General features: G+C 41.4%; 1 protein-coding gene across 5 annotated transcripts; it reads left to right on the top strand.

Moving 5' to 3' along the window:
• The first annotated feature begins 85481 nt into the window (after positions 1–85481).
• On the top strand, positions 85482–234898 carry CYRIA (CYFIP related Rac1 interactor A). 5 transcript variants are annotated; one of them, XM_023550435.2, is made up of 13 exons: positions 85482–85568; positions 144482–144523; positions 146214–146369; positions 187760–187839; positions 216225–216346; positions 217557–217662; positions 219503–219639; positions 220010–220087; positions 220268–220384; positions 220474–220553; positions 222230–222449; positions 229471–229541; positions 231630–234898. In XM_023550435.2, the coding sequence occupies exons 4-13, from the start codon at positions 187770–187772 to the stop codon at positions 231691–231693; spliced, it is 1065 nt and encodes a 354-aa protein (XP_023406203.1). In that variant the 5' UTR covers positions 85482–85568; positions 144482–144523; positions 146214–146369; positions 187760–187769; the 3' UTR covers positions 231694–234898. The 5 variants fall into 5 exon arrangements, with proteins under 5 accessions (XP_023406203.1, XP_064151123.1, XP_064151122.1 ...); XM_064295053.1 differs by having other exon boundaries at positions 85489–85568; positions 146217–146369; XM_064295052.1 differs by lacking the exon at positions 85482–85568 and adding an exon at positions 125428–140970 and having other exon boundaries at positions 146217–146369.
• Positions 234899–288358: the final 53460 nt, after the last annotated feature.

Below are 288358 nucleotides of genomic sequence, written 5' to 3'. Positions count from 1 at the left end.
ATTCTAATCAAATGCCACATACGCATGGAACTTCATACATGCATACTACCACACACACATGCCACACCTTCTACTCCTCTTTGACTCTGCTCCTTTCCTTCTCAAACATCAGGGGAAGCATTGGGCAGACTGGTGGAGCTCCTTGGTGTCCCCTTTCTGCAGTGCATTGATTCCCATCCTCTCTTTGGCATTCAATCCAGCCAATATTTGCAGGACACTGCACTAAGTGTTGAGAGTACAAGTTTGAACAAAATATGACACCCACCTTCTAATTGTTCACAATCCAGTAAGGGAGGCAATTATTAAATAAATCATCGAAAATGCCAGAGACTCAACAAGAGAACTGAATGATTACATAATGTATCTGAAGTCACAGAGCCAGTGACTAATGGAAGACGACTTCAATCCTACCCAGTCTTTAGCAAACTTTCACAGAAAAAAAAAAAAAATAGTTTTCATTATGGTACAGCCCAGAATGACTTAGTTAATAAATGTAATTGCCCATACTGATGAGGAGCTTTAAAACGCTTTGAGGAATAGGCAAACAGGAAAAAAAAAAGGAGGAAGAAAGGGGCAAGGAAGGGGAAAAAACGTGAAAAAAACAGAACAATGTCTATTCGGTATTCTATTTTTAAGAAGATGGTTACCAAAGAGTGCTTGCCAATCAATTTTGGTCCAAGCTCTGAAGGAGCTCCAAAGTACTCTGGGTCAGCACGACCTCTGGAAGAGAACTTGTAAATGTAGGCATGAAAGACCAGACATTGAGCACCTTAAAAGAACAGAGCTCCTCTTGGATTTTAGTCAGTAAAGTGAGCTCCTACCAGCGTCAGAAGGAGCTGGAGTCAGGCATTCATTACTGAGTTCCCCATTTGGCTCTGACAGAAGAAATATAGGACAAATTCCCAAAGGCAGAAGAGGAATGCGCACTGAAAAGATGAAATGTGATGAAGTGAAAAAAAAAGAAGAAAAAAAAAACTGAGTCAGAATAGAATACCTGGCAGTAGTTCAGCTCCTCCACCTGCTAGTTTGTGACCTTGACCTTATCACCTAACTCTCAAGTCACCCAGTTTCCTGCATCTCAAACAAAAAATCACAATACCTTCTGTGCTAACCTACTAGAATGGCAGCGAGGCATGAATGCCAGGAATTTTGAAAAGCTCCAAACATGTGAGGGATTATTAAAAAAAAAAACAAAGAACTACTGCAATAGCATACAACTCATGTGTCATATAATCATAAACCAGAGCTGGAAAGATTGCTTTATCCAATCACTTCATTCATCTGTTCACTCATTTGATCTGGTAACTTTTACTATGTGTCAAGCTTTTAACTTGTGTCAAGCATCCGCTAGAAGCAGGGTTTCAGAAATGAATAAAACATACCATGCATCATCAAAGATCCCTGGACAGTGCAGTTTGACTTGATTACTAACCTAACAAGTTGATGGTTCACACCTACCCAGAGACTCCATGGAAGAAAGACATGGCAATCTTCTTCCTTAATGATTATAGCCAAGGAAACCCTATGGAACAGCTCTACTCTGTAACACATGGGGTTGCCATGATTCAGAATGAACCCTGTGGCAGCACTTTTTTTTTTTTTTTTTGGTTTACCCGCTCTTAAAGAGCTCCCAGTCTAATGGGGGAACAGATACTAAGAGAAAGGGTAAGGATAGCATGTAAGGAGACTATCTTAGTTATGAGAAACAGGGGTGATTTCTCAATGAAGAAAAAAAAAAAACTAAAACTGGGTCTTGAACGATGTGTAAGGGTTGAGGTTAGGTTTGGGATTAGAAAGGAGGGTCAGGCTGTGCTTGCTAGAAGACCGTGAGTCCCAATGGAGGGCTTGCCTCCTGGGGGGCTATATTAGCACCACCTAGAGGGTTTCCCACTCTTCCTTTCCCAAATTTTCCCTGAAGCACTGGGAGGATGCATGGCCTTTATTCTCGCACTGAGATTTGATGAAATGTATTAACCCTGTTATTGATCTGAGTGTACTAAACTCCTCAGGAGTGTTGGGATGGTGGGAAAAAAAAAAAATTGAGAATCACTGAACTTAAGTTATTCCTGTGCAAAACATCTGTAAATGCGTTTCAGTGTATGCTATGAATGGCTGCATTTTTATCTACGTATAAAACTAAGTAGTGTCATCAACCAAAAAGAAAGCACATGGAAACTGTGGTCACATGTCAAAAATCAAGCATTAAATTCAATGCTAGGTCCCAAACACAGGCTGAGTTTGTAATTACAGTGATAAAGAAAGAGTTTCTTGAATGGCTTATGTTCCTAACCCCAGTGTCTTTATTCAGGGACAGACCTGCATTTCCATGTTGCATTACTGATGCTCTGGGAAGGTAAGGCCCCTGTGTGTGCTAAAGAATGGATCCAAAAGTATGTCTGAAACCAAGCTGTGTTCAAAGACATTGGCTTTAAATCTTACCTCTGACTGCCTCTGTCTCTTTCCCTGCTTTAGTTTCCTCTTCTCACATCAAAACACTGTTCCACCTACACACACACACACCTTGGTCATATGGCTTTAACTAGGTCTTACCTCTTTGAGTCAATTTCTCCTATCCCCAGCATTCTCTTGGCCACGAGTCAAAGCTTACAATCCTCATATCGCATCCTTCTTCTTTCTTGCTGTCCAGCCGCAATATCCCATCAAATATGGATCTCATCCTCCTTCCCCTGCTTCAAGCCTTGTTCTCCTGCAGGCTTCAGTGGGACAGCCTCCTGACTGGTCATCCTCCCTCTTGTCTCCTCTTGATCTGATGACCAGCCTTACCCAACCCATCTTCCATGCAGCTGCCACATCAACCCTCCTCAAACACAAAAATCTTAATCTCCCTCTCTTTCTTAAAAAATTTACTGGTCTCGTGATGGCTGAATGTCAAATTCCATTGGCTGGCACCTAAATTCTCCCCAATAGGGACTTTTTCAGCTGCATCTCCTGTTCTACTCCAGCATGAATTGGCTTTTCCAGGAAGATTTGTCACTGTCTTCTCCATCTGCCTCAGTCTCATTCCTTGCCTCTTCCCATCATGGCTTTGTGCACTCCTTAATATGCTAACTTAGGGTGTCCTTCTATCACCAGAAATATCAAGTGTTGTTCTTCCTCCAGGGCTCAGCTTGAGCCTCATATCCTTGAACTATTGCCCCAACTCATAGTGAACTTCCCTGTGGTATGAATTCCTGCTGATTTGCCAAGTGACTGGAATTATTTCTTAGTTACTTCCTGGGCTTATATGTCAACTTCTTAGCAGGATAATAAATTTCTCAAGGGTAGGGATAATAAATTCTGGGTGTGTTCCACTAGGCCTGACACGTAAAAGACATTTAGTTAATATTTTGGAACCAAGGAATTTTTATGACAACCAACCTGAAACAGATTTTTTTAAAGGAAAACTTGAGTATTCACCTACAAATGATGTGGTGTCGCTATTAAAATCATATTTAGAAATTATAACAGATTCAAAAATTTGAGGCTTCAAAGCTCATTACTGTGAACACTTTATTTTATAAAGAAAAGAAGGTTCAGAGAGTGGTTAATGACCTCAAAATCAAAACTGAAAAGCCTATTGTTGTCAAATTAATTCCAACTCATGGCAACCCATTGTGTTACAGAGTAGAAGTAGTCCATTGGGTTTTCTTGGCCAAAATCTTTACAGAAGCAGATCCCCAAGCCTTTCTTTTGTGGCACCAGTGGGTGGGATCGAACTGCCAACTTTCAGGTTAACAGCCGATCATAAACTGTACCAACCAAGAACCTGTAATGACCTCAAGGATTATAACAAAGTATATTTAACATATAATAAAGAAGTAACATTGGGAGTGATTAAATCTACATGCACTACTCAATACTTCATAAAGATAGTGTTGGAAAACATGAGAAGGATAGTCTAGGCAAAGGTCCGGTATATGCAAAATATGGGTGTCTGACAAAATGGCACATATTTAGGAGTTGCTTTTAGACTTTTCATGTAATCAGAAACTCAAGTTAAATTTCCTGCTGTGTCCTAGATTCTGCTGTATTAAGGAGAGTCTAAGGAACACACCTAAATCACTCCTTTACAATTTAGCATCCAACAAGACTTGAAGAGTTTTCTAAGATTATCTGTCCAGGTCTAGGAGAAAACTAACAATAACCTTAACCCCAGCCACTCACATAGAGAGGTAGTTGTGTATTTGATTGCTGTGAGTTTTTCTCAGTCATTTGTTTTTTTTTCCTCATACCTATTATTTGAGGGTATGGAATCTTAAATTAAAAAAAAAAAAGAGTCTAAAATTTACAACCTGGCCAATCTCCTACAGTAAGCTTGATTGCCTTCTGCTTCAGATAAACGTGTTCTTATTAAGACATCATCATTATGGGGTGTTATGTATATATTTTTCTTACTCATAGAGTAACACCTCTGTGAAATCTGGGGGTCACGTGTCATATGTAGGGGCAGAAGATGAGGCTTTAGAGGAAAACTCATGCAAATCCCTTGTAGGAGAAGACACACTGCCCCACTCACATCTCTTTGGCTCACCCTAGAAGGTTGCTAGTAGCTTCAGTGGACAATTTCCTTACACACCTGTGACTCCTACTATTTGAGGGATTTCTTTCCTTCCAGAAATGTACTGGCTGTGTGAGGAGCAAAATAGAAGTGTTGGAAAGTTAATACCCCCAGAAGCGAGCATTAGCCAATGAGGGACAGTGTTGGTGAATAAATACCTCTCATTGGGACAATTCTTGAGCACAATCCTTGGCTCAGGATCTGCTTTTGGGGAGTCAACACTTACAGATGACTTTTGCCTACTCTGCTTTCTCACATTCCCAATGTCCTGTGCTCCAACTCCCAAAACTAAACAAATTCATAAGCCCTGTGTAAGAGTTTGATTCGACCTTGTAAAGCTGGGAGGATTTTAATCAGGGAAATGCAAGATTTTACATAAATACATATTTTTCTTTTTTGATAATTATCACTGAGGTGGATGGAAGGAGAAATAAATGTAGAAGTAAAACTAGAAGAGACAGAAATAGATAGCTGCTGTTGAGTCGACTCCAACTCATGGCGACCTATATACAATAGAATAAAACATTACCTGGTTCTGCATCAGCCTCATGATCACAGCATGCTTGAGTCCATCATGCGGCCATTATGCCAGTCCAACTCACTAAGAGTCGCACCATCAGTGGTCCTCTACTTCACTAAACATGACGCCTTTCTCCAGCTATTGATTCTTCCTGATGACGTGTCCAAAGCAAATGAATTAGACCATTTTCTGTTGGGATGCATAAGATTTTCATTGACTGATTTTTGGAAATAGACCTCCAGGCCTCTATTCCTAGTCTTCCTTAGTCTGTAAGCGCCACTGGAACCTGTTTATGATGGGTGGTCCCCCTGGTATTTGAAATACCAGTGGCATAGCTTCCAGCATCACAGCAACATACAAGCCACCACAGTATGACAAGCTGACAGACAGGTGGTTGAAAACTAGATGAAAGGAGTCCCAATTAGGGATATATGGCCAAAGTATGTGGCAGGTGGGGGGGGGGAGGGAGGTTCCAAGGTGTTCATGACTGAAAGTATAAAGTTCCTGAGTTTCTCTGGTCTCCAGCCTGTGTAGCTACAGCTGTTCATCTTTGCTTATTGGTTGTGATTTATATTTCCTTGGAGCTACCCACCCACTTTTACTGGAACCTCTAATTGCAGAATTACGCACATGTTTTCCAAAGAGAAAATGCTGCCTCCCCATTGACTCATGTTCATTTATTGAATTACTTTTTATCCCAGCAGAACAAGAACCATGTTAGCACTCTTTCCACTATGCCCATCTCAAAAATATGTCTTGGGCCTCTCACAGAGCATGCTTTTTTAAAGCACATTTGTGCATTAGAAACATACAATACCTGGGATTAGAAGACTTGATTTCTAGTCCCGGATCTGCCTCTTACTAGCCTTCTCTGAGACTCAGTTTTCTTATCAAGAAAATGGGCACGAAAATCCATGCAGAGGCTGCAGTGTGGATGCAAGGCATTAGTTAGTTGTCTTGAATGCGCGTTACTGGCATGAATTCACTTGAAATGTGTCCACCCATGCCCTCAGTTCAGCAACCTGAGCTGGGAGGGGGCTCATTCATTAAGGGGCTTTCCAAGATCCTTGAGAACGGGAACCATGCTTGCTCATTTCTGAATTCCCCACAGTGCCCACTTAAGGTCTAAGATGTGCCATTGCTTGCTGAATGAGCAAGAAAGACAGGGTCTGAATGGATGTGTGGAGGGGCCTGACAACAAGGTGAGACTCTGGCCCTATCAATGGGCACTGGGAGAGGAGGGTAGAGGAAGGCATCTTGAGTCAGGACATGGATCACAAGACATCCCAGGAGCACCCAAGAGGGGTGAGGGAATGAGAAGCAGCTCTGAAAGGGATTGTGAGTACCTACGATGAGCCTAGGCCTGAGCCCAGGCCTCTGATAGTTTTGAGAAGAGAACATGGGAAAAGGAACCTCTGGCCTTTTTCTCAAGGATCTGTTACATAACTGGGAGGTGGATGATATAGGTGAGAAAACCAGTAATCTCTTGGGCTGAGGGATATCAAAGAGAACTTCCTGGAGGCGGCATGCCTAGATGTGGATCTTTTACAAGAAATGTTTACAAATGACTTTTGCCTACTCTGCTCAAACATCTGCAACATCCTGTGCTCCAAACTCTAATTCTGCCTGGCCATTATCATCTGGGTACTACTTTTATCCCTCCTTCTCAGCTAACTGTGTTTGACACTGAACTGCATACAGAGAGCACTGGTACACCCCTGCTCAGCCCAGGCAGTGATTAAAACATTTTGACTCCCAATATCATATGGGTTATTTACAATAACCCTCAAGATATGCAATACAATGTTTTCATTATCTCCAATTCACAGATGATACCAACACATAGAAAGGTCTAAAAAGTCCACCCAAGGTTATACAGCTTATATGTGGTCGGTGTGGTCTTGAACTCAGCCTCCTGATTCTGTCTCATATCAGGAGTTCTCAAGTTGCTGGTAGTTTCAGTAATGAGATCAGATTAAATTTGTTGCCATCGAGTCAATTACAACTCATGGGAGCCCCACATGTTTTAGAGTAGAATTGTTCCACAGGAATTTTTTTTTTTTTTAATTAACATTGCTTTTATTTACAGGCAAAGATCTATGTTCATATATTTAAAGTTCAATTGTATTCCCTTTTCAATGAACAGCTTCCTCATAGAAAATAGGTCTCTGTATTTTTTTCCACTAGGTTTATTGTCTTTTTCTTATTGATTTGTTGGAACTCTTTACATACTATGGCAATCGACCTTTTGTCTGCCATATATGCTACAACTTCTTCCCCCAGTTTATTGTTTGTTCCATAGGATTGTTAATGGCCATAAGCTGACAGAAGCAGATCAGTAGGCCTTTATTTTGTGGCACTGCTGGGTGAGCTCAAATTGCCAGCCTTTTGGCTAGTAGACAAATGGAAACTATTTGTGCCACTCAGAGATCTGGGATCAGATTAAAATACAAGCAAAGGCACTGCCAATGTCCAGAATTCAAATTGTACATTAGGCAGAAGGATGGCCCTTCTCAGAGGGCAGAGGAGGAGAACATTGCACCAAGTAGAACAGGTGAGCTCAGAACATAATGGTCTCTGACTTAAGGATCTCATGAGATCAGAGCCAGCACATTAGTTTAGCTCCCCGGGATCCTGAATCTAGGATGTGGCAAAGGCTGTTTATGCGTCCTAATAAACTGGCTGTGCTTTGCACTGCGGTGGAATTTTACACCCCAAAGGTCTACGAGCTGCTACATACAACCCCATGACATCCCTGCAGGATGTGTGCTGAACATTCTTGGCATGATCTCTAGCTGATGATGCCAAGATGTTGTGATAAAAGTGACTTGTCTAGCAGGGAGCTGAAAGCTTCTCAGGGTTCCCCAACCCCCAACTTCAAAAATTATCTCCTTTGACAGGGAATCATCTGACAAATAAATAAATAAAACACATCCCATCCTCCCAGGAGTGCACTTGCTGTGTGACAGGCGCATTCTATTTCTGTTGCTTTCTGTTCCTGAGAACACACGGCGCAGTCAGCAAGAACACAGCCCCAAGAGGAAGCGGCGCCGGGGAAGGCTGCCGGCTCAACCTGGCCTGTACGTACATCATGGAGCAGGTTTTAAGGATGGGCTTGGGAAGCCACTGGAGGCCAGTCATTTCTGACGAGCTGATGCTTCACAAATGCTACTTCTTTCTGGTTCTGGGAAGTTTGTGTAGCTACACATGTCATTATGGCAAACTCCCAGTGTGGGAGTCAGTGTGGTTTTTGTTAAAAATAGATTCATCCAGTATCAGAATTTAAATGCCTTTCAGTTTGTGATTTTGCAAATGCAGACACAGAGAGGGCAAGGGGAGTGGCCAAAGACACACAGGGAGGGAGCTCATGGAGCAACTGGGAAGCAGATAAAGGTCATTGGCCCCCAGCCCAGGGCTCCATCCAGCTAGCCCCTAGCCACCTTCCAGTTTTCTTTGTGAATGCCAATTAGGAGTCTAGAAATAGCAGCCAGTCCTGGTTGTCTCCTCCCTGCATCCCTTCCTATCATGTTTCTGACTTCAGACAGGGGGAAAAAAAAGAATTTGATAAATATACATATTTATATACATATGACTATAAACATATCTTTTATTTTCAAAGAACACAACATCTTTGTGTTTGTCTTTGTCTAGATCATCTTTTCCTTAATCTTCCTCTTCTATGTAACATTCAAAGCAGCTTTATTTCTCTGACTGCTCTTGCTTCAGGAAGTTCCTAATTATTGATCTACCCATTGATGAGGACTATGACTTAAAACTCAGTACCCAGGAGACCCTAACAATTAGGCGTGTTGCCACCTTCCTCTGAGAAGTCCCCAGCCCATGGCAGCACTAGAACAAATGCCTATCTGTTGAACTTATGACGTGTTTCTAAAGCCCATCTCAGATGTCAGCTGCTCCGGAGAGCTTTGTTTGGCCCCAGTGGAGATGATCCATTTTACAAATGAGCAGGTAAATTGTATCGCAGAGCCAGCTGCCTCCTAAGAAAAAAGGGGAGACACAGCCTCTTCCAGCATTGCTGTGAGGATGAGACAACACACAACAGTCAGCCCAAGGGAAATGTGAGTTCCACACTCAAGGCCTAGAAAGTAGGTCAATATTTGCTCTAATCAACCTTCTCAAGATCACATGCCAGCTAGACTCAGGTGGTGTTGACAACTTGGCAACTCAGTATCATTTGTGTCTATTCCCCCTCCAGCTTCTGGGTTGTATCCCATGCTAGAGTTTTATCATCTGAGTCTTCCACTCTTGTTTTATCTCCACCATCACAAGCTCCCAGGAAGAGCCAAATCTCTGACATGAGGCCCCAAAATGGAAGGGCAGACACTGTGCCCCCACCTTCAGTGAAGTTTTCTGTGTCTGAGATATCTGTGAAAAATGCTGTCATCTAGCAAAGGAAACTTCTGTTATCAGCCATTCAGGGTCACATGGGAAATGTTATGAGGCAGGAGTTGGGGTTGGGGGAGCCAGAGGGTCTTTCTGGAGGCCCTGAAATTGCCTAAGCAAACAGCAGCCTACTCCTCCCTCCAGCCAATCAGCTTGGAATGCAGCCTCAGAGAGGCACCAGATTTTACAGGCTTGCCATTGGTAGATGGTAGATCCCAATACCGTGACTAGAAATGTGACGGGCAGGCAGTGGACAAGCCTGAACTCCTTGGGGAAGGAAAGAGCTCCCATGCCAGGCCCTCTGACCATGGAAAAACTAAGTGAGCAAGGGGTCTCCCACCCCATGGCTTAGTTTAGCAAGCTCCACAGAGCCTGAATTCAGGGGCTCAGAGACAGTACTGGGAAACTCCCCATAGCGTGACTGCTGATCCCTCTGTGGAGAATGGAGCCACTGTTTCTGAGCAGGCCTCTGCCTCTGCACACCACCAAAGCCGCAGCGCCCCTTCCCCCAGACGAAGCCCTCGTCTGTTAGTGGTTCCGAGGGGCGTAGGGGGTCACACCCCTGCTAAACCTAGAGTCATGCTCCCCCTGAGTGGCTGGTAAATGTGGATGTTCCCTAGGCTACAACTTTGGGACCCCAAGATGCACTGAGCACAGAAACAGAGTTAAACCCCGATGCGGCTATTATGATCCCAACATGAGACAGTAGCCAGGGCAGCCAGGAAATACTGAGTTCCTGGCTTGAGAAACACACACAAAAATAACCCTTGATAGATGTTGGTGAGAAACACATACATATATGCACACACATGCATGCCTGCTTGAACACACGCACATATACACATACACAGCGGCAACATTCAGGACACAACTACATCATAGAAAGCAGGAATGTTCAAAGACCTGGGGGTGCCAGTGCAGGAAAAACCAAACATGTGGCGGGGAATTTCACTGTTAAGAGAGCAGGAGAAAAGTCGCTTTCTCAACCACGTAGTGACTGTGCTGTGCTTTATCACCCAGACCCTCCTATAGGACTGAGTCACTTGTTCCCCAGCTGTTGGGAGTTTTGGTAACAGATGGCCCTCAGCTGACTTCCTCTTTCTGAATTGCACTTCCCCAAAGAAAACTGCTTCACCGAAGTTCACACCCCTTCCCTGGAGACAGCCCACATGCAAAGACCAGCCAATCACAGGGTAAAAAGGCCTGGCCTTCTCTCCTCTATTTAAAACAAGTCTGAAGGGCCATTCCCAGCTCCAGAGCTACCCATGGGGTCAGCTGAGGCCATTCTTGCAACTACATTGGATTTCAACTTCTCCCTCTGCCTAATCCCACTTCCTTCATTCCCCCCCGCCCCCCACCCCCCACTGGTATTGACTCTGAGGGTTATCCCTGATAAACTTCCTGCACATTAATCTTTGTTTCAGGCTACATTTCCTCGGGAACCCAACCTAAGACACTAAACCAGGCTCTGAGCTCAATGATGAAGATATACAAATCAACAAGATGTAGCTTCTGCCTTTAAGTCATTGGGGGAGCCAGACATGTGAAAAATTAGCTACTCAAGTCAGGAAAGTTCTGAGTTTGAGCCTTTGGGTTGGGTTTTTCTATTTACTATCTACCTCCGGAAGCCTCACTTACTGTGTCTTTCGAATTTGTATAATAACCTGCCTCATGTGGAACACATGAAAATCACATAACAGGGAAAGCATCCGTTAAAGTGTTTGGTAAACTATAGAGTGAGACATGGATGTGTTGCAGAGTTTCTGAAGTGCTTCAGGATCACACAGAGCAGATCAGAGGCAGTCACTCAGCTTGGACTCTTGGGGGAAAGAGAGGCCAGGGAGGCATCACCGAGGAGGGGAAATTTTGAAATGTCCTGACCTGGGAGACCCAGATTTCCATCAGAGTTCTCCCCTGCCGGGTCTTGAGCGCGTGATAATCTTCTTTGTGGGATGGGGTACCCTCCTGTGTGAAATGAGTTAGGCTGTGTCCTAAGCTCCTGTGAATGTTCTAGGGCCTACATTTTGGGGACTAAAAACCCAACCACTTGGACAAGGATATGCCCCATTGAACTGCTCCAGAAGGAGCACACAAGAATGCCTCCTACTTAGAGTAAAGTGGGTCCTACCAGAAGAAATGTGGACATGAAAAGGAGAGGAACAGTATAGAAGACAGGAAGGAAAAGACAGAATTCTCTACAACTCAGTGTGTATGACCTTGGAAATCATTCTTAAAGGGCTTCACTGAACCCCCGAGCTACCACTGAGCCCCCAGGGACAAAAGATTTGGCCCAGCCCTGCCCAAAGCTCACACATGGGGCTAGCATCTCTCCATCTCTGTTAGGCATGATCCCTGATTGCCTGAACTAGTGACCTCGCAGACTCAAAACCTGGCCTGCTCATCCCCATTCTCTGAGCTAAGTGAATATTTCTTAAATATATGAGTAAACCACCCTGTAGTCCTCCGCTGCCCTCTTCCTTCAACAGAACAAGCACACAGAAGCACACACATGCATACATTTACTAACACACACATACACAGACACACTCATACGAACTCAGATTTTTGTACATCTCCACAAGCCCTAGTCCACAAGATCACAGGCACAGACACATGAACACATGCACACACACACACACACACACACACAGTCCCACTCATGTCCATACTCACACTTACCCATACACAGACACACACTCACACGTACATAAATTTCTACCCTTTAACCTTCTCTCCCAAACCACGGGTTATAGGATATTTTAGCCAAGTGTGACCCTGTGACCAGGGAGTTATAGTGACAAATTGCTGACCATACACTCATGCAGTCACTATTTCAGCATACAACAGGCAAACAAGGTTGAAGAAGAGCTGGCCATGGCAGCTGTAGGCAAAAGGCTGAGAATTAAGTGCCAGGGGAGCTTCAACTCTTTAAATAGGACTGCCAAAACCTTCTGTTACTTAGAAGTGTTTTTTTTTTTTTTTTGGCTCTACTTTTAATGAAAAATGACAATATTCACCAAACAACTCTAGGTGTGTCCATCTGTAAATTGCTCAAGTACAACACCAGAAACCAAGTGTTAACTGCAAGGGTGGAGTCTTCTTGAAGCCCCATCTCTTCCATCTCCATTCCCAGCCCTGTAAAATAAACATTGATTCAATTCAGTACAACCCATTTTATGTGACAGGCACCTGGCTGGGTCTTATAAACTGTAAAAGCACTCCCTCAAATTTATGTAACCCTTTAACTCTTTAAGGATTAGTTTTAAATATTAAATATTATTTTACATATTATAGTAAAAAATTAATATCCATAATTTTATGGGGAAGAAAATTGTCAAATTAATGATTGTCTCCATTTTATAAAAGACTGTGGCTCAGTGGCCTTAAGTGATGGTTCAGAAGAAGCGGAGCCACATTTTGAATTGTATGTCAAAATATGAAACCTAAGCTCTTTACACAACGATGTCATGTTGCCCACACACTTGGGGGCATTTATAATTGGAGTGACAGTTAAACATAACTTAAAAGCAAGTAAACATATTAATCTAAAAAAATTTCTGTCTGCACCATACTGATTCATGCTGGTGGCAGGAAGTCAGAATCCTGCTGGGCCGGCAAGAGACGTGGAGGATTCAAGCCTATGAACTGGTCATGCTGAATTCTGTCATCAGATTCCGGATGTATCAATGGTGTTTCATTTGCATGAAATGAAAAGGAGTCCAAAAATACACACTGTTGCTAAGGTTACATCTTGCTAGATGCAAATGAAGATGTGTTTGTTCGGATCCGTTAAAAATATCTGGGCACTAGCTAATTTTCCTATTGGCATAAAGGGAATTATCAGTAGCCTATTTTTTTTTTTTTTATTAAACTGAGAGGTTAGGTTTAGCTTACTCAGCATTAGGGGTCTGGAAAGAGCATTCTTTCCAAGTAATATTTTTAGAGCTTACAGAAAAAACTTTTTTTTTAATTAATTAATTCAAATAATAAATTTAACTTCAGTAGGGTTATATTTCTATTGATATCATCCAATAACAAGGTCTACTACTGAAACTATACCAATATGCTTTCCCCAGGTTTGGAAAGAACCATCTGCATCGCTATTTTTGGAGTCTGGGAGGAAGCGGAACAAGCAGGGATAGGGGTTACAGTCCAATGGGATGGGTGGAGAAGGAAAGCATAGTTTTCACTGTGCTGAGTCCTTTTATACACACGACTTAATTCTCACAATAACCCCACCAGGCAGACGTTATTATTTTTCTTTTTAAATTGAGGGAACTGAGGCTCAGAGACTTTCTGCAGCTCCATTGTATGTAGAATGAAAAAAAAAAAAAAAGGATTAAATTTAGAATTAACTCCAAACTCGTGCTTTTTCCTCTATATCATGTTGCCTCTATAACTGAAGATAAATTACCAATGAAATTTTGAAAACCCAAATAGGAAATATAAGCCAAGAAAAGCAGTTGAAGTTTTGACATTTGAAAAAAGACATTATTCAAAACTGAAGTGGATTTGACTTTTTAAACCAATTTCGTACCTCTTTCTGGAGGTATCTCAACTTCCTTTGAGTCAAGGACAAATGCTTCTTGCTCCCCCTCTACCTCTGGTGATTCAACCAAAAAACCAAACCCGTTGCCATCGAGTCAATTTCGACTCTTAGTGACCCTAAAGGACCGAGGGGAACTGTCCCATAGGTTTCCAAGGAGTGTCTGGTGGATTTGAACTGCCAACCTTTTGGTCAGCAGCCGTAGCTTTTAGTTACTATGCCACCAAGGTGAGATAGCCCACTCCAAAAATCGTTGAATCTCACTAGCGATCAGATGTCAGATCCAGAAGGAACCTCGCAAGTCGTCTCACCCACCTCTTCTTGAGGCAAGAATCCCCAGTGCCATATCCTAAGAAGGAGGCCATCTAGCCATCTACTTGACATTCTGAATTGAATATAGACAGTGGTTCACATTTATTGAATTCTTATTCAATATTGAGCAAATGGCACCTTTCTGAGTACTTTATCCATTTTAACTCCTTATAGTAAAGGCATTGGTGGTTCAATGGTAGAATTTTTGCCTTCCAGGAGGGAGACCAGGGTTTGATTCTCAGCCAGTGCACTTCATGCACAGCTACCACCTGTCAATCAGTGTAGGCTTGTGTGTTTCTATGATGCAGAACAGGTTTCAGCAGAGCTTCCAGACTAAGATGGACTAAGAAGAAAGACCTGGTGATCTACTTTTGAAAATCAGTCAATGAAAACCCTATAGATCACAATGTCTGATTTAAAGGGATCATGAGGATGGCCCAGGACCAAGCAGCATTTTGTCCCATTGTGCATGGACTTGCTGTGAATTGGGGCTGTAGATGATGGCAGCTAACAACAATCCTTATAGCAACCCTATGAGATAGATACTATTATCTCCATTTTACACATGAGGAAAGTGAGGCATGGAAAGTTTAAATAATTTGCCCAAGTTCACATAACTACTATGTGGTAGAAGTCAAATTACATCTCGTATAATATGACTTGCATACCTGACCTCTTAACCACTGTGGTTCACCGTCTTCAAAGTAACCTCCTACTTTATAACATAGCCCAAGCTATTGCAATCATAGAAAGGTATCACTTACATAGATGGTGTCTCTTGTTTGCTTTAGAATTCTTTAAGTTCTAAAAAGCTGGCCTGGTGTAGGAAGAGGAAGCAGGAAGAGGGAAAAAAGGAGAGCGTAGGTGTAAAATGGTAGCCTAGAAAATCTTGGCTTCAAAGGGACTATGGGAGTAATCTTCAACTCTTTCTAGGGTTATCATAGAGGGGAGCGAAGCCACCTAATAATTACTTTAATTTATTGACCATATGTTGTAGGCCCAACATATCTTTATTTCAGGTACATCTTTATTTTCACAACAATCCTGCCTTCATTTCAGAAATGAGGAAAATGAAGCTAATAGAGCACAAGTTGCTTGCCCACAGTCACACAGCTAATAAGTGGTGGACTCAAGATTCCAACCAGGAACAACATAACTACAAAATGTATTCTCTTCCCACCAGGAAACCTTTTTTCATTTTCTTTGACTTCTGTTTTTTAATATGTTTTCCAGAATTCAGAGCTCAGACCAGCATGTAGAAGCAATATGCCATCATATTTAATTTTACTTGTGAGAATTTCTACAGTTATAACCTCCTTCTGGAAATGGTTTCTTCCTATGTGACCACCACGCTGTTTTCTCTTTCTTACTGGGTGTCTCCTTCTCATTCTTCTTTCTTGGTTCTTTTTCCTACTTTGTATGTCCTCCAAGCGTTAGAGTGCCATGGTCATAATTTTTTTCCATAGATAATCTCTTCTAATCTCATGGTTTTGTTTTACTAATATCTGAATATTGTTGGCTTGCAAATTTATGTGGCTAGCCTTAACCTCTGGGATTACTTACCCTACTGTCTATTCGACACCTTCCCCTAAACGTTTAACAGACATTTGTCGTCATTGTTAGCTGTCATTGAGTTGGTGCTATGTGTTATAGAGTAGAACTGCTCCATAGCGTTTTCTTGGCTGTCAATTTTATGGAAGCAATTCACCAGGCCTTTCTTCCATGGGATGGCTGGATGAATTCCAACTGCTAACCTTTTGGTTAGCAGTTGATCCCAAACTGCTTATACCACCCAAGCTCTTAACAGAAATTTAAAATACAACAAATAAATAAGTCCTAGGAATCTCATCTACCCTCAAAACATCCCATCATTCCATCTCAGTCATCCAAAGCACCAGTCTTTCCATTCCAGTCAATGACAACATAATTTACTAAAACCTACATACTCCTCTGGATTCCAGGCTTTCCCTTGGTTCCCACGTCTGACTTATATGGAAGCCCTAAGAGTTACAACCTCAAAGTACACCTTAAATGTCTCCAATTTTCTCATTTGCATTACCATCACTTTAGCCCAAGCCAGGACCATGAGTTGCCTAGATAACTTCAAAATCCCCAATTGCAAGTGATTGTAAATCAAATCATGTCACTGCTCTCTTTAAAAAACACCAGTGGCTTACAACTGAATTTTAGAAAAAAATACAAACTTCTTACTTTGTCTCAGGATTTCTCACCTGTTTTCCCCCTTTAACCTCATTTTGTACTATTTTTTCTGTCCCTTACCAGTCAGCAATCTTCTCTTTGTGGAACACCCCAAAGGTGTTATTGCCTGCTGTCCCTTCTGTCTGCAATGTTCTTTTCCCTTATTTTCACATGAATAATTTTTTCTTGCCTCTCAGGTCTCAAGTCTCATGTCCCCTCCCCAGATAAGCATTTCTTAAACACACAATCTAAAAGAGTATCCCCTATAACACTCTATTATATTACCCTCTTAGCTACTCATAGCTACCCTATAGAACAGAGTAGAGCTGCCCCATAGAGTTTCCAAGGAGCACCTGGTGAATTTGAACTGCTGACCTTTTGGCTGGCAGCCATAGCTCTTAACCAGTATGCCACCAGGGTACCATGAGTTAGAATCAACTCAATGGCAAAGGGCTGGTTTTTGGTATAATATTACCCTATTTTTTTCATAATATATAACAATAACTAAAATTGTATTTTTGTATACTCTTCACTGTCCATCTCCTCTAGAATGAAGGCTCAGTACAATTAGGCACCTTGCTGTCTTCTATGCCATGACGTCTCAAGTCCTGGCACATAATATCCCTACTGTATGGCACACAGAACTTGCTCAATAAATATTTGTTGAATGAATGAATGATGAGCATTGCACCTCTGGAATTTTTCAACAGATGCCGAATGAAAACTTCAAAAGGATTGGGTAGAGGGGGCTCCTACATTATATGACTCTATGAATCTATTGATCTGTTAATTCTAATTCACAATCCAACATAATATGTATCTTTACATGAGAAAATTAGAATAAAATATTTGTCATTTGCTCTCAATATCTGCACCAGGAAAGTCTATAAAACGCAGTTGTGGGTCCAGAGGATGGAGCCTTGGGATTATTCTCAGGCTTTGAAGTTTAAGGTTGTTTGGCCCCTGGATTTCAAAATAGCTTGGGAAGAGTAACTCCTTCATTCCATGTCCCTCCTTTTGGGAAACGACCATTGTAGTTTAGAAGCAGATAAAAATTCAATATACGGGTAGAAAAATGAAAAGAACTTGCAACACTATTAAAGGGATGAGATGAGCAAACCCCAGCTTTATCACTTTCTCATAGCCAGCCACTTCTTTGGGACTTCCTGTCTCTTACCATAACCATACAGAGTAGGTCAGACTTCCAACTGGAGCTAGGACATCTGGTACCAGCCATAGGCTCAGGAGTCTGCACAACTCCCTGCACTATAGACCAGCCAGTCCCTCTCTCCCTTTCTTCCTGGCTCCTTGGGGCCAAGTCACAAGCTAGAAGGACCCTGTCCTTCAATGACTGCCTGTGCAGGCTTTCCCTGACCACCATCAACCCAAACCTGGTGTCTTCATAAGTTAAAACTCTGTCCTGCTAGCCCCTGCTGATGTCTTGCCCCTGTGGGTTCGTTAATTCTCTATCATGGCCGACAAATTCATGCCAAGAAATTTGGAAGACAGCTTCCTGGCCAACTGACTGGAAGAGATCCATATACACGTACTTATTCCAGAGAAAAGTAATCCGACAGAATGCAGAAACCAGGGAAAAACATCATTAATATCACATGCAAGTAAAATAATGCTGAAGATAATTCAAAAAGGGTTGCAACAGTACTTCGAAAGAGAACTGCCAGAAATTCAAGCTGGATTCAGAAGAGGAGACATGGAACAAGGGATATCATTGCTGATGTCAGGTGAATCTTGGCTGAAAAGCAGAGAATATCAGAAAGACGTTTAAACCAAAAAAACCAAATCCAGTGCTCTCAAGTTGATTCTGACTCATAGCGTCCCTACAGGACAGAGTAGAACTGCCCCATAGAGTTTCCAAGGAGTGCCTGGCAGATTCGAACTGCTGACCCCTTGGTTAGCAGCCATAGGACTTAACCACTATGCCACCAGGGTTTCCAGAAAGATGTTTACCTATGTTTTATTGACTATCCAAATGCATTGGACTGTGTAGCTCATAAGTTATGGATAACACTGAAAAGAATGAGAATTCCAGAACATTTAATTGTGCTCATGCAAAACCTGTACAAACACCAAGAGGTAGTTGTTCGAACAGAACAAGGGGATACTGCGCGGATTAAAATCAGGAAAGGTGTGGGTCAGGGTTATATCCTTTCACCGTACTTATTCAATCTGTATGCTGAGCAAATAATCCAAGAAGCTGGACTATAGGAAGACTTATTAACAACCCATGATATGCAGATGACACAAGCTTGCTTGCTAAAAGTAAAGAGGACTTGAAGTACTTACTGATGAAGATCAAAGACATCAGCCTTCAGTATGGATTACACATTAACATAAAGAAAACAAAAATCTTTACCACTGGACCAATAAGTAACATCATGATAAAAGAAGAAAAGACTGACATTGTCAAGGATTTCATTTTACTTGAATCCACAATCAACGCCAATGGAAGCAGGAGTCAAGAAATCAAACAACATATTTCATTGGGCAAATCTGCTGCAAAATACCTCTTTAAAGTGTTCAAAAGCAAAGACATCACTTTGAAGACTAAGGTATGCCTGCCCCAAGCCATGATATTGTCAATTGCTTCATACACATGTGAAAGCTGGACAATGAATGAAGAAGACCAAAGAATTAATGCATTTGAGTTATGGTGGTAGTGAAGAATACCGAATATACCATGGATTGTGAAAAAACAAACAAATCTGTCTGGGACGAAGTACAGCCAGAATGCTCCTTAGAAGCATGGATGGCGGGACTTCATCTCACTTTGGACATGTTATCAGGAGGGACTAAGGTCTGGAGAACAACATCACACTTGGTAGGGGGTCAGCGAAAAAGAGAAAGACCCTCAACGAGATGGACTGACACGCTGTTGGCAGCAATGGGCTCAAGCATAGCAAGGCTTGTGAGGATGGCTCAGGATAGGGCAGTGTTTTGTTCTGTTGTACACAGGGTCTCTATGAGTTGGAACCGACTGTATGGCACTTAGTAACGACATTACCTATATTTACAGTTACTCATTTATTTTAACCAGAAAGGTTACAAGCAAAGAGAAACATCAGGAAAAGTCTGGGAAAGGTCTTGGCAGCAGAAGGCCTCCACTGTCTCCAGAAGCATGCTGAACACTCTCCATGCGTGCATGTTCTCACCAACCTAAAGAAGAAAAAAACCTGCTCCCCTTGAGTCGATGTTGCCGACTCATGGCGACCCTATAGGACAGAGTATAACTACCCCATAGAGTTTCCAAGGAGCGCCTGGTGGATTTGAACTTCTGACCTCTTGGTTAACAGCTGTAGCACTTAACCACTGCCACCAGGGTTTCCCTCACCAACCCAGGAAGCCCAAATGAGAACACTCCAAGACCCAGGGTCTGTTAGTCATTGAGACCTCCTGCAAAAGCTTCAAAATGGGTTCTTAATGCATAGTTATGATCAATCCAAGCAATGAATATACATGGCTGCATCATGCCCCCTTCCTTCTTGAGGCCTGTTGCCAAGGCGGGGCCTATTGCAGGGTGGGGCTTCTGTAGCCCCTTACTTATTTACACATGTTTAAGTGTTGCCTGATTGTTCTGGAAAACAAAGAGCACCTTAATTGTTTATTCCAAAGGCTTTTTTGAGAAACCAGTAACAAGAAACAAGTTCTTTGTCCCACAAGACTGAACATGGATGATAGTCAAATTAGTGACATAGAAGACAAAATTGAGAAAATGCCTCAGTTTAGAAAGTAAAAATACAGTGTGACTAAAAGGAACCCTAGTGAAGCCATGGTTAAGCACTGGGCTGCTAAGCAAAAGACTGGTGGTTCAAACTCACCAGCTGCTACCCCTGAGAAAGGTGTGGCCGACTGCTTCCATAAAGATTGTTGTTGTGTGCCCTGAAGTCAATTTTGACTCATTGAGACTCTATAGGACAAAGTAGAACTTCCCCATAGTGTTTTCTAGGCTGTAATCTTTAAGGGAAGGGATTGTCAGTCTTTTCTTCCATGAAGCAGCTGGGTGGGTTCCAACCTTTGACCTTTAGGTTAGCAGCAGAGTTCTTAACTATTGCATCACCAGGGCTCCTTTCCCTAAAGATTGCAGCTTGGAAACCCTATAGGGCAATTCTACTCTGTCCTATAGGGTTGCTATGAGTCAGAATCAACTCGACGGCAATAGGTACTGGCAGTCTAGCTAACCTCAAGAAAAGGAAAATGGATTTGGTTAATAGTTAGCCAGTCTCTGCTACATAATCTGTAGCAGTTTTAAAACATGTCTACAATATTTTTGACACTCTTTTCTTTGAAAAATTGAGCCTCTGTCCCTTTCCCTTGAATCTAGGCTGACCATAGATTTGCTTGTAATCAAGAAAGTTCAGCAAAATAGCACTGTGTGACTTTGGAGTCTATTCATAAAAGAAAATAAAACATCATCCATGTTCATTGACAAACTTGCACTTGAAGCCCTGGAGCCCCAAGTAGAAGTCTTGAGGTCTCCATTCCAGGAGGAAATCAAACCACATTGAGAAGGCACTTACAGGCACTATAGTCAGCAACCAGACATCAGAAATGAGAAAATGAGCCTTTGCAGCTACTAAGGCTTGCAACAAATTATCCCAAAACTTAATGGCATAAAACAACCTTTTATTAAGCTCACAGATTTGATGGGTCAGAAATGTGGGCATTGCCCAGCAGAGCTTGCCTCTGCTCCATACAACTGGGACATCAGCTGAAAGACTTGAAAGCTGAACCCTGGGATCATCTGAAGATTCATTTACTCATATGTCTAGAGGTTAATAACAGCTGTTGACTGGGGGCCTCAGCTCTTCTTCATTTGGGCTAGTTTCAGCTTCCTTACAGTCTGGTGACTGGATTCCAAGGATGTGTGTCCTAAGAGACAGTGAAAGAGAAAGGTAGAAGTCATATTGCCTCTTGTGAACAAGTCTCAAAAGTTATACAAATGTCACTTCTGCCATATTTTATTTTATCGAGGCAGTTGCAAAGTCCTGGCCAGGTTCAAGAGGGAGGCACATAGATTCTGCTTCTTGATGGGGTATGATAAGGTTCTGAAAAATCATGTGGGAAATGCTTTACCACAGGAGTTTTCAAATGATTCTGACCTCCAACCCCAGACATCATGGGAACCAGTTGTCTCTGTTGTGCACTTACCAAATCACTGACCCTTAGAATCAGAGAGTTTATAAAACCGTTGCTTTAAGACGCTGAGTGTTGTCATTATTCATTAAGCAGCAGTGGTAACTAAAACAGAGCCCCAGAGGAAAACATAATTGCACAAACAAATAGATATGCCCATTGCAGCATTTTTTTTAGTAGGGGACAATTGGAAACAGACCTAATTTCTTCTCAAAAGAGAATTAGTTAAATAAACTGTAAGTAATATCTCTGTATCATGGGATAAAATGCAGTATTTAAAAAAAATTATCTACACCTAAGGTTCTTGGTTGGCACAAATGGTTTGCGCTTGACTACTAACCAAAAGGTCAGCAGTTCAAACCCACCCAGTGGTGTCACAGAAGAAGGCCTGGCAATCTGCTTCCATAAAGATTACACCCAACAAAAACCTATAGCATAGTTCTACTTTGTAACACATGGGGTTGCCATGAGTCAGAATCAACTAAATGGCAACAGGTTTTGCTTTTATTCATACCTGTTGTTAGGTGCCATTGAGTCGGTTCTGACTCATAGCGACCCTATGTACAGCAGAACGAAACACTGCCCGGTCCTGTGTCATCCTCACAATAGTTGTTATGCTTGAGCCCATTGTTGTTGCCACTGTGTCAATCCATCTCGTTGAGGGTCTTCCTCTTTTCACTGACCCTCTACTTTACCAAGCATGATGTCCTTGTCTTATGGATGTGTGGAGCTGTTTCTTCTCATTTTGAGTTAAGCCACATCAGCAAATGAAGGTCCTGAAAGTCTGACTCCATCCATGTCATTAAGGTTGACTCTGAGACAGCTCTTCCCCAGTCATCCTTTGAGTGACCTCCACCCTGAGGGGCTCATCTTCCGGCACTATATCAGATAATGTTTCACTGCTATTCATACGGTTTTTGCTGGCCAATTTTCTCAGGAGTAGACTGCCAGGTCCTTCTTCATAATCTGTCTTAGTCTGGAAGCTCCACCGAAACCCTGTCCACCAAGGGTGATCCTGCTGGTATTTGAAATAGTGGTGGGAAGGCTTCCAGTAACACAGCAACACACAAGACACCACAGTGCGACAAACTGACAGACAGATGGTAGTATGTATCTATATGCAAATGTATGCATATATACTATATATCTATGTAGACTAACATGAAAAACTCTTTGAATGTATTAAATCCAAAAAGCAAGTTATAAAACATTACTTATAACATATTTATATTTTTAATATTAACATGTCTGTATATGTGCACATACTTACATGTAAATGCACAGCACAAACTCTAGAGGAAAACTACCAGGTAACTCTGGGAAATAGAGTGGTCTGAGTACATTTATGAGTGTCTTGGCTTTTTACTTTCAACTTTTACTGTATTCTTTCATAGTGTTAAAAGTTATACAGGGGCTACACATGCCTGGGTCAATAATATAATAATAAAATCAATTTCTTAGTTAACTTGCTATAATGTTAATTCCTTGTTATGATCCAGGCTCAGCCTGTTCTAGACCAAAATTGCTGCCAAGGCCAAAAGTCCGCTCTGATCCAGCAGCCTCTAACATCCCTCAGCTATATGGGAAACACAGCGTAGCTCTTGTAAACCTTGGTCTGAAGAAAAATGCTGGGATAGCAGAAACATGATGGAAAATTCATTAGTGAACTGCATTACCAGGACCAAGACTGTTAGGCTTGGAAACATCCATGCTTCTGCCTGGGAACATCGGGTGTCAGGCTGCTGCGGTGGCTGGAATAGTTGTTTCCATCTTGGATGACTCTCAAGCCAAAGAAATGAGAGGGATTAGTCTTGACAATTTAATCTTGTAAATTGGCGGGGGGGGGGGGGGAAGATTTATCAAGCACCTACTATGTGTCTGGACCTATGCTTGAAAATATACGTACACAAGCCCATTGAAACACTGTGCCACGGCAATATTATTACTTCAATTTTACAACAAAGGGAGCTGGGGCTAAAGTGATTTGCTTAAGTGGAATAATTCTGGGATCCTTTAAAGAAGCACTATATTTTCTTAGGTGAAAGAAAAAAAGGGAAGATACCACCCACTCACCCCCAATCTTCTGTGGTATTTGCAAATACCTTCTACTTTATGCTTTTCCTTTCTGTTCCAGTTCCGTCTTCTCCCTCAAGTGCAGACGGATGAAGCAAGCGAGGTGTGGCTTTGAGGCCCCGTCGATTTTTTCTTCCATGTAAGGTTTCTACAGAGTCATTCCTTCCCCTCACCATGTTCAGGCACCTTGCTTTCTTGGCACTGGTACCAGAGACAGAAGAGCCAGGAGGAAGTCAGCAGTGGGAAATCCAGAGCACTGCCCTCCCAGAGAATGAGTTACACAGAACTGGTGAGCTGGAGGAGATATCAGAAACAGAACCGTTTGCTTCAGACCAAGAAGAGAAGAAGGTGGAATAAAACCATCAGTGCTGCGAGGAGGGCACCAGTGGGGGAGCAGGGTTAGAAGTCAGAATTTGGTCAGCACAGAAAATAAATATCAAGATGCTTAAGACGCTTACCAACTGTGAGCGGTCAGAGGCTGTGGCGAATCGTCTGTAATTGTCCTGCGAACCGTCAGTAATTGTCCTGCTCTCCTTGCCATTCAGAGTTCTAGGACTTTCTCCCTTTCCCTTTGTCCAAAGAGAGCCATTGCTGTCTGAAAAGTGTCTCCATCAGTCAGTTTTCAGAGAAAAAGAAGTCAGCATTCATTCTCTGTTCTTGCTGGACTTCCCTAAAAAAACCCTAGGATCAAGGAAATGTTTGTTCTCTAGGAGACAACATCAAGATCTTAGCCCAGGTTTCTCTTGCTACCTGAAAGTAGAACATTCCTATGAAACTTTGTGTAAGCCAAAATGGGGTAAAGTGAAGAAGCTGTTACCATGTTTCTATGGGAAATTTTTTCGAGTGTCTCCAGATCCCCAAAATAACCTATGAAATCATGCCAAATAACACATAAAACCCTTATGAGCACTCTTAGGCTTTTTTGATACCTTAGGACACATCTTACTAATGGATAGACAAAATAAATGGAGATAAAGCACAGATGCTCACAGACATAGTCCAAAGCTATGGCTGCTTGATGCTAAGATGCTGAGTGGAGTTCCCGGGGAAAGAGCTTGGTGGTGCCTCTCGTTGCTCAGGGTGTGCGCTGCCTCTTTAAAGGCTGGCGGCAAAACAACACTGAAGCCGTTTTCACTTTTGTCCTAAAGGAAAAGTCATCTTCAGATTTCTTTCAGTTAGTGAAAAGGGTATTAGTGCAGGTCTTTCGTAAAAGCCAAGTGGCGTAAAACAAACTTTCGAAAAACCGAGAATACCTGTATAACACAAGCAAGAGATCCGGAAAATCATGAACCCACAAACCAAGGGCACAACCAATAGCAACCTAAGGCAGCTGCCTATTTCTCCAGCCTTTGAACTGGTCTCATTTCAAAGTGAGGAAGTCCTAATTAGCGTGTGGTGGCACAGTGGTTAACCGCTTGGCTGCTTACCAAAAGGTTGGCAGTTCAAATCCACCAGCCGCTCCTTGGAAACTCTATGGGGCAGTTCTACTCTGTCCTATGGGGTCACTTTGAGTCAGAATCGACTCGACAGCAATGGGTTTGGATTTTTAGGTTTTACTTTTTCTTCGTGTGTGATGAAGAGAGGAGGTGACAGAGTGAGACCAAAAGAAGTCAACAATGAGTCTTTGCAGCTGCTATTTCCCTTATCATGCATCCAAAGTAGGCTTTCTGCTTCCTTTTCTTTCAGAACAACCAAATTTAGATTTGAATCCCCTGTCACCTGTAGTAGTGTTTTCCCCTCTCTGTTCCTCAGTTTCCCCATCTACATAATGTGATTGATAAACTTAGATTGCCTCTAAGATCATTTCCAGCTTGACAAGTCCATGATGTCCCACTTAAGTTGTTAGAGCCAGGTCTAGCACTGGGTACGCTAGAATGAGAGACCCAACTGGGCCAGGAAGCTCTAGCTTTATTGCAGATGCTAACTCTCTTAATGGTGTGAAAGTGCTGTGGACAAGCAAACGCACACACACATGAAAAGGGGTGGGGGGGGGAACCTGGTTTACTTATTAATTCTGGTTTCTTCACATTAAAAGCCAATACTTCAGACCCCAGACAACCTTTCCTGGGTTGCAGAGCATCCAGTGGGTCCCCAGACACTGATCAAATCCACTAATCACCAGTAAGGCATGCCCCTAACCCTAAATAATGCAGGAAGCATATGAGCTGTCTGTAGAGAACAAAGACCTTGGGCTCAGGATACTCTAACTAGGACAGGTGCAAAACACACTTGAGAAGGAGCAGGTAAGTGAAGAAAAGCTCCTTTAATTTCTTCAATTTAAGGGACTTTTCTTACAGCATCTGATTTTAAACATCCAGAACCAAATAAAGTAACCATGACTTTTCACTTTAAAGGCCTTTTTTATGAGCTGTAATGGAACAGGTGGATTAGGAAGAACTGATGGTTATGAATTTGCTTTTATTTATATTGATATGTGTATCTAACGCGCTAAATGCACTAAGTGCCTAATGCACTATAAATTGAATGGAGGTCAATTTCCTTACCTTGTTCAGGGACTGTACTATCCATTAATTAATTCACCCAATTGCATAATAAACAACAGACTTATTTGGCAAATAGGAAAGAATCTATTTTTAAAAGAACATTTATTAGTTCATATAACCAAGATTCAGGCAAGATAGTAGGCTGATTATCAGTCCCAACCCACTCTTACAATTTTTCCAAAATAAGAAAGGAAAAAAGAGAAAACTTTAATTGGGTCACATCTGTGAGTAAGAATATAAGTCAGAGTAAATTCCTGTGAGAATCAATACTGAATATGTGATTCAGAACTAACATTTTAATACCTGTGGAGAAAAAAATGAAGACGTATGGCCATATGCTTGGAGTGTATCGAGAGCTGGACTCTTTGCTTAAAGCCAAGAGCTATGCCGGCTGTGCTACCCGTGGACTGGGACTAGAAAACTTCTACCCAGTGGACAAGAAGCAGGATGACCTAACCAAGGTGGGGATAAAGGCAGCATTGCCAGAGAAATTAAAACCCTAGAGTTCCAAAGGCGAATATTGCCAAACCCTAATGAGCACTTTTCATAAGATGTAAGAGTTCCTGAATTGGAAAGCCACTACGAAAAGTGGCGTGGTTCTGGTTAATCCCATAGGCTTCTATATGGATGTTTCCATAAATCAGTCTGTAAGCAGGACTCCCACACACAGACACATGCACACAAAGTATAAAAGCTCTACCGAATATTTATTAGAAACCACATGAAGAAACTTTTGTGTGCTACAAACAGCAATTGCAACAAAACCAAAAAACTGAACCTGTGGCCGTCGAGTTGATTCTGACTCATAGTGACCCTACAGAACAGAGGTAGAACTGCCCCACAGGATTTCCAAGGAGCAGCTGGTGGATTCAAACTGCAGACCTTTTGGTTAGCTGCCAAACTATTAACCACTGTGCCACCAGGGCTCCAATCGCAACAAAGAAGGAATTTTATGCCTCAAAAAGAGACTTTAGGAGGTTTCCTGGTTGGTGAAAGGCATCAGCGCACATCAGAGGCCGGGAGGCGGAGCCAAGATGGCGGACTAGGCAGACGTTACCTCGGATCCCTCTTACAACAAAGACACGGAAAAACAAGTGAATCGATCACATACATAACAATCTACGAACCCTGAACAACAAACACAGATTTAGAGACGGAGAACGAACTAATACGGGGAAGCAGCGATAGTTTCCAGAGCCTGGAGCCAGAGTACCAGTCAGGTACGGCACAAGCACAGAGATCTGCTCCACCCCCCTGAACTAACCCCGGGAGGGGGACCAGCCGGTTCCACGGGCGGCGTGGGACGCAGCCGGTAGGAGAAGTCCCCGGGAGGCAGCAACTGGTATTGGAGTGGGGAGAACAGCGTTCCAGCCGGGACACTCGGTCGCGGCACAAGCACGGGGAGCTACTCCACCCATCTGAACTAACCCCGGGAGGGGGCCCACCTGGTTCACGGGGGCGGCACGGCCACGCGGCTGGAGAGACGAGAAGTCCCCGGGAGGCAGCGACTGATTTGGGAGTTGAGAGTGCACCGTCCCAGTAGGGGAGCCTTGACGCTGGGCGTGGGGCTGGAAGCGGAGGATCTGACCGTGACTCCAGCGGGCCAGACCCCCTGGGGGCAATCTCCACACAGCCAGCACACATAGGCGACGCGCCCGCGGGAATCTCAGATATAACAATCATTCCAAGCAAGACAAGCAACTCTGGCTATATTCTGAGGTGCTACTCTCCTATCTCTCTGTTCCCTCCCCCACCCTCCTCAGGCGGCTTCATTAACATCTGAATAGCCTGAGCCAGAGGGAGAACTCTGATAGGGATCTGACTGCAGTTTTTTTTTAGCGGATTTTCTGGAAAAACTAGTTTCCCAGTGATGGCTCGGAGACAACAATCCATATCAAACCACTTAAAGAAGCAGACCGTGACAGCTTCTCCAACCCCCCAAACAAAAGAATCAAAATCTTTCCCAAATGAAGATACAATTTTGGAATTATCAGATACAGAATATAAAAAACTAATTTACAGAATGCTTAATGATATCACAAATGAAATTAGGATATCTGCAGAAAAAGCCAAGGAACACACTGATAAAACTGTTGAAGAACTCAAAAAGATTATTCAAGAACATACTGGAAAAATTAATAAGTTGCAAGAATCCATAGAGAGACAACATGTAGAAATCCAAAAGATTAACAATAAAATAACAGAATTAGACAACACACCAGGAAGTCAGAGGAGCAGACTCGAGCAATTAGAATGCAGACTGGGACATCTGGAGGACCAGGGAATCAACACCAACATAGCTGAAAAAAAAATCAGATAAAAGAATTAAAAAAAATGAAGAAACCCTAAGAATTATGTGGGACTCTATCAAGAAGGATAACCTGCGGGTGATTGGAGTCCCATAACAGGGAGGGGGGACAGAAAACACAGAGAAAATAGTTGAAGATCTGCTGACAGAAAACTTCCCTGACATCATGAAAGACGAAAGGATATCTATCCAAGATGCTCATCGAACCCCATTTAAGATTGATACAAAAAGAAAAACACCAAGACATATTATCATCAAACTCACCAAAACCAAAGATAAACAGAAAATTTTAAAAGCAGCCAGGGAGAAAAGAAAGGTTTCCTTCAAGGGAGAATCAATAAGAATATGTTCTGACTACTCAGCAGAAACCATGCAGGCAAGAAGGGAATGGGACGACATATACAGAACACTGAAGGAGAAAAACTGCCAGCCAAGGATCATATATCCAGCAAAACTCTCTCTGAAATATGAAGGCGAAATTAAGATATTTACAGACAAACACAAGTTTAGAGAATTTGCAAAAACCAAACCAAAGCTACAAGAAATACTGAAGGATATTGTTTGGTCACAGAACCAATAATATCAGATATCGGCACAACACAAGGTCACAAAACAGAACGTCCTGATATCAACTCAAATAGGGAAATCACAAAAACAAACAAATTAAGATTAATTAAAAAAAAAAATACACATAACAGGGAATCATGGAAGTCAATAGGTAAAAGATCACAATAATCAAAAAGAGGGACTAAATACAGGAGGCATTGAACTGCCATATGGAGAGTGATACAAGGCGATATAGAACAATACAAGTTAGGTTTTTACTTAGAAAAATAGGGGTATATAATGAGGTAACCACAAAAAGGTATAACAACTCTATAACTCAAGATAAAAGCCAAGAAAAACTTAACGACTCAACTAACATAAAGTCAAACACTATGAAAATGAGGATCTCACAATTTACTAAGAAAAACGCCTCAGCACAAAAAAGTATGTGGAAAAATGAAATTGTCAACAACACACATAAAAAGGCATCAAAATGACAGCACTAAAAACTTATTTATCTATAATTACCCTGAATGTAAATGGACTAAATGCACCAATAAAGAGACAGAGAGTCACAGACTGGATAAAGAAACACGATCCATCTATATGCTGCCTACAAGAGACACACCTTAGACTTAGAGACACAAACAAACTAAAACTCAAAGGATGGAAAAAAGTATATCAAGCAAACAATAAGCAAAAAAGAAGAGGAGTAGCAATATTAATTTCTGACAAAATAGACTTTAGACTTAAATCCACCACAAAGGATAAAGAAGGACACTATATAATGATAAAAGGGACAATTGATCAGGAAGACATAACCATATTAAATATTTACGCACCCAATGACAGGGCTGCAAGATACATAAATCAAATTTTAACAGAACTGAAAAGTGAGATAGACACCTCCACATTTATAGTAGGAGACTTCAACACACCACTTTCGGAGAAGGACAGGACATCCAGTAAGAAGCTCAACAGAGTCACGGAAGATCTAATTACAACAATCAACCAACTTGACCTCATTGACTTATACAGAACTCTCCACCCAACTGCTGCAAAATATACTTTTTTTTCCAGCGCACATGGAACATTCTCTAGAATAGACCACATATTAGGTCATAAAACAAACCTTTGCAGAGTCCAAAACATCGAAATATTACAAAGCATCTTCTCAGACCACAAGGCAATAAAACTAGAGATCAATAACAGAAAAACGAGGGAAAAGAAATCAAATACTTGGAAAATGAACAATACCCTCCTGAAAAAAGACTGGGTTATAGAAGACATCAAGGAGGGAATAAGGAAATTCATAGAAAGCAACGAGAATGAAAATACTTCCTATCAAAACCTCTGGGACACAGCAAAAGCAGTGCTCAGAGGCCAATTTATATCAATAAATGCACACATACAAAAAGAAGAAAGAGCCAAAATCAGAGAACTGTCCCTACAACTTGAACAAATAGAAAGTGAGCAACAAAAGAATCCATCAGGCACCAGAAGAAAACAAATAATAAAAATTAGAGCTGAACTAAATGAATTAGAGAACAGAAAAACAATCGAAAGAATTAACAAAGCCAAAAGCTGGTTCTTTGAAAAAATTAACAAAATTGATAAACCATTGGCTAGACTGACTAAAGAAACACAGGAAAGGAAACAAATAACCCGAATAAGAAATGAGAAGGACCACATCACAACAGAACCAAACGAAATTAAAAGAATCATTTCAGATTATTATGAAAAATTGTACTCTAACAAATTTGAAAACCTAGAAGAAATGGATGAATTCCTGGAAAAACACTACCTACCTAAACTAACACATTCAGAAGTAGAACAACTAAATAGACCCATAACAAAAAAAGAGATTGAAACGGTAATCAAAAAACTCCCAACAAAAAAAAGCCCTGGCCCGGACGGCTTCACTGCAGAGTTCTACCAAACTTTCAGAGAAGAGTTAACACCACTACTACTAAAGGTATTCCAAAGCATAGAAAATGACGGAATACTACCCAACTCATTCTATGAAGCCACCATCTCCCTGATACCAAAACCAGGTAAAGACATTACAAAAAAAGAAAATTATAGACCTATATCCCTCATGAACATTGATGCAAAAATCCTCAACAAAATTCTAGCCAATAGAATCCAACGACACATCAAAAAAATAATTCACCCTGATCAAGTGGGATTTATACCAGGTACGCAAGGCTGGTTTAATATCAGAAAAACCATTAATGTAATCCATCACATAAATAAATCAAAAGACAAAAACCACATGATCTTATCAATTGATGCAGAAAAGGCATTTGACAAAGTCCAACACCCATTCATGATAAAAACTCTTACCAAAATAGGAATTGAAGGAAAATTCCTCAACATAATAAAGGGCATCTATGCAAAGCCAACAGCCAATATCACTCTAAATGGAGAGAACCTGAAAGCATTTCCCTTGAGAACGGGAACCAGACAAGGATGCCCTTTATCACCGCTCTTATTCAACATCGTGTTGGAAGTCTTAGCCAGGGCAATCAGGCTAGACAAAGAAATAAAAGGTATCCGGATTGGCAAGGAAGAAGTAAAGTTATCACTATTTGCAGATGACATGATTATATACACAGAAAACCCTAAGGAATCCTCCAGAAAACTACTGAAACTAATAGAAGAGTTTGGCAGAGTCTCAGGTTATAAAATAAACATACAAAAATCACTTGGATTCCTCTACATCAACAAAAAGAACACCGAAGAGGAAATTACCAAATCAATACCATTCACAATAGCCCCCAAGAAGATAAGATACTTAGGAATAAATCTTACCAAGGATGTAAAAGACCTATACAAAGAAAACTACAAAGCTCTACTACAAGAAATTCAAAAGGACATACTTAAGTGGAAAAACATACCTTGCTCATGGATAGGAAGACTTAACATAGTAAAAATGTCTATTCTACCAAAAGCCATCTATACATTTAACGCACTTCCGATCCAAATTCCAATGTCATATTTTAAGGGGATAGAGAAACAAATCACCAATTTCATATGGAACGGAAAGAAGCCCCGGATAAGCAAAGCACTACTGAAAAATAAGAAGAAAGTGGGAGGCCTCACCTTACCTGACTTCAGAACATATTATACAGCCACAGTAGTCAAAACAGCCTGGTATTGGTACAACAACAGACACATAGACCAATGGAACAGAATTGAGAACCCAGACATAGATCCATCCACATATGAGCAGCTGATATTTGACAAAGGACCAGTGTCAATTAACTGGGGAAAAGATAGCCTTTTTAACAAATGGTGCTGGCATAACTGGATATCCATTTGCAAAAAAATGAAACAGGACCCATACCTCACACCATGCACAAAAACTAACTCCAAGTGGATCAAAGACCTAAACATAAAGACTAAAACGATAAAGATCATGGAAGAAAAAATTGGGACAACCCTAGGAGCCCTAATACAAGGTATAAACAGAATACAAAACATTACCAAAAATGATGAAGAGAAACCCGATAACTGGGAGCTCCTAAAAATCAAACACCTATGCTCATCTAAAGACTTCACCAAAAGAGTAAAAAGACCACCTACAGATTGGGAAAGAATTTTCAGCTATGACATCTCCGACCAGCGCCTGATCTCTAAAATCTACATGATTCTGTCAAAACTCAACCACAAAAAGACAAACAACCCAATCAAGAAGTGGGCAAAGGATATGAACACACATTTCTCTAAAGAAGATATTCAGGCAGCCAACAGATACATGAGAAAATGCTCTCGATCATTAGCCATTAGAGAAATGCAAATTAAAACTACAATGAGATTCCATCTCACACCAGCAAGGCTGGCATTAATCCAAAAAACACAAAATAATAAATGTTGGAGAGGCTGCGGAGAGATTGGAACTCTCATACACTGCTGGTGGGAATGTCAAATGGTACAACCACTTTGGAAATGTATCTGGCGTTATCTTAAACAGTTAGAAATAGAACTACCATACAACCCAGAAATCCCACTCCTAGGAATATACCCTAGAGATACAAGAGCCTTCATACAAACAGATATATGCACACCCATGTTTATTGCAGCTCTGTTTACAATAGCAAAAAGTTGGAAGCAACCAAGGTGTCCATCAACGGATGAATGGGTAAATAAATTGTGGTATATTCACACAATGGAATACTACGCATCGATAAAGAACAGTGACGAATCTCTGAAACATTTCATAACATGGAGGAACCTGGAAGGCATTATGCTGAGCGAAATTAGTCAGAGGCAAAAGGACAAATATTGTATAAGACCACTATTATAAGATCTTGAGAAATAGTAAACCTGAGAAGAACACATACTTTTGTGGTTACGAGGGGGGGAGGGAGGGAGGGTGGGAGAGGGTTTTTTATTGATTAATCAGTAGATAAGAACTGCTTTAGGTGAAGGGAAAGACAACACTCAATACATGGAAGGTCAGCTCAATTGGACTGGACCAAAAGCAAAGAAGTTTCCGGGATAAAATGAATGCTTCAAAGGTCAGCGGAGCAAGGGCAGGGGTCTGGGGAACATGGTTTGCGGGGACTTCTAAGTCAATTGGCAAATAATTCTATTATGAAATCATTCTGCATCCCACTTTGAAATGTGGCGTCTGGGGTCTTAAATGCTAACAAGCAGCCATCTAAGATGCAGCAATTGGTCTCAACCCACCTGGAGCAAAGGAAAATGAAGAACACCAAGCCCACATGACAACTAAGAGCCCAAGAGACAGAAAGGGCCACATGAACCAGAGACCTACATCATCATGAGACCAGAAGAACTAGTTGGTGCCCGGCCACAATCGATGACTGCCCTGACAGGGAGCTCAGCAGAGGACCCCTGAGGGAGCAGGAGATCAGTGGGATGCAGACCCCAAATTCTCATAAGAAGACCAAACTTAATGGTCTGACTGAGACTGGAGGAATCCCGGCGGCCATGCTCCCCAGACCTTCAGTTGACACAGGACAGGAACCATCCCCGAAGACAACTCATCAGAAATGAAAGGGACTGGTCAGCGGGTGGGAGAGAGATGCTGATGAAGAGTGAGCTAATTATATCAGGTGGACACTTGAGATTGTGTTGGCAACTCTTGCCTGGAGGGGGGATGGGAGGATAGAGAGAGAGGGAAGCCGGCAAAATTGTCAAGAAAGGAGAGACTTAAAGGGCTGACTCAAGACGGGGAGAGTAAGTGGGAGTAGGGAGTGAGATGTATGTAAAGTTATATGTGACAGACTGATTGGATTTGTAAACGTTCACTTGAAGCTTAATAAAAGTTATTATAAAAAAAAAAAAAAAAAGCCAAAAAAAAAAAAAAAAAAAGAGACTTTAATCAAGAATGTTAAAAATATTCTAACAGACAAATTAAGAAAGTACAAGTATAAAGTAAGAACAGGATGGAATGAAAATGTAACAGGCAAATTAAAACAAAATACACAAAGTCTAGAAAAAAATTAAGGGACTTAAAATTTGGGGGAGTGGCCTCAATGAATTGCCTTAATAAAAGCCAAAATGAGAATCAATCCCCAGAATGCTTCAAGAAAGAGAGATGGGAATAGGTAATAAAATTCAAGAGAAATGGAGGCTAAAATATGAAATTCCAACATGCATTGAATAGGTGCTCAAAAAAAGAGAGAAGCTAAAGAATAGGAGAGGGAAATATTAAAAAATTCTATTATAGAAAAAAAAAAAAAGATAGCCAATAAAGAAAATACTGTAACTACCAGTTAGGAGGGACCAGTCCCTGCAGAAGGACATCGTGCTTGGTAAAATAGAGGGTCAGTGAAAAAAAACGAAGACTCTCAATGAGATGGATTGACACAGTGGCTCCAACAATGGGCTCAAGCATAACGATGATTGTGAGGATGGTGCAGGACTGGGCAGTGTTTCGTTCTGTTGTGGATAGGGTCATTGTGAGTCGGAACCAACCGGATGGCACCTAACAAAAACAACAGGTAATTTTTTTTAATATCATTAAAAATGAGTTAAACATTTTTATGCCAAAGACTAAAATGAATAATTTTCCAAGAAAATGCAAATTAAGAAAATGAATTCAAGGAGACAAGAAAGCTCTCAAAAAACCCAAAAATCATCAAAATACATTTAATTTATAGTTAAAATCTCCAGCTGCCACCAACTGCACTCCACACATTCCCCGTGTCCAGGTTGCTAATGATAGACATTTTACCAAACTGTCAAGGAACATATAACCACTAAGTTATGGAAAATATTGCAGAGAGCAGGAAAACTGGCCAATACTTTCAATGAGGCTATTACAACCTTGAAATAAAAATTAGTCACAGCTAGCTCCAGAGAGAAAAATACGGGGCAATCTCACACATGAATATGGATGTAAAAGTTCTCAATAAATTATTAGCAAATATAATTAATTGGTAGATTAAAAACAAACAACAACAAAAATACATAATCAAGGAGAGTTTATCCTGGGAAAGCAGGCTTGTTTAGCCTTGGAAAATAAAGTAAAAAATGACTCAACATCGTACATTGAAGCTGAAAAAAAAACATTCATTGTCCTAGAAACAGAAATAGTATTTCATAGAAATAAATATTCATTTGGGATAAAACACCTTGGTATGATACGAACAAAAGAAAACTTCCCTAGTCTAATTAAGACTATATAACCAAAAAAAAAAAAAAAAACTCTGTTGCCTCCGAGTTGGTTCCAACTCACAGCCACTCTATAGGACGGAATAGAACTGCCTGGTATGGTTTCCAAGGAGCAGCTAGTAGATTCGAACTGCTGACCTTTTGGTTAGAAGACGAACTCTTAATCACTACGCCACCAAAATACATGGTATCAAATAAAACTGACCCTATATGATTTCTATATTGTTCTATATTTATTAAATAAATTTGATACGATAATTAAAATTTTCCTTCATGAAAACTCTAAGTCCATATACTTTGATAAGTGAGTTCTTCCAAATATTTATAGAAAATAATACCAACCTTACATAGATAATAGGGGAAAAAAAGGAAAATAAAGAACATATGTCTAAATACTTTTGTGAGGTCAGCATAATTTTGATACCAAACCTGAGAAGAACTTTAAAAGGAAGGAAAATTACAGGCCGACCTGTCTCGTGAACATAGCTGTAGAAACTGTGAAAAACAAATAAACAAATAAAAATTAACAAGTCTGACTAACTTAGCAACATGTAAAAAAAAAAAGATCGTATATTGTCACGGTTCTGACTTTATTCCAAGAAAATAAAACATTGATTTAACCTTCAAAATTTAAAAATATATTCACCACATTAACAAAATAAAAGAGAAAATTAATATGATTATCTCAGTAGCTGCATTAGGAATTTTGATAAAAATCCAATACTGATTGTTGTTGTCAGCTGCTGTTGAATTGATTCCAACTCATGGCTACCTTATGTACAACAGAACGAAACGTTGCCTGGCCCTGCATCATCCTCAGTTGCCAGCATGTTGAAGTTCATGTTGAATGTGCATAGATTTGGCTATTGTGGCAATCCATCTCACTGAGGGTTTCCCATGCCCTGAAGACCTGTTCAAAGTGAGTCAGACAATGTTCTGAATATTTCTTAACGAAATTAAAAAAAGAAAAAAATCTGAGGAATTTAGGAATAGAAATAAATAAACACTGTTAATCTGATGAAGGTGTTCTACCTAAAACACTTCAGAAAGCATCATTTAGTATGAAGATACAGAACAATTTATGGTAATGGAAATGAGACAGAAATATATATAGAAATATACATATAATATGTTGTTGCTAAGTGCCTTTGAGTCGGTTCCAACTCATAGCGACCCTATGCACCACAGAACAAAACACTGTCCCGTTCTGTACCACCCTTACAATATATAATGTATATATAGTGATATATATATATCACATCTATGACAATATCACTGTGTCACATATATCACGTATTATATACATGATTTTGTGATATATGTGATGTATGTGTGTATATATATATGTATATATATATACATATGCCTTAGTTATCTAGTGCTGTTATAACAGAAATACCACAAATGGATGCTTTTAACAAAGAGAAATTTATTTCTTCACAGTAAAGCAGGCTAAAAGTACAAATTCAAGGTGTCAGCTCCAGGGAAATGCTTTTTGTCTCTGCCTTCCTTCTCATCATTCTTCCCCTGGACTAGGAGTTTCTCTGCACAGGAACCCCAGGTCCAAAGGCTATGCTCTGCTCCTGGAACTGCTTTCTTGGTGATATGAGGTCCCCTTGTCTCTCTGCTCACTTCTTTCTTTTATATCTCAAGAGACTGCCTCAAAACACAATCCAGTCTTGTAGATTGACTCCAGCCTCACTAACACAACTGCCACGCCCATCCTCCCTCATTAACATCATAGAGGCAGGATTTACAACATATAGGAAAATCACACAATACTGGCAATCGTAGCCCAACCAAACTGATACACACATTTTTGGGGGGACATAACTAAATCCACAACAATACGTATACATACATTGTTGCTGTTAGGTGCCATTAAGCTGAATCCAACTATAGCAACCTCTATGTATGATAGAATGAAACACTGCCCTGTCCTGCACCATCCTCACAATTGTTGTTATGCTTAAGCTCATTGTTGTAGCGACTGTGTCAATCCATCTCATTGAAGGTCTTCGTCTTTTTCACTGACCATCTACTTTACCAAGCATGATGTCCTTCTCCAGGGACTCATCTCTCCTGACAGCATGTTCCAACTATGTGAGAGGTAGGCTCACTACCCTTGCATCTGAGAAGCATTCTGGTTGTACTTCTTTCTTTCTTTTTTCAAATTGTGCTTTAGGTGAAAGTTTACAGCTCAATTTCTCATACGAAAATGTATACACATATTGTTACGTGACATTAGTTGCAATCCCTATAATGTGACAGCACACCCCCCGTTTCCACCCCGGGTTTCTTAGTCCATTCAATCAGTCCCTATCCTTTCCTGCCTTCTCATGCTGCCTCCGGACAGAAGCCGCCGATTTGGTCTCGTGTGTCTGCTTGAACTAAGAAGCACACTCTTCACAAGTATTATTTCATGTTTTATAGTCCAGTCTAAAGTTTGTCTGAAGAGTGGGCTTCAGGAATGGTTTTAGTTTTGAGTTAAACAGACTGTCCGGGGCCATGGTTTCAGGGGTTCCTCCAAGCTCAGTCAGAAGTTCCATGTTTTCTTGATTGCTTTCCTGCTACTGGCTTGTAGGCTGCATCAACTTTTTTATCACTTGTGCCATCTAGTACACATATGTGCACCTGCACACACAAAACACTTCTTCGACCAAGCTTCTGGGCCACTATTCCACTAAGTTCTCTCCAAGTGCTGCCAACCTCCTCGTTAAAACACTGCCAATCTCTTTCATTGCCTTCTAAATCCTTTTTTGTTTTGTTTTGTTTGGGGGCTATATTTTTCCCATCTTCTTTGTTAAAACCAAATCCACTGCTGTTGGTGGATTCTGGCTTATAGCAACCCCATAGGACACAGTAGAACTGCCGCATAGAGTTTCCAAAGTTTTAATCTTCACAGAAGCAGACTTGCCACACCTTCTCCTGCAGAATGGCCAGCGGGTTCAAATGGCAACTTTCAGTTAGCAGCAGAGTGCTTACTGGTTGTGCTTCTTCCAAGACGAATTTGTTCGTTCTTTTGACAGTACATTCAATATTCCTCTCCAGCACAACAATTCAAAGGAGTCGATTCTTCTTAGGTCTTCCTTATTCATCATCCAGCTTTCACATGCATAAGAGGCAATTAGAAACACTATGGCTTGAGTCAGGTGCACCTTAGTCTTCAAGGTGACATCTTTGCTTTTCAACACTTTAAAGAGGCCTTTTGCAGCAGATTCGTCCAATGCAGTGAGTCTTTTGATTTCTTGACTGCTGCTTCCATGGCTGTTGACTGTGGATCTAAGTAAAATGAAATCCTTTACAGGTTCAATCTTTTCTCCGTTTATCATGATGTTGCTTATTGGTCCAGTTGTGAAGATTTTTGTTTTCTTTAGGTTGAGGTGCAATCCATACTGAAGGCTGTGGTCTTTGATCTTCATCAGTAAGTGCTTCAAGCCCTCTTCACTTTCAGCAAGGAAGGTTGTATTGTCTGCATAACGCCGGTTGTTAATGAGTCTTCCTCCAATCCTGGTGCCCCATTCTTCTTCATATGGTCCAGCTTCTCGGATTATTTGCTGAGCATGCAGGTTGAATAAGTATGGTGAAGGGATACAACCCTGACACACACCTTTCCTGACCTTAAACAGCGCAGTATTCACTTGTTCTGTTCAAACGACTGCCTCTTGAACTATGTACAGGTTGCTCGAGAGCACAATTAAGTGTTCTGGAATTCCCACTCTTTGCAATGTTATCCATAATTTGTCATGACTGACGTAGCCTTTGCATAGTCAGAAAACAAAGATAACATCTTTCTGGTATTCTCTGCTTTCAGCCAGGATCCATCTAACATCAGCAATGATATCCCTGGGTCCATGTCCTCTTCTAAATCTGGCTTGAATTTCTGGCAGCTCCCCTGTCTATATACTGCTGCAGCTGCTTCTGGGTGATCTTCAGCAAAATTTTACTTGTGTGTGATATTAATGATATTGTTAGATACATATATATATGTATAATCACAAGGTGAATCTGCAGAGCCGTGAGGAAAGGGTAGTCTTTTCAATGAATAGTTCTAGGTCAAGTGAATTTCCTTATTGGAAAACATAAATCTTCTCTACTTCATATCATACAGAAACACCATTTCAGATAAATTGTTCATCTAAATGTGAAAGATAGAACAACACAGTTTCTAAAGGATCCAGTCCAGTCCAGTCCCATTGCCGTCCAGTCGATTCTGACTGATAGCGACCCTATAGGACAGAGTGGAACTCGCCCACAGAGTTTCCAAGGAATGCCTGGTGGAGTCGAACTGCTGATCTTTTGGTTAGCAGCTGTAATACTTAACCACTACACTACCAGGGTTTCCCTCTAAAAATCCCTCTAAAGGATAGCATAATCCAAATGGCGCATATGCTAATGGAGATAACTGAGTAAAAAGACTAATTCAGAGGAAGTAGCAACAATGAGTTAAAAAAAATGATAAAATACTTCAGTAAGTCTAAATTTTACTGACTGTAAATGTTAAAAACTAAAGCAAGGTGTTAAAAGTACATGAAATTGGATACTGCTAACTCGTTCTCAAATAATTCATGAGTGAAAAAGAAAATATAACCGGAAATTACCTAAGACTTATAAATGAACATAATACACTAACCCATTGCTGTCAAGTCAATTCTAACTCATAGAAAAAAAAAAAAATTTTTTTTTTAGCAACCGTAAATTCTAATTTTAGTTAAAGTGGTACTGAGAACTATGAGACCAACTGCTCTTATTAAAAAACAAGAAAAAAACTGAAACAAAGGAAGTGCAAATGAAGAATAGGAAAATAACAACACAGGAAAGTCCAAGTAAAAAAGAAGTTTAAGTAAATGGACAAATATGCAGTAATATAAAATAAAGAAACAAAATACCAGGAGTAGTTATTCTTTCCACAGTTTTTCTTTTCCAAAGCTGAATAAATCATGCTAGGCTTTCCATCTAGGAAAAAAAAAGTTTGAAGGCCAAAATAATATTAGAAAAAATAGGGACACATTATAGATATGATAGAGATTTTAATTGTGAGAGAATAGAGACAACTATGTCAGTATATTTGAACTCAGATAAAATGATACATTTTCTAGAAAAGTCTAAATTATGAAAACTAAGTAAGGAAATTGTCAAGGCCAGTGTGCTCTTTTTTTTTTTTTAATATTCTATTGATTTTGGCTTGCTGGTATTGCACTTGTTAATTTTATACCTGTAACTTAAATGTCAGAGGTCTATGGTTTCCTGTTTTGGTATTATCTGTGTCAGGTTTTCTTTTTTTAAAAGTCAGGATTATGACAGCTTTATAAGTTAATTTAGAGACTTTTATATTCATCTGTGTTCCACAGCAGTTTTTCAGTCATGAGATTTGTGTGTTTTTTAAATTTGAAATGGATCATGTATGAAATCAACCTGTTTTGAACCTATATTAAAAGTGTATGTAATAAATCTTTAAGATAGCTCAGTTTATTGCTCTATATAGATTTTATCTTCATTTAATATTGTACATTTATGTTTTCAATAAAAATAACCTTATTGATATTTTAATTATTAATACAAAGTAAAGTATTTTTCTAATTTTCAGATCTCTTCTATTTTACCTTCAGCTCTAATTTCTCTCTTTCTAATTGCATCATCATCTGTTTATCCATTTTATGGACATTTTAAAAGATTATCTCTGGTGCTTATTTCTCAAGCCTCATTTTTACTTTTCTCTAATTCTTTGTCTCACCTTTTATCTTCATTCTTTTCTTTTCTTTCTTTGAGTTTATTTTTCTACATCTTTATTTAGATCCTTATTTACTCCCTTGAATAGTTATTTTCATTAATTTGCCTCACAGTACATCTAGGGAAAGATAATTTGAAAATTGTTTACCATAAAATAATGATTTTTCCATTGTTTAAATTTAAGGGAACCTTATCAAAAAGCCGATACACCAAATCAATCAAATCTGAAACCAGGAATAATCAATTCTCCACCTCTCCATCTTTTCCACATTTTACATCAGTCTGCTTTGGTCTTGTGTTCTTTAATCTATCTATTTTCAATGCCTTTTAGGTCTCTACATCCTCTATTCCCATTCTCACTGTTACCACCACTATAAGTGATGTACCCATCATTTTACCTAGATGGCTTCAATGGGCTCATTATTAACCACTCTGCCGACAGCACTGCCCTTATTCAATCCATTGCCCACAACATCACTAAAATTCCTTTCTAAGTGAACAGCTGATCATGATACTTCATCTTTTGAAATCTTAATGACCTCCCAATGCTTTGCATCCAAAATTCTAATCATGACTCACAAAGACTTCCATGATTTGTCCTTAAAAATCTAGTGTCCTTCTCTTTCACTAGCTATTATTTTTTTAATCACCTTAGATGATTAGGTAGGAGAAGTGCTGCCATCTACAGAGGTTTCTGTTTTCATTCCCTTCTGCAAAACATCTCCACCTAGCCTACCTCACCAAATTCTAAGCCTTACAAGTAAAATGGGTATTTTTTTTTCCAACTATTTTATATGCCTTGCTAACACTGTACCTGAGAGTCGGTGACAATCTGTGCAGCTGAATAAACCTGAATAACTATTATCAGATGTTTTATTAATTATACTGTACAGTATATTTCATGCGCTACATATTATGCCTGATACACTGGGTTATATGAAAAAGAACACAGCATCAGGATTAGAGGAAGACTCATTAACAACCTGAGTTATGCAGATGAAACAACCCTGCTTGCTGAAAGTGAAGAGAACTTGAAGCACTTACTGACGAAGATCACAGACTACAGCCTTCAGTATGAATTATACTTCACCATAAAGAAAACAAAAATCCCCACAACTGGACCAATAAGCAACATCATGACAAGTGAAGAAAAGATCGAAGTTGCCAAGGATTTCATTTTACTTGGATTCACAATCAACACCCTTGGAAGCAGCAGTCAAGAAATCAAAAGATGCATCGCATTAGGCAAATCTGCTGTAAAAGACCTCTTTAAAGTGTTAAAAAGCAAAGATGTCACCTTGAAGACTAAGGTGTGCCTGAGCCAAGCTACAATGTCATCAAATTGCTTCATATGTATATCAAAGCTGGACAATGACTAAGGAAGACAGCAGAAGAATTGATGCTTTTGAGTTATGGTGTTGGCAAGGAATGTTGAATATGCCATAAACTGCCAAAAGAACTAACAAATCTGTCTTGGAAGAAGTTCAGCCAGAATGCTCCTTAGAGGCAAGGACAGCGAGACTTTGTCTCATATACTTTTGATGTGTTACCACGTGAGACCAGTGCCTGGAGAAGGACATTGTGTTTGGTAAAGTAGAGCATCAGCAAAAGAGAGGAAGGCTTTCAATGAGATGGATTGACACAGTGGCTGCAACAAGGAGCTCAAGCATAACAAAGATTGTGAGGATGGCACAGGACTGGGGAGTTTTTCATCTGTTTTGCATAGGATCACTATGCATCTAACAACAACACACATTATGCATATTTTGTTTTTGTTGTTGTTGTATCAGATTAAATCATCCATTTTGCAATTCCATGTCCTTATCCAAGCAAGGAAACCCTGGTGGCATAGTGGTTAAGAGCTACAGCTGCTAACCAAAAGGTAGGCAGTTCAAATCCACCATCTGCTTCTTGGAAACCCTATGGGGCATTTCTACTCTGCCCTATAAGGTTGCTATGAGTCGGAATCAACTCGATGGCAAAGGGTTTTAATCCAAGCAAGGATGTCCATGGCTCTGTAAGAGAAGAGACAGGGGAAGAGTGATTTAAAAAGTTCCAGGCCTGGGGCTGTTCTATAGACAAATCTGATTACCACGTTGTGTGAATATTGACTTCCAATGAATTCCAGGCATTTTCGAAGTGAATTTGTGACATGAAAGTCCATGTAAAACTAAGCCAAAAAGAAAATGGAGAAATATCTCTGCTGGTCTCCTTCCCTTAGAAAGCCTTTTTTTTTTTTTTTTTTTTGACCACCAGAAGTGTCCACGAGAAAGTGATGGTGGCAGGTGGCCATCTGGAGACACCAAAATGTGAGCATTTACTGGGCTTGATCCAGCATCCACCAGTAACAGAAACGTGGATCCTGTCACTTCGCTGAAATTATCACTTTTGTCTGGCTTTATAGAAAGGGGGATGTCTCATAGTGGCCCACTGAACACACTGACAGAGTAAATGACACCAATAAAGCAATGATTTAAAACTCTTTAGGTACTGTTGGTTTAATGGTATACTAGCCACTTTTTATGCCTCTGGACCTCATTGGTAGTACGTTATTCTGCTTCTAATCCATTTAGTGTCAAGGTGGGTCCCTTTTGAAATGTATGAAGCTTGGCAGACCAGAGTTGGAGCCTCATTGTTGTGTAGGTTGAGCGTTCTACTAGGGGATACTTCTGGAAGTGTTAGTTTTATAAACTTTTGTTAACATTTGTCTTTTTTTTCCCTTTATTTTTATAAGGCTTGCAAACATAATTATGGCTTTCCTGTGTGACAGGGAGTCCTGATGGGTTTGTTTTGGTTTTTCTGTATCATATTTGGAAAACCAGAGGTTCCCACATATAACTTAATGGAAAGGTGCCTGCAATAAATTCCCTATTTAATTCTTATTTGTATATTGTCATACCACAGATCAGTGATACCAGTATGCCACTCACCTTATTGGTGGCTTGTATTTTTCAAAATTTCCATGTTATCAACAAATATTTAAACACACTCCATTAGTAAGCATGCCTTCCAATACTGAAAACACATGCCATCAAAGTATTAAAAAATAAAATTAAAAATTTGGTTAAAAAAAAGTTAAAAAAAAAAATGAAACAAGGTTTCTGTGGCGAACACTGCTGGTGTTCCACCCTGATCCCCGCAGGTGCCTTGCAGTCTTTATGAGGGCCTGTTTGCCTCTCTAGCTTTGTTTCCAATGTCCTCTTCCAAGGCTGTTCATTGGGCTTTGGGAGCCGCTTTCCCTGGCAGCACAGACAGCCAAAAGGGCCTGGAGGTTTACATTCTCCCCCATCATCCCATCACCTCATTCCCTAGGCCCTTAGCCACGTGACTGAAGTGGGAATTTGAGACTGTGAAACTCAAGGGGAGACTAAATCTGAGACATAATTTACATTCCAGAGCTTCCCTGAAGGATCAGGCTGAGGCTGAAACTTTGCTCGTAACTTCATCCTTGCTTGGTTTCTTCCTCCTTCTTCTTCCCTGTTCTGCTTCAGTCACTTCCTCACTGGTTTATCCTGGCAGAACATCCTACATAAATCACTTGCACACAAATTTTCATCTTAGTCTACTTCTGAGCAACTCAGCCTAAAAGGGTTTCTGTATTAAAAAAAAAAAAAGAAAAGGAATATGAAAACAAAAACACTCTCTCAATATTCAGTCGACCAGTTGTACTGGGCATCTATTAAGCGAAAGCCCTATGTATGCTACATGTTACTTGCTATGCAATGCTGAATTGTCCTCTCAAGGAATTTTTAGGCTGGTAAGGAACACATGTCAGGACACAAATAATTACACCATTAGGACCAAGTAGGACTTCCGGGATCATGATAGTCCATGTATTTGACTCTCTCCCAAGGCCCACTCCCCTTTCTAATTTTCCACCAGAGTTATCTAGCTGGGGGTGGGGGAACTATAAACATGGGAAAATAGTGAAATTTCCTATTCACACAGCTTAGAGTGGACATAGAAAAAGAGAGAGATCATTTGCCACATGCAAGGTGAAGCCTTCCATCCTTATCAGTGTTCGGGAACAGTTAATATAACTGAAATAACTTCATTTATGGAATCCTGGTGGCACAGTGGTTAAGAACTTGGCTGCTAAGCAAAAGGGTGGAAGTTTGAATCCACCAATCACTCCTTGGAAATCCTACGGAGCGGTTCTATTCTGTCCTTTAGGGTCTCTATGAGTCAGAAATGACTCGGCAGCAATGGGTTAGTTTAGGTTAGTTAGCTTCATTTATAAAAGCAACTTGACAGGAATTTTTTTTAGGGCTAGACCTTGACTACTTTTTTTCCATTTTTCCATATTAATGGATGGATACCCTGGTGTTGTAGTGGTTAAGAGCTCGGCTGCTAACCAAAAGGTCAGCCACTCCTAGGAAACCCTATGGGGCAGTTCAACTCTGTCCCATAGAGTCACTATGAGTCAGAATTGACTTGAAGGCAATGGGTTGGTTGGTTGGTTTATATTAATGTACAAATATGCTACTTTTAATTGGACTCAATTTTCTTAAATTATGTGTTCTTAGAAAAATCACCCAGGTTGTCTAGTTTTTCAACTTTTGGCAAAAAAGAATGTATTATCATCTTATAATTTTTAATCATTGTATGATTATTTTCTAATCTTCTCCATATTTTCTTTTTTAAAATTTTTGCTATCTTTTTTAATTGATTCCTCGAAGATTTTCTATTTTATTGGTGTTTTCAAAGAACCATTGCCCAATCACTTTTTATTACTTGTTTTGTATTTTTATGCTTTTGTCTTTAGCAAAATATATTTCCATTTTCTAGTGACCAGAGAACTTTCTATTGTATTTGGATTTACTTGCATGTGTTTTTCTACCTTCCTTAACTGTATGTTTACTTCTTTAAGTCTGTATTTTTTTTACTCTCTTTTATGAATGTAAGACTATACATTTTCTTATAAGCTTACATTCTGCAGTTTTTAAAATTTAATACACTCATTGAAATTTATTTCTAAATAAATATTTTCACTTTGTCTTGAATTAAAAAAGGAAAAGATTTTACCTAGCTTTTTTTGTAGATACACAGATACAGAAAGTGCCCCCAGAGTATCGGGATTGTGTGTGAAATTAAAAAAAAAAATTAAAATTAATAAGTTTTTGGTTGGTGAAAGTAATCCCTTAATTTTATTACCTTATAGTTAGAGAATAAGGTCTAAATTATATTTTTTAAATATTTTATTGATATTTTATTTCATATGTATCATCTATTTAAAAAATATTAACTTTTTTGAAAAAAATTCTGTATTGGTACAAAGTTACATAGAAAATATTTGGAAATACATATAATACAAATACATGTATGCTATCATACACAGATATCCTATTATATCATGTATCATATATCTACTTATCCACAGTCATTGTCAATTTATTTGGATGGCACCCTCAGAAAATGAACAAAGTTGTGTGAAGCCAGAGGTAATTTGCTCCGGGGCTGTGGCTGCCTCAGATCCCACCAGGCCGCATCATGGCCTTGTGGATCAATATCTCTGTACTTCAGTGGCCCATCTGCGGCACACCACTGTGGACAGGTTGAAAAGCTCAGCTCTCAATCCTTTTTTATTGTTTACTGATCTGCTGACTTCAGAAGAATGATTTTAAAATGTCCTACACGAGTGTGGTTTTGTCAGTTTCCCTTATAATTTCTGTCAGCCTTAGCTTTACAGGTATTAAAGCATGCTTACTAGATGTCCAAAAATTCAGGATTTATATCTTCTTGGGGATTGTAATTTTTATTAATATTTTATCTCTCTGTTGCCCTTAAACATTCTCACTTAAAATTATCTCTTACCTAAAATTAATATTGCTATTTTGGCTTTAGTGCTGTAAGAATGTGCCAGGTATAGATAAAAGAATCACTTTCATTTTATGTTTTGTTTTAGGTGTGTCACTTATAAACAGCACAGAGCTGTTATCCAATTGAAAGAGCTCTTTTTTTCCTATTCATTGTAATTACCTCTGCTGGACTTACTTTTGCACTCATAATATTTTCTATTTAATATGCTTTCACACTGTTTCTTCGTATTTCCCCCTCCTGCCTTTGTTTAAATTGACTGAGTTTTTTTGTTTGTTCGACTTGTAATTTAATGTTTGCACATCCTATTAAAATTTTTTATGGCAAAAACTCTTAAATCATTGTACTACATATAAATCTCTAGAGCCAATAACAGCTACATTCTTGAACAAGACAAAAACCTTAGTGAAGTTTTACTTTCTTCCTCTCTTGAACCCTAGCCTCTTTCTTTATGAAAAATTCAGGTTGGTAATGAAAAATTCTTAAATTATACAAAAATAATCACTTCCACCAGAAGTTTTATTGTTGCTGGATTTTGTGAGGCGTGTTTTTTTTGTTTGGTTGGTTGGATTTTTTTTTCCAAAGCAGTTAAAAAAAAAAAAAAAGTCTGTAACTTCCTCTTTCTTGGATTTTATTATTTATTCTGCCAGCATTTATGTTCAAACAAGCCTTTTGAAAGGATCCCTCAGTGGTAAAATTTGTAAGTCCCTGCATTGAAAAAAAAAAAATCATTTAAAACTTTTATTCAGAAATTTATTTTAAAATTTTTAAATTTAGTTTGAGTTCAAACTAAATTTGAATTTTAGTTTTGGTTGCCTATGGCATTCTAGGCACATGGTTAAAGCAATCACTTGCTAACCAAAATGTCAGTGATTTGAAACCACTATCAGTTCTGCAGGTGAAAGATAGTTCTGTACAGTTTTACGGCCTTGGAAACCCTAAGGGATCACTACAGTTCTGAATTGACTTGATGGCAGTGGGCATAGCATTCTAGTTTCAAAGGAATTTAAACTCATAATTTTGAAAAGATTTGTTCCATCGCTTTTAGCATCCAACATTACCAGAGAGAAGTTAGGTGTTAATCTAATCTTGAAGACTCTGTAGGTGTACTGAATAGATTATTGTTGGGTTTTTCTCTTTTCTTTTATTCTAAACTTTTACCAGTAGGTGCCTGATGTCAGTCACTATTTATTTATTTATTTTACTTCATCCTGAAAACTGTTGCTGTCAAGTCAATTCTGACTTGTAGTGACCCTATAGGACAGAATAAAACTGCCCCATAGAGTTTCCAAGGAGTGCCTGGTGGATTCAAACTGCTGACCTTTTCGTTAGTAGCCATAACTCTTAACTAATACACCACCAAGGTTTCCTAAGTACTACTGTTTGAGTCTTTAGGTTTAAAGATCCTGCCCCTTCTTAGCTTCTAAATATTAAGATGTGAACTGTTTCTTCTGAAGAGATGAGCACTCCTGTTGTCAATCACCTGCAGAAGTGGCTAGTTCTCTGAAAGGATATTGAGACTGAGGAGGTAGAATGGCCATCCCGAGATGTCCTACCCTAATCCCAGAATCTGTGGATATGAGGAGCTATCACTCCCATAATTGAATCATATTATGTGGTACAATTAACCTTAAAATGGGGGAGATTATTCAGGAGGGCCTGATCTAATCCCTTAACAGCTGCGTACTTCTTCTGGCTAGAAGCAGAAGGGAAAATTGGAGACATTTGAAGAGTGAGAAAGACTCAGCACACCGTTGCTGCTTTGAAGATGATGGGGCCACAGGAGAAGGAATATGAGTGCCCTCCAGCAGTTGACGGCAGCCTCAGGTTGATAGGTGGCAAAGAAACAGGTCCCTCAGACCTGTAATCTCAAGGAACTAGATTCTAGTAAAATCGAATGAGCTTGGAAGCAGATTCTTCCCAGATACTTGTAATAAGAGCTCAGCTGACACACAATTTTGGCCTCGTGAGACCCTAAGTGGGGAATTCAGCTAAGCCTACACAGACTTCTGACCTACAGAACTGTGAGGTAATAAATGGGCATTGTTTTAAGCTGCTAAATTTGCGGTGATTTGTTACAAAACAATAGAAAAGAAAGACAGAAGGTAAGCCTTTGTTAAGTGGAAAATGAATTCCTATCTCTTACTGGGTCTTATACTCTTGGACTTTGAGGAAGGGAAACTAAGTAAATGGTGGCGACATGAAAAATAAGAGATTTCCCAATAGGAAGGAGACCATTGTGTAACTTAAAGTCACTACTTTAAGGTCCATCCAATCCTTTCTACCAAGAAAATATCCCTCCACTGTCAAGTTTGGAGAGGGTTATCAATCTTCATATAAGATTCGAACTAGGTCAGAGCCTCGGCCCCAACATAAGACTAGGGTAGGAGACTGGACTGGCTGTCTCTGCTCTGGTGCGTAGTATGTACATAGTGTGTAGGGTTGCTACCTGGATCTTCGTGCTCACTGACTCACAGTCTTTCCTGGACTGTGGTTCTTTTGAGAGAGTGGTGATGCAGGTAGTAACTAATCCTTTTGGAAATCTGATACAAATTATGTTCTACATTCTCAGGAAAATAGAAATATGTAAAATACTTGTCATTCAACGTCATGCATAGCCCCTCTTCCCAATGGATCGATTGTTCTTAGGTTAGTTACATTTTATAAACACCATCTCATCTAAAATGTAAAACAACTGTCTTAGGTAGATACTAATTTCCTTGTTTAAAATTAGGAAACCATGGCTCACAAAGATGAAATGATTTCCCTAGTGTTACACAGCTAGTTATGATGAAGCCAAGATTTAAAACTAGGTTTCTTTCTTTTCCCAAACACCTGGGCATTCACATCTAACACTCCAGCTCAAAGTCTATGCAGACTGTGCTGAGCCTCCAACCCCCAGACTAGGACCTGACACTTGTCAGGATCTTGCCAGCCACTTCACTTGGGCTCTGCATTTAGTCTTGCTTGAACACTCTGACCATTAGATTAGACTTCCACAGCTGGCTCCCACTGTCTCTAGTTAATACCTAATATCAAAGCCTTCAAGAACCAAACCCAACCCCTTCAATAACCATAAAGCCACATATACTGCATCTTTCTCTCTACTCTACTTTTCCCCTCAAAGGATGTATTCCTAGGAGTGGGATTGCTGGATCATATGGTATTTCTATTTCTTTTTTTTTTTTTTAAAGAAGCACCATAAAATACTTTTACAAAATGGTTGTATCATTTTGCATTCCCACCAGCAGTGCATAAGAGTTCCAGTCTCCCCACAGCCTCTCCAGCATTTGTTATTTCCTGTTTTTTTGATTCATGCCTGTAATGTCAGGGTAAGATGGTATCTCGTTGTGGTTTTGATTTGCATTTCTCCAATGGCTAGTGATTGCAAGCATTTCCTCATGTGTCTGTTCACTGCTTTAATGTCTTCTTTGGTGAAGTGTCTGTTCATTTCCTTTGCCCATTTTTTAATTGGATTATTTGTCTTTTTGTTTAGAGGTATTAGATTTTCCTGCAGATTTTAGGGATTAGACCTTTGTCAGATTAATCACAGCCAAAAATTTTTTCCCAGTCTATAGGTTCTCTTTTTACTCTTTTGGTGAAGTCTTTTGATGAGCATAAGTGTTTAATTTTTAGAAGATCCCAGTTACCTAGTTTATCCTCTGGAGTTATGTGTTATTGGTTACGGTTTCTATCCTGTTAATGATGTGTATCAGGGCCTCTAGCGTTGATTCCAATATTTTCTTTTGTGAACTTTATAGTTTTTGGCTTTATATTTAGGTCTTTGACCCATTTTTGAATTAGTTTTTGTGTATGGTGTGAGGTATGGGTCCTGTGTCATTTTTCTGTATATGGACATCCAGTTTTGACCATATGTTAAAAAGGCTGTCTTTTCCACATTTGATGGACTTTGGGCTTTTGTTGAAGATCAGGTAACCACAGGTGGATGGATTTACATCTGGGTTCTCAATTCTGTTCCATTGGTCAATGTATCTGTCATTGTACCAGTACCAGGCTGTTTTGACTACCATGGCTGAAGTCAGGTAGTACGAGTCCTCCTACTTTATTCTTCTTCTTCAATAATGCTTTACTTATCTGGGGCTTCCTCCCTTTACATAAAAAGTTAATGATTTGCTTCTCCATCTCTTTAAAGAATGTGTTGGTATTTGGATTGGGATTGCATTGTATTTGTAAATTGCTTGGGATAGAATTGTCATTTTCACAATGTTGAGTCTACCTATGCATTAGCACGGTATGTTTTTCCGTTCATGAAGATATCTTTTGGTTTCTTGCAGGAGTGCTTTGTAGCGTTCTTTGTATAGGTCTTTTACATCCCTGGTTAGATTTATTCCTAAGTATTTTATTTTTTTAGGGGCTGTTATAAATGGTCGGCACTGGGTGGGTTATAAATGGTATTGTTTTCCTGATTTCCTTTTCATCATTCTCTTTTTTGGTGTATAGGAATTCAACTGATTTTTGTATGTTTATCTTGTATCTTGCTATTCTGCTGAATCTCTTAGTTCCAGCAGTTTTCTCGCGGAGTCTTTTCAGTATTCTACATATAACATCATATCATCTGCAAATAGGGACAGTTTAACTTCTTCATTACCAATTTGGATGTCCTTTATTTCTTTTTCTTGCATTATTACTCTAGCTAGAACTTATAGGAGTGGTGATAAAAGGCATCTTGTTCCTGTTCTCACGAAGAATGTTGGTTTTGTATAAAAAATGCCCTTTATTATGTTGAGAATTTTCCCTTCAAAACCTATTTTATTGACAGTTTTTATCAGAAATGTGTGTTGAACTTTGTCAAATGCCTTTTCTGCATCGATTGAGATGCATGTGTTTCTTTTTTTTTTTTTTTAATATGGTAGATTTTGTTGCTTGATTTTCTAATGTTGAACCATCCTTTCACACCTGGTATGAATCCTACTTGGTTGTGGTGTATTGTTTTTTTGATATGCTGCTGAATTCTATTGGCTAGAATTTTGTTGAGAATTTTTGCATCTATATTCACGAGAGATATTGGTCTGTAATTTTCTTTTTTTGTGGTGTCTTTGCCTGGTTTCAGTATCAGGGTTATGCTGGCTTCATAGAATGAATTCAGAAGTATTCCTTCCTTTTCAATGGTATGAAGTAGTTTGAATATTACTTTTGTAAATTCTTCTCTGAAAGTTTGGTAGAATTCTCCAGTGAAGCCATTTGGGCCAGGGCTTCTTTTGGTTGGGAGTTTTGTTTTGTTTAATTACCTTCTCAATCCCCTCTCTTGTTATTGGTCTGGTCAGATTTTTAACACCATTTTGTGTTGGTTCGAGTAGGTAGTGTGTTTCTGGATATTTGTCCATTTCCTCTAGGTTTTCAGATTTGCTAGAGTGTAGTTTTTCATAATATTCTGTTATGATCCTTTTTATTTCAGTTGGGTCTGTTGTAATGGCCCCCGTTTCTTTTCTTATTTGCATACTCTACTATTTTTCTTTTGTCAGTTTGGCCAACGGTTTGTCAATTTTGTTGATCCTTTCAAAGAACCAACTTTTGGTTTTATTGATTCTTTCTATTGCTTTTCTATTCTTTATTTCTGCTCTGATTGTTATTATTTCCTTTCTTCTGGTGGCTGTTGGCTTTTTTTTTTTTGCTGTTCTCTTTCTATTTGTGCAAGTTGTGTAGCTAGTGTTTTGATTTTGTCCCTTTCTTCTTTTCTGATGTTTGCATCTTGTGCTAATTGACCTCTGAGGACTGCCTTTGTTGTGTCCCAAAGGTTTTGGTATGACGTGTTGTTGTTCTCATTTGAGTCTAGGAATTTTTTTATTCCATCTCTGATTTCTTCCATTGGCCAGTGGTTTTTAATCAGGGTGTTATTCAGCTTCCATGCAATCAATTTTTTTTTTTTTTCCTTTCTTTTCCTGTTGTTAATTTCTACCTTGAAGGCATTGTGGTCAGAGAAGATACTTTGTATTATCTCAGTGTTTTGAATTTTGTTGAGGGTTGCTCTGTGGCCTAAGATGTGGTTTATTCTGGAAAATGTTCCATGTGCATTGGAAAATAATGTGTACTTTGCAGGTGTTGGGTGGAGTGTTCTATATCTGTCTATGAGGTCAAGTTGGCTGATTATGCCCTTTAGCTCTTCTGTATCTTTGCTGAGTTTCTTTCTAGATGTTCTGTCCTTTGCCAACAGTGGTGTGTTGAAGTCTCCTACTATTATTGTGGAACTGTCAATTTCTCTTTTCAGTGTTAGAGTTTGTTTTATGTATTTCGGAGCCCTGTCATTGGGTGAGTAGATGTTTATTATGGTTATGTCCTCATGATGGATCATCCCTTTAATCACTGTATAGTGCCCTTCTTTGTCTTTTATGGTGGATTTTGTTTTAAGCCTATTTTATCCGAGATTATTATTGCCACTCCTGCTCTTTTTTGGTAGCTGTTTGCTTTATATATTTTTTCCCAACCTTTGATTGTTAATAAATTTACGTCTTTGTTTCTAAGGTTTGTCTCTTATAGATAGTATATTGATGGATTCTCTTTTTGAATCCATTCTGTCACTTTCTGTCTCTTTATGGGTGCATTTAGGCCATTTACATTCAGTGTAATTATTGATAGGTATGAGTTTATTGCTGTCATTTTGTAGTGCTTTTTTTTGTGCTGCTGATGTTTTCTTTGTTCCTTTTACTCTCCTGTGCTGAATTCTTTTTGTTTGTGATTTTTTTCCATTTCTTTTGTATTGATAGATTTAGTTTTTACTGAAGCTTTATGTTTTTCTTCTATATTTTGATGAGTAGGTTTGTTAACTTTCTTTGTGGTTGCCTTGAAATTTACCCTTATCTTCCTAAATTTGAACCAGTCTATTATTAGTTGATATCACCTTGCCTTCCTCTCCCTTAGAAAGTTCTATGCCTTCACCGTTTATTCCCTCTTTTATTGTTCTGACGTTGTTGTCATTTACAGATTAACCTCTCTAGTGCTGTTGTAATACTTTTGGTTTCGGATAGTCTTTGGGAATTCATTTCCTGGGTTGGTGTCTGGCTGATACAATTTTGCATCCTAGATTCAGGTTGTGGCCTGATGTTGTTTGTTCTCAGACCAATGGATTCACTTTAATAGCTCTTGTGAATTTGGTTTGGTTTTTACAAATTCACTTAATTTCTGTGTATCTGGAAATGGCCTAATTTCACCATCATATTTGAACGACAGTTTTGCAGAATATATTATTCTTGGTTGGCAATTTTTTTTTCTTTCATGTTTCTATATATGTCATCCCATTGTCTTCTTGCCTGCATGGTTTCTGCTGAATAATCAGAGCTTAGTTTTATTGTTTCCCTTCTGTATGTGTCTTTTCTCTTTTCTAAAGATGCTCTCAGGATTCTTTGTCTTTAGTTTCAGTGAGCGTGATTATGATACGCCTCAGTGATTTTCTTTTGGGGTCTATCCTGTATGGGATTCGTTAAGTTTCTTGGATGGTCAGATTTTCATCTTTCATGGTATTAGGGAAGTTTTCTGTCAGAAGTTCTTCAACGATCGTCTCTGTTTTCTGTTTTCTCCCCCTGTTCTGGAACTCTGATCATTTGTAAATTTTTGCTTTTGATTGTATCCCACATAATTCTCATCTTTCCTCATTTTTATTCATTCTTTTTCTGATATTTCCTCCAAGTTGTATCCAAGTTTTTGCCTTCAGTTTCTCTGATCCTGTCCTCTGTTGTTTAAACCTGCACCTCGGCCTTTCTATGACACTGTCCATTTCTGAAATCTTGTGGTTTATCTTTTGGATTTTTAATTGTTGTTTTATTTGATTTCTAGTTGTGAATTTATTTTGGCATTTTGTTCCTGTATTATTTTCCTGAATTCTTCCATTTTTTATCTGTATTTTCCATGAATTTGTCTATTTTTTCCCTCATTTTTGTCTGCATTTGATTCAACTCTTGGATAGCTCTGAATATTAGAGATTTGAATTCCCTATTAGGTAGTGCTAGTGCCATTTCTTCTTCTGGAAAGTCATCTGGTATTTTAATTTGGATGCCTACTGGAACCAACCTGTCCTTTTTTTCACATGTTTTGACATAGTTGACTTTGGGACTTTCAGTAGTTATTTTCTTCATTTCTTGATTGTAGATTTGTTTGTTTCATTCTTCTTTTTTGTTTTATTTGCTTATGTCTGAGCAGGTGGACTGTGTGTTCTTTCTTGCTTGCTCATCTGTGGGCGTGATACTTTTCACCTCCTTATCCAATGGGCAGGGCCAGTAGCTCAGCTATGGTGCAGCAGAGCAGGTTCAGCTGAAGGGGAGGGGCTGGGATGGGTTGTTTGTGGCATGTACTAGAGTCTACAGGGTGTGCTGGGAATCAGTGCAGGGCAGGTTCCAGTAGACTGTGCCTATGTTGCCCAGGGATGTGATGTTCAGAACATGGTGCAGGTAGGCAGGAAGGAGGTGGGAGGTTGTGATGTGTGGAGCTAAGATAGGTATGGGAAAGGAGAGAGAAACAGGAGTCAAAAAGAAACAAAGAAGCAAGCAAAAAAAAAGTGTGCTAAGGAAGCTTGCCATTGAAATGGAAAGACAAGAAACCAAGAAATGGAGGAAAAGAAAAACAGGAAAAGAAAAAATAAATAAAAATTAGAAAAAAAAGAAATGCCCCTGGAATCCCACTGGTGAGGCTCAAAGAACAAGGAAGTGGCTCCCAGGCTGTGTAGTATAGCCTGGTTAAGAAAAGCCTTGAAAAGAAAAACAAACCAAAGAAACAAACAAACAAAAAAAGGAAATGCCCTATGGATCTCACCAACGTGTCTGCACAAACAGGGGAAGTAGCTCCCAAACAGGTCAGTACAGCCCAGCTAGATGGGGCTTCCAAGTGTCAAAAAGAAAACAAACAAAACAAAAGGCCCCAGGGATCCCACCAGTGAGGTGGCATGGTCTGAGGAAGCAGTTCCCCAGCTGAGTGGTGCTTCACAGCCTTTCAAGAAGAAACAAAGCTGGCACACAGAGCCAGGGGTTCAAGAGAAAGGAGGGGGAGGTAGTGAGCAGCAAGGAGGAAACCAAAAAAAAGCAACATCAGCAACAAACTGCACTGATGGCACTGGCAGTGTGGGTGGGGCAAATCCAAGCAGCTCAGGGCTGAAGCTGGTGCCTCCCAGCCAAGAGACCACAGCCACTGGGAACTGGAGCAGGTAGAGCAGGGGGCAGAAGGATAAGAAGTGGGAAAGCATATACCATTGCTTACTGGGTGCTCTGTCTCCTGCTGCGAGCTCCGTGAAGCTGCTTTCCTATACTCCCTGTCCTCTGATCTCCAACAGGAGTCCAAGATGGCGAATTCTTGCTGTGTTAGCTGATAGGGGACCACCACATGTATCTCTTCACTCTCTGTTCTCTGTCAGTTTCTCATTCCATTTGGTGCTTGACTGAGTTCTTCATCTCTTCATTTGATGCTTAAGGCTTCAGGATCGATGCTTATCTCTGTTTTACTTAGTTTTTCAGGTCTTTGCTGTGGAGGGAGAGCTTGGTGCTTCTGTCTATAACATCCTGTTAGCTCCACCTCTCATCTGTTTTCTGATGCTGAATTCAGGCTAAAGCAGAACTCTAGATGCATTTTAAGGTGCTTAAACAGCCTCTCTCCATATTTTAATAAGTGTTTGGCCCTCTAACAGCTGTGCATAAAAGCTCACACAGTGTTTTCCTCTTGTTGGCAGGCTGGTGGTTGATCTGGACTGTGAGGTGCTCTCAATGAGTATGACACCTGGACCGTCAGGAACAGTGACCAGAAGACCCAGCCAGTGAGTGTCCACTGGCAGTGACTGGGTGTTATGGGTTGAATCATATTCCCCAAAATAAGTACTGAAACCTGGGCCCCTATACCTATAAATATAATCCTGTTTGGAAAAAATACGTTTGTTATGTTAACTAGGTCACACTCAAGTAGCGTGGGTTCTAAATCTAATCACTTATGAGTTTTAAAAAGAGCAGAATAGAACATGGAAATATACTTGGAGAAGAGATAGATGGACAATGAAGAGAGACACATCTAAAGCTAAGGAATGCTGGCAGCTACTAGAACCTGAAGTAAACAAGGAAAGACCTCCCCCTAAAGTCACACCCTGAATTTGGGCTCCAAGCCTCCTGAATTGTGAGAAAATAAACATCCATTCTTTAAAGCCACTCACTTGAGATATATATGTTATGACAGCACTAGGTAACTAAGACATTAGGTGTGTGAGTAAGGGGCTAGCACAACTCCCTGGCCCAGCTGCCCCACTGCTATTCCTTTGATCTTGATTCCTTTCCTGGGATATTAATCATATTAAAAGCAAAACCTGGAAACATCATTTTAAATGGTACAATAGTTATTTTGAAAATACTATAGCACTGCATCAAAATGAATTATCCCTTCAATACAAGGGTGTCATTGCAGATCAAATCAGCAGGTCATGTGCATTGGACTATAGCTCTCTGTTTCCCCATCAGCTAAATGGAGATTCTGAGAAACCACCTTCTTAAAACAGAGAAATGAGAATAAAAAAATTCAGTGCTAGGGATTTGGAAACTCTTACATGCGTTTACCCACACACTCAGCATTTACTGAGCATCCTTAGTGTGGGTTGGGATTCTCAAGGAGCTTGTGGTCTGATGCTGGTGGTGGACACATGGAATCAGGGATAAGGGTAGGTGAAGTAAGCAGGAGCCACGACCGCACAGAGCAGTCCATGGACACTTGGAGGTTTGAGAAGGAGATAAAGAGGATTCCCAGGAGAGGTAATGGTGAAATCTGAATTTTAATGGCCAAGTAAGAATTGACCAGACCAAAAGAGGAGGAATTCCAGAAAGAAGAACTGAGATGTGCTGTAAAAATCAAAGAGCTGTCATCATAGTTTTCCTATCACCTTTCATATTTATGACTGCTGATTTGTGAATAGCACTTTACCGATTATTGACTTTGCACTGTCTTGTGGCATCGCTTATTTCTTTCTTGCACTGCTATTAAATTCTCACTTGTCTATACGCTGTCTTCTCAAAGTCTATGTTTTTGTTTTTTTTCCTTCCTCTGTCTCCTAAAAGGAACATTTGCAGGTTCTAATCTCATCTTCTTCCCCCCATTCCTGGTCCCTTTTCTACTGTACCTTCTAAAATCCCTCTAGTCATGCAGACTCAAAGGCATAGGCTGACTCATCATTAGCATCTCTTTCCCCTCTTCTCCTATCCCTTCGCCCCTCCCTATCCTCTCATATGCAACAGTTATGAAATCACAGTGATTGCGCCTCTGTAATATTCCCTTCCCACCACCCCCAGTAACTTCTCTCCTTCTGCCCCTGCCCTAGGCCAGGGCCTCAGCCTTTCTGAGGCACTTCAATCTTTGCCACAGGCTCTGCCTGGCCTGCTGTCCTACAACCTTGTAACCTCCAACTATCCCAACACCACCCCCCTCAACAGGCCTGACCTCTTTGCTCCCCTGTCTAAGTGATTCTGGCTGTTACTCTAACCCTTTCAGCCTTGCAAGATGGAGACGACACCCCCTTACATCTTATGGGGTATACGGTCTACAGTGTTCTACTGCAAGCCGTAGGGTTTTCACTAGCTAATTGTTTTCAGAAGTAGATCACCAAGTCCATCTTCCTAGCCTGTGTTAGTCTGGAAGCTCCACAGAAACCTGTCTGCCATGGGTGACCCTGCTAGTATTTGAAATACCAGTGGCATAGCTTCTAGCATCACAGTAACATGCAAGCAACTACAGTATGACAAACTGACAGACAAGTGGTGGGCGGAGTACATAGGCACAGGGAAATAGAAAAGGTGACAATATGAAAATGAATAATGTGTTTGCTCTTTGGCCTTTCCAAGTACTAGACTTTTACTCTAATATGCTTGAGGTGTGTGTGTCTGTGTGTGTCTGTGTGTGTGTGTGTGTGTAAAAGAGAGAGAAAGAGACCAGGCTGGAGGCTAGGGTTTGTTATAGAAAGAATCCAAAGAACAGAATTCTGAAGCAAGACAAGAACCTTGCTAGCCAGGCTATTGTCTTGAGAGAAATTTTCCAAAAGTATTTTCTTTCTCTTTGTCATATTGAGAATCAAATTTGGATAACTGAACTCATAGATTACACTTGAAGTGCAGAAGAAAACACTCTTTTCCACCCGTGAGATTTAGCTACAGTTAAGAAGAAGAAGCTTCTGAGAGAGGGAAGAGAAAGTAATCTTAACTCTTTCTGTACAGGAGGACTGGCAGAGAAATAAAGAAAGAAGTAGGAGGAAATAAAGTGATCAAATATATATATGTATACATATATATATATATATATATATTTCTAATTTCCCCTTCCTGGATTCCTGCCTGGAGCCCTGGTGGTACGCTGGTTAAAAGTTTGGCTACTAACCAAAAGGCCGGCAGTTTGAATCCACCAGGTGATCTTTGGAAACCCTATGAGGCAGTTCTATTCTAGACTGCAATGAACTGCTGTCCAGAGGAGCTAGAGGTGTGGATGAGTTGGGAAGACCGCTGGTGGCAGGCCCCTGCACAGATACTCTTTCAGGTGTTGACATGTCCACAAGCCTCACAGGCTGCCCTTAACAGCAGGAGGTGCAGCCTCACCAAAAGAAGCTTGGTAGCGAAGCATGATCCAGCCCACGGGCATACATAAGCTTGACCTTCCTAGGCTGCTGCTTCCTGTTCCTGGGGGCTGATGGCTTCAGATTCAGGGGACTATTATGGCAGGAAAAAAATTAAATTCTAGAAGGAATCATCCCCAAGGGCCTTGACAGAGGACAAGGCAGAAGTTCATGAGTCTGTCGCCTGTAAGAGCTGAAGAAATGCTGATTCTACAAAAGGGAGTGGCCTTGTCCCTTGGGAGCTGTGTCAAAGCCACCAGCAACAGATTCAATAGGGATGTCATCAGGCTACACAGTGGCCAAGTAGGCATGGCACTGATACCAGAGAGTGTGACATGGTGCAGCTGCGAGGATCAGCATAATGCCGGGGGCCTCTGCCCTGCCAGTGCCAGGAGACCATGTTAATTATCCTTCCCATCTACCCAGACACCATCTTAAGGAGAAGAGCATGGGGAGGGGAAATCCCCAAATGGCTGAACAGTTTTTATCCAATGAAAGATCGAAGAATGCCTCAAGAGACAAGTTAAATTATATGATGAAGACTAAGCTTTATAGGAGTCCCTGGGTGGTGCAAACAGCTAACATGCTTGAGTGCTGACCAAAAGGTTGGAGGTTTGAGTTTGCCCAGAGGCACCTAGGTAGAATAGCCTAACAATCTACTTCTGAAAAATCGGCCATAGAAAACACTATGGAAAGTACTTCTCTGACTCTTCTGGGGTCACCATGGGTGAGAATCAATTCCAAGGCAACTGATTAAGCTTTAACACGGAGTGAAATTTAAGTAGTGGTCATTTTTGTTTTGTTTTGTTTTGTAAGAGGCGTGTGTGTGTGTGTGTGTGCATGCACGTGTGTTTTTTTTTAAATGTCATGTGGAAATGTAGCAGCAAGAGCATGTAGTTACACGCAAATTAAAAAGAATAATAATCACCACTCTCTGAAAAGCCAGGTTGTTGTGAGAGGTAAACTTGGTGACTTCCTCCTATAGAGCCTTTCAATAAATTGCAGTGAGGAGAAAAATGAGTAGGAAAAAGAGGAAACTGGGATAAAATCCTAAAATAGTACTCAACCCGACATTGAATGACTCTACAATTTGTCTTAATCTACCTTAAGGTATTATGTCTCATTTCTTCCTTTAATCTACCCAATTCCTTCCCAAGGAAAATTTTTTTTCCAAAATTAGAGTGTCTCTGGAAACATACCACAGTTTCTTCATCAGAAAGTTGCTCTTTCACTTGACACAGGGCCTCCCCCTCCTCATGCCTTATTCCTCTCCAAACCTCATTTTTCTTCCTTTCTTTGTTCCAAGTTCATTGACTCTGAGTATCAAGGGCTGAGCCTCAGTGGGCACAAAGAATGAGAACTGAAATGGGAGGAGAGGAGAAACCGGAACATCAAGCTGGCAGAGACATGGAAATCAGATAAGAACCATGCAGCAGAAACAAAATGAAGGGGCTCTCTACAAGTGACAAAAAGTGGCCTTTGTGTTGGACAGTCAATGCAGGGAGCTGAGAAAGTAGGCCCACCCAGGCCCTTTTTCAGGCTCTCTAGAACATCGTTACCAGTGGTCTCTGGCCTTGTTTGTTTTTTCTCTATTGCCAGAGGTCAGGCTTCAGAGTGGCATAAGATAGGGCCTCAGCAACAAGTGTCTATGAGCAGGAGAAGAAGTCTTGGTATAAAGGGAAAGTTTCATTATTAAAACAACTGGATAGGCCTCCACTTATCATTTGCTGCCGTGTGCCTGGTGCTGTGCTAGAAGGGTAAATAAAATAGGAAAAGTATATAGTTCAAAGGCACACGTGCAAATGTGTATGCATATAGTGGGGGAGTGTACAATGATAAGCCCAGATCAGAATAAACTGCAATGGCAGGGGTGTCACTGGTGGTGCAGCAAATTCTTAGCTCAGTGATGAGTTTCTATGGACCCTCTTATAAATGAGTGTTAAAATAAGACCTACCCAAGGTAATACTGTCTGCTGCGTGATGCCCAAACCACCCCTTCCATCCCCAACCCTGCCTCTTTCCTCCCTCTGTGACCCTGTAGAACTGTGTTTATTCCTCTACTAGTCTTCATACATTGTCAAGATGGTTAGGAAGCGGTTCTTGAGATTTTCAAGACTATTAATGTGGTTCCTTTAAAACAGCTATTCCTAAAACCTTGGAACTTTAAGCTATTTTCCTTACAATGTAAGGGCAGAACAAATATTTCACCCTATCCCTCAGTTTTATCTTTCCCTGATGACTACCCACTCCTGAGCCTCCAGGGATAATTCGAGGGATGGCATCAGGATCAAGGGACAAATTGTGATGCCTCCAGATGTAAAGGACACACCAAATTGGTCCCATTGATATCCCATGCTTCAATTTTCACCTTGGGCCTGGTCCCTGATTGCCTTATGTTCTGGCTTTGAGTGTACTGGGGTATCTCTTCTGCAGTGTTGGGCTCTAGGTGCCAGGACTGGGTGGGCTGGGTCTTTGTCCTCCCAGTAATGCCCCAAACAGCTTTTACAGCCTCCGCAAGAATGCATGAAATTGAACCTTAAACCAGAGGTTCCATCCCATCTTCCAATGCACTTGGCAGGGAAGGAGGAGCTCGCCTTCCTTGTGTTGCGTTCACCCACGCGGAGTCTCTCTTCTTATTCCAGGAACAGCCCAGTCATCCTCTCCCCTTCCCTCTATATATGAGTCCTTGGCCAGTTGGCTCTAACCTAACGAGAATCCTCCCTTCCTCCATCACTTCATTCTTGCTAACTTAGGCCATTGCAGCCTTCTCCCAGATACTTTGGTCCCCTTTGAGTGCTCATGTTGTTGCCAGCAGTGTCTTTCCAGATTTGTGTTCAAGATGGTCCAACTCCTCTTCATGTTGGCCCTCCTCAATCTGCCCACACTCACTACCATTTAGTAAAAACCACAGAACTTTAACAGTGAAGGGAGCTGACCTGATATAGAAATCACCCCTTTCAGCAGCCTAAGATAGTCAAGCAGATCTGCCTGAATGTGTCCAGGGACAGTGGACTCACTGCCACACCAACTACTCCTCTCCATTTTGTCCAGCTCTAACAAAGTTCTTCCTCAAAATAAAAGACTTACAAGAGTAAAAAGGGCCTCATGAAATTCCTGTAATACAAACCTATGATGGCACACGTGTGAACCTGGGCCAGAGCGATACAGAGACCTGTCCAAAATCACACAGCAAGTCAGTGCAATCTCAGAGCTAGAACAGTCCGCTGCCTCTAAGTTATGAGCTTGCCAACACCACCCCACCCCATTTCTCTTATACTAGCTGAACTTTGCCTTCCTGTAATTTCCACCCAAACCATAATACTGTCTTCTGGGACCCCACAAAAGAACCAGTGTCCTATTCTCCCTGGTAGTCCTTCCACACAGCTCTCGTGTTCCCAGAGCCTTCTCTTTCTTGGGCTCAGTACTCTATGGTTGATACATATCTTGACAATGTCCCCACCCAACGTTGATAATTTCTCCTTTTGTGCCTGTATTTGTGTCGTCACCAACCTATCTTATTTTTCCTAATGGTATCTATACACACAGCCCTTCTTTCCAGATACATTTGCCCATGCCTCCTTCTGGAAGACTTTCCTGATAAACCACCGTTCTCCAACTTCTACTTTTTTCTGCAGCTTGTCAATACCATAGGCCAGGTATCTTTTTACTACCATTGCCATGTTCTTGGTGATATCACATGGTGGGTCTTTGTCCTTTTTGAATAGACTGAGCTTCTTGAAAGTAGGAACTCCTGCTTTATTTCTCAGATGTAAAGTAACCATGTTGAACATTTTAAGGTCAATCAGTTTCATCTAACTTCCTGATTTTCTAGTTCCGTCAAACTTCTCCTGAGAGAAGCGAAGCCCAGGGAAGCTTGGTGAGTGCTGTCAAGCCAGAACTGAGACCCAGGTCCCCTTACTCTCATCCCAGTGTTCTTCCATCACATCCCCTTTGTATAGAATTTCGATACACCAGCTCATTATGTGAATTATTTACCTGTTGAGGTGTCTGTATGGCCTCTAAGTAATATGATCATCCCTTGTTTGATTTTGATAACATCAATAAATTCACACAATCTCTTATGGAACCTTTGTATATTTCCAGTTTTATAAAAGACTAAGCACAGATGGTCACTTGATGAATGCTTTTTTGATGATGATAGTAATTTTTTTTACCAAAAACCCTCATTTAGGATAAGTGTGCAGCTCCAAAGGACAAGGCTGTAGTTCTTACTCGCATTCCCACATTCAATACAAGCTACTTCAGAGAAATTCTGCAGCTGGAGCAAGGCCACTCTATTGCAATTTAAGCTTTCCCCGGTCATTTCTCTGCAACCACACTCAAATTTTCAATTCCCCGAATAGAAAATGAACTGAATAGACATTAACAAAGTAATCTCTCAACTTCTTTGAAAATTGCAAACTAGCTGAATTTTTCTCTGATGGTTGTTGATAGCCATGAAGAAGCCAATCACAATTCCTTGTCTGCAGCCTCAGAAATAAGTCATTTGGAAAAGCTACCCTTACTGGGAAATAAAATGAAGGGAAAAAGGAAAGCAAATTAGGGACTAATGAACTCACATAGTGTTATTCTCATTACTTAGTAACCTCAGGGTTTAGATAATTTCCTTTAAACAAGTTTTTAAAATGCAGATCAAAGGAGGCATTCCCTTAAAATCTTGAAGTCATCAAACTATAGTGACAATTTTTTTCAAGTTTATAAAGCTTCAGGCAGAAAATAAACAAAAAAAAAAACATAGTTTTTTTATCTTCAGATATCATTAACTTCAATCAAATGTTCTAGTTAAAGCTACTAAGTCCATGAACTGACCCAGATTGTGAAAAAGAGGACATCAATTCTAAAGGCATGAAAATTTGGGACAACTAGCACCCCAGTGGCAGCGGTTCAAAGGAGAGATGTCAGGTTTTTGCATGGGGATGGACAGAGAATGTCACACAGGTAGCTAAGCACGCAGTACAGGCTGGGAATCAAAGTGGGCACCATCCAGAGAAAGTCAGGCATAGCCCTGCAGCAACTTCAGATGTAAAAAAAAAAAAAAAGTGTATGAGGTTACATCTAGTTCAATTGGCATAACACAGTTTACAAAGAAAATGTTCTACATTCTACTTTGGTGAGTAGCATCTGGGGTCTTAAAAGCTTGTGAGAGGCCATCTAAGATACTCCACTGGTCTCCCATCGGGAGCAAGGGACAAAATGAAGAAAACCGAACACATAAAGGAAAGAATAGTTCAAAGGACTGATGGACAACAACTACCACAGCCTCCACCAGACTGAGACAGCACAACTAGATGAAGCCCGGCTACCACCACTGACTGCTCTGACAGAGATCACAATAGAGGGTCCCAAACAGAGCTGGAGAAAAATGTTGAACAAAATTCTAACTCAAAAAAAAAGACTAGACTTACTGGTCTGACAGAGACTGGAGAAATCCCAAGAGTATGGCTCCTGAACACCCTTTTAGCTCAGTAATGAAGTCACTCCTGAGATTCACCTTTCAGCCAAAGCTTAGACAGGCCCATAAAACAAAAGAGATTAAGGAGGCACACCAACCTAGGGTCAAGGACTAGGAGGCAGGAGGGGACAGGAAAGCTGGTGACTGGGAACCTGAGGTCAAGAAGGGAGCGTGTTGACATGTTGTGGGGTTGGTAACCAATGTCACAAAACAATGTGTACTAACTTTTTAATGAGAAACTAGTTTGTTCTGTAAACCATCTAAAGTATAATAATAATAATAAAAAAGAAGGTATAGTGGAAGGGTTAGCTGTGTAGCCTGGGAGAGCTGATTTTTTGATAAACACATGGAATGGTTTGAGAGTCAAAAATCAGCTCGCTTGAGCCAGTGTTTCTTGTATACCTGTGGAATGTCTGGTCTGCCCACGTGAGAGCCATTCCTCTCTGCTAAGGTCTTGTATGTTCCTTTTAGGATATATATGCTCCCCTGTTTTCTGGAAAGTAAGGCAAACTCAGCTGATGTGGAAAACATCCCCCTTATTCAAAACACCACAGAAAGGTTGGATTAAAAACGGAAAAACTAATCAACCAACAAATATAAATACATTTTTGCATGGCACCAAGGAAAGTAAATCCCAAACTGAAAAGCCTGAGAGGGAAACTCATAAGTGCTAAGCGGCAAGTTAAAACCAGAAAGTGTTACAGGGGAACTGGAACCTGTTCTAGGCCTTAACACCTGGGACTAGGGATTGGTGCCCACCCAGAGGGAGAAATTCGACCATGTGGGAAGCTGAAACTGTGTCCTGAATAGATACTGCAGCCACTAGCATTGCCATTTGTAAGAAAATCTCTGCCTACCTGATCCAAGAAAGCTGTAGTGAGGCTTCCCATCTACCTAGGCCTGTGGGTAGAAACAGATTCATACCTGCAAGAAATCAGAACACAGCAATGTGTCCAAATTTAAGCCACCTGAGTTATTCAGTACCCTCCCTCAACCAGGGAAAAAAATTAACATAAACATTGATTTGGTACCATTAAGCCATAAAGTTCCAGAAGATGCAAAGGAGAAACTATCGCTCAAAGTAAGTCACAGGGGTTTCCCGTAAAAAATATCCTCACTACGGTGAGATCATAGACCACGTTAGAAAATGAATGACCAGGAGGAATGGGCAAGAGGAACATCAAATAGTCCTAGAGGTAACAAAACAATTTTTCAAAAACTAAGTATTTTTAAATGTTTGCAGAAATAAAGAAGTAAAAAGAAACCACAATGCAAGTAGGGGTCAATATGAGGAAAAAAAATTATAGCAATAACAGTCAACTGAAAAAAAACATTTGACACCCCAAATATGGAGACTATACATTCTTTTCTAGAGTGCCTGAATAGGGCAAACGGTTAACGTGCTCAGCTGCTAACCAAAATGTTGACAGTCTGAGTCCACCCAAAAAGTCTCAGAAGAAAGGCCTGGCAACCTGCTTTAGAAAATAAGTCATTGAGAGATCTACTCCAACACACATAGGGTCGCCATGAGTCAGAGGTGACTTAATGGCATGTAAGAACCGTTCCTAAAAAATAACGGGGCACAAATTCAGATTTGTTCTTTGGCCACAATGCAAGTAAACTAAAATAAACAAAAACGTATTAAAAAAAAAATTCAAAGTTAAAAATTACACTCCCAGTGATTGTAAAAGAAAGTCAAATGTAAATTATAAATGTTTAGTTCCTAATAAATACTTAGCAAAATTTTAAGTTACTCACATATCATAATTTCTAGAACATAGCTAAAACAGCAATTAGATGGTAATTTGTATTGTTAAATCCACTTACTCACGGAAAAAAAAAAAAAACAGAATGAAAGTGAGATAACTTTTCTATCAAAAAATCTAGAATAACAAACAGAACACAGCCCCAAAAGTAGAAAATAAGAAATAATAAGGATGAGAATTAAATGAATAAAATTGAAAAGAGATATAAGAACCATGGAATATGATTAACTCAATTCTTAATATTTGATGTACATATAAAAAAACAAACAGAAATCCATTCATGATAATCCATAAAGACAAAAGCTTCCTTTCTAAAAACTCTAGCAAAGTATATAAGCCTCTAGCATGACTATTTAAGATATGAGAGAAAATGAACAGTATCAAATGTATTTATTAAAAATAAAAATATTAAGTATAAAATGCTACAATTTCTGATAGAATAGAAAAATTTTAAAATGCTGGAGAATGCATTGCAAAGTTTTACTCCAATAAATTTGGATATTTAGATAAAATTACTTTCTCAAGAAATGTGACTCATTAAACCCATTACCATGGAGTCGATTTGTCTCATAGCCACCCTACAGCACAGAGTAGAACTGCCCCGTAGGGTTTCCAAGGCTGTAATATTTACAGAAGCAGACTGGCACGTCTTTCTCCTGTGGAGCAGCTGGGGGGTTCCAACTGCCGACGTTTCAGTTAGCAGCTGAGTGCTTAATCACTGGGCCACCAGAACGCCTTCGAGAAATATAAAGTACCAAAATCGACTCAAGGAAAATTGCAATCCTGAATAGACCAATTCCACTGAGAAAATTGAATAGGTAATTAAAAATTGTCCCTTTTTAAGGGAACACCACACTTAGAAGTTTTCACAAACGACTTTTACTTTCAAGAACAGATAATCTCTCAGATTAAAAAAAAAAAAAACTTTCTGAGAATAGAAAAAGAGAAAACTATCTTAATAATTTTTTGTGGCTTTTATAATTGGAATACTTCCCCCAAATAGTAGAAGACAATAAAATTCATACCAATTCTATTTGCAAACACAGATGCAAAAAAATCTTTCATAAAAACACAAACATTTCAATTCAATTGTTTGAATTAGGGCTTTTCCTAAGATCCCAAAGATAGTTTAACAATGGAAATCCTACCAATATATTTTATCACATTAAAGAAATTAAAAGAGACAACCCATGCAATGTAGAAAAATCGTTAGATTGAATTTACTATAACTCATGACAAAGGTTTAGTAAACTAAGAATAGAAAAAAAAAAAAAAAGGTCTTAATTTTAGAGAGTGCCTATGGAATGAGACAAGGATGAGCCAGCCATTGAATACACCGTTATTCAACGTTGTACTGAAGGTACGATGCAATAATGGTGGTGCAATAAGATAAGAAAAAGAAACAAGAGGCATAAGTATTTGAAAAAGCAGTCACAATTCCTCTTGACTGTAATCGATACGATTGTCTACATCAAGAGACTGACAAACTTTTTCTGTAAAGGGCCAGAAGGTAAATATTTTAGAGTTTGCAGGTCTCTATTTCAATATTCAACTATGCCATTGAAACACAAAAGTGACCGTATTCCAATAAAACTTCATTTACAAAAACAGGTGATAGGCCAAATTTGACCCTTGGCTCATAGTTTGCCAAACCCTAGTCTATAGAGAAAAACAAAAAAAAAAATCTAAAGATAAATATTTAGAATTGATAAAAGCTTTCAGGACTTGGGAAACCCTGGTGGTGTAGTGGTTAAGAGGTATGGCTGCTAACAAAAAGGTCGACAGTTCGAATCCACCAGGCGCTCCTTGGGAATCCTATGGGGCAGTTCCACTCTGTCCTATAGGGTAGCTATGAGTTGAATCATCTCGACAGCAACAGGTATGTGGTATTCAGCACTTGGGTAAAAATATCAAAATGCATAAATCAACAGCTTCTTGCATATTGGGAATAATTAATTAGAAATTTCTCTTTCACGATATCAAAATGATCCCATTCATAATGGCAATTAAAATTATAAGGTACCTATAAAGAATGAGAACAACACAATTACAAACAATATTATCAAGACTTATTAATGATTTAAAGGAAGAAGAATAAATAAGTCATATTTCACAGAGGGAAAGACAAGCCACGAAATGTCCTAAAATGTCAATGCTTCCTACATTAATTGAAAACAAGACATTCCCATCACAATCATAATATAACATATAACATATATGCTAATATAACATGCTAATATGATACGTAGAATATATTATACATATATATGACAATAAAATATATATATCTTAATGTATGTATATAATATATACATATTTGTTATATATGTATATGTGTACATATACATTCCAGATATTATATTAACATATATAATATGTAGAATTCAACAGTGTACATTAAAATATTTGTAATACGTGATTTAGCATTAGAAACACAGGGGATTGTCACTTGATTACAGGCAGTCCCCAGACTATGAAAGAGATTCATTCCTAACGGTGTTTTTAAGTATTTAAGGAGAATTTGTAGGTAAATTGGAAAAGGTGCACACGGTTCTTATTTAACCTCACTTTAGTGCAAGAGTGGAGCCCTGGTGGTACAGTGATTAAGAGCTTGGCTGCTAACCAAAAAGGTCGGCAGCTCAAATCCACAACCTACTCCTTGGAAACTCTATGGGGCAGCTCTACTCTGTCCTATATGGTGGCTATGAGTCAGAACCGACTCCACGGCAACACTTTTTTTTTTTTTTTAAGTGCGAGAAAAGGCCCAGAAAGTTATAAGTAAGAATTACCTGCGGATCTTATTAAAATGTAGATTCAGACTCAGTGTATCTGGGGTAGAAATGCAAATTCTCAGCTGGGATTCCAACCAGAACTAACCCGTTCAAAGTCCTAATCCTGGTTGATGGGAGCATGGAGGTTTTTTACATTTTTCTTTGTATACAGACTCCCTGGATTGGAGTAAACACTTCTCAATCATTACCCTGTAGTGTAAATTAGATTATCAGTGCTGGGATCAGAGCCCAAAATAGGAAGTAGTAAATGGATAGATGCTGAAATACAACTTGAGTTACTAAAAAATTCTCCATCACTTTTGGCAACTGGTACAAGTTCCTTAGAATAACAAGAAATTCTCTTTAACGACTGCTGTTAAATATACAGTCTCATTTCCAAATACTTTAGTCAAACCAAAGTATTCATAATGTTCTCTTCGCACCAACACTTCAATGCATTTTTAATCTTCCCCTCTTCTTCCCCTGGGTCATTCCTATCCAATCTGGAGGAATTTTTGCTGAAAGCACGTCTGGAAGGTGGAGTTGAATGCTTGCCCTTAAAATCCTTTAAGTGCTTCCCTACAAATGCCTTCACTATAGGGCTTTTTTTTTTTTGTATCATAATGTCTTTTTCCCACTCTACTAGAGAGTTCCACAAAGGCATCCTTTCATATATCCCTAGCACCTAGCAGGGTCTGGCATTAAAATAAAAAAAACACTGGCACGGAGCCAATTCTGCCTCATGGTAACCCTATGTGTTATAGAAGAGAATTGAGCCCCACGGGGCTTTAGGGTTTTCTTGGTGGTAATCTTTATGGAAACAGATCACCAGGCCTCTCTTCCATGGTTCCACTAGGTAGGTTTGAACCACCAATCATTAGGTAAGGAGCTGAGAGCAAACTCTTTGTGCCACCCAAGTAAGTGCCAAATAAATAGTTGTTGTTAGTTGCTGTCGAGTCCATTCCAACTCATTGCAATCCCATGTGATGCAGTAGAACTGCCCCACTGGGTTTCCTTGGCTGTAATCTTGCGGACGCTGATTGCCAGATCTTTCTTTTGTGGAGCTGCTGGGTGGGTTCAACACACCAAATTTTGGTTAGCAGCTGAGAGCTTAAATGTTTACACCACCATTTTTTCCAAACATGTGTGGTGTTTGGGAAGGAGAAAAATAAGGGCAAATGAAAACTGGATCACCTGCAGGAAATCAGTAACACGAAATCATCATGGATGCCACTTTGGCAATAAACAAAAGCAAAATATTCTGCCGTACTTCTCCAGCTACACAAAATAACACTTTTTTGTTGTGGTTCAGTTTCTCAAAGTTTCAAAGTCTTTTCATATTTGCCAATTCATTTGATTGTCTCAGGATTCACATAAAGTAGACAGGGCAGACATTTATTATCCCTGGTGAGCAAATGAGAAGGTTGAGGCAAGAGAAGTTTACTGACCTAGCCAAAATCATACAACAAATTCAAAGCAAAGCTGTCCCTAGAACCCAGGTCTTGTGACTTCAAGTGGCAAGTTCTTTCCATCAGATCACGCTGCCTGTTTAGAATGGCAGTCACACGTTCTTGTATCTACTGTTGGCCAGGGTCTTCCGTTACCTAGACTCCTACTTCTCAGACAGAAACCAATGCAGGTCAATGGAATAGTTTCGGAGTCTGTAAAGAAATGTGGAAGAAACTGGGTAATTTGAGTAGAGAAGACTAGCAAGCTAGATGTGCACCAAGCTGATAGCTTTAACCCTCAGACCAGAAGTGGGGTTCAGCATCAGGTAGAGCAAACCCCACTATCCTGAAACCAGTACACCATGTTTGGGATTTCAGCTCTGCCATTTACTTGCCATATGATCTTGGAAAATCATCTTTCCTCTCAGGACCTCAGTTTCCCCATTTATCAAGTGAATAAATTGGATTAGATGTTTTGTTTGTTTGCTTGTTTTTAACTGTGGTAAATATCCCTGTTACAAAACATTGGACATTTCAGCAATCGTCACACGTACATTTCAGTGACATTGATTATATCCTTCACATTTAACCATCTCCCTTGTCTGTTCCCAAATTATACCACCACTCTTAATGGAAGCTCAGTGTCTCCTAAGCTTTGAGTCCTCCTTTCCTTCTCCCTCCCCCCTGCCCCTGATAACCACTAATAAACTTTGGTCTCTATGCACTTGCCTATTCTAGATACTTCATATCTTTAAGGCTCCTTTGAGCTGAGATTTTGTTTTTTGAAGACCTGGAAATGTTTAAATAAGTATAATGGAAGGTAAAGTTCCTTCTCGTTCTTACACACACACATACACACACACATTAAATAAATTCATTGAATTCTGGTTATACATGAAACGTGAAAATCAGATAACTGCGTTTACATCTGAAGACAAAAATCATCGTAGTTTCTAAAATATTCCATTTCCTCTCCCATTAACAGATGGGAAGCAGTTTGATGGGGTTTATCAGATGAAGCAGCTGCCATGCCACCTTAGCAGTCATGCCACATGAGTGACACTAATGAGAAAAGTGAAATATTCAAGAGCCCAAGACTCTCCTCAAGAAACCACTGCAATTCTGCCAAGGTAGCATTGGGCATGCTTGTGATCTAGTCTTCAGCTCTAAAAATAAGCTACGTAAATAATATTTCTTGTAATGATGATGACTATTATTTATAACTTGCCCTTGCCTCCCAGGCAAATGTCCAGGCAAGAACAAAAAAAGGCTTAGAATAATTAAAACAAAGACAACGTAGAGGTGTTGGCATGTGACGAAAGGAAATGTTTGGATACCAGAAGCCAAGATCTATTTGTTGGATTTGATTAATCAGCACTAATGTGGATTTTTTTTTTTAATGTGGACTTTATTTTAAGATCACACAACAAGAAAAGCACATTGTGGAAGATTTGTTTTATTCCCCCCCCAAAAAAAAAAAGTGTCTTGAAATCTCTTTGGTGAAAAAGGTTCTGTTAAAAAAAAAAAAAAAAGGATGCTCTCCCAGGCTTGACTATCCTTTATTTTTCCGGAAAGAATTTGAAGGGATAGTTTTTCTAATCTCTGGATCTTGAGGGCCTTAAGTTCCATTTACCTCAGATCAACTCCGTGAGTATTTATTAAGTGCACATTAGATGTCAAGCACTGGGAACGCAGACATGAAAAAAAAAATCTATGTATGGTTCTTAAATTCCAGCAGCTCAGGAAGTGATAAAAAAGTAATGGGCGGAGTTAAAACGCTGTGAGACAAACTGTGAGTCGCTGGTCCTGGGTGTGCTGGCTTGCTGGGGATGAGAGTTCAGGACAGGCTTTGTTGCAAGGTGGTATTTCAGCGGTCTGAAGGGATACTTTGGAGTTTGTCCACTTGATGTGGAGAGGGGGACATTCCCAGGAAGAAAGAATAGCAGGTACAAAGGCAGAGAGGGAGGATAGAGTGTCTGAGGTAAGGAATGGAAAGAAATGCAGCTAAGTGAACAAGCAAGGGACAAATTATAAATGGCCGTTTGAGTCCTGCAAAGAATATAAGGCTTTGTCCTGGAGTGATAGGAATCTATTGAAACATCAGAATATGGGAACTGCCATGGGTATATGTCTTTTAGAAAGATCACTTGGGGTGTAGTGTGGGCAATGAATTAGATGGACTGAATATGAAGATAAAAACCCACCACTGCAATTTAGTCACAAGAACCTGTGACTGACTCATAACTCTACTCTCCTATAGGACAGAGTAGAACTGCTCCATAGGGTTTCCAAGGAGGGCCTGGTGAATTTGAACTGGGGACCTTTTTTGGTGGGCAGTGGTAGCATTTACCCACTATGCCACCAGGGTTTCCAAACATGAAGGTAGGGAGACCAATTAGAAAGCCGTTGAAATAAATTAGGTGAGAACTGATAAGGGGTTGATACAGCATAAAAAAGTGATATATATGAATTCTTAATATATTGAGGCTGACACTAACATCATTATTCTAAGGCATTTCTCAAGTAGTTAAGTGTTAAAAAGCAAACACGACAGGTTGGAAACCATTTTAAATGGCCCTTTATGAGTTTTTACACATAGTAGTTATACTGTGTTTAAACATGAAACATTTACAAGCAGGCTTGTGAAAAAGTTCTATAGGGTCAACTATTCTATTTGGTGGGAATTTTAAGTTTCTCTTAGTACCCAAATTGTGTTCGTAACCATTTTATCCCCAAATTGGATAAAATATCTGATAACACCTTCTTAAAAAGAGAGAGAGAATTCTGGCCTTTGTTGAATCGAACCTGTGTACTGGCTCACTAATATTTTTCCTGAAAAGCAAAGAAAGTATTTGCAAAGGAAAGGAATTCAAGGCTTTGTCCTAAACTGTGAGCCATAACATCTCTTTTATGTTCTTGGCTGTGGCTATTACTCAGTTGGTTACGGGAACAAGCTACATCAAATCAAGCCTTAATCTACCTGGCTATAAAATGGATCCAGGCATAAGTGCTCCCTATTTATTTTGCGATGCTACAAAGGGGACTGGGATATACCTGTAAAACTTGCTAAGCCTTTGCTGCAAGGCTCTATATATGTGTTATTACTTTGTTGATGATTGTGGACACTGTCTGAGCTTTGTGAGGAGGGCAGTTGAGTCTCCCAGGGTGGCTGACTCATTTTGTCAAATGTGTCAAAATTGATGCAATCAGCAATTTCTGGATTTACCTGACCAAGCTAATATTGGTACCAACTGACCTATGAAAAAGTATCAGAGGATCTTGACTTAGAACCGAATAGAAGTCATATACTGAAGCCTTGCAAATTGGAGAGAGGAGAGAAGAAGAGAGAGGGAAAGAGGCAGAGCAGAAATAAATTTACGGGTGCAAATAATTATAATCACCTTTTAAATTTGGTAGCTGGTTTACGTCTGGCACTAGGCTAGGTACTCATATATTATCTGTACATGAATTATCCATGTACAGGTTTTATATGAGTACCTAGCCCATTTCTGTCTGTAACACAGTAGGGATGCATAAACAACACTTTGTGGTAAATCTTGTTAGCACCATTTTGTGTATGTGTATATACATGAGCACTAAGGCTGAGGGAAGCTGACTAAGCTGTCCAAAGCCACACTGCAACTTAGGGGTGATAGATGGCGAGGTGGAGAAGGGGAGAGCCGGAAGTTAAATGCTGACCTTACTGCAAGGCTCCTGCACTATCCTCTTGACTCCCCGCCTCCAGTTGTCCACTTTTCCTCCCTATTTCATCACCAGCATCCCATTTCATTTCCTGGGCTATCTAGTTTTTCTCCATGGTTGGATATCATTTAACTCTATTTTTCTGGATCCTGGAAATTTATTGTCCCACCTTTTCCCCTTTTTGAAGGAGATGAACAGACAGTGGTATTTATAATCTTTTGCCAATCTCAGAAGTCAACATCTGTGTTATCCAGATTTGCCACACATGAACGAATCTACTTAAAGTCCAAGGCTGTTCTCAAATAATCAAAAGGAATCAAATCAAGTCCTCGGCATTCACATGAGAGAAGAGTCAAAGACAGAGTTGCGATTTTATTAATATATTGTTGGGGAAATCTCAAAAGAGATTCAAGGCTTGACTGAATGGTTTACTCTTTCGATTGATGCTTCTTGAGCATCTTTTTTTGTGTGTGTGTGCGGTATAATGAGCTTTTTTATTTGGAATCTTTTCAATATAGCTCTGTCCTGGGAAACCAGCAAGCACCATTCTACAAACATAACTGGACCCAAAGTGCCACCATAAATAAAGTGATCTCCTATACAACTATATTTTAAGGTGGCATGGCTGGTGCAAAGAAGATTCTTCCTGTTTAGACAGACTGCATGCTATTACCCTGCACCCTATGGTCAGAAGTCTCGTGCGTCAGAGGTGAATTGTCGTGGTTGTCAGGTGCCATCCAGCAGGTTCTGACTCATAGCGAACCTGTGTACAACAGAACGAAATGCTGCCTGGTCCTGCGCCATCCTCACAATTGTTGCTATGCTTGAGCCCATTGTTGCAGCCTCTGTGCCAATCCATCTCATTGAAGGTCTTCCTCTTTCTCTCTGACTCTCTATTTTACCAAGCATGATGTCCTTCTCCAGAGACTGATCCCTCCTGATTACATGTCCAAAGTATCTGAGACGTGCTCTCACCAGCCTTGCTTCTAAGGAGCATTCTGGCTGTACTTCTTCTGAGACAGGTTTGTTCGTTCTTTTGAAAGGGGTGAATACGTGTAGATAATGTCATGAAAACTGATTATTTTCAGAAAGTTTTTAATTGTATCATACATAAGTATACAGCACCATTAACATTGTCTTTAAAATTAAAGTATGATATCTACTTTTCATGTATCTTCGCCTACCAGGAATTTCAAAAATTTCCGATGCAGCCACTGCCCATTTTTTAATAAAACCTCTCCATAGGCTAGAAACCAGTTGTTGTTGAGTCAGCTCTGGCTCATGGTGACCCCACATGTGTCAGAGTTGAACTGTGCTTCCTAGAGTTTTCAATGGCTGACTTTTTCAGAAGTAGATAACCAGGCCTTTTTTCCGAGGTGCCTGTGGGTAGACTTGAACCTCCAATCTTTCAGTTAGCAGCCCAGCACATTGACCTTTTTTTTGGTACTTTAGATGAAGGTTTACAGAACTAAAAAAAAAAAAGCGGTTGCCGTCAAGTCTATTCTGACTCACAGCAACCCTATGTGGTGTGGTAGTTAAGAGCTACAGCTGCTAACTAAAAGGTCGACAGTTTGAACCCACCAGGCTCTCCTTGGAAGCTGTATGGGGCAGTTCTACTCTGTTCTATAGGGTCACTATGAGTTGGATCCCAACAAACTAGCTTCTCGTTAAACAGTTAATACACATACTGTTTTATGACATTGGTTAGCAATCCTGCCACATGTCAACACCCTCCCTTCTAGACCTTGGATTCCTATTACCAGCTTTCCTGTCAACTTCTGCCTTCTAGTCCTTGCCCCTGGGCTGGTGTGCTACTTTAGTCTCATTTTGTTTGATGGGCCTGTCTAGTCTTTGGATCAAGGGTGAACCTCAGGAGTGACTTCATTACTGAGCTAAAAGGGTGTCCAGGGGCCAGTCTCTGGGGTTTTCTCCAGTCTCTGTCAGGCCAGTAAGTCTGGTCTTTTTCTGTGAGTTAGAATTTTGTCCTATATTTTTCTTCATTTCTGTCGGGGCACTCTCTGTAATGATCCATGTCAGAGCAGTCAGTGGTAGTAGCCAGGCACCATCTAGTTGTGCTGTACTCAGTCTGGTGAAGGCCATGGTAGTTGTGGTCCATCAGTCCTTTGGACAAATCTTTCCCTTGTATCTTTGGTTTTCTTCATTCTCTCTTGCTCAGGAACGGGTGAGACTAGTGGAGTATCTTAGATGGCAGCTCACAGGCTTTTAAGATCCCAGGTGCTACTCACCAAAGTAGAACGTAGAACATTTTCTTTATAAACTATGTTATGCCAGTTGAACTAGATGTTCCCCAAGACCATGGTCCCCACAGCCCTCAGCCCAGTAATTCAGTCCCTCAGGGAATTTGGAATTGACTCGTCGGCACTGGGATGGCGCTTCCATGACCTTGCCTTGGACAAGTTGTGCTGGCTCCCTCAGTGTCGTACACTATCTTACTCTTCATCAAAGCTACCACTTATCTACTGTCTATTAGTGTTTTTCCATCCCCACAACTCTCCACCCTCGTAACCATCAAAGATTGTTTCTTTTCGTGTGTAAATCTTTTCATGAGTTTTTATAGTAGGGGTCTCATACAATATCTGTCCTTTTGTGATTGACTTATTTCACCCAGCATAATGCCCTCCAGATTTACCCACGTTGTGTGTGAGATGCTTTGCAGATTCATCATTGTTCTTTATAGCTGCATAATACTCCATTCTGTGTATGCACCATAGTTTGTTTAATCCATTCACCTGTTGATGTTGATGGGCATCTAGGTTGTTTCCATCTTTTTGCTGTTGCGAGCAATGCTGCACTGCGATGAACATGGGTGTGCATATATCTATTCTTGTGATGGCTGTTATTTCTCTAGGATAGATTCCTAGGAGTGGGATTGCTGGATCATATGGTATTTCTACTTCTAGCTTTCTAAGGAAGTGCCATGTCGTTTTTCAAAATGGTTGTATCGTTTTGCATTCCCACATACAGTGCATAAATGTTCTGATCTCCCTGAAGCCTCCCCAGCATTTGTTATTTTCTGTTTTTTTTATTCATGTCAGTAGTGCTAGGGTGAGATGGTATCTCCTTGTGGTTTTGATTTGCATTTCTCTAATGGCTAGTGATCAGGAGCATTTCCTCAGGTGTCTGTTAGCTGCTTGAATGTCTTCTTTGGTGAAATGTCTATTCATTTCCTTTGTCCATTTTTTAATTTAATTATTTGTCTTTTTGTTGTAGAAGTATTGGATTTTCCTGTAGATTTTAGAGAGTAGACCTTTGTTAGATTTGTCATAGCCAAAAAATTTTTCCCAGTCTGTAGGTTCTCGTTTTACTCTTTTGGTGAAGTCTTTTGATGAGCATAAGTGTTTGATTTTGAGAGGATCCTAGTTATCTAGCTTATCTTCTGGAGTTTGTGTAGTGTTAGTTATGGTTTGTATTCTGTTAATGCCATGTATTAGGTTCTCTTGCATTGATCTTATTTTTTCTTCTATGATCTTTATAGTTTTTGGTTTTATAATTAGGTCTTTGATCCATTTCTTCTTCTTCAGTAGTGCTTTAGTTATCTGGGGCCTCTTCCCTTTCCATGTAAAGTTAATGATTAGTTTTTCTGTCTCTTTAAAGAATATTCTTGGTATCTGGACAGGAATCGCATTGTATTTGTAAATTGCTTTGAGTAGAACTGTCATTTTCACAGCGCTGAGTCTACCTAGCCCTGAGCAGGATATGTTTTTCCATTTATGTAAATCTCTTTTGGTTTTTTGAGTAGTGTTTTGTAGGCTTCTTTGTTTAGGCCTTTTACATCCCTGGTTAGATTTATTCGTATTTTATTTTTTTAGGGGCTGTTATAAACGGTATTGTTTTCCTGATTTCCTTTTTGTCATTCTTTTTATAGGTGCATAGGAATCTAACTGATTTTTGTATGTTTATCTTGTATCCTGCTCTCTGCTGAATCTTTCTATTAGTTCCAGTATTTTTCTCGTGGAGTCTTTTGGGTTTTCTACAATAGTATTGTATCATCTGCTAATAGGGACAGTTTTACTTCTTCAGCACCCACTTGGATACCCTTTATTTCTTTTTCTTGCCTTATTGTTCTAGCTAGGACTTCCACCACAATGTTAAATAGGAGTGGTGATAAAAGGGATCCTTGTCTTGTTCCTGCTCTCGACGGGAAAGTTTTCAGCCTCTCTCCATGTTGGCTGTTGGTTTTGCAAGGGTATCCTTTATTATGCTGAAGAATTTCCCTCCTATACCTATTTTATTGAGAGTTTTCGTCAGGAATGAGGGTTGGGCTTTGTCGAATGTCTTTCTGAGTCGATTGAGATGATCAGGTGATTGTTTTTTCTTTTATTTATGTGGTGGATTATGTTGATTGATTTTCTAATGTTGAACCATCCTTGCATACCTGGTATAAATCCTACTTGGTGGCAGTGTTATTATTTTTTCATATGATGCTGAATTCTATTGAGAATTTTTACATCCATTTTCATGGGAGACATTGATATGTAATTTTCTTTTTTTATTCTTTTCGTGGTGGCTTTGCCTGGTTTTGGTATCAGGGTTATGCTGACTTCATAGAACAAATTCAGAAGTATCCCTTCTTTTTCTATGCTCTGAAATAGTGCAAAAGTTCTCTGAATATTTGGTAGAATTCTCCAGTGAAGCTATCTGGGCCAGGGCTTCTTTTTGTAGGGTTTTTTCTTTCTTTCTTTCTTTTTTTAACCTTTTTTAATATCTTCTCTTATTATGGGTCTGTTCAGATTTTCAAACATCATTTTGTGTTAGTTTGGGCAGGGAGCGGCAGCGTGTTTCTAGAAATTTGTCCATTTCCTCTAGGTTTTCAAATTTGTTATAGTTTTTTCATTATACTCTGTTATAATCCTTTTTATTTCAGCTGAGTCTGTTTTAATGTTCCCCATTTATTTATTTGAGTCATTTGCTCCCTTTCTTGTTTTTGTTTTGTCAGTTTGGCCACTGGTTTGTCCATTTTGTTGATCCTTTCAAAGAACCAATTTTGGGTTTGTTGACTCTTTCTATTGTTTTTCTATTCTCTATTTCCTTTATTACTGCTCTGATCTTTATTATTTCCTTTCTTCTGGTGGCTGTGGGCTTCTTTTGCTGTTCTTTTTCTATTTATTCAAGTTGTGTAACTAATGTTTTGATTTTGCCCCTTTCTTATCTTTTGACCTATTACTATAAAGGTATGGATGGAATACTATGGAAGCATACAGGAAAGAGCAATTGACTCTTTCTCGGAGAGTTGAAGGAGACGCTATAAAGGGGTTTGCTTTTGAGCCAGGTTTAAAAAAATTTTTTTTTTTGGTAGATGCTCAATGGATGGACCAGGATGAAAGGTCATTCAAGGCAGAGGGAGAAGCACATGCAATGGAAAGGAGGCCTGAAAGCCTAACACTACATGCTCGGCCCTCTGAAAGGAACAATTAAATTCACAGTTCTTAAGTCATATGCTCCAACTCAGCCACAGACAAGAATTTTCAACCAATACGAATTTTCTCTGCATGGTTTAGGCTGTGATTTCTGCAACAAGGAAGTGTGCAACATGTCAGCTGTGAAAATTGGCTCAATATTCATAATCAAATCTATTATGCTCCCTCTGAAGCTTGGGCCATGTTTCCGTAGAAACCCACAGTTACATAAAGGGACCCTGGCTAGTAATTGGCAAGAAAACCCATCACCTTTGGAAGCCATTATAGTATGCCAGAGGAAAGCTCTCTGTAATTCCATCTGTGGGACAAGTGAACTGAGAGGGCAAATGTGAAGATTCCTTTCTTACAGAGGAATAAGCAGAGAGATCTACAGGGCTTCAGGGCCTCTCATCTCATGGTTTCCCCTCCACATCCTCATATATGAATCAACTCACTAACCAAGAAGTATGAAATGAGCACTTACTGGATGCCCAACACTATTCAAAGCACTCTGACGAGACACACGTGCACACCACTAGCACACATACACATGAGTACATGTAACATTTTGTACAGTTTTTTTTTTTTTCTTTTACGGACAGAAAGTATTTCACATTAGCCCTCACATCAGCCTTTTTGAGTTAGCTTTTATTATTCCCACTTTATAGAAGAGAATGTTGAAACTCCAAAGGATTGAATAACTTGTTTAAGCTCACACAGCTCGTTAAATGGAAAAATAGGAAGGACTTATGCTCATTTTTGACCCCAGATTTAGCGGGGTTTTTTTCTGCATGGTGGAAAGCTACCCAGCTTCAGAAAACTCTCTTATTTGACAAGTTACCAATGCAACTACAGAGAGAAGACAGCATGTGGTGTATCAGAGAAGGAAGTTTTATAGGAATTCAGAAGAGCAAAAGAAGTCTGAGCCCATAATTCCCACCCATCAAAAAGGCTTCATTAGCATTTGAACTAGTAGATATTTGATAGCTGGAGGTAGGGAATAAGTTTGCCTAGGTGGAATTAAGCAAAGACTAGGGAGCAAACATGATCTTTTGAAAGAAGAAAGGGAGTCACACTGAGAAGGGGAGTACTAATTTATCGAGGGACTTGGAGAGAATGTTCCTCCTGCTCTAGGATGGGCCTCAGAGAGCGAAGAGGAGCCCTAGCCAGGATTAATTAGCCCCTATGGCTGTGTCTCCCTAAGGGACAGCCACATTTCCTGACTCTATCTTTCATTCAAAAATGTTATTGGACATGGGTATATGCCAAGTACTCTTCTCAGCACTGGGGACACTTCAGAGAATGTGTTTTCAGATGTAAGCGGAAAGAACCTTGTCTGTGGAAGCAATGATGGACGATGATGGTAGTTCTCTCCTTACCAGCCTGCTGCCTTCTTTGCGTCCTCCATCCTCTGTCCCCAAGGACTCTTAACCTATCATCAGTCTTCTTTTTAGAGGTTCTGGTCAATGCTGGTAGCTTAGTGGTTAAGTGCAACAGCTGCTAACCAAAGTTAAGTTTGAATCCATCAGGCACTCCTTGGAAATTCTATGGGGCAGTTCTATTCTGTCCTATAGGGTCGCTATGAGTCGGAATCGACTCAACAGTACTGGGTTTGGTTTGGTTTTGGTTGGTCAACGCTATGCAGTCCCAGAGAGCCAGGACCAAGCGCAACTTTCTCAGGCTGATGTCCCAGCTCTCCTCTTTCTGGCCTCACTGAATGCATACCTTTTTACTGCAGCCACACTGGGCCACTTCCCACAGGGCCTCCACTTTGTCCCTCTACCTGGAATGCCTTTGACCCCATTTCCTGCCTATTGAAGTCTGGCTCATGCTTCAGTGTTCAGCTTAGAAGGTGTCCTCTTTAAGAATCTGGTCTCAATTTGCCCCAGTCACAAAGAGGTCCTTCTTTTTCCAAGCCCACACAGCAAACATCTCTATTTTAAACTGTTTTCTATTCTGCTGTTTTGTGGTGGTGGACTAGTCTGCCAACATGTCTGTAGTGTTCCCCAAGGCCAGGGACACTCATCCTTATCCCATCATTGAGCACAGTGTCAATAAACTGCTTTCAGAAATAGACACATGAAGATGTCCTTGAGACTAGAACAGTTCAGTGTAAAGTTAATTTAATTAAGATATTAAGGTTCATTTTAGCCAACTGTATATTGTGAATGAAAACTATCTGAAATTCAGTCTCAACTCACCTGCCCACAAATCACAGTTTAATTTCACTGTACTCTTTCATATATATATATATATATATATATATATATATATATATATATATATATATATATATATATATATAAAACAAACAAACAAACGAAACCCATTGCCATCAAGTTGATTCTAATAGTAACCCTATAGGACAGAGTAGCGCTGCCCCATAGGGTTTCCAAGCACCACCAGGACTCCATCTTTATTATTAAAAAAAAAAACCACCTTTATTATAGTAACCCCTAAACTTGTTACTGAAAGTGAAGAAGAGAACTGGAAGCACTTACTGATGAAGATCAAAGACTATAGCCTTCAGTAAGGATTACACCTTAACAAAAAGAACACAAAAATGCTCACAACTGGACCAATAAGCAACATCATAATAAACAGAGAAAATATTGAAGTTGTCAAGGACTTCATTTTACTTGGATCCACAATCAATGCTCATAGAAGCAGCAGTCAAGAAATCAAATGACATATTACACCGGGCAAATCTGCTGTAAAAGACCTTTTTAAAGTGTTAAATAGCAAAGATGTCACCTTGAAGACTAAGGCGCACCTGACTCAAGCCATGGTGTTTTCAATTACCTCATATGCATGTGAAAGCTGGACAATGAATAAGGAAGACTGAAGAAAAACTGATGCTTTCCAATTACGGTGTTGGTGAAGAATATTGAATATACCATGGACTGCCAGAAGAGTGAACAAATCTGTCTTGGGAGAAGTACAGCCAGAATTCTCCTTAGAGGTGAGGATGGTGAGAATTCCTCTCACGCACTTTGCGCATGTTTTCAAGAGGGACGAGTCCCTGGAGAAGGACTTCATGCTTAGTAGAGGGTCAACAAAAAAGGAAGACTCTCAGAGAGTTGGACTGACACGGTGGCTATATTAATGGGTTCAAACATAGCAACAGCTGTGCGGATGGTGCGGGACCAGACAGTGTTTTCTTCTCTTGTACATAGGTTCACTATAGGTTTGAACAGACTCGATGGCACCTAACAACAACAACAACAGCAAGCGTGTTATTAGTATTACAGATGAAGTTGAAAGGCCATTTCATCCGATTACTGTGTCTTAGGAAATACGTAGTTATTAAATTCCACACTAACAATTAGAAAACCCTATTATTTTGCAATGAGCTAGGCAGTGCTGTGCAGGTATCCCTCAGCTACTGAAACAAAAGCCATCTTTAAAAGTGTGAAAGTGAAATCTCAGACATCAAATGGTCTTCTCACCAATCTGAGCTATATTATGAGAGACAGATAGATGTAAAGGGTCCTCCCGTGGTCTGAATTGACAGTGTTTTATAAGGATGAAAATGGCTCATTACTTGTCTGTCTTTCACAAAGCCTGTCCAGCTCCAAAGCGGACAGAGTAAGTCAGAAACATCTGTGTGTAAGTATATGTGTGGGCAGGAAAGCATGGCTTAGCTCATGGCAAGAATGATTTTCTAATAGAGCTATCCCCAAAGACACAGTGGATCACCTTTGGAAGGACTGACAAGAAAGGCTGGGCCAGCACCCGGGGGACCTCAATGGCCTCAAATGAAGACTCTAAATCCTAAGGACCCCTTCCGATTGAGAGAGTCTTTCATTCTAACTAGACTGAGGTTGAAAAGCTTTTCTGACCCTCCTGCCACCTGCCTGTGAATTCATGCCATACTGGGCAGTTGAAGGAAGGCTTTCAGACCTGTAGATTGTGGGAGCCTGAAGGAAGCTTGGACAGCATCAAGTCCTCTATGGGGACACTGTCTCTCTTAAAAGGAAGACACTTGACCAAGTTCTCAAGCTTTGATGCTCCCAGTTCTGTGCTTTGCTCTCTTACGCTCACAACCCCCTACATTTCCTCAACCAACACAGCTACTGGCACTTTGCTTGGTACATTGTAGGGATTTAATAAATGTTTCGTGGTGCTCTGGTTGATTGACTGCGAGAGGAAGCAGCCAAAGCTGGGCCTGCAGGAGGGCCCTCCAACAGGAGCTCTGACTCACAACCTGTTTGGCACTGCACTCTGCTCTCTCCGGTTTCCTGAATCTCCCTCTCCTTAATGCAAAAAACCTCCATGGCAGATGTTTTGAAACAATGATGATGACAATGGTGCTGTAATCCCTCACTTTCCCCTGTAGCATAGGATTTTCTTTCTTTTTTTTTTTTTTTAGTGTTTTTGCAGATTTACTCTTTAGGGTAATTAAATTTTGGGGTTAAGAATTTGGGAAGACGTTTTTGGTGCTCCTGTCTGGTAACCAAGGCCCCCAGGGCTGGGAATGTTAATACAATGGGTGGAAAGGACAGGGGACAAGCCTGGGTTCAGAATCCAAAGCAATGGGGGAGAGGGATGGGGGGGGTCAGGGGTTGGGGGGAGGGGTAGAAGTTAGGGATGGCCCTGGTTGGTTGCATGGGCACTAATTTGAGGGTGGGTGTGCCTCTAGGGATTGCAGGCCCTTCCTTCTCCCTCAACCCCCCTCCTGCCTTTTTTTCCGAGGGTTGTAGGGCGCTGGAAGAATTTGGCGTGTGCACCTCGACAGTGCTGGTCCAGGCTCCTTCTCAGAGAGCAGGGCCACGCGGGCCAAGGCGGAGAGCAGGGCAGGGGCTGGTTGGTCCAGCAGCACTCTGGGCAGGACTGGTCAGCACCAGCTCCTGGGCGCACTGAGCAGAGCCAGATGAAGAGAGGGCTCGTCTCCGAGTGTGGGGATCCGACCGGGGGCTGCGGGTGCGGGGCGGGGATCCCAGGGGGCCGGGGCGGGGCGGCCGCAGCGGGGCGGGCCGGGGGCGGGGCTCCGGGGCCGTTTCGCAGGCAGCGGCGGCCGCGGAGAGGCGTCCACAGCGGCGGCGGCTGGGGCAGCGGCGGAGCGCGCGGCCGAGCAGGGCGGCGGTGGCGGCAGAGGCTCAGGGTGAGCGCAGCGGGGTCACGGCCGCGGGGAGCGCGCGCGGGCCGGGGTTCTGCAGGGAGACGGGGCCAGGAGGCGCCGGGCAACAGCAGGGCGGTGCGGGTTGCCGGGCGAACCTTGCCGTAGTTCCCCGGCTCCCGACGCCCCTGAGCCTTCGGAGAGGGAGGGAACGCGGGAGGACCCAATTCTTTAGCCGTTCTCGAGCGGTCGCAGTTCAGATGTCCGCCTCTGAGCCCCATCGCTGCCCCTCTCCGAGGACTACCTACCAAGTGATCCTCTATTCCTTTCCCAGATCGCCCTTCCTGGCCCCTCGGCCACGCAACACCCCCTCCAGGTGTCTTCATCTCCAAACTCCATTCTTCGAGGAGACCCCAGCCCTGTGTTTCCCCACTCCCACCCCAGAGGCGGGGGCTCCCAGTCACTCTCCACAACCCCAGAGGCAGGGATGATCCCTCTCCCCAGCCCCTGCACACCTGGATCTTTCTGCTGCCACTTGCCACAAGCTGTTGTCCCCAGGACCCAGCATTCCTTGCCATCATCCTCCCCAGGACCTGAGTTTGGCAAAAGAAACCTTATGGATCCTGAGCTTTGGGAACAATTTGACCCATTTCCCAAAAGGCTGGTCCCAGGCCAGCCATGCTTTTTGGTGGAGACACCTGTCTTGCCTGCCAGCTGAAGGACCAAGAAGCCTCTGTCAGAATGGGCCAGCCAGTTCTTGAGTCCTCCTCCCAGCTCCCTTGACTTGCCAGCCAGTGTCCCCAGAGACCAGGAGCAAAAGCTTTATCATTTAAGGCCTCCAAAGCTATTCGCTGACCCCATCTCCAGGTCCCCAGAATTCTCCTATCCACTGTGCGGGGAGCTCAGGGACCAGTACAGATGACACCACCATTCTGGGCCTGGGTCTCTTCCCTCAAGCCCTTGTTTTCCCGCCCACTGTCCAAGCAACTCAGGGTAGAGTAATGGGGCTAACATTCAGGGCCTTGGTCTTCCCCGCAGCTCTGTGGTTCTCCCTCCCTTCACGGTCAGAAACTTTCCCCTTCCTTCACCATTCACCGTCTCCTCTGATAGGGCCTGGGCCATCTGCACAGCATCAAGTCCCCAGAGCACAGAAAGCTGGGCTGGGACCATGAAGGGCTGAGACCTGTCTGGGGCAGCTTGAGGAAGGTGGCCACTAGCCAGATCAGGCTAGGCATCTCGGCTGGGGGGCCAGGAGTTTTAGGGCCTATCGCAGGCTTTCACTGAGCTCCACATAGAGTTCGAGGGCTAGCTTTGTAGTGAAGAGAGGAGGCAGAGCAGGGGCTGTTTTTCCTGCATGTTTCTGACGGTCTTGTGTTGCTATGGTGACAGTTTTGCCTCTCTTCCTTCTTCTGACTCTTCTGGGAGCTGGATTTTATTGGTCTGTTGTCCTGTCTCTTATGGCTCTAATTTCTCCTTTCTACTTGCTCTGGAATAAACAGTCATAAACATGGGCACTTGGCCCGGGTTGGGGGCTGGCAGAACTTCACCTCCTCCTGGCCCTGTACTTCGGGGCTGGGGGGTGGGGTGTAAGGAATAGATGGTGGGACAGATCTACCCACCCTCCTTCCTGCCTCTCTGCTCTGGAAAGGTGGGCAGCAGCATCACAGCCCAGGCACACAGTGGGTAACATACTGCCTCTGTGCTAATAATAGACAAGCATTGTGGGGGAGCTTTGCTGGCATTACTTCTTTTCATCTTCACAACAACACTGTGAGGTAGGGGCTGTCCCTACTTTGCAGATAAGGAAACTGAACTCAGAGAGAGTGAGCTACTTCCCCAAGGTGATGGCGATTCTGAGCACACAGTCAGCCTTCAGTTTTGTTGAATGAATGGGAAAGCGGTGGAGCTGGCAGCCAAATGCAGAGCTCCCTGACTTTCCACCCTGCTAGGCTTGCGGGTCCTGTTCCCAGAGGACAACAGAACCTTCCTTAGTCCATCCCCTAATCATATGCTCCTAGGAATCTCATTGGGAAGGGTTCCCCAGTTTCCCTGCTCCTCGGGTGCGGGGCTGGACTCCTGTGGAGGCAAGCAGCTGATGGGGCTGCTTTCCACGGAGCAGGCCTGCCACATCCTTTCTGCACCCTTGACCTGAACTGATGAGACCCAAGTTGAGAGGAGAGCTAAGCCACTTGTGACTTCCTGTTTTCACTCAGCACCAAGAAGAATTCAGTTTGCTTTTACTCTCAACTCAGAGCCTAGATGCAGCGGGATGAGTCAGGGATACTGAGAACAGAGCAGGTCCTCCCAGGACAGCCCTGGGTGAGGACTTTGGGGCTTCCCAGGGCTGTGGTGTCACCGAACGTCAGCTGTCAGTGACATTCTCCAGTGGAGCTGCATCCTCCCTTCCCTTTTCTCCTCTTCCCCTTGATTGCCTGCTCTCTCCTTTCCCTCCCGCCCCCTTTCTGCCTTCACTTCGCTGGTGCTCCAAGCTTGTTTTGTTAATAAGCTGATAAAGCAATATGGTAGCATGAAAAGATGAGGGAACGTTGTCAACTGTTGGCCCCAGGGAAGTCAGTTCACTCATAGGGGCCTCAGTTTCATAGGCTTTAAAATGGGGTTGATACTGTCTGTCCTCTTGGTCACATTGGATTGCTGTTTTAGAATGGAATAGTATAGTTTAGAGGGAGTGCTTTGAAAAGCTGAAAGTCAGAAGGACCCACAATATCCGAGTCCTGTTGGGAGATCTCAGTGTTAAAGAGACCTCAGAACCACAGGCGGGAGATTAAGAACTCCCATAGGTATAATTAAGACCTAAAATCTCAGGTAACGTTAGAGAGTTTCTCTAAAGTCATTTGTCCAGCCTTGATGCTGAAACCATTTCTTCATTTATGGTTTCAGTTATGGACTTTCCATTCCTTGAGCACCAACTCTGTACCATATACAGTTTGGGGAACTGGGGGGAAAAATTAACACTGTTTTCAGTTTCCAAAGAATGTAGCCTGGTGGTAATGACAGACATGGCAAGAGATTCTTGCAATACAGTCGGAGAAGTGCTGTGATAAAGGGGTGGGGCAGGGTGATGTGGGGCCTAGAGGAGGCAGCTCAACTGGGTTGCCCTTTATGGTAGGGCCAGGAGGCCTGTGCTTTGTGACTGAAGTAAGGCTGTTCCCTTTTTGGGAAGCCCCTGTCCCGGTCCTCAAAGCCACGGTGTGATGGCAGGTGAACCCCTCATTGAGCTCTGGTGAGCAGGACAGGGGAGAGATACCTGGCAGGAGACAGTCCTGCCTTGCTGAGTTTGGACACATTCACCCACGGTAGCCTCTGGCTCCTACTTCATCTTGCTTAAAAATTTTTTTCTCAGGGACTACATGGGTTACCTGAAAAGGCAGCATGGCGATTGGAGAGAAAATGGGTTTTGGTGTCAGAAACGAGTGCAAATTCCACTACCGCTACTTCCTATCTGTGGGATCCTGAAGGAGTTGCCTAACTTCTCTGAGCCTCAATTCTTATGTCTGTAAAATGGGGATAATAATAGTTGCCTTCTAAGAATGAAATGTTACATGCTTTATAGAGTCTGGCATGGTGCCCACCTCACAGGAGTCATATTATCTAGTTAAATTGATTAGAAAAGTGTCCAGTTACTGGGCCTTCAGGTTCCCTTAGAACTGAGGTAGAGAGCTCCCTGGACTAATTCTGGCCTTCGGAGATCCGTTCCTTGTCAGTGAAGGTTAAACATTGCACATGCTGAGGTTCCTAGCAATGCTGGTGAATCCTCCAGTTATCCCTTACCACATAAGCTGCATTCTACCACATTACAAGAATCGCCAGCTCTGGGTGTCAAGTAATCCTTTTGTTTTCCTCAAAGGGGGGGACACATTTGAAATGGGAGCGAATACCTGAATCTCAGAAACGTGTTACTCTCTGTGAGAATACTTTTAAACGAATGCTTCATGTTTTTCATTCTGAGCATGGTTAGCTTTTTTTTTTAAGTTGCCATATATATGTGTGTATATATATATATATCTATATATACATTTTCTCAGATCATTGAAACAATCCTAGGGCATTGACATTAGTGTCCCCATTTCATAGTTAAGGAAGCTGGGAAAGATAAAGGTAGCTGCACCTGTCTCCCAACTAGTAAGTGGCAAGGCCAGAATGTAAAACTGAGTCCTGCTCGTTTTTTGCCCCATATTACAGTCTGGCTCTTTCTTTGGCTAACGTGTCAATGACCTAAAATAATTATGTTTGGAAAATGCAGGCAGGTTTTAACAGGGGTGGAGCTTGTCCGTGATGTAACTCAGACTTGTAGTAAATATTTAGGGATTTTATTAGGGTCTTTCCTCACAGCGCCGCATTAACAAGGCTTTCTGCAGTTGGCGGAGGTTTTATTTCTGTAAGTGATGAATAGGAGGTTGACATGCCTGAGTTTAGAGAACATATTCCATGATGCTAGAGGTAGCTTCCTCTGCAAAAGAGTAGATTGCTGGTTTGTCGTTGAAATAAACCCTGGAACAGGCGGAGAATTTATAACTGAAGGTTTTTCTTTTTTAAATCTGAGCAGGATTGATTGAATATTCACTGTGTATAAGACACTGCTAGATGCTAGGGATCGAAAGATAACATGCCATTAATGCAAAGCTATATATTTCTTTAATCTTTAAAAGAATAAAAACATGGAATGAAACAATATATGCAGTACCAAGGCCCACAACACCTTCTGAATGGAAAGCGTGGCAGGTGTGTCCTAGACAAATAACCCAGGTCATGAAATGTGGGTTGGTAGATGGTTGTTCAAATGAAAAGGGAATTTGGATTTAGTCAGTCTAACTCATTTCTAGAAAATCCAAGTATTAAAAAGCAATTATAGAATTGTCTCCTAGCTTTTCTCAGGTAATTGAGAAGTCTGATTTCCCTGGTTCAAGAACCCCAGTGCCCCCAAAGAATACAAGCACTAGAACAGGGCACCACATTTCCCAGCGCTGTGTTTACCAGGTCCAGCTTAGCACTACAGACAGATGGGTCTCTATTTGCAATTATCTCAGGGCCCGAGTCTGGTGTCTGCTTATTTAATGACTTCACTTTCTAATAAAAATTCTAGATGACATAGATAATTAGATTTTTTAAATGAAACTGGGGAGATAGCATGCCCCAAAGAGTTTAATTGCAGTTTTATGATGGACCAAGCATAAAAATGGGATCGTTCATCCGTTTAGTAAATGTGCCCTGGGTTCTTTCCTGTACTGCATTAGACAATGTGGATATAGTGAACAGAATGGCAGTGCTTCTGCCCTCAGGTAGCTCTCCCTCTACAGGGGAGATGGAAGAGTAAATCCATGCCAAAGCGGAGCTTGGTGAGCACCACACAAGGTGCAGTGTGCTATGGGATGAAGGAAATGTAATTATTTGAATGTTTATTGCAACATAGCCCATTTCCCTAGATGTGGAATATTTGTGGAGCTCCTGAATTACACTCGGCATTTTGCACACAGAGGTAGCATGCAACAGAAATCACATGGCCTAGAAGGCTAGCGACCTGGACTCAGCTCTCAGCTTTGCCCCTGACTGCCTGAGAGGCAGGTATCTTTGCCACAGTTTCGTTGCTGGTGAAACGAGATGGTTGAATTTGGTGATCTAAAAGCTTCCTTCCACATTCAGCCTGATGATTCTAATAAGCCCTGGGCTCATTTCCCTGAGTGACAGGTGAAGAAGCAAAACCTGGCAGCCCTAGTTAGCACGGTTGCCGAGCTGGGGATGGGGAGAGCCAAATGTATTTTCAAAGAATCCCTTCAAAGGGCAGAGAAACTTTGTTCTCCCTCCCAGAAAAGGAATCATTTCCTGAGTGAGTGTCCCAATAAGTGATTGAAAGTCAAGGCCAGCCGATGACAACAGGAAAAGGTAAGAAGGGTCACAGGAGCTCAGCAGGGCCAGAGGCAGAGAAGACAGTTACCAGCTTTCTCCATATTTCAGGGTTTCCACTAACATAGATGGAAAGGCTTGACCTCAGAGATGCCTTGGTGACTACCAGTGTGCTCCTCTGTTTTAAGTTAATGTCTTTTTAACAAAAGCCATTGGTGTGATGATTTCCAGGTTCTAGAATAAATTAAAATGCAGGATCATTTAATGGTCACGAGAAATAATAACAAACACACAGCTACCTCAACACACCGTCAGTTCTGTCGTTACTTATTAAAACCAAAGGCATGCGTGAGGAGTCTGGGTCCTAGTCACCTAGTAAGTGAGTAAAGAGGCAGCGTGTTGTGGTCTGGAGAAGAACAAATGGAGAGTGAGACAACACCTTGAGTCCTGGGCCCACACTGCCTGCTCACGAGTGGCCGGAGCTTTGGCAAGTTATCTCACCTCTTGAGTTTTCTGTCTCCCTTAGAAAACATGGGTAGCAACACCTACTAAATGCTATAGGGTATTGTCCGCATGAAAAAGAATGATCACTTAATATCCATTTACAGCAATTTTCTGAACAGCTTTTGAAACAGTGGTTGTCCCCATTCTACAGAGTAATTGTGTAATATCACCTCATCAGGAGAGTTGCATAGATCTGGTATTTGAAACCATGTCTATATGCCTTCAAAACTTGATCTCCCCCATCATCCACTATAAATAAGAGCTGTGGAGCTTGCCAGGAAGCATGGAATTAAATTAATAAGCATGTGTCTTGGTAAAACATTCCTTTCAAAGTGTTATTAAGTTCATACTAACCAGCTGTGCCTTTGTACCTGAAAATTGAACTATATATATATGTGTGTGTGTACATATAGCTTCTGTTTTACGTGTATCCCTGTAACTTATATCTCCATGTCTGACGGATGTCCTTCAAGGGTGTCCTCTGCTCAGCCTACTTCATCAAGGATGCAATCCAGCAGTAATGAGCTGTGCCTGCAGTGTATGTAGCATATGGCCTTGCTGAGCTGTGGACCCCACCCAATTGAGGCAGGTTGTGCATAAGTTATTTTTCAGACCCCAAGCTGGGACGGTTGAGGTCAGGGGAACAAAGAAAAGTATGCTCTGGGCTTACAGAATGACAGACTTGCATGTTCTCAAAGCTAGATGTGGACACCTCTAGTCTAACTCGGTTATTTTGTAGAAACTGAGGTCCAGAGAGAAGGAGCATGTGAGCACGCAAGGCTTTTCCAAGGCTGAGGCAAGAACTCAGCTACTACAAACCTTTGAATTCCAGAGAAGTGAAGTGTGTGCTTAGAAGTTCTAAGAATTTCCCCGAGCTTAAGGATGAGAGCATGGATTTCAAACCAGACCTGGATTGGAATCCTGGTTCTTCCTTTGGGCAAATTCCTTCATCTTGCTCAATTTTCTAAGTTGTGAATTTAGGTTAATCATGTTTGTGTCTCGGAGATATTGTGAGGATTAAATAAATTAAATATATGTCAGTCTACCTTTCTGCCTAATGTTTGAAGAAAATTTGTTTGGAAGTTTTTGCTCCTTCCTTTAGGTTTCTTGTTTATTTTGTTGTTTTGGGTGGAAAGTGACAGGCAACTTCTTTCTCTGACATATTCCTGAATTGACTCCTGACAAATTCCCAAAACGTCCACTCTTCTGGACTTATATTCCTAGCTTGTGAGCTTTCACTTTATGCTTGAAACGAACCCAGCTATTATACTGTGTTTATTGGATTGTAACAAAGACAGTGATTCCAGTCATGATTAAGCATTGCACACACCGTAGGATTGATCTCCTTACCCTCAGTTTTTTTCTTCATTTTTAAATGTGTTCTTTTTGTCTGAAGTATTGAACTTCCCTATTTGGTATTTGGTGTTACTCAGCTCTTGAGTACCTTCAGAAGTAACAAATTGAAGTATTTAAGCTATTTTCTGACTGATATATATTCCTTTATTTCCAAGTCCAAAAACCTCTAAAAATGGAAAGTTTTTTTCATAACTCATTTGGAGGCCTGACCTGATCTGACATGCAACTATTAATAGTTTCCATTTAGCCCACTCAGAATGAATAAATTCTACTGCAGAAAGATGAGCACCCCAGTCATGCTGGGGCTGTATAATATATGATATATGCACTATATTATCTTTCTAAAATCTAAAAAATTCTGAATTTGGAAGAACATCTGAGCAAAGATTTTTGGAGAAGTGCTTGTGGGTCTCCATCTCAAAATGCCTAGTGGAAATCACAGCATTCCTGGGGTTGGTACAGTGTTAGTGATGGCCTTGAATGTCCAACCTTGGATATCAGATGGGTATGATGACATGGTTCATGATGGCATGATTTACCTCATGCTTATCAAAAGCATTAAGGGTTAATTTTCTATTTCATTACTTTAAATAACAGGAAATACATTAAATGACCACATTTGGTGCCAGAACAAACAAAAAATGAAAAGAGTGAGCTTCAAAGTTCCTTTGGAAAAAAGTAATTAAAAAAAATATGTATATATCCTTAGAAGTAAAATTAAGTTGGGAATTTTTGACTTAACATGGATTATAATCAAGTTTCATCATTGGCCTTGGTGGGGGAAAGGTAGAAGGGAATTTTTCAGTCTTACTCATCTTTTCAGCCTTATAAGGAGGAAACAGGGCTTAAAGAGTGAATATAGGGAAGTGAAAAGCCCTGAGCAGAGTGTGAGAAGGTCTTGGCTCTTATCTTGGCTCTGCTTTTGACTTGTTGAGTGACCTTGCCTTATGGCTTCTTTTCTGTGGGCCCTAGGAACTCTGTTTCTAAGCAAATGATTTATTCCTTTCTCTCTCTCTCAAATCCTGGGAATAAAGACCAGGGCTTCAAAAGGGAGGCTGTTGTACCCTTATGGGAAGCACTGAGCATAAACCTGATGCTTCTTATCTTTTCCTCAGATGCAGACACTGTTGCTCTGTCTGGCTTCAGCTGCCTGTGTGGTTTCATTCTAGTTGCCTCTGTCCTGGCTCTTGGCAGACTGTTGGAGGCATGTGAGAAGTCTTCCATGTGGTCTGCCTTGGTTTCTTCAAGGCCATTGGCTTACTTCTCTTGCACTGCTGATCTTTTGATGCCATGGGCTTGTTTGTGTCGGATTCATTTTGGCCCCAGTGCTTCCATTGCCACTGATGCCTATGAGCGTTGAATGCTTCATCAAGCATCATGTGGTGACCATTGCCCTGATGGTGATGGCCATTGCCATTGGCGGTTTTACTTTATTGGGGCTATAGTAAAAGCAGTGGGCTAGGCATTTTTGAGAGTGAAAAGTGGAGAGCACAGGGCCAGTACAAGATCTGCCCAAGGAAAAAGACTAGTTCATTGTCATGGCCATTGTCTATGTGGGCTGGGTATTGAAATATAGAGCATTTAAGTAGAGAAGATTGGGGACCACCCTTCCTCCTCCTCATCCTCCTCCTCGTCCTTCTCCTCCTTTTTGGTCTTCTGTCTCTTCTCTGCTTCCTCCTCCTCCTTTTTGGTCTTCTGTCTCTTCTCTGCTTCCTCCTCCTCCTCCTTCTTGGCCCCCCCACCCCCATTTTTTGAGTTTATGCTTAACGTGTGATAACTCTGACTTTTGCCAGACTGAAAGTTTAACATTTCTTTCAGAATCTAATTAGGTTTAAAAAATCTGTTGTATTGCCTTTCTCTGAGGACCCAACTTACTCATCTGGAGGAGATTCTCACTTAGCAGTAACTCATGATAGGAACTAGTTGCCTGACTATGCACAAATGGTTTCCACAATAGAGAAGTGACCTTGGATTTTAGGATCCTGAAAGCCTTTGGTTTGCACAGCCCATTGGAGCCAGTCAGGAGTTGTAAATATGGTTCACATAAGGCATAGAGATGAGGATACTTCTGGGAATGGCTGGTCCTTATACATTAGAGACACCTAGGTGTGTGTGTGTGTGTGTGTGTGGTATGAGTGTATGTGTGTGTAGTTGTATATGTGTGGTATGTGAGTGTGTGGTGTGTGAGTATATATGACTGTGTGTGGTGTTTCAGTGTGTGAATGTGTATGTGAATGTGTGTGGTGTTTGAGGGTGTGGGTATAGTGTGTGAGTGTATATGAATGTGTGTGGATGTGGTATTTAAGGAGTGTGGTATGTGAGTATGTGTGTGCGTGTTGGGTTCTTTCAGATCCAGGGAGGCGCTGCCAAGGGCAGAGCCCTGCCAGACAGCCTCTGGATAAGGCTCTGCCTCACAGCAGTCCCTGGCTTTTGTGTAGCTCATAAATGGAACTGACTGCTGAAGTGTTGCCGCAGGAGTGAGGGACCTTTTGTTGCTCAGGGACCGGTGGCTACCAAGAAAGGCAATTGAAGTTAACAGGCAGGAAGCAACTGAAGTATGTATTGTTAGGAAGACGTATCTAATCTTTCTGCTTCTGAAACACAGAAAACTGCACAATCTCGTTCTACACATATTTGAAAAGATTCAAGTGAGATAATATTTTCACAGTCATAAAGGTAAAAGAAGGAGAATCCTAATACAGGTTTGAAAAAATAAAGGCCTAAGACTATATTTCATTTTTATTTAATTTTTTTTTTTTAGAGGGGAAGTATGAAAACATTAAAGGGTAAAAAAGGAGAAAGAGAAACACAGAAAGAGAAACTATATTGAAGTTGCCTTAAAAAACAAAACAAAACATTGCCTTCAAGTTGATTCCGACTCATAGCAACCCTATAGGACAGAGTAGAACTGCCCCATGGGGTTTCCAAGGAGAGGCTGGTGGATCCAAACTGCTGACCTTTTGGTTAGCTGCCAAGCTCTTAACCACTGTGCCACCAGGGCTCCTTTAAAGTTGCTGTAGTACCCGTGAAAACATGGCATACTGTGGTCTCTTCTTGTTCACACCATCTTCAGGTTCTTTCAGGTCAAAGCCAAGCAGGGCTTAGCAGAGTCTAGAGAATGTACATGCAAGAGGAGAAGGAACAGAAGTAAGGGTAGAAATCCATGTACAATGTTGCTTTCTGTACTTAGCTGTCATGTTGCTGAGAAGCCAGAAGACAAGGTGGGGCGGTAGAAAGCGCACTACCCAGAGTTCCCTGGGTCTTAAGCCTGGCACTGCCAGGAACTTACTGCCCAATCTTTTGGAAGCCTTTTTCCTTCCCTGAGACTCAGTTTCTCCATCTCTAAAGAGTGGGTCTGACTAGACGAAGTCTTAATCAATCCCTAGGTTTATAAGCCTGGCTCCAGACTGTAGGCCCCGAGGCTGTCTTGGGATGCGGAGAAGATTGCTTGGCTCTAGGTTGCAGATGCTGTAGCCGAGGGCCCTTTTCTCATGGGGCTGAACTGGGGCCCAACACATGACTGGGGGAGAGTGTGTAGGCTTATGCCTGAGTGGAAAAAGAGCTATGGGCATCTCCCCTATTTCTCTTCCTTTTAACCAATTGTGTGCCTCAGCTTTCCTTTTCACGCTGTAAACTCAGTCACCGGCTAGTAAGGTTGTGGGTTGCATAAATTTATCTGTTAAACCTCAAATTCAGGAAATCATTTCAGCAGCTCATATAAACTAAAATAGCTATAGCACACTTGCTATCTCGTGGTATATATGTGTGAATTATTTTCTTCTACCCAGCAATTTATGGGGTACCCAGTATTGTCATGGTCCCTAATTTTGTGAGGTATCCTTAAATTTCAAATTATACTAATAAACAATGCATCATGCTATTCAGCATGCGTTAAAAAAAAAAAGAAAAAACCTGTTGCCGTCCAGTTGATTCCGACTCTCGGCGACCCTACAGAACAGAATGGAACTGCCGCATAGAGTTTCCAAGGAGTGCCTGGTGGATTCGAACTGCTGACCTCTTAGCAGCTGTAGCATTTAACCACTACGCCACCAGGGTTTCCAGCATGCATTTAAAATAAAAAAAATTTAGCACCTACTAATTCTAAAAAAAAAAAAAAAAATTTTTTTTTAATTCTATTTTGCTAGTCTTTTTATATACATTTCTCGCCCTATAGACAACCTTGCAAAGTAGATATTTTTATTCCTGTTTTGAAGATAAAATCACTGAAACTGAAACAGTTTTTAAAAACTTGCTTTAAGACATAGGACTGAAAATGAGGAGTCTGGATTTCAATTAAGTTGGCCCGGGTTTAAAAGCCATACACTTTCCCATACCACACAACTCACGCTGCTTCCAGACCACATTTTTATTTTTTTTTTTTTTAGGAAAATAGAATCCTTTTTCCTGCCATGACTTCACTGAAGCCTCAGAAAACGCCATCATCATAGCTTGATTTTTTTTTGCCTTTTTCCAGAACGGAGTCCCGTGGTTCTCCCCACCTTCACATAAACTTCGTACAAATAATATATTTCCACTTAACGAACTCTTACCATGTGCTTCCAAAGGGTCAAGCACTGTTCTGAAAATGTTCACATGTGTCATTTAATGAGAGAGGAGTTGTTGTCTCCATTTTATAGTGGGCGAAACGAAGCCTTAGAGAGTACAATTATTTACTGAAAGGCAGAAAATGTATGAAGTTTTGTGGCTTGCTTGGTGACTTAATTCACAGGGAACAGTACTGCAGGGGATTGGAAATTCTGCCTTTGGCCTAGAACTGAAGCACCCCCTTTTGAATCATGAGATTAAGTTCAGCTGATCCATCCAGCTCCCACCCTCATTGTGCTGGGCTTCCCCGCTTCCTGTCTTCTGTGGTCATAACTCAATCTGGTAGTTGTGGAGAAAGGCATGGTTCCTTTTGTCTTTTCCTGTCTTGCATCAGCCTCTTCCATCTTTGGCTCATTTTAACTAGCCCACACTCCCTTTTTAGTTTCATGGCTCATCACGGACTTGTAAATATCATGCATTAGCTTCATATTACAGAAGAGAACACTGTAATATGATTTACCCAAGATCACACAGGAGTGGCGTCCTCTTTCTAAAATGTTCTTACTTTAGCTGGACAGATCTTTTGGGACTCAGTTCTGGTGTTACATCTTCCCCAACTGCCCACCAAACTCATCCAGCCATCCACCCGTCTATCCATCCACTTACTGAACAAATACTTTTTGAGAATCTAATGAGTGAGGCACTCTTTCTCAGGTCAGGTTCTGGGGATACAGCAGTGGTGAACCAAACAGACAAAACTCCTTGCCCCCATAGAGCTTATGTTCTGTTGGGAAAAGATGGGCATAAGCCCATAAACAAATAAAATATATGTTATGTTAGATGGTGTTAAGTTCCATGAAGAAAAATGAAGCAGAGATGGGTATACACACTGAGGGGTGTGTAGGGGGAGGTGTGGGGAAAGAGCTACTATTTTAAATAGGGTAGTCAGGGGAGACCTCATCGGAAGATGATGATTGAGTTAAGACCTGGAAGAAGTGAGAGAATGAGATATGTAAATAAGTAAGGAAAACATGTTCAAGGCATATGCAGAAATGGGGGCTGAGATGTGCCTGGCATGTTTAAGGGACAGCAGAGAGGCGGGTGGCTGCAGCAGAGTGAACAAGTGGACTGCTAAGTATCAAGCAATGAGGTCAGGGAGACAGCAGTGGACCAGCCTGTGATTTCAGTGCCCTCCTGGTGCTCCCTCTGATGGAGAACCTTTGCTAGATTTTGACTGTATCCAATTCGCTGGTCTGTCCCGAAACTAGCCTGTGCACCCTGGCAGGCAGGCCTATGCTTTTCCTTAATCTTCACGCACCTGTCCCCTAGCTCAGTGCCTGTCCTAGAGCGTGATCACAGCAAAGACTTTGTTTATTAATAACTCTGCTTTTTTTTTTCTTAAGGTCAAGAGGTCTGGTTAAAGAATATTTTTGATTCTTTTGATGAAAATAGGAATTTTGGAGAGTCACTGGTTCTCAACCCCAAATAGCCGATTGTTTTCTGGACAATCATTAGATAGGTAGAATAGCTAGGGACAGAGCAAGGTTCCAGGAAACAGCTGGAAGTGAAAGTAGTGGAGTGTGGAGTGGAGAGTGTTAATTGGGGTCAGGAGGAAGAGGGCTACTCCAGAAATCCCCAGGGATTAACAGGACTGCCCAGATCCCTGCTGGGGACTGGTGTTTATGAAAAATGACCACAAACTGGGACAAGGAGCTCTCGAGAAACCCTCAAAGTGTGTCGGGATTCCAGCCAGGACTTTCCACTCACCACTTTGCTGACTCAGAGAGTAGCAGGAGAGCCCAGGGGACTTGAGGGAAGGCTTTGTCCCTGGAGACCTTTCTGGAAAGAAAAGAGCATTCTCCTTTGGCAGGGAGTTTCTCTTCGCAGAGCAGAGCTCTGGGCCCTGAGATACTTGGATTTCATCTGAGGCAGAGAAAAAGCATAGGTAATGCAGATGACCTAAAACAAGGGTAAAGAAGAAGGCTCAGCAAAAGCACGTGGCTTCTGGTGAGCTTCCAGGACCAGGGACCACCCAAGGCTGCCAGCTTCCACCCCCACTGGCACATCCACTTCTCATCTGAATCCTGCATCCTTAGGGTAAAGGAGACCCAGGGCAGTTGGTATAAGTAGCTCTGGAGGGTCAGAGGATGATGGGGAGGGGGACTGGGGGTCGGAGTGGAGGAGGTGAAAATTGAAGCTAGAGGACATCTAGCTTGTTCTCTGTGGAAAACCATTAGGGAATTTAACAAGGGAACGATGGGTCTGGGTTTTCAGCCAAGAGTATTTGTGCGTCAGAGTGCGAATGGCATCGTTATAAAAGTGTGGTTATACAGTTGCCTTTTACATTCAACAAATGTTTACTGAGAACTTTCTGTGTGCAAGCACTGTTGTGGTGCGCGAGATAGATAGAGCAGAAAAACACAGCTTACATTTAAGGAGCCCTGATGGCACAATGGTTAAGCACTCGGCTGCTAAACAAAAGGTTGCCAGTTCAAACCCAGCCAGTAGCTCCATGGGGGAAAGGTCTGACGATCTGCTTCCATGAAGATTACAGCCTAGAAAACCCTGTGGGGCAGTTCTGCTCTGTCACATTGATCCGCTCTGAGTCGGAATCAACTCGATGGCACCCAGCAACAACGACAACATTTTAGTGCAGTTTGTTTGAAGGACCTTTCTTCCAAACACCTGGGATAAGATCACTTGAATTTCCTGATTTCAAATGCATGTTGCAACTTCATAAAGGTGGATAAATTAAAAGAAAAAAAAATCACAATATCTGATATTAGAAGAACAGGGAGTTCATACGTATCTGCCAAAGACCTGTGAGATCCTAAAGCAAGTCACACTGCCTGCCTGGACCTTCATCTTCTCATCCACAAATGGCCTTGTTGGCCTTTCCTGCCTCTCTCCCTTTGAGGGATATTTTGAAGATAGCAAACTTTGGAAATAATGTAAAAGCCATATACAAATTGCATCATACTTGATAACATGGACATCATGCTTGGTAAAGTAGAGGGTCAGTGCGAGAAGAAGACCCTCAATGAAATGGATTGACACTGACTGCAACAATGGGCTCAAACATAGCAATGATGGTGAGGATGGTGCAGGACTGGACGGTGTTTTGTTCTGTTGTACATAGGGTCGCTAGAGTTGGAGCCGACTGAAAGGCATCTAACAACAGCAAAATCGAGATCTCAAAGTGTTAACACGCTTACAAGGGACTTCTGTTAACAGTGTGATACGTGGTGAAAGGTTTTGGGTGGTGTTTAACATTTGTTCACAACTCAGTTTTTGTAAATTTTGCTTCTCCTGATGTGTTCAACTGCCCATTTGGGATTTCTCCCAGCTTTCAGAATCGCTTTACCTGATTTATATCAGTGTTTGGTTTCCACAATTTAGTGTAATGCTTTAAAAACATATGCGTGTATGTTGTTGTTGGATGCCATTAAGCCTCAGTGACCCTATAGGACAGAGTAGAAGTGCCACATAGGGTTTCCTCGGCTGTAATTGGGAGCAGATCACCAGGTCTTTCTCCCATGGAGCTTCTGGGTGGGTTCAAACCACCGACCTTTCAGTTAACAGCCAAGCGCTTAACCATTGCACCACCCGGGCTTCTTTACACATACGTAGGTTTACCCAACTGCTATGAAGCTGGTCATTTTATTTAGTTGATATAACACTGAAGGAAATAACTCAAAGCATTGTTGCTCAGAACATGGGAGCTTTGGGTGCTATATAAAAATGCATTTGTGGGTCAGTCGGGGGGAGGAGGTGTCAAAAGTCAGCATAGCTCATGTCAGGGTCAGAAGCCAATGGTGTGAATTGTCATGGAAAGCCACACTCAGTGTGCCAACTCCCCTAGAGCCCCCAAAAATAGCTGCTAAAAGTTGATTTTCCTGGTGAAAAGATCAGCTGCTGCAGAGTGCCTTCATATATGTCAGCAAGCTGGGACAGGAGAGCACAGAGCCAGGCTGAAATGTGTCTAAATAAATGATTAAGGTGACTCACTCGCCCCCGTTGACAGGAGCTTTTTTTAAAGAGGGAAACCAAGAAGGAAAGAAGAGAATAAAATCAAGAGAAAGAACAATAGAGTTTGAATTTAAAACAATAAAAAAAAACAATAGGACCAGAAAATTGAATTAGTCACTCATGTCAGATCCTGTGAGCCTTTGTCCCGAGTTACTACCACCCTGGCTAAGTATAAGGTCAAGGAACCTTTCTGCTTTAATTTCCTGGTGAAATTCCACACCCTTTGATTATTGCCATCCCTGGTGCTGGTTACAGGCATGTGTGGACGTTCTGGGAATATTTGTCACGTAGCTGCTACAAAGCAACTGTGTTAGCTCAGGAAACCTTCCTCCAGCCAGAGAAGGGCAGCCACTCTCCCCTGAGCCGTTTTAGCACAACCACAGGAGCTACCCAGCCATGGACGAAGAAGTGGAGGCTCAGAGCTAGTTAAGCCTGATAGAGATGGAAGCGCTGTCCTTCGGTTCTGCTTTGCTTTTATTGTACGACTCTTGTTCTTTTGAGACATCATTCCTGATAGTGAGAACTGGTGCAGAGACCAGTGAAACTTTTATGATTTGCTAATGTGTTCATTGATCTGCAGTTTGCAGATCAGATTTTTCCATTGAAGCTGAGCCCACCTTGTTTCTAATCACATTCTGCCATGATAAAGTGTACAACTGAGAGTCAGGCTCTTTTCGTTCCCAATGCTTTCATCTCTTTGCTATTTGATTCTAGGCCATCACTTCACCCCTCTTAGGCCTTAGGGAGCTCATCCATGAAATGGACAGGATCCCATCTTTGCTGACATCAACATAATACCTATGAGTATAAAATGATTTAGTGTATTTGCCTATTCTCTTGCAATAATAATCCCAAATTATTGATAGCAACAAATATCTTGCTTAGTCACATATGAGAGATGGTAGGTCAGTCTCTGGGGTACCGACTCACATTTCTTCTCATTCTGGAACCTAGGTGGAAGGAGCAACCACCTAGTGGAAAGTGCCATTCTCATGATATAGGGAAAAGAATGAGCTAATGTAGCAGACACTTGAGCTGCTTCTTGGAGCTTGTGCTGGGATGTGGCATTTCTTATTCTACTCACATTCTATTGACCAAACAGGACACCTGGACAAGTGCTATATCAATTGTATCCTCTTTCTGTAGGCAGAGAGATAGTGTGTGCAGGTCACTCTCAACAAACAAGGCCGTGTAGCCTTTTACAGGGAAAGGGGAATGAACAGTTGAGGAAATTACAAGATCTTAACCATACATAATATTCCAGTGCTATTCAGAGCATTGTGTTTGGATTAGACCTTGTTATGTAATGATATAGTTTAGCAGTTTTGTAATCCTCCATGATGTGATCTGATGAGATCAGCTAATCAGTAGTAAGGGGAGTTTCCTTGGGGACGTGGCCTGCATCCAGTCTGTATATGGACATTCTGGCAAAGCTCACTTGCTTGTTCTGGATCCTGCATCTAGCTTGTCATCATCTGACCTCTGGTTCTTGGGATTTGAACCAGCTGCCTGCCATACTGCCTGCAGATCTTGGGATTCATCAGGCTCTGCAGCCTGTGAGCCAGTGGCCTGCCATCTGACCTGCCAATCTTGGGTTTCTCAGGCCCTGCAGCTGCTTAAGTCAGTAGAAGTGCCCAGCCTGTTGCCTGACCCACAGACTTGGGACTTGTCAACCTCTACAGCTGCATGAGCCGTTTCCGTGACATAAACTTCTTTCTCTCTCTCTTTCTATATGTATATGTGTGTCTATATATATACATATATACATACATATAGATATATATGTACACACACACATACACACACACACACACACACACACACATATGCTTCACTGGTTTTGCTTCTCTAGAGAACCCAACCTAAGACATTTCAAGACTTGAATTGCAATATTGAAGGATTCTATGGGCAGAATATTGAATGATGAAGGAAGCATAAGACAAAGATGGAAGGAATACACAGAGTCACTGTACCAAAAAGAATTGGTTGACATTAAACCATTTCAGGAGGTAGCATGTGATCAAGAACTGATGGTATTGAAGGAAGAAGTCCAAGCTATACTGAAGGCATTTGTGAAAAAACAAGGTGCAGGAATCGACAGAATACCAATTGAAATGTTTGAATAAACGAATGCAACGCTGGAAGTGCTCACCTGTCTATGCCAGAAAATTTGAAAGACAGCTACATGACCAACTGACTGAAAGAGTTCCATACTTGTGCTCATTCCAAAGAAAGGTGATCTAACAGAATGTGGAAATTATTGAACTATATCGTTAATATCACACAGAAGTAAAATTTTGCAGAATTCAGAAACAGTTGCAGCAGAACATCAACAGGAAACTGCCAGAAATTCAAGCTGAATTCAGAAGAGGACATGCAATGGGGGATATCGTTGCTGATGTCAGATGGATCTTGGCTGAAACCAGAGAATACAAGATTTACCTGTGTTTTATTGACTGTGCAAAGGCATTCAACTGTGTGGATCATAACAAATTATGAATAACAGTGCAAAGAATGGGAATTCCAGAACACTTAATTGCGCTCATGCTGAACCTGTACATAGACCAAGAGGCAGTTATTTGAAGAGAACGGGGGGATACTGTGTGGTTTAAAGACACGACAGGTGTGTGTCAGGGTTGTATTCTTTCACCATACTTATTTGAGCTGTATGCTAAGCAAATAATTTGAGAAGCTGTACTATTTGAAGAACAGGACATCAGGATTGGAGAAAAACTCATTTACAACCTGCAATATGCAGATGATACAACCTTGCTTGCTGAAAGTGAAGAGGCCTTGAAGCACTTACTGATGCTTCATTACGGATTGCACCTCAACATAAAGAAAACAAAAATCTTTACCACTGGACCAATAAGTAACATCATGAAAAACAGAGAAAACGTTGAAGTTGTCAAGGATTTCATTTTACTTGGATCCACAATCATTGCCTGTGGAAGCGGCAGTCAAAAAATCGAATGATGCATTGCATTGGGCAAATCTGCTCCAAAAGGCCTCTTTAAAAGTGTTAAAAAGCTAAGATGTCACTTTGAGGACTAAGGTGGACCTGACCTAAGCCATGATATTTTCATTTACCTCTGATGCATACAAAAACTGGACAGTAAGGAAAAAGAAAGACCGAAGAAGAGTTGATGTCTTTGAATTATGGCATTGGCAAAGAATATGGGACATACCATGGACTGCCAGAAGAGCCAACGTGTTTGTCTTGGAAGAAGTACAGCCAGAATGTTCCTTAGAAGTGAGGATGGAGAGACTTCATCTCAATTACTCTGGACATGTTATCAGAAGAGACCAGTCCCTGGAGAAGGACATCATGCTTAATAAAGTATGGGGTCAATAAAAAAGAGGAAGACCCTCAGTGAGATGGATCACTGGGCTCAAGTATAGCAACAATTGTGAGGATGGTTCACAACTGGGTAGTGTTTCCTTCTGTTGTACATAGGGTCCCTTTGTGTCGGAACCAACTCAAAGGCGTCTAACAATAACAACCCATACACTGAAAACTTAAAAAACAAGTTTGTGAATATTTTGTTCTTAGTTCAAAAAAAAAAAAAATGATGGCATACTAGGAATTGAGCTTATATCTGTTTTTATTGATGATTTCGTCAGAAATAATTCACTAGAATGAAACAGCTCCATGACTGAAGATATTTTGTGGTATTCACCCCTGTATTCCTAAAACCTAGAACTCCCTGGAAAAGAGTAGATATTTAACACAATGCAATGTTTTGAATACATACATGAGGTCACAGCTGTCCCAATACTCTGGGATTCTAAGAATGTCAAATATAATTGAGGCCCTTGCAGCTTCTTTAAGATTAGAAATTTGGCAAAACATGTATTTTAATTGTGTGCTAGAGAGAGAAACAGGTTTATCTAGATTTATTTATTTAATTTCAAATATAATCATATCTCTGAAACCTTTTTTATTTCCTATATTGAAAGTCATATCATCTCATCAAAGAACTCTAGTCATGCAAATTCCCCAGCATTGATGATGGCCAGTGTTCTTGACACAGACCCTTGGTTCGTCTTTCTTTGGGGATGTTCAAAACATTTATTATTCCTCATGTCTTTTTTTGTTGCTGCTGTTTCTACCCTGTCTTTCTGGAAGCAGTGTTGTTGCTAGCTGCCATTGAGTCAGCCCCAGACTCATGGTGATGCCATGGACAACAAGATCAGACTGTTGTGAAACATGGTGTTTTCATTGGCTCATTTTCAGAAGTAAATCACCAGGCCTTTCTTCCTAGTCCACCTTAATCTGAAAGCTCCATTGAAACCTGCTCAGTCTCATAGCAACACTTGATCACAGACAGTTGGTGCCTGCACATGAGGCGCATTGGCCAAGAATCAACTGGTCTCCCACACAGAAGACAAAAATTCTACCACTCAATCACTATTATCTCTTAAATTTAGAGTAAAGGAAACCAAGGCACCAAGATGTGAAGGCAGGGCCAGTGGTCTCATAGAGAATGTGCCAGAAGCTCTGCTTCCTGGTGGAGCTCCTCCCAGACAGATAACACCACTCAGGCCATCACTCCTTCATGCACTTGCTGTGTGACCTTGGGCAAATTACTCAATCTCTCTGTCCTCATTGGATAATAGTAATAGCATCTTCCTCGAAGGGTTGCTGTATGACTTAATGAGGTATTGTATGCGAAGTGTTTGGAATCTGCTTGGCACATAGTGAATGCTCAGTGCATTTGATTTTTTATTATTAGTTTTAGGGATTAGCTTTGACAAGCCTTGGCAGAAAAGGGAGAGCAACAGGCAGACAGAGGCATGGCTGTCTGCTCTTCAGGGACCATTCTCCATGTTTCTGGTCTTTGAGGAGGGAGAACAGAATTAAGAAATGAGATCCTGGGTTGAGGCTGAGTTGTGGGACTCAGTGGACTGAGGGAGCTGAGGTGGAAGGGTGAGGAAGGAAGGGCCTCTACAGCAGAAGTGGCCACATCCCTTGCCTTGCACAGCCTCATGACATGGTGCAGGGGCTGAAAAACTTCAGGTTTAGGGTTCTTGTCAGTGCTGTCTCCTCAACCTGGGCAATCAGGGGACTAGTTGAGGGGGGCACTTCCTGTTGGGCAGATTTCCTATGTGTTTAGCCTTCCTGGCCCAGGCAGACTCAGGCAGTTCCCTGTCAGTTCCAGATCCAACCATGGGCCTCAAATGGCTGTGGTGGTAACTCGTAAAAGAGCTTCTGAAGTAATGCTCATTTGAGACACAACTGCTACTTCAGTGACACCGCCTGACTTTGTGCTTGGCCTCTGGACAATGTCTCATGTCATGGCCTGGGTCAGGCTGTATAGGGCCAGTCTATCAAAGGTTACAGGGCCTCGATGTGAATACAGTTCAGGAAACATGCTCAGAGGCTGGTTTCAGGTACAGGGCTCATGAGATTATGAGGGGAGGTTTGAAATGCAGACAAGTGTCCCCACTTATCGGGTAGTGCATACCATTTCCACATATAGTACCCTGGCAGGGGAGGAAGGTCATCACAAATCACCATGATCTGGATTAGTCCAGGATTAGATAATGTTCTAAGAGGCCAGTGTGAACTCAACATGAACTTGAAAATAATAAAATGTCATTCTATTTTTATTCTATAATTGAGTTTTAGCTTTCTCTAGTACATTTAATTTAAATAATTTTATGCTAAGTGTTGAGACATTTCAACATCCGTTTCAACTTCTAATCCTTTTGTTACCAGCATTAACAGCTCTTTGCGAGACAAAACAGCTCATTTAAAATGGTGTTTTTTTTTTTTTTTTAGAAGCAACAGTGAAAATATTATTTACATGTTAATCATTTTTCCTTCTGGTAACATTATTGGAGGAAATTTCTGTGTACAGTTCTGAGGATACATATTCTTCAAAGGCAGAAAATGACTGATTTTATAGGCTCCTTGCCAAGTGTCCTTTCTCCCTTCATCTTCACAACAGTTCTGTGAATTACATTTTATTGTTTACGCCCATTTTACAGAAGAGGAGAAGGTTCAAGGGAATGAACAGTTGGCCCCAGGTTACTTGGTTGGTAGGTGGCTGGGCTAGGATTTGAACCCTAAAGTGTTTTTGACACTGCATAGGATACCAGTCAGTTGAGTGACAATCTGACCAAGCTTCCTGTGGACTCTTTGTTTCCCCATTTGCCTGGGTCAAAGTGGGTGAGGATTTGTGTTTATGAAAACCATTATAATGAGGCTCAAGGTGAGTGTCTGAGGGTGGTCTTGGTGACCAGAAGAGGTGGTCCTCTGTCCATAGAGTTGGTGTGGTGAACAGGGAGAACTCAGGGTTAACCCACCCTGGGCTGCCACTTGAGCTTTTCCTGTCCATATCCTGTCCTCAGCTTCAACTCAAGACTGTCTTTCTATCCTTTTCATTTCACAGCATGCATGGTAGCACTGCGGCTGTGAAGATTGGGCCTAGTTTGTTCATTCATTCATTCACTTCCTTAGTCAACAAATATAGTTGCATATATATACACATATGGAGTTGCATATATATTTGGACATATATATTTGCGTATATATATATGCACGCATGAGTTGTTATGAGTTGGAATTGAATTGATGGCACTTAACAACATGCATGTGTATATACAGGCAAATTATTTCATGCAGTGCTAAGTACTATCAAAGTGGAACTGGGTAATGGGGGGTTAGAGGATAAAAGGAGTTCACTTTTATCTGAGTTCTTCAGGGAAGGCATATATGAGGTTGTCTTGGTTATCTAGTGCTGCTGTAACAGAAATACCACAAGTGGATGGCTTTAACAAAGAGAAATTTATTCTCTTACAGCCTAGTAGGCTACAAGTCCAAATTCAGGGCATCAGCTTTAGGGGAAGCCGTTCTCTTTCTGTAGGTTCTGGAGGAAGGTCCTCATCATCAATCTTCCCCTTGGTCTAGGAACTTCTCAGACCAGGAACCTCGGGTCCAAAGGAAGTACTATGTTCCTGGTGTTGCTTTCTCAGTGATATGAGATCCCCATGTCTCTCTGCTCCCTTCTCTCTTTTATATCTTCAAAGAGTTTAGCTTAAGACACAATCCAATCTTGTAGATCTCATCAACATAACTGCCGCTAATCCATCTCATTAACCTCATAGTGATAGGATTTACAACACATAGGAAAATCACATTGAATGACAAAATGGTGGACAGTCACACCATACTGGGAATCACGGCCTAGCTAAATTAATACACATATTTTTGGGGGGACACAGTTCAACCCATGACAAAGGTTATATTTGATAGTGTGGTTCTATTTGAGCAGAGAAGTGATTGGGTGAGCTCTGTCAGTATTTGAAGGAGTGGGTATTGTGCAAGACAAAAGGAAAAGTGGGGAGACCCCAAGATGAGAGTGTGCTTTGCTGATGCAGCGAGCAGGAGAAGAGGGTGGTATGTCTGGAGAGAAGTAAGTAAAGCCTGGAGTGGTAAGGGGTGAGGTGGAGGTGAGGAGGCTGGACAGAACCTGTAGGGCTTATAGGATGCACTTTTAGACTATTCAAACCTTCTCAGTTTTCAGGGCAATTCTCAGTTTCCCCCTCATGGGTTAACCAGACAGGCAGCGTTCTTTGAGGTCATCTTGACTAGGAATTTTGAAAATGTTTTATGTCACGGCTACATGGAAATTGGTAATATTTGACAACACACTGTGGAAATGGATGAAGCAGCTTGTGGCCAAGGGAGGAGTGGCCTGGTGCTCTGGCCATCCTACCTCACCAGCTATCCCCCTAGACTGAGGGCATAATTTAGCACAGCTTTGCTTTTTTTTTTTTTTCTGCCACATGGTTAGAAAAACTTGGTTTAGACCAAGCCATTTACTTTACAGATGGGAATACTGAGGCCCAGAGGGGAAAAACCAGAGCAACTTGGTACCTTCCTCCAGCTGCCTCCCTAGACACTTCTGGTCACACTGCATAGCTGGCCTAACCATTTTGGTCACTCTGAACTTCTGAGTTATTTACCAGGTTCTTATCGCAAATGGTCAGGGACAGCTGACTTGTGTGTGTCCACATGTATGTATACCTGTGACCTCTTCCCAACCAGACTATAAATTATCTGAGAACAGGGTTTTCTCATGTTCTCTTTCTTTTCTTTTCTTACACCCCCCAAATTACCAAACATAATAGCTTGGACTTTTCTATATATTAAAGTATGAAGTATAATTGAATAGTCATCCAGTTTTATCCTTAAAAATAAACTATAGCATCTTCCGCCTTAAGGTGTCCCTTCTTCCAAAAATCATTCCTGGACTTTCCTGGCTGTGAACAGCCTCTGCTTTGTCTGATCTAACAGAGCATTTTCTTTGTAACATCTTGGAGCTTTTACTACTCTGCACCTTGTATTAGAGTCGTAGGTGAACATATTTCGTCTCCGTTTCCAATAATGTGACCATCTTTTTTGTTTTATTTCAATTTATTTATTGTGCTTTAGGTGAAAGTTTACAAATCAAGTCAGTCTCTCATACGAAAAGCCGTACACACCCGGCCATGTACTCCCAGCTGCTCTCGTGTTAATGAGACAGCACATTCCTCATCTCCACCCTGTATTCCCCGTGTCCATTCAACCAGCTCCTGTACCCCTACCCCTCTTCTCATCTCACCACCACACAGGAATCGCCCGCATAGTCTCATGTGTCCACTTGAGCCATGAAGTTCACTCCTCACCAGCATCACTGTCTATCTTGTAGTCCAGGCGAAGCCCTGTATGAAGAGTTGGTTTTGGGAATGGTTGCAGTCTTGGGCTATCAAAGGGTCCGGGGACCACGACCATCAGGGTCCCTCCAGTCTCAGTCAGACCATTAAGCCTGGTCTTTTTAAGAGAATTTAAGACCTGCTTCCCACTGTTCTCCTGCTCCATCAGGGATTCTCTGTTGTGTTCCCTGTCAAGGTAATGATCAATGGTAGCTGGGTACCATCTAGTTCTTCCAGTCTCAGGCTGATGTAGTCTCTAGTTTATGTGGCCCTTTCTGTCCCTTGGGCTCATATTTACTTTGCATCTTTGGTGTTCTTTGTTCTCTTTTGCTCCAGGTGGGTTGAGACCAATTTATGCATCTTAGATGGCCGCTTGCTAGTGTTTAAGACCCCAGACACCTCTCACCAAAGTAGAATACAGACTGTTTTCTTAATACATTTTGTTATGCCAATTGACCTAGATGTCCCCTGAAACCATGGTCCCCAGCTCCCTTGTCCCTGCTACTCTGGCCTTTGAAGATTTTGGTTGTATTGAGGAAATTTCTTTGCTTTTGGTTTAGTCCTGTTGTCTTATGTGTTGCCCTTCCCTTCACCTAAAATTTTTTTTTCTACTATCTAGTTAGTGAATACCCCTCTCCCTCCTTCCCCACCCTCATAACCATCAAAAAATATTTTCTTCTGTGTTTAAACTTTATCTGGAGTTCTTATAATAGTGGTCTCATACAATATTTGTCCTTTTGCAGTTGACTAATTTCACTCAGCATAATGCCTTCCAGGTTCCTCCATGTTATGGAATGTTTCACATATTCATCATTGTTCTTAATCATTGCGTAGTATCCATTGTGTGAATATACCATAATTTATTTATCCATTCATCTGTTGATGGGCACCTTGGTTGCTTCCAACTTTTTGCTGTTGTAAACAGTGCTGCAGTGAAATGGGTGTGCATATATCTGTTCGTGTGAAGGCACTTATTTCTTTAGTGTATGTTCCAAGTAGTGGATTGCTGGGTCCTATGGTAATTCTATTTCTACCTTTTTAAGGAAGCACCAAATTGATTTCCAAAGTGGCTGTACTATTTTATATTCCCACCAGTGATATCTAAGTGTTCCAGTCTCTCCATAACCTCTCCAACGTTTATTATTTTGTGTTTTTTGGATTAATGCCAGCCTTGTTGGGGTGAGATGGCATCTCATTGTAGTTTTGATTTTCATTTCTCTAATAGCTAATGATTGTGAGCATTTCCTTATGTATCTGTTACAGCCTGAGTGTCTTCTTTGGTAAAGTGTCTGTTCATATCCTTTGCCCATTTTTTAATTGGGTTGTCTTTTTATGGTTGAGTTTTTGCAGTGTCATGTAGATTTTTACTCTTTTGGTGAAGCCTTTGAATGAGCATATGCATTTGACTTTTAGGAGTTCCCAGTTATCTAATTTCTCTTCTGGCGTTTCTACAATGTTAGTAATGTTTTGTATACTATTTGTGCTATGTATTAGGGCTCCTAGCATTGTCCCTATTTTTTCTTCCATGATCTTTATCATTTTAGATTTTATATTTAGGTCTTTGATCCATTTTAAGTTGGTTTTTGTGCATGGTGTGAGATATGGGTCTTATTTCTTTTTTTTGTAGGTGGATATCCAGCTATGCCAGCACCATTTGTTAAAAAGACTGTCTTTTCCCCATTTAACATACTTTGAGCCTTTGTCAAATATCAGCTGCTCATATGTGGATGGATTTGTGCCTGGATTCTCAGTTCTGTTCCACTGGTCTATGTATCTGTTGTTGTACCAGTACCAGGCTGTTTTGACTACTGTGGCAGTATAATATGTTCTAAGATCAGGTCGTGTGAGGCCTCCCACTTTGTTCTTCTTTTTCAGTAATGCTTTACTTACCCGGGGCCTCTTTCCCTTCCATATGAAATTAGTGATTTGTTTCTCCATCTCATTAAAAAATGTCATTGGTATTTGGATCAGGATTGCATTGTATCTGTAGATTGCTTTGGGTAGAATAGACATTTTTACAATGTCTAGTCTTCCTATCCATGAGCAAGGTTTGTTTTTCCACTTATGTAGGTCTCTTTTGGTTTCTTGCAGTAGGGTCTTAGAGTTTTCTTTGTATAAGTCTTTTACATTTCTGGTTAGATTTATTCCTAAGTATTTTATCTTCTCAGGGACTATCGTAAATGGTATTGATTTGGTGATTTCCTCTTTGACATTCTCTTTGTTGGTGTAGAGAATCCAACTGATTTATGTATGTTTATCTTGTATCCTGATACTCTGCTGAATTCTTCTATTAATTTTACTCGTTTTCTTGAGGATTCTTTAGGTTTTTCTGTGTATAAGATCATGTCATCTGCAAACAGAGGTACTTTTACTTCTTATTTGCCAATTTGGATGCCTTTTCTTTCTTTATCTAGCCTAATAGCTCTGGCTAGGTCCTCCAGCACAATGTTGAGTAAGAGTGGTGATAAAGGGCAGCCTTGTCTGGTTCCCATTCTCAAGGGGAATGCTTTCAGTCTCTCTCCCTTTAGGATGATGTTGGCTATTGGCTTTGTGTAAATGTCCTTTATAATGTTTAGGAATTTTCCCTCTATCCTTATTTTGCTGAGAGTTTTTATCATGAATGGGTGTTGGACTTTGTCAAATGCTTTTTCTGTATCAATTGATAAGATCATGTGGTTCTTGTCTTTTGTTTTGTTTATGTGATGGATTACATTGATTGTTTTTCTAATATCGAGCCATCTCAGCATACCTGGCATGAATCCCAATTGGTCATGGTAAATTATTTTTTCAGTGTGTTGAATTCAATTGGCTAGAATTTTGTTGAGGATTTTTGAGCCTAAGTTCATGAGGGATATTGGTCTGTAATTTTCTTTTTTTATGGTGTCTTTACCTGGTTTTGGTATCAGGGTTATACTGGCTTCATAGAATGTGTTGGGGAGTATCCCATCGTTTTCTACACTCTGAAATACCTTTAGTAGTAGCGGTGTTAACTCTTCTCTGAAAGTTTGGTAGAATTCTCCAGTAAAACTGTCAGGGCCAGGGCTTTTCTTTGTTGGGAGTTTTTAAATTACTTTTTCCATCTTTTCTTTTGTTATGGGTTTATTTAGCTTATCTGAATCTGTTTGTGTTAGTTTATGTAGGTAATGTGTTCCTAGATATTTGTCCATTTCCTCTATGTTTTCAGATTTGTTAGAGTACAATTTTTCATAGTATTCTGTTATGATTCTTTCAATTTCAGTTGGATCTGTTGTGATATCGCCCCTCTCATTTCTTATTCTGGTTATTTGCTTTGTCAACTGTTTTTCTTTTGTCTGGCCAGTGTTTTATCAATTTTGCTAATCTTTTGAAAGAACCAGCTTTTGGTCTTAACTCTTTCAATTGTCTTTCTGTCCTCTATTTCATTTAATTCTGCCCTAATTTTTATTATTTGCTTTCTTCTGGTGCCTGAGCATTTCTTTAGTTGCTGTCTTCCTGTTTGTTCAAGTTGTAGTGATAATTCTTGGAGTTTGGCCCTTTCTTCTTTTTGTATGTGTGCAGTTGTTGATATAAATTGACCTCTGAGCACTGCTTTAGTTGTGTGCCAAAGGTTCTGATAGGAAGTGTTTTCATTCTCATTGGCTTCAATGAATTTCTTTATTCCATCCTTAATTTGTTCTGTAATCCAATCATTTTTGGGCAAAGTGTTGTTCAGTTTCCATGTGTTTGATTTCTTTTCCCTGATTTTTCTATTGTTGACTTCTACTTTTATGGCTTTGTGGTCAGAGAAGACGCTCTGTAATGTTTTGATGTTTTTGATTCTGTTAAAGCTTGCCTTATTTTTTTATGACCTAATATGTGGTCTATTCTAGAGAATGTTCCATGTGCCTTGGAAAAGAAAGTATACTTGGATGCTGTGCAGTGGAATGTTCTGTATATGTCTGTGAGGTCAGGTTGGTTGATTGTGGCATTAAGCTCTTCCGTGTCTTTATTGAGCTTCTTTCTGAATGTTCTGTCCTTCACTGAAAGTGGTATTTTGAAGTCTTCTACTACTATTGTGGAGCTGTCTATCTTGCTTTTCAATGCTGTTAGAATTTGTTTTATGTATCTTGAAGTCCTGTCGTTGGATGCAGAAATATTTAATATGGTAATATCCTCCTGGTATATTGTCCCTTTAATCATTATATAGTGTCCTTCCTTATCCTTTGTGGTAGTTTAAGTTTGAAGTCTGTCAGAAATTAGTATAGGCACCCCTGCTCTTTTTTGATTGTTGTTTGCTTGATATATTTTTTTCCATCCTTTGAGTTTTAGTTTTTTTGTGTCTTTAAGTCTAAGGTGTGTTTCTTGTAGGCAGTATATAGACTTTTTTTTTTTTTTTTTTTTTTTGGTCCTTTCTGCAACTCTCTGTCTCTTTATTGGTGTGTTTAGTCTGTTTATGTTCAGCGTGATTATAGATAGGCATGAGTTTAGTGCTGTCATTTTGATGTCTTTTTTTGTGTGTTGTTGAGTTTCATTTTTCCACTTATTTTTTTGTGCTGAGTAATTTTTCTTTGTAAATTGTGTGTTCCCCTTTTCCATCATTGTTGATTTTGTTTTTGCTGAGTCTTTATGTTTTTCTTGTATTTAATTTTTATGTGTAGGATTGTTAGTCTCCTTTGTGATTACCTTAATATTTACCCCTATATTTCTAAGTTTAAACCTAACTTGTATCTCCTTATATTGCCTTGATTTCCTCTCCATATGGAAGATCTGTGACTTGACTACTTTATATAATCCTTTTTATTGATTTAATGTCATCTTTTACATAATGACATCGCTGTTTCCCTGTTTTGAATGTTTTTCTATCTTGATTTATTTTTGTGATTTCCCTATCTGGGTTGATATCTGGCTGCCGTGTCCTGAGTTCTAGTGTTGGATTGATATCCGATATTATTGATCTTGTAACCAGAGTATTCTCTTTAGTATTTCTTGTGTTTCTGGTTTGGTTTTTGCAAATTTCCTAAGCTTCTATTTGTCCGGAAATGTCCTAATTTCACCTTCATATTTGAGAGACAGTTTTGCTGGATATATGATTCTTGGCTGGCAATTTTTCTCCTTCAATGCTTTATATATGTCATCCCATTGCCTTCTTGCCGGCATAGTTTCTGCTAAGTAGTCTGAGTTTATTCTTACTGACCCTCCTTTGTAGGTAACTTTTCACTTATCCCTGGCCACTTTTAAATTTTTCTGTTTATATTTGGTTTTGGCAAGTTTGATTATAATATGTCTTGGTGACATATTATAATTATAATATGTCTTGGTGTCCCTTTCTTTTGGGATCTACCTTGTATGGGGTTCAGTGAGTATCTTGGATAGATATCCTTTCATCTTTCATGATGTCAGGGAAATTTTTTGCCAACAAATCTTCAACAATTCTCTCTGTATTTTCTGTTATCCCTCCCTGTCCTGGTACTTCAATCACTTATAGGTTGTTATTCTTGATGGAGTCCCACATGATTCTTAGGGTTTCTTAATTTTTTTTAATTCTTTTGTCTGATTTTTCTTCTAATATATTGTTGCCAAGTGTTTTATCTTCAATCTTGCTAATTCTCACTTCCATCTCCTCACTGGTATTCTTCTGACTTTCTACTGAGTTGTTTAATTCTGAAATTTTATTGTTAATCTTCTGAATTTCTGATTGTTGTCTCTCTGTGTATTCTTGCATGCTATTAAATTGTGCATTATGTTTTTGAATAGTCTTCTTAATTTCCTCAACTGCTTTATCTATGTACTCCTTGGCTTGTTCTCCGTTTTGCCTGATCTCCTTCCTAATGCTTTGAAGAGTTCCATATATTAATCTTTTATATTCTACATCTGGTAATTCCAGGAATACATCTTCGTCTGGAAGAGTTCTTGATTCTTTGGGAGTTGGTTGAAGCAATCATGGTCTGCTGCTTTATGCAACTTGATATCGACTGTTGTCTCCGAGCCATCTATAAGTTATTGTATTAATTTATTTTATGTTTGCTCACTGTGTCCTAGTGTCTTGCTTTGTTTTGTTTTGATATACCCAAATAGGCTACTAGAGTGAGCTAACTTGATTATTGTAGCCTTTGAAGCACTAATGCCCTGTTACCAGATGGCTAAAACTGTCACCAGGTATATGAACCTAGGAGTCCATTTGCTGTTCTTGTATAGATTTAGCTCAAGTGTCCTCATAGTCAGTCACCTAGTGTGTGGTGCAGACTCTCACCTACGATCCTAGAGAAGCAGTGGTGATTGGTATATACAGGTTCCTGGTAGCAGGAGGGAGTCACACTCTGAGGAAGGCAGCAGGCTGACAACCTTCCCCCAAATGTCAGTAAGGAAGGCATGTCCCTGTTCTCTAGAGTACTCTGGTAGCTGGGCTCTGGAGCCGTACCATAGGCATCCAGTGCTTTTAACTGTGAGGACTGGTACGCACCACTTATCCTTGGAGCCCTGCCACAGGTGGGGTGGCATGGGTGGAGCCTCCAGTCCTCAGGCCCCTGCTGTGGGTAGGTGAGAGCCCAGTTCAATAGGCCAAGCTGTATCAAACATCAAAAACCTGCTTTCCACTGCACAGCTGAAACAGGTACAGTCAGACCTCAAACAGATTCACCCTTGCAATATAACAGCCAGATGCTATCTGTTGTAACGGGACCGCCTGTGTCTATGCAGATGTAAAGACAAAGTCTGTGGACCACTTGTGCTTGGACTGGAGCTACTTCTGCTCTTAGTTTCCAAAGCAGAGTATTTTCCCCATATTTGTTAATTTTTTCCTCCTCCAGGTCCAGGGGAATGGCTCAGGAAGTACAGCAGGACTTATCTCAGGCCCAGGGAAATCAACTGTTAATGAAGCCGGCTGGGGCAGAGGGAGTAGGGATCAGATAGATAAGAGAGAGTTCTTTCAAAAGGAGGAGCTATTAGATCCACACAGCAAATTAGACAAACCACTTACCTTGTGCCGAGAGTGCTGTTTTATCTCAGATTCTGGAGGCATGTATAGTTTGGGTGCACTGGCTCTGTGGTCGTGCCAGGGAGTGGGGCTGTGGCATCTCTCTTGCCTTCTTTTGCTGAAGCACCCACGTCCTAAACACCATCGCCAACCCCACCACAGTCACACCAGGGGGTCAGGGGTTGCACCACTTCGTTTGCCTTCTTTCGCTGAAGCAGCCACGTCCTGGGACACTACTGCCAGCCCCGCCCCAGGGGAATAGGAGCTGAGGCACTGCCACTGGCTTGGCAACTCCTAGCTGCTTTTGCACCATCACTCTCTCTCCCTGTCACTGAGTCCAATTTCTTAACTTTGCCTTTGATGCTGAGGGTTCATAGCTTGTCATATATACAGTTGATTCACTTTTTTTTTCAGGTCTTTATTGTAAGAAGGGCCACCAGAAGAGCCTGATTACTCTGCCATCTTGGCCCTGCCCCTAATGTGACCATTTAGAAGGCAGAATAGGTGTGGTTCACCTCGCATAATGGCATGTACTTAACAGGCATTCAATCCAGATTCTGCATTTTTTATATATAAGTGTTTGCCATTTCAAAATTCTTCACATGTACAATTCAGTGGCATCGTCTTTATCATGTTGTACAACCATCATCTTTACCAAGTTTTTCCATCACCCTTAACAGAAGTTTAGTGTCCCCTAAGTCATGAGCCCCCCTTTCTTCCTCCCTCCTGCCTGCCCCTGATAACCACTAAGAAACTTAGGTCTATATATACTTGCCTATTCTAGATATTTCATATAAGTGGAATCAGAGTATCTGTCATTTTGTGACTAACTTATTTCATTCATTATTATGTTCTCAGGGTTCACCCATGGTGCACCACGTATCAGGAGTTTTTGAGGGCTAACTGTATATCAGCTACTGCGTTAGGTCTTTTATTACAAGCACCTATTTAAACTTCACAGTAACCATGTGAGGTAGGCACAGTATATTACTTTCATTTTATTTTATGAGGAAACTGAGGCTTAAAGAGGCTAGGTGCTGAATTCATGACTATTAATTGAACCTACGACCTCTGGCTCAAAATCCCATGCCTTGTAAAATCCCAGGATATTTTCTTTCTTACCTTACAAATGTTTGTTGATTAAGCATACAAAGCAAGAAATATGAGAGCTGATTAATTTAGAAGCTAATAAATGCCAGCTGTAAGTCATTTGTGATTTTCGTTAGTGATTGTAAAAGTACCCTCACATTGGAAAATATTAAAAGAATGTTGGGTCTCATGGCTGTGTTCTGTCGGCCTGCCAGTTGTCCCCTGGAACATCTGCAAGTTCAACTGAAATATGGCTTTTAGATGAAAGAATGTTATAACTGTCCCAAGTCTCTCTCCCCTGACTTCCACCACAATGAAAACAGAAATTTATATATTTTTTTTTCATTTTGATGTTTACTAGTTTCCTTGATAATTCTTGCATTTATGAAGTAAATCCAGAAGGCTTAGTGACTGTGGCTTCACGGATGTGTATTTGTGTGTGTGTGTGTGTGTGTGTGTGTGTGTGTGTGTGTACATGAAGCAGGGCTATGTAGGTCTTACTTTATTTTTCTGCTCTACTTATTTCTCATGGCAATAATTGACTCCCTCATATGTTAAAGACCCCCCAAAGGTAGAAAAAAGCATCCCAGTGATCCTGGAATGATCCCCCATGTGATTATCTAAGTGTGACCTCCGAGGAAGTTACTTCTCAAGCCCAGTTACTTCCTGACTCTAATCAGAGCCCAAAAGCCCCTAATCGTGCTTTTGCATTTGTTAATGGTGTCTTGTCACAAACATCTGGGAAGAGAACATGTTTAGAGGAAGCTTTTGTTGAATGGTAGTAGTTAAGCCACAGCAGCCGCTTGACAGATGCATCTTGAATTCAGCCTGCATCTCGTGGGAGGGCATGACAGGGACTCTCCATGGAAGAAATGGTCATCTGTAGCAGGGACACAATGAGGTCACTCTTCAAAGGGTTTTACAAATCCTCACCTCACCCTGTGTGGCATCCTGGTATAATGATTCCCATTTTATAGATGAAATCACTGAGGCTCCAATGACTCAGCCCATCTACTGAAGTGACCGATCTTAGACTAATGCCTTTCTGATTTCAGTCATAGCCTCCCCTTGTGGCAGGATGGACATCACGACTACATGGGGTTTTTGACCTTGCCCCAGTATCAGCTCTCCATGCTGGGATCAAACCACAGTCAGAGAGGCGAGAGTCATGAGATGTGGCAGAGCAATGAGGAAAAGGGTATGGCACCTCAATGCCCTTTAACTTTCAGGCCTGCAAATGGACGAATTCTACTTTTAGTCAACGAATACTAGCTTCTCAAAGCTAGGCACTGTGCCAGGCATGGGGCAGGGGATAGGGGGTGATGGCTAATTTATTTTCTGCCTTCAGGACTAGTCTAGTGGAAAGTTGTTTCTCAGAACATATTTGTATATCATAAAATTGGTCCTGGCAGGAGTTGTTCAGAATATGTTTATTCATTTCTTCATTTGTTGAATAATTCTAAAGTTCTTACTGCGTATGGGTGGGCACTGAACATGACAATGAACAGGACTGACATGGACCTGTTCTGCAAACATACCTACAAAATATCTAATTGTGGGCAAGTATAGATAGACCTTGGAATATTTATTTTTGTAATATTTTGAAAAAAAGTCGTGTGAAAAAATGTGCCGTGTAAACAAAAATTGTAGAGCGAATGTTTAGACACAATTATTTACCAACTTTGGCAGGTTTCTTTTCCATTTTGACTACTTTTTTTGTTTTTTGTTTTAAAGCATACATTGAAGCAGAGCCCTGGTGGCAAAGTGTTAAGAACTCGATTGCTAACCAGAAGATCAATGGTTCGAATCCACCAGCTGCTCCTTGGAAACCCTATGGGGCATTTCTACTCTGTCTCATAGGGTTGCTATGAGTTGGAATAGACTCGACAGCACAACAACATACGTTGAAGCTGTACATTAAAATCTCTTGAAACTTTTCTTTATAGTTCTCTGCTGGTCTGGGCAAGTTGCAAACTGCCCAACTATACTTCTTTAACGGTATTCTATAATTCAGCAAAGCTTTTGTAACAGCAGAACCATATTAAGAAGAAGCCTTGGTCTAAAAGATGTTCAAGAAGGTTATATCTCTAGGCCTTTGCTTCTTGTGTTCCTCCTGTCTACCAATGCCTTTTGGCTTCCTTTTGCTGTGGCTAAATGCTATTCCTTGTTTAAACTACAATTCGGAAATCATTGACTAGAGTCATTCATTCATGCATTTGACAAAAACTTATTGAATGCCTCCTTTATGCCAACCATAGTTCTGGGCAGAGGGGATATGATATATCAGTTAAACAAACAAACAAAAAGTAGATTAAAAAAAGCAGTAATAATAACTTTAAAGTAAAGATAATAATGCAATATTTACTGCCTTCTATTTTTTTACTATGTTAGAAGATCAAAAGAATAATGGGAAAAATGGAGCAGAGTAAAGGGGGTTGTGAATTCTGGAAGTGGGGAAGGGGGTTGCCATTTAAAAGGGTAATCACGATGGACATCATTGAATGTGACATCTGAGGAAAATCTTTAAAAAGGCAGGGGAGAATTCATACACGTGTATGGGAGAAACGTCCTGGGCAGAGAGGGAGACCAGTGTGAATGATGTATTTGAGGAAAACCAAAGAACCCAACGTGGTGGAACCAAGGGAGTAAAAGGAAGAGGAGTAGCAGATGACATCAGAGAGTTTCTGGCGATGGGGCATTTCAAGGCCAGCGTAAAGACTTTGACCCTTATTCTGAGTCAGAGGAAGCCACTGAAGGGTTTGCAGCAGAGAAACGACGTGACCTGATCTGACTTACATTTATTTTAATAGCTTCATTCTGGATATAGTGTGGAGCGTAGACCATAGAGGGCTAAGGATAGAAGTGAGGAGACCTGTTAGGAGGTTGTTTGAGCAATCCAGCCAAACTAAATAATGGGGCGTGTGGATGGATGCTGTATACATTTTAAAGGTAAAGCTAAAATGATTTCCTGAAGGACTGGATGTGGAGTGTGAAATAAAAAGAAGACTAAAGTGGGTCAATATTTTGGTCTTAAACTAGAAAGATGGAATTGTCATTAGCTGAAATGAGAAAAAATGTGGCTGAATCAGGATTGGAAGGAAAGATCAGGAGTTCAATTTGGGGCCATGCTTAGTTTGATTTAGACATTCAAGTGTAGATTTTGCATAGGCTGTCGGTTATTGCACTCAAGGGAGAGGTCAAAGCTGAAAATTTAAATCAGAGATTTATCAAAATATGTGATATTTAAAGCCATGAAAGCACTTAAAGTCATCAAGAGAGTGAGCACCGATAGAGAAAAGAGGTTTGAGTTCTAGGGCATGTCAATATTAAGGTTCTTGAGAAAAGAGAAGGGACCAGCAAAGGAGACTGAGAAGGAGTATCCATTAGCTAGGAGAAAAAATAAGAGTCTACAATCTCCTGGAAATGAAGTAATAAAGTCTTTCTAGAAAGGATATGATCAGCTGTGTCAAATATTGCTGATAGGTCTAGTAAAGATGAAGACTTAGAATTGACAGCTGGATTTAGCAACATGGAGGTGACCAGTGAACTATCCCACCCAGCATGTCTCCACTGCATTCTGTGTGTTCTTCTAGTGATGCTTGTCTACACTGCACTGACGTGATCTCTTTAGATAGCTGTACCTCCCACAAAATATCCACAGTCCTGGTGCTATATTCATTAATTCACTTATGTAACATTAGTGAACACCTACTATGTATCAGAAACTATGCTAAATAGAATGGGTATGCAAAGATAAATTGGTCACTCTTCTGCCCTCAGATACCTTACAGTCTCAGGAGAAAAACAAGGAGTATAGAATCTGTTATAACAAGAGAAAGTAGTGGAGGTGTATAGTAAAAGTATGAAAGTTCAGAGGACAGAAAGATTTTCTCTGGAGGTCAAGGTGGACTCCATGGCTAATGTGGCCTTTCCGTTTGCCCTTTAAGAATGAATAAGATTTTAAACTGAACAGTTGGAGTGGAGAGAAGAATATTTTAGGTAGAAGGAAATGTAAGAGCAAGGGCATATGGATGAGAAGGCTGGAAAGGTGTCACTGAGCCAGAGCGTAAGATATGGGAAAGAGAGAAGTGGAGGATGAGGCCAGAATTTTGCCTAGGGACCTGGTGAAGAGGGCCTTCAAAATGAGAGCCTGGGCTTTATTTCTTCATCAGTGGGGAAATCATTAAAGGTTTTTTGAGTGACGAAGTGATGCAATAATAGCTGGGTGGCTTCAGGAAGAGTCTTTTGGCTGCATGTGCAAAATTGTCCAAGAGAAAGATAACAAGGACCTAAATTAGAGCAGCGGTAGTGGGAATACAGAGGAGGGGGCAGATGTGATAGATTCCAGGAGCAGAATTCACAGGACATGGCACTTAAGATGAAAGGGTCCGTGGTGTATAGCTGGAGCTCTGAGCCCTCCCTAGAAACCACATAAGCCTTTTCAAATGCAATGGCCTCAGCAGTCACTCACCCTTGTCGTCCCCACCCACACCCCCACCCTTTGTCTACCCCATGAGTGCAGGAGCTTCACCTCCTTAATGAAATGAAGTTTGCTTATTTTGGGAACTCTGTGATTCACACGGTTTCTGCATGGAAGAAGCAAAAGAACAAGAACCCAGTGTATTTTAGGACTCCCCACCTGCACTGCACCCACCGCACCCACGTTAAGGAGGTAGTTGTGGAGATTTGAATACTAACAAGAGCCCACCTAGGTCCATTGACGCCTCCAATCTCTGACTTTCTGTTGCATCTGATCTGATCAATTGCATGCAGCATTTTTGTTAACCAAAAGCAGTTGTCAAGGCCCAAAGAGAATAATACATAGTACCCCCCTGATCAGCAGTGCCATAGGAAATGCCAAGTGACCCAGCTGGGGCTCTCCCCTAGTCCTTCATAAGAGCAGGCAGCCTTCCTGTTCATTTCCCCTTAGAAAAAACCAGCCCGCTGGGACACGGTCCTTGTGCCAGAGAATGGAAACTCTCTTGCATGCTCTCCGACTCTCTTCATCTCTAGCCCGGCTGGGCTGTGACATGGCAGGTAATGGCACCCAGGAGAATCACCGCTGATTTCAGCAAGGTTGGAACCCCAGCGCTGTGGGGGAAGGGCCTGGCCGGCAGCCAGTCACAGCATCCCAATTCATGTGGCAGCCCGGAGGGGGAACAGCCTTTGTGGCTAGCGAGGCTGGCTTCCTCCTGAATCTGCCCATAAAAGGATAAAAGTGCTGCTATCTGGTTGGCATTGGGTAGGATTGCTGATGATAAATTTTTTAAAAGTGTGGATTTTTTTTCCCCCTTTTCGCAAGGATGTGTATGTGTGCGCGCGTGTGCGCACGCGTGCCGGCTTTTCACACAGTTTGCAGCCTGTATGTGCTAACAGATGGATGCAGCCTCATCTTTTATCTGGCGTTACAGAAGATAAAACTGAAACTGAATGATATGCAGCCTCTTCAATTTAAAGACAAGGAGGAAAAAAAAATTAAAAAGCTCTTCAATGGTAGCTCTTGTGGTAGAAAAAGGAGTGATCGGAAACATTATCTGGCTTTACTCAGAAGGCAGAGTACAAGAGAGCCATTTAAAAGTGAGTTTTCTCCCGCCGCCTCCCTGACCTCTCCAGAATATATCAGTTCTGTGTCAGAAGTGGGCCCAGCTTTAAGGCTATCATGGATTATATATCAAAGGACATCATTACCCAGGAGTCTTGAAGAAATGACCCAGGGTTTAAATTTTGCAGGCAGTTTTATTTTTCTTTAGTGGCAGCAGTTTTTGACACTGCACTCTTCCTAAGATGGGATAGGAAGTATTTTAACAAAATGCACAAGGAGATGTGATGCTAATGAAGGTAATTATGCAATGATTGAAAACCGGTCCCCTCTGAATGAAGGCTTTCATGCTCCACACACTGTCTCACTCTCCAGGTACTTAGGCAGGCAACTTGGTTCGGCTTTGTCTTGCCTGATTTCAGTAGGCATCAAAGATGCCCGCAGAGTGAAGGTTTACTGACAGCAGGAAATGGAAATAGATGACATTTCTGAGCCCACCCTTTATGAAAAAGGCCTTGCCATTTCATCGGAATAGCAAATATGCTCTACCTCCATACTTATTCTCCAAGATTTCAGGAGAGCTCACCATCTTTGTGAAAATAATTCCTTTTATCTGAAATTGGAAATGTTCATTGGATGAATAGGACAGGCTTTTGTTTCTTTTCTTTGCAGCCATCACATGAATCAGAACGGTAACCCCAAACACAGGCGGGGAGGCCGAGACCTTAGCAGGGACAGTGCTGGGTGGGGCCTTCCAGACAGTGGAAGCTTCAGCCGCAGGACACGGTCTTCTGCTCCATGTGTCATATTTTCCCTCCCAGTCCATGCTCTGAGGTGGATATTTTTTAAAGTTCTGAGCTCTCTTTTATATATTTCAGAGAGAAGCCAGGTGTCATTTCTTATGTCAAAACCAAACCACACCGGTTGCCGTTGAGTCGATTCTGACTCATAGCGACCCTACAGGACAGAGTAGAACTGCCCCCATAGGGTTTCCAATCTTTATGGAGGCAGATTGCCATGTCTTTCTCCTGAGGATTGGCTGGTGGGTTTGAACCTCCAACCTTTTGGTTGGCAGCTGAGCTCTTAACCACTGTGCCACCAGGGCTCGTTATTCCTTATATAGGCTTCCCATTTTATCTTTACTAATACTTTCACTAGTTATCTCACTGTATTCTTCTAACGGAAACCCTGGTGGCGTAGTGGTTAAGTGCTATGGCTGCTACCCAAGAGGCCGGCAGTTCGAATCTGCCAGGTGCTCCTTGGAAACTCTATGGGGCAGTTCTACTGTGTCCTGTAGGGTCTCTATGAGTCAGAATCGACTCGATGGCAGTGGGTTTTTTTTTTTTTTTTTTTTTAATTCTTCTAACACTTCTGGGATATGGAGGGCACATTGTGTTTTTCCCATCTTAGAGGTGAAATAATTGATGGTCAGAGTCCCAAAGTCATTTGACTCTGGCCGCTACTGCACAACTGACGGTGACATAAAATGCAAGTCTAACAATGTCACCCTATCTCTGCCAAATCATAAATAATAAAATCCCATGACACAGCTTCTATTTAGAGTGTAGATTCCTTATGTGGATTTGTCAGGCCTTTTTTTTATTTCTATGACCAGGGCAACCCCTGGCCTGCTCCTGCTGAAGCCGTTGCCTCACTTTCCGGTCTGAGCTTCTCCTCTGCCCACCCCTTCTCGTTGTCACACTTGAGCCATAAGGAGCTACATATAGTTCCTTATATCAAGGGCTTCCACATTCCTTTCCATTTTCTTGCCCTGTGGCCTCTGCCTCAATGCCCGCCTTCCCCATTCTCATCCTCCATCCCCCTATGTGCCTGGCTAAGGCCAGTGGAGTCTTCCAGACTTGGCTTAGGCAGTGCCCCCTCTACAAAACCTTTTCTGACCATCTTTACACCTCATGGGGCGGGGGAAGAGGTTAGCTGGCCGTCACTGGTGCGTCCACATCAGCCTATTCCTCTCGGAGTAACAAACACCACACTGTAATTGGCATTTCATGTGTTATTTTCTCTCATAGCCTATAAGTAAAAAAATATTTTTTAGATACTAGCAAATAAAGGTGAGGTAACAAACTTTTTTTTTTTTTTAGCAAATAAAGGTGAGGTAACAAACTTCGTTTTCATAATCTTCATCCCCAGAGGTGGAACATGTACAGGAAGCTAGAGATAGGTTGCAGGGTACCTCTCGGTGGAATTCTTCCTCCCTGTTATTATCTCTGTGTCTGGGTGCATCACAAGCAGGGACTCAGCCCAGATGGTAGGGTTATGTGACTGTCCTGTGGGCCTGCCAAGTGTGTGGCTGCATCCAGATCCCACCCATGGGATCACAACTGCTGCCCACTTATCACCCCCACTGACCCAACCCTTGACACCACACCCTATTGACATGTTTAAGAGGGAAGCTGGTTTCCCAAGTCTGTGTCAACACAGTCACTGATGAAGAAGCAGGTCATTATGGTAGAATGAACACAAGTTTCACAATTAGACAGACCCACATGAGAATCTCATTGATGCTGTTGACTAACTGTGTGACCTCAGAAAAGTCACCTAAACGCCAGGGGGTTTGGTTTCTATACCCATAAAGGAAGAGCGATTGATGCTATTTTGATAATTTGAGATTATTTTGTAGAGCACTTGGTACATAAGGGATAGTCATAAAATAAGCCACCATTATTATGAAGAAATTCAAGCTTACAGTACAATAAATCATGGGATTATTAATAATATAGCAAAAGGATTCTGCCGTTATTGAAGAAATCACCATATTTTTGCTTTAAATATTACAGATTTAAATTTTAAAAAAATTGTTTAAAGCATGAACATAGGAATGAAATTAATTAATTAATTAAAAATCCAGTTGCCATTGAGTCAGCTTGATTCCTGGCGACCCTGTATGTGTCAGAGTAGAATTGGGCTCCATAGGGTTTTCAGTGGCTGATTTTTCAAAAGTAGATTGCAAGGCTTTCTTCCCAGGCCCCTCAGGGTGGACTCAAACCTTTAGTCTTTGGATAACAGCCAATCAAGTTAACTTTGCATTACCCAAGGATTAACTGTTTAGCCTTAGACTTATCTCTTTACTTCTCTTAGCCTTGGTTTCTGTATCTCTGTTGTGGGCATGGAGCCCTGGTGGCACAGTGGTTAAGTGCTGTGGCTGCTAACCAAAAGGTTAGCAGTTAGAATCCATGCTGTTCCTTGGAAACCATATGGTACACCTATAGAGTACCTGTGTGACCTCATAAAAGTCAACTAAACACTCGGGGCTTTGGTAACCTGTAGGGTTGATATGGGTCAGAATTGACTCGATGGCAATGGGTTATTGACTTGATGGCAATGAGTTATTGTGGGTGTAATAAGACCCACCTTGCAGGGTTGTGGGTGTGAGATGAGAAATGAATGCTCCAAGAGGCATGGAAAGGACCAAGCTTCACGAAGCACAGGGCTGGCTTTCAGTAGGTGGCTGTTTTTTGAAATTTCTTCCCCTAAAGCTGTCTTACTTCCATCCTGTGGCCCTGATCCTACCTGAATCCTAACCAGCTTGTTCCTGAGCTCCAAGTAAGCCTTGGAGAGGAAGTGTAGAAATCTGAATAAAAACATTCTCTCAGACAAGAAACGTGACTCAGCACTGGGCACTGAAAAACAGCATCGAATGGAGAGTCAGGAAGAAATTCAGTACCAGGCCTGGGATGGTCACCTTCTCTCCTGGGTCATGGGGTCCCTCATCCTTCAAGTGAAGGAAGTATTTAGGTGACTTTTAGCTCTTGCCTTCCTTGAGTAAAATTGAGAGTTGAGTGAGTTGTCATTCACAGACAAGGAAAGGAAAAATTATCTACATCATTCTACTCACAGCTCTGGTGCCTGAGAAGCCACTGGGTCCTGCCACATCTGGAATTAGCTCTGAACTCTTGGGCTTTTAATTAAAGGGCTTTGTGAGTCAGATGGTTTATGACCACGTTCAGATCTTAAAGGCAACACGGAAGGAGGTCCTGTAATCTGTAGTCTACCTTTTCTAGAAACCAGCTCCCTCTCCCAGTGTGAGGGCTGGGAATTGGGAGTCTCACAGGGGGACTTTCCAGGAAAGGCTGTGGTTGAGCTTCACCCCACAGCTTTGCTGACTTCAAGCCCCCGAGGCCCAGGAAAGTAGGTATGTGCCTGTCATCACTATTCTTTATGAGTTTCTGGGTTGTGCCTGGCTAGTCAGAATCTGTTGTGGTTCCTCAATGGTTGCCAGTTGCTCTGTTCCAACATCTGTAGTGTTTCTTACCAAACGCCGTTTCTGCTTCAGATGGTTTGTGCTGAATGCATTTTTAATCCCAGGTGGTACAGGGGATAAAAGGATGTCTTTAAAAAGTGGTTTTTGAATGTGTCAAAAGCAAAGCTGCCTGCTGTTTGTTTTTTACAAATTGCCTCCCCAGAGGAGAGCTTGGAACCTCACCTTTCAAGATGTCTCAGCTTATATTAGAAAGTGACTTAAATAAAATTTCTCTTCTGACCATTGCTGCTGTGGTTGTCAGGCTAGCGATCATTTGTCTAACCCAAGTCTCCAGGGCTGTGCCTTCTCACCATTTCATCTTGCTGTGCTCCAAAGGAGGTAAATCACACTTGTGAAATTCTTCTACCTAGTGTCCCTGTGGAGATGTGTGCACTGGTGTGTGTGCTTCCTAGAGAGACTGAATTATGATTTCAACTAGACCTATTGGTTTTTCTCATGGAGCGCCTACCATGTTCTGGGCATCATATTAGAGCAAAAACTTTATGATCTTTTAGGTTCTATAGCCATTGGCCTTTGAAGTTTCCTGCAAAATCACCTCAGTTCCTTTACTTTTCTTCCGAAAGCTGCTATGTTTGAGGTTCTTGAATAGGCCACCCTATTGGAATATCTTTACATCAGGGTTTCTCAACCTCGATACCACTGATATTTTAGGCAGAATATATCCTTCTTGTAGGGGGGCTGTCCTGTGCATTGTAGGATAATTAACAGTATTCCTACCTTCGACCCGCTAGATACCAGTAGCGTCACATACCCCCCAGTTGTGACAATAAAAAATGTCTGCACACATTGCAGATGTCTCCTCACTGTTATAAAAAAAAAAAAAGGTTGTCATCCAGTCAATTCCAACTCATAGCAACCCTATAAGACAGAATAGAACTGCCCCTTAGGGTTTCCAAGGCTGTAATCTTTAAGAAAGCCGTCTGCCACATCTTTCTCCTGAGGAATGGCTGGTGGGTTCAAACCACCAACCTTTTGGTTAGCAGCTGAACACTTAACCACTGCACCACCAGGGCTGCTTCCTCACTGTTCTACATTTACCAAAATTCGTTTATGCCCCTTGTCTTATTTCCTCCTTGAAGTTATGTGGAAGCAATAATTTTCGTTCCCTTTTACAGGTAAAGAAACTGAGGCCAAGAAATTACTGCTGTCGTTGAGTCGAGTCCAACTCGACCCTATAGGGCAGAGTAGAATTGCCCCATAGAGTTTTTAAGGAGTGCCTCGCGGATTTGAACTGCTGGCCTTTTGGTTAGCAGCCGTAGCACTTAACCACTATGCCACCAGGGTTTCTTGAGGCCAAGGAAGGGAGGAAAATGGCCCAAGTCGAATAGTGAGTTGGAAGGAGAGCTAAAGCTACCATCTAAGTTTCTTGTCTTCCCAACCCAGTGGCTTCATGGATCATGCAGTAATGTGCTGGCAAATGTTTCATAAGTGGCTTTCTAGGGAGGCAAGAGCCCTAATGTGGAGCATTTGCCAATTTCTGTGGTGTAAATTCTTCTACCGTGGCCGATTTCAACACGATTTAAATGTGAAGTTGGGAAGAGATGCAGACAACTGACTCTGGTGAGCTGGTGCAAACCATCTCCAGGATACCAGTGGAATCATGTGTGCCTCTGTTCAAATATAAATCTAGCTCTCTTTTAAACCTTGTTTCTTCACCCCCTCTCCCCGCCCCCCGATACCCATAGACACACACTTATTACAGTGATGTGCTATGGGGGATGCATTAGCCTGGTAAGGGTTTCTGATCACCTCTCTCTTCTGTGAAGTGAACAATTTCTTCTTAGAATCTTTCCATATAAGGGGTTGCAGGAGCAGTAAGACAGCCCTGGTCTTAGAACAGAACCCTTAGGGAGATCATCAACGGTATCACTTGGGCAGAATGAACTCCTGGGCAGGGACTAAGTGCTGTTGTTCCTTGTTGAACACGTTGAGTATTTGGTGCTTGGGAGGTATCAAAGTAAAGTCGGTCAATGCGCTGTTGGATGTACTGCTATGGCTTGTAGGAGAAGGATCTTGGCTGGATTTTAGCTGAGAAATGAGCTATGACTACTGTGAGCCTTAATTTCTTCACATGTAAAGAGAAATAATAATCTACTCTTCACTGTTGTTGTAAGGAGCAAGTGAACTATCTTAGGAAGGCACTCAGTCCAATATCTCTCACAAAATCGATGCTAATAAATAGATGAAATAAATAATTAAATGTTGCCCTTCCCCCCGCCATCTTCCTTTCCTAAATATATTCTTTATTCAATTCCCGCAGCCTTCGGTCCAAGTTGCTGCCGTTAAGATACAAGCTGATGAGGCATAAAAGGTCTTTAGATCCAGAGAAACTTGCACCTTAGTAGAAGTGCTCTGGAAGGCATAAAGATCCCAATGATCAAAAAGAGTAAATCCCTATTGCTCTAATTCCAAGCACTTTGGGGGTACAGAACAGGAAATGGGAGCACCTCACCAAAGAGGGTAAAGAAGGACCATTGGCTTCACTGTCATGGGTACCTGGGTTTGGTCCCAAATCTGTGTGACCCTGAGTGAGTCTTATAACCTCTCTGAGTGCAGATGCGTACCCGCCCCCTTTGTTGCTTGACTGGTTGGCTGGTTGTCATTATATTGTAAGCTCATCAAACCTAAGTACTTAGCTGGTCTTGAATCATACCTTGATTGGGATCAGTGCCATATGCTCCTAGCCATCTTATCTGTGGTCCATCATCAGACCTAGGAGAGCCTAGGACTGTGGGAAGAACCCTTAGCTGGTTATCAGGAGACCTCAATTCTCAACCTGCTTTGGATACCACTTGATTACATAACCTCGAGAAGTGGTTTGGTGTGAGTAGAAGGTGGCTAGCCCCAGGGAAGGGACTGGAGCAGAGTGTGGCATTTCGATTTTATTCTGAAGGTTGCTGGAGTCCTTTGAAGGGTTTGAAGCAGGGGAAATGCATTATCAGATCTGTGCTTTAGAAAGTTCTTTCGGCAGAGATACAGGAGCCACAGTCCAGGGAGGAGAAAACCAGTTAGAATAACAGTCTAGTTAAAAAGTGATGGGGCAGTCAGCAGGCACTAAATGCTGCCTGGGAAAGAGAGGAGATGCTATGAGTCCAGAAAAAGGGGAGGGGTCGATGTGGAATGCAGTATAAGAGGAGCATCAGAGAAGACTTCATGGAGGAAGTGAGATGGCTGCTGGCTTGCAGAATGGAGGTGAAAGCTTGGACTGCGGAACAGGGCAAGAAAACATGAAGATGCAGTAAATTGCATTTGGGTTTAAGCTGACAGTTTCTATAAGTGAAGGAGTTCTAATGGTGCAGGCATTAAGCACTCGGCTGCTAACCAAAAGGTGGAAAGGTCAGTGGTTTGAACCCACCAGCTGCTCCACGGTAGAAAGGCATGGCAGTCTATTTCCATAAAGATTCAAAAAAAAAAAAAATCAAACCAAACCCCATTGAGTTGATTCGGACTCATAGTGACTCCGTCAAGTTTCCAAGGCTGTAAATCTCTACGGAAACAGACTGCCACATCTTTCTCCCCTGGAGCCATTGGTGGTTTCAAACCACCAACCTTTTGGTTAGCAGTCAATCATCATAACCACTGTACCGCCAGGGCTGCTTTTGCAGCCTTGAAAACCCTATGGGGTAGTTCTACTCTGCCCTGGAGGGTCGTTGTAAATTGTAATTTATTCAATGGCAATGGGTTCCTATAAGGGATGGGTCCCAGTTAGTAGAGACATAGATTTAGGAAGGATTTGAACAAACCCTGGGTTTAAGAATATGGATTTTGTTAGAAAGTGCTGGCTTTCACATGGCAAGTGCATTTTCCTGTAATCAGTTTCCTTAGGGATCTTATCCTAGACATTTTTCTAATATCTGCTGTCTCTCCTTCACTTTTTCCCGTGGCAAGGTGTAGGGTGCCTGAGGCCCTGAGGAGAGGGTGTGTGCATTCACCTCCTGCAGCCCCGTGCTGCTGGGGAAGGCAGGACCCTTTGTGTGCTGAGAATTAATGAAGGGCTGAACACTGATCAGCTGACTCCTGATTTGCCTCACAGCAGGGAGCCCAGGAATGAGAGCAGCTGTGCTATTGTCTGACGCTCAATGGCCAGTGTTTGTCTTCAAGGCCAGGGGTGACCCTTGTCAGCACTGTAGATAAGCTGGCTCCAGCTGTCACAGGTACATTCTCAATTGTACCGTCATGTTGACTCTGACCCTCTCTCCCCCTTACTAATAAGGAGAGTCCTTGGCCTCCTGTTTGCCTGCTTTGTGTCCACCAGAGTGAGGGATGATTGGCTGTGTAGTGTCTGAGTGAAATGAGATTTGTACTTTCCGTGAAGTGTTAGAAAACAGAGTTCCTGGGAAATGGTCTGAGCTTGCTATCATTACCTCTCATGCTCATTTGAGGAAACTGAGGCAAAGAGGGGTAAAAGGGCTCGCCCACGGTTGCACAACCAGTAAATGCTTGGGTGAGAACTGGAAACCAGGCACCCTCTGGACTTCAGCGTTTTCCTGTTTGATTTGGATTGGGCATTCTGAAGGAGGGCTCCATTTTCATAGTATTTTTAGCAGAGTTTTGTCTCATAAGAAAATAACTTTCTCAAATGCCAGTGTATATCATAGGTTAAGCTCTTACAGAAACACGGCACTGGAGGGCTGTTCTACGCATTGAGAGTCCTAAGTTCCAAAGATAGCTGGGCCCCAGATTCCTTCCTTCTACACATTGCCCCAGTGGAGTCCCTGGGTGGTGCAAACATTTAAGCGCCAGACTACTAGTCGAAAGGTCAGCTGTTTGAACCCATGCAGAGGTTCCTTGCAAGACAGGCCTGATGATCTGCTTGAAAACCATATAAATTTGTTCTACTCTGCAAACACGGGGTTGCCATGAGTGGGAATTGACTCAATGGCAACAAACAACAACAATAACAACAAGGATCCAAGCAGAGACTGGATCCCAGATCTCTTGCTTCTCAATCCAGGGTGCGTTGCCTTTCACCCTGGCCTTACCACATGAGAGGAATCTCTATAGAACATACAACACAAACCACCTAAAAGATACCCCTTGTAGATGATACTGGAGACCAGGGGCCTCTGGGGAGTCTAGAGGTGGTTTGTGGGCCTCAGGTGGTATTTGTCATATGAGACCTGGCATGGCTTTTGTGTACACAAATGGTGCAGCTCTTTGCACAATGTGCTGGAGCATACCAGAATCACTGGAAACGTCGACAGCAAATGACTAGCCATGCTGGCTCTTGGATTGTGCTCAGTGAACTGGGACCCTAGCACCATTTCTTAGTTTCTCACTCTAGCCACCACGGGTGTTGCACCTCTTCCATTCATGTGCAACAGTTCAGGTCAGCTTTGCCCCACACTTGCCAAGGGGGCATTTGTATTTGCTGAAGGTCAAATTGGTGCCAAGTAGTTCAGCTGGTCACTTTACATGGACTATTGTAGGTCATCTTAACACCCTCCAATGGAGCTATTATTGCCATTTTACATATGTGGAAGCCAAAGCTCTTAGAGGTCTCCCAAGCTGGGACTGAAATTCACAAAGGTTGGGCTGTAGAGCCTGGGCTCATTCCACAGCCCGTTCTCCCACTTTTTGCAAAGCCCCATTCTCCCACTGATACTTCCAAAAGCATTTGTTATACTAGTTTACTATTCAGCTACAGATCAAAATTCAAAAGCAGCAGTGTGTGTAAGATCCTTCACCATCTGCACCAGCCTCTTCTGCTGCTGTGTCTCCGCCGCTTCTCTCCTCCCTCTCCAGCCACTCTATCCTGTTCACTGCCCTCATAGGACAGTAGAAAACCCATTTTACACATTCAACAAGTAGCATTTCTCCTGTGCAGGGCCCTGAACTAGTTACAGTAGTCTTCAAAGACGAATAAGTCATGGTTGCCCCTGTTAAGGCACTTCCCATCTTCTGGTGGAGATAAAACGTGAACATCAGTAACTATGGCAGCTTAGAAGAGGAAGCTCATTTGATCTCAAAATAACCCATGAGGCTTCCCCAGAATATAGCCCCATATTACCTACATTTAACAGATGTCACTCCTGAAGATCAGAGGGGAGAATGACTGGCTAAAGGTTACTAAACCCAGGCCAAGCTGGGGATAGACTCAGGTTTCTTTACCTTCCTAGAAAACATTTATGCTACATTGAGGTGTCCTCCTGGCTTGTGTCACCAGGGATGGTCAATCACAGACTCTGCAATATGAACACAGTGTTTTCCCTGCCTCTTCTGACACCTTCCTAATGGATGACATGGCAGGGTGTTGGCGCTGATATCTCATACCTGTTTAAGTGTGCCCCTCATCCCAGGCCCCAAAGCCCTCGAAGGGAGGAGAGAGCATAAAAATGCCCTAGTTGTCTGGGATTTAACTGTACTGTTGCTGAGAGTTGTCAGGGAGAGGAAGAGGCTGATCTCGTTGGATTTCTAAGGTACCTCCCTGCTGCCGCCCAACCCAGAGAAGGACCTGCAGTAATTGACACTGTGAAGTGCCATCTCAGAGAGAAGGGAATCTACCTCAGCGCCTTCGTTCCGGGAGTGAGATGTGAACTCTTTGAGAAACTGGGTAGAATTTTCTACGGGCCCCAACAAGTTTGACAGGTGTCCTCCTGCCACCCACATGCGAGTGCTTACCTTTGTGGCTGTTTAGGTGTAACGAAGGTCATGGACAGAAGTTAAACCACAGCCTTGGGAAATGGAACAAATGGGAGCCCCAGAGTAGAGACATGGGCTCTTGTTCTGATTCCCTTACCACCCTGCTTCAGTTACCCCATCTGTGATGCTGGAACTAGACGCTCTCCATTGCAGTAGAGCACAATGGTTAGAGCAAGGGTGGGGTGTCAGTCTGACGGGTTCGAATGCATGTTTTACCACCTACTTGCCGTGAACATAAGACTAGTCACTTCAGCTTCTCTGAGTCTGTCTCTAGTTCCTTCTTTGTAAAATGTGGACAATAGTACCATTTTCAGTAGGATCGTTATGAGTTCTAAGTGAAGTAACCACATGACATATTTAGCACACTGTATGGCACACAGTAAATGGCAGGTATTCTGTTGCCATCATTAGCTCCTTGATCTTTGACAATCTGCATCAGTCACCATCATGTTTTCTTGGCCGCTCGCACTCTCAGCTCCCCATAACGGATCCCCAGCATGAAAGGCCATATGCCGGAATGGAAGACACCTGCCTGTGAGCCGGGAGAACCGAGCTCTAGTCTTGGCTTTTCCATCTACTTGGTGGGTGGCATTAGACAAGTTTGTTCCCTTCTCTAGGTATCAGGTATTGCCTGAATAACAGCAATAATCATGATAGTAATAATAACTTACACTTACTTTGGGTTTCATACCTGAAACTTTTCTTGCACTTAATGATTTATTTAATCCGTAGAACAACACAATGAGATAACAGGAAAAAGAGAAAAAAGCTGTTGAGTCAGTTCTGAATCAGTGACCCTATAGGACAGAGCAGAACTGTCCCATAGGGTTTCCAAGGAGCAGATGGTGAATTCGAACTGCCGATCTTTTGGTTGGCAGCTGAGCTCTCAACCACTGCACTAGCAGGGCTCCACAAAATGAGATAGGCACTATAATTATAGCCACTTTATAGAAGAGGAAACTGAGACAGAAAAATGAAGTAACTTGCTCAAGGTCTCAAACCAGTAAGTAGCAGAGATGGGATTCAGTGATTCAGAGCCAGTGAGCCTGACTCCAGATCTCTGTTCTTAGACAACTGTTCTTCACTGCTGCCACATGAAGGTCCAGACTTTGTTTGTTATAAAACCTTGTCACCAAAAATAACGCTTTGTAAAAGCCCCATGCAAACCTGATAAAAAGCCTCCCTGCCTGTGTGACTGCAGGATGCCAGCTCAGAGCCTTGCAGTGGGGACCTCTGAGATGGTCCTCAGGGACTCAGGTTCCTCCTCCCAGCCCTTAGGCTTCTCTAGTGCAGCCGGAAAACCGCTGGACCAGAAGGCCTGTGATGCTTCATGATTAAATAAACATCAGAAGTAGCTTCATATTTACCTGCATTGATGTGGGAGTTTGATTCAAAACTGATTTCCTGGTTTCAGAAGAACCGCAAATTTTTTTTTTTCCGCTTGGCCAGAGATTCTTAAGAAGGCAGATTCTTAAGGAAAGAGAAAACAAAAACTGACTTTCGAAGTCGTCACCTTCCTCTCCGGGCCCAGGGGATTGAAAGGGAGGATTCCTAGTCTAAAAGGTTTATTGTTGTTGGGTGTCATCAAGTCAATTCTTGCTCATAGTGACCCCTTATCACAGATGAGAACTATCCCAGAGGGTTTTCCTGGCTGTCATCTTTATGGAAACAGATCACCAGGTCTTTCACCCGCAGAGCCAAACTCCCAGCCTCCAGGCAGACTTGTTACCTGCTGGGGCTGGAGAAGGGCCAGGCCTGGTCCCAGCGATATGCTGGCCCCTGGGAAAACTGGGCATTGTGTCTTTTCAGTGGACAGCAGTTTCTCCAGTGAGTTGCAGCTGCTTCTCACACTGGTTGCCTATCCAGCTGCCTTGGGCTGCCTGGACAGAGAGCCACGGACTCCTCACTTTCGGGATGCTAGCTGGTTATTAGAACAGCTGGGCATTTCAGGGCTGGGCTGACAGGGCAGAAAAGCTCACCCATCGTTTTAAAATATACTGTTAAAACTAGTCACACCCTTATGTCTCAAAGCACGCCTGACTGCTTTGTAATCAAGTTGCATCAGCCTGTTTTATGCATAAGCCTACAAACTCAACTAATTTAGGAGACAGTCTGGTGAACAAAGAGAGATGGCATTGTTATAAAGGAGTGTTTGTGTGGAGTGCAAGGCAGGGGATGGCCTGGGAGAGTTCCCGCCCTACCAACACAACTGCTTATAAAAATAACTGACCCCATGCGACTGGCTGAGGATCCTGTGTAGAGTGACCATATGTCCTTGTGTACCTGGGACAGTCCCACTTTATGTCTGTTGTCCCAGAGGTATTGTTAATAGGGTTCCCTTTCACTCTCAAAGTTTGGATGATAAATTAGATGACCATCCTAATTATACATGACCCTGTATACCGAAGTGGCTAGCAGAGACTTTTACTACATGTATGAGGTCCCTTGAGTCGATCTTGACTCGTGACGACCCATGTGTGTCAGAGTAGAACTGTGCTCCACAGGGTTTTCAATGACTGATTTTTTAGAAGTAGATCTCAGGCCTTTCTCCAGAGGTCCCTCTGGATGGACTCAGACTTCCAATCTTTCAGTTAGCTTAACTTTTTGCACCATCCAAGGACTCCAATAGATGGATACAATGCGTGGCTCAGTGGTTAAGAGCTTGGCTGCTAACCAAGGGTCGGCAGCTCAAATCCACTGGTCACTCCTTGGAAACCCTATGGGGCAGCTCTACTCTGTTCTGTAAGGTTGCTATGGCAGCGAGTTTGGTTTTTTGGTATGGATGATATATTGAAGGAAAAATCCTGCCCCTGTGCACTTCCATAGTACAAAGCTGGCTGTGGGTTAGCACTGTTGCTCAGTCATGGCCAGGTCATTTCACCATTTTACAGCACAGTGACATTTAGAGGCAAGATCTAGGGCCAGAATGTCAGATAGACAATGGTTCACATCCTTTCTCATCACCAACTGGCTCTTTGACCTTTAGGAGACGATTTAGCTTCCTCAGCTAAAAATTGGGGATAATCATACGGACCTCACAGAGTTGGTGTAATTATTAAATAATCTATGTCAAGCATTTGGAAACCCTGGTGGCCTAGTGGTTGAGAGCTACAACTGGTAACCAAGAGGCCGGCAGTTCGAATCCACGAGGCGCTCCTTGGAAACCCTGTGGAGGAGGTCTCCTCTGTCCTATAGGGTTGCTATGACTTGCAATGGGTGGTTTTTTTTTTTTGTTTGTTTACCTAAAGCATTTAGCATATTTAGCTTATTTCCTGACACAGCAAGTGGTAACTGCCATCATCATCATCATGGTCATTATGAGTCCATCACTATTATTATTTTGGCTCTCTTTTCTCCATCTGTGAAGTACTGAGTGATGATCCCTGTCCTCCGTCCTCACCATGACTCTGTGGGGCTGAGATCAGGCAGCATTCACAGAAGCCTTATGTCCCTGGGGACAACCCCCCAGGGAAGTACACTGTCAGTGCTGGGGATGTAGGCAGAGATCACTTGTCTGCCCGCCCAGCTATTCCATCACTGGGGGACATGGGAACTGAGTTCCCAAGACATCATCCCTTCCATCCACCCTGATGGCTCTCTCATCTCGGGCCCTCCCTTTGTCCCCTCCCTGTCCCAGCCTCCTCCCTCCTCCCACAGATGGTGCAGTGTAAACAGCATGGCCAGGATGTCATTCACTAATGCTGGCTGATGCTGGTGGGCGGCCATCCAAGGGGGACTGGAGACCAAGCTTCTGGTCCTGCCTGCGCAACACCACTCCCTATTTCCTGCCTGGGGATTTTCCTCTCCTCCACGTTTTGAGGAAAGGTGTCAGCTGTTCTGGGTATACTTGTTTTATTCTCTTTTCTTTTTCATTTTTTTTCTTTCTTCTCTTACTGCTTTCCCTGCCTCACCCTATTTTTCTTTCTTTCTTTTAAGTAGCTGATTAGAGACGGTGTATTGCAAGAAGTCCCTGGGTGGTGCAAACAGTTAACACACTCAGCCACTATCCATAAAGTTGACATTCAGGTCCACCCGGAAATGCCTTGATAGAAAGGCCTGGCACTCTGTTTCAAAAAATCAGCCATTGAAAATCCCATGGAGCACAGTTCTACTTTGACACATTTTTGGCTGCCACAAGTCAGAATCTACTTGAAGGCAACTAGTTTATTTCATAATAGTTAAGAACAGGAATTTGAGCCAGACTGCCTCAATTCAAATGTTGGATCTCCCACTTAATAGCAGAATATTGTGGACAAGTGACTTAACTACTCTGTGCCTCAGTTTCCCCATGTGTATAAAGGGGGTAGTAGTAATGCCTACCTTTTGTGGTTTCTGTGTGGTTTTGGTGAGTTACTAGATGCACAGTGCTAAACAAAGCCTGGCACACAATAAGTTCTTGAAATGTTAGCTAGTTTTAGTATCTACCTCTGAACCCTGGCGGTACAGTGGTTAAGCACTAGGCTGCTAACCGAAAGGTCGGCGGTTTGAACCCATCAACCACTCCTTGGGAGAAACATGTGGTGGTCTGCTTCCATAAAGATTGTGTTGTTGTTGTTAGGTGTTGCTGAGTCGGTCTGACTCATAGCGACCCTATGTACAACAGAACAGTCCTGCGGCATCTTCACAATTACTGCCATGCTTGAGCCCATTGTTGCAGCCACTATGCCAGTCCATCTCATTGAAGGTCTTCTTCTCTTTCGATGACCCTATCACATTACCAAGCATGATGTCCTTCTCCTCCTGATCCCTCCTGATGACACGTCCAAAGTATGTGAGACATAGTCTCTCCATCCTTGCTTCTAAGGAGAATTCTGATTATACCTCTTCCAAGACAGATTTTTTCGTTCTTTTGGCAATCCAGGGTATATTCAGTATTCTTCGCCAACACTACAATTCAAAGGCGTCTCCTCTCCTTCTGTCTTCCTTTTTCATTGTCCAGCTTTCACATCCATATGAGGCGATTGAAAACACCATTGCTTGGGTCAGGCGCACCTTAGTCCTTCTCTTAGTCATCTACCCAAAAAAAAACTAGTGCTGCTTTAACAGAAATACCACAAGTGGATGGCTTTAACAAAGAGAAATTTATTTCCTCACAGTGAAGTAGGCTAAACGTCTAAATTCAGGGCGTCAGTTCCAGGGTAAGCCTTTTTCTGTCTGTGGGCTCTGGAGGAAGATCTTTCTCGTCAACCTTTCCTGGGACTAAGAGCTTCTCTGCATAGGAACCCCAGGTCTAAAGGACACACTTTGCTCCTGGTGCTTCTTTCTTGGTAGGATGAGGTGCCCATTCTCTGCTTGCTTCACTTTTATCTCTTGACGGTCACACCCTTTTTATCTCTTGCAGGCCAAACCCCAGGGAAACTCCCGTCACATTGGATCAGGGATGTGACTGGGTAAAGGTGGTGTTACAATCCCAGCCTAAATAGCCTAATCCTCTTTAACCTAAAATTACAATCACAAAATGGAGGACAACCACAGAATACTGGGAATCATGGCGTAACCAAGTTGACACATATTTTTTGGGGGGACACAATTCAATCCATGACAGTCCTCAAAGTGACATCTTTGCTTTTCAACATTTTAAAGTGGTCTTTTGCAGCAGATTTGCCCAGTGCAGTGTATCTTTTGATTCCTTGACTGCAGCTTCCATGGGTGTTGATTGTGTATCCAAGTAAAATGAAATCCTTTATAACCTCAATCTTCAGTCTTTTCTCCATTTATTATGATGTTACTTACTGGTCCAGTGACAAGAATTTTTGTTTTCTTTATGTTGAGGTGTAATCCATACTGAAGGCTGTGGTCTTTGATCTTCATCAGTAAGTGCTTCAAGACCTCTTCACTTTCAGCAAGCAAGGTTGTGTCATCTACATTAACTCAGGTTGTTAATGAGTCTTCCTCCAATCCTGATGTCCTGTTCTTCTTCATATAGTCCAGCTTCTCAGATTATTTGCTCAGCATACGGATTGAATAGGTATGGTAAAAGGATACAACCCTGGCACACACCTTTCCTGACTTTAAACCATGCAGTATCCCCTTGTTCTGTTTGAATGACTGCCTCTTAATCCATGTACAGATTCCTCATGAGCACAATTAAGTGTTCTGGAATTCTCATTCTTCTCAATGTTATCGATAATTTGTTATGATCGAAACAGTCAAATGCCTTAGCATAGTCAATAAAACAAAGGTAAATATCTTTCTGGTATTCTCTGCTTTCAGCCAGGATCCATCTGACATGAGCAATCATATTCCTGGTTCCACATCCTCTTCTAAATCCAGCTTGAATCTCTAGCAGTTCCCTGTCGATATATTGCTGCAACTGCTTTTGAATGATCTTCAGCAAATTTTTGTTTGCATGTGATATTAATAATATTGTTCAATAATTTCTGCATTCTTTTGGATCACCCTTCTTGGGAATCAGCATAATATGGATCTCTTCCGGTTGGTTGGCCAGGTAGCTGTCTTCTAAATTTCTTGGCGTAGACACATGAGCACTTTCAGTGCTGCATCCATTTGTTGAAACATGTCAGTTTGTATTCCGTCAATTCTTGGAGCCTTGTTCTTCACCAGTGCCTTCAGTGCAGCTTGGACTTCTTCCTTCAGTACCATCGGTTCCTGGTCGTATGTTACCTCCGGAAATGGTTGAACGTCCACCAATTCTTTTTGGTATAGTGACTGTGTATTTTTTCCAAAAAGATTATAGCCTTGGAAACCCTATGGTGCAGTTCTACTCTCTCCTACAGGGTTGCTATGTGTCTCAGTCATCTAGTGCTGCCATAATAGAAATACCACAAGTGGATGGCTTTAACAAAGGGAAATTATTTCCTCGCAGTCTAGTAGGTTACAAGTCCAAATTCAGGGTGTTGGCTCTAGGGGAAGGCTTTCTCTCTCTGTTGGGTCTCGAGGAAGATTCCGTGTCTTCAAACTTCCCCTGGTCAGAAAGCTTCTCAGGCCCAGGGACCCCGGGTCCAAAGGATGCACTCTGCTCCTGGTGCTGCTCTCTTGGTGATACGAGGTCCCCAACTCTCTGCTTGCCTTCTTTTCCTTTCCTTTTATCTCTTGAGAGATAAAGGTGGTGTAGGCCATACCCCAGGGAAATTGCCTTTACCTTGGATGAGGGAGGTGACCTCAGTAAGGGTGGCGTTACAATCCTTCCCTAATCCATTCAACTTAAAATTATAATCAAAAAGTGGAGGCCAACCACACCTGGCCTAACCAAGTTGATATACACATTTTTGGGCGGGGACACAGTTCAATCCATGACACTCTGAGTCAATCAACTCATCGGCAACAAGTTTTGGTTTGGTTTGGTTTTCTTGCTTCTCTATGTTGGTCAGTGCTCTTGCTGCTCTTGAAAAGAGGTCACACTGAGCTTTTCTGATTCAGAGCCTAAGTTCTGCTCCTCATTAATTGTGGGACTCTCCCCTTGGGGCTTTAGATTCTCTATCTGTACAGTCTGGAGGTTGGAAATGGGGTCTATTTGAGTCCTTTAGTCCTCTCACAATCTATATTGCCTTCACATAGGTTTGCTCCTACCCTAACCTCCCACTTTTAGAACCATTTAAAAGTAGAAGATCTGCAGCTGCTTTAAGCTCTTCTTCAGTCCCTTCACTGAATGGGATTAGGGGTTAGGAGTTAGGTGGCATAAACTAGTGAAAGTATCCTTAGGTAGAAGTCAGGAGACCACACTAGTTCCAATTCTGTTGTGAGACCTTGGGTAAGTCATTTCATGTCTCTGATTCCAGTTTCTCTGTTTTTAAGATTGGAAAATGGCCCCTCTGGAGGTCATGGTCCCCAGACCTTCTGTTAGCCCAAGATAGAAACCATTCCCAGAGCCAACTCTTCAGACAGGGATTGGACTGGACTGTGGGATAAAAAATGATACTGGTGAAGAGTGAGCTTCTTAGATTAAGTAGACACATGAGACTATGTGGGCAACTCCTGTCTGAAGGAGAGATGAGAGTGCAGAGGGGGTCAGAGGCTGGCTGAATGGACATGAAAATAGAGAGTGGAGAGAGAAGGAGTGTGCTGTCTCATTAGGGGGCAGCAACTAGGAGTATATAGCAAGGTGTATATAAATTTTTGTATGAGAGACTGACTTGATTTTTAAATCACTTAAAACAGTAAAAATTAAAAAAAAATTTTTTGATGCAGTTAAAAAAAAAGAAAATGAGCCCTTTGTTTTGTACCTCTCTCAAAATAGCCAAAGAAGACTGTGTGTTGGACAGTCCTTTGTTAGCTGTCAAGAGTTACAGAAGTATGTGGATTCCTTCTGATTGTTTCTGGCGGTATCTGTCTCCCCCAGGCATGGAGGAGAAGGACTGTGGAAACAGCACTGGACAACTGCTTGAGACAGAAGCAAGTTAATGTTGGTGTTATGTGAGGTTATGCTGTTTATGGAGCTCTGAGATGAGTTTTAAGTTTCTTTTCCAGCTTGATCTCTGCTCTCCCTAGTAGACATTTGGCCTATGGGTGACTCAAGCAGTAAACCAACAGTCACTTCAAAAAGCTTGGACTCTTCTCAAAGATATGCTTACTTTTGTTGCTCTGTGTTTGTTTGCATGGTGGGGGAATAATTTACAGAATCAGGACAGATCCCTGCAAGGTCATTAGCTGTGGGACCTTGAACGGGCCCCTCCCCTTTTAGGTCCTCTGTGATCTTATCTGTAAAAGGGGGGGGGGTGGATTGTGAGAGTTGAATTAGGATCCATGTTAACCAAATTCTAGTCCATGGACCAGAGCCAGGCTAAGCAAGTTCAATACTCTACCAGAAACTTTTTAACAATACAAGATTCTTGGCCCCAACTGTGGATCGGGACTATACATTTTATTAGCTTCCCTAGATGCACAGCCAGCTTAGGGGAACCGCTAGAGTGAGTGGGACTACTCTCTGAGGGTTTACCTATTCAGGTGGCCTGCATGCCCTGCCTCTCCTGGTGTCTATCAGGGAGGTGGAAAATATTGTTACGATAATCTATTTGGTGGTGTAGTGGTTAAGTGCTATGGCTACTAAACAAAAGGTCACCAGTTCGAATCCGCCAGGTACTCCTTGGAAACTCTATGGGGCAGTTCTACTCTGTCCTATAGGGTCGCTAGGAGTCAGAATCGACTCGACGGCAGTGGGTTTTAATTTACTTGAGCAGATTGTTCAGTTTATCAGGAGACTGCCAATCTTAATGTCGTGCATTTGGAGTTGGGGAACTTCTCTAAGCATCTCTAAGTAAGTAAAATGGACAGAATGGATAGGAAAAGATTCTGTATGTATCTTAGCATCGTGGTCTGGAGGACCATCAACTTTCTGCTGGACTGTTCCTCTTCGTTTTATGGGGGAAGACAGCAGGGGTCTTGCAGGGTCCAGTCCAGTGAACCAATCATGCGTACTGAAAAATGTCTTACAGTTTTGACAGCTTTTAAAAAGAAAGTGGGGATGGGTTAGCCCCTCCTGGTAACCTGATCGCTTCAACAACTTGTTTTTTTATTTCCAGATACTCTTGTGACACGCGTGGCCTGTCAGCTACAGCTAAGAGGTAAGAGACATTTTGTCCTCCCAGGAACCTTCTTTGCAAATTCACCTCCTTCAGTGCCTAAACCCAAGTGCCCATGTGAAACAGCCTCTGTATTCAGGGCACTCACCCCTGAGGGTTCTCTCCCTCAGGCTGTACTCTGTAGGGCGCCCACCCCAAGTCCACAGGAAGCAAAGGTCTCTCCCCTCTTGTCGTCATGGCCCGGCTTCCCAAAATGTAGGGCCTGCGTCATAAATGTTGGGTCAGAAATTACTTTCTCATCGGGCCAAGGACTTTTCAAAGTTGCTGTTTTCTCTATCATTTCCTTCCCTCCCCCCTTCACTTCCTGTTTTTTCTTCCTCTTTCTCCGCCCCCACCCCGTCTCTCCAGCCATATCCCTTGTTGTCTGAGAACAGGAACAAAGCGCCAAGCGTTGATAATCATGATTTCCTGATGTGCCCTCTCACTGCTTGCGGCCAGGGCCAGCGCCAGCCTCCCTGGGGCATGTGAGCTCAGGCTGGGAGCGCAGCAGGAAGCCTGGCCTTTAGAACCCCTCTGTCTGCAAGCGAGGTGAATGAGAAAAATTCTTCACGTCTGTACAACAATCCACAGTTTCTGAAGGACTTTCTCCAGTGCTCAAGCTAAAACACTGGAAAAATAAAACAATTTTAGTGTTTTGGCCTAATAATTACATTACAGCTTAGATGAGAGAAAAGAAAAATAGATTTAGGAGTTAGACATGGATTCCTTCTGGTTCTGTACTGTATTCTCTTCATGACTTTGTAGATCATCCTAGCCCTTTACAGCTTGGTTTCCTGACTCTTGTGAGACATGGAGTTAAAGGTACCTCATGAGGAATTTTTGAGGACAAAATAGAAAAGGCTATCTATAAAAATGTGCATGGTATGTTTGCCAGGTAGTATTTGCTTAACAAATGTAAGCTCCTGTCCCTTTTTCTATGGCTTGATTTTCTGCACAGAGAAGCGGCTGTTCAAATGCACAGTAGCCAGAAAAAAAAAAACACATAATAAATGAGACCCGTGAGAGGAGAGTTCATATCTGTTTCTGTGTTTCTCTAAAACATGAAGCCAGAGAGAGAAAGAGAGAGACTGACCCCCACTCCATCTGGGAGCACACATGCCTGTCACTAAAAAACAAAGCCCACCACTGTGCTCACGGGTCACGGTGTTCCATAACAATATTTTTCTAATGGAAAACAGGGAGAGCCATCCTAACCCCATGCCTGGTGCTTAGGTGGACTGTTTTACTAATTTAGTTCCCAGGGGTAAACCTGAAAAAAGAAAAAAAAAACAAAAAAACAGTGTATCAGCAGTCTGGAAAAAGTGCCACCTCCCTTTCTGAAAATCTGTTTTAAAATAAAGATCAGGGTCAATGATCACTTGTTTGAGAAGTCAGCTTGACCATGGGGCTGCTTTTTTAAAAAATTCCAAAGGACAGAGAGTCAGAGTCCTGTTCTAATTTACTGGATTTGACTCTCAGGTGGCTGAGTCCTTGAATGAGGCTGTCTTCTTCTTTGAGCCTCAATTTCTCCAACTACAAGATGAAAGAATTAGACAAAATTATCACCCAGATCTCTTCCATCACTGGTAATCTATGATTCTGTGACTCCTTCTGCCCTCCTTAACAAATACCATTTACAAGAAGAGAACAGGAAATACCCTCTCATGATAACATGACTTGCATTTCCTTTTAGCAGGTTATCACTCATTAAGGACAGGGAAGCTGCAGAACTCCAGGAGGCTACAGTCCTGATTTGGGAAGCCAGGCTTGCCTTGGCTAGACAGCTGCTCACCTGGTTTGTCACATCAGCCTGGATTAGTGAACCTGAATCAACAAGAGATATTTCCAGGTAAGAAACAACTGACTTTGGTTGTAGCAGATAGTACAATGATAACCAATATTTTGGGTGCAGAATATGCATCCTTATAGAATACTTGAAAGTATTAAGGATGGTGATTTCACCAAATTAGTCTTCTTTGATTAGAAGCCATGCCCCCTAACACTGCATACATGTAAAGACAAAAGAAGAGACATAATTAATAATTCACATAAACTTCAATGTAGCTGTAATTTGGAAGTGTTTAAAGGCCCCCATGTTCTATAGCTGTATTCTGAGTGGAATCTGTTGCTCTCTAATATCTTTAGGGTGCAGGGGGAGAGCAGATTAGAGCTGTAGTTTTAGGCTACTTTTTTTCTTGCAGAATCCATTTTGAGATTAAGCATAATCAGGGTTTCTTTCTGCCCATCCTGGCCAATCCACATTTAGACAAGCAGAAGTTCTTAAGTAGCCGTAAAATCAAAAACCCGTTGAGGTGGAGTCAATTCAGACTCATAGCGACTCTATAGGACAGAGTAGTACTGCTCCATTGGGTTCCCAAGGCTGTTATCTTTATGGAAGCAGACAGCCACATCTTTCTCCCGTGGAGATCTTGGTGGATTTGAAAGGCCGACTTTTCAGTTAGCAGCCAAGCACTTTAGTGCCCCTTTTAAGTAGCCATGTTGAGATGGAATTTAGGTCTCATTTCAGAGGCCTGACTGGCACCCCACTTGCTATAACATTTTTAGAAACAAAGTCAGTGCGTTGAGTTATCATCCAAGAGCACTTCCAGGGCACTAACTGCCCCTCACCATTCCCATTGCACTCTTTGCTTACCACCAACACTTTGGTTTCCTCTTGCTACCTGTCTCCTCTCTCACCTCCTCCTAAACAGTTGTGAACACTTTTTATGTGCAAGAATAGGGTCATGTCTACTTGAACTTCTTCAGTGAACTGATGTCTCTATGATACATGAGATCTGTGAGGTTTCAGCTCTCTGTTCTCTGGCATATTAACACATCTCCCTTAAGCAGACCCAGGGTACCCACGCATACAAGATCATGAGTCAGGAAGGAGATACCGATAGACTGAGACAGCCACGTGCCCGTTACCTTCTCAGGTTGCTGGAGTTACTTTCTACTATCTTCTCTCCTTTTAAAGCTTTTGTTTTTCATCTAGATTATCTTGGGTTACTTTGAAAACTAAAACCAAAAGCATTTCATAAAGCTGAACATAGGAGCAGGTAATTTCTAAGGTATTTTCCAATTCTGAGTTTTCAGGATCATTTTATCCCAGGCTTGTGTCTTATACCGGATTCTTACTCTTTGAAGAATAGGTTTTTTTTTTTTTTACTGCCTTCCTTTCTGCCTTTTGTGGTTTCTTTCCCTAGAGTGATCCTTGAGCTATAGCGGAATTCAGAAGAGTTCTTGGAATTAGACAGACCTGATTTCAGTCTCAGCTCTGCTATTTATTAGTTGAGTGATTTTGGTTACATCAATTTAAATTTCTGAGCCTCTCTTTCTGCATCTGTAAGAAAAAAAAAAAAAAGAAGGGAACAGTAATACCTATATTATAGACTTGTGGAGGGTAGTAAATGAGATAATGCATATAGCATAGTTTCTTGCTTATAGTCCAGAAAATGAAACCTATTGCTGCCAAGTCAATTCCGACTCATAGCATCCCTATAGGACAGAGTGGAATTGCGTTTCCAAGGAGCAGCTGGTGGACTCAAACTACCAGCCTTCTGGTTAGCAGCCAACCTCTTAACCACTGCACCACCAGGGCTCCTTGTCTATGGTAATACTTAACAAATATAAACTCTGTTCCCTGCCCAGCCTTGTTTAGAGCTACTTTGATCCCATATCTGGGTTCTATTTGAAACTTGTGCCTAAAATTTGGGAGCAGGTCTCATTCATGACTATCATAGACCCCAACCAGGTAAAGAAGAGAGAAGCTATTAACAGACTTTTGATTGCAGACCTCTTCTTCACCAGAAGTCTTCCTTCACTTGGGCTTGGCCAGATTGCCATCTTCAGTTTGACCATTTGAAAGGCTTGCTCTATCACATTCAACTTTGGGGCCCACCACTTTCTTAGTCCCTTGACATCCATCCATCCCCAGCCCATGAAGTAGAAGCTGAAAATTAACTTCTCCCGGTGGCGTTTTCACATTAGACCACAATACTTCTGAGGCCTAGAGGAATGTCCTGACAACTGGGTCAGTTGATTTGGAGCAGGTGTCCTGGCCTTCACTTAATAGGACAGTCAGGTGTCAAAGACATGTTCTTTCAGGGCCACAGTGTTGGCTTTTTTCCTCATCGCTAGCTCGTATGGAACATTCATTCATCTGGTCATCCGTTCATTTAACAGATATCTATTGAGCACATACCATGTGGCAGGCACTATTGTTGGTGCTAGGAACACAGCACTGAGCAAAGCAAAGTTCCTGTTCTCATGGAGCTGAATTTCCAGTGCAGGAGGGAGATTGTCAACAAATAAACAAACATAAATATATTATGTCAGGCAACAATAAGTGCTATGGAAAAACTAAAGCAGACCAGAGAGTTGGAGTTGGGGCAATGGACATGGCAATTTTATATAGAGTATCAGGGAAGGCCTCTGTGACAAGGCAGTTATCTGAGCAGGACCTGAAGAAAGTGAGGGATTAAAGTCAGAGGAAATGGCCACAACAAAGGCTCTGAGGTAGGAATGTGCTTGACCTTTAAGAAACTGCAGGTGGCTAGTGGGAGTGAAGTAGAAGGGACAAGAGGAAGAGCGGAAGGAGGTAAAGTCAGAGTAGGCGTGGGGCAGGTCATGCAGGGCCACATAGCCCACTGTTAAGGTCTTTGGATTTTTACTTTCTGGCTGGCTTTTCCTGAGATTCTTCTGTCCTTCTCCAGACTCTCTCAAAGCATCTCAAAGGCCCTGTCCCTAAAGCGTCACTGAAGAACAAGCATGATGCTCCTGCTCATTTGAGAACCTTTATTGAGCACTAGAGACTGGGAACCTGGGAATGGATGAGACCATCCCTGCACACCCTTCAGGAGCTCTCCCGTCCAGGGCTGGTTCAAGGCTGTTTGGGCAAGTTGTCCAAATTTGTCATCATGTACCTGGTTTGCTAGAGTGGAAACTTCCTTGGACACCTCCCATAGGTCACTTCTACCAATTCACTTGTAATTTACTCAGAGGAGGGGCTGCTGACCCAGACTGAGGGTCAGGAGCACTGAAATGTGAAAGCTCCTTGAGGAAATGTTGTCTCCACTCACCCTTAGAGATGAGGAGTAGTTAGGCAGGTAAAGAGGATGAAAGATAAGAACGTTCAGGAAATGCTGTTAGGAACTTCCAGGCAGAGGAAAAGCTTCAATAAGGTCTGGGGGAGCGAGAGAACTTTGCACCTTGGAGGAACTGTGTACTGTCATTGTGACCGGGACATGGAGTGTGAGGTGAGGTGAGTCAGAGAGATTTGAGGCAGTAATTCAGAGAGGTAAGCTGGAAGTACTAATGAAGGTCCTTGGATGTCAGGTCAAGGGTTTAACTCTGTCCTGAGGACTGCCAAGATCTGTTAGCAGATTTTAAACAAAGATTGGTGACATGGTAAGATCTGAGTTTTATAAAGCAAAGGTCCCTTAAATGTTATCCCTCACCCCTTAAAATGCTGATTTTACACCTACTCCTTTTAATACTATATGATCATAATTTTCTCCCTGTAAAATAGGTTAACATAGATCAACTGAACAAAGTGGTTGTCAATAGTGGATGAGTACGATTGGCCTTTCCATCACCAAGTGCCAGATGAGCACTAATGTTGGCATGTTTCTTGCACAGTCTTGCTACATGAATGAAGCCTTTGCTGGGAAATGGATAGGTAGAAATGATGGAATTTAGGTCTTGTAACATTTTGTTCTAGTCAGGAAATGAATATGTAATATCCATCTTTTAGTACTCTCCCTGTTGAATACTAAAATCAGAACGTTCTCTTCAGAAATGTAATATTTGAGTACCCATCATGTGCCGGCATTGTGGTCAGCATCCCCAATGTAACAAAGACAGAGCAGCCAGTAGACTGGGGAGCCGATAGTGGAATGAAAGCCGTGGCATGAGCAAAGTGATGTGGGCACACAAAAGGGAGCACAGTCTCTGCTGAGGGAAGGCTTCCAAGAGCAGTGGCGCATCTAAGGTATTGCACCTATCCTGGGTGTGTGACACCACTGAGAAGTTTCTGTTAACCCTGTATAACCCAACATCCTTCCTCAAGCACGCTAATGTGTTAATTAAAAGACTAATGAGCTTGACTTGTACTTTTGAGCTGATATTATGATAAACTTATTGAAAAGAGGGTGTCAGATGTTTGGACAGGGGAGCAATTCCAGTGCTTGCCATAGGCGCCATTTTCCATAGATAAGCTGCTGGCCATACTGGGTTAATAGAAACTGCTCAGTGGCACCACACACCCAGGTTGGGTGCAATACCTGCCATACCTGCTATACCATAGTTACATCTCTGCAAAGAGGGGCCATATCAGGTGGGCATTGAGGGATGAGTAGGAGTTGGGAGCTGGGAGAGAGACACTCCTGGCTTAGAATAGCATTGTATTAATAGGGGCTGATGCTCAATTTTCTGTAAGGATGGTGAGGAGAAAATAGCCAGGGTGATCATCATGCCCAAATAATGCCTGCATTCTGCTTTTTAAAAATCCATTGTAGCCACCTCCTCATCCCCCCACCTTGTTCCCAATGGTGACTAAAAAGAAGCAAACTGACTAATTTGAATTGATCTCTCCTCTGACCCTGTGGAGGTGTTAATGAGCCAAGAAAGAGAAGGGAGACCAAGAAAAGAAATCAAAAGAGGAGGAGGAAGAAGCAGCACCTCTGTCATCCAGAAACTGATCCAGCAACATAAATTTCACCATGGCTCTCTGGTAAAGAAATTCAGCTTTCCAGAGAGAGCTTTACAGAGAGCTAGGTCTGCTCCTTCGCAGTGAAAACTAGAAGGGACTTTAAAAGCTGTATCTGTCCTTCTGCCTTCCTCTTGAAAAGTGTGTGTGTGTGTGTGTATATTATGTAGAATTTATTCTAAAACCTAGCACGGAGCCTGGTGCAGACAACTTGTAGTTATACTCCTTGGCTAAAAGATGATTGAATGGGTGAGAACCAACCTTGCTGACCTACACACACTTCCCCAGATATGCCAAGATCTCTGTACGTCATGGCAGTTGATATTCATAAGCACACTAGGAGGGAATGTTGTTGTTGTTAGGTGCCATCGAGTCACTTCCAACTTATAGTGACCCCATGTACAATAGAATGAAATACTGCCTGGTCCTGCGCCACCCTCACAATCATTGCTGTGCTTGAGCCCATCATTGCAGCCACTGTGACAGTCCCTCTCATTGAGGGTCTTCGTCCCTTTCGTTGACTCTATACTTTGCTAAGCTTGATATCCTTCTCCAGGGACTGGTCCCTTCTAATAACATGTCTAAAGTACGTAATGCAGAGCCTTTCCATCTTTGCTTCTAAGGAGCATTCTGGTTGTTCTTCTTCCAAGACAGATTCCTTCACTCTTCTGGCAGTCCATGGTATGTTCAGTATTCTTCACTAATACCATAATTCAAAGGCAGCGTCAGTTCTTCTCCGGCCTTCCTTATTCATTGGAGGGAGTACCCATGCCAATTTATAGAGGTGAAACTGAAGCTCAGAATTGAAGTAGCTTGTCCAGTGTCCATAGTTATTAGGTGGCCAGGATTCAAACTCTTTTCTAATTGCCCCCTCCCACTGAACATGCTGTGTGTCACACCCTGTAAATAGGTGGAGCTTCTGGCAGACCGAGAAGGAAATTTTTTATTTAGAATTGACCTTAGACATGGCCGTCACCTAGAGCTCCAAGATGCAGAAGTGGGCAGAGCAGTGGGATGCTCACTGTAAGTCATGGGTGCATATGTCTTCTTACAGATTGAATTGTGTCCCCCCCAAAATATGTGTTGTACTTCCTAACCCCTATACCTGTGGTAATAATCCCATTTGGGAACAGGTTTTCTTGGTTGCGTTAATGAGGCAGTATTAGTATAGGGTGTGGTGTTTTAGGTCAGTCTCTTTTGAGATATAAAAGACTAGATTAAGCAAGCATGTAAGCAAGCAGAGATGGAGGAAGACAGATGCCAAGCCACAAAGAAATCACCAAGGAACCAAGAAACAGAAGCCAAAAAGAGACAGGGACCTTTGCACAGAACCTACAGAGGGAGAAAGCCTCCCCTAGAGCCAGTGGCCTTCTAGCCTCCTAAACTGTGAGAAAATAAATTTCTGTTGGTTAAGTCCACCCACTTGTGGTATTTCTTTTATAGCAGCACTAGGTAACTAAGATATGTTTGAAAGTCCTCTGAGGACCCACCCAGTGCAAGCAGCATCTTTACATCTTGTGCTGCAAATGTCTGCTTAGACGCTTCCAGGGATGGGGAACTTACTGCCTTGCAAAACTACTGGTTCTAGTTCACAATGTTGGGTACCCTTCTCTCTTTACAGAGCCATTTCTGAACCTAGCTATGTCTCCCTTTTAATTGACATGAACATCTCACCAGTGAGGGGCTTCAGTGGTGGGTGCTTTGCTCTAACTGGAGCCTCTGGGAGACACTGGCAGCCCCATGAACTCTCTCCTCGGCGCTTCTCTTGAAGGACCAGTTACCACTGCCAGAGCTTTCTCGTCTCTTGCTCTTGGGGAGCGTATTTGTTCTTCTTGATGAGCTGAGCAGGGGGAAAGGCCTGTTGCTTGAGTTTCTTCTCTTCCACCTCTAAAAAGACCTCAACGTACACCTTCTCTGACTCCCTTCTCTCTAAAACCCTGGCAATACCCAGGGGGAGTGGGCATTTCTTTGGGGGCTTTAACAGGCATAAGGCAAGGTTTAAAAAGATTAAAAAAAAAAAAAAAGGTAGAAAAGAGAGAGAAAGAAAGATGATAGGAAGAGAGAGTGATTGAGAGAAAAGAACAGAATTCTTTTTAGAGGCGAACCCTCAACCTTCAGCTCCTGCTCCTTAATTTAAGCTGGTCTCTTCAGCTAGAATGTTCTCTCATTCTTATCTGGCCTATTGTAGTCCTCTATGTCTTTTGAATTCCAAACCAAATGCCACCTCCCCAAGGAAGCCTTCCTTGATAGCCTTCTATGATAGACTTCTCACTGTCACAGTGGTACAGATGAAAAAGAAAAGAAAAAAAAAAAAAGATGATGACCATGGCATCTGGGGTTAATTGGGTTCTAGCCCAAACTTGGGCACTGGCTCACCATTGACCTTGGACAACCTCTTCCCCTCTCAGCATTCCTTCTCCGTGGTAAATATGAGGGAGTTGGGTTTGATTGTCCAGGGTCTTCCATCTCCAAACTTGTCTCCAAGATGTCCAACTCCAAGAGACCCTGAGTTCTGCTGAATCCTCCCCCACAACCCACATGGTCCAGCAGGATCCCAGTGTGGGTTTGAAGTGTTTGCATTGCCACCACCAGGAAGCCAGGAATCCCCTCCAGAAAATAGAATACAGACCTCTCACCTCTTTGCGGCAGGCAGGGGACAAAAGGGGGTGAACAGTGTCTCCTTCCTCCATCAACGCAGAATCCCTGATAAGGTTCCTAGAGTCAAGGTTGCTCAGCCTGCACTCCACCCTACCCAGCCTGATGCTGTCGGCCCTAGTGTGGCTACAGCCTTTGTTCAGTTTGTTTCAGTCACCTCTCCTTTCTTCAGCTCTTGTCTTTGCTCCTTCTCCGGGTTGGAATTTTCCAAATCAGCTGCAGCATGTTTGATTGAACCCTGATGACAAGCCTGTTTTTCTGCTTGGGATTTGTAAGCCCCCAGCCCACTAGCCCTTTATCTTTCTGTGGCATATGGAGACTTCATCAGACCTGGCAAGCAGGGAGGAGTTCAGAGTTTGGGTGAGTTGGCTATAAATTGGTAGAGGAGTCATGAAGAGTTATGAAAGTTTAGAAGGAGGCTTGAGTGGTGTTTCCTCTAAAAACCCCTGCTTAGCCCTCAGCTCCTTTTCCCAGCATACCAGGTCTCTCCTCTGCTGGCCTGATGCCTTGCAGCCAGAGAAAGAGGAATAATCATCTATCAGTTTCTTCAGTTGCCATAATGTGAGATGTGAGGAGCCTGGAAATTGGATAACATTTGCAGATTCAAGTGTATCTAGTTTTAAGGCGTCTCATCTAACAACTATTTTATATCTTGTAGACTTTAGGTGACATTTGTTTTAATAAATCATAGTCAACATATAATCCTGTGTAGCGTTGTGCTTAAGAGCATGGACTCTTGAGCCAGACTGCCTGGGTTTGCATCCTCCTCTGCCACTCATGAGCTGGGTGACCTTGGGCAAGTTATCGAACCTCTTTGTAAGTCAGTTTGTTCATCAATAAAATGGGAAACCTAATAGTGCCTGCCTCATAAGGTTGCTATGGTATTTAAATGAGTTAATAGCTATAAGCGCTTAGAATGAATGGTACCTGGCATACAGTAGACACTCAAGAAGTGTTAGCTATTTTCGCATTGATCTAAACCCTCAGTTGAATATTCTATTAAGGGTAAGTTGCTGGCTGTGCTGAGAGTTCAGTCATTTAATGCCTGTTTATGAAGCATCTCCTCTGTGCCAGAACTTGTGCAAGACAATAGAATCACAAAGCTGATCTCAAGGAGCCCAGGGTCTAGTAACAGTGACGTACACGGACATCATGACTAGGTGAGGCCATCTGTGCCATTAGACAACCCAAGAATGTTAGGAGACCAGAGATAGGCCAGCTCCCCTGAGCACGGAAGGCATCTCAGAGGAGGTGGTGAGGACCAGAATGGGGTGGTGGGAAGGAGGGGATGGAAGCAGGAGACTCTGGGAGAAGACAGTGGGTTGGGGGAAGAGGGAGCAGTTGACTAAAGATGACTTAGGGACAAGGGTGCCATTCTGAATGGGAGAGTGGGAAAAAAGCGAGGGAGAATGAAATTGCTTGATATTTATTTTTTGGTAGTGTGGGTGATACGTGCTGGTTTAAGTTTTTTTCAGTTTGAAATGCCTGCAGGCAGGCCCCCCAGGTGGAAATCTCTCCATTTTGCCAAGCTCTAGGGTTGGGGCACACATGTAGGGTCACTGTGAGTCGGAATCAAGTTGATGGCAACAGGTTTGGTTTTTTGTTTTTTGTTTAGGGTCGGGGGGGATGAAGAGGACTTGGGGTGTGCAAATGGAAGGACCCCACAGCAGAGGATGGAGCAGGCTACTCTACTCCAAGCCTGAGTGAGCACAGGCCTTTCTCTGTGCACTCCCAAGAGCCTGGCCAGGCCCTCAGCTCCTTGATGGGGCCGACAAAGGCTCGCTTGTTTTCCTCTGACATCAGACCTCGCCCTCAGGATTTCTCTGTCCTTCTGGGGCAAGATCTCACACAGTGATAATAGAGTGAAAGAGAAGAGAGGAAGCAAGTAACAACCGACTTGGGCATCACCATGCCAACCCGCTTCGCGTGCAAGGGCTAGGAAGATGGTGCCTTGTGTGCAGTGGTGCACATCCTAATTCACACCCCAGGACAGTCCTGAGTCACTGAGCTCCTTGTCCTAGCCCAGGGGGAGCTGCTGCTGTCGGCTCAGAGAGACGCTAGCCGCCTGGTCAGCAACAGACAATATGAAAGGGTTAGGTTAATTAGTTGCTGCACACATTGAATCAAATCTTTTCTTTTCTTTCTTTCTTTTTTTTTTTTTAAGTTAGCACATATTGCATTTAATCACCTGGGTCTTCTATTATATACCAAGGGTGTAGAGAGTTTTGTCTTAAAAATTTCATAAAAGCTTACAGAAGACAGAGATCTGAGAGGTCATTTGGTCTAATTTCTGCCAGATCCTTCTTATAGGTTAGTAAACCGAGGCTGGGAGAGTGAGGGTCAGTGTTGGTCATGGAAAAAGTAAAGACTTTATAGCCATTAAGCCCCAGCTCAAGGAGTGAGATATTTTATATAAGGCACTTAGCACAAGGCCTGATCTAAGGAGGGCTCAATAAGTGGTCTCTCTAGCTACAGCTTGAACTTGCATTTGTAACGGTTGGAGGGAGGCAGGGTTGGTCAATAAATGAACAGTAATCTATAAACCAACAATCTATAAAAACAAAATTCATATTAAACCAGTATGGGGAGAAATCCTAATTTAGTGGCCAATCCTAAAACAACTGCTTGCTTGTGAGATATGGGATAAAAAGGGGAATTTGACACTGGAACTTCAGATCCTTAGTCTAGCACAGTGGTCCTCAAACTTGAATCAGCTGGGGATTTTGTTAAAATTCTGAGTCAGTGGGCCTGGAGCCAGGTTTGAGATTCTGTATTTCTGACAAGCCCCAGGTGAATACTGATGCTGTTGGTCCGCAACTGCACTTTGAGGATAAAGATTCTAGAAAACTAAAAGGAAGAAAAAAGAAAAAAGTTGTATTTCCTGATTAGAAAATGAATAAATCACGGAATGTTTGTTGTTAGAGCTTTTTTATGGATAAGAGTGACTCACATCTGTTCTGAGTATGACCCAATTTATGTAATGGAGTCACCCAGAAGTGTGTGATCTTGAGCACGTTCCATAATCTTGCTGTGCCTCAGTTTCCTTACCTGAAAAAAGTAGAGTTAGTAGCAACTGCTTTTCAAGTGATTTTGAGGATTAGAAAGAGCTTGGGAGCCATGGTAGCGAAGTGGTTAAGGGCTTGGCTGCTAACCAAAAGGTCGGCAGTTTGAATCTACCAGCTGCTCTTTGGTAACCCTATGGGGCAGTTCTACTCTGGCCTATAGGGTTGCTGTCAGTTGGAACCGACTCAGCAGCACATAACAACAACAAGCAAAGAGTTTGGCCTCAAGTTGGCCCTCCAGAAAAGGCAGCTGCAAAGACAGATGTGGTACCTTGCCAAAGCCATAGAGCTGCTAAGTGGAAGGTGAGCCCGTCTCCACACTCTCTCTTCAGTGTGTTTCCCACTCCACTGAGTACCAAGGGACCTTAGCTTACTTTGCTTAGCTGGGTTCTTAGGTGGTATGAGTTGAGCAGAAGCTCTAGGCGAAGTGTTTGAATAACAGTTTGCTATCTTCAAGTGGAGTTACGAAATAGCCTAAACAGTACTCCATCTGTCTGTGAGGCCTGCAAGCCCTACAAGGAATGAGTAGCGATAGTTGTTTGTGGCCTCAGACACCAGCCTGAGAACCCCAGTCACGGGGTGAAGTTTAAATCAGGATAGTACATGGTTGAGTCATCACAGAGCAGGGCTGGGCTGAAACATAAATTCAGAGATAAACTTTGTGAGTTTGTTTGTTTGGCTTAATTGGGCTCTTGGTTTGTCAAGCTAAACAGGGAAGTTCCACAGCAACTTTGCTGCCTTCCTTTGTTGCCTTCTTTTGTGTATTGTAAATTTCCTATAAGAGCAGCACCACTGTACATCTGTATATCCATCTGTCTTTAAATCAGGGCTTGGGGTACATAAACAAACAAACAAAAAAAAACCAAACCCAGTGCTGACGAGTTGATTCCGACTCATAGCGACCCTATAGGACAGGGTACAACTGCCCTGTAGAGTTTCCAAGGAGCGCCTGGTGGATTCGAACTGCGCACCCTTTGGTTAGCAGCTGTAGCACTTAACCGCTATGCCAGCAGGGTTTCCTTGGGGTACATACAGATCACTATATTAAACTAATCCTAGTCCACAGTACAGTTTGCCCAACTCTCTTAATTTGCATTTCCAGGTGCAAAATATAATCTTAAATGGGTGTTTCAGCAGAGAGATAGAAACTCATTTTTGATAAGCTTGTGATGGAATTTCACTTTTTTTTTTTTTTTACTCTTTACACTTTGCAACTGAAGTCATGTTGATCCAACCACAAGACAGATGTTTCCCTTGATGGAAAACATGATTTAAGAAATTAGCGGAAGGGGCCAGGGAGGATGATTACTAAGCCAAGTGGCCGGACCTATTAATTTTTCCTTCCCCAGTGGCGTGGCTCGATTTCTGGCCAGCTGGTCGAGACTAATGCTTTTGAAATGGCCTTGAAGTAGGCATTGAGTTAGTTACCGCATTAAGTAAGCACTGGTAACTACAGCCGTAAGTTTGAGCCCTTTTTGCTACTGAGGGGGATAACATTTAGAAATTGTTTGGGACATTAAAACTGATCCCTCTGTTTTGTCCTTTTCACTTAGTTCTGCTTCTGTACTAAGTACTTAATCTAACTAGGGCAGGCATTTTTAATGTGAGATGATAATGCCCCTTAGTGGATAAAGTATTTAACTGCAAGCTCTTATACTGCCCAGAAGAAAAGCACTCTTCTTTAACATCAGTATCTAATTTTAGCTCCTCTTAAAAAAAACTAAACCATGCTTTTGTATCTTAGCAGTGGCCCGTTTTGAAAGATATTATAAGAAACATCTTTAAGCACTTTAAGAATTCCCTATTGGCTTATCATTGGCTGGGTGTTGAGGTCCGAGGTCTGTCTCCATCCATTACGTCACACAGTCTACCTACTTCTGAGGACTTAAGGGAAGTTTCTCTCTGATTTCAAAAGCTATGCTTTCTCTGAACGACTTGTTTCCTATTTATATGGAGTGCCCTGTGATTCATGCAGGAAACCCTGGTGGTGTAGTGGTTAAGAGCTACCGCTGCTAACCAAAAGGCTGGCAGTTCCAATCCACCAGATACTCCTTGGAAGCTCTATGGGGCAGTTTTACACTGTTCTGTAGGGTCGCTATGAGCCAGAATCGACTCGACAGCAACGGGTTACAGTGTCTCGTGCAACTGACTGTATTTGCTTCTGCGTGTTGGCTGCTGTAAAGCGCAGGCCCTGTTTCATAGCCCAGCTCTACTAGGGCTGACAGATCTGAGACCAAAGAGAAGAAATGCCTCTCATTCACATTCGCCACACTTCCCCCCCAAAAAAGAAAGTCAACAGTCTTCTCCTTTAATATCAATAAACAATATTGGATTTTAAAGATAAAATTTAATTGAGTTTAAACAATTTGACATTTTTCAAATTCAGTAAGTACTTTTTTGGCATTTTAAATAAAGGATTTGCCTTGTTTGGAGAATGCGGCATTTCACTGTAAAGGTATACTTACAGGTGGTTTGCAAACAGAAAACAAAACCAAATTCATTGCCGTGGAGTCGATTCTGACTCATAGCAACAATACAGGGCAAGGTAGAACTGTCCTGTAGGGCTTCCAAGGAGCAGCTGGTGGATTTGAACTGCATAGTGTTTGGTTTAGTCTGGTTTATATCAGGATGCAATTCCATCCATAGAAGACTGTCTATGTAATATCCATATTTCTATGCCATGGAATATTACGCAGCTATCAAAAAGAATGAAGATATTCATTACATGCTACTATGGTATAATCTTCAAAGATGTTTTCTCAAAACAATGTACAGAACACCGTAATATGAATTTATTAGCTTTAAATAAGAATTCACATACACACATAATATACACCGACTCCTCACTTATCGGCTGTCTGTTATCTAACATTTTGCATTTACAACAACAGCAAAAACTCTACCATCTGACTATTTTGAGCATTAACAATGTATGTCCAGCAGTAACAAACGCCAAGGTGCGAGGCAAGAGTAATGCTGGCTTTGATGGTTAAGGTTATGTATCAACTTGGCTGGGCCATGATTCTCAGTAGTTTGGCAGTTACATAATGATGTAGTCATCCTCCATTTTGTGATCTCATGTAGTCATCCTTCATTTGTGATTTCATGTTGTCATCCTCCATTTTTGCATAATGCCTATTTTCATGTAAAAACCTAGTCTTTGGAAACTAACCATGTCACTAAGTGAGGATTGGGATTGTGTGTGTGCGTGTGAGAGTGTGTGTATGTATGAATATGATTTTATATGCAAAAAATATCTCCGGAAGTATACAAAAGAAAATTATAAGGGTAGTTGCCTATGGGTAGAAGAATTAGATGACTGGGAGAAAAGTAGAAAAGAGACTTCCCACTATGAACAGTTTTTTATCTTTAGAACATTTGATATTTGACTATATTACCAATTCAAAACTATATAAAATTTAAATTAGATGAATCCTAGTCCATAACAGTAAAAATAAAAAATAGTATAGAAAGAAGACCTCGTGCAATGGGCTTTTCTAAAACAATTGTTTCAACATTTAGTTGAGAGGAAAGAGAAAGTGTGGCTGTGGCCACATTTCAGTGAGAGACAGTATAATCTAGGGACAAAACTTAAAGACTAAGGAAAAAGTTGCTCATTTTGTGATTGGCATTAGACAGTAATCTGTGTGACAAAGAGAGATTTCCAAATGTTCATTCCTGAAGACTGTTTATAAATAAGATATGAACATGTACTTACAGTATTATAGTGGAGAGAATATGGGCTTTGGAACCAAAAAGACAAACATCTGCCAATTTACTGCTGATTTAAACTTGGGAGAAATCACTTAACCTCTTTAAACTTCTGTTTCTTCGTTTATATAAAGAAAACATTACCTAATTTGAGGGTTATTGTGAGAATTAAATGAGATCATTTGTGTGCAGGAGTTGTTAACATAGCATGGAGAACAAAGTAGACACTCAAGAAATGGCTGCTGGATTTTGCCCTGTTATACATAAGGTCGCCATGAGTCAGATCCCAAAAGATGGCAACTAGCAACAACAAACAACATTATCTTGGTTATCAAAATAACAGTAACTTTACTTAGATGGGGACCTGCATGGAAGCAGGAGACTGAATGAAGTCATCTCTTGAATCTGTTCTGGATTTCACTCTTAGGGCCCTCTGTGTCATCTCTGATATGTATTAGGGAAGATGATGAATTACCTTACCTGTGACAGAGCTCTCATTGCTGGCCTTCCTGCCCAGAAGTAGAAGGCAGGGCCATTTTTGAAAAAATGCACTGGGGCCACTCAGCCTGAAGCTTTCTCACCGTGCAAAAATTTTGATTAAAGAAACATCCTCAACATGACATCCAGTGCCGCTTAGTGGGGAGATGGTGTTATTTTGCCACATCTGTCTATGATAGGACCTCCCACAGCCCAGCCTCCCAGAGCTAATTGGCAGGGCCAGAGCAGTAGCCTAACCACCACCCACTTGCAGGCCTCTCTTTGTGAAAATGGATCTTGGGCTAACTAACTCATGCTGACGGTGAAGGTCGGATTGCTCTCCTGTCCTGCTCTGCCTGTGCTCAGAAGTTAATTTGTGCATCATTGAGGCCATCTTTTGCTTTTCTAATGACTCAAGTTTTCTTTCTTTTAACTTTCAAGCATAGTATGGGATTCCTGTCTGCTTCTTCATATGCCTAAAACTAGTTACATCTTTATTAAGCCAGTTGTGAATGTACTGCAACATTCTTCTTCTTCCATCCTTCCTTCCTTCCTTCCTCTTCTCTCACTTCCTTCCTCTTTTTCTCATTCTAAGCAGAAGGCTAGGACTCAGGCAGCAGGTACTTATATACCAGGTTTGGCATTAATGATGTCATTCATTCATTCAGTAAACACATATTCAATCCGAGTTTTCTTCCAGGCTTTGGGTGGCCTGCTGTGGATTCAAACAAAAGTAAGTCCCAGTTCCTTCCGTGGGGGTATTCACCTTCTAGGAGGATAGGCCCACTGGTAAGCATGTGTTACAAGGAAAGTGCCACAGTGCTGAGAGAGGACTTTGTGGAGAAGTGCAGAGGGCTGGGAGTTACCCTGTATGACTAGGGCAGGCATCATGGCAAGCCCACCTGTAATGGATGTAAGTTTGCCTGGCAATAAATTACTTCCAGGGCAGGTTTAAAAGCCACACAAGAAAACTGGTCCTACCACTCCATCATAACCAGCAGACTGGGATCTCCCAACAAATCTTAAAAGCTGAGCCAGAGACCACTGTTGCTGCAAAGATCCCTCATCTCTACCCAACCCAGAGTAAGGGTCCATGAGCCTCCTCTTCACACAGCTCATGGGCTTCACTGGCAGTCAAAACTCCACGGAGAGTTCCTCCTTCTTCATCTCACTCACAGCCCTCTTGTGTGAAACCTTTCCAGATCATGGCAACCCAGATTAGCCTTCTCCTCCTTTGCACCCTCTTCCTCCAGGCACTTTGCCTTTTACCCAGGGAACAGTCCTCATTAGATCACTCCCTCTTTTACAGTTTTCTTCAAACGTGTCTTTTTGCCCTCACTAGGTTGCTCTTCCAGACTGCAGTAGTCATGCTTTATTTAACTCTAGTCTTTGCAAAGAACAAATGTTCACACAGTTATTCCTTTGCCTGTTCACCATCTTTCTCTACCATATGAAGGACTGCGTTAGGTGCTGAGGAGGGAGTGATGATCAAGACCTGACCTCAGGAAGCTCAAGCAGATATGTATGCAATATTATATTTTTGATAGGGATATATACAAGAGATACAGAGTATATCAGGATACTAAGAAGGAAGAGATTAGTCCTACCTTGGGGGCAAGTGACAGACAAGTGACTGCATGAGGGAGGGGACAAGGCGTGTTAGATTTGAGTGAGGGTAAGGGATCAATTGCAGTGAACTGAAGGTGAGGTGGAATGTGGGTAGATGCCTGGGTAGAAACAATGGAGTTTTGCCAACTGAACAGAATTGGTGGCTGTCTTTGTTAATTCCAGAAACTTTGAAAATGCATTGTATTTATTATGACTACATGCTACCATTCCTGGGCAATTTAAGCAGACTTCCAGCGCCTTAGGACCTGTATTAGCAGCATTGTTTAGTCATCTCGTGGAATTTTTTTGAAAGCCAGCGGATGAGGTTTTGTTGTTCGTAGATTGTCCCCAGCCTAGCACCTTCATGTTACAACTTTGTTATTATGATGATTATGATGAGACCTGATTTAGGCTCGTAGGGCCAGGCATGTGACAGATATGCAATTGCTTCTCTAATTCCAAAGGAAAGAGTCTGAATCAGAGAAAAAATGTAATATTAGGCCTTTGAATACACGTGGTAGCTTAAACCAGGCTGACCAAACATTGCCTGTTTAATGTACTTTGGGGCTCGCTTTATTGAACATATGAAAATGACTTGTAATTAGCATATCAGTACATTTCATGATGCTTGATGCTTCAAAAGTAAGTACACAAGGGCCTAAAAGCAATTTCTCTTTAGTAGTTTAAACATTCCACCTAATTTCTGGATGACTACATTTTCATGTAGATAAGCTCTAGTGGATTCCTTGATCCGGGCTGTGGCCAATTTTGAGATAACATGGCAAACTGGAAAGTCCTCTGACTGTCATCATTGCCCTTCCTAAGTAACATGAACCCAGAGGGCTTCAGGGAACAAGACCACTTGATGCTTTGCAGAAGTATTGTTAGTGTGCACTTCTGTTTCTTAAAACCAAGTTGCATCTCATTTCTAATTAACTTTGCTCGTGATTAAGCATTCAGTTGCTTGAATACATATTTGGGAATTGTTTAAACCCTAGAATCTTGAAACAGGAAGAAGTTTCCCAAATCATCTTGCCTAGTCCTGTTGAGTTATAAAGATAAGACGCAAAGCAGGGAATGGCCTTGCCTAAGATCCCATAGCAAATAAGTGACTGAATGAGGTTAGGACACAGAACTTGTGACTCCCTGTCCAGGCAATGGCATTACAGGTCACTGATATCTTCTGTGTCTTTCAGGTTCAGGGTTACACAGTAGCCTTCTGGCCGGCTTAACAGGCCAAGCTGCATTTACGCTCAGGAGTGTCATTCCTCCTTGTTGCCTGGTTTGAAAGTTCCTATATTACCAGTCCTTAGACAATATTCCTGATCTCAATTTTCTGTGTAGCCCCTCAGAAGACATCTTCTATTTGATAGTTTCCTGCTGCCCCTCGTTAGAACCAAACCATGTTCATTGACCATGAATTTCTCCTGCCTGTAATGACTATCTCTCCCCCACTCTTATCCATAGGTTCGTCCCATTAGTTTCTTAAAGTCTAGTTCCTACTCTACATCTTCCAGGAGGCTTTCTCTGGCATGCTCAGCCTACACTGATTTATTCTTAAAAATGTCACCCGGTACCACACAGTTCAGTATCCAAGCTGCTACTAGTTCCTTGGTTGTAGGCTCTGCAACACCACCCTCCTGCCCTGACCAGAGGCCGCAGGCCATGTCTTAAGCCACTCTCTATTTCTCAAACCCATTTAGCAATAGCTCTGAAGTACCAGACAAGTGGATATGATAGTGACTTAGAGTGTGAGTTCTCAGGTCCGATTCCCAAATCCCAATCCTGTTAGTAATTAGCAGAATGACCTTGAGGAAGTTACTCAACCTGCTTCAGGGTCCTCATGTGTAAAGTGGGAAGGAATAATGGCTCTTATCTCGAAGAGTTGATTTGTGGAATGAATGTGACAATATATGTGAAGTATTTAGCACAATGCTGAGCACAGCACTGTGCTAAATACTTCACACATATTACACACACTGCATGGGCACTGTTACTATAATCCAGCTCACTAAGCAAATAATACATACTCAATTTCATATTTTGTTGACTTAAAACAGCACTTATGTTTGTTCTGTCTGCCAAAATTCTTCAATAGCATCTTGGGTTGCTGCCGTAGAGGTAGAGTGTCTAGACGGAAGAAAGAAGTTCTGCATTTGGAGTCCTGGATACAGTTCTGGGTACTAATCAGTAGTAGATACTTTGATCCGTGAGAGTTTATCTGCAAAACAGTGACCAAAATATCGGGATGACCTGAGAACCTCTCCTTCCATGTGATATGGGAGAAAAAACTTGATGTTTTGTTGGGAGAGGAGAAGCTACAGGGGGTCATGGGAGTTGTTTTCATATATGTATGGAATTACTACTATATGTTAGGCTTTATTCCAGGAGTTGGGAGGGATATATGTCAGATGGTGATATGTATTAAAAAGACAAATAAAGACAATGATGGGGGTGGGTAAAGTACTATTGTCTTAGGTTGGGTTCTCTAGAGAAGCAAAACCAGTAATGCGTATAAATACATATAGAGAGAGATTTATATTAAGGAAACAGCTCACGCAATTGTAGGGGTTGGAATGTCCCAAGTCCTTGGATCAGGATAGAGACCTTTCCCAATTCATGGAGCCGCAGAAGCTGGTGAACCCAATATGGGCAGATTGGAGAACAGGGATCCCGTTCACAGGTTGTGACAGTTGGGGGATCCCCAATGTCGGCAGGCAAGACTGCAAGGTTTCTCCTGAATCAGCTGCAGGGCTGGCAAACCCAAGATAGGCAGGTCAGGGAGCTGGCTTCTTGCTCACAGGCCGTGAAGATTGGCGAATCTTAAGATGGACAGGTAAGCTGCTAGCTCAAGTCCCAAGAACGAGAGGTCAGACAAGAAGAGCTGCTGGATCCAAAACAAGCCAACAACCTTTGCAAGGCGAGCAGGAAGGAAGTAGGCAGTGGAAGGTGGAGAGATGAAGGCTGAGGGGGCAGTGAGCCACCGCAGGCCCCACCCTGCCAGTACCACTCAGGAGATTCCATCATGGGGGTGATCACGTATCAAATTTCAACAGGAAAGTGATCGCAACATTATACAACTGCCAAAACACTGAGACTCATGGCCCAGCCAAGTTGACACTCAATCTTATCCATCACTGCTATTTTGGACAGGCTCCACCGAAGAGTAAAGTGTAGACAGAAACCTATAGAAAAACCATACAGATATATTGGGGAAAACATTCCAGGCAGAAGGACTGGCAAGTGAGAAAAATATAAGTGATACAGTCAAGAAAAATGAGGAGGCTGGGGTGGCTGAAGCAGAGTGAAGGAGGGAGGAGTTGTAGGAAGTGGACGAGCTTGAGATACCATCACATAGGGTCTTGTTGACTTTGATAAAGACCTTGTATTTTACCCTGAGTGTAGTGGGAAGTCATTGAAGGGATTCAAGCAGAGGAGTGGTATGACTTAATCCATCTTTTAGAGCAGCAAATCTGTTTAGGATGCTAGTGCAGTATGATACCCTGGGTAGGCAATGGCAGTGGCTTGTGGATTGGTCTACATGCTGAGGGGTGGAGGATGTGAGAAATGGTGAATTCAAGATACAGCCAGAAGTATTGCTGATGGGATTTGTTAGTTGGATAACAAGCTATGACACGAGCACTTTTTGAGTGAGCCCCTGGAAATAGAGTTGCCATGTACCGAGTTGGGGAAGACTACAGAAGGAACAGATTTTGAGGGGGAAATCAACACTTCAATTTTGGACATGGTAAGTTTGAGGTGGAAACCCTGGTGGCGTAGTGGTTAAGGGCTATGGCTGCTAACCAAAAGGTTGGCAGTTCACACTCACCAGGCGCTCCTTGGAAATTCTATGGGGCAGTTCTACTCTGTCCTATAGGGTCACTATGAGTAGGAATCGACTCGAAGGCAGTGGGTTTGGGTTTTGGTTAAGTCTGAGGTATCTATTAGAAGTCAAGCTGTCAGTTGCATATATGAGTCTGGAGTTCAAAGGAGAGGGACAAGATGACAGTTATAAATTTGCGACTCATCAGCATACATACTGGAGATAGATAAGTAGCTGCAGTTGAGCCAACTCCATCTCATGGTGACCTTATGTACAACAAAACAAAACATTGCCCAGTCCTGCATCATTCTCGCTATCGCCAGTATGTCTGCATCTGTAGTTAAGACTGTTGTGCCAAACCATCTTACCCAGGGTCTCCCTCACCTTTATTGGCCCTCTGCTTCACCAAACATGATGCCCTTCTCTAGCGATTATTCCCTTCTGGTGACGTGTCCAAAGAAAGAGAGTTGGATAATATTCTGTTATAATCCATAAGGTTTTCATTGGCTAATTTTTGGAAATAGATCGTTAAGCCTTTCTTCCTAGTCTATCTTAGTCTGAGAGCTCCACCGAATCCTACCCACCATGGGTGACCCTGCTGATATTTAAAATACTGGCGGCAGTTTCCAGCATCACAGAAACACGCAAACCACCACAATACAACAGACTGAGACAGGTACATGCAATCTCTTGTTGTTAGGTGCAATCAAGTTGGTTCCAACTCATAGCAACCCTAGGTACAACAGAACGAAGCACTGCCCAGTCTTGCGCCATCCTCACAATTGTTGTTATGCTTAAGCCTATTGTTGCAGCCACTGTGTCAATCCATCTCATTGAGAGTCTTCCTCTTTTTTGCTGACCCTCTACTTTACTAAGCACGATGTCCTTCTCCAGGGACTGATCCCTCCTGACAACATGTCCAAAGTATATGAGATGTAGCCTCGCCATCCTTGCTTCTAAGGAGTATTCTGGTTGTACTTCTTCCAAGACAGAACTGTTTGTTCTTTTGGCAGTCCATGGTAAATTCAATATTCTCCTCCAACACCACAATTCAAAGCCCTCACAGGTATTAATAGTTGTGTGGGAAGGAGGCACTCATGGCCTAAACTAAGACTAGTGGATGGACTAACAATAGTAATAGTGATTATGACACATATCATTTATGTATCTAGCTGTTTCCATATGTTGTCTCATTATTCCTAAAAACAACCCTTAAGGTGGCTACTGTAATCCCTGTTTTACTCATGATGAAACTCAGACTGAGGGAGATTAAGTAAATGTTCAGCACATGATTAAGGCCACTCAGCTAGTAAATGACTGAACTGGAATTCAAACTCAGATCTTTCTGACTCCATAGTTCATGTTCTTGCTACTGTGGTGAATATCAGGAGGCAGATCACAGCTCAGTTTCAGAATTTCAATGGAGTGGCCCATCTTCCATCTTTTTTAAAAATACAACTTAACAAGGAATACCTGAAGGCCCACCTCCCCCCCCCCCCGCCCCCAGCAGCCAGTTGAGCCTGTCCTGAAGTTCAGACATTTCATATGCCAGGTGGAGGAGTACACGGAGGGACGCATGGTGCTAGCCGCGCCAACACACACGACACAATGACAGCACACATGCAAAGCAAGGGAGAGCGCTTTGAAAAAAGTTAGAGAGCATCAGGAAGATGAAGTCACAGCTCTGTTCGAAACACTGGCTGCAGTTTAGATAAAGACATTACCAATAGGCTCTGCTGATTTCCTTTCCAGTTCCGGAAGTCAAACGGCAATGCCCTCCTGACTGACCTGAAGACAGGCAGAGGAGGGGTGATGCAGGCATTCACTCTGCTTGCCCTTGTGGCCCTTTCACACCCAAATGAAAGGTCTAGGGATGAGAGAACTTAAACTCCGACTTCCCAGACCCCGAAGCTCACGCTCTTGCACTGCATTCCTTGGGAAGAGAAGGGAGAGCGCAGGCTGGAATCCTGAGAGCAGAATTGTACTTTCTCCATTTCCATGGCATGCAGTTCCAGGGATGGCCAGCAGAGGGGACAGCGCACCCGGCTTTCCAGCGCCCACTGCCTGAAGCCATGTTGAATGAGCAAATGTCTGCAGCGGACTCCGTGAGATCTAAATGTCTCCTTGGCAGGAAATCCGCGAGCAGCACTGCGGGGTTGTGCAAACAGCCTTACAATGTCCGCTTGTGTGTGTGCACTCAACTTCGCCCGCGTCGCCCACAATGCTCTGTTTTCTTTGGATAATGGGGCTCTGTGGACCCATGCGCCTTGTCATGCAAAGGGAGTGACCTGTGTTTGTCATAAATGGGCTCTTGTATGATTAATAGCCATGTGAATGAGCCCACGGCAGCCGTTCAGCACCCGGCTTCACCTCTTCATGGAGGCGGTGGTCTGAGTCGGCTTTCTTCTCTAGCTCCAAAGCAACAGTACAGAATTTATTGCTAAAAGGGAAATGACTTGTTTGCGTTGTGGTTGCAGTTTTTAAAATGCAAGACAGGGGGCGTGGATAACTAGGATTCGTTGGACTGAATCTGCTGCCTGTCAGACTAGGTGCTTTGCCTGCATGGTTTTATTTACTTAATAACAACACTGCCAAGGACATATTATGATTTGCATTTTGCACGTGAGGAAAACTCAGAACCAAAGGAGTGGAATGACTTGTCCAAGGTCTGTATGTCTCCAAAGCTCGTGTTCTTTCCAATAAGTGATTCCCTTTTTCGGGTGGCCTTGTCTATGGCTCACGCACTTGGAAACACCTTCCTCATTTTGCTTAGCTGAAATTTGTGATTTAAAAGAGATGAGGGATTTCCTTCCCTGGGCTTCAGAGTGTTTATTGGAATTATATGCAAAAATATTTGGCTGTATGCATGTGCATATTTTTCTGAGAAGCCCCCCCCTTTTTTCATCAGATTTTCAAAGTAGCCTCTGATCTTAAAAAATAAGGTCAAACACATAGAAATATTTATATTTTGAGAAATGATCGTTTTTTTCTGACCTGTGGTGGCATAGTGGTTAAGCATTTGGCTGCTGACCAAAAAGTTGGCGGTTAGAATCCACCAGCCATGCCTTAGAAACCCTATGGGGCAGTTCTACTCTGTCCTACAGGGTTGCTATGAGCCGAAATCGACTTGACAGCAATGAGTTTGGTTTTGGTTTGGTATTCTTATCAGAAACCATTTTCTCTGCTGGGTTGGTTTGCAGTTGACATCTTTGTTGTTGCTGCTATGCAGTGACTACTGATTTAACACTTCTAGCCCCTTTTAGTGGACAGGTATGAAGAGTGCAGTGTATAGGACCTGTGCTTCATGCTTGGAGGGGGAAGAGCTAGGGGAGTGGTTGGGATGGGTAACTGAAAATGAACACTGGAAAGGAAATTCTGAAAGCTGGAAATGAATAAGACATAGCTGTTGGAAGAATTCAGAGCAAAAAAGGTTATTATTTCTGTCTGGGGGTCAGGAAGGAGGTTTCTGGGGGAAGCGTTTTGATTTGGGCCTTGAAAGAGAGATAGAACCTCCATAGCCAGAGAAGAAGGAAAGGGTGTTCCAGGTGGAGGAAACACTGTGAGCAAAAAATCAGAAGCAAGAACAAGGCCAGAAGCCCTGGCACCCTGTAAATCTTCTGGCGTGACAAAAGTACAGACCGTTTAGAGGAGCTTCACCAGCAGGAGTTGAAGCCAGGCTTTATGGCCCTGAATACCACGTAAAAAAACACACTCACCTTATTTCAGACAGCCAGCTTAGAAAGCATTTATACTAAAACATGCCTTCCTTCCACCCTGCTGACTCTCCGTCCTGATACTTGTTCCCTGGAGTCTGTCTCAGGAAGTAGTTCCCCCTGGCACAGACTCACCTGCCAACACCCCGCAAATTTGCCTCACCCACTTTTCTTGTCTCTGACTTAGGTTGATGGTCTCCACAACTTGCTTGGGACTCAAGCCAGGGATCTTATTTTAAACGTTTGGTTTTGTTTGCAATGAAGAGTACCTTGAAATCGAGACAATTGCTCCTTTCAGGAACTGAAAACAAAGGCAGGGCCACTCATATCTATGAGGCGTTTTCAGAGTGAGCTTTTTGGCACAGTGGACCTTCTGATTCTTGAGATTTAATGGAGCATGCCAACCTCCCGTGGCCTCAAATTCTTCAGGTTTTTAGCATGTGAAATGGCTTTTGTTGGTCTTTTTGGTACTTTAATAATTTTTGAATCACCTCTAAAATAAATTTGACCTAGGAACTAATTCCCTTAAAGCTCTGAGGTGTGAATGGCAAACCTTTCTCTGATGCACAGGTGGGGCCCAGTTTAAGAAAACTCAGAATCTGAAAATCTAGACTTATAAATCAAGTCAGTTCAGGGCACTGGGTCTGTTTGAATATTTGGGAGGCGTTTACTTCACCGAAGGCCTCCTTTCAATAGCACTGCTCCTCCCTGTGCCTTGAACTGGAAGGCCATATTTCACCACCTGACAGAGAGCTATGGAAGCACAGAAACTGAAAGTACAAATGTGTGATACAGCTGCCCATGGAATGAGAGCCAGGCAGAGGCAAGGAGGAAGCCTTTTTTTTTTTTTTTTCCCTGAGTTATATTGTAAGATAACAGAAGTGGAAGAGATTTAATTCACCAGCATTCGTTTTACACATGACACTTCCTGAAACCTGTTCAGAGACTGGCGAGAAGTCTGCAGAGCCCAGAGTATCAGATGTCGGGCTGGTGGGAGGAGAGAAGGGTGAAGGTAGAGACTGGAGGCCATGGGCAGAGATTGTACCAAGGAACAGGACGTAGAGAAGAGAACTGGAGCCAAGGGAGATACAGGGAAAGTTGAACTGATGGAGTTCCATGAGGGAATGAATCTCAGGGGTCCAGAGCTGGAGAAATCTCAGACGATGCTCAGATTTCTGGCACACATGATAAGATGGATGGTGACATCTTTTACTGAAATTGGGAGGAGGCGAATGTTTGGGGAGGGCAGAATGCAGAGGTATTATGGCTCTCCCAAAATTGTTATACCCATTGTTGTTGAGTTGATTCCGACTCATAGCAATCTTATAAGACAGAGTAGAGCTGCCCCGCAGAATTTTCAAGGAGCAGCTAGTGGATTCAAACTGCTGACCTTTTGGTTAGGAGCCAAGCTCTTAACCACCACACCACCAGATATATGGGCCTGCGGCTGAGGAGGGAGATGTAGTTTGGGGCTATAGGTTGAGAAGCATCTGGGTGAAAATTAGAGTTAGGAGAATCTCACTAGGGAGGGCAAGAAATGCTGTGAGGGAAGAACCTTGGAGGCCAGCATTTAAAGGTCAAATGGAGAAAGTAGGAACTTCAGAAGGAACATTCAGAGATGAGAGAAGAGCAAGGAAACAGAGGCCCTCAGCGTCTAAGGGAGGAAGGATTGATCAAGAGTGTAAAAGCGACATGCTCTGGAAGAAGAGACTGGCTGTTTATTTAAACTCCTGATGAGGGATTCTGGAGAAAGGAGGTTTGTAACTGCAAGAATTGTCAGTCTATTGAATTCAAATCACAGTCCCTGGGTGGCATAAATGGATAATGCACTTGGCTACTAACCAGAAGGTTGGTGGTTCGAGTCCACCCAGAAACTCTTTGGTATACTGGCCTGGTGATGGTTCTAGTCCACCCAGAGGCTCTTTGGAAGAAAGACCTGGGGATTTGCTTCTGAAAAATCAGCCATTGAAAACCCTGTGGAACACAGTTCTACTCTGACACACATGGGGTTACCATGAGCCAGAACTGACTTGACGGCAACTATCGTTTTGGTTTTGGGTTTCTTCAGTTCAAGTCACTGACTGTCAGAATAGCCCAAAATTTAGGAAACTTTTAGGCGTTTCCTTTCACTTTATAGACTATGAGGTTGAGACCATCTGAGAAAGGCAAAGTAACTTGCCCAACATTACATGGTAGGAAGGCATTTCCCTGGGCTGCTTGCTTTGCATGGGGTCACCTTCCCTCTGAATAGGCAGACCTGGCCTGGGTGGGCTGAGGCTGTCATCCCTCCTTCCAGGTAAGGGGCAGACTTATCAAGCAGTTTCCGCCTAACCATGTTCTCGATTTCACAAGTGAAAGGGAACAAATTCACTAATGACCTTCCTGCAGTGGGCTGGGTCCAAAGCTAAGCCCCAGTTTGATTGCTTCCATATTCACTAGCATTTGAAATTGGGGACACGTTGACTTTCATCCCCTAAAATGCATCTAATTTTGCCCTCATTTCTGGGAGACTTTTTGCTGCTGTGATACTGATGTTTATGGGAAAATTAGCTATGATGAGGTAACAGTCTATTTTAGAAAACTGAACTCAAATATTGAAAGGGCTATTTTAAACCTGCACTTAATTGTTCAATTCCTTAATGACCTCTCAGTGTTTTTTTTGAGAATTCCCATGGATTGCCTTACAACTGGACTCGAGCAGCTCGTATTCCATGGGGAATGCCAAGCACTTTTGAGGGACACCATGGTATTTATGATCGATGAGAATATTCACGGCATTTTCCCATTTGAGTGCCATTACTTGTGGTGTTAAAACGTTTTGAAAACACATTTTAGCCATTAACTCATTTTTATTGTCAGATGAAAGTGCTTAATAGACTCACTCCACTTCAGTTTTCCTCCTTCATCTTGGAATGAAATCATCTGTTGGATTCATGGCAACACATTCAGCAACGGAACAGAAAACCTCATGACTTCATTGCAAAGTGGCAGATGGGGAAGGGACTTGTAGCCCAGCCCAGCTATCTAAAATCGCTAACTTGGTTTAGCAGATTCAGGCTCCCAGAATTTATAAGCTGAACTACTTTATTCCATGGGTACTTTGATTTTTCCCCCAAGAAAAACAGCTGCTTATATTGTTTTAGAAACCCTGGTGGCATAGTAGTTAAGTGCTACAGCTGCTAACCAAGAGGTCAGCAGATCGAATCCACCAGATGCTCCTTGGAAATTCTATGGGGCAGTTTTACTCTGTCCTATAGGATCGCTATGAGCCAGAATCGACTCGACAGCAGTGGGCGTGTTTTTTTAATATATTGTTTTAGGGACCTAGGTGGCACAAGCGGTTTGCACTCTATTACTATCCTAAAGGTTGGTGATTCAAACCCATCCAGTGACATTGTGGAAGAAAGGCCTGGCAATCTGCTTTCTTAATGACTATAGCCAAGAAAACCCTGTGGAGCAGTTCTACTCTGTAACACATGGGGTCACCAGAAGTCAGAATCAACTCAATGACAATTTTTTTTTTAATATTGTTTTAGAAATGTCCTTTTACTTTAGTTGACAAGTGTTTTTTTTAAAGCCAGCCATTTTGTACCAGATCCATTACAGGCTGATGGTTAACTGGAATCTGGTAATTTGTTTTGCTTATAATTCAAAACAATCAAGCAGTGTAGATATTTAAGGGAGTTCTGTGGTTACCAAAAGAAAGTGCCTTTGAATGAGTTATTACTAGACATGCCAGTCCTGGCCCTCCCTCCAAGGACAACTTTCTGATGTCGGATAATGGCCCATGGGAGGCAAGCCAGGGGTGTTGCTGGCTTTATAGTACAGTATGAGACATCTTCACACCTCTGGTATCAGTGACAGTGGCTGCCGTCCTGGCTGCCTGTCATAATTACTCCAGCTCTGAAACTTGCCGATCAAGGCAAAAGGTAAGTTTTTGTAACAGCCTTCCTAAATCACATCCAATCCCCAGAAACATTTCTAAAGCCAGAGCTGGTCTCCTTTCCTCCATTCTCCTGGGGAAATCTTGGGGTACTTTTGGGGTTAGGAGGTCAGACTTACGGTAAAACTAAGTAAGGCAGGCAGCAAGGTGCCGCTGAGGGCATCAACTCAGAGAGGAAACCGGGTCCCCATTGTAGCTGTGCTCCCAAACCTGGGCAAATCACAGACTAGGTTAGTAGTTCCTAGACTTTTTAGAGTTTAAGAGCTTGGCTGATAACCAAAGGGTCAACAGTTCGAATCCACCAGCTGCTCCTTGGAAACCCTGTGGGGCAGTTCTACTCTGTCCTATAGGGTTGCTATGAATCAGGATAGACTAAACAGGAATGGGGTCCAACTAATACATGTTCAAAATAAACTTTGGGAGCACAGGATTCAACTACCACCCACCCTCATGTTGAAAAACAAAATAAAACTGTAAAAATTTTGAGCAACTTTAGCTTTCTGAAACATAGCTTCTGTTTTTCTCATTTTGCCTTGGGTTACTATTGCTTAAAAATTGCTTGGGAACCACTAAACCGAGCAACCATCTCCAGGATTTCTCCTCCAGTGCTTACTACATGCCAGGCCCTGTGCCAAGTGCTGGGAATGCAATTAGGTGTTGAAACAGCCCTGCCCAAGAAACCCGTACACTCAGAGAGAGACATGAGGAAGCATGTCATTACAGCACAGTTGAATAGGCCCTACCTACAGTTAATATGGAAACCCTCGTGGGGTAGTGGTTAAGAGTTCAGCTGCTAACCAAAAGGTTGGCAGTTCAGATCCACCAGGTGCTCCTTGGAAACCCTGTGGGGCAATTGTAAAGGACCAGCTCTTAGAACTCAGATAGAATTGGATTCTGGACCGTGCCCTGTCCCTTGTGAGCTTGAGCAAGTTTCTCAACCTCTCTAAGATTATTTCTTTTTTGTCTGCTTTATTTTATTTTTGTTGTAGTTGTTGAGAATACAGACAGCAGAACATACACCAATTCAGCAATTTCTACATGTCCAGTTCAGTGGGATTGATTACATTCTTTGAGTTGTGCAACTGTTCTCACCCTCCTTTATCTCTAAAATCAGGATAACATGGGCTCCTACCTTATGGCGCTCCTTGGAAACTCTATGGGGCAGTTCTACTCTGTCCTATAGGGTCGCTATGAGTCAGAATTGAATTGACAGCACTGGGTGTTTTTGGGTGGGTACCTCATATGGTTGTTGTGAAAATGAAATCTGACAATACTTGAGAAGTTCTCATCACTGTGGCCTGCATATCATTAAAAAATGTTAGCTGTCATTATAATTTTACACAGGAGAAGAAACATGTGCCAAGGCCTTGATGCAATAAAGAACAGGGCTTCTCTAAAGAACTGCAGGGTGCCCCATGTGCCCAGAGCGTAGGGTGCTGGACAAGGTACAGAGAGAAGGGACTGAGGCAGTAAGCAGAGGCCAGGGCTTTCCTTGCACACATTTGGGTAGATTTAATCCAGCAGGCACTGGGGGGCCACAGAAGCAGATTAAGCAAGGAAGTAACATAATTAGATTTGTGTTTAGAAAGTTGGCTGTGCCAGCAGGGTGGAAATGAATGGGAGAGAGACAAGACCAGAACCAGGAAGACCAGTTTGGAAGCTATTTGCTTTCTAGCAGGGAAGCTCTGCTGTGGGTCTGAGTTGGGATAATAAATGTAGAGATGGAGAGAAGTGTGTGAAATTGGCCTCAACCACCAGTGAGGGTGTCTTTGATACTTAGCTATGAACATTCTGAGTTTGGCATGCTCTGGTGAGACCCTACAAGGTGGAAAAGGAATCTTTTAGTGACAGCTATGTACTCTGTATTTTTATGTCTTAAAAAAAAAAAAAAAAAAAAAGATTTGATGTCCCATTACCTTTTAGTGTTAGTGGGCAGAGTGTGAGATTGAGAACCAGAACATCTCCATTCTAGGCCTTTCTTTGCCCCTAATGCTCTGTAGGTCCTTGGGCAAATCCTTCTTGGTTAAATAAGAGGTTTAAAAAAAAAAAATTATCCCATTCCTGATGTGCAGTGTGTTCTGATGAAATTTCAGAATACAGTAGGATTATAGATTAGGAAATCCAAGATCCTTCTGGAAAACCTTGGGAAGGACACTTAGTATACCTGGGTCATGGAGTTCATATCTATGAAATGGGCCCAATAATACTGCCTGACCTTTGACACATGTTCATGTTGATGATAAATGGGGCCAGGCATGTCTTTCACAAAAGTCTGTTGTTATATAAATATACAGTATGTTACTGTTATATTCCTGATTAGCCTGTTTATATGTTAAACATGTTGCCGAAGAATATTTGGATAAACCAGATATTTTAAGCCCCTTAAATTTGAGATATAAGTAGAAAATCTGAGTCTTTAATGATTTTTGTAAAATATTTGTACCAGGGATGCTGAAGATTGTAGACTCTAGAAGATAATGGCTCCTTCAAAATGTTAAGAAAACTCATCCCTTCTGGTATTTAAAAAAAAAAAACAAAAAAACACTGCTGTAAAGTCGATTCCAACTCATAGCAACCCATAGGGCAGAGTAGGACTACCCCATAGACTTTCCAAGGAGTGCCTGGTGGATTCAGACTGTGTACCTTTTGGTTAGCAGCCGTTGCTCTTAACCACTATGCCACGAGGGTTTCCTCTTCTGATATAGGTATTGAGTATTTGTCAGCTCAGACCTTATTAAAAAAATATTAGAAAATAAAGCCTTGTGGGTTGCTGTTTTAATTTTTTTTTTTCTCACCCTCTCTCCCTTGTTAATAAAAGTGGTATTGGGCTTAGGAATTCTCTTTCAGAATAGTCATAGCTAAAGAAGAAATCTGAGTCAGTGCTCTCTAACCAAGAAAATTGAGCACTGAAATGTTGGTGTACACAACCAGAGGGTAGCCATTCACATTGCCCTGCACCCTGAGCCTGAGCCCTTCCTTCTGTTTTGTTTAATATGTTTCTTCATAAATTATGGACATATCTTTTTGAAAACAAGCCTTGGTTGATTTTATTTGGATTTACACTCTGGGAATACAGCTAATGCTATCGTTTAAAATTTTTCTTCCAATCGAAAATAGAGTTCCTAATAGGAAATATATAAATATATACATATATATGTGCAGTATATATATCTATAGGAAACCCTGGTGGAGTAGTGGTTAAGTGCTATGGCTGCTAACCAAAGGGTCAGCAGTTTGAATCCACCAGGTGCTCCTTGGAAACTCCCTGGGGCAATTCTATTATGTCCTATAGGGTCGCTATGAGTCGGAATTGACACGATAGCACTGGGTTTTGTTTTGTTTGGTATATGTCTGTATATGCATATACATATTTTTAAATCTCTCCTCTTTTTTAGAGCTGGGAAATGTTACCAGAAAACTATTTCCAGAGAAATACCTCTTTAAGAAAGTCATTGTTTTCCACTGAGTAGCCCTAGGAAACCCTGGTGGCATAGTGGTTAAGTGCTATGGCTGCAAACCAAAGGGTCGGCAGTTCAAATCTGCCAGGCGCTCCTTGGAAACTCTATGGGGCAATTCTACTCTGTTCTATAGGGCTGCTATGAGTCGGAAGCGACTCGACGGCACTGGATTTTTGGTTTGAGCCCTAGAGTCAACCCATAGAAGTGGTTTTGAGCTCAGAGCCAAGGAAGTGGTCATATAAAATGCCATGTGTGTATCCAAAATTGCCACCCCCTGTAGATGGGTGTCTCCCTGGGCAGAGACTCTCAGGCAGACTTCATCAGTGCTGCTAGCACTCTTAAAGTGGCAGGAGAAGCATTATTCCTCTAGGCTACTTGGGGGGAAAAAAAAAAAGGACTTACAGGATCCATTTTAAAATTGCATTGCAGTGAGTGAACCTTGAGGAATAAACCTTCTGGTTGTGGAAGACTTGCCAAGTCACGCAACTTGTATCTTTTGTCGCCTTCACACTCCTAATCTCCTCACAGCTGGGGAGGCGGCACTTCTCTCAGCCAACCTAAATTCACAACATCTTTACGTCTGGGTAGCAACTCCACTTCTGTGAGGCAGACTTTTCCTGAATACTTCACCCCACCTGGTTTTTTCTCTTTGAATTCCTAAAGAGCTACATGTCTCCCAGTACACACCATTGAGAGGTACTAGTGAAGAGCAGACCTCTTTGGGAATCTACTAGAAACTGTAAACTCTCTTCCCCAAAATTGAGCATGGAGCATGTACAGACATTATTCTGCACACCCTCCAGGGACTGCAGGCTCCCTGAAGCCCAGTCAGGGACCTCCTAGCGGCCTGGAGCCTCAGATCTCCTCTTGTGGAGAAAAAAACCACAGACTGTGGGTCCACAGACTTCCAAAGTCACATTTGACCCTATCTTTCATTTGAGAAAGTTGCTTACCTCTTCTGAATCAGTTTTTCCTTAAATTAATGTGAGTTATAGTTACTTGAAGACTTCTGTAAGCTTTGCATAAATAAAGCTTGTAGTGGCTCCAAGTACAGTTCTAAGCACACAATACCAAAAAACAAACAAACAAACAAAAAAGCAAACCAAACGCATTGCCATCAAGTTGATTGCGACTCATGGCAACTCCGTGCTTTATAGAGTAGAACTGCTTCATAGGGTTTCCTTCACTATAACCTTTACAGAAAGAGCCCTGGTGGTGCAGTGGTTAAAGCACTTGGCTACTAACCAAGAGGTTGGTGGTTTGAACCCAGCAGCCGCTCCCTGGGAGAAAGATGTAGCAGTTTGCTTCCATAAAGATTACAGCCTTGGAAACTGAATGAGACAGTTCTACTCTGTTATACAGGGTAGCTGTGAGCCAAAATCGGCTTGACAGTGATAGGTTTGGACTGGTTTGGAGTCCTTTCAGAAGCAGATAGCCAGGCCTTTCTTCCGTGGCACCACTGGGTGAGTTTGAACCACCAACCTTTAGGTTAGTCGTCGAGTGCAAATTGTTCATGCCACCCAAGGACCTCTAGCTACACAGCAACCAAAAAAACCCCAAACCCATTGCCATCAAGGCGATTCTGACTTATAGCAACCCTGTATATAGGACAGGGTAGAACTGCCCCATAGAGTTTCCAAAGAGCTCCTGGTGGATTTGAACTGCCAGCCTTCTGGTTAGCAGCCGTAGCTCTTAACCACTACACCACTAGGCTTTCCAGATACACAGTAGGCACTTAAAAAAAAAAAAAAGTTGATGTTTTTCTCCCTCTCAGATAATAATAATAACTATAATCACTTTGGTACTTAATATGCATCAGGTACATACCATTCATCAGAAATTTGTTATGTATTTTCAGATAGATTACATTCTTAAGCAATTCCATGCAAACCTATTATGCCTTCCTAAATAGCACGTGTATCACCTCAGCGCTGAGGCAGGGTGTCTGTCTTTGGTCGTCGCCTCAGCATACTCCACCCTTACTGACCTGTGTATTAAGGGTGTTCAAAAAACATTATTAATTTATTAATTTAATTTGTTAGAAAACCAAAAGGGGAAGGAGAAAGTTGTTAATAAACTCTTTTCAGATTACCTTTTCTCGGGACAAAGAGTTACTCTTTCCTATTATTTAGGTAGGTCCCTGTCACCAAGAGTTGGAGTGTTTAGTAAGGTAGTGACTCGCTCCTCAACTGTGCCTCCTGGGACCAAAAAGTGAGCAGTAATTTCAAACCCCTCTTCTTCTTTGGAGTTCCTGGGTGGTACAAACAATTAGACGCGCTGCGCTACTAGCTGAAAGGCTGGCTGTTCCAGTCTACCCAGAGGTGCCTCAGATGAAAGTCCTGGAAATCTGCTTCTGAAAAATCTGCCATTTTGAAAACCCTCTGGAACACAGTTCTACTCTGACACACCTGGGGTCGCCAGGAGTCAGAAACGATTCAGTGGTGACTGGTGTGTTTTTGTGTTTTTGTTCTTTAGACTGCTGGTGCATTTGCATCTCATTCCTCTTTAACAGTGGTTGTCTTAGTCATCTAGTGCTGTTATAACAAAGTACCACAAGTGGATAGAATTAACAAAGAGAAATTTATTTCCTCACAGTAAAGTAGGCTGAAAGTGCAAACTCAGGGCATCAGCTCCAGGGGGAGGCTTTCTCTCTCTGTCAGCCTTCTCATTCGTCTTCCCCTGGGCTAGGAGCTTCTCCGTGCAGGAACTCTGGTTCCAAAGGATGCACTCTGTTCTCGGTGCCACTTTCTTGGTGGTATGAGGTCCCCCACTCTCTGCTTGCTTCCTTTTCCTTTTTATCTCTTGAGAGATAAAAGGTGGTACAGACCACACCCCAGGGAAACTCCCTTTACATTGGATCAGGAATGTGACGTGGGTAAGGGTGTTACAATCCCACCCTAATCCTCTCTAACATAAAACTACAATCACAAAATGGAGTACAACCACACAATACCGGAAATCACAGGCCAGCCAAATTGATACACACATTTTTGTGGGGGCATAATTCAATCCATGACAGTGATATTTCATGAGTCACTTTGGTAGTGTTGTTTTTGTTAGGTATTTATGTTTCCCTTGGACTTGACGTTATGCTTAAAAGGGAGTAAGTACTGAAATAATCTTTTGATTAAAAACTAATGTTTTTTTTAAGGATTTCTTGAGCACTCACTAAAAGAGCGTCCTCACTATTCGTATTTTCAAAACATTTTTTATATTGGGCATTTTTCTGTCAAAATATGGGTATTAATCTATGTAGGATTACCTAAAGACCCCGGCCTCTAATTATTGCAAACTTACATAAGTAATGTTGTTTTGAAACCTAATAATCAACCTTTTAACCAACTTTGACACTTAATTTTAATAAGTCTAAGTTCCCTAAAATATATCTCTTTCTTAGGTGTATTTTGAGGATGCAATAAGAAAATATATCAAAAACACTGTGTCTGACTCACAGAAAAATCTCTTTAAAGTGTTAGCTATTAATACCTTTAAGCATTTACCTGATTACAGCGTGGTGTGAAAGGAATATACATAAGAATACACGTAAAGGGCCATGGATCTTGGAAAACCAAATCTAGATGTTAAATAAAAATGCAAATTATATGATTCTGGGGCCGTTGCTTGCATTTCTTCGATCCCCTGAATATTTTAAATCATAAGATGAATTGTAGTGTTGAATAATTATAGCTAATATTTGCACAGCACCTACAGCATTCGCAGTGCTTTCACATTCTTTTCATTCAGTCCTCGCACAAGCCCTGTGCGGAAGATATTATATTACTGTTGTGCAGATGAGGAACCCAAGACTCACAGCTAAAATCACTTGTTGCAGCATCATAGGGGAGTTAGATGGTGTCATATATGTCTGCAGCTCTTTAAAACACTCATTCATCTACTATGTACACTGTAAATCTTTTGAGAACATCAGTTGGCCATACTGTTATTTTGGCCTAGTCTCTGCTTCAGGTTCTCAAGACTGTCTTTATTTTTATGGAGAACTCCCAGCTTGCAGTGACACAGGAAAACAGACCCAGCTAATTGCCAAAAGCATCATACCAAGGACCCAGTGGCCCTGATGCCTACACACCTTCTTTTTAGTAGAGAAGGGGCAGTGTCCTGGGAAATCCAGACATGGAGGAAGATGGATATCTCCAAGAGCAAAAGTCCATCTAAAGTGGTCATGGATAAAAGGAGGACCACCTTCCAATGCTATGCTCCAAAGCAGGACATCCCAAGTAAGGCAGTCAAAGAGCCTATATTCAGGGCCCCACCCCTTTATGAGTACTCATTCAACTGGTGTTTCCTTTCTTGGCTCCTCATTTGGTAGCTAGGACCTTGTACTCTCTCCCCTTGCTCCACTTCTGTCATACCCTCCTCTCGGAAATGAATTTAGATCTTGCAACAGTCATGTACACCACTTTAGATATATCATGTCTCAGGGAAGATTTGCACTTTAAAAATGCTCTCTGACAGGAGAATCACTGGGGTGTGTGTGTGTATGTGTGTGTTTAAAGTAAGCCTAAACTTTACAATATAAACAGCATAAATCAAAAAAAAAACAAACCTGTTGCCATCGAGTCTCTTCTGACTCGTAGTGACCCTATAGGACAGAGTAGAACTGCCCCATAGGGTTTCTAAGGAGGGGCTGGTAGACTAGAACTGCCAACCCTTTGGTTAGCAGCTGAGCTCTTAACCACTCTACCACCAGAGCTCCATAAACAAAGTACTAGTTTTAAATAATAAACATGCTCAATGAATTAGTTGAACTGTTCTATGTGAGGAATACCTCTTATCATTCTCCTTTATGGATTCTATTTCTAGTATTTTAGTATATTTGTGTCATACTAATTTTTTCCCTATTTCTCTCCTTCTTCAAATGGGTTCCCTTCCCTGTTTTATTTATTGAGAAAAATTTTCCTATTTCTTGAACTTCCATAAACAGCTTCTTACTCTATCTATAGAAACTACCCAGAATCTTTGTTGTTTGAAGGGCTTCAGGTCAAAGCCCTCCCAGAAGGCTCAGAACTCCTGCTGGATTGTGGCATTCTCCCTGTTTAGGCCTCTACACAAAGAAGCCCTGGTTGCACAATGGTTGAGCACTCAGCTGCTACCCAAAAGATTGGAGGTTCAAACCCACCAAGGGCTCCCTGAGAGAAAAAACCTGGCAATCTGTTCCCATAAAGATTACAGCCTAGGAAATCGTATGAGACAGTTCTACTCTGCCCTATAGGATTGCTGTGGGGTCACTATGAGTTGGAATCGACTTGTACATAACAACAACAAGAAGGCCTCCACAATGTAGGGGAGAGGGGTAAGTAGCTGGTGTCCCTTGGGGCAGACCCAGCAGCAGATCAAATTAGGAGTATAGCCATGGAGTCACTGAATAGAACATGAAAACCAGAGTTCACGTTCCTGGCTTTCCAGATTATACCCCTGGATTTTCAAACCAGGCTACTCTGCCACACATTTGGCTTTGAATCCACTGCTCTGAACACGGAAGCTGTGAGTCTCAGCTCATCCTCCGATAGGACATCCTCTGTGAGGCATTCTCTCCTTGGTTAGCTGAAAGAGATTTCTCTTGGCTTGACTGTTCTAGAGGCATGACCACTGCTTTCTTTTTATCTTTTTTTGTGGTGGTTTAATGATCAAGAAAAGCTTTTCTTCTCCAGTGTAGCCAGTATGTTTTTGTTTTATGAACGCCAAATCCAGTAAGGGTCCATTATTTTCTCCTTTGCTTCGACTGTTCAGAAGCTCAGATCCAAACTGATAAGTCATCTCCATCAAAGGTGAAGACCATATGTACTGTATGGCCTGTCATTCATGTACTATTTGCAGATCTACCTTCATCTTACTATTCTACTTTCATTTTTCTATTCCCCCTGCTTTCATTATTTAAGTATTTACATTAGGTAATAAAAAAAAAAAAAATAGAAAAACCTGGTGGTGTACTGGTTAAGAGCTATGGCTGCTAACCAAAAAGCCGGCAGTTTGAATCAAACAGGCGCTCTCTGGAAACCCTATGGGGCAGTTCTACTCTGTCCTATAGGGTTGCTATGAGTTGGAATTGACTTGACAGTAGCGGGTTTGTTCTTTTTTTTTTTTTTTCTGTTTAATAGTGTATAAAGGAGCCTTGGTGATACAGTTTTTAAGCACTCAGCTGTAAACCAAAAGGTCGGCAGTTTGAACCCACCACCTGCTCCAAGGTAAAAAGATGTGGTGAGCTGCTTCCACAGAGATTTGCAGCCTTGGAAATATGGGGCAGTTCTACTCTGTCCTATAGGGTCACTATGAGTTGGAATAGACTCAAAGGCAGTGGATTTTTAATAGTGTATAATAACCTATCTTAAATCCTTTTGTTGAACAAGATAAAATATTAGCAAATGATATGTACATTAATGAACTAATCCATCTCACTAGTAACATGGTGCATAGCAATGTATTTTGTATTCCCTTGGGAGATGTTTAAAAACACTGGAAGATCCCTGGCGTGAGGAATGTGGTTGGGGCAGTAGAGAAAGCTCTGTGATTGAGGCATCTTTCCAAGTAGAGCCCTGGGTCCAATGAAAAACAACCATGGGCTCTGCTCAGAGACCATCTATGTGCTGTTCACTCACTTGGCAGGCCTCTTTGAACCAGAATGTTTTCCAGTATTATTATAGCTATTGAGAGAGAAAGTAAATGTCAAAAAATTTTGTTATGAAGGAGATGAGAGAAAATATTACTATACTTTGCCAGAGACCTTGCCCTGAGTTTTAAACTTACATTTTCTAAATTCTTTGGGTCTTGACTAGACCCCTAATACTACGTAATGTCCCACAGACATTGTTCAGGCAGCTCCTGTTTGGAATGTGACACATCTAGAATACCGAGAGTTCCAAGTAATTGCCCTTGGTTGGTGTTAGAATCATGCTCTGCCATTTTGCCCGTATCAGCCAACCAGTATAAATAACCCTTTCAAATGATAGAATTCCACAGCTAATATTTGGATGCATTTCCACGTGTGTTCTTTTCAGTTTGTTACTAATTTTATAGGCTTGACTATTTCCCACCCAAGTACTCTGACAGTAAAATCGTGTGCAGGATGGAATTGTAGGAGGAAGCTAAATCCATTCCGGTCTCTTGTGACACATTAATGGTTCAAAACTAGGGATATTAAGAATATTTAACTTCCATTAAAGCATTTTATATGGAATTTGGGGCTGCTACTAAACTATAGAATCATCTTTCTACGAGAAGTGCCTCCAGGTCTGAGCTGGAAATGTTCATGAAGCTGGAGAGAGCCTCTTTCCTCAGGACCTCAGGAGGGCATGTGGATACTGCTCAGTGGTGGAGATGGACTGGGTGGGCTCTGAGCTTTAATCTGACAGAACCTGACTCACATAGAGCTTTACTAAAAAATATCTTAAAAGGAAATGTACATAAAGGCAGGGGAGAAAAGGAAGAATGGCTGAAAGAACCAGGAAGATTCTATTGGAAGAGAAAAAATACGGCATTTGTGTATGTGTGTGTCCAAATATTCATATACCTCAAGGTGGCAAAGGTCTAAGAAGTACTTTCTGACCAGTACATAACTCATCTTTACAACATCCTTAAGTGCTGATGTAGCATGCTGTTGTCGTTCCAAAAAAAATAAATCCGTTGCCATCGAGACGATTCCGACTGATAGCGGCCCTATAGGACAAAGCGGAACTGCCCCATAGGGTTTCCAAGGAGTGCCTGGTGGATTCAAACTGCTGACCTTTTGGTTATCAGCCGTAGCTCTTAATCACTATGCCACCAGCGTTCCCCTTTGTTGTCGTTAGATGCTGCCAAATCAATTTGGACTCAAAGTGACCCTATGTAAAGCGTAGAACTGCCCCATAAGGTCTTCTAGGCAGTGATCTTTATGGGAGCAGATCACCAGGTCTTTCTCCTGTGGACCATGTAGGTAGATTGGAACTGCCAACCTTTTGGTTAGCAGCCGAGAACTTAACCATTGCACCACCAGGGCTCTCTGTGATATAGCACATCTCTTCTTCAAGATCTCCATGATGAAGTTCACTGTCTCACAAGGAAAATAACTTAATATTCAGACAACTCGAACTGATAGGAAGTTTTCCCTGACATTGAAGGTGTTCCTCGTTATTTCCTCATTGGTCCTAGTTCTCCTCCCTAGAGTCACAGACGACTTAATTAATTCATTATCCATAGGATAATTCTCACTAAGTATATGGAGGCTGTTAAAACAATCATGACGATGGTGATGGTGATGATTGCCTTCACCATCATCATAAATAACGATAGCACATAGCATTTCCTGAGCAATCCCTATCTGTGCTGTGTTAAGCACTTAACAATTTTATTTCATTAATCCTCACAACTGCTTAATGTAGTAGATACTTTTCACAAATTCATTTTACAGATCAGGAAACTAAGGATTACAGAGATGACGTAGCTTGCCCAGGAAAGCCAGCAGAGTTAGCAGGAAGCAAAGCCAGGATTGAAGTCAGGCAGTATGACTCCTGATAAAGAGACTCCCTTAAAAAAAAAAAAAAGAGTTGCCATTGAGTTGATCCCAACTCATAGCGACCCCATAGGACAGAGTAGAACTTCCCCATAGTGTTTCCAAGGATCAGCTTGTGGATTTGAACTGTTGAACTTTTGGTTAGCAGCCAAGCTCTTAACCACTACGCTACCAGGGCTCCAAAAAGCCTCACTAAGTGATCTCTTTTCTAGCCTCAGGTCAGTGAGCCATGCCATAGTTCACAGGATGCTGTCAGCAGGTGTATGGGTGCTTTCTCAGTGCAGTATTATGGAATCTGGATTCCACCACCTTCTGCATCCAAACGAACAGTTCCCTATATATTCTTATGCACAGAACCATCCCTTTACTACAGTCTTTTTTTTTTAGCCGCATCTTTCTCAGTGGTTAAAATTTCTTATGTCAGCATTCCCAGACTACCAGAAGTCATGTGCATAGAAAATGCAGCTCTACAGTTTCCTTCGACTGGTCCACTGAGTTTTCAGATTGATCCTTCACAAACTGAGATAACTGAGTCAGAAGAGGTCGCTTGAAGTAGATAGAATTAGAGGAACAGAGCTCAACATCTAGTAGCTGCTCCATAAATATGTGTTGAATGAATTAATGGATGAGTGGCCTCCCTAAAAAGGCAGTTTAGTTTTTAGAGCTGAGAGCAGGAGACATTTTTCTGATTACTTAAATAACTACATTATTTTTGTTTATTGTAAATTTGTATTTGTCACTGAAAATTATTGAATTTGTATTTCTCTGTTGATTTGACTCACCCTTGCAAAGTTCTTACGTCACAGTTGCATGGAGAATAACATTTTAGATATTATAGCTTTTCACTTTCATGGCACATGAAGTTCCTAGTCTAATTACCATTGAAATGTCAAATTATGAGGGCCTCTGACTTACATCTTTGGGAAATCCAGCCTCCTGTACAGGAGCACCGGGACTGTGAATCTGTGTTTTCTAAGCTCTGTTTCTCTGGAATATTAAGAAACCTACCTACCATTCTGGACAAATATTTTAGCAACGTCTTTATTCTTGCCCTTGTTCATTGACATAGTGTATTTCCATAGCAATGGAAAGGAAACAAAGCAAAGCTGAAATATTAGGCTTAAAGGTTCAGTGGGTTAGTGAAGAGAAAAAGACATTCTGTAGAATGAAAACGAGGATATCTAAATATTGAAACCCTGCCTCCTATAACTAAAATACATGGCTCTTGAAATAGAATGCTCTTTGGTTAATTTAGTGAATGAGATAAAAGGTCTAAGTCTATTCCTGAGAGAGAGCTTATATTCGGACAACTCTAATTAATAGAAAGTTTTTTTTTTTTGGTCACACTTTGTGTGGTTAAGCCGATGCCCTGAACTTTCAGGAACCCAGCACCTCAGAGACATTCATCAGTCACCAGTTGAGGAATGAATTGCTAAAATATCCCCCAGGATAGAGCTGCTTTGTACCAGGTATTCAGATATAGCTACAGGGTCCCAGTGGTTTGTCAAATCTGCCCAACCCTTTGAGTCTCTTTCTTGCACTGCTAATGGTATTTGGTTTTGTGTTGCATTTTCCAGGTTTGCTGGGATGGGGAATCTACTCAAAGTCCTTACCAGGGAAATCGAAAACTATCCACATTTTTTTCTGGATTTTGAAAGTAAGTTCCAAAAATTAAAAGACAATGATGGCAATGTTTCATTTTCTTTACAGCTTGTTAATAAGGAAGTTATAACATAAAGATTTATATGATACTTAAACCAAATCCAACTGTTATTATGCATTTCTTTATGAGTTTTTCACCAAAGATCGTTTTTCTTTGTATTTTTCTATATACCCGATGGAAAATCTTTTTAAAGTATCCCTGATTTTCTTTGATTTGTAGGCCTCCCATAGATCATTATCATATATTTTTCCTAATAATGCTCATAAATTACTACCTCATACCTTAAAAAAAAAAAAGTAAGTACAGCAATTTACACAGATTAATATAAAACAAATAACACTAGAAGTGAAAGAGAAAGTAATGAAAACTAGAAATAAGTTTGCAGATAGTTTATTTTTTGAGTCTTCTCCCTCTGTTCTTTATGTATTATTTGATTGTACAATATCATTTTGGGATTTTGAGATATACCTCCTTTCAACCAAAAGGTTATGTTTCTTTTATCAAAAATTTTATTTTATTTTTTCCTAATAATAAAATGGTTTAAAAATTATGACTGAGTAAATACCAAGATTGTGTCCTGTCTTGTTTGTATTATTAATTGAATACATTTAAAAATGAGTGACACAGTCATTTGTAATCAGCCCAAATCTCATACTTTCATCTTCATTCTTCTGCTACCCCCTTTTTTAAAAAAATATAATTCCGAAATAGCAACAACAGTTAGGTTTTTTTTCCAGTACTCACCATTTTTTTAAACTTTCACCTGCTTTAAACTTTAATTTTTCAAAAATATTTTATCTATATTTAAAAAAGGTAATAGTAGAACTTCCTTACACGAAGACTGAACGTTCTAGTAGAGAGATTTTATAACTAAATACTAGAAGACCCTGCCAGGGTATGCTAATTCAAAAGGTGAGAGCTCTCTAGAGGTATCTTTTCAGGATTCTTTGGTTTGCTTAAAATAGTGACTGGAAAAGAAAAAGTGGCTCCAAATATCATGTATTCTGAAAAAAAATTCCATCAAGATCACATTCATTGAATGGTATCTTACTCCTGATATAACTCAATTTGTTGTTTGTACTCCTGCTGCTGCTGTTGTTGCTGCTGCTGCTGTTGTTATTGTGGAGTTGGTTTGATTTGGATTGGATTGGTTTGGTTTGGTTTGGTTTGGTTTGGTTTGGTTTGGTTTGGTTTGGTTTGGTTTGGTTTGGTTTGGTTCAGTAACGGGTGCATCTTGAAGCTCAAGAACCAGATGGGTTTCACACTTCGAATAGAATGAATATGCTTTCCTACTGGTGTAACTTTTGCTACACCTCTAAAATATATTTTGTTGCTACTGTCATTGTTTTTAAAATGATGACCTATTAATAACGTTAAAGAATTTTTACAAAATAAATGATCTATTATACTACAATCCTAATTTTACTATTTACATTTTTAATTGCCCCCGTTCCCTTCTTGGTATATGTATTTTACATTACTGCATTCAGCATGTCCAAAGGCCAAAATAATGCTAAAATACCCTGTTCACTCAAAACTGTGGAGGCATATAAACACCTAGGGAGGTTACATCCTTGTTCTTTCTCTGGAGGCCACGTGCAGCTGTGCATGCTCACAAGTCCTTACCAGAATCCAGTAACCCACATTTGCCAAGTTAGCTGTTTCTTAGATTCATGGCTTTCCATGTTTCCACAAGAACTACTGTGGAGTTCTTTGCCATGTCTAATCTTAAAATCCCTTAAAATGATCAAAGTAAAATCTTCAGGGCTTTTAAGAAGTAATTTTCACAAGTTCTCTCGAGTGCCAGCTTTCTGAGGCAGTGACTCAGAGAATACCCTACCCTAAAGCATGTGGGAATGGACAGAGAGGAGTGTCTGGTTGAAATCTGTTCTTTCTGTCTCTACAACCAGAGGACTCAGTCTGCTTAGTCTTGTACATTGGACATTCTATTCACATTTTTTCCTCACTCATCTGTGGTGGCTTGTGTGTTACTGTGGTGTTGGAGTCTATGCCGCTGGTATTTCAGATACCAGCAGGGTCACCCATGGTGGACAGGTTTCAGCAGAGCTCCCAGATTAAGACAGACTAGGAAGAAGGACCTGGCGATCTGCTTCTAAAAAAAAAAAAAAAAAAGATCAGTGAAAACCTTATGAACAGCAGTGGAACATTGTTTGATATAGTGCCGGAAGATGAGCCTCTTAGGTTAGAAGACACTTAAAATATGACTGGGGAAGAACTGCCTACTCAAAGTAGAGTCAGCCATAATGACACGGATGGAGTAAAGCTTTTGAGACCTTCATTTGATGATATGGCACAACTCAAAATGAGAAGAAAAAGCTGCAAACATCCATTAATAATCAGAACGTGTAATGTACAAAGTATGAATCTAGAAAAATTGGAAGTCATCAAAAATGAAATGGAATGCCTAAAGATCAATATCCTAGGTATTAGTGAGCTGAAATGAACTGATATTGGCCATTTTGAATTGGATGATCATATGGTCTATGCCAGGAATGACAAATTGAAGAGGAATGGCATCACATTCATCATCAAAAGGAACATTTTGAGATCTATCCTGAAGTATAGTGCTGTCAGTGCTAGGATAATAGCCATATGCCTACAAGGAAGACCAGTTAATATGACTGTTATTCAAATTTATACACCAACCACTGAGGCCAAAAGTGAAGAAATTGAAGATTTTTACCAGCTTCTGCAGCCTGAAATTGATCTAACATGCAATTAAGATGCACTGATAATTACTGGTAATTGGAATACAAAAGTTGGAAACAAAGAAGAATAGTTAGAAAATATGGCCTTGGTGAAGAAATAACGCCAGAGATCGCATGATAGAATTTTGCAAGACCAATGACTTCTTCATTGCAGATACCTTTTTTTAACAACATAATTGGCAGCTATACACATGGACCTCACAGGATGGAATACACAGAAATCAAATTGACTACATCTGTGGAAAGAGACAATGGAGAAGCGCAATATCACCAGTCAAAACAACTGTGGAACAGACTATGGAACAGACTGTCAATTGCTCATATGCAAGTTCAACTTGAAGCTGAAGAAAATTAAAACAAGTCTATGAAAGCCAAAGGATGACCTTGAGTATATCCCACCTGAATTCAGAGACCATCTCAAGAATAGATTTGACACATTGAACACTAATGACCAAAGACCAGATGGGTTATGGGATGACATCAAGGATATCATATATGGAGAAAGCAAAAGGTCATTAAAACGACAGGAAAGAAAGAAAAGACTCAAATGGATATCAAGAAGAGACTCTGAAACTTGCTCTTGAAAGTAGAGTAAAAAAAAAAAAAAACCAGTTGCCATCGGGTCAATTCCGACTCATAGTGATCCTATAGCACAGAGTAGAACTGCCCCATACAGTTTCCAAGGAGTGACTGGTGGATTCAAACTGCAGATCTTTTGGTTAGCAGCCATAGCTCTTAACCACTATGCCCCCAGGGTTACCTGAAAGTAGAGTAGTTAAAGAAAGTTGAAGAAATGATGAAGTAAAAGAGCTGAATGAAGATTTCCAAGAGTGGCTCAAGAAGACAGAAAAAGGTATTATAATGAAAATGTGCAAAGACCTGGAGTTAGAAAACTGAAAGGGAAGAACACACTCAGCATTTCTCAAGCTGAAAGAACTGAAGAAAATTTCAAGCCTCGAGTTGCAATATTGAAGGATCTGATGGACCAAATATTGAACAACACAGGAAGCATTAAAAGAAGATGGAAGGAATACACAGAGTCACTGTACCAAGAAGAATTGGTCAACATTCAACCATATGATGAAGAACCGGTGGTATTGAAGGAAGAAGTCCAAGCTGCACTGAAAACACTGGTGAAAAACAAGATTCCAGGAATTGACAAAATATCATTTGAGATGTTTCAACAAACAGATGCAGCACCGGAGGTGCTCACCTGTCTATGCCAAGAAATTTGGAAGACAGCTACCTGGCCACCTGACTGGAAGAGTTCCATATTTGTGCCCATTCTAAGGAAAGGTGATCCAACAGAATGCAGAAATTAGCAAACAATATCATTGGTATCATACACAAGTAAAAATTTGGCTAAAGATAATCCAAAAATAGTTGCAGCAGTACATCAACAGGGAACTGCCAGAAGTTCAAGCCAGATTTAGAGGAAGACGTGGAAAAAGAAATATCATTGCTGATGTCAGATGGATCTTGGTTGAAAGCAGAGAATATCAGAAAGAAGTTTACCTGTGTTTTATTGACTACGCAAAGGCTTCAAATGCTGTGGATAATAACAAATTAGGGATAACATTTTGAGGGTAGGCATTCCAGAACACTTTTTTCATTGTGCTCATGAGAAACCTGTACATAGACTAAGAGGCAGTCATTCGAACAGAACAAGAGAATACTTTGTAGTTTAAAATCAGGAAAGGTGTGCATCGGGGTTGTATCCTTTCAGCATACTTATTTAATCTGAATGCTGAGCAAATAATCCAAAAACTGGACTATATGAGGAAGAATGTGGCATCAGGATTGGAGGAAGACTCATTAACAACCTGAGATATGCAGATGACACAACGTTGCTTGCTGAAAGTGAAGAGGATTTGAAGTACTTACTTACACAGATGAAAGACTACAATCTTCAGTATGGATTATATCTCAACATAAAGAAACCAAAAATCCTCACAACTGGAGCAATGAGCAACATCATGATAAATAGAGAAAATACTGAAATTGGCAAGGATTTCATTTTACTTGGATCCATAACCAATGCCCATGGAAGCAGCAGTCAAGAAATCAAACAACATACTGTATTAGGCAAATCTGCTGCAAAAGACCCCCTTAAAGTGTTAAAAAAAAAACAAAGATGTTAGAGAACAAAGGTACACCTGACCCAAACCATGGTATATTCTGTTGCCTCATATGCATGGGAAAGCTGAACAATGAATAAGGAAGACCAAAGAGTTGATGCCTTTGAATTATGGTGTTGGTGAAGAATACTGAATATACCATAGACTGTCAGAAGAATGAACAAATCTGTCTTGGAAGAAGTACAATCAGTTTGTTCCTTAGAAGCAAGATATCGAGACTTCCTTTCACATACTTTGGACATGTTATCAGGAGGGACCAGTGCCTGGAGAAAGACATCATTCTTGGTAAAGTAGAGGGTCAGAGAAAAAGAGGAAGACCCTCAACAAGATGGATTGATGCAGTGTCTGCAAGGATGGGCTCAAACATAGTGATGATTGTGAGGATGTGCAGGACCGAAGAGTGTTTTGTTCTGTTGTACATAGAGTCACTGTGAGTTGAAACTGACATGAGGACACCTAACAATGACAACAACAATTAACATTTTAACCAAAGAAAGGTCATGATGGCTAAATAGAAGGTTTAAAAATCTTGAATTTTGACAATGGTTTATGGTGCCAAAACTTGAAAAGATATAATTTTTTCATGAGGTGGAAATGTGGACTGGATTCCTATGTCTAGCTGCTCGTCACTAAAACTAGCGCTATAGCATTTAAGGAAAATACAAAAATGTAAATTTATAAAATATGTAGAATCCTGTTTATTTCCTTATAAATCCCAAGGAGCAGAGTAACTATTTCACAAAGGAAGAAACTGAGACTTTGAGAAGATAAGTAGCTGGGCTGGGTCACACAGGGAGCAATTAGGGAAACTGAGATGGGAGCACGTATCTCTTTTGCTCTCCTCGTCCCCTGCTTTGCTTCCCTTAAGTGCTTATCATAAGCAGCTTTCTAGAAGTGTTTCAGCCATCATTCTATTCCTGAAGAGCAAGGGATATCTTATTCATCTACAAACTAAAATATTTAAAACAAACAAAAAAGTTGATTTGATTTCTTGGAAATTCTATTTGCTAAAGGTGGTTTTTAGGAAAGAATGATGATGGTCTAGGAGAGTAGGAAAGGTAGGCTGTGCTCATGATTTTTCCTTGAGTTTGTAGATTTTCAGCTCAATCCAGAAAGGGTGCATTGAGCATGGTTATGAGGGAAGCCTGAGCGGTGCACCACCAAGAGCTCAACAGGAGCAGTCATTGCCTAGTGAATGCACAGTCTAGTGTGGAAGACAGTGTAGGCACATACTTCAAGACAAAATAGAATAGGGGACATAAGACAGGCACAACATGGCATGTCAGTAAAAAGGGAGAAAGAGTACACGTGTAGCTTCTGGAATTGAAAGGCTACAGAAGGCATCAGGGAAGTCTTGAAAGAAGTGGCATTTCTCTAGGCACAGATGGGGAGAGGAATTTTCCAAGAGATGGAAGCAGTATAATTCATATCTAGGACTCAAATGTGAAGGACATGTTTGAAGAACAGCAAGAGGTTCAATTTAGACTGAGCACCAAATACTTGTTGAGAAGAAATCGGGGCTGAACTGGAAGGCTAGCTTGAGTTAGACCATGGTAGGTATGGATGCCAGGCTGAGAAGCTCAAGGCTGGAGGTCCTTAACTTGGGGTCTTCTCCAAAAAGAATCAGTGAAATCACTGAGGGAAACTACAGAGTGAACAAGAGCTGAGAAGATAGGAACGTTTGGAGTTCATATGCTTAGAGGGAGCATGAGGAGGGCATCCAGGAGTCACTGGAGAGGAAGCAGGGAAACGATAAATTGAGATTCCTGAGGACAGGGCCTGGGCCCTGTGCAGTTTTGTGACCCAGCACTTAGCTCCATGTTGATCACTGAGCACTGAGCACAGAGCGAACCTCAGTAACAGATGTTGACCATATGAAGTAAAGGAGTAAAGCAGGGTAGCTCCATATAGCCAGGAGGGGACAGACTCTTAAGAAGGAAGGAGTGTAAACAGATTCAAATGATGCAGAGCAGTCAAGGAGGCTGAGACTTTAAAAGGAGATAATGGATTGATCAGTGATGTATCCAACCACTGTTGACCACTGATAGAACAGTTTCAGGATCCATTGCTTTGAGTACAGAAGTCTGGATTACAAAGAGTTAAGGAGTAGGGGGTGGCGGGAGGAAGGAAGGCTGAACAGTGTGTTGGAAGGGCTTAAATGAATTTGGCATTTCTACTTTGACTGTTGAATATTCTTTTTGAAGTAGGTGATGGAATATAATTGAACTGGGTCAAATAGATATAATTAAGCTGGGTCAAAACATAATAGAAAATTAGACACATCTGTCCTTAGGTTTTCCAGTTGCATAGATCTGATTTAAATTCTTGCTTGACCTTGATAGAGCATTCCACACTTCATGCCCACATTTCTACACAATCACTTAGCGTCTTTTTCACTGTTGTTTTTTCATCCTTTTTTTTTTTTTTTCTTTCTACCTGCTCCCCATGTCTCCACTTTCACTTCGAAGGCTGAGAAACAGGGGAGGAATAAAAGATGAAGGCAACCACCTAATCCTTCAGGATCTATGGTTTCAGGGACAGTGAATGGAGAGAAGTATGTTTGAAGTTTTGCTGATGATTTGCTCCACTAGATCCACCATTTGGGCACCCACAGTGGGCAGCGGGCATTCCCCTACCAGTGAAGTAGTTCCAGCGATTCCTGGACTGAAGTGATTATTAGAAACATTTGGCAAACATTCTTTTGACATAAATGGGCATCATCCAAAAATTCTAATTCAGTGGTCTTGTCCCAGGAATTCGCTTTTTCCCAAATGAGGAGCAAACTGATTTGGGAACCAAATTTAACTAGTTCTTCCAAGTGGGGCACCAGCCCACCCTAGTGTGGCACCAGCCCACCCTAGTGTTTGAGGTAGGGAAGCTAAACCAGGCAACTTTTTGGAGTTCTAAGATCTAGAGCTGAAATCTTCGGAACTGGTCAGAGTGGGCCTCTTTTAGTTCTTGTTTCCCAATTTTCCTTGCCAAACAGGCAGTGTAAATCTAGCAGAAAATCAGAGCTACGATGCTGTAGCAACACACTTCCTCAGGCCTTCACACCATGTCTGCCTTGGAGAGGAGGGTCTGTGAGATAGGTAGAAGTCAAGTAAATAAAAATCTTTGAAAGCGCTTCGAAGAAACTCTGTTTTTTCAATCAGCAAACTACTTAAACTGTCAAACGATTTTTTTGAAGTCTGAACAGACATTTGTCCAAAGAAGATATGCAAATGGTCAATAAGGACATGAAAAAATGGTCATCATCATTAGACATCAGAGAAAAGTAAATCAAAACCACTATAAGATACAAGTTCACACCCACTAGAATGATTGTAATCAAAAAGTAGATACTAACAAGTTTGGCGAGGATATGCAGAAATCAGAATCTTCATGCATTGCTGGTGGAAATGTTGAATGATGCAACCAATTTGGAAAACAGCCTGGCGGTTTCCCCAAAAGGTTAAACATATAGTTTTCATATGACCCAGCATTATCATATGACCCAGAATTCCACTCTTAGGAACATACTCAAGAAAAATGGAGCTGTATGTCCACACAAAAACTTGTGCATGAATGATAATAACAGAATTCCTTATAATAGCCAAAAAGTGGAAACAACTCACATGTCCATCAACTGATGAATGGAGGAAAAAAAATGTGGTCTATCCAAACAATGGAATATTACTCATTAGTAAAAAGAAATGAAGTACAGATACATGCTACAACAGGGATGAATCTTGAAAACGTTAAGCTAAGTGAAAGAAGCCAGTCACCAAAGACCATACACTGAATGACTCCATTTATGTAAAATGCCTAGTCTAGGCAAATCTATAGAGGCAGGCTGTAGATTAGTGTTTGTCTAGGCCTGGGAGAGTTGGGAGAAATGGGGAGTGACTGCTAATGGGTACAAGGTTTCTTTCTGGGGTAATGAAAATACTGTAAAATAATTGTCATGATTGTTGCCCAGCAGTGGAAATATATTAAAAATACTGAATTGTGCACCTTAAATGGGTGAATTGTTTGGCTTACGAATTTTATCTCAATAAAGCTGTTAGAAACAAAAGATTCCTTTGTAAAATCCAGCTTCTTGCTTCTGGATATATGCTTACGCCATTCTATCTGCCCAGAATAGACTACTTCTCTTCTTTGCCTGAATACTACACCTTTAAAATTTATTTTTGTAAGCATAGTTTAAATGCACTAAAATGTGCAGATCTTAAGTGTACAGTTCAGTTAGCTTTGACAAATGTATATACTCACGTAGTCCACTCTGTCAAGACTCACAGTATTTCCATTACTCCAGAAAGTTCCACCATGCCCTTCCTCCACAATACACCACACCTCCCCAGAACCAACTACTGATCAGATTGTATTTGTATCGCAAAAGATTAGTTTAGCTCATCTTGGAATGGGATTATATAGTATTTTTTTTTTCATTCAGCATGCTTTTGAGATTCAGTCATGTTATTCCATATATGAGTAGTTTATTCCTTGTTTGCTGAGTAGTATTCCATTGTGTGAATATACCATAATTTGTGTATTAAAATTCTGCTTTTGATGGACACCTGGGCTATTTCCAGTTCTTGGCTATTTTGATTAAACTTGCTATAAACATTCCTGTACAAGAATCTTTTGGGGCATCATTTTTCTTGGATAAATATCTAAAAGTGGGATTGCTGGGTCATAAAATCAAAGAACCAAACCCGCTGCTATCAAGTCGATTCCTACTCATAGCGACCCTATAAGACAGAGTAGAGCTGCCCCATAGGGTTTCCAGGGAGTGGCTGGTGGATTAGAACTGCCAATCTTTTGGTTAGCTGCCAAGCACTTAACCATTGTGTCAAACAATTTTTCAGTTGGGTTGTACTATATTACATTCCAATTAGCAATATACGAGAACAACAGGTGTTCCAAATCTTTAACATTACTATTGTCAGACCCTTTCCTTTTAGTTACTCTAGAGGTTATGGAGCCCTAGTGGTGCAACGCTTAAGCACTCGGCTTAACATAATAAATGGATCCTGATAGAAGGGGAAATAATGTGGAACACGACTTCAAAGTTCCAAAGACTCTAAACTTATTGGGCCCATTGAGACTGGTGAACCCCTGAGACTGTTGCCCTGAGACAGCCTTCACACCTTGAAACAAAACTATCCCCTGAAGTCATCTTTAAACAAACGGTGGGGGGTGGGGGGAACAGTTTAGCTCAAAAATTAAAGTGTGTCATGCTTAAGTATTGAATTTAAAAAAATATATGTATCAGCAAGACCGAAGTGATGACAATAACTCTAAAACATAGATGAGAAATTTAGGGAGCAATGAGTCTAAATTAAAAAAATAATAGGAATGAAATAACTAGAACAGAAATAACAAGGATATTGATACAATCTGAAGAATATAACCAATGTCACTGAACAATACATGTAGAAATGTTAAACAGGACCATGTTTTGATGTGTATATTTTCACCAAACAGGAATATATATATTTCTAAGCATTTCGTATGTTGACAAAACTAGTATGTTGTTCACTTTCATCTTATTTGCATCTTTGCCTTAAAAGTGTGTTTCTTGTAAACAACATGTAGTTGATGCTGGATTTTTTTTTAATCCAACCTTATAATCCTTTTAATTGGGGTTTTTGGTTCATTTTTTGATGTTTAATTAATTATTGTGTATACATTTAATTAATATTTCATTTGAGTCCATCTGGAGGTTAATGTGTTTTTTGCTGCATTTGCTCTGTTTCTCTTGATATTTTTTCTGCTTCTTTGCATAAATCAGAAATTTTTGGTGTTCTATCTTTTCTGTGGACTTTTTTGTTATGCCTCTTAGTGGTTACCTTTATAGGTTATAACATCCATCTTTAACTTATCACAATCTACCTTCAAAACATATTCTTTACCTCATCAACAATTTAAGAATGTTACTACAGTATACTCTCAATCACCACCCTTCCACCCTTTGTGCTTTGTTGTTATTTTGCTTCTACATGTGCTATGAATTCTGTATTACATTGTTTTTTTTAATATATATTTTTATTGTGCTTTAAGTGAAAGTATACAAACCAAGTCAGTTTCTCTTATAAAACCTTATATACACCTTGCTGTATACTTCTAGTTGCTCTCTCCCTAAGGAGACAGCACACCCCTTCTTTCCACCCTGTATTTCCATGTCCATTCAGTCAGGTTCTGCCCCCATCAGCCTTCACATCTCGCCTCCAGACAGGAGCTGCACACATAGTCTCATGTGTCTACTTGATCCAAGAAGCCCACTCCTCACCAGTATCATTTTCTGTCTTATACTCCACTCCAATGCTGTCTGAAGAGTTAGCTTCAGGAATGTTTCCTGTCTTGAGCTAACAGAAGGTCTGGGGACCATGGCCTTCGGGTCCCTCCAGTCTCAGTCAGACCATTAAGTCTGGTCTTTCTACGAGAATTTGAGATTTGCATCCCACTGCTCTCCTGCTCCTTCAGGGATTCTCTGTTGTGCTCCCCGTTATGGCAGTCATAGGTTGTAGCCAGCAGGCACCATCTAGTTCTTCTGGTCTCAGGCTGATGTAGTCTCTGATTTATGGCCCATTCTGACTCTTGGGCCCATACTTACCTTCTGTCTTTGGTGTTCTTCATTCTCCTTTGCTCCATGTGGGTTGAGACCAATGGTTGCATCTTAGGTGGCTGCTTGCTAGTATTTAAGACCCCAGACGCCACTCTCTAAAATGGGATGCAGAATGTTTTCTAAATAGATTTTATATGCCAGTTGACCTAGATGTCCCCTGAAACCATGGCCCCCAAACCCCTGCCCCTACTACACTGGCCTTCAAAGCATTCGGTTTATTCAGGGAACTTCTTTGCTTTTGGTTTAGCCCCGTTGTGCTGACCTCTCCTGTATTGTGTGTTGTCCTTCCCTTCACCTATAGCTCTTGTCTACTATCTAATTAGTGAATCCTCCTCTCCTTCCCTCCCTCCCTCCCCCATCTCTTAACCCTCAAAGAGTATTTTATTCTCTGTTAAAACTGTTTCTTGAGTGCTTATAATAGTGATCTCGTACAATATTTGTCCTTTTGCAACTGACAAATTTCACTCAGCATAATGCCTTCTAGATTCCTCCATGTTATGAAATGTTTCACAGATTCATCATTGTTCTTTATCAATGCATAGCATTCCATTATGTGAATATCCCATAACTTATTTATTCATTCATCCATTGTTGGGCACCTTGGGTGCCTCCATCTTTTTGCTATTGTAAACAGAGGTACAATGAACATGGGTGAGCATTTATCTATTCACGTGACATCTCTTTCTTCTCTAAGATATATTCCAAGGAATGGGATTGCTGGATAGTATGGTAGTTCTATTTCTAGCTTTTTAAGGAAGCGCCAAACCAATTTCCAAAGTGGTTGTACCATTTTACATTCCCACCAGCAGTGTATAAGTGTTCCAGTCTCTCCACAACCTCTCCAACATTTATTATTTTGTGTTTTTTGGATTAATGCCAGCCTTGTTGGAGTGTGATGGAATCTCATTTGATTTATTTTTCTCTAATGGCTAATGATCGTGAGCATTTCCTCATATATCTGTTAGCTGCCTGAATGTCTTCTTGAGTGAAGTGTCTGTTCATATCCTTTGCCCATTTTGAGTTTTTGCAGTAACATGTAGATTTTCGAGATCAGACACTGATCAGAAATGTCGTAGCCAAAATCTTTTTCCCAATCTGTAGGAAATCTTTTTACTTTGGTGAAGTCTTTGGATGAGCATATGTGTCTGACTTTTAGGAGCTCCCAGTTATCTAATTTCTCTTCTGCTTTTTGTGCAGTTCTAGTGATATTTTACATACTGTTTATGCCGTGCATTAGGGCTCTTAGCATTGTCCCTATTTTGTCTTCCATGATCTTTATCATTTTAGATTTTATGTTTAGGTGTTTAGGTCTTTGATCCATTTTGAATTGGTTTTTGTGTATGGTGTAAGGTATGGGTCTTGTTTCATTTTTTTGCCAGTCGGTATCCAGTTATGCCAGCACCATTTGTTAAAGAGACTGTCTTTTCTCCATTTAACTGATTTTGGGCCTTTGTCAAATATCAGCTGCTCCTGTTGGATGGATCTATGTCTGAATTCTCAATTCTATTCCATTGGTCTATGGATCTGTTGTTGTACCAGTACCAGGCTGTTTTGACTATTATGGCAGCATAATATGTTCTAAAATCATGTAGTGTGAGGTCTCCCACTTTATTCTTCTTTTTCAGTAATGCTTTACTTATCCGGGGCCTCTTTCCCTTCCATATGAAGTTGTTGATTTGTTTCTCCATCTCATTAAAAAATGTCTTTAGTATTTGGATCGGGATTGCATTGTATCTGTAGATCACTTTGGGTAGAATAGACATTTTTACAATGTTGAGACTTCCTGTCCATGAGCAAGATATGTTTTTCCACTTATGTAGGTCTCTTTTGGTTTCTTGCAGTAGTGTCTTATAGTTTTCTTTGTACAGGTCTTTTATGTCTCTCGTTAGATTTATTCCTAAGTATTTTATCTTCTTTGGGGCTTTTGTAAATGGCATTGATTTGGTGATTTCCTCTTCGTTGCTGTCTTTGTTGGCATAGAGGAATCCAACTGATGTAGGTATGTTATCTTGTATCCTGGTACTCTGCTGAACTCTTCTATTAGTTTCAGTAGTTTTCTTGAGGATTCTTTAGGTTTTTTCTGCGTGTAAGATCATGTCATCTGCAGACAGAGATACTTTTTCTTCTTCTTTGCCAATTTGGATGCCCTTTATTTCTTTATCTAGCCAAATAGGTTTGGCTAGGACCTCCAGCACAATGTTGAATAAGAATGGTGATAAAGGGTATTCTTGTCTGGTTCTTGTTCTCAATGCGAATGGTTTCGATTTCTCCCCGTTTAGGATGATGTTGGCTGTTGGCTTTGTATACATGCCCTTTATAATACTTAGGAATTTTCTTTCTATTCCTATTTTGCTGAGAGTTTTTATCATGAATCCATGTTGAACTTTGTCACATGACTTTTCTGCATCAATTGGTAAGATCCTGTGGTTATTGTCCTTTGTTTTATTTATGTGATGGATTGCATTAATTATTTTTCTAATGTTGAACCATCCCTGCATACTTGGTATGGATCCCACTTGGTCGTGATGAATAATTTTTTTTTGATATGTTGTTGAGTGCTATTGGCTAGAATTTTATTGAGGATTTTTGTGTCTAAGTTCATGAAGGATATTGGTCTGTAATTTTCTTTTTTTGTAGAGTCTTTACCTGGTTTTGGTATCAGGGTTATGCCAGCTTCATAGAATGAGTTTGGGAGTATTCCATCCTTTTCTATGCTGTGAAGTACCTTTAGTGGTAATGGTGTTAACTCTTCTCAGAAAGTTTGGTAGAATTCTCCAGTGAAGCCGTCAGGGCCAGGGCTTTTCTTTGTTGGGAGTTTTTTTTATTACGTTTTCAATCTCTTCTTTTGTTATAGGTTTATTTAGTTGTTCTGCCTGTGTTAGTTTAGGTAGGTAGTGTGTTTCTAGAAACTTGTTCATTGCCTCTAGGTTTTCAAATTTGTTAGGCTACAACTTTACATAGTACTGTGTTACAATTCTTTTAATTTCAGTTGGGTCTGTTGTGATATCGCCCATCTCATTTCTTATTCAGGTTATTTGCTTTGTCTCCTGTTTATGTTTTGTCAGTCTGGCCAGTGGTTTATCAATTTTGTTTAACCTTTTCAAAGAGCCAGCTTTTGGTCTTGTTAAGCCCTTCAATAGTTTTTCTGTTTTCTATTGCGTGTAATTATGCTCTAATTTTTATTATTTGCTTTCTTCTGTTTCCCGAAGATTTCTTTTGTTGCTCTCTTTCTGTCTCTTCAAGTTGTAGGGACAGTTCTTTGATTTTGGCCCTTTCTTCCTTTTGTATGTGAGTGTTTATTGGTATAAATTAACCTCGTCTTTCACTGTGTCCCAAAGGTTCTGATAGGAAGTTTTTTCATTCTGTTTGGATTCTATGAATTTCTTCATTCCCTCCTTAATTTGTTCTATAATCCAATCGTTTTTGAGCAAAGTGTTGTTTAATTTCCATGTGTTTGATATCTTTTCCCTGATTTTTCTGTTACTGACTTTTAGTTTTATGGCTTTATGGTCCGATAAGATGCTTTATAATATTTCGATGTTTTGGATTCTGTTAAGGCTTGCTTTATGGCCTAATATGTGGTCTATTCTAGAGAATGTTCCATGTGCATTGGAAAAGAAAGTATACTTGGATGCTGTTTGTTGGAGCGTTCTGTATATGTCTGTGAGGTCATGTGGGTTAATTGTGGCATTTAGCTCCTCTGTGTCATTATTGAGCTTCTTTCTGGATGTTCTGTCCTTCACTGAAAGTGGTGTGTTGAAGTCTTCTACTATTATTGTGGAGCTATCTATCTCAGTTTTCAATGCTGTCAGAGTTTGTTTTATGTATCTTGGAGCCCTGTCATTGGGTGCAGAAATATTTAATATGGTAATATCCTCCTGGTATATTGTCTGTTTAATCATTATATGGTGCCCTTCCTTATCCTTTGTGGTAGATTTAACTTTGAAGTCTGTTTTGTCAGAAATCAGTATAGTCACTCCTGCTCTTTTTTGATTGTTGTTTGCTTGATGTACTTTTTCCATCCTTTGAGTTTTTTTTTTTTTTTTTTTGAGTTTTAGATTGTGCATTTAAGTCTAAGGTGTGTCTCTTGTAGGCAGCATATAGACGGATCATGGGTTTTTTTTTTTCTTTTTAAATCTGTTCAGCAACTCTCTGTCTCTTTATTGGTGCATTTAGTCCATTTACATCATCGTGATTATAGATAGGTATGAGTTTAGTGCTGTCATTTTGATGCCTTTTTTTGTGTGTTGTTGACAGTTTCATTTTTTCCACTTATTTTGTGCTGAGTAGTTTCTCTTTGTAAATTGTGTGTTCCTCTCTTTCATTGTAGTTTAATTTTTGCTGAGCCTTTATCTTCTTTTTATTTTATTTTGAAGTGTAGAATTGTTAGCCTTCTTTGTGGTTACCTTAATATTTATCCCTATTTTTCTAAGTTTAAACCTAATTTTTTTTGGGGGGGGGATATCTCCTATATTGCCTTGATTTCCTCTCCTTATGGAAGACCTATGCCTACTTTATTTAGTCCCTCTTTATTGATTTACTATCATCTTTTACATAGTGACATCACTGATTCCCTCTTTTGAGCATTTTTTTTACCTTGATTTATTTTTGTGATTTCCCCATCTGAGTTGATATCTGGTTGCTCTGTTCTGTGTTCTAGTGTTGGGTCAGTATCTGGTATTATTGCTTTACGTATATCATACCTTTGCCTTCTTACCTGCATGGTTTCTGCTGAGTAGTCCGAACTTATTGATTCTCCTTTGTAGGTGACTTTTTGCTTGTCCCTGGCTGATCTTAAAATTTTTTCTGTATCTTTGGTTTTGGCAAGTTTGGTTATAATATGTTTTGGTGACTTTCTATTAGGATCTACCTTGTAGGGGGTTCCGTGAGCCTCTTGGGTAGATATCCTTTCATCTTTCATGATGCCAGGGAAGTTTTCTGCCAACAAATCTTCAACAATTCTCTCTGTATTTTCTGTTATCTCTCCCTGTCCTGGTATTCCAATCATTCGCAAGTTATTCTTCTTAATAGAGCCCCACATGATTCTTAGGGTTTCTTCATTTTTTTCTAATTCTTTTATCTGATTTCTCTTTGGATATATTGTTGCCAAGTGTTTTATCTTCAATCTTGCTAATCCTGACTTCCATCTCCTCAATTCTGTTCCTCTTACTTTCTACCAAGTTGTGTAATTCTGAAATTTTATTGTTAATCTTCCGAATTTCTGATTGCTGTCTCTCTATGGATTCTTGCAGCCTATTAAATTTTTCATTTTGTTTTTGAATAGCCTTCTTAATTTCCTCAACTGCTTTGTGTGCTCTTTGGCTTGTTCTGTGTTTTGCCTGATCTCCTTCCTCATGTCTTGAAGAGAACTGTATATTAATATTTTGTATTCTACGTCTGGTAATTCCAGGAATACATCTTCGTCTGGAAGAGTCCTTGATTCTTTGTTTTGGGAGTTTGTTGAAGCAATCATGGTCTGCTTCTTTATGTGATTTGATACTGACAGTTATCTCGGAGCCATCTATAAGTTATTGTATTAATTTATTTTATGTTTGCTCACTGTGTCCTAGCGTCTTGCTTTGTTTTGTTTTTATATACCCAAATAGGCTACTAGAGTGAGCTAACTTGATTATTGGAGCCCTTGAAGCACTAATGTCCTGCTACCAGATGGCTAGAACCTCTACCAGCTACATGAGCCTAGGAGTCCATTCACTATTCCATATAGATTCAGCTCAGGTGTCCTGATAGTTGGTCACCTAGTGTGTGGTGTAGGCGCTCACCTACTATTTTAGAGGAGCAGTGGTGATGGGTGTATCCACAGGTTTTTGGTCACGGCAGGGGGCCACACTCTGAGGAAGGCAGGGGGCTGACCGCCTTCCTCCAAGCATCAGTGAGGAAGGTGTATCCCTGTTCTCTAGAGTGCTGTAGTGGATGAGCCCTGCATCTGTACCTTAGGCACCCAATGCTTATACCTGTAAGGACTGGTAGGCAGCAGTGTCCTTGCACCCCTTTCTTGGGTGGCTAGGTGGCTAGGCCCCTGCTCTGGGTAGGTGAGGACTCTGTTTAATAGGCAGAGTGATGTCAAACCTCCAAAACCTGCCCCTCCACCACACAGCTGAAACAGTTACAGTCAGACCCCCAAATAGATTCACCCTTGCAATATAATAGCCACCTGGATCCATGCAGGGGTGAAAGACAAAGTCTGTGGATCGCTTGTGCCTAGACTGGAGCTGTTTCTGCTCTGAGCTTCCAGATTAGGGGAGTCAGCAGAGTATTTTTCCCCTGTTTGTTAATATGTTCCTTCTCCCAGGCCAGGAGAATGGCTCAGGAAGCGCATCAGGACCTATCTCAGCCCCAAGGAAATCAACTGTTAATGAAGCTGGCTGGGGCAGAGGGAGGAGGGATGTGATAGATAGGAGTTCTTTCAAAAGAAGGAGCTATTTATTAGATCTGCACAGTAAATTAGACAGAATTACTTATCTTGTGCCGAGAATGCTGTTTTATCTCAGATTCCAGAGGCGTTTGTAGCCTGAGTGCTCTGGCTGGGTCCCTGCTGAGATCACCGCAGAGAATTAGGGCTAAGCCTCTATTTGGTATCATTTTATTTCAACCTGAAGAACTTCTTTTAATATTTCCTTTAGTTCACGTCTACTGAAGAAAATTGCTTAAATTTCTATTTTTCCACAAATATCTTTATTTCATCTTCACTTTTGAAGGATATTTACTTCTTTAAATAAAATTGTAGATTATTTTTCTTTCAGTACTTTAAAAATATCATTCCATTGTTTTTGATGAGAAGTCAGTCATAATTCTTATCTTCTATTTAGCTCTGCTTTACAGAAATTTGACTATGATGTGCCTACACATTATTTTCTTTCTATTTATCCTGTTTAGGTTCTCTGAGTGTCTTGGATCTGTGGGTTGGTATCTTTCATTAATTTTGGAAAATTCTGGACTGTTATCTTTTTAAATATTTTTTTTCAATCCAAATTTCTTCCTCTTTTTCTGGGACATCAATTGCATGTATGTAAGACTGTTTGTTTGATATTGCTTCATAAATCTCAGATGCTCTTTTCCATTTTTTTTTACTTATTTTTTTCTCTTTTTGTTACCATCTGGATAATTTTGTTGTCCTGTCTTCAAGTTTACTGATATTCTCTTTTAATGATAACCTCATCAAAAGATTTTGTCATCTCTGATGTAGAATTTTTTGTTTAGTATGCCTATTTATTAGTGGTTTCAATGAATTTTCTTAAGTTACTCATCTTTACATACATGTTGTTTGCCTTTCCACTGTATCCCTTAACATATTTATCAAAGTTATTATAGAGTTATTGTCTATTAATTCCAACCTCTAGGCCATCTCTAGGTATGATTCTATTAACTTTTTACTTTCTTGATGATATCTTCTCTACTATTTTGTTTTTTGTTAACTGAATGCCAGGCTCTGTGCCTTCAGTAACAGTAGTGACTGATATAAATAAAATTTACACCAGGAAAGGAAATCTCTTTTCTTCTGTTAGGCCGTTAGTGTGAGGGGTTGAATCGATCAAATCTGGATCTGAGTTTCATTGTTGTTTAAATTACATTCAAATTATTTGAGGGAGAGATCAGAACAGTGCCTTTAGCAGAGCTTGGGATATAAAGAGTTTGTCTCAGTTTTCCTGCTTTACCTTCATAGTTCAGCAGGTCCCGTAAACCTGCTTCTCAGGATGGTTTATCTCAGCTCTTCTGTTCCTCTCCACAGGGAGACAGTTGATGCCTCACTCAGCTGCCTGATTGATTTCTCCTGAATTTTTCTGCTTTGTGTACTACAGCATATCTGGCATGTCTGTGCTGTAGAGGCCACCTCTCTCAGGTTTCCTTCCTCTCATCCAGTAGTTGACGGCCACTGCCTCAAACGCAGATAAGGCCTAGAGTCTGGGAGGGTTTCTCTAATTTTTTTCATGTGCCTTCATACACAGTTGACCAGGGATGCTGACCCAAGTGTTTCTCCATTTTCATTGTATGCTCCCGATTTTTCTTATTAGCATTTGGTGAAGGTTCAGGGAAAAGAATTAGCAGCCATACACAGATTTCCCTTCTATCTGGTACTGCAGAGCCTCCAAACTTCCAGGCCAGGCCACATTCATACTTTAGAAATGCCTTAACATTTCAACTATTTTCTTTTCACCTGCACTTACAGCAGATTTCTCCTCTTCTGCTCTGCCAAAGCTGTGGTTTATATCTCCTAGGAAAGGCTTGTCTTCTTTTTGGATCTTAGTTAAGTAGCTTACATTGTAATCTCATGTGTCTTATAGATTAAAATTAACAAGCACTTTATAGATTATCTAACTTGATCTCTTTGTTAGAGTGGGAAAAATGATTTTTTTTTTTTTTAACATCTTAAATGGAAACAGAACTCCTGGCTACAGTCCTTTTAATTAAATTTTTTAAATGCTCAGAGAGGGTGTCCTATGTACCAGGCACTGTGCTAGTTGTGGTATGAATAAAACTCAATTTGTACACTTGCAGAGCTTACATTCTACTTGGGAAGGCAGATATAAAAGCAGCTATCTATAACACAGTGTTGATAAATTCCCTAAAAGGGACACACCCCATGCTGTAGGATTCATAGGAGAGAAAAATTAATATCATCTGAGATAAGGTAAAAGAGAAGGTTGGAGAAGAACAAGTTTGGGAAGGCTTACAAGAATGGGTGACTTTATAGCTATAATGATCCCCACATCTTCTTTTCTAGGAAACCCTCTTAGCCCATACTAGTTATTCCTCAGAAATGTCTGTACAGTCATTGTCACTTAACTTCTATTTCATGATTACTTTGCCTGTACCATTGTATTAATGTGTTACTGATCTTTTGTACCCTTATTTAACTTGCCTTGAGGACAATGGCCTTGTTTTATTTATTGCTTCACCTCCCTGATTGCCTGTCACTATCTCTGGCACATAAAAAAGTGCTCAGTAAATGTTTTCTGAATCATATGATCCTGTCCTCACTTGCCTAAGATCCTTGAGGACAGGAGCTACATATTTGGCTTTGTATCTACCCAACGTACCCAGCACTGCAGTTGCCACATAGCAAGTTCTCGGTAATAAATTCATCTGATTGACTTTCCTCTAATTTATAATCTTTTGCTTCTTCTTTTCAATTCTGGATTTTGTCCTCCTCTCATACCTTGTCGGAGTACTATTTAGGAAATATAGAATATTTTATCCGTGTGTCAGAATTGCAGGGAGAAATCAATTTGTAAGTCCTGTGAGCCACTGTCATTTGATCATCCACTGCCTGGGACACTGTCAGAAATCAAGCACTGTTAGGTTTCTTTTGAAAGTGTTTATTTGTACCCACTAGTTTGCAGTTCTGCTCATTGAGGATTTTAATATTGTCATACATTTATTTTATGTCTTATCCCGTGTCCAGCATAGGGCTGGGCATGAAGTAAAAGCTTAGGAACATTGATTTTGATTGATGCTGATCAAGTGACTATATGCAGAGCATCTCCTGCCTTTCTGGCATCAGGCAAGAACAGTAGGGGTAAGGGTGAGGTCTTCTTGGTATGGGAAGGAGACCTGGCTGGGGGTAGAATGGGGTACATCATAAGGAACATTAGAAGAACATGACCTGTTCTTCAAGCAGTACATAATTGTATTGGGCAGATAAGATGTAAGCATGTTGAAGAGATGAGACAACAGTACAGGCAGGAGAGAAGTCTTCAGTTGTTAGAACATATAGCAGGTACTGGGCTGGCCAGAAGTCGTCCAGGTTCTAGGGTGAGGAAAAATGGTTCTTGGAATATCGGGGCTCAAAAATGGTTTTCTTATCAGACAGATTTATCTTATGAGCATAATAGGAACACCAAGAACAATAAGGCAGGGGTGTTAAGAAAGGAATTGTAAAGCCTCCAAATCATTGTATTCTCAGAAAGGCTCTGAACATTTTGACAATTATCTTTTGGTACTACAGGCTCCTCCTCTTTAAAACAAAGGAGGAATGAGTCAGATTAACCTATTAGCTGGGATTTTTCTGTTGACTCAGACCACTTTGTGCTACTGCCTATCTCTTCTTTCATCTGGTAGTCTCATCTGCTAAAATTGTTCAAAGGAGACTAGATAATCTCAGGAGAAGAGAAAACCCATTGACCCGTTGAGTCAATTCCGACTCATAGCAACCTACAGGACAGAGTAGAACTGCCCCATAGTGTTTCCAAGGAGCAGCTGGTGGATTCAAACCACCTACCTCTTGGTTGGGAGAGGAAAGAGGAGAGAAATAAGAGATGTATTTCGATCTAGTCTCCTCACTTTACAAATGAGAAAAACAGACCAGCCTGGGGAAGCAATTTATTAATGGAATCCAGACATTCAGTCACAATGATTCCCTAAGTTTCTAGCACTTTTTTTTTTTTTCCTTAAGTCCTTTTATTCTGTAATGTCAACATCCTTATAGCTCTGCCAGCTGGGAGCAGACGGAGCTACTGTTAGCTTCTCTCCATTTTACTAAGAATGAATCTGAGGTGTAGAGAGATTAATTTGTTTGCCCCGACGTCTAACATTCAGTGAGTGGCAAAGCTGGGGAGAGGACCCAGGTCTTCCAACCTCCATCCCTGGTCACCCCCCACCCCTTATGATACCACAGGGACCCCACTGTGTGTGTGTGAACAAGACAACCCTTCAAGTACTTTAATCCTCCCAGCTCTTTTCAGTCCTTGGTAAGATTGTTCCACAGGAAAGGACTATGCACTCTTTGTGGGATGACTGATGTCCCTGTAAAAATAAATATGTCAGCCCAGTCACACTTACATTTTCCAATGGACCTTTGCAATTTTATGTTGTTTCTGTAAGCAGTTAATATTCTGCTATAAATCATTACCCATTGTACATACCCAAATGTTAATAATAGGTAGTTATTTATGTTTCTTAGTTTATCCTGAAGGGAAGAGGGGTTGAAGGAGTGAGGAAATGAAGAGCTACAGGTTTAATTTATGGCTTTGGTAAATACCTTTTGCTGTACTTCTCTTTGGTGTTTATACAGTGGCCTTTGGGGTGCAGAGATAGCTATATATCCTATTGATGAAATGCCAGAGCTCCCTTCAAAACCAAAGATATTACCAAATAAATTGTGTTTTCTACACATATTATCTTAGGTTAATTTGCTTGATTCTCTGTCAGATTTTGCATGCACTCTGAAATAGGTCGTTAGGAGGAGGAATGTGTGCTCCTGGTGTGTTTGAAGACAGAGTAAGTTCTTGGCCGATGTACAAAGAGCACTTTTATTCGACGACCCGTCTCCATTATGAGCCCTGTAGTTGTGTTCTGTGGTAGATTCACCACAGACATTCCTGACAAAGCATATTGCCACCTTCCTCTCCAGTAGCAGGTAGAATAATAAACACTCTAAATAAATATCACTGTAGTCCACAAGGAAACCCTCCAATCTGACTCTGGTGACACCAGAATGCAGGGGCTCATATTCACCATCACTAGCAAATGGAGCCAAAAAATAAATATGTCCCCTGCAGACAAAATTAATCCTGTTTAACTACCATAACTGATAAATGAATATTTCTTCTGTTACAAATTGTAGGCGCTTTGAATTTAGTGAGTTCTTGACAATAAATATATGTATGCAAGGTCATGACGCACATGATACATTTTCATACTTTCCACAAAGGTAAGTCCAGAACAGGGGTTTAAATCATTGCCTGGGTAATGGCCTGGATAGGCTTGTCTCAGGGCTCCTGGAAGTATTGGTTTCTGAAATTGCCAGTGTAAATCACAGGGATTTTTAACAGCTTCATTGTTAGACAGCAGTAGTCCCAGCTTTGTCTAACCATTCTCCTCAATTTTGTTGAAATAATTGGTAATGATTAGAAGTTTAGAATGTGACTCTTAGCAGAAACATCACCAATTCAGTAGCCCAGGCTGAAAATAAAGACCCATTCCGAATCAGTAGGATTAAGCATGTGTTTCTGGGTGGGTGTTTGTGTCTTTGACTAAAGGTCAGTCTTTGTGTAAAAAAATACAAAACCCATAGTATAGAATTCCTGTTTACTCAGCAAATGCTTTAGGGGGTTGCCAATACGTTAAATATAGTAATTTCAATCATCAATCCTTCAGAGCCTCTGGATACGTTCTTTGGCACCTGAAAACACAATGAATTTTAAAAACATGGTCACCAATTGAATGTGAATATGGAGAACGCTAAAAATATGGACACCAACACTTCTCAAAGGGATATTCCAGAAAGCAAAATGGTAACAGCTTAGGACTAAAAGAGGAAATATAAGTGTAGGTTTTTACTCTGTCAGACTCAACAAATGCCGTCTTAGTGTGCTAACAGCCCAAGAAGACATTGAAATCATAGGTAAATATGGATGATTTAAAAACATAGGTGTTAATGAAGGTGTGAATAGCAAATGTGATTGTAGGTAAATGCATACATCTTAATGGTAACCATTAGAGATGTAACAATATAAAAACCATTTGGGGAGAAGAGGCAGAGGGGAGGATCTAGATGTAATAGGACATGCATTTCTTTCGCTGCTTCCCAACGCCCACCATTCACTCCAATTTTTAATTTTTTTTTTTAATTTATTCATTGATTCATCAAATGTTTATTGGGTTTAGGGCAATATATGGGGAACTGAGTACAAAAATGCAGACCCTGTCCTGAATGATAGGCAGATGAACCATCATATTGTGAGAAGTAGATATAATTCATTCAATTATTATTCAGCAAAATTTTCTTGATCACTTAACATATGCCAGGCACTGTATTAGACTCTGGAAGTATAATGTCAAGTGAAACAGATATGACCAGAGCCCACAGACTAATGGATAAGATTCTTACTACCTCGTCCTGACAGTCTGATCACTTAGCTGGAGGATGAAGGTAGAACTTCCATTCCAAATGGAAATCATGGACTTCTGTAGAATTGGAACCAATGTTAAATGACACCTAAGGTTATACAGTCATTTTCTGATTTAAAAAGAGAGACAGACAGACTGACAGAAAGATTGGAGCTTCTCTACTCGTGATTTGAGTGCTCTGTGAATCCAGGCTTACGACAAACCTAGCCCAGAGGTCAGGGACCATGCTGTTGGCACCAAAAGCCTAATTATTAGCTGAAAAGGGAGATGACTTCAGTTCCATGACTGGGGAAAAAGGAAGAAATAGGATGTCCAATCAGTCTAACAAATTATGGGATAAAATGGGTCAACAAATTTCTAAGCCCAGATTAAAGAAGGAATGATGGGTTGAATTTCTCCCATCCAAACCCACCACTGCTGAACAGGCCCCATGAGAAACATTTCTAATATGACACTAGGAAATCTGCCAAGAAGAGTAGTTTCCCAGAGAGGGGGACTGGGGACCGAGGGTCTTGTTTCACAAATCACCCAGGTGGCAAGAGAGAGTTACTATATCTTGGAAGGTATTCACCACATCTCCCAAGTTTGTTCCTCAGGGCCTCCACGTTGCTAGCCCAGGTGGCACATTGTGGTTATATAAGTGTCAGAGTTGATTTCTGTTAGGAAATGTCCCATAACCTGGGATAGCCTATCGTTAGCTGGTACCATTCTTAAGCCACCCTATCGAAATTTTTTTTTTAAGAGCCATAGAATTTATATATATTTTATTCTTATTATGTCTGTTTAACTTCGAGGAAACATCTGAGAAGTTATATAAATTGATTTCAAACCAGGATAAAGCAAAAAACAAACAAACCAATTGCTGTCGAAAGCAAACCATTTTCATAGAGTTGATTCCCACTCGTGGTGACCCCATGTGTCTTAAAGTAGAACCATACTCCAGAAACTGTTATATTTTAAAGCACTTAAGAAAGGCCTGTTTTTAAAAATTGAGTTTGAAAACTTTCTTCTTTTGTGTTTAATCATCAGATTCTTGTTTGTATTGTTTCCCCAGCTCTCCTCTCGTAGCCCACTTAGTTTTAATTCTGTTTTGTCCAAAACTTATCAAGTGGTGACATGCTAAGATTCAGTCATGAGACAACGAAGATCAAAAAGCTTCCTCTTCTTGACTCAGAGTGTCTTTTTTTTTTTTTACCCCACATACTACTTTATAATTATATTGAAATTGACTTATAAGCCCCTCAGAATCTTAGTTTATGGGCTCTATTTTGTTTATCCTTGTTAAACAAATATCTCTCTAGGAAATTATCTTTGTTTAGCTTGTCACTTTTTGATGTATTCATCAAGAGAGGGAATGGATTTGTGTTAATGAGTATTTCATTTTTATTTGTTTTCTAGGATCATTGCTTTGTGCTTGTGTGTTCTCTTCCTTGACTTTTCTTCTTATGGGAAATTACCAGCATTAACTTGAAATTCTGTTCCTCTGAAATGCTTCCTGTAGTTACAGGCTTCCTACTTTGGGTGATTGTGATTGTGGGTTTCTGTTGAAGACACACATATCCTTTTGAGAACAGTTTTGGAATGCAGGAAAAGACAAACCGTAAGATGGATTAATATTGAGTGAGAGTAATGACGTACCTGAGAAAACTTAGCAAATGTTTATGGAAACCAGTGGACCTGTAGAAACGGATAAAGGAGCAACTAGATTCTTTTCTCCCTTCTTTTTCCCAAGCTAGACTATACACTCGAGCCTCCCTGGTCTCTGCCCTCCTCCTGGCCCAGCTTTGCAAACTTTTATTCATGCCGCCCTCTCTTCATGGGTGCACTTCCTTTGACCTCCCATCTACCCAGCTCAAATCCCACCCCTTACATTAAGCTTTTTTCACTCCTCCCAGGCCACACTCATCTTTTCCTCCTCTGAGCCATCTTGCATATGTACGTTAAAAAAAATTTTTTTTAATTTTTGTCTAGTCAATTCCAACCCATGGCAACCCCATGTGTGTTAGAGTAGGACTGTGTTCCATAGGGTTTTTAATGACAGATTTTTCTGAAGCAGATCACTAGGCCTCTTTTCCTAGGCACCTCCAGTGGACTCAAACCTCCAACCTTTCAGTTAGCAGCTGAGTGTGTAAACTATTTGCACTGCTCAGAGGCTGTACACGTATTCCCAAGTTGAAATCTGTCTCAATCCTAGAATGATTTCAAGTTTGCAGAGTTTCTGGATGGTCTAAAAGGGTCTGTGATTTTTAATTTTAAACAGAATTACCATATACTTGTGAGTTCCACCCTTCATTTCTCAGGTTACACTACTAATATCTTAGGTCTTAAGCAAAACCTGGCAAGATAAATGGTCTAAAGAACTCCATGGGCATGACTTGTCGAAGGTCTCACCTTGGGTTAACATGAGTCCAGCAGATGACAACTGAGTAGATGTAGCCACATCTGGCCCAGCCCTTACTCGGACAGCCTTTCTGAGGGAGACTCGTTTTTGGTGACCCATCAGCATGGTCATTGCCTGGCTTAGATCTCACCTGTATTGTGAATTATGGCTTTTATACACCAGAGTAGGGTTAGGGAATTATTACCCCTCTGCACCTCCACAAAGATTAGTCAGAACTGAGATTGGATTTGGAGAGTGTTATACTAGGTACAGCTCTCTCCTTGTGCTTTCATCAATGAAGTCAGCTGAGAGAATTCAGAGCGTAGGATTTAGATATTTGAGAACAGAAGTCTATGAAATGACATGTGTCTCCTTTCTCCATTACCAGTGCCTTTGTTTTAGATCAGATGACAAACTCCGTACTAGCCAGGCAAGTGGCTATTCTACGGGAATTGTGAGATAAATAAATCCGAATCTTTATCACCACTTAGTCTCCACCATAGATTATCTCTGGGGTCAAGAACCACAGGAATGAAATCAAGTAACAATTTACTGATCAGCTGAGGGCAGTTTCCTCCTGGTCCTTCTGTGGCTGTTAGAACATGTTCTTCATTTATGTAAGCTTGAATGTTTCACTTATTTTTCTGTGGGTAACATTCACAGTCAAGACCCAAGATAAGCAGAACCACAATTTTTAACATGAACCCCTTGTACCTTCTTTGTCAAAACTGTGGAGCAAGAGTTCATGTTCAGTAAGTCCCAGTGCCCCCACATAGCAGTGTGTTCTAGAAAAATACTTCTCTCTCATGGATTTGATGGATTAATTATCCAGTTTTTCAGCTTATTTTTTAATATGAAAATATAAGGGGACTTATTTTCCCACCTGTGCTCAGATTCGCAGATTTTTCCGTGAAATCATAAATATTCCACAGCTTCTCCCATTAAAAGCAGACCCCAAAAGACAAGGTTTATTCTTTCTATCACCCAGGGCGCTGCTTGGCACGTAGTAAGTGTGCAAAACATGTGTTCCACACAAATAAAATCAAATGGGTGCCTACAAGGATTTCAACATGGTTAGCTTACTGTGTGCAGAAAAAATAGTGAATATTTTGAATTGAGCAATGGGCAGAAGCTTTGTTAATTTTCTCTTTGCAGCAGGCTATTACATTAATATGTAAATAAATCCCAAACTCATGGGAAGAAGATAGGATCATCTAGCAGATAGAGCTGAACGCCAGTGTTTTTCCAAGCTGTTTGTAAATAAATATAATCATAAAATGAAAAATAAAAGAAAACATGGCTCATATTTGACTGTTTGAATGTTTTCTTTTGTCCATTGCACTTTAAAAAAAATTTTTTTCACTGCTAAACTAGGAAAATGTTTTAAAAATCAGAAATAAATATAAGAAACATAGGATGTTTTGTATTTTATTGATCATTACTAACAGTATGGCTTTTGAACTACCACCTTATTTTCTCCTACATAGAAAATCACAAATTGACACAATATGTTTTTAAGAAAATTAACTTCTAACAAAATATAAGTAAATTGATGCATTGTAAAGTGATGTGTAGAAAAGATAACTGATGGGGTAGGATGAAAATATTTTGTTTGTAAACTCAAGCTTCCGGTGTCTCTTGGTTTCCTTGCTGCTTAGATGCCCAGCCCACAGAAGGAGAGCGAGAAATATGGAACCAGATCAGCGCGGTCCTCCAGGATTCTGAGAGCATCCTCACAGATCTACAGGCCTACAAGGGAGCGGGGCCAGAGATCCGAGACGTATGCCAATAATAATACTCAGCTGACAGCACCCCAGGAGAAGAAAGGAAAGCCCCACATGCACACACACAGCAAGAATAAGTAATAGCCCTAGTATTTCCTAGAGTACTAGGAAAAGCAAGGAGGGTAATGTGTCCTTAAAAAAAATATATGAATGGCCCCTTTTACTCTAGTACATTAACCTGAGCAAAACAGTGCTGTAGACCGTGTAAAATATTAGTTAGCCATTCTCTTCTTGTATACACATTAGATACCACAGGACTCACATTTAAACAATAAATTGTCACCATATTACTTCGTTGAAGGAATACTTACATGTAAAGTCTATGAACAGCAGTTGAAATATGAGTTGTGAGGTCTGGGTTTACATATGCTTTCCAACATTTTGTAAGAATTTTGGCAGCTTGCACCAGTGTCACAAACAATAGCCATAAACCACCTCACCTTAAGTAGCCTAAGGTCTGTTATCTCGGAATGTCATATGAGATAAAATAAATAAATAAATAACAAAACGATAACGCAAAAAAAAAAAAAAAAGGTGAACAGTCAGCTTAACTTTCAAAACCTTATAATGCTTTAAAGACAAGAAATCTCACACTCCCTTTATTTAAAATACTTAAGCTTTTGGAAATATCAACAAACGAAAGCACGTGTGTACGCACACACACACCACCCACCACTGTCCCTCTGAAAAGAACACCACTGCCATCACAATTCCCAAGCTGATGAGCCCCAGACCAGAGAGGCAGTTTTTCTAGTTGGGGTCACCATTTAATTTAGCTAATTTCAGGAACACTGCAGACTGGCATATTATACATATAATAGAGAAAGGAAAATACCTATAGAATTTACACTTCATAATGAGCACTAGCTCTACTTTAGAAGAATCAAATGGTGATGGAGGAAGGGTAAATTGCCTCTACTTTCGATGTGACCTTTTCCGTATATATATTATCCAGGCTAACAGAAACAAGTCCAATAACACAGAATCTAATGTAGAGTCATTTGCATTATGTTGGAGTGTTAAAATCTCCATTGTATATGAGCATCTTGGGGGACAGTCCCATGAACTGATGCAATTTAAGTAGTATATATTGCAGAGTACAGCAGGGATTGTATTTTCTGCTAAAATCATTTCTCAAGCTTTAGGGAATTTGATGCGGAGCTTATTGCTTCTTTTTAAGGAGACAATTCTGTCATGTTTTTGTAGGCAATTCAAAACCCCAATGACATTCAGCTTCAAGAAAAAGCTTGGAATGCAGTGTGTCCTCTGGTTGTGAGGCTTAAGAGATTTTATGAGTTTTCCATAAGGCTAGGTGAGTATGTGTTTAGAGTGCTCGTGACCCATGTGTGAAGCTTTCTGTTGATATTTGAGAAGGCAGGAGGAGAAGCTCGCCATATTGGAAAATGTCTCCACATCCATCCACTGTGTGTGATGAGAGACCATTCATGGGTGGCAGCACCTGCCATTCTCATTTCTTTCAATCCACCACCAAGTTCCTTCCCTGAAGTTATTGGCCCATTTAGTGTGTCTCTACTGGTAGATATCCCTTTGATTGTGGTCTCAGCTATGCCCAACTTTTAATAGTTTTATGGCAGGCTAATCACATTTCTGAATGACAGAGAAGTTGGGAGATACAGGTTACCTGCTAGGCTAAAAAAGAGCTTGGCTTGCTGGAGTCATTTCATGAATTTAATGTAGTGAAATATGCCCTTAAGCTTAAAAAAACACTGCACAGGTATAGCATGGTTTTGCAGAACCAAGAATAAAGCCAAACCTGTTTGACAGTAGTCTCAGCATGACCAGCAGTGTGATAATAACTGCTCCCCACAACAGTAAAGCTCTCTCAGGCTACATTAGTTAATATAGTATATCTAGATCAAGGAAAGGAGTAGTCAGGTTCTATTCTACTTTTGCCATGAGTGTCACATTTTAAGAGAAAATCAGATGAGTTGAAATTCTTTGAAGGAGTAACAGGCATGATGTTGAGATGACTCAAAACTAAGCCCAAAGAAGAGTAATTGAATGAACTCAATTCAATTTTACAAGGAGAGAGGGCTTCTGAAGGCTTTCAGGTAGAAGAGAGGTCAACTTCTCTCTACATTTTCTCAAAGTATAGGTCTAGGCCCAATGCTTGAATCCCAAGGAGCCAAGTTCCAGTTCCACGGAAGAAAAAAGACTCCTCAGAATCAGAGCAGGTCAAGGTAGAACTGATTGCCTCATAAGACAGTGTGTTCCCATACATGGAAATGTTTATCAAAGACTAAGGGCGTCCCTTGTAAAGATACTATAGAAGACATTTAAGGACTATGTAGAGCAAGAATTGGCAAACTTTTCTGAACATATAGTATTTTAGACATTATGAGCCACACAGTCTTTTTCACAACTACTCAGCCTTGTTGTAGCACAAAAACAGCCATAGGCAATACATAAATGAATGAATGAGTATATATTCCAATAAGACTTTGTTTATGAAAACAAGATGTGAACCAGGTTTAACTTGTGGCCCATAGTTTTCCAACCCCTAGTATATAAAAAAAAAAAAAAAAGTATAAAGGATTGACTAAATGACTCTGTGCTGTTAGAAACATATCAAAGAGAAAACTGTAGGGAATGCTTATAAACAGACAAGTGGGAGTTGTGAGCTGCAAGGGCAATAATGGGAGAAGATACGGCAATGGGTGAGTAGAAGAATAGTCCTGGGATTAGATTGGAGCGTAGATGCAGAAGAGCTAATATGAGACCAAAAATCTTTTTCTGCAAAGCATGTCATCTGATCCGTGTGTTCAGGACTGCTGCTTTATCTCATCCTGTATTATAAATGGATATCTCATGTACATAATCCAAAAGCACATATTTGTGGTTTTCTGGGAGTGTTTGGAATTAAGACTACTAAGTGTGTGAGGCTTAGAGAGAGAGATTTGCAGAACTCTGTGGCCGGAGGAGGCTTCTGCAGTGGAAGCAGTCTGCTTGAGCACGTGGGCCTCCTAGTCCTTGTCCACACACATCAAATCTCGCTCAGTTAGGGGGAGAGACATGGAACGGGAAGACCCAAGTAGGTTCTCTCCGAGATTGTCAACTGTGGCTGAGAATTGTGCTATTTGAAGGCTCTCTGTTTATCACCTCATACATATATTTATCCTTTTCACTTTCAGAAAAAGCTCTTCAGAGTTTGTTAGAATCGCTGACCTGTCCACCCTACACACCAACCCAACACCTGGAGAGGGAGCAGGCCCTGGCAAAGGAGTTTGCGGAAATTTTACATTTTACCCTTCGATTCGATGAGCTGAAGGTTAGGCCCAAACTGCCTTGGCTCTTTAACAGCAAACCTTTACTGAGTACCTACTGTGTGCAGGCACTCTGCTAGTGTTCTAGGATGGGGAGACAGACAGATAAATAAGACATAGCTCCTGTCCTGGAGGGACATAAGAGGCGGTGAGAATTTGCCTTCAAATATACTTTACCTGGAGTCTGGTCTACTCTAAAAACTGAGAGTATTTTAAAACAAAGAAGCTACAAGTACTTGTTTTTTTTAATCAGAAGTTGCGTTGACTCTTGTGTAACAAAAAAAAGTCCTGGTGTATTTACAAAATCTAGTGTCCTAATGTATATCTCCTTCTGATGCTGAGAGACGACTTCCTTTCCTCTCCTCTGGATTTCAGATGAGGAACCCAGCTATTCAGAATGACTTCAGCTACTACAGAAGGACAATAAGTCGCAACAGGATCAACAACATGCATGTGAGTCCTCGGGTTCCCTGGACCATTCTACCCTTCTCCGTGGCGATTTTGTTTCCTGCATCTGGAAGCACACAGGAAAAAAGACTGCTTACCTGTCTGTAATTCACTTTCCAGAGGGCATTATTTGAGGATTTTAACCATCTCTTTACAAGTTGCATCTTCTCTTCTTATTTTCATCAGCTAGACATTGAGAATGAAGTCAATAATGAAATGGCCAATCGAATGTCCCTCTTTTATGCAGAAGCCACGCCAATGCTGAAAACCCTTAGCAATGCCACGATGCATTTTGTCTCTGAAGTAAGTGAGGTTGGGCAACAAATGTTTTCTTTTTAATTGCACATAAAAGCTGCTAGCAGGGCTAACATACGTTTGTGTCTCCCATTTAGAACAAAACCCTGCCCATAGAGAATACCACAGACTGCCTCAGTACAATGACAAGTGTCTGCAAAGTCATGCTGGAAACTCCGTAAGTTAAATCAATAAAGATGTAACTCATTGTCATGAGTCCACCCAGCCAGGGCCTGTTGTCCCAGGAAGAATATCCGTTGATGATGATGGTGATAACAACATCTAACATTTGGGTCTACATGGTGAAGTTTACATGTATAATATCTTATTTAATCTCATAAAGAACTTTGGGTGATAGTTGTATGTATCACCACTTTGTAGTTGAAGAAACTGAGGCCCCAGTTGGGTAATGGAGTTCCCAAATGTTGCATAGATAATTAGGTGTCAGAACCAAGGCTCAAATCAAAGATACTGATGAAAACACGTAAGGAGCAAGTGGAGGGTTGGGTTAAATGACTGAGCATTACTAGAAATCCATTGGAGAGGAGGCTAGGGCAAAGATTTAGAACCAAGAGTAGATGTAGTAAGTCTCTTGCAAGGATAACAATGGAGGTTTCTCTGTCTCTCCCTGTCTTTTTTTCTCAGCAGTTTCTTTGTACGTAAGAGGAGCCTTGGTGGTGCAGTTGTTAAGCTCTCAGCTGCGAACCAAAACGTTAGTGGTTTGAACCCACCAGCTGCTCAGCCAGAGAAAGATGTGGCAGTCTGCTTCCATAAAGATTTACAGCCTTGGAAACCCCATGGGGCAGCTCTACTCTGTCCCATAGGGTCACTTTGAGTCAGAATTGACTCAACGGCAACAAGTTTCTTTCTACCTAAATCAGTTCCTCACTTAAAAAAAAAAAAGTTTGATATTTTTGAGGATGAGGCAGCATGGTGATGGGAAAATCTGTACTTGAAAGCCTGGATTCCACCTGGGTCTCTGGCCCCTCATCTGCCAATGGACAAGTGGTCTGACCTCCCTGGACCTTGGTTTCCTGTCTAATGACGGGCCCATAATGCCACCTACCCTGCAGAATGTTTGGGGAGGGGGGCAAAGCTGTCAACAGGAAATTTATAATATCTGATGCCCTGTTCAAATTAGGGTGGCATTAATTTTGAATATTTCGCTTATACCAAAAAAAAAAAAAATACCAAAGTTAAGGTGTAATCCAAGACAGAAGTAGTGATCATCTTCATTGTGGTGCCAATTCATAATGAAATAGGTGCTAAGAAAGCCTGTAGAATTGGCCTGAATTATCTTAACCATCAGGGCTCCTGTCCAGGTAAGCGAATTAAATTCAAACTCCACAAATACTCTCAGCTCAGTGAATGGTATGTGATTTCTTTTAGGTATCTTTGCCAATCCAATTCCATCTGCAGTCTGTGTCTAAACAAAGGAGGTTTCTGTGGCTAGAGACATGATAGCTGCTCTGTAGAAATGAGCCTGATTGTTTTTCTCCATGATGAAGCCATTATTCTCTATAATCGTGGACAACCAGAGAGACCAGCTATAAAATATTCAAGATTGATGGGCAGGGGAGTGGTGTACATGATCAGCCGGCCTGCTGAAGGGCAGAAGAGAAGAGAATTTACTGCCCTCTAATTTACCTTATTTTCACACTGAATTGCTCTTTGGATAGATTCAGGGAGAATTATCATCATGGATTTCTTTAAGAGCATATTAACCCAGTTGTTGCAGGCCTGGGATTGTTCTCAAGAGAGGATTGAAGGAGTCTAAAGTAACCAGTTGTGGGGCTCGAGGTGAACATGTGCCGACAAGGAAGTAACACCACTGCTGTCTCCCCTCTCTTCCAGGGAATACAGGAGTAGGTTTACCAGCGAGGAAACACTGATGTTCTGCATGAGGGTGATGGTGGGGGTCATTATCCTCTACGACCACGTCCACCCAGTGGGAGCTTTCTGCAAGACATCCAAGATTGATGTAAGAACAGCTAAGGAGTGGGCTTTCCAAATAAGAGCATGCGAATGGTGGCAAACAGACCCTGCTTCCCCCCTTTCTGCTCCTCCCTCCACTGTGAGTAATCTTTCCAGGATACACCCCCCCTCATGGCAGTTGTCTTCATGGCAAGAAGTCCAGTCTTCTCTGCGTGCTTACAACAAAACATCCCAACCTCCAGAGGTAGCAGGGATGCCAAGATGCTGATTCCCTCAGCCTTGGTGCGGCTGAGAAGATGAACCATCACTGAGCTTTAAGCTGCCCATTCCATTTACACACACAAATAAACCGAAAACCAAACCCATTGCCGTCGAGTCGATTCCAACACATGGTGACCCTATAGGACAAAGTGGAACTGCCCCTTAGGGTTTCTAAGGAGTGACCAGTGGATTCAAACTGTTGACCTTTTGGTTAACAGCTGTAGCTCTTAACTACTATACCATGGGGTTTCTACACACATATAATACATGCCTTAATGTGAAAAGAGTAGGGGGACATTGGGACATACTGGATTATAAGACTCCTCAATCAGATCCCAAAGGACCCTTCCAGCTTCATGTCCCTCCACTTCCTAACTTTAGCTCTACCCAGTTTCCATGCCTTGTCACCTTGAGTGTGCTTGAACCCTTCCTCCTGCCCAGCATGCCCTTCCTCTTCTCTGAGAGGCAAAAACCTCTTAGATACTCCTCAAATATCACTTCATCTAGTGATACATTTCCTGTGTCCTGCATGGGTCAAAGCCTTCCTTCTCTCTGACTTCCAGAGCACTTATACCATTTTGTATTTTCTCACTTCCTTACAGACTCTGAGCTCTTTGTCACAGGGCAGAGGCCATTATTTATAAACCTAATGTCTGCTCTACTGGTTCGCACGGTCCCTAGCACCTAGTGCATAGCACTCAGTCAATGTTCTGAATGAATATAATCAGAAAACAGATTAGTCTGAAACTTTCTTGTTGGTTGTGGGATAAAGCATACGCCCACCTTAGCCCAGAATTTGCCTACAGCATCAAACCCCATAGTGTGTCCATTGGATTAATTTAATGCCTTTTAAGTGCCAAACAGGCGCTCTTCTTACTGACTTGCTAGCTTCTGCTGACATGGCTAAGTTCATTCACCTGTACAGATTAACATCTCTGATGCTCCAGCACTGTGTAGAAACTCAAAATGCACACAGTGGCCAGGGTTCTTAAAAAATGCAAGGAACTGAAGTCTCAATGAAAAGTGCAACTTGGATTATTCACTTTGAGGCTTTGGGTCCCCAACAGAGTTAGGCAGAGCTCTTCAGAGAGTACTCATGACATTTATTTTATGCTTTTTAATAAAGTCGTTTTTTTTTTTTGGTTACTGTAATATATAGATAACAAAGCATCTGTCATTTCAACAATCTTTACATGTACAGTTCAGTGATATTAAATATTTTCATCATGTTGTTCAGCTATCACCACTTATGACGTTTTTAATGTATTTACTTTCTGTTTACCAAGAAAATAAGTAGTTGGTATAGAAAATTTGAAAAATACAGAAAATCAAATGTATCTCTCATAACCCTTCCACTGACAGATGACCCCTGTTAATAAGTCAACATAACTATGTCCCTTCTTCTTACGTAGATGTTTGTGTGTCTGTTTGCATGTACTTAACCAATTAGGACCATGCTATACGTGTCATTTTAAAGTGCATTTAATTCGCTTTAAATTTATTTTGGACATTTTTCTTAAATAAATATATTTACTGTATTCTTTGTGAGGCTTTAACATTTTTAAGATTGAGTATAAATAACTCTTTGAGTGACTTTATAACTATCATTTGAATGTGTATTGAGTTTAGTACATGGTAGTCATAGGACAAGGAGTCCTGGTGGTGCAGTGGTTAAGCACTCAACTACTTACTGAAAGGTCAACAGTGCAAACCCACCAGCCACTCTGCGGGAGAAAGATGTGGCAGTCTGCTTCCAGAAATATTATAGCCTTGGAATCCCTATGGGGCAGTTCTACTCTGTCCTATAGGGCCGCTATGAGTCAAAATCAACTCAACAGCAAATGGTTTTGTTTTGTTTTGGGTTTAATCATAGGACATTCCAAATTACCATAGCTTTTTTTTTTTTTTTTAATTTGTCACAGAGTTAACCATTAAAATGACACTGGGTACAATTATGTCTTGCACCTTAATTTTTAAAACACTTGGTTTTACTTGTCATTTACTGAATATTTCTGTTGAGTTCATAAATAATGTATAATGTAAAATCTAACCACACATAGTCTTTCCTTTTTTAAAAATTATTTTATTATTGTATTTTAGATGAGGGTTTACAGAGCAAATTAGCTTCTCATTAAGTAATTAATACACATACTGTTTTGTGACATTGGTTGTCACCCTCACAGCATAACACTCTCCCCTTCTCAACCCTGGGTTCCCCATTACCAGCTTTTCAGCGGTCCCCTTCTGCCTTTTCTTCCTTGCCCCTGGGCTTGTGTACCAATTTGATTTCGTTTTGTTTTATGGGCTTGTCTCATCTTTGGCTGAAGGATGAACCTCGGGAGTTCAGTACCGAGTTAAAAGGGAGTCTAGGGGCCATGCTCTCAGGGTTTTATCCAGTCTCTGTCAGACCAGTAAATCTGGCCTTTTTTTTTTTTTTTTTTGTGAGTTGGAATTTTGTTCTTCATTTTTCTCCATCTCTCTTTGGGACCTCTAACCACACAGACTCTTGATGAAATTTACTTGTGTGTGAAGGTCTCATTAAGAAAGGTTTGTTCATATTGGAAGTTGCATGTGTCTCCAAGAAAATTTCAGGTTTGCCAAATACAACCATATTCAAGATGACCCATCTCTTTTAGTGACATAAAGGGTCTTTTCCCAGGTCTCTGCATATTTCTAGACCAGTAGTTGTAAGCACTGTGTTTATAAATCTCTAGAGTATCAGCATCAACTGTGAATAAACAGGTATTTATTTGTCAGACCCTGGAATAAATATTCTATAAAAACGTATTGCCATCGAGTCAATTCCAACTCATAATGACCCTATAGGACAGAGTAGAACTGCCCCATAGGGTTTCCAAGGAGCAGCTGGTGGACTTGAACTGCTGTCCTTCTGGTTAGCAGCCATAGCTCATAACCACTGCTCGAGCAGGGCTCTAAATAATGTATATGCACTTCCAAAGAACGTGCCCTGGAGTGCAAAACAGATGCGTGGTAAGCTTTTGTGACCCAGCTGAGGGGGAAATGCATCTGCTTAGAGGCAGAGGCAGGCAGGGACCAGAGGGCGATGTTTGAGGTGGACCTCAAAGAAGGTGTAGGATTTTCTCAAATGGGCAGAAGAGTACTCTAGGCAGAGGGAGTTGTCAGAGTGCCATTAGGAGACTAGATAGCAATCTTGGGTGCCAGGAAAGCCAGGCTAGAGGTAAGATGTTGTTTTCAGCTGTTTTCCTTAGAATCTCATGAAATGACCTAATACGCACTCATTCCTTAATCCTTGTCCCTGCTCAGACCTCACCCGGAACTCTAGACCCCACTTCTCCTGAACACCTGAAACATGAAATACCCCAAACTAAATGTTATCCTGTCCCCATAATCTGCTCCTCCTCTTGGGTTCCCTGCCTCAGGTGTTCCACCATCATCCAACCCATCTCTAAGGCAGAAACCTAGGGATTATTCTAACTTCCTCCCTCTCCATCAATTTCCATACCCTGTCAGTCATCAAGTCCTATAGAATCTATCCAGATTAATCTACCCATCCCTCCCTTCTCCATGCCCACTGCTTCCCTATACTCCATACCCTCGTCGGCTCTCCCTGCACCTCGTAACTAGTCTCCAGATCACCAGTATTGCTTCCTTCTGAAACCTTTCCATATTCACCACATTACCAGATTGTTCATTGCCTCTCAAGCTTTCTCCATTTTCTGTAGGTAAAGGTCTCAAACTTCCTAACATGATATTAAACCTGCACTTGATCTGGCCTTGTCTACATCCCTGGCTACATCTTGGTATTCCCTACCTTGCACCCAATGATGTAATCATCCTGGAATAGACCTAGAAATCCCCAAAGTGTACTCACTGGTCTTTCATCCCTTTCCTACATCTCTGTTCCCATTGATCCTTAGGCTTGTTTTAGATGATGATTCATCACACTAGGATAATGAGTTATTTGTCTCTAGTCTGTCAGTGGTCCATGGGCTTCTTGGGGGAGGGACCAAATCTCTTCATCCCTGGGCTTTATCCTATCCCTGGAACTGAGCAGGCCTGGGGTACCCATACCTGGCTTGTTGTAACCTCTCTCCGCCCCGTGCCCATGACAGACATCTCGAATTGACCACATTCTTTCTTGGTGAGCCTATATGTGACCCCCAAATGATTCTCAACCTTCTGCTCTCGGCTGTCTCCATCAATCTCTCAGGGCTTATCAGGCCTTTGAGATAAAACTTTGATATGCCAGAACATGACTCACAGAAAATACTTGTTTTTAAGTGTCATTGTAAAAGAAACTCTTAGTATAACCAAATCCAATACACTACATGAACATCTGAGTCTAAAATGAGTGATTCTCATCTTTGGAAGCAAGAAAGATTCTTGCTTTGCCAAAAAACCCACTAAAGAATATGAATAATATAATGCAATCTATATAAATTTAGTTTTCATCCACTTTCCAAATTATGAACAAATTGCATTCCAAAGACACAAAAAGCTAATAAACTTGCTTATGTTCCTCGGGATACTAAACTAACAAGCCTGGGTAAAACCCAGCCATCATGGCTCCATATGGTTCATATTCTTAACAACTGTTCTTTACTGCCTATCAAAGCTGATTAAGATGTAGATGGGCACCTCTGGGAGCATAGAGCCTCATGAGGGAGACAAATTAATTTGGGCACTGAGATTTCCAAGGCTGCATAATAAGTGCCAAAATATGGTGTTCAATGCTATTGAAATATGAACAAAGATAAAACGTTTGACTGCAACAAGTTAGAAGGAGATGACCTTTGAGCTGAGTCTTGAAGGATGAGTAGGCAGACAAAAAGGAGGTGGGGGCAGACATTTAAGTGGAGAGAACTGCATATTGAGAACACAAAGGTGGTAGTTACTACTACCTGGTGGGGGCAGTGAGGTCAAGAAAGGCTTCCTAGAGTTGGTGACCTTTAACTGAGTCCTAAAAATATTGTTAAGTGTTTGCCAGTCAAATAGCTGAGGGAGGGAAAGCATTCTGGGCAGAGAGAGGGTAAAAAATTGTCATATTTTAATTCATGGAATTAATAGTAGCTGAGTGCCTGATACAGGGAAAGTCTTGGCACTTGGCTCCCAGAGTACAGAGACAAGAAGATGAAAGTCTCAAGTCTTTGTCTCCAAATGCCAGACAAGTAAAGTAATACAACTACAATATAGTGGGAAGAGTGATATGACTGAGAGTAGTACAGAATTTTGGAGAAGCACCTCACCAACCTGGGGGAGTAGAAAGGGCTGTTGGTTGCTCCTGTGCTAGATTCTATGGACAGAAATAATGTGACATTATCATAAAACCAAAGACCAAACCCATTGCCAACTCATAGCGACCCTATAGGGCAGGGTAGAACTGCCCCATAGAGTTTCCAAGGCTGCAATCTTGATGGAAGTAGCCAAGGTGGCAAGGTAGTTAAAGCGATTGACTGCTAACCAGAAGGTCAGCAGTTTAAGATCACCAGCGGCTCCGTGGGAGAAAGATGTGGCAGTGTGCTTTCGTAGGGATTTACAGCCTTGGAAACCCTCTGGGGTTGGTATGAGTCAGAATCGATTCAACTCCAGTAAGTTTGGTTGTTTGGGGTAATTATGGAAGCCAACTTCCATATCTTTCTCCCGAGGAGCAGCTGGTGGGTTCCAACGGCCTACCTTTCAGTTTGCAGCCAAGTGCTTAACCACTGCACCACCAGAGCCCCTTTAGACATTATAGACAGATGCTATTATGTTGTTGCTGTTGTTAGGTGCAGTCGAGTCGGTTCCAACGCATAGCGACCCTGTGCACAACAGAGCGAAACACTGCCCAGTCCTGCACCATCCTTACAATCATTGTTATCCTTGAGCTCATTGTTGCAGCCACTGTGTCAATCCACCTCGTTGAGGGTCTTCCTCTTTTCCACTGCCCCTGTACTTTGCCAAGCATGATGTCCTTCTCCGGGGACTGATCCCTCCTGACATGTCCAAAGTATGTAAGACGCAGTCTCACCATCCTTGCTTCTAAGGAGCATTCTGGTTGTACTTCTTCTAAGACAGATTTGTTCATTCTTTTGGCAGTCCATGGTATATTCAATATTCTTCACCAACACCACGATTCAAAGGTGTCAATCCTTTGATCTTCCTTCTTCATTGTCCAGCTTTCACATGCATATGATGAGATTGAAAATACCATGGCCTGGGTCAGGCACACTTTAGTCTTCAAGGTGACATCTTTGCTCTTCAACACTTTAAAGAGGTCCTTGGCAGCACATTTACCCAATGCAATGCGTCTCCTGATTTCTTGACTGCTGCTTCCATGGCTGTTAATTGTGGATCCAAGTAAAATGAAATCCTTGACAACTTCAGTCTTTCCTCTGTTTATCATGATGTTGCTCATTGGTCTAGTTGTGAGGATTTTTGTTTTCTTTATGTTGAGGTGTAATCTGTACTGAAGGCTGTGGTTTTTGATCATTAATTAGTGCTTCAAGTCCTTTTCACTTTCAGCAAGCAGTATTGTGTCATCTGCATAACACAGGTTGTTAATGAGTCTTCCTCTAATCCTGATGCCCCCTTCTTCTTCGTATAGTCCAGTTTCTCGGATTATTTGCTCAGCATACAGATTGAATAGGTATGGTGAAAGAATACAACCCTGACACACACCCTTCCTGACTTTAAACCAATCAGTATCCCCTTGCTCTGTCCCAACAACTGGCTCTTGATCTATGTAAAGGTTCCTCATGAGCACAATTAAGCGTTCTGAATTCCCATTCTGGATGGATAGCTTCCAGCATCACACCAACACGCGACCCCCCACGGTACGACAAACTGACAGACACATGGGGGAGATGCTTTTATGGGTAGGTAATGTTATGGATGAAATTGCCAAGATACTAAAAAAACCTTGTGCTTTCTCTTCCTAGATGAAAGGCTGCATAAAGGTTTTGAAGGAACAGGCCCCGGACAGTGTGGAAGGTCTGCTGAATGCCCTCAGGTAAGCCCCAGCCACTGACCAGGGGACAGCTCCCCTGCAGACCTCTTGCACATTTATCATGCTGCTTGGGACTGAGGGTTAGAGCACCAGGCTTAACCCTTTGTGGATTCTAGCACTTTTAACTTTCTAACAACCCGATGAGATCAGCATCATCTTTAGCATTCCTTTTTCACAGATGAAAGAAATTGAGGCTTAGAGAAGTCAAGTAACTTGCCAAAAGACGTGCAGTAAATGGCAAAGCTAGGACTTAAACCCCAGTCTCTTTGACCCCACAGGTCATGGGCCCTATTCCTGGGCTCAATGACTTGTGATCAGTGGGCTCATTTTCAGAAGAGCTTCAGTTTTCCTTCACCAGTGGTCTCCAGCTCTACACATGAGAATTATGTGGGAAGCTTTTAAAAACACTGATACTAAGGCTCCAACTCAGACCAAATGAATCAGAATCCCTGAGGAAGGGGCCGAGGCACACAGTTGTTCATTGTTCAAAGCTCCCCAGGTGACTTCCATGTGCAGCCGGAGTTGAGAAGCTTGCTCTACGTTGTCCAGATACCTGAGCGTTTGCTCAGCCGTGGCTTGTTACAGATACTCACAGCTAAATACTAGTCCCCAAGCACCTCCATGCTTTCCACAGCTCTCTGTGGCTTAATTTACTTGAAGGAAGGGATTCTTATTGTTTAGTTGTGGTACATCTACACAGTGTTGAATCACTACTACTATGCAACTGATTCTGACACTGGATTGTGATCTGGGAGGTTTATGATTCCTCCTGTATTATTCTCCTTTGATTTCCCTAGTTCCACTCAATGTTGTGTATGCAGTAAGTGTTCAATAAGTATAAGTGGAAAGGATAAGTGATCAGTAATTCTCTCCATACATATGTAGAGTGTTTATGTTTAATATTCCACTTCCAATCACATTGTCTCATTTAATCATTGCAACTCAGATAGGCAAGGCTAGTCTGTTATCTCCATTTGATAAATGAAGGAACTGAGATGCACATGAAGTAAATAATCCAGACACTGAGGTTGATGCTATTTTGAGGAGGTGCTGAGTCATCACACATCAGAACAGATGTAGCTCTACCGTAAGAACCTTCCAGATTCTATGGGTAATCCACGACTTTCCCCACTGGTGCCCATTTTACACCAGGCTGGCTTTCTACATGCAATAAAAAGGCTTTAGCTTCTGAAGCTTTAGAATTTCTCAAAGCCTCACTCAATGGAGCAAGACTTTATTGAGACAAGATGTTAGGTGGTGAGTTCTGAGTGCTGGAATTTGTATCTCCTGTAGAACACGTGATAAAGCGAAAACAGCACAGGCTTTCAAGACAGCCAGACCTAGGTTTGAATCAGAAATCACAAATGGTCCACAAATCACAAATTGCTAGCTGTGCGATCTGAAATGAGTCATATAACCTTGGTGAACCTCACCTTTCCCATCTGTGAAATGGAAGCATTAACCTCTCCTGCGGTTATAACTTGTAAGGATTTCAATGAAAACTTAGATCATGTGCCTAGAACGTGGTCAAGGTTTTATTACATGCTAAGTCCCTTTTCCCTTCTTTTCACATACTGTTTCTAAAGCAGGTTGATGTTTGGATACGCACTGCACCACTTTTTTGTTTGTTTATTTGTTTACCTGTATATTTGCCCCTTTGCGGTGGCAACGAGGATAAGAGTTGTCACAAAGTAGGAAACTGTCACCTCATAAGTTTGAGGTTATTTTGCTCTGAAAATCCATGTTTTTGACATCTGTGACTTCACAGGCAAAGCCTAGATACTTGATATTCTGCACTCAATCAGGTGAGGACTTCCTCCCCAGAAAATGAGAGCCTTAACATCTCTTCTGTGCAGTTAGTTGATGAGATGAAAGATCTACAAAATTTCTTTGGAAGGAAGAAGCAACTATTAAATCTGCCAGAGAATACTCTGGGCATTGAAGTGTGGCGCTTTGTCTTAAGAAGCAATCCAAAGCTTGATTTATAACTATCCATTGTGCTTCCCAAGGTAAAGATGGGCTGGCGAGTCATTACTGAAGCTTTAGGACAGCATTCTTTGCACACTGACCTCCATCCCTCTTTCCACCCAGGTTCACTACAAAGCACTTGAATGATGAATCTACTTCTAAACAGATTCGTGCAATGCTTCAGTAGAGCACTGCTCAGAGAAGAGGATCTATGTACTGACCTCAGAAGATGTATATGTTTACATAATTTAATACAGATTGATGTTAATACTTGTGTATTTACATAACCATTTCCTTCTTGACACTGAAATATATGGACCTTAATTTGTATCCTGACTGACTCAATCCAGCACAGCATAAATTGACTTGAGAGCCTTACCTTTGATGTTTGAAACGAAAACCCCTGCTCCAAAGGCAAATTTTGGAGACTTTTGCTACTGGAGTCCTTTAACCACACCTGTAACAATCAGAAATCCCTAATAGTTTGTGATAGTGTTTTAATTCTAGATGTGTCATCGCTCTGGAAAGTATAGTTATAGAAACACAAAGTACGCAATTTTCTGTCTCGGCTCAGCTATGAGAAACACAACTGTAATTCTGAGAGAGGGAGAGGAATCCAAGAAAAGAAAAATGCATGTGTGGAGAATCAAACCCAAGTGTTTGGAATTCAGCACGCCCCCCTCTCTTTCCTCAAACTGCAAAGCACACGTGCAAGTTTTCTGTTGACACGTGTTTTATTCATCAGCATACTCTCTTTCTGTCTAGATTTATTCCCCTCTAACATTCACTTTTAATTTTGCAACAGGAAAATGAACCTGTGTTTTAAACTGTGAGAAGGAAGTAGAATGCGTAGGTGCGCTGCTGTAGCTGGGCTGATTGATGAAGGTGATTGTCTTGGAAGTGGGAGGCAAGTGGCAAGGAGGGGCACCCAGACAGCAGGACAGTCATCACTCTGCTTCAACCCCCTGCTTTTAAGGACAAGGACAGGGAACACTGGCTTTGAAATTATGGATATGTTTTCTGACCTTTCAGTTCTCTGCTGAGTGCTGGAAGTGCCCCCAAAACCAATTGTCATCGAGTTGATTCTGACTCATGGTGACCCCATGTGTGTCAAAGTAGAACTGTGTTCCATAGGATTTTCAGTGGCTGATCTGAACTGTAGCTCACCCAAACTGTCTTTTGAGGCACTTCTGGGTGGACTCAAACTTTCAACATTTTGGTTAGCAGTCAAGCACATGAAACTTTCGTACCATCGGTGGACTCCCACCCTTCCTACTGGTTAGTCCGATTCTCTGTGGTCTCTTTATGTGGAGACAGAGGTCTAGGGCACTTTATTAGTTAGCAGAGAACTGGAGGAATTGGAAGGGGAAAAAAAATCAAAACTATATTTTCTAGATGCCTGATATTTAAAAGCCAGCTCCTCCCCCACCTCACCGTCAGCCTGTTGCTCTGTCTGCCCTGTGAGTATCTGCATTCTAGTCCTTGCCCTACAAGTGAGTCACGGTGTGATCTTGGGAAATCTGCTTCAGCTCTCTGCATCTTATCTTCCTCATCTATAAAATGGGTGATAATCTTCAAGAGCCTTTTTAAGGCCACAAGCCAATAAAATGACTGATTCCACCTTCCTTCTTTAGTAAGCAGAGTCTAGTAAGCACTACCCCACCTTATCTTGATAATTAATAACAGTACAAGGCCTTGAGTTATTATTATTCTGTAGATCAAAGGGCATAGAATGGAATCTTAGAAAAGTTCTATTCTGACCTCCAATGGAAAATGAGCCACAGAGAATCCAGTTACACAGGCTCACCTCCATGTCGGACTAGAACCCAGGGTGCTTCAATCCTGACTCTATGCTCTTTTTTTTATTCCACAATGTGGCCTATGGATACATAATATAGGATGGGGTCAGACCTTTATAAATAAACCCTTAGCCTGGCCTGTATTATTACTTGTATATTTCTGACAGAAGAAAGAATAGCCCAGACAGTTAGTGAATGAGAGTCCCAGAAGTTGGGTCTGGATATGTCCGGGTTTGGCATCATTACCCACATCCCAAGGAATGAGCTGTCAGCTACCATTGCTTTGTGGACTTTAGTGGCCAGCTGGCATTCCCTGGAGTCCTCCAAAAAAGGGGGAGAAATCTTGTTTGTTGCTGTGGTTGTTCTTAAAAAAAAAACAAAGAAATGCAGACAAGTGGCAGAACAGTACTTTTGTACAGATTCCTTGGTCTATATCTAAGTGCTAGTCAGCAAAGAGAGGACAGGCCCTTTTCCTTGGAGCTTTTCAGGCTGACCAAGGCTGCTTAGGTGGCCATTCTCTCATCAGAACAGAAATACTGTAGATAGCCTTTGGGATCTTCTCAAACCTAGGGATTCTAAAACCCTAAAGGAAGGTAGAAAATGGGATAACACCAGGTAAACAAATTCAGTAACCATTCAGTTTAAGAAATGTTCTTCTATTCAGCAGCCACATGTTATGCTTGGGCAAATAACTGTCAAGGCTAGAATTACAGAAGCAAATAATGTTTACAGGCATTGGGTCCATTTTCCTGCTTTACCAGGTGAGGAGATTAAGGCTTGGAGAGAGGGAAAGGCTTGCCAGCCATCACGGAATTAATGAGGCACAGACCTGGCACTTGAACCCAAGTCGGGTGTTTATACCGCAGCTGCCTCTCAACTGGTTAAAGGAGAAAATGGTAGGGGTTATATGTCAATTTTTTAAAAGAAAAAATATATATAGCAAATAGTTGAGCACATTTGCAATTTTTCTTTAGAATTTCTATCAAATAGGACCAACCATATGGGAGAGGCTGCTAGCCTGCCCCAGTTTAGCCAGGCTACCTTATCTCATAGCCATGAGGCACCAACACATGGATTCTGAAAAGCCCAGGGCCTGAACTGTTGCCTTTGTTATCGTTAGGACAGGTTAACTGAATGTCTGTGATCACTAACAGGTGATGGGCCTTGGGTCCACTCCAGAGCTACTGTGGGAGACAAATTCTTTTAACAGACTGTCCGCCAGGCATCAGAAGTCCTTGAACATCCCAATTATTTGTGCTGCATGTACATGTGTGCAAGACCTGTGGGTGGTTTAGGAGAAAGTGCTAGAGACAGTGTCAATATCAATGTTAACCATATTTCATATTTGATGTCTCCTTGTTTTTAAATAAACAGTGTTTTTCATGGCTCTGATATTTATTTTGGGCAAGCAACAAGGTAAAAATGACATTTTTCAGATGCAGTGCTGCTTTGAAATTATAGCTTTGTTCTCAGAAACCTTTCATGTGCCAGTAGGAATTGGAAAAAAAAAAAGTGGAAATGAATATTTTTAATTGAACTGACCCATTAAAAAAAAAAACTTTTTTTTTTTTTTTTTAGGCTTACGATATTTAACAGTCAGAAAGTCTTGAATATTACCTTTTCACTATTAGTATCATCTTCACCAGCATCTGCTCCCAGTCTTCATTCACCATGATATATAGGTATTAATAGTAAGCTGAGCCACTTAAGACATCATCATAGTTAAGTAAAAAAAAATTCCATACTCCTACCAAGGAAAAAGGAAACATGCTCAATCTTGGACCCCAATTGTGCAATATAATTCAGAGATTTCCCACTGAATCTTGTATCCTAGACAGCTACTAATTTTTCTAGATGTCAATAATAAACATTGGAGTCTTACCTTAAAGAGCCAAAAACTTTGGAACCCAATTTTCCTGCTACATCTATGAAAACTGTTACACACAGAAAGCTGTTTTAAAATTGTCATATGTTGTTTGCTGATGTCATTGTAATTTTTTTTTTTTTTTGCCTGTTTGCCTCTTTTTGTACAGAAGTTTTGTGTGTGAAATGAAAATTAAAGTTTGGTACATATATTTAAAAAGTTGCTTCTGTTTTGTATGATGTTCAAGGTCGAGTGGGTGATAAACAAATGATTGTTATTCCACACAGATATTTGCTTGGTACCTGCTCTGGGGACTAGGAAATCACACTATTTGTCTGTCACCTCTCTAAGCTTCAGTTTCTTCAAAAACATGAAGTATCCAAAGTGTCCCACTCTTGGTATTCTTGTAAGCCAAGAATCTTCATTACTGAAAAAAGAAAACAGACATGATTGACATCTAAACACACATGAGACTTTGTCCAGGGATGTTAAGAAAACTCGCTGCTTCCTCTTGCATATCAACACACACAGACACACACACACACGCACACACACACACACGGAGTTTGAAAGGGGTGAATGTATGAAAAATAGGTAGTAGTGTTGTTCATACAGCTCCATATAAAATAAGTAATCAATTGCCCAGTAATTCCAGGAACAAACCTGACTTGGAAGAAGTACAGCCAGAATGCACCTTAGAAGCAAGACTGGCAAGACCTGGTCTCACATACTTTGGACATGTTACCAGGAGGAACCAGTCCCTGGAGAAGGACAACATGCTTGGGAAAGTAGAGGGTCAGCGAAAAAGAGAAAGACTGTCAATGAGATGGATTGACATGATGACTGCAACAATGGGCTCAAGCATAACAATGATTATGAGGATGGCACAGGACCTGGCAGTGTTTCATTCTGTTGTACATAGGGTTGCTGTGAGTCGGAACTGACTCAATGGCACCTAACAACAACAACATGTTATAGAAATAATTAAGACACATTTAGGCAAATTCATGGGGACAAACTTTAATGGGTCACTGTTGTATATGAATGCATCCGGTTATATGGCCTAAATTTTTTAAGATGATATAAAAAATAACCCCTGCCAGAAAATATCCGTGGATTTGACCCAGCATAACTAAGAAATGCTCTTTGATCCTTTTTTTTAAAGTGTAATAGCATTTTATGGATTTAGAAAAATCAACAACCTGTTCCACATTGGTATACTTTTCAGACAACTTAAGCACTGAAACAATTATTTTAACTATCTAACACTGAAATTGTTCTGAAGCATTACTTTTAATCTTTGCAACATTTAAGCTGATCACCTGAGACCTAATTGTGTGTGCTGTCAGTGGGACAGTCTACAAGAGAGACCTTCCATGTTGCCTGTAGAAAAAAAACATAAGCACAGCAGTTAGGACTATTTGGGACCCAAAGAGTGGCAGAAAGAATTGAATAATAATGGGAACGTTTCCTTAAATTGGCAAATGGACAAATTGTAAGTAAACAAAAATTGAAAGGAGACAGAAGGAAAGAGGCCTTTAAAGGGGTATGTGTGTGTGTGAGGGGAGGGAAGGTATCTAATTAAATGAATGTTGAGAATAAATTACATGCGATAATGGGGAATAGAGTATATGTTTGATTGTCAATAGCAATACAGTTAGCAGGGAATTGAGGAATGTGTGCTTCAGAATACCCTTCACACCATCCAGAAAGTTGGTGATAGTTCAGGTTTCTGGTGAGGATTTCAGCTGGCCACATTCATGAAGCCCGGTGGATATTTGCAATCTATATTCACAGTTGACTTTACCCTTTGGCTTATAAACAAATAGACTTTCTAGAATTTTGCGATTTGAAAATTTTGAAGTCTATGCGGTCATCACAACCTGAGTGACTGATCAGATAATATAAATAATACTGATTCATATACTTAAATTATTTATATTCATTAACTACTTGCATCCATTTAGTACCAAAATCATCAACTCCACTAGTCTAACATCCATGGTGATCACATCTGCATGTTACATCTCACACCTTAAATGAAGGGTGGCCTCAGCCACTCTGCTGTAGCTCCAATGTCAAACTCCAAAGAAGGAAGCTTTTCTGCCTTGGTTGCATGTAGTTCTAGAGCCTGTATTTTGACTACTCCAGCTATTCCCTGGCTGGCCTGTTTTCCTCTGAAAACCTGGAACAGTTGAGGGTGGACTTTTTACCAAAAAAAAAAAAAATCATTGCGATTGAGTCAATCCCAACTCATAGTGACCTTGTATGACAGAGTAGGGCTGCTCCAAAGGGTTTCCAAGGCTGTAATCTTTACAGAAGCAGACTGTCACATCTTTCTCCCATGTAGCAGCTGGTGGGTTTGAACTGCTGACCTTTCAGGTAGCAGCCAAGTGCTTAACCGCTATGCTTCCAGAGTTCCTCTGTTCTACAAATACCTTCAGCAAAATGCCTTCTTCAAAATGCTGTAGGACTTTAGAGAAATCAATATTTAGTTGGAAAGGGGTCTTTGAGATTGAAAGCTCTTATAGCCTCACTTAAGAAAATCTTTTCTCTGTGAAATCTTCCAGTTTTCCAATCAAATTTCATGCTTTCAAATTCTTTCCTCTCCCTGTCTGCACTTTCTGTTCATTTCTAAATTGTCCTTGTTTGTGCCGTGACAGGCTTTGTTTCCAGTTGGGAGCTGTATTTACATAACCATGTCTAAGCTAGGCAACAGCTAATGTCTTCACTGTTGTCACTTGGAGACTAGTAGTTTAAGAGTCTCTTTATACCTTGAAGAGGTATGTCTCTGAAAAAGTTAAAAGGGCTGAGGGATGTGACCAAATATTTTCTTCCAAAAGTCAATCTAACTGAAAGGATTTTTGTTTTGTATGAGAGAAATAATATATTCACAGTGGATAAGGCTATAAGGGCAATTGCATTACATGTGAATGTAGGTGGGGAAGATAATGTAGAGCATGCAACAAAATGGACAGGGAGCTCTAGACTGAACCACATATTTACAATTTCCGAACTGTGCCATAAAAGAGCCCTGGTGGTACCGTGGTTAAACACTTAACTGCTAACCAAAAGTTTAGGGGTTTGAACCCATCTGTTGCTCCGTGGGGGGAAGGTGTGTCTGTCTGCCTCCATAAAAACTTATAGCCTTACCCTGGGGCAGTTCTCTGTTCTATAGGGTCCTTATAAGTCAGAATTCTACTCAACGCCAATAGGCTTGGTTTGGGGGTTTGGAATGTTTTCTTTAATGCATGCCCTCTTCCACACTATCTATCTGAAGCCTACTTGTACATCAAAACTCAGGTCATCCTCTACTTCCTCCATGAAACTTTTCCTAATGACCCTAGCCCTTGTTAATCCTTGGCTCTTCTGAATCCCTAATGCATTTAATTCCTTTGGTAATAAGTATAGGGCCACTGCACACTATTTTAAATCATCTGTTCGTCTGTTTCAACTAAACTGTAAGTTCCTGAGGGTAGAGGATGTATCTCTCAGAGGGCCAAGCTCAACACAGGCCAGTGACCAATCCAAGAGAAACTTCAGTGTTCTGAAACCAGAGCTGGTGAAATAAAACTCTGAGAATTAATTTCTACAGCTCACCAGCCATCCACGATGACAAATCATTTGCTCCCTGGGCTGGCCAGTTTTATATTGGAGGGAATATTTACCTACCTTTCAGGAGATTCATAAAATCTGTGAACACAGAGAGCTTCTAGCTTGAGGCTGATATGCCAGCTGTCCAGCTGAGAAATTAGGCAGTTGTCTTGTTCAAAAGTCAGAGTCAGCTATTCCTAGTAAGGGTAGGCAGCCAAAATGCTAGTCAGATCTTGTTTGGTCTGGGGAAAGGTTGCTACTTTGTTGGAGAGCAGAGATTAAGGTAAATCAGAGGTAGGACAACAGATAGAGTTTCAGATGGCCAGAATAACCGATTCAGTACCTTGGATAGCAATCTGTTAGTGGTATTGGCTTTAAAAGTCTAGTGCCTTTCAGCTGGCTCAACTTTCTAGAACTCTAGTTAGCAAAGATAGTATTTTCCTCCCGAAAAATAAAGTTACTAAGTAGCTGAGAAGGGATTTTTCTTTGTCCTGAGATCTCTTAATGTCACATAAAATGGGCAAGATGTAATTTTGGAAAAAGCCAGGAATTATCTTGAATTTTAATATTCATGGTGTTTTTAGATTCAAGCCAAACTCATAGAAGGAACTCTTCTTCTTCAGCATCACCCCCACACCTCCAGTCAGTCATTAAGTCCTAACCAGTATTGTTCCCAAAGATCTCTCAAAATCTATCAGCCTCTCCCAAGTCCATTTTGCTTTATTTACTATAAGCTTCATCGTGTCTTCTCTGAAACATCTCTCAGGCTTTATTTCCCTTTTCCAGTCCACATTCTCACAGCCAAAATCCATCTTTCTGAGGCATACATCTAACCATACACAGTTGCCCTTAGCAATATGCCCTAAAATATGTTTTCAGAGATGCTAATTGGTGTCCCATGGGGGGGGGATTCAATTTTCAAGTATCTGTAAAATGAAGTTAAACAAATTTGCTGAATAAATTTTCTTATTTTTTTTATTACCAAGTGTCATGGATTTATTGTGTCCCCCCAAAATACCTATCAACTTGGCTCGATCATGATTTCCAGTATTGTATGATTGTCTACCATTTTGTTGTGTGACGTGATTTCCCTATGTGTTCTATAGCCTGTCACTATGATGTAATGAGATGGATTAGTGGCAGTTACATTGCTGAGATCTACAAGATTAGATAGTGTCTTAAGCCAAGTCCTTTTGAGATATAAAAGAGAGAAGCCAGCAGAAAGACAGGGGAACCTCATACCACCAAGAAAGCAGTGCCGGGAGCAAAGCGTGTCCTTTGGACCTGAGATTCCTGCATGGAGAAGCTCCTAGGCCAAGGGAAGATTGATGACATGGACCTTCCTCCAGAGGTGACAGAGAAAGGCTTCTCCTAGAGCCAATGCCCTTAGTTTGGCCTTGTAGCCTACTAGACAGTGGGAGAATAAATTTCTCTTTGTTAAAGCTTGTGGTATTTCTGTTATAGCACCACTAGATGACTAAGACAACAGGTTTTTTTTTTTTTCATTATAGACATCCATAGGAGGGTGGAGTCTATGGTATGTAGCAAATATATAGCAATTATATACAAAACATTTTTATGTATTTCTCATAAACATTAGTATTCTGCAGAAACACTGCTGATGAGTCAAACCCAAGAGCTTGGGATGCAAGACCTCCGTGATTTGAGCTGAGCTTAATTATCCCATCTCACTCACCTCCTCTCAAAAGTGCATTCTATTTTTCTATGCAGCCAAATTGTTTGCCATTTTCAGAACATAACATCTATTTTTTTCTCATATTTATATGTATCTGATAATGCTGATCCTTTTACCTGAAATTCTGTTTCCCCTTCATCATCTGCCTGGTGAAATCCTAGCCATCCTGGAAGACATTGCTCAAATGCCTCTTCCTCTTTGAACATCTCCATGACCCACCCAAACAGAGTTAATCACTCTCTCCTGTGTGTTCCCACATCTCTAGATAGACAGGTAGGTAGACAGAGTTGTTCATCAAAGTGTTTTACATTTATGTGTTTATTTATCTCTTTTCACTGCACTGTAGAGTCCTTGAAGTGACTGTGTCTAAGTTATCTCTCTGTTTACACCATCCAGCAGAATGCCTGGAACTCATTATGTGCTCAGCGCATGTTTAAATGAATTCCTCAATTTCACCCAGGGCTGAAATCCAGGCCATGTCACCACTCAAGGCAAGGTGGATTTGTGTGCTTTTGCACAAATACAGCTCTACCTGCTGGCCTCCCTCTGGTTGGGGCTTTATTTTGCCAATAATTCTGGTCCAGGGTCACTAAATACAGTTTGAAATAGGTGCCGCCCCAATGAAGGCTGTAGTTCAGCACTCACTGTACTATCTGAGACATGAGTACTGCCATGAGCTATGATAGCCTGGAGGAAGGAGTATGTTTTTGCATTCTTACAACATGGAATATGGGCTGCAATATCCATGCTCCAGACCTTCCAGAAGCCATTGGATATCTGTTATCCCCACCAGTGTATTTGTCTCTTCTTAGTTCTGCAACTCTCAGCTAGATAAATCTCCCCAGAATTTATGATCAGAAGTTCCAACAGGAAAATTTTCCCGAGTCTTTCAAGCTAAAGTAGATCTCAGATATGGGTTATTATTCACATTTGCATTTCAGCACATGAGAAAAATGAGAACTGATCACAAATGTGCATTACTGACCCCCTTGGGACTACCCAAATCTGAGGATGGGAAGGTAGAGGTAGGGGTGAGCAACCTTAAATGGAGAAAGTTGCCCAGGCTACACCAAGGCTCTCAGAGGGTTAGATCTGATCTACCTCTACAGGCCCAGGTGCATCAGTGTGCCTCAGTCCAATGCAATCATGGCTATATGAACTTACCATTAAGAGGCAGGCAGTGTTTAGGATGGTTAGTTTAGGAACATAGAGATTGCCCTCAGCAAGGGGAAATATATAGACATGTTGGTAGATAAAAGGCTATGCTTTCACTATGCAACATGAACTTCTTTGAAGAACAGTTCCTTTTCATTGGTTTGTGAAACCCAACCACCTGTAAAGTTTGGGGCCAACAGCTGTGAATGACTGGTGCACCAAAAAAGATAATGGAGGGTTAGCTACTGAACCTGGGAAGCTAAACTAAAGGCACTTGTAAAGATTGATTTCACTCCACTTGCCCTGGGTACATAGCTTCAGGTTTGATGTAACTGATGTATGGAAGATACCTTTTTAATACACAGCTGTTACCTATAACGCACTACTCGGAAAAAAAAAAAAAAAGCTTTTACATTGGGCAACTTTCCATGCATAATTTTTATTAAGCCTATGTAGACAGATAAGGAGCCCTGGTGGCACAATGGTTAAAGAGCTCAGCTACTGAGCTGCTAACTGAAAGGTCAGCTGTTCGAAACCACCAGCTACTCGTGAAAGAAAGATGTGGCAGTTTGTTTCAATAAACATTACAGCCTTGGAAACCCTATGGGGCAGTTTTACTCTGTCATATAGGGTCACTATTAGTCAGAATTGACTCCATGGCAATGGGTTTGGTTTTATAGAGACAGATTTTATTTTTGTATAAAATGGGGTCATACTATACACAATTTTGTAACCTGATTTTTCATTGAAAATATGTACTGAACAACATGACAACATGTCCAAAGTATGTAAGATGCAGTCTCGCGATCCTTGCAGGATCAGTCCCTGGAGAAGGGCATCATGCTTGGCAGAGTACAGGGTCAGCAGAAAAGAGGAAGACCCTCAACGTGGTGGATTGACACAGTGGCTGCAACAATGAGCTCAAGCATAGCAGTGATTGTAAGGATGGCTCAGGACTGGGCAGTGTTTCATTCTGTTGTGCATAGGGTTACTATGAGTCGGAACCGACTCGACAGCACTTAACAACAACAACAACATATAATGAACATCTTCCCATGATAGTGTGTGGGTGGTATGCACATACACACATATCTATGTATTTGTTTATATATATATTTATATATAAATATAGTAGACTATATATACATATCTGTGAATATATATAGAAAAAAAATTTTTTAATACATATATACACATATGTGTGTGTGTATATATATATATGCATATGATGTTCAAACCCACCTAGAGGTACCTAGGAAGACAGGTCTGGAAATCTGCTTGCAAAAGGTCACAGCCTTGAAAACCCTATGGAACAGTTCTACTCTGCACACATGAGGTCACCATGAGTTGGAATCAACTCAAAGGCAACTCACAGCAACAATATATACAAACACACATACATGATACATATAATTTGTTTTTTCTACAGTATTAAATCCAGTTAATTTTAGTTTACCTTTTAAGCAATTTTAATTGATATACAATAGGCAACATTTTTAAAGACTACATTTTGTTAGTTTTGACACATGAATACACTGTGAAACCATCATTACAACCAATATAATAAACATATCCATACCCCAAAGTTTTCTCATGCACCTTTGTAATCCTTCCTCTCATCCTTATTTCCCCTCCTCCTGTCCTCAATCACTGATCTACTTGCTGTCATTATAAGTTGTTTTTCTTATAGTTAAGTACCCTCAAGTCGGTTCCAACTCATAGCAACCCTATATACAACAGAACAAAACACTGCCCAATCCTGTGTCATTCTCACAATCATTGCTATCATTATAAATCAGTTTGTATTTTCCAAAATTCAAAAAAAAAAAAAAAAGAATCATGCAATATGTGCGTGTGCATGTATGTAAGTAAACAATCTTTTTTGTAGAGTTTATGCTAGCGTCTTCAAAAGATCAGAGAGACTTTGTTTTTTTTTTTCCTTTTTGTTATGTTTGAGCTCTAAAACAGTTGCTTAAGAAACCATTTCCACCTAATATTTTTTTTTTTCCTAGGGAGGAGATTTTAATCAATGTTTTTAATTTTCTTCCATATTTGTGAGCCTTTTTTCATGTAGTCTACATGTTTCTTTGGAATTTTAGTACTTTATGTTTTTATACAAAATAATTCATTTTATCTACATGTTAAAATATTCTAACAAACACTTTTACAAGTTATTCTCTTTTATTTTTTTTCTCTTTACCTGTAGTTAGTCCTCTTTCCTAGAATTAATATTTTTGAATTTGTGTTTCTTTTCTTTTTACCTTAATTACCATATTTTTACAAAAATAACGCTTGTCTCCTGAGTTTGTTTGCCAGACGCACCCTCCCCCTGCAAGGCACCCTCACAAGTGCTGCCAGTCCAGTCTTCTTCCACATGTTGCTGTAAAAAAAAAAAAAAATTATTGTGGCATGCTTAGGAAAATAACTCATGGAGGCAGGGCATGGCAAGGCAAACAAATGCAGATAGGGTGCGTTATTTGCATAAGATTCCAGTAGACAAATATGCAATTTGTGTTTGTATGTGTGAGTGTGTATGTATTTGTTATATATTGGATTGTGTACCAAATAATATGTGTTGTATATCCTAATTTCTATGTCTGCATTTATAATCCCATTTGGAAATGTATCATCTTTTTTTATGTTAATGAGATGGGATTAGTGTAGGGTATGTCTTGAGTCAATGTCTTTTGAGATATAAAACAGGTTAAATAAGCAAGTGAGCGAACAGAGATGGGGAAAGACAGATGCCAAGACACTTGTAGATCTCCAAGGAACCAGGAACAAGAAGCTGAAGAAACAAGGACCTTCCTCTAGAGCCGACAGAGAGAGAAAGCCTTCCCCTAGAACTAGCACCCTGAATTCAGACTTCTAGCCTCCAAACCTGTGAGAAAATAAATTTCTGTTTGTTAAAGCCATCCCCTGTGGTATTTCTGTTATAGCAGCACTAGATATCTAAGACAGTATTGTAAAGAAAAGCTCCTGAATAGCAGTTAATGGCTTGACGGGTCAAGGGGTGGGGAAGTGCTCTAAATCCAGACAGCTTGAGTTTTCATTCAAGTCTCAGGACTTACTAAACGTATGATCTTGAAAGCTTTATTTGTGTCCCAGTTTATCATCCATAAAATGATTTTCATTATTAAAAAAAAAAAATTAACAGAGGACCTCATGAATCCTAACAAATTAATGACTGCTAGTAATAAATTATTAATATGCCTACTGGTTTTTATTTTTTAGTGTCATAAATTTTTTATCTTTATTATTTTCTTCCTGTCTTAGTCTAACTTTTTCAATATTTTTATAAGTTCTTATGTGGAATACCTCTGGTTTCACAGGGGGAAAAAAAAGCATTTTTCTGTAACACTATCTTTAGCTCTACTTCATTGTTGTTTTTTTGCTAAGCTGTTATATACTCTGTATAATTGTTTATTTGATCAAGTGTTATTTAGGGGCTATTTTAAATATCCAGGTATTTGAGCACTTTGTTGAGTTTTGTATTTTAATTTCATCAACGATGTCTAATATTTCTGTGTCACAATTAGAATGTGTGATCTATACCATTGCTATCATTTTGGAATTTGCCAAGGTTTCCTTTGTAGACTACTGTTTTAGCTTGAATTCCCTTAAAACAAATCCTCTAACTAGGACTTTGTCACAGCTAATTTATTTAGGAAGTGAGTCCAGATAGCAGGGGCAACAGAACAGAGAGGCAGGGAAGGAGAAACATCTAATAACAAATGCATTTTGAAGTTCACTCACCACTGGTGAAAACTGGGTCTCTGTCCTCTCATGATCCTTTGAGGAGTCGTGTACAAAGCTCCTCAAAATTGTCTTTTGGAAGGACTGGATATTGGGGTGTTTATCTACTGGCTCTCAGTTCCCACTGATTGAGGTTTGTCCCCAGGAGACAGTATCTATCCATCTTGCCCTTCCAGGCTGCATCTGTACATGGGCTGGACAAGCTTCCTTGACTTCAAAGGAAGCTCCGAAACAGAAAAGTGAAGAGGCAGAGTTAGGTACCTGGGAAAGCCACTAACAAATGATCGTGGGAACTGTCCACCACAGTTAAAGTAATTAAAAATAGATAGAATAGATGCGTTCCAAAATCACTAACATTAGTGACTCTAAAAAGTATTGTCTTCTTTCTTGTTATTACAGATAATAGCACTGACCTATACAGTGACTTCTTATCTAGGTAGAAATAATAATTTCAAAAGGGAATTATATTTGTAATATTATAGGATAAAATGGGAAAACTTGATCACCTCTCCTTAATTAACAGACTTGTAATTTTTTTTTCCTTTGGTTTCAAAATAAATTGTTATTACACTGTTCTACTTGTGAAAAATCATTCCCAAATGATTTTGAAAAGTTTCATCATATGATAAAGTCAGCATAAAATTAATTGTGGCAAGTAAAAAACCTGCACTTATAAAAACAGAAAGGGGAACTAAGTAGAGTATATAAAGAACATCTAAAAATATTTAAGACAGATGATGGATTAACACCGCTACTGGTAATTGGGGATCTTATGTAACATAAGATGTTACAGATGGTGGGAATTATGGATACGAAAGGTTTCACTTTGACAGACTTTGCCAGTGTTTTTAATAAATGTCCCATTCTAGCTTTGGACAGCATTACGTTGTTTGAGAAGCAGCCACGCATGGCATGTTGATTTAAACTACCTGTTATTAACTCATTTTATAGCCTCAAGGTAGCTAGACCGTACCTACGGAATTAGAGTTTTCTTAGCACCAATTTTTCAGAGGGTCGTCAAGTTAATATCTCTGAATTTCTGTGGTTGTAAGTGACGATCATTGACCCAAGGATAGAGGGAGGAACTCTCAGTGAAAACATCCTTCATTTCTCCTCCTGAACACTGTCACTCATGCATTCCTTTGGTAGTTACTGAGTTACTTTTGCTGAGTATAGTGTACCAATTGCTAAGAATATATTGATGAAAGTTGGACAACTTACATTATAGTGAGGGGGATAAGTGCAAAAATATGGTTCATTTTGATAGCTATTATGATAGAGCCCAACACAATCATATAATATGATGGACATGGAAACCCTCATCTAGCCTGAGTCAGGTCTGGGGAAAAGTCAGGAGTCTTCCTGGCCATGGCAGCAGAGATAAGCTTTGAAGAATAGACAGAGATACCTGGAAAGCTAAGTTGTTGTTGTTGTTGTTGTTAGCTGCCGTCGAGTCAGTTCCAACTCATAGTGACCCTATGCACAACAGAATGAAACACTGCCCAGTCCTGAGCCATCCTCACAATCGTTGTTATGGTTGAGCTCATTGTTGCAGCCACTGTGTCAATCCACCTCATTGAGAGCCTTCCTCTTTTCCGCTGACCCTGTACTCTGCCAAGCATGATGTCCTTCTCCAGGGACTGATCCCTCCTGACAACATGTCCAAAGTATGTAAGATGCAGGCTTGCCATCCTTGCTTCTAAGGAGCATTCTGGTTGTACTTCTTCTAAGACAGATTTGTTCGTTCTTTTGGCAGTCCATGGTATATTCAATATTCTTTGCCAGCACCACAATTCAAAGGCGTCAATTCTTCTTCGGTCTTCCTTATTTATTGTCCAGCTTTCACATGCATACGATGCGATTGAAAATACCATGGCTTGGGTCAGGAACACCTTAGTCTTCAAGGTGACACCTTTGCTCTTCAACACTTTAAAGAGGTTGAAATGGACTGGTATTGCCCATTTTGAATCAGACAATTATATAGTTTACTGTGCTTGGAATGACAACTTGAAGAGGAATGGTGTTGCATTTATCACCAAAAAGAATGTTTCAAGATCTATCTTGGAATACAACGCTGTCAGTGATAGGAAAATATCCATACGCCTACAAGGAAGACCAGTTAATATGACTATTATTCAAATTTACACACCAATCACTAGGGCCAAAGATGAAGAAATAGAAGATTTTTATCAGCTGCTGCAGTCTGAAATGGATCGAACATGCAATCAAGGTGCATTGATAATTACTGGTGATTGGAATGTGAAAGTTGGAAACAAAGAAGAAGGATCAGTAGTTGGAAAATATGGCCTTGGTGATAGAAACAATACCAGAGGTCGAATGATAGCATTTTGCAAGACCAACAACTTCATTGCAAATACCTTCTTTCACCAACATAAATGGTGACTATACACATGGACCTCACCAGAGGGAACATGCAGAAATCAAATTGACTACATCTGTGGAAAGAGATGATGGAAAAGCTCAATATCATCAGTCAGAACAAGGCCAGGGGCCAACTGTGGAAAAATTGCTCATATACAAGTTCAAGCTGAAACTGAAGAAAATCAGAGCAAGTCCACGAGAGCCAAAATACGACCTTGAGTACATCCCACCTGAATTTGGAGACCATCTGAAGAATAGATTTGATGCATTGAACGCTAGTGACTGAAGATCAGACGAGTTGTGGAATGACATCAAAGACATCATCCATGAAGAAAGCAAGGGGTCATTGAAAAGACAGAAAGAAAGAAAAGACCACGATGGATGTCAGCAGAGACTCTGAAACTTGCTTTCAAACATCGAGCAGCTAAAGCAAAAGGAAAGTTAAGAGCGAGGGTCAAATGTTTGGATAAGGTAGCAGCATATGCAAAGGTGAGAAGGCATGGCACCCTCAGAGAATTTTTATGGATGTAGTGCAGATTATTCGGGATCTTTTGCGGGGGGGAGGGTGAATGGCGTAAATGATGAGAACTTAGTGAGAGATGAGGCTAGACAGGAAGATAAAATGGTGTTGTGAATAGTCTTAATTCTGGAAGGAGATGGGGTTTCCTGAAGATGATAGGAAGATATGGAAGGATTTTATTCTGAGAAGTGACACAGTCAAATTTATGCTTTACAAAGACTATTTTGGTTGCTGTGTAGGAAGATGACTTGGAAATAGGGATTGAAGACAGAAACCCACCAATTACCATATTTTTACACAAATAACACATATCTTTTTTGCCAGCCACGCCCTCCCCTGTAGGCATGCTATGCTAATTTTTTTACATGTTGCTGTGAAAAAAATTAGCATAGTGTGCTTAGGGAAACACCTGAGGGGGAGGGTGTGGTCAGCAAAAAAATATAACACAGGCGTTATTTGCATAAAAATACTATAGCAGTGAAAGTCACTTAACCAGGAACAAGCCTTATTTCAGTGAGTTATTTATATTTATATTAACCTCTCTATGAGAGTAAACTCATTGCCACCGAGTCAATTCCAGCTCATAGCAATGCTAGAGGGCAGAGTACAACTGCCCACAGGGCTTCCAAGGAGCCGTTGGTGGATTCAAACTGCCCACCTTTTGGTTAGCAGCCGAGATCTTAACCACTGTACCACCAGGGCTTTGCTATGAGTGTGCTACTGTTTAGTTCATCCCATTTTTACAGAGTAGGAACCTGAGGCACAGAGCTGTTGAGTAAATTCTCCAAGATCTCAGAGCTGTGAGTGGTAGATCTGGGGTTCAAAACGAGGCAGCTGAGCTCCAGAGCCCCTGTTTTCACCACGGCTCTATATAAATTCTTAGTTTAATGGAAGCTCACTACAAGAACTTAGCATACTTTACCCCCATTATTCCTCACGACAAATGGCCAGAGGTAAAGGTAGTATTTTCCCTGATTTACAGATTAGGAAACTGAGGCACAAGAAAACTAGATAAGTTGCCTAAGGGCACACAGCTAATAAAGGCTAGAAAGAATTTGACTCAGACTGCTTCATTCTTTGAATAAAAACCTATGTTTGTAACCATTTTGTGGCCCTCCCCATTAGCAAAAAAAAAATTAGCAAGCTACTGCTTAATTCCACAATGGCTCTAACTGTGGAAGCAGAAACTTGCCTGATATAGAATCATCATGGAGCCTAGAAGCTGAAGGATCCAGAATGAATAAAAATAATATGCCAAGCTCAGAATCTCTTTACTTCTTTTGATGTGACTGGAATTACCTGTTTCCTTGACTATCTTTCCCATCAAATTCTGAGCTCTTTAAGGAAAGGAGCCCTGATCTGTTTATCTGTATATTGCTATAATACCAGTTGTCCTTGAGTCTACTCCAAGGCGACCTCATGTGCATCAGAGTAGAACTGTGCTCCACAGGGCTTTCAATGGCTGATTTTTCACAACTAAATTCATAGGCCTTTCTTCCAAAGTCCCTCTGAGTGGACTAGAACAGGCAAACAGTTGGTTAGCAGCTGAGCATGTTAACCATTTGCACCACCCAGGCTTCCAGGTACGTAATAAATGTTGTTATGTGCTGTAGAATCAGTTCCGACTCATAACAACCCTATAGGACTGAGTAGAACTGCTCCATAGGGTTTCCGAGGAGTGGCCGGTGGATTCGAACTGCAGGCCTCTTTGGTTAGTAGCTGAACTCTTAACCACTGTGGCAGCAGGGCTCCTTTCTTTTCAGGGAGCCATGAAATCTGCATTTTTAATATGCATCTATGTGATTTATTTTGAAAAACACTGATCTAGGCCTTGGGTTTTCAACAGTTTTGCCAAATTGGTCTGGACATAGCAGTTGGGTAGCAGGAGAATGCTGTCGCTGGGTTTCTGAGGTGGGCCTGCTTTCCTGCAGGAGTCAAGGCTACTGCACCCACCTGAAGCCTCTCCTAAAGCAAGCCCTGGACTAGGCCTTTTGTCTGGTAATGAAGTAATTTTTCTAAACTCACTTTGAAATTTAAGTGATAATTGCCATGCAGTAGTGGGGGAGGCAGGCACACAATTATCCTCATCCTTTTATCCCAGGCTCAACCTAACACAGGATCATTGGCATTTACACTGAGCAATTTATCCAAATATATCAGATAATATCTGTAATGCCACCATTAGAGCAGTATCTTTCTAGATGGAATCTTCTGTCCTTAGTAACATGCAAGTACTCTTGGCAGAGAGTGTTTCTTCCCATGGATATGCCATGGTTGAGCGCTGAAGTAGAAGATCTGTGAATGCAAAAAGTGTTAATTTCAGTCTATCCAGTGTCCTGGATCCTCCTAGCTCTGACATTAGATAAGTGCATATTATATTTAACTATCTTGAAGGACTGGCATTGAATGAATAAATGAATGAAACAAAGAAAGTGTTATTTTTTTCAAGTATTTTTATTTTCAGGGTTTCATTTGTAAACACAGGGCATGCTATATTTATTTAACTTAATCTATCAGAATGACTCTTGCTTCATTAAATCAAAACATTTTAATTAACTAATGAAGATTTCATTTGTCTCCTCCTTTTATGTTCCCATTAGGGTAGGCCATTTTGATGACAACTTTTATAGCTGTAATTAAATGTTTCTAATAGATTTAGTTTAAAATTTCAAATAATAAGGTATATTTCATCTATATTTTATCACTCATGACAGATCCAATTTAGCCCCGTGGCAGTCACTCAGCTTTCTGTGTCTTCCCTTATTCCTTTTCACAAGTCTGTGCTTTACTTAAGAAAAGTCTTGAGGTCCTGAGATATTAGTGTTGTAATATCCATGAATTCAGAGGTGGACCCACAATGAAAAGAAGTGCTCCTCTCCCTGCTGTGACATGGGGAGTAACCCAACCCCAGGTTACCACCATACATTTATCTTACAGTTTCATCACCAGGAACCCGAATTGTAACAGCTTGATATGTGTTCCCTGAGTTGTATGCAGTTCAGAAATGCCCTTTATGACATTCCTAGGAGAGGATCATGATACTGATACCTGCGCTCACCAGAGCCTATGCCTGCGCCTCTGAAGGAACACTGATGGATTAATGATTTGACACTGGCTTTTAATAAGTTTTTTATATTCAGCCCAACTATGTCTTCTTCTTTTTTTTTTTTAACTTTATATTCATTTGATTCTAAACCTGCCTTTGGATCCACTCATTCATTTGTTCATTCATTCAACTAAACATTTATTTGATTCCTATTACATGCCAAGGGCCCCTGGGTGGTACACACAGATAACGTGCTCAGCTGCTAACCAAAAGGTTGTAGGCTTGAGTCAACCCGCAGGTACCTCAGAAGAAAGGCCTGGAGATCTACTTCTGAAAAATCAGGCACAATCAAAACCTTACAGAGCACTGTTCTACTCTGACACACCTGGGGTTACACATGAGCCAAGATTAACTGGTCAGCCACTGATATTTCATGCCAAGTCCTGGAATGGATTATAAACCGGAGCCAAACAAAGCAGGTTGACTCCCTGTTCCCATGATAGACCTTCAGAGGTCTGAAGATAGTGACTAAGCCCTTTCTACATGTCTGTTCTTTTGCCCTGTTTCTTCAGTTCTCCCTCACATGGCATGTTGATCAGTCTATCACCACCATCCTGGTCTTTTTCCTTTGCTTTGTGACAATAACATGCTGTTGAAGGCAGGTCACTGCCTGTTTTCTGCTGTTTCCCAGGCATCATGCCTCTACAATATGAATCAGATCATTGGAGGCAAGAATGAAAGGAGGTCTCTTTGTGGGGAAGATGAGCCAGTTTTTTTCAGCACTCCTTAACCAGGCTTCAGTCAAAGCCCTAGTCACTCTTTAACCAGGTTTCCAATGTCACTACAATTCTGACGTGGAGGGGTAGGGATTCTGATTCTTTTCCAACGGTCTGGTCCAAGTTCTGACCTTGGATTTGGTTCTCTGTAGCACAGACTACAACTGGCTGGAAAGCTCAAAAGCAATTTTACTAAAGACTCAGGATGACAACAGGGAAACAAACATAGTGTGATGGATTGTGATAATTCAATGTTTAAAGTATGACTTAATCATCTTCAGCTCCTAACATGTGGTAAACGTGACTTTGTACTTTACTCCCAGGGGCCCACGCATCTGGACACTTACCCTCATCAATGTCTGAATCCAAGAAAATGAATTCTCAAAAGGCTACAAAACACCTGCAAACTAAGCTCCTCCTTGTCAATTCCAGGTCCTTGGCTGAGGATCAGACCTGTTCCCTGAGATAAATGGCAATGAGGAAGTCTGTCCCATTCAGAGGAGATGGTACTCCTGCCCACGGGGTCATGGCCAACACTCAAAGGAATGGCTTTACATCACAGTAACAGTCTAGCCGTTCTGACCAAGAAATATGGCTCAAACCTTGAAGAAATAATTTCCTCTTTGTGGACCTACTTCCCTGCCTGTATAATGAGGGAGTTACCCAGAATACCCTGTAAGCACCATTCTAACTCTGAGAATTAAAGCTTGGTTCACTCAGAGTGCCCTATTTAAGGGACTAGGAAACAGTGAACTAGAGGAAGAAGAGTGCCCCGTTCTCTCAGAAGAGATTGCCCATGTATAAGTTAGCATGGAAAGGAAACTCAGCATGCTTTGCTTGTTTTGTTCTTTCTTTGGGACTCTGACTTTTATAGCATTGCCTTATTTTAGACTTCTGAGTATTAGTAGTAGTTGGTTAGTTAAAAATGTCGCTTAAACTCTGCCCATGACAAAGATGCTTGGGAAAGTTGAGGATGTGTTTTATCTGTATTCAGATTGGGGTACATTAAAGTCTGGTGCAGTTTGGTACTGCATCCTGCCTATGAACTCCAAGCTGCTATACAGCCCTAGAAAGTCAAGTACTCAATAAAACCCCAAACTAAGTGTCCCTGCCCTGCTGGAACCTGGAATGCCCTAGCAGCTATGGGACATTTGTCAAGTTCTACATTTTCATAATCCCTGATCTTGTGGCCATGCTTTCACTTTTTTCCCCAACAATTTATAGCTGTACAATTCAGTGATATTGATTTACATTCTTCAAACTGTGCAACAATTCTCTCTATTCTTTTCCAAAATATTCTACCACCATTAAAATAAACTCAATGCCCCCTGTCGTAGTCATCTAGTGCTGCTATAACAGAAATATCACAAGTGGACAGCTTTAACAAAGAGAAATTTATTTTTTCACATCTAGTGGGCTAGAAGTCCAATTTCAGGGCATCAGCTCCAGGGAAAGGCTTTCTGTTGGCCTTCTCATGAAGCTTCTCCACACAGGGATCCCGGCTCCAAAGGCTGCGCTCTGCTCCCGGCACTGCATTCTTGGTGGTATGAGGTCCCCCTTTCTGCTCGCTTCCCTTTCTTTTGTATCTCTTGAGAGATAAAAGTTGGTGAAAACTACACACCAGGGAAACTCCCTTTACATTGCAGGGTGGTGTTACAATCTCACCCTAATCCTCTTTAACATAAAATCACAATCACAAAATGGAGGATAACCATGCAATACTGGGAATCATGGTCTAACCAAGTTGACACATATTTTGGGGGGACACAATTCAATCCATGACACCCTCTAAGCAAAAACTTTTACTTTCACCCTACCTTTCACTACCATTATCCACTAGTAATCTTTGGTTCCTATATATTTATTTCATTTAAGTGACATCGTACAGTGTTTGTCCTTTTATGACTGACTTATTTCACTCAGCATGATGGTTTGATGGTTCAGCCATTTGGTGACATGAATGCTTTCAAGCTTGATCTAAAAGCCTGTCTCTCCCTTTCACCTACCCCCACCTTTGTCTTGGTCTCCTCACACCTAGGCGTATTTCCCACTCCAACCAAATCCCTATTCTTCTCTTCCAAGGAACATTTTCTGACTGTTCCAGCCCATATGAGTTTCACTCCCTGGAACACCATACCCCTGGCTGTTCATGCTCTCTTTTTCCTACTGTTCAAGGTAGATGCCACAAGTGGATGGCTTTGACAAACAGAAATTTTTTCTCTCACAGTTTAGGAGGCTAGAAGTCTGCATTCAGGGTGCCAGATCCAGAGCAATCCTTTCTTTCTCTGTCTGCTCTGGGAGGAGGTTCTTGTCATCAACCGTCCCCTGAATCTAGGACTTTCTCAGCACAGGGATCCCAGATCCAAAAGACATGCTCAGCTCCCAGCTCTTCTTTCTTGGTGGTAGGAGGTACCCATTCTCTCTGCGTACTTTTCTCTTTCATATCTCAAAAGAAGTTGACTCAAGATACAACCTAATCCTGTAGATTGTGTCCTGCTTCACTAGCAGAACTGCCTCTAATCTCACCTCATTAACATCACAGAAGTTAGAATTTACAACACATAGGATAATTACATCAGATCAAAAAATTGAGGGCAACCACACAATACTGAGAATCATGGCTTTATCTAAGCTGACACACATTGTTGGGAGATACAGTTCAATCCATAACACCTCCTCTTTAGTAGAGGCCTTGTCATGGGCATTCACATGGGACATAAACAACTTCACTGTATGTGTCAATTCTGAGCAGTCCATTCACATGCTCTTCTTCTGACTTTCTTGGCACTAATCTTTCAATCCTTTTCCTTCTAGTCAAACTGTTAAATACTGCTTACAAGTCAGTGTAGTTCTATACTTCTCTCACCTTCCACTTTTGACATAGTGGACAACCAAGTGTATTGCTCTAAGTTCTATGCACTGGGAGGATTTCCCTCATGAGTGTCCTTCAGGGTCACCCTTGAATCAGGCTGTGGTGCTTCAACCATGCAAGCTTTATATTCTGCGGTAAAATACACATCACATAAAATTCACCACTTTAAAATGTACAATTCAGTGGCATTTAGAGCATTCACAATGTTGTACAACCATCACCATTATCTAATTCTACAACATATTCATCCCTCCAAAAGGAAACTCCATACCTTTCAATTAGTCACTCTCTACCCACTCCCTCACAGCCCCTCCACAACACCGACAGCCGCTAATCTGCTTTCTGTTTCTATGGATTTGCAATTCTGGATATTTTATAGAAATTGAATCACACAATGTGTGGCCTTTTCTGTCAGGCTTCTTGCATAATGCTTATATAAGCATGATGCTTATAAGTTTTACCCATGTTCTAGCATGTATCAGTACTTCATTCTTTTTTATGGCTGAATAATAAGTCATTCATTTTAGAGTGGTTCCAGCATAATGGGTAGGCACATCTGTAGGCCAGGCTTCAGCTTTCTTTCTCTCAGTCAATTGATCATAAGAAATATCCCAGGAGGCCATACACATGGATTGAGGTAGAGGAGGTAATGCAACAGGAGTTGGTGTGGAAAGAATTTGAGCCAACTTCTCATGTAACCCACTTGTACCCTCTAGATCTATCAAGACTTATTATTATTTTTTTTTAATACAATTTCCACTTGAGGTTAGCTTGCTGCTTCATATGCCCAACCTCACGGCTAGGTGTATCAGACAACACCTAGCTTATGATGGGAGGCTCATACATCATGCTCACCTAATGTCCCATGGTTAGGTATTCAGTCTCTACCAAAACCCAGTCGCAAATCAGAAGCTGTTGCTCAAAAGAGACTAGTTACCTGCAGAGGAAAACAAAGATTTGCTCTCAAATTCTAGTGGTCTGTGCTGTGATTCTTCTACTGGTGTTTTCCAGAGACTCCTGAGACTTCTTTCTTTTCCGTGAACATTTCGAGTATCCGTGGGTCTGTGGGATCATAAGGACCAAGTGGTAAGGTCACCTAGGCTGCATCCTGAAATCACTGCAGAACCTTTTATTACTCTATTCACACTCAAAAGAGGCAGACTTACAGGTGACTGAAGATAGGTCAAAGGATGGTACGCAAAACTATATATAAAAATTTCCTCCAAAATCCATAATGGCTTACCAGGCTTTGCATCTCTTATTTCACGGTAGATGGTATGAGGTGCATCAACTTGTCTTTTGCCTTGAAGGAAATATTTTCACATGGCTCAGACTATTAAAACTTCAGAGAGTTACTGAGGCTAAGGTAGTAGGCCCCGGAAAGCTAATGGAATTTATGGCCACTCACTAGTTCACATATGTATTACTAAGGCATCTAAAGTACTTGTTACTTCCTGCCCATCAGATGCAATCAAAATAATGTTGTCGATATAGTGGACCAGTGTGATGTTTTGCAGAATGTCAGATGACTCCATGGACTGTTACGAAATCACAGAGGCTTGAGATAAGACTATGATGGTATACTTTTGGCCATGTCAGGTAAAAGCTATTGGATTTTAGTAGTACTTGCATATTGATGTAGATATAAGGTGCTATCTAGGTCAATTGCTTTATACCAACTCCTAGGTGCTGTGCCGATTTATTCTAATAATGATATCCATCTGGGACAACAGCTGAAATTGCCTGATTAAATTGAAAACAGTCCATTTACTCTCCAAGATCCATCTGACTTCTGCAGGGGGCAAACTGCTGAGTTAAATGAGTATGTGGTGGGTAATATCACCGTTGCTTCTTTCAAGTCTGTGATTGTAGCATTTGCCTCTGCACTTATCCCAAGGGTTGCAGTGTTTCTTCCGGTTTACTAACTTGGTAAGGTAGAGGAACTCTAGGGGTTTCTACTTAGTCTATAATCATCCTCATCTCTTGAGTTAGAGAGGCAATGTGGGTATTTACCCAGTTGCCAAAGATGTCTATTCTAATTACAGATTCAGAAAAAGGGGAAATAACCACAGGATGAGTCCTGGATTAACTGAGCCCACTGAGAGTCAGACTTGAGGTAAGACTCCATCTATTATCTGGTACCCTTTTTGACCGGTGAGACACAGAGGTCTTTTGAGTCCCAATGGATTTGCATAAATCCAGATCCAGTGTCTAGTAATTGTGAAAAATTCTAAGTATGTCAATTTTCCAAATACACAGTCACTCTAGTAAGTGGCCACAGGTCCCTTTTTGGAATGCTTGGAGGAAGATTTTTGTATGTACTTGAAAAATGGTTTCGGATTCTTTTCCAAGAAGACCTGGCTTCCTTTCAATCAAGAGTTTCTGGGTCTGTGAAGTGTCTTAGGTCTAGAAACTGGGTGACAGCACATGACTGTGCACTATGCCAATGAAATTCGGGTTTTTGTTATCAGACCTAGAGTTTTGCCTGTTTCGTGTATCAAGCAAATACTCTAGTAAGATATCATACTGTATCTTTGACACCACCAAAGCTTTCTGTGGGCCAAAGCATTCTGATTACTGATATTTTCCTGCTGCACTTTGTGATAGATGTATTTATCTTGTCCTTGGCAATTGAGTGTTGTCACTTGGCTGTTGCTTCTCTGAGATTCCTACATCCCCAGTCAAACCAAGGAGTCCATCTCAATGGTGGCATCTTCAGTATTCTTAACTGGCCTATAAGGGAGAGCAACCACAGAGTTTTTCAATCATGGAGGTGCTCTCCTTACTATTGCATTTCTTAATGCATTAATGAAGGAATTGTGTGCTGGGTTTTCTCTTAGAATGTAGTTGGGAAATAGGTGTACAGATCACACAGAAAAAATCCAGCTCGACACTTATATCTCCTTAAGCATGCAGGGAAATTCTGGCATCTAAGCCTCATTAAATGTAGACCAAGGATCAGCAAACTTTTTATTAAGGGTCAGATAGTAGATATTTTAAGCTTGCGGGTCGCATGGTCTCTGTTGCAACTACTCAACTCTGATGTTGTAGAGTAAAACAGTCATAGGCAATTCTTAAATGAATAAGCGTGGCCGTATGCCAATAAAACTTTATTTTAAAAGCACACAGATAGCTCATAGATCATAGTTTAACATTATCTAATGTAATGCAGTTTAACATAATCTAATGTAACATTATCTACTGAGACCAAGTTTTAGTCAACCAGCCAAATAAGCTACTAGAGCCACCTATAGCCATGCTAACACAATAAATATGGAATCTTTAATAATATCAATGACTTCTACCCTCTTTGAGCTAACACCCATAGAATCCACTCAAACTCATGAGGGCCAGTTTTCTACCAATATATGTTAGCAAAATTAACCATCCTCTCTAGTATGAACTATTTCCACCTGGACCTTAGTGTGTACCTGTATCTCTGAAACATACCAACATTTGAATCTTGTTACAGATCATTCCAAGTTTAAGTATCCTATTCCTTCCCAATAAATACCATTTCACATGAGAAAGCTAACAAGACTCTGGATTCAACCTTTATAATTTGGCAACGTACATAATAAATTTTGAGTTTGATTTTTCAACAATACCATCTCTGTTGTTATGAGAAATAAGAGCATATTTTAAGACTGTCATGAAAACTCTCTGGTTTTCAATCTGCAACTTTGGCTAATAGTTAAAGGACCAGAGCTTGTTTTCTTTCTCTAACCATTCAAGTACACTTCAGAAGAATCCATTCCACACCATTGTCCCTGTAGTCATCATTCTGCCAGAATGGTCAAGTGCAAGTGCAGTAGCCACTTGAACTTCCAGACATTGCTTTAGTTGATGTTTCAGCATATTCATCCATAGGTGATTGCGTAATTAACTGTGATGACGTCGTATGCCATAGATGGGTAGCATCTCATTTCCCATTGACAAGGAATGCAGCACTACACAAATGTCCAGGGGCACAACCAAACCCTGTCTTTGTGTGTCTGGCTCCTGAGACAACTTCTGGTGTCAGTTCAGTATTAATAGTCAAGGTCCCATCAGGAGACAGTTACTCAAAGAGGGAAAATTTAATATAAAGAATTATTAACTATTACAACAGATTAATTACATAAGGGTAAATAGTACTGTAAAGAATTCACTAAGGCTAAGGGGGGGAGCATCTGAAGTAAAAACAAATATGCAAGGCAGGCAGTTGCTCTCCAAGGCTGGAATTTACTCACTGGAAAAGATGCTGTTTTCAGTCTGTTGGATGGTAGAGAAATTCAGTGGGTTAGCCTGGCCAGAGCTGGTCCACAGCCAGCAGGCTAAGGAGATGGACAAGAACAGTGACCAAAACTAGAAAACAGGAAACAATCTTCCCAGGAACAGGTAGGTGGACACTGTGGGCAGGGATCCACACCAAGGGCTGACAGGTCGGAAATATCCCTGTGGGGTGCTCATGGGCCAAAGCTGGTAGGCAAGAAACCACAGCCATGACTGGCAAGCTGGAAATGCCCTACTATGGTGCAGATAAGACTGACTTCTGAAGTGCCTGTGAAGCTCGATGGAAAGTTGTCTACAGGAATCCTGCCAGAAATTGATGGAGATGAGCACCACTGGATGTCCCCCAAATGTGTGGGTGGCAGCTCCATGGTTGGAAAAAGAATAAATAAATTAAGAAAAAAAGTTGCTGTGGAGTCAATTCCAATCCTATAGGACAGAGTAGAACTGCCCTATAGGGTTTCCAAGGAGTGGCTGGTAGATTTGAACTGCCAACCTTTTAGGTAGCAGTCAAGCTCACCATAGCTCTTAACTACTGCACCATCCAGGCTCCCCAGAAGAAGAAGCACATCCTAATCAGGAAGAGAACTCCCTTCCTCCTGCTATGTTCCTTTTACATCCCCTACTGCGAAAGCAAAAAGCTGGCGAAGTGGAAATAATTACAGGGTCCAGCTTCATTACCACAGAGCAAACAAAGAAAGGTGAATTTGGAGCTGAAAGGCAATAAATTGATATTTAGCACCATAGCATCGATTACTATAATCATAGTTAACATTTTATATAGCCTTTACACTTTGTCAAAGCATCTTTATGTATATTATTTAATCTCTCCAAGTATTATCTTCATTTAAAGGATGGAGAAATGGAGGTTCAAAGAAATTGACTTACCTAGAGTTCCAAAGTTAGCAAACAGCTGAGTTAGTACTCAAACAAGTATTTTGGGCACAACATGCACTCTTTCCACTGAACTTTCTGCTTGCCCCTGAGGAGACTAGAAGGAAGAGAGAATTCAGTGATTATTTCAATAGACAATTACTCATTAAGCATCTACTATAGACATTTTCTCTGCTTTCGTGGAGCTTGCTGTCTAAAGCAGGGTCAGCAAACTTTATTTTAAAAGGCCAGACTATTAATACTTTACATTATGTGGGGCCAAGGAACAAAATCAAGGCTCTCATACAGGTATTTATATAGCCATTTGAAATGTAACCGTTTAAGATGTAAAATTGAGTCTTTGCTCACAAGCTATGTAAGTTGAAATAACAGTTTATTACAGTAATGAATAGTTTGCTGAACCCTGGTCTAGAAGAAGAGATAGATAAGAAGTAAATACATACATGAGTACAAAGCGTAAGAAAGGCACCAACAAAAAGAAATGGATTCTATGAGAGAAGTAATGAAATGCAGAAGAGAGATTAATTAAGAGTGTGGATCAGGGGGTGTGTGTCTAAGGAAAGACATTTGAACCAAGACCAGAAGGGTGAGTTGATGTTAGTTGGGCAAAGAGTGGAGGATGAAGCATGCAGGGAAGAGGAAGTAACCCCAAGGGGAACAAGAGTTTGGTGCATTCGAGAAGGTGTTAAAATACAACAATAACAAGACACACACACACAGCAGTGCAATTGAAGCACAGAGAGCAAAATGCAGAGGAACATGGAGGTAGAGAGGTAGGTGGTGGTCAGATCACAAAGAGTCTTTTGAAGAAGGGAGACCAGGATGTCGTCATGCCTGGGAACAATCAGAAATAGAAGAGGAAGGAGGAGAGAGGGAGGGGTGCAAATGCAAGGGCAGGGGCCTGATTGAGCCGTGGAGAACCTCACAAACTCACAGCCATGCCCCGTGAAATGCTGTTTCCCATGTGGACTTTCATGGGAAGCCCCACCTCTCACCCCTCACCCCAACCCTCACGAACATGCATTCCTTTCAGGTCTGTACTTTGATGCATTCAAAGAGAATTCAAACCACCTTTCCATTTCATAATTTAAAACGCTGCTCCGGGACTGACAGACAGGGCAGGAAAGCAGCCGGACCTCCTCCCCTCCAGAAGTTGGGGCAGTTCAGGGTCTTGGAAAAAAATGCAGGATTAGGAGTCAGGAGGCCTGGTCTCTGTTCTGGCTTAGCCTCACATCCCAACTTTCACCCTCACATCTGGGGCCTGATTTCATTGGTCACAGGAACCAACAGAACACTATAGGATTCAAATCAAGTCTCTAGCATCTTCCAACTAACTTTGGTCAATTACTTAACTTCTCTGTGCCTCACTCAGCCCCTCATCTTCAGAATGAGAGTAATTATTGTAACGAATTGGTAGCTTCCTGGGAGTGGTAAATGAGTTGTGCAAAGGGCTTAGAATAGTGGATGGCACGTAGAAAGCATGCAGTCAATATGTATTATATTAGCTGTTTCTTCACTTGACCCTTCCATAACCGTATGATAGATGCACAGAGAAGTTAAGATTTTTATAGATGATGGGCTTGAGGTATATTAGGGTAAAGTCTCCTGTCTAAGACCACATGGCTACAAAATGGCCTACCTGGTTCTCAAATTCATATCTTCTCACTTCTAGTCTAAGGCTCGGCCCCTGTAACACCATACCAAAAACCAAACCAAACCCAGTGCCATTGAGTCGATTCCGACTCATAGCGACCCTATAGGACAGAGTAGAACTGCCCCATAGAGTTTCCAAGGAGCGCCTGGTGGATTCAAATTGCCAACCCTTTGGTTAGCAGCCATAGCACTTAACCACTACACCACCAGGGTTTCCCTATAAACCATAAAAAAAAAAAAAAAAACACCATAGCTCAACACAATTACCTTGGACAATTCACTGTAGCTTTCCCTGTGAGCCTTTGTTTACCCAACATTACAGTAATGGGGCTATGAATGGCCTTACTCTCTGAGTTCCCTTCCCGATCCGACCAATCATCCTTCTACAATCTGCTCTGGGGACTTTGCCATTTTTTAAAGTAATTCTGGTCTACCTGTGCCCTGTCTGCCCTGGGTGTCCTGGGGTTGCCACCAGCAGTGCTAGATGGGGCCTGTGCCAAGCCTTGTAGGCACCATCACTTTTCCTGCAAATGTCTGTGTCAGCTGCCAGCCCGGCTCTGTACACCACAAGTTCCCTTGTCACATAAAATTCCTCTTCTGACACTGTTCCCCTTTAGAGAGAAAGTAAATCATAACTTTTCACTTAAGCATTTCTGCTTCTAGTCAGACCTGCTTTAGCCTGAAGTTAAAAAAGAGTATATTTGGTTGGATCACATTTCAATTCCGTCTAGTAGATATTTGCTTAAGGGGGAAAAAGGTTGAATAAAAAAGGGAAATGTCAAAACGGAATAATAAAATGGTCTATAAACAGAAGCAGGTTTTCTGTGATACGTTACCCCGATAAACCCGGTAATGGTTCCCAAATGCACTGCGCTGGGCTGATGCCAGGCTGGGCGGTGGGGGGGGTTCTGGGTTATTTTTAATTTTAGTGTAGCCAAACCGTGACCTCATCCTGAAGGAATTCTCTCCCACCAAAGAGCTGTATCGAGTTATTTGTCGGCCGAAATTCATTTGAATGTGGATTCATCGGAAACGTGTGGTCACAGAAGCAGCCAAGAGGGAAATCTGGGGGAGGAAAAAGTGGGATTTTCAAGGAAACTTTTCCTTTTGTTTTAATGAAACAAGCTGGTCCTTGCAGTGCCTTAGGCCTTTGATAATGTCGGCCCTGGGCCTGCTGCTCTCTGTGACCGCTCTGTGCCCTCAGCATCCCCAGAGCAGACTCCCAGGCCCCCTTTAGTGAATGCAGCCCATCCCCGTCACCCACCAGGGCAGGGCTCAGGGGCAGGCCGGGATGGACACAGATCTCAGAGTACAGGAACTTTGGCCAATACTCAAATAGCTTAAAGGTATCGTAGAACAATGGGCATGAAAAATAATAATAACAATGGCAAGGCTTAATCTTTATCAAGCACCTACTAGACGAATTTTGCTAAACCACTGCCGTCCAGTTGATTCCAACTCATAGCAATCCTATAGGAGAGGAGAACTGCCTCCTAGGGTTTCCAAGCCTGTAAATCTTTACAGAAGCAGACTGCCACATCTTTCTCCCATGGAGCAGCAGAGGGGTTTGAACCTCTGACCTTTGGATTAGCAGGCGAGGGCTTCACCAGTGCGCCCTCAGGGCTCCTCACATTTTGCTAAGCGCTTTGCGTATTATCTCTAATCGTTACAGCAGATGTTTGAGGTGTGATCATTTCCCGTTTCACAGACAGAAGAACTGAGGCCCAGAGTGCTTAACTCCCTATAAGCACATAGCTATTTAGTGGCTTAATCAAACTTCAACCTCAAGCTACTTTTACATAAAGTTTCCACTCTATTCATAATGCCTCTACAGTCAGAAATCTTAAAGCGATTTAGAGAAAAGAAAGATTGTAAGATCAGGAAAGGCTCCATGTAAGAGGTGTCATTGAGCAAGTGTGAAGGACAGGTAGTATTTCGACCAAGGGAAGAATATTCCAGACAGAATAAAAGTCAGGAAGATGTGAGCTGGACCCAGTAAAACATAGAGCCAATTTGGCTCCTGAAGGAGAGCAGCAGAAAATGATGGGAAATGTCTCATGAGCCTGGATCATGGAAAGCATCTGACTTTCAGGTGACTAGCCAGGCTTGGCCAGAGGGAAATGGAGAGTCACTAACAAGCTTTGCTAAAGAAAATGCCATGAAGCACTATCTGGCCTCAGAGTGGAGAATGGGTGGGATGGAAAACTGAGGGAGGGAGGTCAGGCGAGGGACGGTGGGTGGACCAGATGAGGGCAGAGGTAGCAGGATGGGAGAGGAGGGGCAGAAGAATAATCTTAGAGAGAGTGGTTGTCCAAAGTCCAAAGAGCAACTGTCCACGTATCTGGGAGCATAATGATTTTGCCTTCTAAAAGAAACGTTATAAATAATGCATATATCACAAAAGGCTTGGAAAACAAAGATTAGAGTATCCATAATGTCCCAGTTAGATAGGAAGCTTTTCACTCCTTGGGGCCCCTCCTGTCTGCATCCTCAAGCAGATGGAACATGCGTTACTCATAGTATTTGTTCTCCTCCTTTCTCCAGGGCCACGTTTACCCGTAGGACCCTGTCCTAGCCAGGGAGCAAGAAGAAGGCTTACAGAGGCAAGCCTCTTTGGCGATCTGGCCTGGCAATCTACTTCTGAAAAAGCAGCCTTTGAAAACGCTGTGCAACACAGTTCTACTCTGACACATATAGGGTTGGCGTTAGTTGGAATCAACTTGAGAGCAACTGGTTGGTTTGATTTCTGAGAAAGGATGCTCCATTTTGAACATGAGAGTCTCCATGTCTGAGAAGACACAATTATGAGCACCTTGACCTTTTTTTTTTTTCCCCAAATGTTAACTAAGTAAAGAAACTAGCATGATGAATCTCTACCGCACTTTACTCACTGCCAGCGTTTTCTCATTCTTGCTCCATCTCTAACCCCTGGCTCACTTTTACTTAGCATGTTTCTCCTAAAATTGGGGTTTGATTGTGCCAGGCAACATGCTACAGCCAAATCTCAGCAGAATCACAGGGGCTTTGCTGCTTCTGGATGATAAGACCTTCAGGCAAATGTCATGTTCATCTCTCGACTCCTGGAGCTTGCATAGGATGCAGTATGGAGTTGACATTCAAAGAATGGAATGACTACCACTTAGTAGCTGTGTGATTTTGGAGAGGTCTTTAATCTCTCTAGTCACATTTTTCTCCTCTGCAAAGTGGGAACAAGAAAATCTACCTGACAGAGTGGTGAGGAGCAATACATCAGACAGTGCATGGAAACCACTAAGCACAAGGCAGTGGGTGTGCTTCACCTCCTTTGCTCAGTACCACTGCTCTTCTCCCCCTCCTCAGTTCCCCTTGGGCTGTCGGGGCCCAGGCCTTCCTAAGGCATAGGAGCTGAACAGTGTATGTAGAAAGGAAAAGAAAGGCAGGGAAAAAAAAGTAAATGAGAAAGAAAGAAAAGGATGCAAGAGAAAGAAAAAAAAATATAGGGAGAGAGTTAATAGAAGGAGAAAGCTAAGAGAACCCTGAAATCCAGCTTCATGACATCTCTATATAGAATGCTGCACATCAGAAACTGTCTCTATTGTGTCCCCCATGTCCCCTCCTGAAAAAAAAAACTAAAGGGCTTGTCACTATTTGAACCCAGGTGATGCTTCGTTCCTTCTTCCCTACCCTATCCCAGGTACCCAGTGTCCTTACGTTCCTTCCCCAATTGTCCATTCAGAATCTGCTTCCCAGAGAGTGTCTGGAGAAGGTACCACACTGAAGTGTGAAGGATGGTAAGCCCTGATGTCTCTGGGGAGCAGCACATGCTCTCTCCCTCCTCCAGTCTGTGTGAGGGCCTGGATATAGACAATCAGAATGAGGGGTAATAGGAACTTAAGTAGGGCTTAGCCAGCTTACAAATATATCTTAGGGAATGTAAGTTACAGAAGACTTCTCTAGGACAATGGGGAACAGTTAGTGGCAAGTATGAGTTTACCCAGTTGAGAGAGCAGCGGAGGGATCTATTTTAAGAGTAAAACTTCTTTTTTGGGTTAGCCCATGTTAAGCTGCACTTTCCAACAGAAGGAAGGTCTGTTTTGTTTTGTTTGCACGCACTTACATACTCCCATTTGTGATAAGGCTAGCATTGCCCCTACATTTTGGCTCTTAAATATTTTTCCTCACTTCCTACCCATGGAGCCCTGGTGGCCCAGTGGTAAAGCGCTACGACTGCTAACCAAAAGGTCAGCTGTTTGAATCCACCAGGTGCTCCTTGAAAATGCTATGGGGCAGTTCTACTCTGTCCCATAGGGTCGCTATGAGTCGCATTTGACTCTCCTGCAACGGGTTTAACCTATCCGTGGACATCCAGGACTTTTCTCCCCATTGTTCAGATTAAACAACTGAGCTTCAGGCTGTGTCTCTTTACTTGGACAGACTATAAAATTCCCAAGTCTCAGTTCACTGATTGCCCATGACTTGGCTTAGAGACCTTCCTGTGACATCCCCTGGATTTGGATCTGGAGGCTTCATGTAGCACTTGTTGCCTTGAATCAAATTATGTATGACCTTGTCTGCCCATCCATCCAGCCTGCCATCCTCAATGGCAGGAACTGTTCAGCTCTGTATCCCCAGAATCCAGCGCAGGATCTAGCGAAAAGTTGGCGTAAACAAATGTTTGTTGAATTTAAAGCCACTGAACCTTAACTCAAGGATAAAAAGTGAAAGCTGCAGCAGTTCCCAGATGGTCTGCATTCTGCAAACACTCACATGTGAAGAACACCCAAATATGTGGTCTGGCTTTTTCATATTCCAACCAGATGTTTGGCTTCAGGTAGAGGCCGACTAGGAAATCCTTAATGAACGGACTAGTGTTTCTTAGCATGTTGAGACTCCAGACCGCCCTGTTGTCTCCTGTGCTGAGGCTTCAGCTAATTCAACATTCTTAAGCGGGCTTCAAAATAAACTGCCCTGGATTGAATTTGTAAGAAATGAAAGAGGGGGAGGAGGAGCAAAGCCAGTACAGAGCCCCAGAGGCAGGAGCCTGCCTACTGCATTTGTATATAACTGAGGAGGCTGAGGGACTAGAATAAGGGGCATGCGAACATGAGGTCAGGGAGCTGGGATTGGGGTGAGGGGCAGGGGGAGACCACAGAATGCCTCGTAAGTTATAGAAAGGATATGGGCTTTTACTCTGAATAAGGTGAGTTGTCACTGAAGAGTTTTGAGCAGAGGAGTGATGTGTTATAAAGAACACCCTGACTTATTTGTTTACACCAGTCTGTGAACTGAGGCAAGGGGAAAGAATGGAAGCAGGGATATGAGTTAGAAAGCTAGGCAGTCATCCAGATAAGAGACAATGGTGGCTTGGACCAGGGAGGTAGGGGTAGAAATGGTGAGATATAGTCAGATTCTGGATGTATTTTGCCTTTTACTTCCCAGTTGTCTGTCCTGTGACTCCAGTCAAGTGTCCAACCAAGAATGTCCCCATAAACCTAAAACTGCACGGTAGGGAAGCAACAACAACGCTCTCCTTGAAAATACAGATAGGTAAGTGGGTGGGTGGATGAATGGATGGACGGACAAATGACAGACAGACAGATAGATAGACAGACAGACAGACAGACACACAGAGAGACAGACAGAGAGATAGATATAGATGTACCAGACCTGAAGGATATAGGTACTGGGCCTCAAAGACATGCTCCCAGATACCGAACTTTGGCCTCATCCCTGCCACTTTGAGGGACACAGAAGGTGAAGAAACAGAAACTGTGAATTATCTGAAAAGAAGCAGCTTTTTTTCTTTTTTTGTAGGGGGGAACTTTTTGGTTTCATTTTTGATGCTTTCTTCCAATTTGTGTGATAGAAATAACCAGAAGGGGTAATCTTGGGTATCTTAATCCGTGTGAAGTTAATTTAAGAGAGAAGCCAATACCTGGAAGGGATGAGGATGTCAGTGAGGGACACAGAAGGTGGCAGATTGGAACAGAAACACCAGGGTGTGGCTCGATGTGGGTAGGAATCATCCAGAGAAAATGAGACCGTGAGGGGACCTCACAGGTAAGGCAGGAATAAGGGGCTGATCACCGGAAAAACACACCCAGGTTAGCTTCTGACATCCCAGGCTCCTCAGTGCGGTCCGCTCAGCTTCCTACTCTCTGGAACAGTGTGAGGTGCTGTTTCCTCACCCAGCCAACTTCCCATGGGTGAGGACAGTTTATCCTGTACAGAACACAAAGTGGTTCCACTCCCACCCTCTCCTTCAAGACCTACAGCATCTTGGGAAGGCAGGATTTATTATCTTCATTTTTCAAAACAAAATAAAACTGAGGCCTAGAGTTGGGAAATGACGTAAGGAGAATTACACAGCAAGTTAGATGCCCAGCCTGACTGTCATACCTGAACCTCCTCGCTTCAAAACTCTAAGTCAGCTGGACCTCCCACCAGTGCTAGCATAGCTGTTTCTAGAGCTGATGACGAGCTAATGAGAGGACTTTGATACCTGGGTGTGAACATGATGTAATTGGAAGGCCCAAGTGCTAAACCTCCTAGGCCCTGAGGTACTAGTACCAAACAGTTGTTCATTACCACAACAGCCCTGTAGAAAGCAGCTGGTATGCCTTTTTCTTCTGCCTCCCTTTTGAAGAATATGAGGTAGATTCATTTTAAAAAGCCAGGTTGATGACTATGAACCTTCTTCTAGAACTGTGGTTCTTTAGCTATACATGAGAACCACCTAGACAGCTTAAAAAAATACTGATGCCCAAGTTTATCCCCAGAGTTTCTGCAGTGGTTAAGCGTTAATGAAAGGGCTAAATCAAAAAGTCAGCAGTTCAAATCCACCAGCCACTTCTTGGAAACTCTATGGGGCAGTTCTACTCTGTCCTATAGGGTTGCTATGAGTCAGAATTGATTCAATGGCAATGGGTTTGTTTGTTTGTTTGTTTGTTTTTTAAGGACATTCTAGCGGGGAGTTAAGGTGAAGAAACACTATTCTGGAAAGTCAGTTTTTAGGATCTAGACATCATGTTGTCTGAGCAACAGTTAAAATGACTCATATTCTTAATTATGCCTATATTCATCAATATGTAAGATGTTGTAGATAATGTCATTTTAGCTTCAATAGATATAACATTTTCCATCTATTTTGTATTCTTTTGGTAGCATGATTTTCTAGTAGCAATAGTTTGAATTAGCTGATTGAAAAAAAAGGTATGAATAATTTTAAGTCTTGTGATACATATACTGATAAATTGTCCTCTAGAAAGAGTGTGCTAATCTGTGTTCCCCTCTTGGCACAATGATTAAGTGCATGGTTGCTAACTTAAAGGTTGGTGGTTCGAACCCACCACCTGCTCCATGGGAGAAAGTTGTGGAAGTCTGCTTCTGTAAAGATTTACAGCCTTGGAAATCCTATGGGACAGGTCTACTCTGTCATATGGGGCCACTATGAGTTGAAATTGACTCCATGTCGCCCAACAACAAATTTTCATATGGGAATGCCTGTGTCCAACTTCCAAATCACGAGAGTTTTTTTTCAGTTATGAAGTGGGCTTCCTTGGGAATTGGATACCTTGTTTTTGGAAGTGTTTAAGTGTATTTAAAGAGCACTTTGCTAAGTGTGAACTGCTACGCAGCCACTCCCTGAGTTTAGGTTCACTGGAAACATGCCTGCCACATCTCATTCATGTCTCTGGGTATTTGCTACTGCGTGGAGATCCTGGAGCCAAAAGTCCTAATTAGAAAATGAGTGGACAGATCAAGGGTGGGAAGGCAGGCTGATGATGTAAAATGCTCACAAGCAGTTGGTGAGCACCTTTTGACTCTCAGGAAACACTGAGGAAGTCAGTGCCAGTAAGGATGGCAAGGATCAGGATGACGAGGGTGATGGAAAGGGAATGAAGATCTTGAGCTTTCCAAAGAAGCATCTCTAGGCTTGCGTTGTCTCTCAAGATGTTCATCTAATATTTCAGGAAGTTTTATAGTTAGGTGTGAATGACATATCTTTGAGGGAGGGCTTTAAATAATAATTCTAAAATGTTTTGTCAGTCTCTTCAAAACAGGCAGTGCATATAGTGGAAGAACAAGGATGTGGAGTCAGACAGACCTTGGCTTGGAACCAAGACTCTTCCAAATAGACCCTGTGGACTGTGTACAAGATGTCTGACTTCGCTGAGGCTCAGTAAAATGATTATAAGTTATTCTCTCAGGGTTCTTGAGGTAACTAAAATGTGAATTTGTATGCCAAGCACCTGGTGTAGGACTTGGCACATAATTCGCGATGAATAATAGGTAGCCATTATTACATTATTAATGAGAACACACTTATATTCTTCACCTTACACAGGGGTAATTAAATGACGAGAATGATAGCTTATGATAATTACAATAACAATCATAAGAGCAAGCATTTATTGGGTGCCTACTATCTGTCTGAAGCCTCTGAGAGGTACAAACGGTTTGTGATTGACTACTAACCTAAAGGTTGGTGGTTCGAACCCACCCAGTGGTACTGCAGTTGAAAGACCCAGCAATCTGCTTCTGTAAAGGTTATAGGAAAAAAAAAAAAAAAAAAAAAATCCTATGGAGCAGTTCTATTCTTTAAATCGTGGGTTGCCATGAATTGGAAATGACATCAACAGGTTTTTTGTTTGTTTGTTTGTTTTGTTTTACTATGAATAAAACCTCTTCTATTCATTCACCTGACACTTCATAATTGTGAAAGCAGTTTTATTTTCACCACCAACAAAAAAAAAAACAAGATCCTATAAAGTAGACAGGTGAAGAATTAAGAGGTTTTAATGGTTTGTCTAAGGATAGAAAGTAAAATGTTTTTTTTTTAAGTAATTTGAATCTCACTCTAATTTCTAGGGCCTGTAATTTAATATATTGTTACAGTAAATGCTCCTGTAATACAAAACCATCCCCTTGTAGATTGGCATTTTAATATCTACTTTTGCATTGTTTTTTCTCAGTAAGTCTCACCTTTTCCTGAGTTATTTCTATCTTTCCAATTTTTAGAGTAAGAATCTATCTAAGTGAAGAAGCTCTTGGCACCTCCAGTTTTGGGGTCTTCCCCCTATGCTTCAGGAAGTTTCATTATTGACTCCAGACTCTACCAAATCCCCAGGGCCCAGGCATTTTACTCTGTGGTAGGGAGACACAAAAAGCCTGTTTCCCAGGCCAGGTTCTGTTTACACTTCTTTGATCAGGGATAATGATTTGTTTACATGAGACATTCTGTCTTCATTAAACTCAATTCTGGACAATCAATAGAAGGACTAAGATGACAAGGTACACATGCGTGTTTGAAGTTCACACATCCTGCATTGCTTAAGAGGGACCAAGGCTCAGCCAAGACTTTCTTGAACCGACACTTAGGATCAGGACACCAAATGTTTTACTTGAATTGAGAAAGAACGGCTCTTCCAAAATCACACCCATTGCTGTTGAGTTTATTCTGACTCATAGCAACAGAGTAGAGCTATCCTATAGGGTTTCCAAGGCTATGATCTTTATGGAAGCAGACTGTCACATCTTTCTCCCAAAGAGCAGCTGGTGGGTTCGAACTGCCAAACCTTAGATGAGCAGCTAAGAGATGAACCACTGTGCCACCAGGGCTCCTTGCTCAATAATTAGACTTCACTAATCATTATTCTCTTATTATTATTATTATTGTTATCTAATTATTCTTCTCTTATTCCTGATACCCCTGCATGAGACAGGTCCCACTTAGTGTATCTCATGTACAGTGCAGTCTTCAATCCAGTATCATTTCTGTAATTAATTTAAGTGCTTATTTTTGCAAGCTCAATTTGGAGACATTTCTATCAGCCTTAATTGGCTGATATGCCTTATAAACTGCAAGACTCATGCTTTAATTTAAGATTCAGATCAGAACAAAATAATTCGCATTTATTTTTCTTTACAATAAAAATGGTAATATTTCAAATTAGCTAGGCATAATATTTTTTAAAGTCTTTTATTTTCAGACTAATAAGAAAGAAACCAAGTACAGTGTAGTCCCCTTATCATTAATCACTAGGTTCTCAACTTCTTTGTTTCACCCTAGTTTCCTTCTCCAAGCTAAAGTATGTTGTTTTTGTTGTTAGGTGCCCTCGAGTCAGTTCCGACTCATATCGACCCTATGCACAACAGAACGAAACACTGCTCAGTCCTGAGCCATCCTTACAATTGTTGTTATGCTTGAGTTCATTGTTGCAGCCACTGTGTCAATCTACCTCATTGAGGGTCTTCCACTTTTCCGCTGACCCTGTACTCTGCCAAGCATGATGTCCTTCTCCAGGGACTGATCCCTCCTGACAACATGTCCAAAGTATGTAAGACGCAGTCTCGCCATCTTTGCTTCCAAGGAGCACTCTGGCTGTACTTCTTCCAAGACAGATTTGTTCGTTCTTTTGGAAGTCCATGGTATATTCAATATTCTTTGCCAACACCACAATTCAAAGGTGTTGATTCTCCTTCGGTCCTCCTTCCTCATTGTCCAGCTTTCACATACATATGATGCAATTGAAAATACCATGACTTGCGTCAGGCGCACCTTAGTCTTCAAGGTGACATCTTTGCTCTTCAACACTTTAAAGAGGTCCTTTGCAGCAGGTTTACCCAATGCAATGCGTCTTTTGATTTCTTGACTGCTGCTTTCATGGCTGTTGATTGTGGATCCAAGTAAAATGAAATCCTTGACAATATCAATCTTTTCTTCGTTTATCATGATGTTGCTCATTGGTCCAGTTGTAAGGATTTTTGTTTTCTTTGTTGAGGTGCAATCCATACTGAAGGCTGTGGTCTTTGATCTTCATTAGTAAGTGCTTCAAGTTCTCTTCACTTTCAGCAAGCAAGGTTGTGTCATCTGCATAACACAGGTTGTTAATGAGTCTTCCTCCAATCCTGATGCCCCATTCTTCTTCATATAGTTCAGATTCTCAGATTATTTGCTCAGCATACAGATTGAATAGGTATGGTGAAAGAATACAACACGGACACACACCTTTCCTGACTTTAAACCAATCAACATCACCTTGTTCTGTCCAAACAACTGCCTCTTGATCTATGTAAAGGTTCCTCATGAGCACAATTAAGTGTTCTGGTATTCCCATTCTTCACAGTTATCCATAATTTGTTATAATCCACACAGTCGAATGCCTCTGCATAGTCAATACAACACAAATAAACATCCTTCTGGTATTCTCTGCTTTCAGCCATGATCCATCTGATATCAGCAATGATAACCCTGGTTCCACGTTCTCTTCTGAAACCAGCCTGAATTCCTGTCAGTTTGTCTTACTGTGGGGGCTTGCATGTTGCTGTGATGCTGGAAGCTATGCCACCAGTATTCAGATACCAGTCACCCATGGAAGACAGGTTTCAGCTGAGCTTCCAGGCTGACAGACTAGGAAGAAGGACCCAGCAGTCTACTTCTGAAAAGCATTAGCCAGTGAAAACCTTATGAATAACAGAGGAACATTGCCTGATGTAGTGTTGGAAGATGAGTCTCCCAGGTCGGAAGGCACTCAGAAGATGTCTGGGGAAGAGCTGCCTCCTCAAAGTAGAGTCAACCTTAATCACGTGGATGGAGTAAAGCTTTTGGGACCTTCATTTGCTGATGTGGCATGTCTCAAAATGAGAAGAAACAGCTGCAAACATCCATTAATAATAGGAACCTGGAATGTACAAAGTATGAATCCTGGAAAATTGGAAATTGTCAAAAATGAAATGAAACACATAACCTCGATATCCTAGGCATTATTGAACTGAAATGGACTGGTATTGGCCGTTTTGAATCGGACAATCATATCGTCTACTATGCTGGGAATGGCAACTTGAAGAACATTTCAAGATAAAGTATAGTAAAGCAAAAAAAAAAACCCAAACATGTTGCCTTCAAGACAATTCCAACTCATAGTAACCCTATAGGACAGAGTAGAACTGCCCCCATAGAGTTTCCACAGAGCGGCTGGTGGATTCGAACTGCCAGCCTTTTGGTTAGCAGCCGAGCCCTTAACCACTGTGCCAACAAGTCTCCAAAGTATAGTAGTTCCTTCTAATTTGCCCTGACTCTTTATTGTTTGTCTTATTTATTTCAGGCATTCTAGTAGGTACATCGTGATTTTAATTTCTGTTCCTTTACTGATACTGACTTTGAGCATTTTTTCATGTGCTTACTGGCTATTCATATATCTTCTTTAAAGAAATGCCTGTTCATATATTTTGCCCATTTTTTGTTGGATTATTTGTTTTCTTATTATGCAGTTGCAAGTGTTCTTTGTGAATTCTGGATATAAGTTCTTTATTGGGTATATATTTTGCATATATTTTTCCCCATCTGTTGCTTATCATTTTATTTTCTTCATCGTGTCTTGCAAAAGTTTTGAATTTTGATGAGATCCAACTTATCATTTTTTTTTTTTCTTTTATGAACCATGTTTTGGTGTCATATCTAAGAAATATCTGCCTAAACCAGGGTATCAAAGATTTTCTCCTGTAAAATTTTTATTGTTTTAGCTTTTACCTGTGTGTTTCTGATCCTTTTTGAGTTAATTTTTGTGTAGAGTGCAAGGGAGGATCAAGGTTTGTCTTTAATCGTGCGGATAGCTAATTGTCCCAGCACCACTTGTTGAATACACTATCCTTTCCCTACTGAGGAGTCCCTGGGTGGTGCACACAGTTAAAGAGTTTGGCTGCCAACAGAAATGTTGGCAGTTACAATCTACCCAGAGGATCCTCAGAAGAAAAGCCTGGCAATCCTACTTCAGAAAAATAAGCCACTGAAAATCCTATGGAGTACAGTTTTATTCTGATACACATGGGGTCGCTATGCGTTAGAATCGACTCAGTGACAACTAGTTGGTTCTCCAGTGAATTGCCTTGGCTTTGTTTTTAAAAAATCAACCTGAATACAAACATGATTTTTTTCTGGACTCTCTCTTTTATTCTATTGATCTATATATCTGTCCTTATGCCAGTGCCATACTGTCTTGATTGTTTTAGCTTTATAGTAAGATTTGAAATTGAGAAATGAAAGCCCTCCAAATTTATTCTTCTTTTTCAAAATTCCTTTGGGTATTTTGTATGCTTTACATTTTAATATAAATTTTAGGATCTGCTGGTCAATTTCCTCAAAAAATGTGTTGGAAATTTGATAAGGATTGTATTGAATCTGTAGATTAATTTGGGGAATGTTGCCAACCCAACAATATTGAGTCTTCCACTCCATAAACATGGAATATCTATCCTTTTATTGAGATCATCTTTAATTTCTCTCAGCAACCTTTTGTAATTTTCAGTGTACAAGTCTTGAATTTTTTTGCTAACATTATCCCTAATTGTTTTGTTCTTTTTCGTGTTATTGTAAATGGAATACCCTGGATCTCTTTAAAAGAAACCAATGACTCTGCATTTCTGTCATCTTCCCCCTTAGTAGCCAATTGCTACCAAACAGAATCTTTCCCTTATTTGAGCCTTAGAATGGTTTTTACTTCTCTCCACAACTCCCTTCCTTTCTACCACAATAACAGAAGCGAGAAATGAACAGAGGGAAGGGAAAAGGCAGTGTCTCCATCTTTTCACTTTTACCTTTTTCAATTCCCCATTCACAAGGTAGAAGCAGAAAGAGCAAGGTAAAGTTCTCTTGTACATAATTCTTTGGGTCTATTGGGAATCCCTACCACCCATCTGTTGGTTTATCATACTGTAGTAGGTTGCATGTTGCTGTGTGATGGTGGAAGCTATGCCGCCAGTATTTCAAATACCAGCAAGGTCATCATGGCAGATGGGTTTCAGCAAAGCTTCTAGACTAAGACAGGATAGGAACAAAGGCCTGGTGACATATTTTTTGAAAATTAGCCAATGACAACCTTATGAATCACAATAGAACATTGTGTGACTCACTTGCTTTGGACATGTCATCAGGAGGTATCAATTGCTGGAGGAATACATAGTGTTTGGTAAAGTAGGGGGTCGATAGGGACATGGGAGACCCGCGGTGAGATATATTGGCATAATAGCAGCAAAAATGGACTTGAAGTTGTGAGGATGTTGCTGGACCAGGCAGCGTTTTATTCTGTTGTACATAAGGTTGCCAGGAGTAGGAGTTGACTCAGTGGCAGGTGTCTATCTAACTAATGGAAATACAATTATTCATATTTGTTCCCTCTCTCCCTCTGCTTGTAACATCCTCTGAGGCAGAAGATCAAGATGTCAGCAGCAGAAAGCAATATGTACAAACTAAAATCTCTGACTGTACCTCCCTTCCAGGAGAGGAACCAGCTCTCAACAACAATGACTGTCTCAGTCATTTTACTCATTGGCTCAACCTTCTCTCCTCTATTCTGTTCAGCATTTTATTTTTGCCAGCATGGCTTGTGAAGATCTGTTGAGTCTTTCCCCTCTGGTGTGCTGTGGTGAAAAGAGTTGTTTTATGCCATCAAGACAATTCCAAATCATGGTGGCCCCATGTGTTACAGACTAGACTTGCTCCATACAGTTTTTTTGGCTGTAATCTTTTCAGAAGCAGATTGCCAGGCCATTTCTTCTGCAGTGCCACTGTGTAGGTTCTAACCACCAACCTTAAGGTTACCAGCCAGCCACAAGCCATTTGCACCACCCAGGAACCTCATGGTGAAAAAAAGTCCTAACCAGGGATCAAGACACCTGGCAGTAAGTCTTGGCTGGGTTATCTTAGGCAAATTACTGTCCCTCTCTGGGCTTTAATTTGCCTTATGAAGAATAAGGAGGCTTTAGTAGTTTAACTTTAGGGTGTTCCAAGGTCTCAGACATAACGGCATAGCAGGTGAACAGACTGGTGCATTTAGAAGAGGGAGGACCTTGCCCATGACATGTAGGCAGGAGGAAGTAATTGAAACAGTTGCATTGGACAATAACTTGGGGACAGAAGGACAGAAATTTCCTTGACTGTGTTCCCAGCCTGAAGACCCTGTTGAAGCAGCCCCTGGGCTCCTTCCTCTTCCTGCATAGTCTCAAACCTTGTGCTGATGCAGATCTGCAAAATAATGTTTTGTTTTTTAAGATGTTTGTGAGTGACAGATGGCCTAACACTGAGTGAGCCTCTTATGGGTACCCTCAACCCCACCTGTACTTAGTTTCCTCTGGTGGCTCATAGTCTAGAAGGTCTCAGGAGTCAAAGGAAGCAAGTGTAGCCATGGACAAGATGGTATCCTTTATTGGGAGCAATCATCTCATTTGGACCAATGAAGTCGTCCTACTAGAAAATGACTAATGTACCTCTTTAGGAAAAAAAAAAAATTTTTTTTTTAGATTTGCTAAATTGCCCAAGGCTTGGTCCACTCATTGGCAGCCAGGATCAAAGGACCCCTATGACCAGTGAAAATTGGACAGGAATAGTGCCAACTTGGGCTCTGTGCCTGCTGGGCCAAAAGCTTCACACCCAAAGAAGGTACTTGGGGAGTTTGTAGCAAAGCCCAAGGCTAAACGCAGAGCCTGCTTTACTGGGCATAGTTCTTGGGATCAAGAAACAAAAGCCAAGAAGCAAAAGTGTTTATTTGCTGCTGGGAAGTGGAAACAACACTCTAGCTTGAAGAATTGTGCCTAAGATCACGCAATTGTTAAGAAATGGAGTCAGGACTTAACCCAAGTCTTTATGACACCAAACCTGAGTTCTATTTCCCTTGCCACAATCTAAACACAAAGGCAAGTGGGAATGGGACATGGGCCAAATTGAGTCCTTGTTGAGGCATGTCCAGAGGTGTCAGCTCCTTCAAAGTAATACCAAAATGTCTCTCTTCTTTTCTTCCCAGAAGAAGTCTAAAGGTAGCCTTACCTGTCATGTACTGACAACGTTCTCAGCACTTCTGGCCAGAGGAAGCAGAGTAGACAACTCTCTGTTAAGAGCTCTGGGTCCTAATTCTGGTTTCACTCCCAACCAGGCAAACCCTGAGCAAGACGTTTCACTACCTGGGACCCAGTCTCCTTATTTACAAATTAATGATATCAATACGCGCCCTCCATACTTCTCAGTGGTCATGTGTTTAAAAGGCAACATTAGAGAAGACAATGCTTAATCAAAAAGGCTCTATGATACCTATAACCTCTAATCCTAGTTCCATTGACATTTTTGTGTGGACATAGGAAAATTATCTCTCTTTCCTGGGCCACTGTCTTTTCAACTATATAATGAAAAAATGAAAGGGTGATCTAAATGCCTTCTTGGGACTCATCTAGCTCTAACAGCTTACAACCCTTGTTCTTCACTTGGTTCTGGTTTCTTGGAAAGGCCCAGTACCTTTTGCCCATCCCCCCCACAGAGATGTGGACACCCTCCAAAGGAGAGATTGAACAAGTTCCTCCCCTTGGATCTGTCTGTGTCCAGAGAAGGAAGGTCCAGGGCCACATCCGGCTCAGAGGGATACCCTGTATGTGCTGGCTAAGGGCATCATGTTGGTATACCTTATCAGCCAGTGTGATGTAACACCCAACAATGGCCACAGACTTACATGGAGAATCAGAGAGCAAAAACAGGCCTATGACTCCAACATGTGTTAACCAGAGCCTGTGGAATGGTGTGGTCAGGGAGCTGTCTTTTAAATGGTAAAAAAAAAACACCCAAACCAAACCCAGTGCCATCGAGTCGATTCTGACTCATAGCGACCCTATAGGACAGAGTAGAACTGCCCCATAGAGTTTCCAAGGAGCACCTGGCAGATTCGAACTGCTGACCCTTTGGTTAGCAGCTGCAGCACTTAACCACTACACCACAAGGGTTTCCCTTTAAATGGTACTGTCAGTAAAAATACCAGATAGCCAAAAGTCTATGGCTGAATACCCCCACTAGAAAGAATAATAATGGAAAAGCCACAGATGTTAGAGCTAAGCAGGCCTAGAATGGAATTCTGGCTCTCTCCTCTACTAGCTAGGTGACCTTGTACAAAGCACTCAGCTTTGCTGACTTGCATCTTCCCCATCTGCTGTTACAGAGTGTGTGGTGAAGCAGAGCTTATTTATTTGCTTGCTTGTTTATTTTGGTGAGAGGACCTGGAGCTCTTCTCTATCAAGACGGCCAGGCATATCTTCTCTGCTCAATCAGCCAAGTAGCTGTCTTTCCTCAGATAAAAATAAGTAAGTTGTCATCCACTGCTCTGGGAGAAGGGAGCTATGAGCCTTTTTCTGTCCTAACAAAACTGGAGCCTTCTGATAGCCTTGGTCAGCAGAGTTGATTAGTGAGAAAGCCATGGGCACATTTTCACAAGAGCCAAGGAATCTTCTGGAAGGGAAGATGCTGGGATTCTAATTTTTTCTCTTTTGTAGTTTACTATTATTGGCCCCTCTCTGATGAAATGAGACAGCCCTACTGCAGGCCCCTATCAGGGGGATCTAGGTGGTCCAAGCTCAACAGCAGGTGTGTTAGGAGGTTAAGGCAGGATGTCATAGCACACATGTCTGAAGATGGAAGCCTCTCCAGACTCAGCCTGGGTGGCCCAGATGGGCATTTAGTTACAATAACTGAGCATGTGAATGCAAGCTACAAGAGGTGCAACTTTGGGAGCTGGGGCCATGGCAGAACCCAGACCATGACATCCTACAAACAGTGGACAGGGACTCATTAGTGTGACCAGGACCAGTTTTCCACTGAAGTGCACCGTAGTACTAGTCAGACTCCAGCTCTCTCTTTATTGACACATTAGTGGACAACTGGAAGTAGGGTAAGGATTGTCCTAGAAAGAGAAGTAGAGAACTTCCTGCTAAGTTGGGCAAATGGGGCTTGGATGATTAATTGAAAAACAAAAATATTTGACTATTGTCATTCCCATGCTGCTGAAATAACTCCTATCAGTCACATGTCTAAGGGGATCAATACAATCTGCCTTTACAAGCATGTCAGGAGAATTTACCAGTGTGTACTAGGTATTACCTGGGTATAGACCCAGGTAAGTTGAATCTGGCAGAGCACACGTACTAGGTACTCAGCCAATATTTGTGACAGTAAGCCCCTGAGTGACTATAGATAGAATGAACAGTTAAGTCTAAAAAGAATAGCATTACCACTTCTACAGTGCTTCTAGAAAACACTTTCTTATTGTCAGCATCGTGTGAGGGTAAGTAAGTCAGAGAACGGAAGAGACTTTCAGTATCTGGGGAACAGGACTCACACCCAAGACATGGTTCAGAGAAAGAACAAATGAATGTAGGCCTGCATTAGTTAGGCTTTCTCACTCTGGTGATACTGAAGTAATGGAGATTACTCAGAGCTGATGAGAGCTAGAAAACCTGTACAAATTACTGGTCCAGCCTGACCTTGTTGGGGGTGCAGGGGAGGAGAGGACGGGACACAAATGCGCTTTCCAAAATCCTACACTTCCTGTTTGCGGCCATAGGCTTATTGTCAGGATGCCTTTGAGAATAAGCTAAACAAGGGTGTCTAAGGAAACCAGTAGCCATGCAGCCGGCCCCAATGAGACGAGAGGGACTCAGGAAAGCTTTGGGGAGAAGGTTATCACACCTGCCATTTAGCAGCAGGGATTCATTTGTCTCAGCTTCTATTGCTCCCTTTGCTAAAACCCAACCACTTTGCCCGCCACCCTATGCAGGCAATCCCCAGGTTATGAATGAGATCAGTACCTGTGTCTTTAAGTGGAATTTGTAGGTAAGTCAGAACAGGTGCATAGAGCTCTTATTTAGCCTTTTGTGCAAGAAAAGGAAGGCTTTTCAATGATTTAAAAGCTGCATGTGCAGCAAGTGAAAGTGATTTTAATGGAGAAATTGTTGTGAGTAGGAGTTGGTTCAATTGTTTCAAAGGAAGGACAAATGTACATAACATTAAAGAGCAAGTCTAAGTTGTCCACAAGACAGATGTTTGTAACCAGGGGCCTGCCTGTATATCTCTTCTCTGCCTTATACCTCTGCTTACTCAGCCATGTGTCAGCCCTTCTGCTATTTAGAGAAAGCCTCCACGTTCCTCCGGGGCTTCTTTTCTCCAAGCCAACACTCTCACTTCATCCTTCCTGATGCAAACTAACCTCAGGGTGGGCCCCTGCAGTTGAGGCTCAGGGGTCCCTGTGCTCTCAGTCCATCCCAGAGTCCTCTGCAGATACTCGCCCGGCCTGGAAGAGGGCATCCTGAGTACAGCAACAGCAGGCAATGAAGTCAGTCTTGACTCACCAAGTACTGCAACTCTGAGAAAACATCTATGCCTCTTTGTGCCTCATTTTTCTCAGCTGTAAAATGGAGATAATGACACGGGCTGCAGGCCTCAAAGCCAGGGTCTAAAGGAAATCTGTCTCCACCTGGAGAGTTGTGGCGCTCTGGGCTTGTGGGGATGATAATTTGACAAGTTTATGGAGCTAGTTCTTTTTTTTTTTCTCAGAGTTCCTTTCTTCTTGATCCTCACCATGACTCACATAATTTGATTTACCTGTTTTGGGCTGAATTTTAATTTAGAAGCCTTTCCATGCCTAACACACATATTCCCATGAGTGGAGATAAAGGTTAAGTGACATGACTGACACTCAGAGAGGTCATATGACTTGGCCAAGGTCACACAGGAAGTAGCTAACAGAGGACAAGGGAGAACCAAGATAATAGCTTTTCCCACAGTGCAGCAGAAGGGTCAGATGGATAGCCTGGGGGCTCAAATGCACCTGGTTTTGATTCTTATCTCTGCTCCTGAGATGCTGTGCACCTTGGGAAAAGTTACTTAACCTCTCAGAGTCTCAGGTTCCATCCTTGCCTGTCAGCGGCTGTAGGGATGATTAAATAAGATCCCCCCCCCCCAAAAAAAAAACTAAACCGTTTGCCGTCGAGTGGATTCCGAGTCATAGGGACCCTATAGGACAGAGTAGACCGGCCCCATAGAGTTTCCAAGGAGCTTCTGGTGGATTCAAATTGCCAACCTTTTGGTTTGCAGCCATAGCTCTTAACCACTACCTCGCCACGGTTTCGTAAATTAGATCAGAGGGGTAAAAAGGCACCACCAGCCAGAAGGGCTGATAGGGGTGGCCATGATTATCACTTCCACGGGAATCTGGGAAACGGAGACCAGGCCTGGAGTGGCGGCTTGCCCAAGACCACACGGTGACACATGGATCCCTGCGGAGCGCTCTTCCCCCTCGGCAGCGCCACCTCCAGCGACCCGGACAGCCCCTAGATGGTGCTGGTGCACCAGGCAGGAGGCCTGACGCGCCCCGCCTGGCAGCGCGCACACGGAGGTTGCAGCAGACGCCGCGGCGGCGAGGCCGGGACAAAGGAAGGACCGGCCGGGCACAGCCACCGGGCGGCCCTGCAGGGACTCCTGCAATGCGGACGTCTGGCTTCTCTGCCGAAGGAGCCGCTGCCCGCGCCACGCTCGGGGCGGGGACAGAGCAGGAATGGGCAGGCCTGGGGCGGGGGTAGGTAGTTCGACAGGCCCCTGCAGAGAAGCAGGTAGTCCTGGGCTCACCCGGGGGTCCCTGAGGAGCTGGGCGTGAGCCTGTCCTTACGCAAGGCCCTGGTGTGGTGGTGTTTTGGCAGGCTCTTTCTTGCCACTCCCTAGGTTCACATGTCATTGATTACAGACCCTCAGAACCTGGATCCCAAGGGACATGCCGAGAGATTGTGGGAAGAAACTGGCAACTCTGGCCACCGTGGGGCCTGGGCATGTCCCTTCACGGCCGTGAGCTCTTCCCATCTGTAAAGTGGGGGTGAAGATGCTTGCCCCGCCTTGTTCTTTTGTACATTCGGAAACGTTTTCTGCACACTTGCTTACGCCCACGAACAGCTCTGGGCACTGGGGTTTCCAAGATGAATGAGACACAGCCCTTGTCCTGGAGGAGGCTCGGTGATGGACCAAACAGGGCAAGGAGCTTCAAGAGGAGAGCGGATGCTGAGAGGAGGAACTCCAGCGAAGATAACGCTTATGAAAATGCCCAGAAAACCATATGATAGCCGTGAACATTATTCCCTCTAAATGAGGGTGATTGACCTTGATTCTAAAGTCCCTTTCAAGACTCACGTTATTTTACTTTGAATTTATAAGGTTGGTATTTCCAGCTCTTCCCTCTATACAGCTTAGCTCAACTTAAGCCATACTGAGTGCTGATTAAAAATAACTGCTCTGGAGGCAGGCTGGTTTTGAACCGCAGTCCTACCCCACCTACTAATTGGGTGACCTTGGACAGGTTAATTCAACTCTCCAAGCCTTCACTTTCCCACCTGTAGAATAGAATAACTGACACATCTGTAGGAAGTAATACAGATTGTTATGTTTATTAGCCAGGCTAAATGATGCTTCAGAGAAACTTGGGAATTAGGAAACATGGGTCCTAGTACTACTTATTTGACTAATTTGTTGAGGGATCTCGGGGAAGCCTCTTTTTATAATTTACCCATCTGTGCAAGCTACACATAGAAGGGGCATGGGACTGTGTGGTGCCCAGGGCCACCTCCCTGGTCAAGTTTGTGTTCTCACAGACCACTTTCTTCAGTTCAATACCAAAACCTGTTGCCATCGAGTCAATTTCAACTCATAGCGACCCAGCCGGACAGAGTAGAACTGCTAGAGGGGGCATATAGTAAAATGGTTAAGAACATGAACTGGAGCCAGACTAAAACCAGTTGGTGTTGAGCTGATTCTGACTCATGACAACCTTATGTGTGTCAGAGTAGAACTGCACACAGGGTTTTCAAAGTGACTTTTTGGAAGTAGGTCACCATGCCTTTCTTCCGAAGCTCCTCTGGGCAGATGCAAACTGCCAACCTTTCAGTTAGTAGCCAAGCACTGCTATTTGCACCACTCAGCTATACCACATGCTAGGTGTGTGACCTTGGGCCAGTTACCCCCACCTCAGTTTCCACACCTGTGAAATGGAGTGGGGGTGATAATAATTACATAATGTTTGGTTAAAGTAGGCTAGGCGATGATAACAAATAAACTCAAACGTGTGTTAGCTCAACATAAAAGTTTATTTCTCACTTACAAAATAGTTGAGAGCAGTTCCAGGTGAACAGGGATTTCTGTTCCAGTCATTCAGGGAACTCAGGCTGATAGCTGTTCTAACAACTGTAATAGTTGATTTCCAAAGACTACTGGGGGAGAAGAACACAAGGGGAGCATGCGGGAGTTCTATGGCAGGCCTGGAAGAGGCACGTGTCACTTCCACTCACATTCCATTGGCCAGCACTCAGTCACATGCCATACCTATCCCAGGGGAGATTGGGAAATACAGCCTTAGCTGTGTGCCCGAGAAGAGAGGGGGTTACAGAAAACAGCCAGCAGTCTCTGTCATCATTAACTATGTTGTAGATTGTTTTCAGAATGAAGTTAGTTTAGTTTGTACGAAACACTTAGAACAGTGCTTGGCACATGGTGAACACTACATAAATGTTTGCTGTTATGATTTTTGTTGTTACGCTGCTCCTTCAAAGAGTTCATTGAACATACCAAACCGAAGTGAGAAAGTGAGAGCTTGCTATAGGAGGCATTTCTCTCAGTCTTCTTCCTCCTTTTGAGTTCTGCCACCTAGCTATAACTGAGCATCACATTTCTATCCTGGTAGAAGTCCTCAATATCAAAGACAACTGGGCATCTACTCTGGGTCCAATGCTATTCTGGTCCAATGTCACAAACAGTGACATTTTGTACAAGCTTCCATTTTTCTATCAGTCAAAAGATGTACTATGTTGGTAAATATTTACCAACCAGCTGTTTGAAAAAAAATTTTAGAGTATATATATATATATATATATATACTGACACATAATTTGATTTTAAACTTTGCATATATAAACATGTAGTGCACATTTTTAAGATAACAATAAAATATATAACATTCTTCACTGCAAATTCCACACAGCCAATTGATTCTTACAGAATGCTTTTGTTGATTTTTGCCAAATTCTTGCACCTATTGCCAACCTACGGTTGCTATTGATGAATGATGAATGTAGTTTAGCCATGAATGCTAGCTGATATTTTCAATTCAGTTGACAAATAAGATGAAAGTGAAGTAACCAAGATATTTGTTGGCATCTGAGTTGTTGGTCAATGTCGTTAGGAACTTCTTTGCTGACTCAAGACAATGGTTTTTGAATGCTCAAATAATATTTTCTCAGTTTTTTATTTTATTCACAACTAATTGCTGCAGACATGACACTCCTTAAACTTTAATTTGCGTTGTTAACATTTTACCAATCACTTTAAGTCTAGACAATCAACAAATCAATAAATCAAACCCTGATTTGCAGTGTTTGCAGATTCCGGTGGTATTTTTGTGGTATCTAAACATGGCTAATTTCAAACTGCTGAGGTGATTTCACTGAACGTGGGGTTGGAAAGAGATGTATACACCATTACATAGTATTTTCACCATACTGACTTAATTAATAGACATAAATAACTTCAACAACATATAAAAATAAATAACTTCAACAACATAGATAATAATAAAATGTAGCAAAGTAATTAAGAAGCCATGGTTCTGAGTATTTATAATCGTTTTTTTACTATAATTTATTTAAGCATAAGCTATATAACTTAATTTTTAATAATGGCTGTTTAACAAAAAAAAAAAAATCACAAAATTCCTGAAAATTTAACAATTAGCTAATGAGTCGGCTTGAGCACACCACTGCTAAGAGTCTAATGTGTTTTCACCAGAAACTGGGCAAAAAGTACTATTTCATGATATTGTTTAGTAAAGTATAAAGAGAGAAACGGAAAAGGCGGGAAGAAAGTGAATTTGTGGAGAGGTTCAGTTTTGACTCAGCAGACTTCATGTGTGCCAACAGAAACTATCAGCAAACCTTTTGAAAGTTCTGCCTCAACAGAAGTCCATTCTAGTCCCAGTTTTGCCTTTGCCCAGACCTGTATAATAGCTCAGCCTCTAGCCATGGCTGGGTATTCAGCTTTCCCACTCACCAACAAAATGGTGCTGGTTGAAAGGCAGAGCATCAGCTGGAAGAAGTGGGTGATTCTCCACATCCATTTTACTCATCGCCATCTCCTGGCTCATCTATCCTCCATTCCCAATGCTGAGAGCAGAGGCCAGCCTTTCTCCCGTGGGCATTCTGTCTTCTACAACTGTGTTACTCTCTATCCAGTGAAGGGGGCATCCTGCTCCCTAAACTCCAGGGAAATATAAGCAATGTTATGGACCCCAGGGCAGTCAGTTTTCTGCCAACATTCCCCACAGACATCCTTTTGAGTCTTGTCTCACACTTTAGGATGAATCACAAAATGATGGAAGAAACATCTCCTGGTGAAAAGAAAAATGACCAAAAAACACCAGCTGAATCTACCTCTATTTACTTCTCATTGTTAACCAGCTCGTACCAGAATTCACTTCCCCTATGTGCAACCAGATTAGAAATGGAAGGGACTTTGAGAAGCACTTTGCCCAACACTCCTGACGGATGAGAAAACTCAGGCCCACAGAGAGGAAGTAAATTCCCCAAGTTCACATAGTAAGGTATTGATGGAGCCAGAATTAGCCCCTAATCTTTAGAGCACCTCCCAAGTGGTCCCCGTGCCTTCACACGGAGTTGGTGGCTAGCAAAATTCCTCAGAGTCAACAGTGTAAGCATCTTGGGATTGTTCTTCTGCTTTGACTCTTCCTTCCATTTCCTGATTCTCTGGGCAGGCCTCTGTTACAATCTTTGGTCATGTCTGTTCCCCACCCTCACTTCACTAGACCCCAGCCTCTCCAGTGACATGAATCAGGCCCTACTTGTCTTTGTCTCTGGTGTAGTAGAAAGAACAAAGTATTAGAATCCACAAATCTGGATTTTCATCCCAGCTCAGCCTAGGTGTGTGGCTTGAGCAAGTTGTTTACCCTCTGTCTCTGAGCTCCAATCTCCTAAACTCTAAAGAGGGAGTGGTGATTGGAATGCAAAAGTTAGAAATAAAGAAGAAGGATTGGTAGTTGGAAAATATGGTCTTGGTGATAGAAACGACACTGGAGAGCAAATGATAGAATTTTACAAGAACAATGACTTCTTCATTGCAAATACCTTTTTCACCAACATAAACACAAATGACCAAACAAGTCTAATGACCAGACAAGTTCTGGAATGACATCAATGACATTATATATGAAGAAAGCAAAAGGTCATTAAAAAGGCAGGAAGGAAAGAAAAGACCAAAATGGATGCCAGAAGAGACTCTGAAACTTGCTCTTGAAAGTAGAGTAGCTAAAGTGAAGAGAAGAAACGATGAAGTAAAATAGCTGAATAGAAGATTTCAAAGGGCAGCCGGAGAAGACAAAGTGAAGTATTATAATAAAATGTGCAAAGACCCGGAGTTAGAAAACCAAAAGAGAAGAACACACTCAGCATCTCTCAAGCTGAAAGAATTGCAGAAAAAATTCAAGCCTCGAGTTGCTGTACGGAAGGATGCTACAGGGAAAATATTGAAAGACGCAGGAAGCACCAAAAGAAGTTGAAAGGAATATACAGAATCATTGTATCAAAAAGAATTGGTTGATGTTCAACCATTGCAGGAGGTAGCATATGATCAAGAACTGATGGTCCTGAAGGAAGAAGTCCAAGCTGCACAAAAGGGAATGGCAAAAAACAAGGCTCCAGGAATTGACATAATACCAATTGAGATGTTTTAACAAACGGTTGCAGCACTGGAGGTGCGTACTTGCCTATGTCAAGAAATTTAGAGGACAGCTTTCTGGCCAGTGGACAGAAAGAGATCCATGTTTGTGCCCATTCCCAAGAAAGGTGATCCAACAGAATGCAGAAATTATTGAACACTATCATTAGTATCACACATAAGTGAAATTTTGCTGAAGATCATTCAAAAGTGGTTGCAGCAGTACATCAACAGGAAACTGCCAGAAACTCAAGCCCAATTCAGAAGAGGACATGGAGCGAGGGATATCATTGCTGATGTCAGATGGATCTTGGCTGAAGGCAGTTATCGTTGTTGTTGTTGTTAGGTGCTGTTGCATTGATCCCAACTCATAGCCACCCTCTGCACAACAGAATGAAACACTGCCCGGTCCTACGCCACCTCCACAGTCCTTCTTATGCTTGAGCCCACTGTGTCAATCCATCTCATTGAGGGTCTCCCTCTTTTTTGCTGACCCTCTACTTTACCAAGTGCGATGTCCTTCTCCAGAGACCAATCTCTCCTGATAACATGTCCAAAGTATGTGAGACGCAGTCTTGGCAACCTTGCTTCTAAGGAACATTCTGACTGTACTTCTTCCAAGACAGTTTTGTTCATTCTTTTGGCAGCCCATGGTATATTCAGTATTCTTCGCGAACACAACTCAAAGCAGTCAATTCTTCCGTTTTCCTTACTCATTATACAGCTTTCACATACCATGGCTTGGGTAGGTGGACCTTAGTCTTCAAGATGAAATCTTCACTTTTTAACACTTTAAAGAGGTATTTTGGAGCAGATTTGCCCAATGCACAATCAAGTTTTCTGGAATTCCCATTCTTTGCAATGTTATCCATAATTTGTTATGATCCACACAGTCACATGCTTTTGCATAGTCAATAAAAAACAGGTAAACATTTTTCTGATATTCCATACTTTCAACCAGGATCCATCTGACATTAGCAATGATATCGCTGGTTCCATGCCCTCTTCTGAATTCAGCTTGAATATC

Source organism: Loxodonta africana, chromosome 12, assembly GCF_030014295.1.
Source record: "Loxodonta africana isolate mLoxAfr1 chromosome 12, mLoxAfr1.hap2, whole genome shotgun sequence".
NCBI lineage: Eukaryota > Metazoa > Chordata > Mammalia > Proboscidea > Elephantidae > Loxodonta > Loxodonta africana.
Note: the sequence above shows the minus strand (reverse complement) of the source record. Positions and strands in the feature narration are given on the sequence as shown.

Coding starts and splice junctions, on each gene's coding strand:
- CYRIA (XM_064295051.1), top strand. CDS start 140,885: ATGAGTCTTCCTCCAATCCTGATGTCCTGTTCTTCTTCATATAGTCCA. Junction 220,385..220,473: donor CGATGCATTTTGTCTCTGAA/GTAAGTGAGGTT, acceptor TCTCCCATTTAG/AACAAAACCCTGCCCATAGA. Junction 220,554..222,229: donor AAAGTCATGCTGGAAACTCC/GTAAGTTAAATC, acceptor CCTCTCTTCCAG/GGAATACAGGAGTAGGTTTA.